The sequence below is a fragment of the Musca vetustissima genome, unplaced genomic scaffold (assembly GCF_032173495.1).
Source record: "Musca vetustissima isolate MV318-11 ecotype Yass unplaced genomic scaffold, APGP_CSIRO_Mvet_v1 utg2907, whole genome shotgun sequence".
NCBI lineage: Eukaryota > Metazoa > Arthropoda > Insecta > Diptera > Muscidae > Musca > Musca vetustissima.
Window position 1 is genome coordinate 20377 of NW_026880563.1, and position 288358 is coordinate 308734.

At 33.4% G+C, this 288358-nt stretch overlaps 2 protein-coding genes across 2 annotated transcripts; both read right to left on the reverse strand.

Annotated features, from left to right (window-relative positions):
- Positions 1-26268: 26268 nt before the first annotated feature.
- Positions 26269-29067, reverse strand: LOC133326237 (uncharacterized). The gene is made up of 4 exons (XM_061534917.1): positions 28689-29067; positions 28454-28622; positions 28069-28386; positions 26269-26682 (listed from the first exon to the last, which is right to left on the reverse strand). The coding sequence occupies exons 1-4, from the start codon at positions 29051-29053 to the stop codon at positions 26269-26271; spliced, it is 1266 nt and encodes a 421-aa protein (XP_061390901.1). The 5' UTR covers positions 29054-29067.
- Positions 29068-57236: 28169 nt separating this feature from the next.
- LOC133326235 (neurobeachin) lies at positions 57237-222105 on the reverse strand. The gene is made up of 30 exons (XM_061534916.1): positions 221997-222105; positions 189287-189413; positions 166870-167066; positions 155644-155765; positions 154902-155028; positions 150238-150357; positions 149957-150103; positions 148886-149321; positions 148692-148786; positions 132866-133006; positions 129724-129863; positions 125873-126086; positions 116115-116337; positions 113033-113175; positions 112399-112589; positions 111984-112174; positions 108851-111367; positions 105356-105765; positions 101901-102215; positions 100717-100824; positions 98550-98706; positions 93654-94892; positions 85328-85437; positions 80563-80829; positions 61050-63852; positions 60769-60942; positions 60431-60694; positions 60120-60316; positions 59831-59982; positions 57237-57357 (listed from the first exon to the last, which is right to left on the reverse strand). Exons 1-30 carry the CDS (start codon positions 222078-222080, stop codon positions 57267-57269), a joined length of 11502 nt encoding a protein of 3833 aa, XP_061390900.1. The 5' UTR covers positions 222081-222105; the 3' UTR covers positions 57237-57266.
- Between the last annotated feature and the right edge of the window lie 66253 nt (positions 222106-288358).

Below are 288358 nucleotides of genomic sequence, written 5' to 3' on the forward strand. Positions count from 1 at the left end.
TTAAATATATTTTTTGAAAGGACTACACATAGGCGTGGATTTTTTTAAATATATTTTTTGAGATGACTACACATAGGCGTTGATTTTTTTAATATATTTTCTGAAAAGACTACACATAGGCGTGGATTTTTTTTTAAATATATTTTTTGAAAAGACTACACATAGGCGTGGATTTTTTTTAAATATATTTTTTGAAAGGACTACACATTGGCGTGGATTTTTTTAAATATATTTTTGAAAGGAAAGGACTCACTTCGAGTTGGTCCTTGGATCGTATTTTTTTAAATGAAAGGAGGAATCAACAATATCAGATAATTTTTTCTATGAATTCTTATTGGAAAATTCTGTATAATAGCTGCCATAATTAACAATTGTATTAATGGATCCTGATATTTTAGATTATATTTGTATGCAATTTACATTTAAATGTAATATTAAATCGCTTTTTTATTTTACACAGAAAAAACTCCTGATAAAAATGAAATACTCTATGTCGATATCCTTCGCAGTTCATTTACATTCACAAATAAATAAATATTTATTTAAAACAGTTTTTATTTTCTGTTTACGTTCTCCCCTCTTGTTATATGTTGTTACGTGTAAACTTCGATCCGTGTACATAACAAAACCATCAGATTAAACCACAAAATAGACCTCAAAATAATGTACAATGCATAAAGAGTACATTTTTATGTACATTGTGTTGGGGTTTTTTTCCCCTTACTGGCTATTTGTTTGTCTGTCTCCATGTAGAGATGATCAAAGGGATGGAAATGTCCTCGAAAAACCTATTACAACTTAGATTTCAAGTATGTATCACAATGGATTCTTTGACTGACTATTTTATTGTAGATGTTTCGGGAACTATAATTAGGGAGAAAATGTGCAATAAACAAAAACTAATGTACAGTGGTTGACAATAGATTAACAAATGTGAACATACCGAAAATTATAAGGGCACTTGTAATTATATATATATATATATATATAGAAAATAAATTGTTTGTTAATGAAAAGAAATATGTTGTTTCGCACCAAGGTCTCGGAATGCCAAATTACAGCCAAGTCGTAATGCCAAAATATAGTCACACTTGAGAAATGTGCCTAGGGCCATTAACATTAAGATAAAGGTGCCCAGATATGGGGCTATACACAAAATTCGACCGATATTTGTAGAAGGACTTGCAACTCCCAACATCATCCTTCTCCGAATTTCAAAAATGGTGTGCTTGGACTTCTTGCCATTTACTGCCCGAACCACTTTGGCAGACTCCTTCTCAATTTGTTCAAAGGTGGCTGTTTCCGCTCGCAATGTTCGACCCATTATGTGAATGACGGCGAGTACAGAGTGCCATTTCTATTCACCTTTACTCTCGCATGAACTTTTCCAGCAGGCTATTAAAGAGCTCACATGACAAACTATCACCTTGTCTGAATCCTCTTTCAGTATGAAAGGTCTCAGAGAGATGCTTTCCGACTTTAACTGCTGACTTTGTGCCAATAATTTATTATATTGCATAGATGTAATAATTTTGCAGAAATGCCGAACGCAGACATGCCTTTAAACACCTCTGACCGGATGTCGAATGCGAATATATAGTCGAGAAACGGTGATATGTATCGATGTGTGTTTTCGAGGGTATTTTCCCGGATTTGTCGCAGTGTGAAAATCTGGTCTATAATGGATTTGCCAGGTCTGAAGCCGCTTTTGTATGGTCCAATAATGTCATTGACCATTGGCTTCAACCGTTCATACAGCACGATGGGTAGCACTTTATATACGATGTGAAGGAGACTTATTCCTCTATCGTATTGTCTCCTTTTTTGTGCACGGCAGAGGATGCTGAGTTTCGAATCATTGGGGATGCATTGCTCTAGCCAAACTGTACTAATCAGCGGTGCATGCTGCTGACCAGCATCTGGCCACCAGTCTTAAATAGTTCGGCTGGTAACCCAACGGCTCCTGCTGCTTTGTTGTTCTTGAGCCGATTAATTGCTTTTATGACCTCATCTTGGCTAGGTGGTATACACTCTATACCGTCATCTCTTTTTGGTTCTGGGGTATATTCTTCAACGCCACTATTTGATACCAGAAGCTTTGCAAAATGCTCCTTCCAGATCCTCAACACGCTATCTGTATCTGTAACAAGGTTTGCATCTTCATCTCTACAGGAGGATGTGCCTGCAACAAAGCCTTCGGTTTGGTGTTTTACTCGTTGGTAAAATTTCCTGACTTCGTTCTGATTCCTGTGCATTTTGATTTGCTCCCGCCCTCGTTTTTCTTGTTATTTCTTCATTTTTCTGAAAAGAAACAGCGTTTCTCCACTATCCTTTGCTCCCGATTATTCTCTATCGCATTACGTGTTGCAACTGTTGGTATGGATGCCCTGTACGCTGCGTTTTTCACCTCAGTAGCACCTCAGTAGCATTATTACACTCGTGATCGTACGAGGTTTCTTGTTTTGCTGCAGTTTGTAGTGAGTGGGCAATTCTTTGCCATTGTGCTTCAATATTTTTATCAGGACAAGGAGTGCTTTCGACTAGAAAGTGGGTAAATTGAGCGGAGTTGGCTTCTGCTATCTGTTGTGTTTACAGCTTTTCGACGTCGAGTTTCCGTGTTACATTATATCGCCCCCTTGCTGCTACATTAAGACGAGTGCGAACCTTGGCTGCAAATCAATATTCGCTCCACGTATCGATCGATCGTCTAAAATCCTGGGTGAATGCCTTCCGTCTATCACAACATGATCAATTTGATATCTCGTTGCTTGATCAGGAGAAAACCAGGTGGCCTGGTGTATATCGAGATGCTTGAATCTGGTGCTGCTGACTATCATGTTTATTGCTGCCGTGAAGTCAATCAATCTCATGCCGTTGTCGGATGTTTCTTCATGAAGGCTGTATTTTCCAACGGTGAGACTAAAAATATTTTCCTTTCCGATTTTTGGCTTAAAATCTCTAGCAGAATTTTAATGTCAAGGCAGCGCTCATATGCTTTTTCTAGGCGCTTGTAAAATGTGTCTTTGGTCATCTGTCGGAGCATGGGCGAAAAAAAGACTGATGAACTTCGCTTTTATACGGATTATAGTAATTCGCCCATCTACTGAAGTGAATCTGGAGATAAGGACTTTTATTCTTCTATATTAACCATAAATCCGCAGCCAAATTGATTTTTCGTTTTTGGTAGCTATAAAACAGTGCGTAGTCGCCTGATTTACTTACGCTACCCCAGCTGACAGCGCGGGAGGTTAGTGATAATTGAGACGAAAGAGGCACCAAGATGAGTCAAGGCTTTGCTATGTTAAAGCCGTCGCTTGGTATCTATCGTCCCCTTCGTCACCCATACGTTCATATAACAGAAAAAATTGCGATCCAAAAAACGTAACTCTCGAAACGGTGAAAGTCAGACCTCGTATATTATGATATATAGCTTTATGGATTTTGATATCTATAATTTAAACATATTACATGACCCTCTGGTCCTCATCAAATCACCACTGTGCGCAATGGGTCATGGGTTTGTTTACATGCGTTTTTTCTGTTTCTCTCCCATGGCCATGGAAAATCCATTTTCAAATACATGGTCAACTTTTTGTTTAGTATTCGAAATGGAATTTTTTGGAGTTTTTATGCGTAATGTTTGTTGATGTTGGCATTCATTGTTCGGTGTACAAACACCATTATGTGGTTGCAAGGTATTACACTGGTGTCGCTTTAAATTATCCTTAAATCCAGAAAAAAATACTAAAACACATACAAACAAAAACAGTCCAGCATACAAATGGAAATGCATTGGACCGGCATAGAGGTGATTATCCTCGAAAGTTTTTGTAGTTGTTGTTTGTTTTTTTCCACGCCGATTCTTTTTTTTCGCACAAAGCGGATGTTGTAAAAATGCTCACATGTGTTGTTGGTGCGTGTTGTTATGGGTTTTTTGTTGCTGGTAGTTCTGGTCTATGCGGAAATGTATTAATGTTTCCGGAAATTATTTTCACTTGCTGTGTTGGTAGGTTTGCTGTTGGGCTTTATTTCTCACACACTCGCACACACACACTCACTTTCTATCTCTTTTCTCGTGCTGACGCTGAGAGGGGAAAAACAACTTTAAATTAAATCTATTTTTTCTGTTGTTGTCGTGGTGGTGTTGATGATGATGATTCGGTTCACATTTGTTGCCCTGCTAATTACCAACCATTGAATTGGAGTAGCTTTAATGATTCCGGGCGAAATGGTAACCTTAATGCCGAAACACAATTTGCAATTTGTTAAAATGAGAGTAGATTTTTTGCTGGTGTGATATTTAAGAACATTTTTCTAGTTTTAACCACAAATGTTGTTGATTTGTTTTTTTTTTATACCCTCTACCATAGTATGCAGGGTATATTTGTTTTGTTTTTCCGTATGTAACGCATCGAAATAATCATGTCCGACCCTATAAAGTATATATATATTCTTGATCAGCGTAAAATTCTAAGACGATTTAAGCATGTCCGTCTGTCTGTTGTAATCACTCTATCGTCTAAACGAATTGAAATAAAGTCCCAAAATTTTGCATAGAGTCGTCTTTTATCTGCAGGCAGGTCAAGTTTGAAGATGGGCTATATTGCTCTACGTTTAGGCATAGCTCCCATATAAGGGTAACCCCAAATTTTCGGTATTTTGAGGTTCTTGAGCGTGTTTTTCAACCGAAATTCGATAGTTTGAGTTCTTATTGGGTAGCAAATCTCCCTACTAAAAATTATAAACATAGGTCCATTTTTTCGGACAGTCCCCATATAAGGGTACCCCCAATTTTCGGTATTTTAAGGTTCTTGAGCGCGTTTTTCAACCGAATTCGATGAAATTTGGTACTTTGTGATCTTATTGAGTGGAAAATCTCCCCACTAAAAATTATAAATATAGGTCAATTTTTTTTTGGTACACCCCATATAACGGTATTTTGGGGTTCTTGAGGACGTTTTTCAACCGAATTCGCTGAAATTTGAGTTCTTATTGGATACTAAATGTCTCCACAAAAAATTATAAATATAGGTCCACGTTTTCTGGTAGCCGCCATATAACGGTACCTCCTAATTTTCAGTATTTTGGGGGGTTTTTATCGTATTATTCCGCCGAATTAGCTGTAATTCAGTATTTTGAGTTCTTAGTAGGAACCAAATTTCTCCACAAAAAATTATTAATATAGGTCAATTTTTTCGGATAGCCTCCATATAAGGGTACCCCCAATTTTCGGTATTTTGGGGTACTTGAGCGCGATTTTTAACCGAAATCCAAAAAATTATTAATATTCGCCCACTTTTTGGAGTAGTCCCCATATAACCCTCTTTTTATATTAAAATATTTATCTGATTTGTTCTGCTGTTGTAATCATTTCTGCTGTGGAGGATAGCGAGATAAAAATTTAGAACGTAAGGTTCGATAATGAACTATAGCCGCATTTAGACATAGCCCCTGTGTGGAGTTTCCAGAAGGAGTGGACCGATATTGGAAGAAGAGTATGGAAGAAATAATAAGATGGGCAAAGTTTGGATGAAATCTAAATTTTCTGAAACGGATTTGGTCCAAAGAAACATGGGGTCTAGAACCAATGAGGCACATTTTCAACGTGTCAAATTGTATGCACCCTCATTAGCCATAAGGCTGAGGGTATAATTTTCCATTAAAAATTTCTGAAATTTGTATTATGGTTTACATAATCCCTTTTCGAGATGTCGGTATAGGTCCACTTTTTGGTATGTTACCTATATTTTCATTTCTAGTACATGTCAGTATATCTATGGTGAAGGGTATCCAAAGTTCGGCCCGGCCGAACTTGACGCTTTTTCACTTGTATTTTTTATGTTGTTAGTTTTTGCTTTTGTGTGCAAATAGATTTTAATGGAAATTAGATTTTATACTGGGGACTTCACATTGCACAAAAACAAATAAAGCTCATGGAGTAGACATTTTCGTATGCCGATGAAAGCCCTTGGAGAGTATATGAAGAAGCCCAAAAGGACAAATTCATCATAAGTGAAGTTTTTGAGTTATGATGTGATGGTCTTTAGCTGGTAACAGTAAATTGAATTTCTTTGTTTGTTGTTATTTTTTAGATGAAAAATCTACGCTCAATTCGAATTAGGAATATTTCTAAAAAATATTTCCTCTCTCTACTCGAGTCCTTATGTGCCTTTTTCGTCCTTATTTTCTTGAACTGTAAAGAAACCCACCAAAACGACTATATCTGACCTCCATATATTCTATAAAAAATGGATCATACGACACATAAAATCGATATGTGTCAGATTCGTCTGTAATATTTACAACATATGAATATGATTATTGTAAACATGTTGAATTTTTCGATCCGGGTTTTCAGAACATTAAAATCTACTTTGACGTTGGAAATCACATGGAAAATTTGTCTACTTAAGAGTTAGCTGGTTCCGGTGGTAAAACAATAGAAATATTTTGTTATACCAAATTTTTTTTACCTAGAACGTCAGACTGTGGCTGGCACAATAACTCAAAAACTAATAATCCAGACCTCCCTTAAGGAAGGTGGAGACGTTGACCCAAAAAAGCACGTGAAGATCGGTGTGAAGGTTTTGCAATGAAGGTCTTATAAATCGAAACAGGAACTATGGTCTATAAACTCATATCTCAATCTCATAGAAAAGAAAACCTTTTGAAAAAATTTATTTTTTGATTGATATGTAAAAATTATCTACAATGACTACTTTATATATTTATGGCCTAGGCAGATAAATATCGCATTTTTATAGCCTCAGCCTTATGATCAACGAGGGTATATACACCTTGCTACGGCAAAAATGTGCAATATCGAAACATTGAGCCCCATGTTTCGTGTTTCCGTTTCAAACCGTCTGTATGTCTGGCCGGCTGGTGCCCACGATAACTCTCGAATGGAGTTCATTTATCGTAATAATTCTTCTATACTTAGTTTAAGGCCGAAGATGGGGAATATCGTTCCACTCCTTCTGGTATGTTTCCCACAAAATGATCAAAATTGTCTGAAAATTAATTTCTTAATATCATGCGAATAGACTATCCGATTTGAACCAAACTTTGTACAACCCATTATCTTTAGGAATCATAGTTCAAGTCCGAAGATGGGACCCATTGTTCTACACCTTCTAGTACAAAGAGTCAAACATGTTCAATAATTATAAACTAAAACTTTGCAGCTTGATGAAGTCCGGAGATTGGACCCATTGGTCTACTTTTTCTGATACCTCCCACACAAAGAGTCAACCTATTCATTATTTATAAATTTAATATCAGGAGAATGGAATGTCAGATTTGAACCAAACGTTGTACCACCTATTATCTTTACCAAGCCTATATCATGTTTGAAGATGGAACCCATTGGTCCACTCCTTCTGTTACCTCCACCACAAAAGGTCAAAATTATCAATATCCAATATCGGGCGTATGGAATGTCCGATTGGAAAAAAACATTTCACAACCTATTACTTTACTAAGCCTAGATCAACTCCGATGTTTCTGGTACCTCCCCCAAAAAGGGATCAATATTATATGTATAAATTTCTAAATTTTGTTTGAATAACTTAATTAATCAAACTAAATCTGAAACATCTTTGAACAAAATTTACCTTATATAAACCGTATAAGTATACCGGTTGCATGTTATTCCGAAGACCTTCTCCGCAAACCATAGGTTGAGGGTATATATCTGTCGGCAACGCTGACTGACACTATTTTACTTATTATGACCTCGAACGACAAATTGTGGTATAACCGGTTTAAGGAAGACCAAGAAGATGACCGACAAAAGCCCGTCAAGTTTGGTGTAAAGGCTTTGCACGAGCGTTGTGCATCAAGAATTCTTTCCGCCAGATCTTATGATCAATAAGGAATACTGTCTCAAATGTATGTGACGTTTGCCCTAAGCAATTCCTCAGATACGGAAAAATATATGATTCATGAGTGCGTATGTATCCACACGACCTGGATTTCACTTCCCCAAAGGGAAATGTATGGGTTTTCGAACACGAATTTAAAGATAAGTACTGCTAAGCAAATTGTCCCTCATTTTCTTTTGTAAAACTGCTTATATTTACACTGTTCCGCTTGAGCAGAGTTAAAGGTCTATTCTGAGTGGTGCACCATACTTTGCTTGTCTGACTTCTTTGCAGAATTCGAAAAATAAACAAGAGAAAAACAAATTACCAATGAATAAAATTTTTTAAATAATGATTTGGAAAAATTAAATTTTTTTTAAGAAACATTTGAATCCCTGACACGTAAAAATCTCTTAAAGGCCGAACGAACTTTGTCGGGCATCAAAAATTGTATGTCCTACCAAATATATATTTGCACTATTACAAAATCTCAACTAATAAAAAGATGATATAATAGAGAAGTTTTTAAATTCCCGACCCATTTTTTTTTTTTTTTTTTTTTTTTTTTAAATAATTTCAGACCCTGTATTCTGTAACTTTTAACAACATTCGATATTGTTTAAATTTCTTTTGTTATTGTAAAAACAATAAAACAAATGAAATTGTTGTAAAATAGACAATATCGAGTGTTGTTAAAAAGTTACAGAATACAGGGTCTGAAATTATTTAAAAGTCGATGGGAAAAATTTGGAGAATATATTAGATGTCGCGATATGAGCATAACTCGAATATGTTACTCACAATAAACTTAAAACACTTCTCCAAATAATAAAATACTATATCATATTCATTAAATTCCAAATATAGTCACTTTAACACATGCGGAGATTGTGAGCATGTCTAATCGGAATTATGTTAGATAATCTGTTAAGATATTTTTCGATTTTACGTACGAGGACTCAAAAAGAAAAAAACATGTCTTGGCACATGTTGCTATGACTAATGTTCGTTATTTTGAAGTTATTGGTTATATTTTCCATCTGTGTTGTATATAATTTAGGCCTCCAACAGAATCATGGCATAACTATGGACCTGACTAAATTATATACAAGACTGATGGAAAATATAACCAATAACTTCAAAATAACGATCATTAGTCATTGCAACATATTTTTTTCTAAACAACAAAAATAACAAATCAGAGTTCATGACTGAAATATTTTATATCATTGCAAATTGCCACTTTCTTTCATAAAATTAATTCCAACCGTGTATTAGTTGTAATTAATATTGATGTCAATGTCCCTCTATTTACATTCCTTAAAAACTAAAACTTACTTAAAAAGTCAGTAGTCACAAGGGCAAATTTTGTGGTAAAGTAAATTGAGTTTATAGGCGAAGGAGTTGAGAGGAATAAAAGGGGATACAGACATAGTCGTACTCCACAATTCTGTTTTGTTTCGTTATTCGTTGTAAAAAGCTGAAGTTGGCTGCAGAACGTTTTGCATTTTCTTTCTTGGTGTTTGTTTGCTGACAGAAAACATAAAATTTCTGTCAGCAAACAAACACCAAGGCAGTTACGAAAATTAAAATATTTTGCAAGGAAAAAGAAAATAAAAAAAATATTGTTTTTTTTTATCAAACGATACTAATTAAATCTTTATCGTCGAAATAACAAAATTAAAAGGTATGGATTTTCTTCTCACTCCATTTGAGGTACTATTTTTGGATTATTCAGAATTTAGTACCACAGATATGTATATATTTACTATTCCAGATTCCTTAAAACATAATTTGTAACAAAAGAACATACCTTCAATGTACGCAGCTTTCACCTCATAGCGTCTTTATACGTGCTGGCGACACTATTCTCCACAATGATGGTCCATTCAACATTTGTTGTTTTTGCAAAAACCAACAACGACTTATATTCCTTCTTCTCCCACAACAACAATAAGCGGCGAGTTAAGTTAGAGAGTGCGAGTGGAAAAGATAAACAAACGTTGACGTCGACGACGACGATTGCATTGGCAGAGAAAGAACAAAACATAAACAAACGATTGACAGCGAGTCGGCCAAGAAAACTTTATGTATTAGAAATTTAACAAAATTACACAAATTTGTTGAATAAAAACACAAAATTCCTGAACATAAATGTCAATAACATCACAAATTTCAATTCTTCGCAATATTCAACACTTATTTTAAAATAAACTAACCGAAACTCCGAAAAAACAAGCGCGAACACGAGCCACGATAAAAGACAACAGTTTGCAAGCCGAGAATGAAGAAAACTAAATCAAAACAAATGGAAAGAGTTGCCATGACACAATTAATTCGTTATACAAGTGATAACCTATGTTGAGGTTAAGGTATTTGGTAATAAATAGTAAGTAGTATGGAATTTGCAACCTTTTGTAGTGAATAAGGAAATTGAGCTAAAATCGTTAGAAATTGAAATCGCAGTGGGTTTATTCATATAAATAAATGGATTATACGTAAAGTAAATTTTATTAAGCAATAAAGTGATATCGTAGATCTAAAGCAAATATTGACAGAGATTCACTTTAAATTATTTTTGGGTATTTGTCACAAATATCAAAAATGATTCCGCTGGTTCAATAAGAACAATCTGAATAAAAGCGATTTAAATGTTATATTTTAGTCTGTATAGACAGGTGCTCTACACATTTTGTCTCATGTTAACAATAATCAAAATTAATAATAATAATTCAAAATTACAAAAAACAATTTAACCTCATATTTAAAACAATATCCTATTTATCACCTAAAAATTCGAAGTTATTGTCCTATTTGGCCCTTTAGCCGTCACTTGATGCTGACGCAATAAATCGGCTATATCTTCAAGAGTTCTTGAGATTTTCACTTGAAATTTTGTAGGGACATTCTTGAATTAGTGTAGATTCAAATTAAATCAAAAAAAATTTTTTGACCCCGAGAAAGGGGGGGGGGGGTTCCATTAAATTATTTAATGCATATTTTCCTTACCGTTGTTTAAAGATTCTTTAAAAAATTGCACTCCACCCTATGTTCTTCTTCAATTTCCTTAAATCTTTATTAAAATTCACTTACATGTACTTCTTTAATCTCCTTACAACAATTGTGACAATCCTTGCCTATTGACATTTTGGAAAGTGTTCAATATATTCTAGAAATCCTACTACATACCCCATTCCAGCGTCCAAAAAATAATTATAAATCAAAGCTCAGCAAAATCTTTTAGTATAATTAATTTATTGTGTATTTACTAATATTATAGGGTAAGTGCACCAATAGTCGACACTTTAAATATTTTCGCATTTCAAATGTTTCACCATCCCGGGAGCATTTTTTCACTATTATGTATTTAGGTTTCCAAATTTTGTTTACTCCCCGATGCAATAAAAATTTGTTTAAATAATAAAATAAAGGAAAAGCATAAAAACACAATAAATATTTAAAATATTATTTTGGATGAATACCGTTTAGTATTACAATTGTAAAAAATTGTAAATTTAAAGTCCTTAAGTCCATGTCGTTCAACTTAACTTTCATGAACACTGCGACTTTTGTAAGGAATTAAAAACTGTAGTGGTAATATACACATTTTGATCATACCCTCATAATTCTAGACGGTTTGATTTGATAAAATGGAATATATCCGACCACGTTTTAACCCGATTTCGTATAACGTTACCGACCATGTTTTGCCTTTTAAAGGTTTTAGATAAAGTGGGTATAATTTACTACGGGTTCTTAGTTACTCCTTAAAATGCTAACATATTTTCATTTTATTCTTCCTGAAAAATCCACGGCTATTGCCCTTTAGAACATGAAAATCTTAAGAAAACACCAGCCTATTGCAGATTTTTATCCTCCTCAAATATTTTAATATCGTAAAAATAGCCCAAAAATAGTCTCATATTGCTTTTGTCCTTTTTTGACCTCCTTCTAAGAATATTTACCTCTTTAAATTTTTAAAAAATCCCCACATATTCGTCTCCATGGATATTAAACTTTTTAATTTTTAAAACAATCCAAGCCAAATGCCGTTTGCCTTTAATATTGCCTACACATTAATTTCTTTAAAGTCCTAAAAAATCCTGTTACCCACTTTTATTTCTTAAACACATTTTTTAAATCCGAGCCTAACCCGATTAATAAACTTCCTCACGCCTATTGCCCATTTTGACTTCCTCAAAATCGTTGTTCTTTATGTTTTTTACGATTTTCACGAAACTTAACACACATCATTCTAGACCTAATTCATTACCTAATTTGGTGCACCATTTACATTAAATCGGACGAAGATATATATGGGGGCTATATCTAAATCTGAACAGATTTTTCCCAATTTCAATAGGGTTCGTCCTTGGACATGCGTGAATCGACTCAGAAACTGATTCTATGCATATTCTCAAAAGGAACCATGTGTCTATCTCGTTTCCTTAGGCCTGTTACAAACATATGCACAAAGACATAATACCCTGTACCACAGTGTGGTGAAGGGTATAAACAGGATTTTAATCGATTAAATAAAGAGTCAAGCTTAATGATCGAAGTTTTGCAATGAAAACGAAAGCCATGAGAAGAACCTACTCACCGATTTTGTGTACATCACATCTACTAATCTTCTAATAATAACAAATTAATTGTGTAATGGCAACCCTGTTTGCTTCATCTTAGTTTGTTTTCATTTCTAATTGCAATCGGTGGTCCTCTGTCATTCTCCGTTTACGTTGTTTATATAGACAGTGTTTTCGTATAATTTATTTCCAAATATATTGTGAATATTGGAAAATAGTGAATTATGTGACTTTTATTATATTATATTGTTAATTTTGCTTACTTTTTGATAAATTCAACAAGTGCCGGCCGGTGTCATTCGTTTGTTTATGTTTTGTTCATTTCTCTGCCGATGCATATGAATGTCGACGTCAGCGAATGTAAAACTCTCGGGCTCGTTCTCTCCGTGTTAACTCTTCGGTTATTATCGTCGACAGAGAACAAGAAAACAACAACAAACATTGTATCAAACTTCATTGAGCAGCATTACATTTAATAATGTAATGCTGCGAAAATGAAGGTAAGTTTTTTACAAGGTAGATTTAAGAAGATAGCCGTAAAATAATATGTTGTTGCAATTAATTCTTAATTATACCCTCCAGCATAAGGTGGACCCATATATTGTATATATTCATGATCAAAATAAAATTGTATGTCGTTTTTTGTGTGTCCGTCGGTCTGTCAGTCTGTTAAAATTTGGATGAAAATTGGTAATAATTTCTTATCTTGTGTTTTGGTATGATATTATCTTCCTACTACAATGATCAATTTTTTTCCATCTTTTACCAAAGCCCCCATATTACGCTACATCCAAAAATCATTATTTTGGGGAGCTTGAACACATATTTTCACCAATTTGGGAGCAATTTAATATTTTAAATTTCCATTGAGTAGAAATTATCAGCATTGGGCCATAATTCCGGATGGCCCCCATATATGGTAATCCCCATTATTCGGTATTTTTGGTTTTTTTGGATCGTTCCCACGCCTCTAAAAGTTATACCCATTATTCGGTATTGTTCAACAGAATTTGCTCTAATTTGATTTATTGTATTCCTATGGAGTGTCTATCAAATCTCCTACCAAAAATTATTAATGTCAGTTACGGGGTTGGCATTGTTCCCATAGTACGGTAACATCGCATTTTCGGTGTTGTGAGTGTTCTGTAAGGCTGACTTTTATAGAAATTTGTGCGATCTATACATAGGCTCCATTTTTGATATAACCCCACGTATAATTTCAGCTTCTTTTTAACCGAATTTTCCCCTGGATGTGAATATAATTTGACATATCGGTTTCCTGATGAAAAACATATAAATTTAGAAAAGTACCGTTTTCCAATTAGAGTGGCTGTAATTTGGTACGCTATTTTTTGGGAGTATGAACAATCTAGGAATTTAAAATAGAAGAAGTATAACACAAATATGTTTGGATTTTGACATCACCTAACTCTTATACACACTGGCTACTTTTGGAGCAATAGAATATTTTGACTTCCACACACACATACATTTTCCACATGATGAACACACGTGTCCGTTGCTGGTCATGTCAATGACTGTGTCCCTTAACTTATTTCATTAATTGAATTCAATTCCATTGTGTTTAAATTTGTGTCCCAAAACCAACTTCCTTCAGATTACAGCCTCAAAGCTCTGGTAACCTGGAACTTTACAGAATACAAAAAAGGTACAACCAGCTAAACAAAAACGTACAAAGTAACCTCAATCCTATGTTTACAAAACCCGACAACACAAAAGTCATAGTAATAGATTTTCACCATCCTTTATTTTAAATTACACCAAAACACAAAATAAAGTTAAGCCAGTCGCATGGGTTTGTGTACTACGGCTATATGTTGATCTGTTAGGAATTCTAAAATATTTATATGTATGTTACGATTGTTACATACATTCATACTACATATATAACAAGTAGCTCTCAAATTTAGATATTTTTGTAACGAAAAAAACATTCGCGTGCAATATTTTCTCAACCGTACAGAGAAAATACAAGGACATCAGCCTTCTGTCGTCGTACACATTCCCCAGTTACAACACAAGCGGAAATATCAAATTTCCCAGGTGAGTGTATGTCTGTGGAAGAATGTGTACAAGTAGAAAAACAACAACAGAAGAAGAGTACAACAAAAAATACAATCAAAATATCTACTGCCAAACAATTTATGCTAACAGTCATCGACAGACTGCTACAGTGATTTGAAGGGATATCGTTTTAAAAACTAAAGTAGAAGACAAACACTCATGAAAGAGGCGATTTTAAATCGACCTAAGTCTGATCCGGATCACCGCAACCAGCAATTCCTTCTTCATACGCCTTCAGATATTTGTAATACCAACAGCCATGCCGGAGCAGTAGTAGAACAGAGCCAGACGTTGTAGACTTTAAATATATGAAATTTGTATATACGCTTAAGTTTCTAAATAAAGCGAACAATTCTGAATTTGAAAACTAATACAACATATTTCACTTGAATGACAAACTATAACGCCGCGAAGGAATCTTGTCGTTAAAGTGAGGGGTCGAGTCTATAGACGAGCTTAAAGGTCGATTCTATAGAAGAGGTGTAGGTCGAGTCTATAGACGAGCTGTGGGTGGAGTCTATGGACGAGCTGTGGGTGGAGTCTATGGACGAGCTGTGGGTGGAGTCTATGGACGAGCTGTAGATCGAGTCTATAGACGAGCTGTAGATCGAGTCTATAGACGAGCAGATAGATCGAATCTATAGACGAGCAGATAGATCGAGTCTATAGACGAGCAGATAGATCGAGTCTATAGACGAGCAGATAGATCGAGTCTATAGACGAGCAGATAGATCGAGTCTATAGACAAGCAGATAGATCGAGTCTATAGACGAGCAGATAGATCGAGTCTACAGACGAGCAGATAGATCGAGACTATAGACGAGCAGATAGATCGAGTCTATAGACGAGCAGATAGATCGAGTCTATAGACGAGCAGATAGATCGAGACTATAGACGAGCAGATAGATCGAGTCTATAGACAAGCAGATAGATCGAGTCTATAGACGAGCAGATAGATCGAGTCTATAGACGAGCAGATAGATCGAGTCTATAGACGAGCAGATAGATCGAGTCTATAGACGAGCAGATAGATCGAGTCTATAGACGAGCAGATAGATCGAGTCTATAGACGAGCAGATAGATCGAGTCTATAGACGAGCAGATAGATCGAGTCTATAGACGAGCAGATAGATCGAGTCTATAGACGAGCAGATAGATCGAGTCTATAGACGAGCAAATAGATCGAGTCTATAGACGAGCAAATAGATCGAGTCTATAGACGAGCAAATAGATCGAGTCTATAGACGAGCAGATAGATCGAGTCTATAGACGAGCAGATAGATCGAGTCTATAGACGAGCAGATAGATCGAGTCTATAGACGAGCAGATAGATCGAGTCTATAGACGAGCAGATAGATCGAGTCTATAGACGAGCAGATAGATCGAGTCTATAGACGAGCAGATAGATCGAGTCTATAGACGAGCAGATAGATCGAGTCTATAGACGAGCTGTACGTCGAGTCTATAGACGAGCTGTACGTCGAGTCTATAGACGAGCTGTACGTCGAGTCTATAGACGAGCTGTACGTCGAGTCTATAGACGAGCTGTACGTCGAGTCTATAGACGAGCTGTGTACGACGAGCTGAGTCTATAGACGAGCTGTACGTCGAGTCTATAGACGAGCTGTACGTCGAGTCTATAGACGAGCTGTACGTCGAGTCTATAGACGAGCTGTACGTCGAGTCTATAGACGAGCTGTACGTCGAGTCTATAGACGAGCTGTACGTCGAGTCTATAGACGAGCTGTACGTCGAGTCTATAGACGAGCTGTACGTCGAGTCTATAGACGAGCTGTACGTCGAGTCTATAGACGAGCTGTACGTCGAGTCTATAGACGAGCTGTACGTCGAGTCTATAGACGAGCTGTACGTCGAGTCTATAGACGAGCTGTACGTCGAGTCTATAGACGAGCTGTACGTCGAGTCTATAGACGAGCTGTACGTCGAGTCTATAGACGAGCTATAGACGAGCTGTACGTCGAGTCTATAGACGAGCTGTACGTCGAGTCTATAGACGAGCTGTACGTCGAGTCTATAGACGAGCTGTACGTCGAGTCTATAGACGAGCTGTACGTTGAGTCTATAGACGAGCTGTACGTCGAGTCTATAGACGAGCTGTACGTCGAGTCTATAGACGAGCTGTACGTCGAGTCTATAGACGAGCTGTACGTCGAGTCTATAGACGAGCTGTACGTCGCGTCTATAGACGAGCTGTACGTCGAGTCTATAGACGAGCTGTACGTCGAGTCTATAGACGAGCTGTACGTCGAGTCTATAGACGAGCTGTACGTCGAGTCTATAGACGAGCTGTACGTCGAGTCTATAGACGAGCTGTACGTCGAGTCTATAGACGAGCTGTACGTCGAGTCTATAGACGAGCTGTACGTCGAGTCTATAGACGAGCTGTACGTCGAGTCTATAGACGAGCTGTACGTCGAGTATAACTTCTTGGGGAAATTCAGCGAATATTTCAATATTACAAACTGCCCAAAACAGAGTTTTGAAAATACTTCAGAAAAGCCTTAATAAATCAAATTTATACGACCAACATTCAAACTCTGTAGGTACTCAACGCTCCACAGCACGACAATGTAACAACAACAGTATACATAAAAAGCTGCATATTCTCAACATAAAAAATCTCTACAAATCTGTAATCACAAGCGAATTCTCTGATGATAACTCGCTGTTGCAACATATCGACCACAATATAAACACAAGAAGACAGGCACAAGGGAGATACAAGATACCCAGTTTCAAAAACGAATATGGCAGAAGAGCTCTTGAGGTCAGCCTTCCAAGTGCCCTAAATGAACTGCCCCTGGAAATATTTAATATTAGAAATAAAATGAAAAGAAAAAAACTATTGAAAAACCACTTAATAAGCTTATAATCTTCGAATATAAGATTTTTTGGAAATGTCTGATAATCCACAGTTGAACTGTTGAAATGAAAATTGTAAAATGTATATATATAAATTACTACTAAGATCATCCTGCAGACAAGCTAAAAGCTTCGCGGGAAAATGTATTGTAAATTTTAATATACACTTCAATAAAGGATAAAAAAAAAAAAAAAAAAAAAAAATAGACGAGCTGTACGTCGAGTCTATAGACGAGCTGTACGTCGAGTCTATAGACGAGCTGTACGTCGAGTCTATAGACGAGCTGTACGTCGAGTCTATAGACGAGCTGTACGTCGATTCTATAGACGAGCTGTAGGTCGAGTCTATAGACGAGCTGATGAGATTTGAATCTAAAGGTGAGGTCTATAGCCGATCAAAAGGTGATGTCTATATCCGAGCAAGTGGTGATGTCTATAGCCGAGGCTGAGACGAAGGAGACTAACTTGTAGACACAAACTGAAGGGATTTTGCTAGTAGAGGGTTTTTACTCACGATGTATTTTGAATGTATGATATCCATTTGATTTTCCTATTTGATAATTCTAACCACTGTCCAAACTAGGAAAGGTCGCTATTGTGTCGTCGACAAGAGAACAACGAACAAAAGAATTGTAAAAACAACAAAAAGCACTGAGTATTGAGAACAGGAAAAGTGTGCTTTGAAGTGCATGAAAATAGGTAAATTGTGATCAGATAAAAATGAAAACAACATCAGCAACAACAGAAACTTTGAGTCCAAGGATTGGCAAACAACATCTTTGTAGCAGAATGGAATTTGTTTTTATTTTTCCGAAGCCATTAATGGGGTGTGGGTTTGTGCGTACAAGGGGCAAAAAACTCAGTCATCCTACCACCAGTCATATGTAGAGGTTAATGTGAAAACAACTATGAGAACAGAAAACGAGTTGTTGTTCGCCGACAAACGTGCGTTGCCTTTCAATCATCGACAACATTACCATATGACGACGACGACCTTCAGCCCACCTGAATGAATGGATGGTAACATAGAGCATGGATAGATATATGACGCACAAACGAAAGGATATCTTGTATTTGTTACAAGGGAATTCTGTTCTTATTCGTTGTTGTTGCTGTTGTTTGTTTATTTCTTTTTATCAATTTCAACTTTTTACCTTTCATTTCTGTACTTTTTATGTGCCCTCCAATAACAATGATAAAAAAATGACGATAATAATGGGAAGTACGCAACGAAAACGAACTTCTGAACTGTTTCATTATTATTTGCAGTGAGAAGTTAACGAGTAGGTCGTTTTAAATTGAGCAGAAGTAAATTATTATCTTTGATAAGAACACGCACTCGCTTGCATTTTTTATTGTTATGTTTTAAACCCCTATTAGGTTATCGTTTTTTCTATAGTCGGCATTTATAGGCTGTTATTGAAATAAGTTGAAAATGCCGCACAGCTTAAAAATACGTTCTAAATTATTTATTTAACCAGCCATCACTTTAACTCCTATTTTTATACCCTTCACAATAAGGTGGAGTATTTATTAAATTTGTAATTTCCGTCAAATATATAAAATATCAGTTTCTGCAAATAAGGGGTTTATTCCAGCATGGCACCCAGTAAATTATTAAGCTGAAAATTTATTCCATCTTATAAGGAAATCCACCATATACCAGATATTTATATTGCGCCAATTGCTGGGAAAGACCCTCGAAAAACACATCGACACATTCCAACTATTCGTCGACTATAAAGCCACATACGACAGTCCTATCCGCTCATAGGTGTTTGAAGCCTTGTTTGAGTACGGCATTCCTAAAAAATAATGCAGAATAACTTTAGCTGACATAGGACCAGCAAGGTTCACAAATTCGGAGGAAAATAATGTTGGCCAACAGATGATACTATGGTCTAAGTAAGCAGTTTAGAAGCAAGGTCACCTTTCACCAGATCAAACTCACGCTCCACAAGACACTGATACTACCCGTGCTGTTGCATGGATCTTAGGCATGGATACTTGTGCAAGTAGAGGAGGCAGTTTTTAAAGTGTATGAGAAAAAAATTCTCCGAAGGATATACGGACATCGACATAGCGACTACGTTGGCTAGGACATTTTTTGCTAACGGAAGATAAAATATCGAAACAGGGTCTTTTAATTGAAGAGAAAACAGCGCACAAGATCGATGCGCCTATAAATTTTTTTAAGCTCGGTTTATGGGAAAAATGTACTGTCACAAGCCAGATACGTAATATTTATACCCTACACAACTATGTTGTCAGGGTATTATAGTTTTGTACAGCCCAAAGAGTTTGTAACGCCGCGAAATATTGGCCCTAGACATGTTTGTCCGTCCGTCTGTTCATTATAATTTGTAAACGCGATACAGACCACCGTTATGGACCAATCTTCACGAAATTTTGAATTTAGGATGGGTTCTGCCTAGGGTTTGGGGTCGGGAATTCCCGTCCCGGATATTTCCGAGATTTCCCGATTTGTTTGACATCGAGATTCCCGGGATTTACCAATAGTATTTCCCGGGAAAACGGGAAAGTTTATTTCTAAGTAAATATTAATAGGGAATTAAAAATTCTTAAGGCATAAACAGAATGGATCCGTTGATCCATCCGTCGTATTATTTGTTATCGATTATACAACAACTACAAGGTGAGATTTTAATGTGTTTTTAAGTGGAAGATGCTCATTTTAAAACCAATTTATATAATAGACAGGTTCGAAATTCGGAAAATGATTGAAGAAAAACTGCTGGAATTATGTTTTGAAACCCACGTTGTAGCCACTGTTTCAGATAGGGCGAACGTCATGAGAAAATTTATTCTGAATGTCCTAGTGAATGGCTATATTGCTGGAATCATGCCATACATTAAATTATTTTATTTAAATTATTTTTGATGTCTTGAAAACATTGTAAGATCAACATCGACCATTAAATTCCTCAGATATTACAAAAATAAAAAAAGTGACCGACGTGACTTAAAATTTATATCTAAACTAAAGTTTTTAAGAGACCCAGATAGTTTGGAGAGTACGGATATGCCAAAAGAGACGCAAAGGTGTATATAGAAGATATTAAGGTTTTGAATGAAGTGTACTCTGATCATCTAGTAGTGATTAATATACATGTTTTGAAATTAAATTAATATGGTTGCAAAGTCAACCCCTATAAGATCAAAACCTTGTCACAGCAGTTTTTTTAAGAAATAAGTGAGTATAAAGTGAGTCCATAAAATGTGGGAAAATATTTTCAATTGCTGGACATTATTATTAATTCTTAATTATTTCTTTTTAAGTGTTATTGTACAATAGCGTAGAACGTCAATTTTTTATAATTCCAATTATTTAATTAATATAATATCATTCCTACCCTTTAATATTTTTACTTACAAAGGTTGTGAAAAGTCCCGGGAATTCCCGGGTACCCGGGAATGGAAAAAAGTCGGGAATTCCCAAACCCTAGTTCTGCCCAATGAAGACCCCTATTGTTTTTGGTAAAGATCGGTTAATAGGTAGGGGATGAAATGGAGCAAATACTTAATTGTTATCGGTTTTTCTGGTCGTTCTAGAGGCCGCGTGTATATATACGACGGGTGGTTGGCCTTTAAATTAATACATATATACAATAATCTGCAATAGCTGCAAACAAAGGGGTTTCTTCATGAACATTAATGTTATCACCTTCCAATAAATCAATAACTTGATTACTCGCCAAAGGCTGTCTTCCCTATAAGAAGCCTTTGGCGAGATTTTAGGTTAGCTTAGGGATGTACGGTTGTTGTGAAAACCCTCCACTCGGAGACAATGTCCATTGTGATCATCCTTTATGTATATATACCTGTAAAGAAAAGAGATAGTGGAAGGGTAGGGAGAAAATATAGTGAGAATAAAGGGGGCGGAAGAGAGATTATTTTAACCAAGTCAGATTTTTGACAAAGCCTAGAATTCGGTTAGGGTTTATTTTGGAGAACAAGACTAAATTATCAATTTCATAACTTCCAAACTGTTTATGTCTTCTGCTGATCAGCGATGGACATTTGCAGAGGATGTGCTCAATTGTTTCCATGTCTTCTTCGTCCTCACATAGACGACAGTAATCCTCTCCACTGGAGTCCCACTTAGAAGTGAGAGATCTAATTTTGCAGTAACCAGTTATAATCCCCACAACGATTTTGATCTCCCTCTTACTGTGATCCAGCAGCAAAGACGTTCTTTTACGAGAGAATTCAGGCCAGATAGATTTAGAGATGCTGCAAGCAGGTTCCCTTAGCCATCTTTTACTACCTCGCAATGGAACGCACGTAATCTGGCAATGAAATAGCTAATGGGGGGTTTCACAGTTCCCTCAATCGGAAGTTTGGACGACTGTGAGCCCCCTCGAGCAAGCTCGCCGGCTATCTCATTCCCTTCAATGTCATTATGTCCTGGAGCCCAGCATAACCCAACTATCTGTCGTATATCATTTAGAGCGGTCTTATATATATATATATATATATATAGTTACCGGTCCCGTGATATCGGCATTAAGTGCTTTTACTATCTCGGTTGCGAGAATCTCTGCTTGAAAAATGCTACAGTTTTTGTTGAGTTTATATGCCTGGAATTTAATCAGGCATCTCCAATGGTTGGAGATTCAAGATTGCGTTTAAGGCTGCCTGAGGTGTACTTCTTAATGCTCCGGTCATCAAGATTGAAGCCGATCGCTGTACTAAGCTCAGTTTTGTCAGCACCATTTTTTTGTTCACCCCCTGCCACCAAACGAGACAACCAAAAGTAAGTATGGGTAGGACGATCGTCGTATACAGTTAGTGTATAATTACGGGTCTCAATCCCCAACTCTTGCCTATGGAGTTCTTGCATGAATAGAGTGCCAGTAATCCGTTCTTAGAGCGTTCCTCAACATTCCTATTCCACAGCAGTTTGCGGTCTAGGATTGTGCCAAGATATTTAGCTTCATCACAAAGAGTTAAAGTCACTCCAAGTGATGGCAGACGGAAACTAGGAATTTTGCGCTTCTTAGTGAAGAGATTTTAAACATTGAACGGTTATCTTTAGAGTACACTATGCTATATAACTTGCGATGCGGACAATCAAGAGACAACATTCATTGGTAAAATGTGCCTTTGAATGGAACAAATTTGTTGAATCTTCATCGATCCAAACACATAACAAATGGCGTTGATTTTGAAGTATTGCCATCTTTTGGCATATTTACTAGATTTACGTTCCCGAACTTTTCAAATTCTTTTGTTCTCTGAGAGCGATTTTTAAACGTTTCCCTTATACTAGCTTTACTATTAAAAAAGTACTGGAACATACCATATATTATCCTCAAGCCGAACTTCTTGTCTTATCTGATGTCTCAGAAAAGTTATGAGACTACATTTGAGTTTTAAATTAAAATGAACTAATGTTTGGAAATTTGATTGTTTGTAAAACATATCATGCCCCGTTTAGAATAATGTTGTACAGTAATAACATCCGTACTATTGAAAATCATTTTGAATTAAATTGACATATGTTTTAATTAAATGAATTCTTGGACCGCCTATACGATCGTTCTTGTCTTAACCCTTTCAGTGTTGTTGTCGAATATATTCGACATTTAAAATTACTCTTTCTCTGCGATTTTTCGGTTATCCTATGTACCGTTACAATTGATATTTTTGTTTTTGCTGAAAGACAGACAAAACTGTCCGAGGGTTAAAATAAAAATTGATTTTTGTTCTAAACTCTGTGCCTTTATATGATCTTAAATAAAAAAATTTAGATTTTTATTTCGACAAAAAAATTTTTTTTTTTGATACTGATAGGGTTAAAAAACTTCATTTACATGGCCTTCCTTCGTTGCCAATCGTGTATGTCGTACACTTGTATGTGAAGAATTTAAGTTGGCAACAACACCTATTATGATTTCAATATTGGCTTAGCTAAATTGTAATAGTTTTTCAAAACGATATTATTTATTTTGCCTGAAAGTATGCAGTATTTTTTACTGGTATAATATTAAAGTTTTACATGTAAGTCGATGTTTAAAAATGGAATTCTTTGGCGGTGTAAGTGGTGAAAACGGATCGGAGGAATAACATTCAAAGAGACTTGTAAATCTCGACTAAAAGTGTTTCGTAAAAATGGGTGAATGACGTCTAGGCGGAGTATGGGGATATATCAAAAAAGTGCATCTATAGAGACAATTTTTTTCCTAAGAGAAATTATTATTGGAATTTTCCAAAAATGGTAACACTATAATTTTATGAGGGAGGAGATTCGTTTGAAGAGATATGGGTTTAAACGAGAATTATTTCTAATTCAAGGTAAATCAAATTGGAACTCACAAATCCAACAGGAATTTATATTTGGGGGCTATCGTAAACCTGGACCAATATTGATAATGATATTCCAAAATACCAAATTACTGCTAATTCGGTGGAAACACTGTACAATATTTACCTTTTTGGCATACTTTTATAAGGGGCGAGCCGAAAAGTGGACCGATATTGATCCTTTTTGGTAAGAATTTAGCTTTTGGGAGGGTAAAAAAAAAAACGTTTTTATACCCTTCACCACACTGTGGTACAGGGTATTATGTATTTGTGCATATGTTTGTAACAGGAAAAAGGAAACGAGGTAGACACATGGTTCCTTGTGAGAATATGCATAGAATCACTTTCAGAGTCGATTTATACATGTCCGTCCATCCGCCTGTCCATGTTAAATTGTAAACACAGTACAGGACGCATCTATGATCAGAATTGGATGAAATTTGGCACAGATCATTTATTTGACCAAGGACGGCCCCTATTGAAATTGTCCGATTTTAAGTAAATGGTGCACTAAAGACCCAAGGTTAGGCCAATTGACACAACATTTTGCACAGCGTGCTAAATTAGGTCCAGATTGATGTACGCGAAATCGGATCGAAAATATATAGTTTCGTCCGATTATATGTAAATGGTGCACCATAGACCCAAAGTTCCTCCGATTGATACAAAATTTTGCACAGCGTATTGATTTATGTCAAGATCTATGTACGCAATGTTATGTTATAATCGGTTCAGATTTAGATATAGCTCCCAATATAGTTTCGTCCGCTTTTAAGTAAATGGTGCACCACAGACCCAAAGTTAGACCGATTGACATACAATTTGCACACCGTACCGAATTAGATCCAGATCTTAGCTCCCATATCAGATTAATGTAGGCGAATTTTCGTTGAAATCGGTTCAGATTCAGATCTAGCTCCCATATATATTCGTCCGATTTTAAGTCAATGATCCACAAATGACCCAAAATATGGTCGATTGGCAAACAACTTTGCACAACGTACTGAAGTTCAGACATAGTACATATATATTTTCGACAGATTTCATGTTAATTGATCTTCAAACAAACACAGTATGCTGGTGGAATAAGTGCCTAATAATGTCAAATTTTGCAATAAATACATCACATGGTTCAAGGCAATCTGTCAGATGAACTTCAAACTACACATAAACACTCCTCACGCCTCATAGAGCCTGTACATACAATTTGGTAAAAATCGGTGGAGTAATGTTTGAGTTTAGCGATCACGAACATACACGTAATTTTTATATATGTAGAGATAGAGATTTTAATATCGCCAAACGTGGTTCCTAGATAATTGGAAGGAAGTTTCTCCTTTCAATTTAATCATACGATTACAAAAATATCCTTTAAAAGTTCTCAATTTTTTTAGAGCAGAAGTGGTATATACTGTTTTCTATGGTGGGAAATTTGACATATGTGATCGCTTAAACTAATTTGTTCTAATCGATGTTGATTAAATATTTGACAAATTTTTTTATGTTTACTTATATATAGGCATATGTTCTGTTTATATACAATTAATACAAACCCATAAATGTTTTCCTATACAAATCATGTATGTATATGTCGGTATTTTATTAATCTCCAAACATTATTTGCATGAACCCATAAATAGACTACCAAAATTCCAGCGAACAACCATTATAACAGTATCTGAAAGCAGGTAATTTTAATTAATTAGAATATAATTATGTCGATATTTTTGTGTTCTGCCCTTTTCGCCTTCTTAACTGAGAGTGGGCTTACTTTCTTGACCAGTCTGCCTATCTACAGAACAGCCACAAATGAATCACTTCATTAACCTGTGTAAACAACGCTGCTATGGCTTTCAGGTGCTTCCCATTTGTTTGCTTTTGTTTAGACCACCAATTTTTGTCTTGGTCTATTGTTAATTACTCGTGGCAAAATGACGTTGACAGCGTCGTTTTCAGCAATCAATCTTCGGGTGGTTTTTTGTGTGTCAAACAACAACGCACAATAAAAACGGTTGTTGCCAATTTTGTCTTGATGTCGTGTTGATATATGTTAATTTTCGACCATTTATGATTGTGGCTATCTGTGGTGAATTGGTTACTTTGGTGGCTACATGTTAATGAAGGAAAATTTGTTAGTATATTAAATATATATATATATATAATATATATATATATATATATATATATATATATATAATATATATATATATATATATATATATATATATATAATATATATATATGTAAAAAAAAGTAGAAAATACAGGAAATATTTTTTGGTCCACATTCGCCACAAATATAGGCGGGGATTTAAAAAAAATAGGCGTGGATTAAAAAAATCACTTTCCCCATAAAATTAAACAAATTTATTTATATTTATTAACTAAATAATTTATTTATATTGCCTTAAAACCTAACCCCTGATAAGAACAATTTGTACTAAAAATAAATTAAAATACGATAACAAATTAGGTAATTCCTTAACCATGCTATCACACATATAATGAGTATTCGATTTCATATCAAAATTCATCGAGTACACCCAATTGATTTAAACGTTGCAGTCCGAATTTTAAATACTTTTGCAATTTCTCTTGTGCAAACATTAGAGCCAATTTCTTGGCGGCATAATCTTCATTGGTGAATGCCTCAATGCTGGTATCATTGGACAACTCCTTTGGCAATGTAACCATTGGCAAGAATCCGAACAATGCAAATAGTCCGTACAATTCCCGTGACCGCAATTCATATTTTAGATCATCCAGGGTGGGTATCGATTCGTAACGTAAATATTCTAAAGTCTCAGCGAACACTTTGTAATAGGCTTCAATTAATTCGTCACGTTTTGTTGTTAGAATATCGTATTGGACACTGGTGCTGAGGAAGAAGTTCAGGTCACAAGCTGGACTGCCAAAGAAACTCAACTGGAAGTCAACCTGAAAGATTACAAGAAAGAGAAGAGAATTAATTAGAAAAAATAATCTATAAGGAGCCACAACATTTGTCGGTGGACAAAATATTTGTAAAAAATTACGCCTATATATGGTGCTTCAAAAAATTGTTTTTTTAATCCACGCCCATATTTGGGGCTTCAAAAAATTGTTTTTCTAAAAAATCCACGCCCATATTTGGGGCTTCAAAAAATTGTTTTTCTAAAAAATCCACGCCTATATTTGGGGCTTCAAAAAATTGTTTTTCTCAAAAATCCACGCCTATATTTGGGGCTTCAAAAAATTGTTTTTCTAAAAAATCCACGCCTATACTTGGGGCTTCAAAAAATTGTTTTTCTAAAAAATCCACGCCTATATTTGGGGCTTCAAAAATTTGTTTTTTTAAAAAATCCACGCCTATATTTGGAGCTTCAAAAAAATCCACGCCTATATTTGGGGCTTCAAAATTTTTTTTTCTAAAAAATCCACGCCAATATTTGGGGCTTCAAAAAATTGTTTTTTTAATCCACGCCTATATTTGGGTCTTCAAAAATTGTTTTTTTAATCCACGCCTATATTTGGGACTTCAATAAATTGTATGGGATCTATATCTAAATCTGAACCGTTTTTCACGAATCTTAGCACACATCATTCTAGACTCAATTCAGCACGCTGAGTCAAATTTCGTGCAAATCGAAAGATATATAACCACTTTGGTGCACCATTTACCTTAATCCGGACGAAAATATATATGAGATGTATATCTAAATTTGAACCGATCCTTCCAGACTCAATTCAGCACGCTATGCCAAATTTCGTGCAAATAGAAAGATAAATATTGACTTTGGTGCACCATTTACATTACATCGGAGGAAAATATATATGCGAGCAATATCTAAATCTGGACCGATTTTCATGAAACTTAACACACATCATTCTAGGCTTAATTCAGTACGTTATGCCAAATTTCGTGGGAATCGAATGATTTTCAAGGACTTTGGTGCACCATTTACCTAAAATCGGGCGAAACTATATATGGAAGCTATATCTAAATGATGAACCGATTTTCCCATTTTCAATAGGGTTCGTCCTTGGGCCAAATAAGTGTCCTATGCCAAATTTCATCCAATTCGGATCATAAATGCGACCTGAACTTTGTTTATAATTATACATGGACAGACGGACGGACGGATATGCATAAATCGACTTAAAAAAGGAACCATGTGTCTATCTCGTTTCCCTTTGCCTTTTACATACATATGCACAAAGATATAATACCCACAATGTGGTGAAGGGTATAAAAATCCACGCCTATATTTGGGGCTTCAAAAAATATTTTTAATAATTTTCACGCCTATATTTTTGTAAGAAATTTTTTTATAAAATACTTACAAATATCGCCTTGGTTGGTGTTTTCGGTTGATTGTCATCTTCATAGCCAAACATAAAATTATTTGTCCACAAATCACCATGGTTGAGAACCACAATACGATCACCCACCTTGGGTTTACCCAAACGATAGGTGATGTTTTTAAAATCATCATAATATTTTTGTAATTTCTTAGAAATTTCCTCAAATCCTTCCCAGGTGGATGATGTTTTAACCAATTGATTTAAATAGCCTCCAAACATATGGAAAAATGTATCAGATTTCAGGACAGTTTCTTCGCACAACATGCCACGTTGGAAGCGTTTGGCAATTGCAGGATCCTTGAGGAAAAAACGAATACCAATTTCAATATCTCCAATTTTTTTCGATGAAGAAGTGTGTACTCACCTTTTTCAGTAATACCATAGAGGTGGCATGGAACTTAGCTAATTGTTCCAAAATCAAAATCGAATGATTCCAATCTAAACCATCCTGGCGGGAGGCAACTTTGAAACCCTCAACTGTCAGGTCGTTGAAGACAATTGTTTGCATGGGACTTTTGATGGCATAGAAGCAACTAAAATATACACCATTTTAAATTATTTTGTGTTAAATATTTTATAAATTAATTTTTTTTCATTACTTTGCTCCAAACACATCCGATTTACTGAGTATGGACAAACGTGGCAACACATCGGTATAGGTTAATTTCTCCTTCACAAACACAGCCACATCTTCGAGAAATTGTGTTTCGGGTGTAATGGGAATGGTCTTAATAATCAAAGAAATCTTTTCATTTTTCACCGGATTGTCACCATAGCTGTCATAAGTAATCACGGCACGATAAATACTCGAACAATAATTATCACCGGGATTACTACCCCAGGCAAAGTTCACTTCGTGTACGACAATTTTCGTTTCACGTAAACCTTCTTCAAGGGCATTGACGAAAAATTGTTCATTCAAGTGTTCCGGCACTACAATAGTTTCTTCGTTTTTTGTTATCATTTTTTTGCGCTTTTTTGCTTTTGCGTTTTGTTTTAAGCCCGTCCGCTCTGTTCAATGTCTAAGCTATTAATGAAGAAGATTTGACAAAATTGTGAGCTTTTTGTTGTTTGTTTTATTTAGTTTCCAAATCTCAGTCGGAATCAGGTATTTTGCATGAAATTTGCGATCACCAATCTTCGTGACCTTATCAACATAAAATTGATATGAGTGTGTGAGAAAGGGGGGTGAGAGATAACGACCAGAACACTTATGACTATAAGTGGTAGTTTGGCGTGTGAACTATACTTCGTGTGGCGTACGCTGGACTGAGAGATAACAAAATTGTTTCAGTGAGACAGGTTTGTTATTTGCATGTCATGCGTTCGGCTTCTTAAATTTGACAATAACTGAAATGTGTTTTTGCCTTCGTAAGACTTTCGGCAGGTCTACTATAGCCGGAAGATTTTTCTATAGAAGCACTCTATAGGCAGAAGGGTCTTTAAAATAAAAATTTATATATTTGTGGTTTTAAAAAATTGTTTTAAAAATACACCCCTTTTTTAAGGTATTAAAAAATAATTTTAAGCAGTGAGCGGAGCAGTATAGTCGGACATGGCCGGCCATATGATACCCCACACAACTATCACGAAAAGCAAACTTTTTCCGGTTCTATATTCTGGTCAATATTTCGTGATATTTGCGCCCTTTTTAACGATTATAGCTCAAAAACTTTGGTCACATCCCCTTCACCATGTAAACTAAGTGATATTCTGCCTTTAGAGCAACTAGAAAATCTGACAAAATTAAAGTTTTCGGTTCATTGCAACCCCTGAATGAAATCTCGACTTCACCGAAAACTATAGGCGTCGTCCTTGACCATAAACGGAACTAAATGTACAATTTCAATGCGATTAGCGCGACATTTCCGTCCTCTAATTGAGTAATAGTATGCACATAGTCACCTTTACCTAATTATGTATAACTCCCACATCAAAGTACATACAGCCATATAATTGGTATCAATTTGAAGGTCAAGAACTCCTCTTGGATATGTTATCAACTTCTCGGGTCTATGTCCTTCAGGAGTAAATATATAGGCCATAGAATACAAATTTTGTAATTTTTCACACAAAAGTCAGGGTCAATTTGACCCGCTAAATATTGATCGATCTTTATCAAAACAAGCATGCTTATTCCTTGGTCCGATCCCCTTCTCCATGTAAAATTTCACGATGTTCGGACCATAACTGCGGCCTATGGAGCGACCAGAAAAACCGACAAAAATTAAGTATTTGGTCCATTTCATTCCCTAAATATTAACCGATCTTTACCAAAAACAATAGGGGTCTTCATTTGACAGAACCCATCCTACATGCAAAATTTCGTGAAGATTGTTCCGTAACTGTGGCCCGTATCGTGTTTACAAATTATAATGGACAGACGGACGGGCGGACACATATGTCTAGATCGACTCAGCTAGTCGAGATATGGCGATCGGTATAGTTATAGGTGGGTCTAGGAACAATATTTCGCGGCGTTACAAACTCTTGGGGCTGCACAAAGCTATAATACCCTGACAACATGCCTATATTTGGGGTTTCAAAAAACAAAAAAAAAAAAAAATAAGTAAATAAATAATTATCAAGTTTACACATATATTTTTACTCTGATAAAATGATGTATATCTTTTAAAATAATTAGTTAAAATAGTTTATACGCCTATTTTTGTCCAATTATATTTACCCATATGCCGCAATGATTAATAACTTATCACAAACATAATTTGAATTAAATTCGCGTGGCAGGGAAACTGGCATACGCATATCTCCGATAACAAATGCTTTCAAGTGCGCGATATTTTGATTTGTCTGGTTGTCACCAACGGCAGGCTACACTCATTCGACAATGCCTAAAATTTGTTTTTGTATTTCGGTAGACATAATCACTCAATATTTCCCGAATAGATCAAATGCTGACGTTAGACCCGGTGAATATTATGAAATTGTGATTATAGGTACACGTACATAGATATACTTGTGAATTTTAATTTAAAGAAAAATAAATAAAGTTAATTTGAAATTATATTCATGATCTTAATTTGTTGATATTGTTGAGTCATTTGATTGGGTCCAATGACTTGCTAGAATTAGCCGTTTTAGTTATTTTAATCATGTCATGAGTATGACAAGTAAAAGGACCCACTTGTAGTTGGGACCTGATATAATAAATGTTTAACAATCCAACCCAAAAATATTTGTTTCTAAAAATCCACGCTTATAGATTGGGTCTCCAAAAAATATTTTTTAAAATCCACGTCTATAATTGGGCTCTATATACATCAACTATAGTTGTTGCTTACAAAATAAACACGCCAATATTTGGTACTTGAAAAAATATGCTAGCAAATTCTAATTTAAAGAAAATAAGTTCATTTCAAATTACATCCATGGGCTTTAATTGTTAATAGTGTTGAGTCATTTCATTGGGTCCAATGACTAGATAGAATTAGTATTTTCGCCAATATTTCGGAAATTATAATTTTTAGGAAAATGTCCAACTAGTATTTTGGACCTGATAAAATCTTTTTAAACTATCCAACTTGCATAATTGGCCAAATCCACCGAATTCAAATCCACTGACGTCTGAACAACTTTTTAAAAATCCTGAAAAATATATTTTTAAAAATCTACGTCTATAGTTATGCCCTGGATTTTTTTTAATCCACACATATAGTTAGGGCCAGATTTTTTTTTGAACAATCCACACATATAGTTGGAGGCAAAAATAATCGAGATAGACCCATGGTTCCTTTTGAGAATATGCATAGAATCACTTTCTGAGTCGATTTATGCATGTCCGTCCGTCCGGACAAACAACAAATAACAAAGTACAGGTCGCATTTATGATCCGATTTGGATGAAATTTGGCACAGGTCACTTAATTGGCCCACGGACGAACCCATATATATTTTCGTCCGATTTAACGTAAATGGTGTATCAAAGTCCCTATATATCTTTCGTTTTGCACAAAATTTGGCACAGCGTAATAAATTAGGTCTAGAATGATGTGTGTTATGTTTAGAGAAAATCGGTTCAGATTTATATATAGCTCCTATACATAGTTTCGTCCGATTTTATGTAAATGGTGCACCAAAGTCTATATATATCTTTCGATTTGCACGAAATTTGGCATAGAGTACTGAATTAGGTGCAGAATGATGTGTGCCAAGTTTCGAGAAAATCAGTTCAGATTTAGATATAACTCCCATATATAGTTTCGTCCGAATGGTGCACCAAAGTCCCTATATATCCTTCGATTTGCACGAAATTTGGCACAGAGTTTCGTGAAAATCGGTTCAAATGTTGATTTAGCTCCCATATATAGTTTTGTTCGATTTTATGTAAATCGTGCACCAAAGTTCTTATATATCTTTTGATTTACACGAAATTTTGCATAGTGTACTGAATTGAGTCTAGAATTACGTGTGCCAAGTTTCGAGAAAATCGGTTCAGATTTATATATAGCACATAGCACAGATTGGCACACAATTTTGTACAATGTACTTGATACGCGAAAGGACTTTCGTCCGGACTTTCGTCCGATTTAAAGTAAATAGTGCACTAAAGGCCCGTACCTAGGCCCATTGACAAAACGTACTGAAATTAATAAAAATTAATATCTAGCAAGGCGAATTCTGTTAGGATACATATGTAGAATATCCCCAATGTGGTGAATGGTATCATATAGTCGGCCCAGTACGACTTTACTACTTTCCTTACTGGTTTTAAACACGTCTATGTTTGAAAAAAAAATAGTACATGTATTGTACCTTGAAAATTTTGTTTTCTTAATAATGGCCTAAAAATGTTGCAAACGGAATGACATATTTAATATGCACTCATTACGTAGAAGTGTATAAAAACCTATGCACAATCTTCATAGAGTATTAAACGTTGTCTTTGGCGTCATTAACGATAAAAATTTTGATGTATTTCCAAAGTGTAGATGTATGACGTAGAAAATTTGACAAATTAAACTCATATTCTGCATACCCTACCTAAAAGGCGAAGGAATCTGAATACCTTGAAATTGAGGTGTTTCAGGTCAATAAAATTATCAGTTCCAAAATATTGCCAAAAAATGCTAATTTTTCCAAGTCTTTGGATCTAAACAAATGACTCGACACTATCGGCAATTAAAGGCATATTTAATACTTTCTATATTAATTTGCTTATTTTTAAATTAAACTTCGCCATATCGATGTACGTGGATCAATAATCTTGATTTCATAATATTTACTCTGACTAACGTCATCATTCACGTATTCAGGAAATACAGACAATTTTAGGAATTGAAGAGTGACCAAATCAAATCAAGAAATTGTGCCATTGTATTAGTCCGTTATCTCAGTTCTGGCACCCGAGTTTTATATTGGTTTTCTTTGCGCATTATATTATTTTTCTAATTCTACTTAAGTATTTCAAAAATTACACTTCTCTTTATCAGTTTAAATTTCACTTAGGTTTATCTATAATCTTGATTTTATATTACCATTATCAACAACTTGTTAGACCAATGATGATTACTATGTCATGGAACGGCAACAAGAAATTTCAGAAAATTACCTATGTTTAGAAGCCAAACAAAAATGACTGGGCTAAAATAAAAAGCCACGCGAACGTTGTTGTTGTTTTTTTTTAATTAACTGTTATGGCTGATTTGGGCATAACTAGACAGATAAATATATATGAAGCTCCTGTAAAATATATTTTCTATGGAGAAAATAGGCTGGTGATAGAGTACTTTATATTTATAAAAATCCATACTAAATTACTATAAATGGTACAATACAGTTAATGATTATTTTTCGGCAAATTATATTTACCCATTTACCATAATGATTAATGAAGTTATCGCAGAGATAATTTGACTTAGGTTTGCGTGGCAGTAGATAAGAAGTGTGTGCTATATTTTTGTTTGTTTGTCTGTCACCATGGACTTGGTTATCTTGATTTGACACTTCATGAAATTCAAAACTTCCATGCTTATTTCGTCATGTTGGGGCCATAATTGTGACCTCAAGAGCGACCAGAAAAAAAAACAGAAATAAAGTTTAATCCCCTAAATATTAGTTTGGGAAAAAAGAATTCCATTATTTTTATACGAACTGTAGGACTTTATTTAACACATTTTCGAATGTCCGATTTAATATGCACCGTTTTGTTATATGATTTGTTGCCATTTTGAAGGTAACTTCATAATGCCTTTCTCATAGAAGTCCTGCTCTCTATTTGCAAAAAAACTCTAGTAGTCGATTTTCACAATCCTTCCTACGTACCAAATTGTTATCATTAATGAAAGTTTGCTATGCAAAACCAGTAAGGAAAGTAGTAAAGTTGTACTGGGCCGACTATATGATACCCTTCACCACTTTACCTAAACTTCAACGAACATACAAATGGGAGCTATATTTAAATCTGAACCGATTTCAACAAAATTACATGTCAATCGTACAAACTTTGAATCTTTAGTTCACACTTTACATAAAATCGAAGGAAAATATATATGGGAGCTATATCTAAATCAGAACATCATTCAAGTCAATTCAGTACCAAATGCAAAATTTCGCGCAAATCGAAAGATTTATAGGGACTTTGGTGCACCATTTACATAAAATCGGACAAAACTGTATATGGTAGCTATATTTAAATCTGAACCGATTTTCACGAAACTCGCCACACATCATTCTAGACTTAATTGAGTACGCTATGCCAAATTTCATGCAAATCGAAAGATTTATAGGGACTTTGGTGCACCATTTACACAAAATCAGACGAAACTATATATGGGAGCTATATCTAAATCTGAACCGATTTTTATGAAACTTAACATACATCACTCTAGACTTAATTTAGTACGCTATGCCAAATTTCGTGCAAATCGAATGATATATAGGGATTTTGGTGCACCATTTACATAAAATTGGACGAAAATATATATGGGGGCTATATCTAAATCTGCACCGATTTTTCCCAATTTCAATCAACTGTACCAAATTTAATCCAATTCGGATTATAAATGCGAACTGTACTTTGTTTACAATTTAACACTAACAGACGGACGGGCGGATATGCAAAAATCGACTCAGAAAATGATTCTATGCATATTCTCAAAAGGAACCATATGTCTATCTCGTTTCCTTTTGCATGTTGCAAACATATGCACAAAGACATAATACCCTGTACCACAGTGTGCTGAAGGACATACGAAATATGATAATCGCTTGGTGCCAAGTCAGGACGGTATGGCGGATGCATTAAAACTTGCCAACCAAGCTCCCAAAGTTTCTGGCGAGTCACTGTAGATGTGTGTGGCCTAGCGTTGTCCTGGTGGAACACGACACCTCACCTGTTGGCAAATTCTGGCCATTTCTTGTCAACTGATATCTCTAAACGGCCCAGTTCTTGACAGCAGAGATCAGAATTTAGCGTTTGGCCATATGGAAGCAACTCATAATAAATAATCGCCCTCCAGTCCGACCAAATGCATAGCAGAACCTTTTCCGATTTAGATATGATGCAAGTGGAGGAGCGAATTACGTAACGTAGATTCCGTTCCGGAATTTTTATACCCTCCACCATAGTATGGAGGGTATATTAATTTTGTCATTCCGTTTGTAACTCATCGAAATATTAATATATATAAAGTATATATATTCTTGATCGGGGTAAAATTTTAAGACGATCTAGCCATGCCCGTCCGTCTGTCGTAATCACGCTATCTTCTGAAGGAATTGAGATAGGGTGTTCAAATTTTGCATAGATTTGTCTTTAATCTGCAGGCAGGTCATGTTCGAAGATGGGATATATCGGTCCACGTTTAGACATAGTTCCCATATAAAAGTACCACCAATTTTCGGTATTTTGGGGTTCTTTTTCAACCGAATACGCTGAAATTTGGTACATTGAGTTCTTATTGGGTACTAAATGTCCCCACAAAAAATTATAAATATTTGTCCACTTTTTCTCGTAGCCCCCCATATAACTGTACATCCTAAATTTCAGTATTTTGGGGGGTTTGATCGTATTTTTCCACCGAATTGGCTGTAATTTAGTATTTTGAGTTCTTAATAAGTACCAAATCTTTCCACAAAAAATTATAAACATAAGTCCATTTTTTCGGATAGCCCCCATTTAAGGGTACCCCCAATTTTCGGTATTTTGGGGTTCTTGAGCGCTTTTTTCAACCGAATTCGCTGCAAATTGGTATTTTGTAGTCGTATATTGTAGCAAATCTACCTACCAAAAATTTTTAATATTCGCCCCCTTTTTGGGGTAGTCCCCATATAACCCCATTTTTATATAAAAATAGTTATCTGATTTGATCCGCGTTTTAAGTTTGGTTTTAAGACTCTGTTGTAATCATTTCACCTGCGGAGGATAGCGAGATAAAAAATTAGACTAGTAAGGTTCGATCCGCATTTAGACCTTGCCCCTATGTGGAGGTTCCAGAGGGAGTGTTTGGAAGAAATAATATGATGGGCAAAGTTTGGATGAAACCTTAATTTCTAAAACCAATATTTCGATGAGGCACATTTTCACCGTGTTAAAGTGTATGCACCCTCATTAGCCATTAGGCTGAGGGTATTATGTATTATGGTTAACATTATGGTTTACATAATCCGTTTTTAGAAATGTCGGTATAGGTCCACTTTTTGGTATGTTCTCTATATTTGCTGGAGTGTATCTATGCTGGAGGGTATCCAAAGTTCGGCCGAACTTAACGCTTTTTCACTTGTTTATATTAAAGATGCAACTCGCACAGGTTGGCCGATCGTCGAAAATGTCGATAAAATCGGATAAATAATTGAAGTTGACCGACATGTTAGCAGTCGTAACATTGTCCAGGAGCCAAAAAATCGACCATAACTGTTTTAAACTATTTACACAAAAATTGATTTCTTTTTCCCTAAACTACATAGCTCCATTTCATAAAAATTATTGACATTCAATTTTTCATAAATCTCAAATTGATATGTGTATGGGTTGTTTTTACTTCCAATGTCTGTGTACTTCACACCGTGTACTGGGTACTTCCATTTAAAGATCCTCCAAAGATGATATTTAAAAGGTCCGATTCCATTTAAAAGGTCCCCCAAAGATGCTATCTCTATTCTATCTACAGGGTATATGAGCATATCTTGTATGTACTCAAAGTGGTGAGGGTATCATATAGTCGGCCCCATCCGGCTTTTGAGCTTTTCTTATTCGATTAAATTTCGTTTACAAAAAATATAATTATCTCTTCACATTTGAAATTTTATTCCAGATATAATATTTCTCCCAAAATTAAGGTAAGTAAATAAGTGCAGTGATATAAATCAGTCGAAAAATGCTTCGCAAATTCCAGCAATTATTTCAAAACTATAATTATTTGCACGGAATACATCACTTACTATTTTGTTTACTACACTAACAATTTGTTTAAATATTTTGGTGACTACAAATCTATTTTTATTATTACTGCCAATAGAAGTGTTTCATTATACAATATTCATAAACGCAAAACTCACAAGTCATCTAAATTATTGTCATTACTAGTTCTCACCAGTCGAATACACATTGTTGCTGTAGTCTGTTGTATGGTCGTTATCGCATCATCTGTTCTTATTTTGTCATTAAAAGTGGGAAACTTAAAAACATTTTCGACTTTCGTTTTTTAATTTCCTAAGATGTTGACAAGAAGCATGACTAGGGTGTATTATGCAGATAATAATATAACAACTATTATAATATACATATAATGCTACACGCGTATTCAAAGCAACCTACGCTTTATTATGCTCGTATATTTTTGGGGATAATTTGACAGTTTAAAAAAAGTCTGTATAAATTTATTAAGAGTAATAAATGTCATGTTATGACATTAATTACAGGGTACCAAGCAATAATTGGTATATTATTAAAATTAGTTTGAAACCCCCAGTTTTTAAAAACTTCACATAAATTGCGGGACTAAATTGAATTATTGAGGTCTCCGGTTTTTTAATCTACAAACTTTGTGGATGCTCTTTTTATTTTAATTTTTTCTTATAATATTTCCAAGTCCATAAATCTTGTGTTGCAATTCTAATATTCACGTTATCAATTTGATGGGTTGAAGCTACAATACCGTACTGAGGTTTATTTTGCCAACACCTACTCTGCCGCGTTAAAATGTTAACACATTTCTTAAATAAATATTTAATTTACAAACAGCAGAAATGTAAACAATACCGATTTACAAATTGTTCTGTTAAACATGTTTACTTTGTGTATTTCTTCTAAAGCTTCTTAAATTATTTACCTTTGACAAAAGAATATTTGCTTTGGCAATTAAGGGAATGGATCGTCTTAATTATGGCAACCGGTAAAGGTAATTTGAAAAATGTATTGTTCGCTTCAATAACTATTGAAATGTACGTCAAGTATTACTTAAATGACTAGATTATTTTCAAATCGCCAAAGAAACGCTGTCCATTTTCAAATTGTTTTCGTTTATATACAAACTAGCATATGCCCGCAACTTCGTTAGCGAATGTAGAAAATATTTACACATGTACAGGCATATTATTTTATTTTCACAGCAAACTGCATATTTCAGAAAAATAATAATTAATATCGATCATAAATTTAATTTGAGTACCAAATTTTATTTTCCATTTATAACACATTATTTCCATAAGTATACCCTGTTCAACCACCGAACAAAACTTAATGCATATCGCGATCCTACACCCCCACAATGATTCCAAATTCAAATTTAAATTGTACCAAATTTTGTACACAGTAGTACCAATTCCAAAACTTCCCATAAACCCAATCATACACTTCCATAGTAATCCTAAATCCAAGTTTCAGTATTCCAACACTATTGGTTCACCCACAATTTAAATAGTACCAAATTTAGTACACAGTAGTACGAATTTCCAAAACCTCCTTCTTACCCTAAAACAACACCCCCACAGTGATCCTAAATCCAAGTTTCGGGATTCCAACACTATCGGTTCACCCACAATTCAAATTGTACAAAATTTAATACACAGTACTACCAATTTCCAAAACTTCCTACAAATCCCAATCCTACACCTCCACAGTGATTCTATATAAAAGTTTTAGGATTCTAAATCTATCGGTTCACACACAATTCAAATAGTACCAAATTTAGTACATGGTTGTACGAATTTCCAAAACTTCCTACATACCACAATCCTACACTCCCACAGTCATATTAAATCCAAGTTTCAGGATTCCAACTCTATTAGTGCACCCGCAATTCAAATTGTACCAAATTTAGTACATAGTTGTACCAATTTCCAAAACTTCCTACATACCCCAATCCTACACCCAAACAGTCATCCTAAATCCAAGTTTCATGATTCCAATTTTATCGGTTGACCCACAATTCAAATTGTACCAAATTGAATACAAAGTAGTACGAATTTCCAGAACCTCTTTCTTACCCCAAACCAACACAAAATCAAAGTTTCAGGATTCAAACTTTATCAGTTCACCCACAATTCAAATTGTACCAAATTTAGTACAAAGTAGTACGAATTTCCAGAACCTCCTTCTTACCCCAAATCAACACCCCCACAGTGATCCTAAATCTATGTTTCAGGATTCAAACTCTATCAGTTCAAATTCAAATTGTACCAAATTTTGGAAAAATTTCCAGAACCCCCTTCTTACCCCAAACCAACACCTCCACAGTGATCCTAAATCCAAGTTTTGGGATTCCAACACTATCGGTTCACCCACAATTCAAATTGTACAAAATTTAGTACACAGTAGTACCAATTTCCAAAACTTCCTACATACCCCAATCCTACACCTCCACAGTGATTGTACCAAATTAAGTACACAGTAGTACTTATTTCCAAAACCTCCTTCCTACCCCAAACATACACTCCCACAGTCATTCTAAATCCAAGTTTCAGGATTCCAACTCTATTAGTGCACCCACAATTCAAATTGTACCCAATTTAGTACATAGTTGTACCAATTTCCAAAACTTCCTACATACCCCAAACTTCCTACACCCAAACAGTCATCCTAAATCCAAGTTTCAAGATTTCAACTTTATCGGTTGACTCACAATTCAAAGTGTACTAAATTTAGTACAAAGTGGTACGAATTTCCAGAACCTCTTTCTTACCCCAAACCAACACCCCCACAGTGATACAAAATCCAAGTTTCAGGACTCCAACACTATCGGTTCACCCACAATTCAAATTGTACAAAATTTAGTACACAATAGTACCAATTTCCAAAATTTCCTACATACCCCAATCCTACACTTCCACAGTGATCCTAAATCAAAATTTCATGACTTCAACTCTATCTCTTCACCCACAATTTAAATTGTACCAAATTTAGTACACATTAGTACAAATTTATAAAACTTCCTGTATATTTCAATCTTATATACTGACTCCAAATTTCATAATTCAGCTCCATTGGTTAACCTAAAATAAAATTGTACCAAATTTAGTACCATTTAGTACCCATAAGTATTTATTTGTTAAACTGAATCCTGACCCTAATCCTACATTCCTTAAATGGTCCTAACTCCAAACGTCATTGTTCCAGCTCTATCGGTTCACCCAAATCCAAATTGTACCAATTATAGTACGATTTAGTACTTTTCGTACACATAAGTAAAAAATTTCCAAAACTACGTACATATCCCAATCCTACACTCCGACGGTAATGTTACTTTCAATTTTTAGGAATTCAGCTCGATTTGTACCTCCAAATCAAATTTGTACCAAATATAGTACCATATAGTACTTTTGGTACACATGAGTGCACGCTTTCCAAACTCTCCTCATATCGACCCTATTTCACAACCTTAATTTGCATTCCACATTTAAAGTTTTTAGCTCAACCCATTCACATGCTACGAATTTGTACCAAATTAAGTGCATTTTAATACTTTTCGGATAGTTATAGTCCGAATTTCCAAAAACCCTTTGGTACATCTATCCTACACTCCATCAACGACACCAAACCAAATTTCAGAGTTCTAGCTCCACCGGTTCGCCAAATACAAATGGTATCACATTTAGTACTTTTTAGTACTTTTCGTACCGTTCTACTACGAATTTCCGAAAACCCAGCCTTATAAGACACCTTCGGACCAAGAGTGACCCTCACCTAAAATTTCAAGATTCTAGCTTCAGGCGTTTCGTCTGGACGTTGATGAATCTTTAAATCAGTCAGGCAGTCAATCACTTTAGTCTTTTATTAGAATATATTAGTATAGATTAAATTTGTACCAAATATAGTACCATATAGTACTTTTGGTACACATGAGAACACGCTTTCAAACCCATCTCCTTTAATAGACACTACATCTCAACCGTAATTCGCATTCCACATTTCAAGTTTTTAGCTCAACCCATTCACATGCTACGAAATTGTACCAAATTAAGTACATTTTAGTACTTTTCGGATAGTTATAGTTCGAATTTCCAAAAACCCTTTGCTACACCTATCCTACACTCCATCAGCGACTACCAATCCAAATTTCAGAGTTCTAGCTCTACCGGTTCGCCAAATACAATTGGTATCACATTTAGTACTTTTCGTACCGTTCTAGTACGAATTTCCAAAAACCCAGCCTTATCTGACACCTTTGGACCAAGAGTGACCCTCATCCAAGATTTCATGATTCTAGCTGCAGACGTTTGGTCTGGGCTTGATGAATCGTTAAATCAGTCAGTCAATTAGTCAATCACTTTAATCTTTTAGTAGTATAGATGAGACATATTGATCCACTTCTTTTAGTACCTTCCCCCACAAAGAGTCAGCATTTTGAACGCTTGTAAATCTAATATAGAACAAACGGAATATTTAATTTCGTCCTAATTTTGCACATCGTCATATTTTTACCTTGCATAGATGGAATCCTCTTCTTAATACCTCCCCTCACAATAGGTCAATATTCTGAATATTTTTTTAATCCGATAACAGTGGAGTGGAGAATGTCCAATTGCATGCTAAATATGTGCATCGTAATATTTCTTTCCCACTTAATTCGAAATAGAAGATGGGACCCATCGGTCCACTCCTTCTAATACCTTTCACACAAAATAGTCAACAAATTTTCTGAAATTTAATTTTATTAAATCATGCCATCGGCATATCGGAATTAAACTATACTTTGCACAACCTAATATCCTAACCATGTCTGTATAATAAGGAAATTTGGACAATCAGACCACACCATCTTGTATATCCCCCACAAAGGGTTAACATTTTGAAAATGTGTAAATCCAATATCATAGGGGTGAATTGACCGATTTGAACCAAACTGAGCACTTCGAAGTATTACAAACTCTAAATCAAGTCTGAAGATGGGACCCCTTGACCCACTCCTTTTGATAACTACCCCACAAAGGATAAAAATTTGAATATTTGTTCAACCACTATCGAGGGAACGGAATATGCAAAATTATTAGATCGTAATATTGTGAAGCTGGTACCCATAGGTCATGTCCTTATGTTACTTCTCCACAATTTGTCAACATTTTGAAATCCAATATCAATCGAGTGGATATAGATATAGTCCAATGATAGGACCCATCGGTCCGGTCCGCCCCTTCAAGTACCTCCCCAACAAAGTATAGGGATTCTGAAAAATTGTCGATCATATATTAAACGAATAGAACTTCCAATTTGTTTCAACTGTGTACATCGTAATATTTTTAACCAGTGAGCGGAGCAGTATAGAAGGACGGGGCCGACCATACGATACCCTACACAACTACCACGGAACTATAACATATACACTGACATATTTTCCTAATATTAATAATATTCAATACTGTCCTTCTAATAACTTGTCTATATTCTCTTCAATCTGGGTTGTTTTGTAATGTTCGAAAAAATCCTAAAAAGTTAAGTTTTCCATCCACTTCATCCCAAAATTATTATCTGATCGTCACCGAAAATTATAGGAGTTGTCCTTGGCCATAACTGGAACCTCATGGAACATTTCAAAACGATGAGCGCTATATTTCCGCCCTCTAGTGTGGTAATGCTTTACTAAATAATATCTCGGCTCTATGTCCTTCAGGAGTAAATTTATACGCCATACAATACAATTTTTTAATTTTTCACACAAAAGTCAGGGTCCATTTAAACGTCTAAATATTGACCGATCAAAATATGCATGCTTATTCTCTGACCCAATCACCTTGTCCATGTAAAAATTCGAGATGCGACCAGAAAAACCGACAAAAATTCAGTATTTGGACCATTTCATCCCCTAAATATTAACCATTGTCGGTCTTCATTGGGCCGAACCCATCCTACATGCGAAATTTCGTGAAGATTGGTCCATAACTGTGGCCTGTATCGTGTTTACAAATTATAATGGACAGACGGACACACATGTCTAGGACAAATATTTCGCGGCGTTACAAACTCTTGGGGCTGCACAAAGCTATAATACCCTGACAACATAGTTGTGTAGGGTATAACAAATTTAGATCAAGTCCGAAGATGGGACCCAAAAAAAAAAAAAAAAAACCAGTAAGGAAAGTAGTAAAGTCGGACCTGGCCGACTATATGATACCCTTCACCACTTTGGGTATATTGTACATATGTATCCTAACAATATCATGTCTATGTTCCCTCTTTCTTCAACCTATCCTAACTTTAATTTCATTCGAGCAGATTTAGAGCCGTCTGCGTAATATGGGGAAAATGGGGAAACTATTGATAGCAAAATTGATACTCAATATTCGATATGCCGTGTTGTTAAAAATATAATCTATATGTGGGAGCTATATCTAAATTTGAACCGAAAATTAACACACATCTTTCTAGACTTAATTCAGTACGCTATGCCAAATTTTGTGCAAATCGATGAATATATATAGGAACCTTGGTGCATCATTTACATAAAATTGGACGTAAATATATAGGGGAGATATGTCCAAATCTAAATCGATTTTCCCGAAACTCACCACTCATCATTCTAGACTCAATTCAGTACGCTATGCCAAATTTCGTGCAAAGGGACTTTGGTGCCCTATTTACCGAAAATCGGACGAAAATATATATGGGAGCTATATCTAAATCTGAACCGATTTCCACGAAATTTAACACACATCGTTTTAGATTTAATTCAGTACGCTGTGCCAACTTTCGTGCAAATCGAAGGATATATAGGGACGTTAGTGCATCATTTACATAAAATCGGACGAACACAAATATGGGAGCTATATCGAAATCTCGACCGATTTTCCCGAAACTCACCACACATCATTCTAGAGTCTATTTAGTACGCTAAGCCAAATTTTGTGCAAATCGAAGCATATAAAGGGACTTTGGTGCACCATTTCCCTTCAATCGGACGAAAATATATATGGGAGTTATATCTAAATCTGAACCGATGTTCTCAAAATTTAACAAGCATCGTTCTCGGCTTAATTCAGTACGCTATGCCAAATTTCGTGCAAATCGAGGTATATATAGAGACTTTGGTACACCATTTACCTTAAATCGGACGACAATATATATGGGAGGTATATCCAAATCTGAACCGATTTTCAGAAAACCTAACACACATCATTTTAGACCTAATTCATTACGCTGTGCCAAATTTCGTACAAATCGAAAGATATATAGGGACTCTGGTACACCATTTACCTTAAATCGGACGAAAATATATAAAGGAGCTATATCCAAATCTGAACCGATTTTTATGAAACTTCACACACATCATTCTAGACCTAATTCATTACGCTGTGCCAAATTTCGTACAAATCGAAAGATATATAGGGACTCTGGTACACCATTTACCTTAAATCGGACGAAAATATATATAGGAGCTATATCCAAATCTGAACCGATTTTTACGAAACTTCACACACATCATTCTAGACCTAATTCATTACGCTGTACCAAATTTCGTGCTGTACCAAATTTCGAAAGATATATAGGGACCATTTACATTAAATCGGACGAAAATATATATCTAATATCTAAATCTGAACCGATTTTTCCCAATTTCAATAGGGTTCGTCCTTGTGCCAAATAAGTGAGCTGTGCGAAATTTCATCCAATTCGGATTATAAATGCGGCCTGTACTTTGTTTACAATTTTACATCGACAGACAGACGGACGGACATGCATAAAACGACTCAGAAAGTGATTCTATGCATATTCTCAAAAGGAACCATGTGTCTATCTCGATTATTTTTGCCTGTTACAAACATATGCACAAAGACATAATACCCTGTACCACAGAGTGGTGAAGGGTATAAAAAAATGCTTTCGAATGGCAACACTATATAGGGGAGACTGGGGCACCTTCGGCATCGGGGCACCTTCGGCAATCGCGTTTTCGATATGAAGCTCTCACCGTACATCACTAGTTTCGATACATAGGTATCGAATATCGAAATAAATAACTGACACAAAGTTTGAAATTTCTAGCTAATAAGCTTATTTAGATACATGGGTTTATGTATTTTTATAGATGTTTCTGTAATATTTCAATTCCATTTCGTAAGTATTTCGTATATAAAACTTTTTAAATTTTTAAGACAATATTATTAAAAAGTGGTTAACTACGATGTGTATTATTATAGAAATATTTAAAAATATAATGCTTTTACAAAACTGATCGAACAAATGAAAAAAACTATAAAAGTACATTCGGGGTAGATTCGGCATTTTAAAGTGGGGCAAATTCGGCCATATACAGATAGTGCAATATTATTTCCTTAAAATGTTTTTGATTTTGTCTTTAAAAATAATCCTTTAATATGGTTCGAAATTACATATATAAGACTAAACGTGCTTATATTGGCGAAAATGCGATAGAAAAAACCTATTTCTGATGGTGTGTGCGACCTTGAGTTTTCACCGTCCGCCGTTAGAAAATATAGCCCTAAAATTCAAACATTGTGTCTCGTATTAAAACCAAATAGAGCTTTTAGAGGATCTGAATTTCAACCAGACAGCGATGATAATTACCAGTCTATGACTATGGTGCCGAATGTGCCCCATCAAATGCCGAAACTACCCCGGGTTGGGACACATTCGGCGAATTTGACTTTTTTTACAAAACTGTAAAAATTTTTAACTAATTCTAATTTTTTATATCTTTTTCGTACTATTTTTTATAATTAAGTGTCAGAGGACAATAATCAGCCATAAAGTTGTTATATATGTTGAATAAGTACTGAAATATAGAGCTCTAAAAAAAAGTGCCGAAGGTGCCCCAGTCTCCCCTACTGCCTCTATTTCAACCATAAGCCCAGTTCAATTAAAACTTACCACTCCAAATTAAACTAAAATTTAAAATAAAAAACATTTTGAATTTTTTTTTTTTCTTAATTTTTTTGTTAATTTTATTTTTGTATTTCTTTTCACCTTTGCATTGTTGTTGTTTTGTTTTATTTGTTATTTTATAATTTTATAATAATTTTTCTCTGTTTGTTAATTTATTTATTGAACATAATCATATTTTACTTATTTTTTGTTGTTGTTGTTTGTTATTAATAATATTTACTTATTTTCATAGCATATGCATGTGGGTGTGGGTGTGTTTGTGTGTTTATGTGTTTATGTGTGTGTGGGATGTATTGAGTGTGGGAGTGGAGGGAAAGGAGTACAACATTTTCATTTTGTGTGGGAGTTTTTGCTGTGTAGTTATGTCCTCCATCGTAAATGGAGTGGTGTTTGAGGCGTTTTCCCAGGAAAAAAGGATGTTAGAAGTAGTGTGTAGGCGTGTCCTTTTGTGTTTAGTTTGTTAGTTGTTGTTGTTGTTGCTGTTAATTAATTCATTAGTTAGCAAATACTTTTGTTTTGTTAATTTAATACTCTATATAAATCCCTAACCATTTTTTTGCTTTGTTTTGTTTCTTTTTAAATCTTAATTATGGTTAGTTATTTTTATATATATAATTTTTTTTTTTGTTTTTTTTTTATTATTACTTAATGTTTTATCTGTTAATTATATATATTTATTTTTTGTATAAGTTTTTTTTTATATTTTGTCGTTCATTTGTTATTTTTACGCATTTGCACATTAGAGAATAGCTTTCACAAGGGGGGAGTTTTTTGTTGTTGTTAATTTTTTTTTTTGTTAATTTTTATTTTTTAGGTATTTCGTATTTTATTTTTCCTTAGCAAATAATTTTTAATTTTTTTATTGGGATTTTCTTGTGTGTGTGTGTGGTAAATGGTAGAGGCATTTAGTTTTAGTGATTGTGGTTTAGTGGATTTATTTTGTTTTTGTTGCTGTTGTGTTTTTGTTGGAGTGTCAGTGATTGTGTGTGTGTGTTTTCATTATTGTTTTATAATAAAAAGTTGTTATGGTTTTGTGTTGTTTCGTAGTGTCCTTTTGTTTTATTTATAGTAAATATATAACATGATTGACAAAATATATATTTATATATATTTTTTGGATTTTTTATGTTTTTTTATTTTTTTATTGCAGCAAAAAAGCTTAAATTTAAAAACTATGTAAAATTTCATGTTGCTTTAAATGTAGGGCCTTTTTGTGTGAGAATTAGTTTGCTGTATTATTTTTTGGTATTTTTTTAGATTTATTACATGTTGTTGTTTTATTTGCATTTAAATTTGATTTCTGTTTAATAAGATTCTGTATTAAATTTGGCTTTTTGATCAATTTTTTTTTATGAATGCATATTTTTTTCTGTTATTTTGTTATGATTTTATTTCATAATTTTATTTAGCCATAATAAAAAGGTATTGTTAGGCAACTTTTTTTTAATTTTAAAAAATTTAGTTTTATTTTTTTTGCAGTTGATTTTTATTTTATTTTTTTATAGCTATAAAAAACGAAACCAAATTGAAAATAAAATGATTTTTTTTTTTAATTTTATATTTTACCCACTTATGCACAATACCTTATTTAAATATAAACCATTTTTAATAAATCTTAGCATAATGTTTTTTAAGCTATATTTACAATAAAGTATATTTTTATTTTATTCATTTTTTTTAAATTTTTATTTGTGTGTCGTGTATCTTTACTAAATTTAAAACGAACCCTTCACCCTATCTTATAGAATATTTATAATATTTTGTTCTATTTTTTATTCCTTGCATTAATATTATTTACATAAAAATATTTTTTGTCGATTTTTTTATTCATATTTCTTTTTTGTTATCCATTAAGCTTAATAATGTTTCAATAAACAATTGCAATGTGGACAGAATAGTTATAATTACGCTTTAAAAAACATTTTTGTGTTAACTCATATTTGTTGCTGTTTTAATTTGTGTTTTTTATATTTTTTCTTCTTGTATTGTATTTTATAAAAAACATTAAATTGTGTTATAAAAAAATTATATATTATGAATTGTAAATATATTCAGAGGAAATTAAAAAAAACAAAATAAATAAAAAAAATTAATTTTGTATTAAAAAATATATAAATATTTATACACATATGCTAATAACTTGCTTATTTATTTTGATACAAAGTTGTTGAAATGAAAATGCAAGAAAGATTTCCCTGGTAATGGTTTCGTCCACTACAATATTTCCCTATAAAAAGAACTCTGGGACTAGTGAATGGCGATGCCATTAAACATACGAGTTACGATGGTGTGTGGTGATTTTGAAAAAAAAAATGTAGCAATGTACACAGTTGGGATCAAACCCGACATTCCACTAGCCTAATATTATATTTATAAAATATTACAAATGTTGACTCTTTGTGCGGGAGGTAGCAAAAGGTGTGGGCCAATGGATCCCATCTTCGGACACGATCTAGGATTGGTAAAGATTAGAGGTTGTGCAAAGTTAAGTTTAAATCGGATAGTCCGTTGGCATTTTTGCTTAAAATTGATATTCAACAAAATTTTAACCCTTTAGTGCGGGAGGTACAAGAACGAGTAGACCGATATTTTTCCCATTCGAATTTGATTTAAGAAATATTACGACGCACAAAATTATCTATCGTTTGACTCCAAATTGTCTGCAACGGATTTGGTCCAAAGAAACAAACATGGTCTCTAAAACCAATATTTCGATAAGGCATATTTTGCCGTATTAAAATGTATACACTCATATTAGGCATAAGGCTGAAGGTATAAAAATCAGGCCCTCGGCAATACTTTCAAAAAGTCCTTGCATTGGATACGTCTTTAAAGCAGCCTTGTTAGCACCTCTATAGACCTTTGAAAATCTCAGCCTTCGAAAATGCCCTAAAACCCTAGCTTATTCTTAAAAAATGCAGGCCGCCAATAGTTTTGAAAAAATATTCGAAAAATTCGAGTCCTCGAAAAATATTCTTAACAAATTCACGCCTCATAATAGTCCTTGAAGAAATATTATTAAAAAGAGATATATTCATAAAATAATTCACGCCTCATAATTAGCCTTTAAAACTGTTAAAAAGTCCCTTTAAAAAAATATTTATCAAAGTATCCTTGAGAAATGAAAAAAAAAATTATAAAAAGTATACGACTCCTAGAATGTTACTCTTTAAAAATCCACTACTTCACTAATTCTCAAAAAAAATATTCCTTAAAAAATATACGCCTTGTGATAGTCCTTGAAAAAATATTCTTTAAACACCCAAGCCTTCAACAGTCCTTGAAAAAAAATTCTTCAATAGTAATTTAAAAACCATTAAGCCGAGCAGTATAGTCGGACGGGGCCGACCATACGATACCTTACACAACTACCTCAAAACTTTATCTTTCTTGATAGTTGCACCCTATAGCCCGATTAGAGGTCAACAGCACCTCTTCCTTGCACTGACATATTTTCCAAATATTACCAATATTCAATAAATTCCTTCCAATTACTTGCCCATATTCCCTTCACCGTGGGTTGTGTTGTGATGTTCGGCTTATTATTGTAGCCTATAGATCGAATCGAAAAAAACATAAAAAACAAGTTTTCGGCCCACTTCATCCCAAAATTATTATCTGACCATCACCGAAAATTATAGGCGTTGTCCTTGACCATAACTGGAACCTCATAGAACATTTCAAAGCGATCAGTGCTATATTTCCGCCCTCTAGTGTGGTAATGGTTTATTAAATAATATCGTATTCAGATATATTTAAGCACCTGTAAATATTTACTTGTAACTCCCTTATCCGAGTGCATACGACAATATAATTGGTATCAATTTAAAGGCCAACCACTCCCCTGGGATATACTATCAACTTCTATGTATAGTATGTTTATACTCTACGGAATACAAATTTTGTCATTTCACATAAAGAAGTCAGGGTCCATTTGACCCGCTAAATATTGACCGATCTTTATCAAAACAAGCATGCTTATTCTTTGACCCAATCCCCTTCTCCATGTAAAAATTCGAGATGTTTGGGCCATAATCTCGGTCTCTGGAGCGACCAGAAAACCCGACAAAAATTATGTAATTAACCGATCTTTAACCCATCCTACATAATCGTGAAGATTGGTTCATAACTGTGGCCTGTATCGTGTTTACAAATTATAATGAACAGACGGACGGACGGACGGACGGACACACATGTCTAGATCGACTCAGCTAGTCGAGATATGACGATCGGTACTTAAAGGTCTAGGACCAATATTTCGCGGCGTTACAAACTCTTGGGGCTGCACAATGTTATAATACCCTGACAACATAGTTGTGTAGGGTATAAATATTCGAAGTTTGATTATTTGTATTTAACTAATAATACCAGGATAATCGAGATTTTTTTCAGAGTTTTAAATAATTTTTTATACAGTATATATTTTTATTAATTTATAATTCTTTAATATGATCGTTTATACTCACTACTATGTTTTTTCTTTTCATTTCAGAATAACGATAATTTTCGATGCTGTCTGCATTAAAATGTCTACGAATGTTTCCAACCCGGGTGCTTCAGCATTTATATTTTACAGAAACGGACTTTGTTCGTTTTCATCGTATTAAATATCGTATTAAATTCAGAAAAATAAATACATAATTTAAAAAACAAAACTTAAAATTTTATTGAGTAGTTCAGTTCAGCTTCAAGCTAAAATTGTCTTTAGTGTCCTTCAATATATGAAAGAATAGAAGAAAATAGAAAGAAAGAAAAAAATAATAGAAAAAAATTCCTTTAAGAAAGCCAACCATTGGTATTTTTACTTAAAATGCAAAAAATACCAACTTAAAATCTTTTTCTATCGATATTCATTGGTAATTGGTAAAAACTACATAACCCCCCATATACCATAGTGAAAATTTCATCCAAATATCTTCATTCATTGCCGAGTTATGGCCATTTAAAATTGATCATGTGAAAAAAATACCAACTTAAAATCTTGTTTCTCGTAATTTATTGATAGGCATAAAAACTATATACATTCAAATATCTCTCCCGAGATATGACCATTTGAAATTGATCATGTGTCAAAATATAGCTGCTACACGATTCTGTTTGCCTATTACCGCAAATGGAAAAACTGAAGAAAATACAATACCACAAAACAGAAAAATGCCAACTGTGTTGCCAGATTGCTAGCTTTGTGTTTGTATGTTAGTATGAGAGAATATGAGCATACTTTTAGGCGTTACATGAAAGATTTGCGACAATTAATATTTTATATAAATGTTGAATGAATTTCAACGAAGCGCCTGAAAGTATGCTCATAATTTGCAAGGCAACATCAAAAACACAAACACACACACATTATTTTTTCTAAGTTTTGAAATTTGCGAGTTGCAATTTCTTCAGTTTTGCCATTTGCCGTACCAGGCAAACAGAATCGCGTAGCAGCTATTATTTTGACACATGAATAATTTCAAATGGCCATAACTCGGCCATGGATGGAGATATTTGAATGAAACTTTCACTGTTGGATAGGGGGAGTGATGTATTTTTTTACCAATAAATTACGAGGAAGAAGATTTTAAGTTGGTATTTTTTCACATGGTCAATTTCAAATGGTCATAACTCGGAAATGAATGGAGATATTTGAAGGAAAGATTCAGTATTGGATTGGCGAAGAATTGTAGTTTTTATGTGTATCAATAAAATAAGAGATAATATATTCGAAGTTTGATTTCTTTTGTTTTACATATTTTTTCAAGTACTAATAGAGAACTATTAAAGGAAAGATTTTTTTTATAGAAAATGTTTCAAGTACTACTGGATCGTAATTTTGTTCATTATTGGTCTTCATTTTTATACCCTAAGCCTTATGGCTAATCAGAGTGTATTCACATTGTTACGACAAACAGATGCTTCATCGAAATATTGGTTTTAGACCCCATGTTTCTGTTGGACCAAATTCGTTTTAGGGATACGTAGTCGTGAGCTAAAGTCGATTTTTAGACTTTTCGATTTTTGTCTTTGGCTAAAAACTCGACTTTTGATCTTTTGAATTTGTCAAACCTGTTCAAAATCGATTTTCGACTTCTACTAACTAGAGCAAAATCGACTAAAAAATTTATTTGTTTTTATAAAAATTGTTGTCAACAGATGAAATAAAGTCCTGGAATGTGTAATTTTTGGGCAATTTCGGCTTTGTGATAATAAACCAAGTATTTATCAAGAATATCGTAAGTCGATTTTGAAAAGTCTATTAGAATTTTCAATGCAAATAGTCGATTAATTGATTAGTCGAAAGTCGATATAATTATTCCTAATTCGTTTCAGATAATTTGGATTCGACTTACAAATGGCCGCCCATATGTTTGTGCCTGTCTGGATGTTTTGTGCTCACGACACTCTTTCGAGGGTAGTAACCGACTTTGTTCAAACTTTGTACACAATAATATTTACTCAAAATTGAAGACTCATCCTTCTGGAAATTTATTATATTATACCGTCCGTTAACGGACTTGCCATTTTCACCTTAACATTGCACAATCTAATATTTTAACCATGATAGTATACTTTAGAAAGATGGGACCTGCCGTGCAATTCCTTCTAGAGTTCCTTCCCCGCAAAGGATGAACATTTTGAAAAGTTATACTTTAGCATACATAGATTATGTCAGAATTTTTTTAAACTGGTTAATCCAGATTCAAATTCTCTATCAAACAAATTCACTTTCCGATTTGATCCAAATCACTATCCGATTTGTTGAATATACACAATAATATTTACTCAAAATCGAAGACTTATCCTTCTGGAAATTTATTTTATAATATCACGTTTATTAGGACCTGTCGGGCAATTCCTTCTAGAGTTCCTCCCCCACAAAGGGTCAAAATTTTTAAAACTTATACTTTACAATACATATTTTTACTATACATAGATTATGTCAGAATTTTTTAAATTTGTCATTTCCAAAATCAAACCAATTCACTATCCCATTTTATCCGATATCAAATATAGACCAAGTCCGAAAATGGGAACATTCTTTCCACTCTCGTTTGTACTACCGATACTATCCGATTTGATCCGATATCAAATCTACACTTGATCCGATATCAAATCTAGTCCGAAAATGGGAACGATCTTTCCACTCTCATTGGTGCTATTGACACTATCCGATTTGATCCGATATCAAATCTAGACCAAGTCGGAAAATGGGAACAATATTTCTCATACCCTCTGAAAAACATAGCCAGAAGCTGATGAGGGATGTTGTTATAGTGTGGCATTCCGAGAACCTAATGGGTTGAGTACTTCTTTATATAACCTGTTCAAAATTTAAGATCGCGGGTCATTCTCCATGTGTTTGTTTATGGTCCTATCCCAATTTTCCAACTTGTAGATATCTGTAGATTGGTATTTCGATATACAAAGGTCCCAATTTTTACTTGTAATTTTTACCTCCGGACATAATTATATATATATATATATATATGTACAGGGTGAGATGAAAAAACTGCAATCAACTTCAGACTGCTGTCATTTCTAAGCCACTCATCCGAAAGCTGTCAAAATGTTTCCAGTGACAGTTCATTATATTGTTTACAAGCGTACAAAAGCAACAACAATTATTTGCGATGGAACAGAAAGAAAATAGACTGAAAAGAGCTAAAGAGCATGACCGAAAGTGGTGAAATGACGAATTTAGTTTTCTTCGATGAGAAAACTTTCGTTGTCCAGCAGTTTGTAAACAAATAAAATGATCGTGTTTATTTGCCAAAGAGGTCAGCTGAAAATGTGAACCTTCGGTTGGCCACCAAAACTCAAGCGCCGGCCATGGTGATGGTGTGGGCCGCCATAACAGCCTATGGTAGCTCTTCGTTCGTATTAATATCGAATATCAACAGAATAAATGCTGAATATTATCGCAAAAATATTCTGGAGGGTGTATTAAAGCCTTGGGCACGCAAACATGGTGGACGCGCCACCCAAGAATGGTTACAAAATGAGGTTCCAAGCTTCATTTCCAGCGCACAATGACCACCAACATCTCCTGGATTGGTATCCGTTGAATATTATCGCGAAAATATTCTGGAGGGTGTATTAAAGCCTTGGGCACGCAAACATGGTGGACGCGCCACCCAAGAATGTTTACAAAATGAGGTTCGTAGCTTCATTTCCAACGTACATTGGCCACCAATATCTCCTGATACCAATCCGTTGGACTATTGTGCCTGGAGTATTTTTGAAAGCAAGGTTGGCACTAAAACAAATACCAAAGTGTCGATCACCTCAAGCAAGCGCTTCGCCGGAAATAGGCCAAAATATCGCAGAGCAACAATCGGGCAGCGTGTGATGGTTTCATTGGCCGTTTGAAGGCCATAATTCGCGCCAAAGGTGACCAATTCGAACAAATATAAACTTAATCTAAAATTTGACGCTATTTCCGACATTTTTGCTTTCATTCAATAAAATTAAAAAAAGTGTAAAAATTATGACGCTTGACTTGACTTATCTCACCCTATATATATATGTGTGTGTATATATAGTCATAATTATTGTAGCATCTTTAGGCTCGGGATCTGAAAATTCCGTTTTATAACATTACCATGACGTGTATTTTACCTTCAAAATTTAATTATAAATTACTTACGTGGGGAAAATGAAATAATTAATAAATAATTCAAATTCCTATAGAAAAAAATATTTACGCTGCACCAAGTGACTAATATTTTGTTTTTTTTTTAATTATTATATATTATTTTTATTTTTAATATAGGAATTAATGTGTGTGTGTGAAAAAAACAACCAATTTCATAAAGATTTTAATAACAACACTGACATTATCGGGGAAGGTGGTAATTTCCTTTTTTGGAAGGGGTGCTGTTTTTCTTTTAAGGGGGTGTTATAAAATTGGGCGGGACAAATATGATACATAAAGACGACATACATAATACATATATAAGTACCTTATAATACATATAATAATTACCTTAACCATTCATACATACACAAATATATATAATAATTATAATTAATACCAAAATAAAATAGATGACAAAGAAATTGTAAACCTTTTAAAAGGAGGGAGGGATTTAAAGTTCTTTTTTTAGGATAGGTACACAAAATTCTCGTGTATATTTTGAAATACTAAATTATATTTTCTGTAAGGGGGTCTCAAAGACATAACAAAAGTTGTTAATTAAAGTGTCAACAAAAATGTGTAATAAATTTTTTTATGTAAAAATATTTAAATTAATGGACGTTTTGCACTGTGAAAAAAGAAGATTGTGTGATTTTATTAAATGGCTTTTTAATTTTTATTTATTTATTTTTTAAATTTCATTTTTTAATTTATAATAATTTTAGTTTCAGATATTCTGTAGGGGACGTATGTAGTAGTATGCACAAAGAAAATGTGGAGGGGATTTTATGTTTTTTTTTTTTTTTTAAGGAGGCCATTAACAAAGATTGAAAGCCAAGGCCTGGTTTTATGTTTTTTTTTTTAATTTTAAATTTAATTATAATAAAAATGTGCTGATTTATATTTACTAAATAATTACGTTTTTTATTTTTAATTTTTATTTTTTATATATACAAAAATCATTTTGCATATTTTAAGTACAATATAATTATTTTTTTTAATTTTTTGTTTATTTTTAATGTATAAAAAATTTACTTTTTTCAAATTTTAATTTATTTTAAATTTATTTTGAGGAATTTTGAGAAAATATCTGTAATCCTAAACCTTAATAGAGGTCTTGTGGTTTAAGATATCCTCTTCGTTAGGTTGTTTTATTTTACCAATTGTTTATGCCTTTATTTTTAAATTTCAAATTGTTTTGAAATAACTTTTTTTTAATTTTTTTTAATACACATGTTTTGTTTTTAATTTTTTTTTAATTTTTTATGTTTGTGATTTTTTTTTATTATTAATTTGTAAAATTAATACTACTTTAGTACGTTCTCTTTTGGCCACTTAGTTTCAGTTGCTGATTTATTTTTGTTTGTGTTGTGTTGCTCTATTAAAATATTTTTTTTTTTGTAAATTTTTGTGTCTTCATCGCTTTGTAACTCTTTGCTAAACTATGAAAATGCTTTAGATTTGCTGTTATCTAGTTTTTTTTCTGAAATTTTTTTCAAAGATAAACTACATAGCTTGTTTTCCGGGTCAGGACTCATCCATTTCTAAGTAGCAGATTTTCTTCCTACATATTTGCTGGGGACTTGAAAAAATGTTTTCTTAGTCCAATGTTGCTGAATTTTGTCCGAAATATTTTTTCTCTAAGAAGTTATTTTTTTCCAAACGAATTTCAAATCAATGTTTCTACGAATCATGTGTTGTTGTTTTTCTTTTTTGTATAGAATTTACTTTTGTTTTATTTAGTTAGTTTTCTTCTTTATTCTAACCTAGAAACTAAGTATCAATCATTTTTTTTAAGGTTAAGTTAAAAATCTTAACTTAACTTGTGACTCTGTGTTCCATATACTTTTTTGTCTTTGTTATTGTTGTTTTTTATTATATTTATATATAAACATATTGCAATAGATTATCCTCTCTTTTTTTAAACTAAAAAGCCAGAACCGAAACTCCAACAAACTTACTTGTTGTTTTTGTAGTTTAGGATTAGGGGTTTTTACCACTAGAGTAGTGTTTTTGTTGTTGTTATTTTCTATCTCTACTTTCATTACATTTACACTGTTTTTGTTGTTGTCATTGTTAAGGTATTTGCTGTTTTCAAACAAAGCAGTTACTTGTGTTGTTGATAGGTTATCCTTTTGTTGTTGTTGCTGTTTTTGTAAAAATGACAAGGAGGTCCTCGTCAATCCTGCCAATCCCAGATTGGTTGTCAGGTGTCGTTTTTTTTCATAGTATGTAGGTGGGGGCCGCATTCACAGATTTAGTAACGTTGTTGATACTCATGATGCCAACGATTGAAATCGATGTGGAATACAACAATGGAACCAGTTGAGAGACCAGCCAATAAGTATCTGGAATTAGATAAACAAATATGAAAAAAGATAAGTAAAAAATATATTTTATATTTTACGGATAATTATATTTTAAACGTTTTTTATATGCTTTTTATGAACACCTCAGGGAACGCGACGATTTTTTTTATAGAAAAAAGGACACCTCAGGGTCCTGAAGATTTTTTTCATAGGGAGGACACTTCAGAGATTTTAATGGAAAAAACGATACCTTAGGGGACCAGACAATTATTTTCTCAGGGAACTTGGCGAATGTTCATTCTATAGAAAAAAACACACCTCAGGGGACGTGACATTTTTTTCTATAGACCTGAGAAATTTCTTCTATATATTAGGTTGAGGAAAAAGAAAATTATTATTAGACCCTCAGTCTTATGACTAATTATGGCTCAGCCTTATGGCTAATGAGGGTATATACTCTTTGATATGGTGAAAATGTGCCTCATCGTAATATTGGTTTTAGGCCCCATGTTTCTTTGGGGCAAATCCGTTTCAGGTGCCTACCCCAAAAACTGGTCAAAATTGGGCTAAAAATTACTTTTATATTAAAATGTAAACGTACTATCCGATTGTAATGCAACTTTGTACAACCAATTACCTTTACCAAGCCTAGTTCATGTAGGAATATGGGACCCATTGGTCCTTCTACTACCTTCCCCACAAATTTTCAATATTTGTAAATCCAATATCAGGCGAATGGAATGTCAAACTTTGCACATCCTATTACCTTTACAAAGCCCAGATCAAGTTTGAAGATGGGACCCATTGGTCTATTCCTTCTGGTAACTCCCCCCCAAATTTTCGAATTTTAAATTTTTAAGTCCAATATCAGGCGATTGGAATGCCATATTTGAACCAAACATTGCACAACCTATTATCTTCACCAATCCTACATCAAGTCCGAAGATGGGAACCATTGGTCCACTCCTTCTAGTATCTCCCCCACAAATGGTCAACATTTTAATATTTTTTTAATATTTGTAAATCCAATATCAGGCAAATTGAATGTCCGATGTGAACTAAATATGCGCCGTTTTGTTGTATGATTTGTTTCAATTTTAAAGGTAACTTATAATGCCTCTCTCATAGAAGTCCTGCTCATTATCTGCAAAATACTCTAGTAGTCGATTTTTACAATCCTCCCTAGATACCGATGTTTTATCATTAAAGAAATTTTGCCATGCAAGAAAAGTACGATAATCGTTTGGTGCTGTATGGCGGATGCATTAAAACTTCCCAACCAAGTTCCCGAAGTTTCTGGCGAGTCCCTGTAGATGTGTGTGGCCTAGCGTTGTCGTGGTGGAACAAGACACCACTCCTGTTGGCTAATTCTGGCCGTTTCTGGACAATTGCTATCTTCAAACGATCCAGTTTTTTAGCGTTTGGCCATATGGAAGCAACTCATAATAAAAAATCCCCTTCCAGTCCCATCAAATACATAGCCTTCCTGGCCGTTAGTCTTGGTTTGGCCACCATTGGAGGTGCTTCACCGCTCTTTGACTAAGATCGTTTTCACACAAGGTTATCGCATGAGATCCACTTCTCATCTCCAGTCACCATCCGTTTCAGAAATGGGTATATCTCATTCCTATTTCTTTCTCTTAATTGGAGTGGCACCCAAACATCGAGCTTCTTTTTGAATACAAATTTGTGTAAATGGTTTAAAACATTTTTAATGACGATTTTTAGCCCCTGAGCGATGTTACGACTGCTAACATGCCGGTCAACTTCGATCATTTCTCCGATTTTATCGACATTTTCGACGGGCCCAATGGATTTCTTTTTCTCAACCTAATATTTGCCAAAATATTCAATATCGGTCCATGTTTGGACATAGTCTCCATATTAATGTCCCGCCTAATTTCCTGAATTTTGTATGTTATAACCGGGTTTTCTACTAAAGGGCTGTAATTTGGTATATAAGGTTATTTGAGGGTGAGCAATATTTTCTTTTGTTGTGACATATCACCAATATAAAAGTCCCGCTTCATTTTTGCTAGTTTGAGAGGCTTAGCCGCTTTTTCTAACCCATGTAGGACTCCGCCCTATCGGTACATAAAAATTGCCTTAAAGAAATCCACTCGTGGTATTTTTGTAAAAATTTAAACAAATGCGAAGTTAAAAATTTTGCTCATAAGTTATTGATATGCATTAAAACTACATTACTCCCCTTATCCAATAGTCATCCGAATATCTCCATTCATCGGCGAGTTATTGCCATTTGAAATTGACTATGTGCCCCATCGAAATATTTTTTAGACCCATGTTTCCGTATCAGATAATTTGGAGGCGACTTACAAATGTCTGGTGAGTGTGCACGGTAACTCTCGAAGAGAGTAACCGATTTCCAAACTTTGCACATCTTAATATTACTTTCATCCTGACCGATTTTTAGTATTTTTAAAGCACCCACCATGATTTGGCGTTTTCAGGTATTGAAATATTAAATTTATCATTTATTTCGTTTACTTACTTTTGATCATGTGTCAGTGCCAAAGATCGAATTCCCGCATTGCAGGCGGGGAAGGCATACAGTGGTGCCAAGTTGAAGGTGCGCCACACTTCAACAATACCACGATCGCCGGCTGTCATTAAATATTCACCGTCACGTGATAACAGCATGCACTGCAAAAGGAGAAAAGAAAAAACGAGAAATAGTTAAAATATAAATTTGAAATAGGACAAAGAAATAAAAACTCCCAAATTAAATTGGTTGAAATTTTTCAAAATATTAAAAAAGCGACAAATCTGCCCCTTCTTACCTGTAAATTATCATTGTGTGTTTCATGTCTAAGTTCTTTGCCGTTGATGGTATAGGCGGCCACATTGCCCTTGTCATAGTTGACGACAATGAAACCTTCGCGGGACATGGCTATTAATTCCGGCGAATGGAAATCCATGGGAGCGTCCAGAGAACGTAACAGATCGCCAAAGGTGGTGTGGATAAGAACGGGACCATCTACAAAAGGGACGGGAAAAATAAAAAAAAATTGTATTAATAAAAAATCATTACAACATAATTTCCCCCTTTCCACATGAGTCTCCCCACCATTTGGTATTCTTTTCAACTTACTTGTTGATCCGGATACAACCAAACCCAGTTCAGCACTAATCACAACCGATGTTACAGCCTGTTCGTGGCCCGTCAGAGTGGCACGTGGTGTTGGTACATCACCCTCACCGACAATGCTTTGTGTGCGGGCATTCCAATGCCATAGAAGTACTGTACAATCTGCCGAACCCGATGCAATATAACAATCCGAGGTGATGTTGCATTCGGAACGGGCCAGACAGGTGACCACACCGAAATGGCCAAAGACGATTTGTACAATTTTAGCTGCAATTACAAATTAAAAATAAATATATTATACAAAATATTCTCCAGCTTGTGAAATTCTCTTCTCAACTTACCCGATTCAGTATTGAATACCCGGAAACTATTATCCCAAAAGCCGCAGGCAATAAGGAAACGACTATCCACTGTGACCACAAAACAATTGGAACGAATCTTTAACATTTGACTGAAATTATCACCCAAATGTCGACGATTCATGGGATTGTTGTGGGTGGTATTTTGAGCAGCTGCTGAGGAGGGAGAAACGAAACAAACAAAACAGAAATACCATTAATATCCTGCATTCCTGGCCTTTCACCTCATTTGCCCATCTTCTTATTCTATTTTAAATACTCACTTAAAACTGGATCGATGGCCAATGGCTTAACGGCACCCTGCTGTTGATTTGAATCCGCATAGCTGGGACTTTGGACGGACGCTGTATAATTACAATTCCAACGATTCACCGCAAATTGATGTCCTGCCGTCACTGTCACCACCGATGGCAACGACAACTGTGGATACGTATTGGCCGAGATGTGAATAATGGGGGAATTCTGATAGAATTTCAATATTTGACACAAATCATCGGGCATGGCACTAAACATCATCGGTGACAGATGCATGGCAGAACTGCGTGGTGGATGTGGCTCCATCAACAGTTGACTTGGTGTCTGACCAAAATTGCGTATCTGATTCTCGACCGCTTCACGCATAACCGGATCGGCAATGGCATCCAGATCGACACTACCCTCATAGGTCAAATAATAGAATACATTGGTGGCTCGGACTGCCTCGGGACCACGTTGCTTGTAGCCAAATATCAAATCAATCCATTGATGCAGTTGGCACGAGACGAATTCCGATTCTAAAGCCATGCGGTTGATGCGCACAAACTCTTCGGGTGTCTTGGCCCATGGCGGCAGCTCTACATCATTTACCAAGGCTCCGTCTTCGCGATGACCCAGTCGATAGCCAGACGAGTTGTAGAACATTTCCGGCAGGAAATACCATTCGGGTATTAGCTCCTTTACATCCGAGGTATCCCGTTGGCAATTCTTCCATGACAAATTCACCGAGGAGAACAAACGATCGGGATAATCGAATTTGCCTCCCTGCAAGGCCAGGAACATTGTGGTGAACGGTTCTACTCTCACCAACCAGTTGAGAGTAAAGCTAGCGGTGGAATAATGTGTACCGTAATGGAATGGAGGTATTGTATCACTTTCCCACGACTCGTAACGCTCCTCGAAGTAGGCTCGGCGTGAGGGATTGAGGGCGCCAATCGGCTTCGAGAGATCCCGGTAGTTCGAGGGCAGACTTAAATCCAGATCTTTGGTTTCGTAGTTGGTCAGGACCCAGGGGAATATGGGGTATTGGTTTAAATCGTTGTATGTGCGACCTGCTATGGTATTGAGGAACATTAGATACTCGAAGTTGGAGATTTCACGACGCTGCCATTTCTGAGTCATGTTCGAGTTACGCATCAACTGACGTGGCGACATCATCGAAGCTCGTCTGGTCTGCGGTATGCCATACTTGATGCCCACACCAACTCGTGGCAGGGCCTTGATGACCTTCTTCACGGTGTGTTGGTCGGGGAAGGCGAACAGTATGGAGGTGCGGGAGGCCAAAAAGATTTCCAAGGCAACATTTTGCAATAAGTAGCGACGCGAGAAGATCGCTCTCACCTCGGAGAAATACCATTTGCCATGTAGGTGATCACAATATTTCAGTACCTCGGGTTCGATCTTCTGGAAATCAGGATGATCTTCATCGACTTCGAAGAACATCTCGGTGCTGGTAATGGACACAGTGCCGGGTGCCACCAAACCAGGAGCAATCAGCTTAGCTTTCGTACTAATATTTACAGGTCCAGTCAGATCCAGGTCCAATTCGCGATCTTCGATCAACAGCTCGGCATCGTCGAGTAAATCGGCAGTGTGTTGGGTAGCTTGATGGGCACGACTGACAGCAATTTGTGTGTGGAATTCATCACGGGTCTGGAGGATGGCATCTTCGGGACCACCATTTTCTAAGGCAGCTTTGAGCGTGGCCTGAGGATGTGATGAGCCACGGGGATTTTGGACCATGCGTTTGCGCCGGCGGGCATCATCTTCCCAGGCATCCAGTTTCCAATAGGTTTGTTTCTGTACCGAGCCGCTGGAATCACCCCAGGCTCCATGACGATTGCACATTATGTTGCGGACCTTCTCCAACAGGCGGCTAGCAATGACATTGTCACGACGCCTTGCCGCCGTGATCAAATGATCACACATACGCTCCTCTTCGCGACGTTCCAACAGGGTCTGGGCACATTGTGACTCGAAATCGGCATGTTTGAGAACATCATCGGCACGCATACGATTCAATATGAACTCGGCCTCATTGGCTACACGTACAATGTGATCCTTCATGGCATGCGAAAGCAGGCGGCCCTCATTGATCAGTTCGATAAAGGCGAGGCCGGCATGTTTTTGCAAACTATTCTGCCATTCCTGGGAGCAAAGCAACATTACCAATTCCACCACCGAGTGGGAGTTCTTGAAAGTGGTAAGGCCTTTGCCCTCCATCAGCAATTCTTGGCCGTGGGAGCCGACCAATGTCTTCGACAAATAGTGGGCAAAGTCCACCATGATTTCTCGCAGCAAGGGGCAAACGGGACCCAGGGCCACTTCGAGTTTCTGTGTTAAACTGGCCTCGCGAGAGGGAGTGGTCATGGGCAGCTGACCCACAAGTGGAGGTTTCATGGGCAGATCATCGGGCCGGGAGCCACGCTGAACACCCGCATTACCGGAGTTGCCAGACGAATTGCCGGAATTGGCATAGCCATCGGGTACACGTACCACGGATATTTCCGAATCCGGTTTGTCACCACGTTCACTGCCATGCTGAGAGTGTTGCATGTGGCCGGCGTGCAGCGAATGCATGCCGCTGTCATCGCCACGCATTTTACCATCGACACCGGATGCGCCGGGCATTATAATACCCGTGGCCGTGGCCTGTACACTGGCGTCTTCATTCAAATTGACATCTGTCCAACTTTCATCATTGGAATTTATGGGCTTGTTATCGTCGACCATTATTTCACTTGACGATTCCACTTCAGGAACTTCATTTTCGGTTGAGTTCATATTCAGGGAATTGCATTCGGAATCACTCTGTAAAAAGGGGGAATGGTGGGGTGTGGGAGGAAGAGAGAAAGTAAGGCATACATATAAGTTGATTGTGGTTAACATTTTGTAAAATACGCGAAATGATTTTTGTGAGTGTACGTGTGTGTGAAGGAGTGAATGTACTTATGGGTGTGTGCGGAACGGTGCGTGTAGGTGAATATAGTTGGGTTAATATAAAAGTGGATGTGTTTGTGGTAGTGTGGATACGTGCCTGTGCATTGGATTGTAAGTAAATTACCAAATATAAGATTTCATATGCATATGTGGGAATGCGTATATGTGAGTGAGTATGTGTGTAGATGTGTGCTTAATGCGGTTTACAGTTCAAAGTGCGTTACATATTTAACATTGCCAGTGTGACGGCTGATGGTGAGGCTGACGATGATCAGCATCATCCTCACCATCATTACACATGCAAGACAAACATAATTGAATTAATTTGATCGAAAACAATTTTTTGACATTCATTTGAGAATTGCGGTTGGTATTGTAAAAGGTACACAAATATACATAACTACATCAAATCAAATACGGTGTGTCTGTGTGTGAACACAAAGAACGTCATTTACAATCTGAATATGGAATGTGAACGTGATTTAGTATTGAAATGCGTACAAATACACACAAGACAATAATGGTTATGCCATTGTGGATTTGATATATTCGTATTATGAACCAATGGACGGGATTTATACATACACTTAATTGACAGCATTATTATGTTGATATAGTTAAAGTCATTTAAGGATATTTAATGAAATTATTGGGTATTATTATACATAAATATTGTCATAAAGATTGTGATTTATTAAACAACAAACCAAGCACGAATCAGGATTTTTTTCAAACATTTACAATTTTATGAAACATTTATATCAAGGGCACGAATTTTTTAGAAACATCTTTTCAAGGAGCAGCAAGTCGTGCATATATATTTTTTGGCCCTGAGTCTTGGACTTTTTTATAATATTTTTTAAGGATATCCAAGGTGTTGATTTTTTAAAGATTTTTTTCAAGGATCCACAAGGCGTTGTTCAAGGTGCGGTTTCACAAATTAATACAGAAATGTCGAAGTCGTGGACTATTCGAGGCGTGGATTTTTATTTTAAAAAATAGTTTTTCAAGGATTATTTGAGGCGTGGATTTTTAAAAAATAGTTTTCAAGGACTATTCGAGGCATGGATTTTTAAAAAATAGTTTTCAAGGACTATTCGAGGCGTGGATTTTTAAAAGAATAGTTTTTCAAGGATTATTCGAGACGTGGATTTTTAAAGAACGGGTTTTCAAGGACTATTCGAGGCGTGGATTTTTTAAAGGATATGTTTTCAAGGACTATCTGAGGCGTGGATTTTTAAAGGATATGTTTTCAAGGACTATTCGAGGCGTGGATTTTTAAAAAATAGTTTTTCAAGGACTATTCGAGGTGTACATTTTTAAAATATATTTTCTCAAGGACTATCTGAGGCGTAGATTTTTAAAATATATTTTCTTAAGGACTATCTGAGGCGTAGATTTTTAAAATATATTTTCTCAAGGACTATCTGAGGCGTAGATTTTTAAAATATATTTTCTCAAGGACTATTCGAGGTGTACATTTTTAAAATATATTTCTCAAGGACTATCTGAGGCGTGGATTTAAAAAAAAAATAGTTTTTGAAGGAATATTCGAAGCTTGAATTAAAAAAAATAGTTTTTCAAGGACTATTCGAGGCGTGGATTTAAAAAAAAATAGTTTTCAAGGACTATTCGAGGCGTGGATTTTTAAAATATATTTTCTCAAGGACTATCTGTGGCATAGATTTTTAAAATATATTTTCTCAAGGACTATCTGAGGCGTAGATTTTTAAATATATTTTCTCAAGGACTATCTGAGGCGTAGATTTTTAAAATATATTTTCTCAAGGCCTATCTGTGGCGTAGATTTTTAAAATATATTTTCTCAAGGACTATCTGAGGCGTCGATTTTTAAAATATATTTTCTTAAGGACTATCTGAGGCGTCGATTTTTAAAATATATTTTGGCAAGGACTATCTCAGACGTGGATTTTTAAAGGATATGGTTTCAAGGACTATCTCAGTCGTGGATTTTTAAAGGATATGTTGTCAAGGACTATCTCAGACGTGGATTTTGAAAGGATATGTTTTCAAGGACTATCTCTGTCGTGGATTTTTGAAGGATATGTTTTCAAGGACTATCTCAGACGTGGATTTTTAAAGGATATGTTTTCAAGGACTATCTCAGTCGTGGATTTTTAAAGGATATGTTTTCAAGGACTATCTCAGACGTGGATTTTTAAAGGATATGTTTTCAAGGACTATCTCAGTCGTGGATTTTTAAAGGATATGTTTTCAAGGACTATCTCAGACGTGGATTTATTTTTTTTTTCAAGGACTATCTCAGACGTGGATTTAAATATCTTATAGAATACAATAATTGGCATAGATTATTAACAAATTTTTATTTGTTTATTTTTTTTAATGTTTTTTATCTTTTGTATACATATTATCTTTTTAATATTTTTCAGTGACTATCGTAGGCGTGTTTTTTTAATATTTTTTTTATCTTCAACAATGATTTCGACATTTTTATTTAATTTCCTCGTTAATATCATTACACAATTCAAACACGTTTCTTGTACATAAGTAAATATCGGATTCAGATGCTGACATTATGTCACGTGTCTGTTGTCATACGAAAGAACAACAGCATCGGTAACAACTCACACATGATGAACGATATTATGTCGGAAAATATCCCTGCAAGCAATTGGAAGTGAGTTTCTCACTCCCTCGCCCAATAAGTCACTTCCGCGTCACTTCTTTTCGGATAAAAGGCGATAGTTTGTATAATTACAATAACAAAACTGTTCTTCTCTACTTTATATCGCCTTTGAGTTACTTCTGAGTGACGCCTAGGAAGACAAAAGAAGATTGATCAAATGCTACAAAAACAATTTGCTCTCTTTCTAAATTGTCTCTCATATCCTTGTAAAAACAGTTAGAGGAGAAAACATATAAATCAACTCAGTTAATGTTAATTGTTCAAAGTGATCTGTATGTATCAACAGTGTGATATTTAAATAATTAAAAAAGCGTAAAGAAAATACAAAAAAAAAACAGAAATTTTTATTTATATTGTGATTGTTAAAAGTTTGTATTTTATGTTTTGAATGTGGGTGTGTGAAAAAATAAATAAAATAATTTGAAAATTGTTAATTTATTTAATCAATAAGTTGTTTCAGTGAATAAATAATGTAATATTGAAAATATTATGCCTACTAGAAGTGACGAGGAAGTTTCAGTAACGTCAGGGCGATAGAAACTTGGAAGACATCGCATTCTTAAAGTCACCTCCTTCGGGAAGAAATGAACCACTTCCGCGCCACTTCCAAGAAGTAACTTCTGCGTGTCATATGCGTAGTATCGCGGAAGTTACTTCTAGACGTTACGCAGAAGTTACTTCTTGGAAGTGACGCGGACGTGGTTCATTTCTTCCCGAAGGAGGTGACTTCCGCGATAAGAATGATATTATCTTGTATCGCCCTGACGTTACTTCGACGTAACTTCCGCGATAGTTTTTGCTTGCAGGGATTTAACAAATCTGGGAAATTGTTACAAAATTAAATAAACAATTGGCAAGTGATTTTTTGGTAAAGCGACCGACAGCGACCGACCGACCATTCCAACCAAATATTGCCAAACAAAGTATCATTAATTATTCGTCGAAATGTTTGAAAATTTTCGGAACCCCCGACTGTGATTTATGTAAGGATGTATTTACACAGGGAAGACACACACACACGTGTGTTCCATCCTGATATCACCAATGCCATAACTGTTGTGTATTTGGGATAGCCTGTCATCCTGCCAGCCGATTTTCCTGTAGCCAATATATGTGGCCAATCAGCCAGCCACCCATTGAGTTAAACAGAGAAACTCATTTGTGTGGACCCAGCAGAAAGCAAGAATAAATGACAAATGATGATGATGATATGTGTGTTATGTAAATCACAATTGTGTGCATATATTATTCATATGCATGTGTGTGGGTGTGGATTTTTGTTGAATCTAAATGATTTATATGAAATTTGTTCATTTGTGTCATAGAACAGTACCGCTTGGTGTTATTGTGTACAAATTCAAGTTGTGTATGATTGGGAAACATTAAAAGGCAAACATGAATGCTTTTCATCTATCATCACGACATTGTTTGCCAATGTCACACAAAATATATTTCCAAGGCATAATGATTAATATTCGGTAGGCAGGGTAAATATGCATACAACAAATTTTAGAATATATTATGAGATTGGCAGGAATGGGCAGATAGAGTCAAGACGCATATTCAAGGCATGGGGAAACACTGGGGAAAAATTATGGGGATATTAAAATTATGTTTTTTTTCAAAGACTATAATTGGCATAGATTCCTTAAAAAATATAAATCAAAAAATATTTTCTTTTCAAGGGCTATCAAAGGCGTGTATTTTTAAGAATTATTTTTTTTTCAATGACAAATTGATTTTTTAAAAAATATTTTTTAAGGACTATCGAAGGTGTGGATTTTCCAAAAAATATGTTTTCAAGGACTATTAAAGGCATGGATTTAAACACAATTCAAGGACTTCCAAAGGCGTGGAGTTTTACAAAATATTGTTTCAAGGACTACCAAAAGGCGTGGATGTTTAAAAAAATTTTTCCAAGGACTATCAAAGACTGGCTTTATCAAAAAATATTTTTTCAAGGGCTATCAAAGGCTAGCCTTATCAAAAAATATTTTTTCAAGGACTATCAAAGGCTGGACTTATCAAAAAATATTTTTTCAAGGACTATCAAAGGCATGGACTTACCAAAAAAATAATTTTTCAAGGACTATCAAAGGCGTGGATTATATTTTGACATTTGTTACCCACTGTAAATCATCAACAATAAACATTTCAGCAAATATGCCATAGCCTACCATAATCGTATTACTTTATTATGTTCATGTATATAATTTATGCAGCTACATACATATGTATAAGTGTGTTTGTGTTCATGTGCTTAGGGCGACACAGTACAATTTGCAATATATTAAAATGTTCGTGCAGATGTCCTCCGTGTCGAGTTGATGGCATTGGCGCAAGGATTGTGTTCATAACTTATACATTAATCAAATAAGGACTTGTTGTAATGTTCGCTTACGATGATGTTGGGACGGGGGCAGGCGTGGCATCTGTACAATCGTCGTTTTCATTTATGACTGATAGCCTTATAAGTGACTGCTGATAGTTTATGATTGTTAATAACAGTGATGGTGATGATAAGTTTTCATCGGGTAACACATTCACAAGCTGTCATAAGCATGTATTGTATACATTTATTATTAAATTTTATGCGGGGAGGGGGAATGGGAGGTGAAGGATTTCAAATATATATGTATGGGTATATAAACGTTAACGACATATGTGTCAAAGACCGCAACAATACCACAATAACAGAGTTCGGTTAGTTTTGTTTGGCGAAGAGTGAATGCAAATGGAAGATTTTATTGATAGGAGATGTTGTTGTAATACATGATGACGACATATGCTTAAACATATTATATTTTTATTTAAATTTCAAATTCCACAGGCAAAAAGGGATATTTATGGAAGGGGATATTAAAGAGGCGAGAGAATTTCAAGTCGTGGATTTTTTTAAAGAATATTCTTTCCAGGACTATTGAAGGCGTGGATTTTTTAAAGAATATTTTCTCAAGGACTATAACAAGGCGTGGATTTTTTAAAGAATAGTTTTTCAAGGACTGTGGAAGGCGTGGATTTTTTAAAGAATAGTTTTTCAAGGACTATAGAAGGCGTGGATTTTTTAAAGAATAGTTTTCAAGGACTATGGAAGGCGTGGATTTTTTAAAGAATAGTTTTTCAAGGACTATAAAAGGCGTGGATTTTTTAAAGAATAGTTTTCAAGGACTATGAAGGCGTGGATTTTTTAAAGAATAGTTTTTCAAGGACTATAAAAGGCGTGGATTTTTTAAAGAATAGTTTTCAAGGACTATGGAAGGCGTGGATTTTTTAAAGAATAGTTTTTCAGGACTATGGAAGGCGTGGATTTTTTACGGAATATTTTTTCAAGGACTATGGAAGGCAAGAATTTTTTAAAGAATAGTTTTTCAAGGACTATGGAAGGCGTGGATTTTTTAACCAATAGTTTTTCAAGGACTATCACAAGGTTTGGATTTTTTAAACAATATTTTTTCAAAGATTAAAAGAGGCGTGAATTTTTTAAGATTATTTTTTCAAGGACTATTTATTGAAGGCGTGGATTTTAAAAATATTTTTTCAAGGACTGTCTATAAGGCGAGGATTTTTTAAAAATATTTTTTCAAGAACTATTGAAGTGGTAGATTTTTTAAATAATGTTTTTAAGGACTATTGATTGGGTAGATTTTTTAAAAATCATATTTTTCAAGGACTACTAGAGGCGTGGATTTTAAAAATCATATTTTTCAAGGACTACTAGAGGCGTGGATTTTAAAAATCACATTTTTTTATGTGCTACTAAAGGCGTGGATGTTTTAAAGAATATTTTTTCAAGGACTATTGAAGGCAAGGATATTTTAAAAATATTTTTTCAAGGACTATTGAAGGCAAGGATATTTTAAAAATATTTTACCAGGACTATTGAAGGCAAGGATATTTTAAAAATATTTTTCCAGGACTATTGAAGGCAACGATGTTTTAAAAATATTTTTTTCCAGGACTATTGAAAGCAGGGACTTTTGAAGGCGCAGATTTTTTAAGAGAAGGGCTAACAAGGACGATTAAAGGCATGTAATTTATGGAAGGACTTATAAGGACTATTGAACGCGTGTAATTTTTGAAAGGGCCATTAAAGTCGCGTACGTTTTAAAGATGTATTAACCACATCGTAGATTTTAAAGAACTATAGAAGAGAATTTTAGGAGTATGGGGCTTAGATTGTCTAACCAATATTTTCTCAATAACCAACACAAGACCTGGATTTTTATAAGAATGAGACGTATCCAAATCAAGGATACGTCTTTCAAGAACCTTGGCATTCTTTAAAAATGCCGAGGTCGAACTGTATTTGTTATTTGTAATTATTATTGTTTTGAAATATTTTATTTATAGATCAGCATATGTAAAATGTTATTTGAATTTAATAAGAATTTCAATGAACACCCCATGTAACCTTTATATTACGACCGCAAATTAATATTGTCCATGATTTGACTTTTGTGCTGGAAAAATCCTTTAATATTCCAATCACACGCACACATACGCACAAATTCGTTAAATTATTGAAAAATCACATAAAGTTGACCACAAAGTGAATGACGTTAAATTGATGTCAATGAGCCGTTGATGCTTTGGAAAGTTCGAAAGTTAATAGGTGACTAATAATGACATTTGAAAGGTGGTGGTGGGGGTTTAGTAAATTTACTGCCAGCAGGATGCTGATAATATCAAGGGGTTTCCAAGTGTACATTTACAAACGTTTTATGGTTTTGTTTGTATTAGTAATTCAAGTGACATATTGATGGAAATTACAATTAAATGAAACGTATTAAGTGAATTTGTGTGCAACCACAGGCTATTAAAGGTTAACAGCGGAATTTTTATTTGTAGTTAATAGTAAAGTCAACAAAAACAATTAACGAATAAATGAATTTAAATTTAAAAACAAGGGGAATATATAATTTATTGAAATTCCAATAAATTATCAAGGTGTGTCATCATTCGGATATCAAATTTTCTTAAATAAAAAATAATCCTATTGGAATTTTGTCACAAGTCTTTTTGCCAAAAATTTTTCATTGTTAGCCTCCTTGTTTAAACATTTACTTTGAGTAAAAATTCTAAATTAATACTCAACAATAGTTTTTTTCTTTTTTCTGAAATCGTAGACAATAACAATAGTTTTATTTCCATTTTCATACATCTACCCCAATTGTAAAAGAATTTTCACAATAAGTTTTGATTGAAAAACTTTTATTTCAACTTTTCTGTACTGGCAATATATATGAGGATGATGATGACGACGACCAAAGCAACTGACTTAAATGGGATACAAAATAATTTCGAAGCTACAGAATACAGTGAAGGCCAAAAGAGGCAGCGATTGTTTAAATATTCAGCAATGGATACTACTGAAGTATTTCTTTTGGTCATGAGGGCTGATAATTCATTTAAAATATTAAATGTATTAAAAATCGTAATCTGTACATCATTAACCCTTTGTGGCCCAATGTTGCCAACAGACAACAACATGTTTTATAGCTTATATTTAATACGCATATAGTAGATATATATTATTTGGATTTCATATGTCAATACCTGATTATGAACGACTCATATCAAAAGAAAAATCAAAATTTTGGTGAAGTTATGAGCTTTTCAAATGGAGAATCTGGTAAATTTGTTTATACAATCCTAATTATTAAAATCGCTTTGTATTCAAATTGTACGGATTCTGCCATCAGAATTATTTTTGATACTTGTAAAAATGAATAAAGAGAATAATTTAAAATAATTTTTTTTTGTCGATTTTGCATTTGGTTTTCTTGATATTGTACTGTATCTCCCGAATGCAAGGATGCAGCGATGTCAAATGTTGTGCATATCCTAGTTGCATTAAATCTGTGAACAGAAATTTGTTTTAAGATTGTGGAAAAAAATTCGGGGCTCAAAGGGTTAAGAATTGGAAAAAAATAACTACTCCTCAGATGGATGGTATGGGACACGTTTTGGTATATCCTGAATTTAATGGTATCCCCCAACATTCGGTATTTTTGTTTTTCAACCGAATTGAATCTAATATGATATTTTCAGTTATCATTGGAGATTTTTTAAACAATTTCTGGAGGCGTGTTTATTGAAGAATATTTTCTCTACGACTATATGAGGCGTGGATTTTTTGAAGAATATTTTTCAAGGACTATTAAAGGCGTGGATTTTTTAAAGAATATTTTTCAAGGACTATTAAAGGCGTGGATTTTTAAAGAATATTTTTCAAGGACTATTAAAGGCGTGGAGTTTTTATTGCATATTTCTTCAAGGACTATTAAAGGCGTGGATTTTTTAAAGAATATTTTCAAGGACTATTAAAGGCGTGGATTTTTCAAAGAATATTTTTCAAGGACTATTAAAGGCGTGGATTTATTAACTAATATTTTTCAAGGACTATTAAAGGCGTGGATTTTTTAAAGAATATTTTTCAAGGACTATTAAAGGCGTGGACTTTTTAAAGAATATTTTTCAAGGACTATTAAAGGCGTGGACTTTTTAAAGAATGTTTTTCAAGGACTATCAAAGGCGTGGATTTTTTTATTGCATATATCTTTAAGGACTATTAAAGGCGTGGCGTGAAGACTATTAGAGACTAGGATTTTTTATTGCATATTTCTTTAAGGACTATTAAAGGCGTGGCGTGAAGTCTATTAGAGACTTGGATTTTTTAATGAATATTTTTTCAAAGACTATTGGAGACGTGGATTTTTTAATGAATATTTTTTCAATATTATATTATATTATAAGGTGTAGATTTGCTCAAACATATTTTTCAATGACTTTAGAGGCGTGGTTTAAAAGAATGTTTTACAGGGATTAGTAGAGGCGTGGATTTTTAAAGAAATATTTTTGAACTCTCAATTCTTTGTATTTTCGGGAGATTGGAAACGTTTTTCAACAATAAAAATCGAAATCTTCCTATCAAACATGATAAATATTGGTCCAAGTTTTGGTATAATGCTAATATAAAAGAACTCACCACTTTTGGCATTTAAGGGCATTTTAAGGACTTCAGACAAGGGTTTCAACCCATCTGGTTATATTTATATAATTTTGGTTGTTATTGGTTGGCAAGTTTTCTTATCAAAAATTTTAAATATCGGCCCTTGGGTATCCGGGGATATGACTGCGTTATATTTGGTTAATTGTTCGAGGCACATTTTCCTATTTGTAGAATTACGAAGTCGCTGAGATTTGGCATACAAGGAACACTGTCTACTTTCAGCACTGTCAAGGTGGAATTTACTTTTCTCCTGGCAACAATTTACCATGTGATAGCGTCCACATATAAATATGGGAATATTTTTCACATCGGCCGACTCTCACTCGAATGTCGTCCAAAAATGAACGTTCAACCACAGAATCAGCGTACCTTCCATATTGCATGTTAACACGATCGCAAAAAAGTTCTCGTTAGATCCCGCATAATTCGACATTTAAAAACATGTTAATCTAATGCTTCAAATAACGATTAGAAGATCCCCACAGGTCACAAATCATGGATCTATTCAAAAGAACCCGGAAGACGAACCAAATCCAGCGAAAGTTGTTTGTCTAAAAGTAATTCCGAAACAAATGAACCACAGAACCATAATGCATGTTAACACGATCGCAAAAAAGTTCTCGTTAGATCCCGCATAATTCGACATTTAAAAACATGTTAATCTAATGCTTCAAATAACGTTTAGAAGATCCCCATAGGTCACAAATCATGGATATATTCAAATGAACCCGGAAGACGAACCAAATCCAGCGAAGTCTAAAAATAATTCCGAAACAAATGATCCCTTTTTTTCTACGTAAAAACTGGTGGTGCCTATTCTGCTTGGGTGATACATATCACAATTTTTACTTGTTTGTCTTTGAAAAAATAAAAAAAAAAGAAATTGATCAAGAGAAGGAGAAATCATTCACTTTCAAGCAATTGCTGGGTCATCCGTAGTAAAGGTCTGAATTTTTGGGGTTTTTATGGTAATAGATCTATGAAGTGAATTTTTAAAATAAAATCATATTGTTATTTAGATGACAATTTTTAAGGAGGTTCTTTATTGCCATCCTTCTAGGAGGGAAATACAAATTATTTTTGTCACCCACTGTCACAACTCAACCCAAAATTTATTTGCAATAAACCAAGTGAACCCCTTTGTATATCTCTATCTCTTCTTTTTCAATATTTGTGTGAAGACAAATTGTATACATAGCATAACAACAAGTTAACTTTAACAGCCATTTGACATTTCAAACAATATTTTCAATAGATAACTCTACAACGACTGGCAAGACAATACACCAAAAAGTTTTATGGCAATTCTTGCATTGCAAAGTTTCGTTTCTGCTGTGACAAAAATTAGTAAATAACTATCAATTTACAGTAGTTCTTCAATTTTATTGGAAACTGGCAATTAGTGAAATTCATAAAAAAAGATAAAGTTTTTTCCTGGAGTATTATTTTGAGATTGGTCAATGGGATTTGTTGAATATTTATTGTAAAAAATTGAGAGTTTCCAAAATGCAATATTTTGTGATAAAATTGAAATTCATTAGCAAGTAATAAAGTTACAATTTGTGTGGGAGAATTTTTAATTTTACACAAAATATTATTGTGCAGCCCCAAAATTAAAAATTTATTATTTATGGAGAATTGTCAATAGCATAAAATGTGAAATGTGTGTCCGTCTGTCCATTATAATTTGTAAACACGATATAGGCCACAGTTATGGACCAATCTTCACGAAATTTTGCATGTAGGATGGGTTCTGGCCAATGAAGATCTTTGATAAAGATCGGTTAATATTTAGGGGATGAAATGGACCAAATACTAAATTTTTGTCGGTTTTTCTGATCGCTCCAGAGGCCGCAGTTATGGTCAGAATATCGTGGAGAAGGGAATCGGACCTAAGAATAAGCATGCCTGTTTTGATCGGTCAATAATTAGCGGGTCAAATTGACCCTGACTTTTGTGTGAAAAATTACAAATTTTTTATTCTGGGGCGTATATACTTGCTCCTGAAGGACATATACTCGAGATGTTGATAGTATGTCCAAGATGAGTTGTTGACCTTCAAAAAAACTTTAATTTTGTCAGATTTTCTACTCGCTCTAGAGGCAATTATTATATACAGAACATCACATATTTTACAAGGTGAATTGGATCTTACCAAATATTTAGAGCGGCTGTTTAGATGATGATCGGTCAATTTTCCGAGGGTCAAATCAACCAAAACCTAAAGTGACCAATTTTTTATTGTATGACGTAAAAATTCACTTCAAGAAAAAACATTTTGGAAAATATGCAAGACTTAGAAATAGGAGATGTTGATCTATAATCAGTAAAAAGGGTGCAAATATCACGAAATATTGCCCAGGCTCAGAATATAGAACCGCCGAAAGTGTGCTTTTCGTGGTAGTTGTGTAGGGTATCATATGGTCGGCCCCGTCCGACTATACTGCTCCGCTCACTGGTTTTTTATATAGCTCTAATTAAAAATTTAATATCTATTGAGAAATGTCGTAAGTCATAATAATAAAATAGAATATGAATTGTTAACAATTTATTTCCTGGAAGTCATATAATAATTCAATGAGATATATTTCCTTGAAAATATGTTTAGTGAATAGATCAAGACCAAAGTTGTCAATTTTTTCAATATTTGGTATAACTCAAATTAAAAATTTATTATTTATTGAGAAATGTCAGAAGTCATGATAATTAAATGGAATACGAAATGATAACAATTTATTTTCTGAAAGCCATATAATAATTCATAGAATTATGAATTTTTAAAATATATTTTCTTTAAAATATTTATAGTGAATATACCACGGGCAACATGCCTTTCTATAAAGACTTTTGAATATAAAAAATACTCTCATTCATTAAGCATAATAAAAATATCTTATATTGTCATTCCAGTGAAAATATTTAATTTACACAATATCAACAGTTGTACACATTTGCAGGCCCTTCAATATTTAAGTTATAAAACAATCCTCGTATTAAACGCAATTTCACTTAACTGAAGCTAAATAGGAAAAAATCAAATTTTCATTCATCAGAAGCATCATCTGATGAGTTCCCATAAAATTTAAATTTTTAAAATTTGAGTGTAATAAAAAGCATAAATTTAAAATATTTTAGAAAAAACAAACACTAAAACAATCAGATAATAAAAAAAGGATTTCATCCATACACATGTAAAAAATAAATCAAGTGGTGGTTATCATGGTGGTGTATTACAGACAACAGGAAAAAAACAAATAAATAAAATGTAACATCAACAACAAAAAAACAATTAAAATAATAAACGACGACATTTTTTGTAACAATAAAACATTTGTTATTGTTTAACATACACTATTGACTACTATTTTGCATTTTTATGTGTATATATTTCTGTTTGATTTATTGCAAAACATACATACACATAAAAATGCATAAATATTTATATTTATATAGACGAAATAACAACACAAAAACAAAAAAAAAACACAACACAACATAAAACAAATAATAGTTTACGAATGAATGCATTTTTAGAGCATAATAATAAAATGAAACACACAGAAAATAAAAATAATAATAAGGATGACGAAATAGATTAATAATTACACTGGTATGCAAATTAAAAACAATAAAAATTCTTGAATTTAAAAAAATTATACACTAAAATTGTTTAAATTTTACAAAAAAAAAAAAAAAAAAAAAATGTCAAACATGTATTTTCAAAATAATGGATTTTAAAAATAAACGCTTCGTTACGAACTGTCCCGCAATCATGTCTTGTATTGTCTTAAAAACTGATTTAATAAAAATGTTCAAATTTCACAATTTTATTTATTGCGAAAAAATGGCTTCGATAAGCCTTTGTTTGGTGCTAAAAAATTGAGTTCATTATGGTCGACGTTGGCTCAAAGACGAGGGTCGTGAAAGTCGTCCAAAAACGGTCTTGTTGCTAAAGAACATTGATGTCGTCCGTGACTTGCCATGAAATAGAGGTATCCTTGGATATTTCTCCGTGATTTACGTTTATCAGATCGTTACAGTTGACAAATTATGGCTCTATGCAATTGAGTCCGATACAAAACAGCAATCGACAATGATGGTCTTCGAAGACGTGGCAAATCCAGTGAAAGTTTTTTGTAGAATAATCATTCTGATGCAAATGGTCGCCTTGAGTAACATAGGATGACATATACTGAGGGGTACACCATAATTTAATTGGCTGAAGTTTTTGGAGAAATTCGAAAAACGGACAAGACAATGCGATCACTCACATATCGGCTCCAAACAGAGCCATAGACTTATATTGAAACCCCTTCTGTTGATGGGGGTTCTGTTTTTGTAGAATAATCATTCCAATGCAAAATGGTCGCCTTGAGTAACATAGGATGACATATTCTGAGGTGTACACCATAATTTGATTGGCTGAAGTTTTTGGAGAAATTCGAAAAACGGACAAGACAATGCGATCACTCACATATCGGCTCAAAACAGAGCCATAGACTTCTATTGAAACCACTTCTGTTGAAAATTTCTGTAAATGCAAAGCTATTGCCAAAACTAGGACCTATATATTTTATTAACTCTCTAAACCCTCATCAGAATTGTTCTGGAAGGAATAAAGAACAACAGATATTATCATTTCCCCAGTATCCTACTAAGCTGAATTTCATTGGCCCAGCATAATTGCCTTGGAAAGACCGTAGACCGCAGCATTCGAATATGGTTAATCTATCCGGATTATTCTGGAAGGAATAAAGAAAAAAAAAAACACAAAAAATCCTTTCCCCAGGATCCCGCTAAGCTGAATTTTCTGACTCTTGATAAATTTTCCAACGACATTCATGTTGGCCCATGGTGCCTTGGAAGGAACCGTGGACCAAAATATTCCAATAACATTCTAAGTCGATTCTGTGTATTGAAATCATGAGAGACACCATTAATTAATTAAGACAACTTTAAGACAGACCTTTTTCATTGGATAGCAAATCTTCTAGGTATATTCCCCATACGTCCCTGCCTCAACATTAAGACAGACCTTTTGCATTGAAATTGGGATATATCCCTACACGTTTTTGTATAGTTCCGTCTTCTAGAGGTACTCTCCGATATTCCGTATTTTTGTAAACGTTTTATAACCGATTTGGATTTAATATGGCATTTTAGCAAATCTATCTACTAAAAATTATCGATATTGGGCCAAGTTTCGCATATGAAATCGTTTTTCGGAATTAATGACATATTGACCGAATTAGCTGTTATTTAGGTATTTGGTTTTCATTGGGTAGCAAATCTTCTAGGTATATTCCCCATATAAAGGCACCCTCGATTTTCCGTATTTATACCCGACACAACTAGGTTGTTACCGACTACCTTAGTCGATCTAGACATGTGAGTCTGTCCGTCTGTCAATTATAATTTGTAAACACGATCCTGCCCACAGTTATAGACCAATCTTCACGAAATTTTGCATGTAGGAGCGGTTCTGACCAGATAACACCCGTATTGTTTATGGAAATGAAATGAACCAAATACTTTATTTTGCAACGGAAAAGTTAATAGGATATTCTAGAGCAGCGGTTGACCTTTAAATTGATCCAATTATATTGCCATATTTACTCGGATAGGGGAGTAATACGTAAATATTTAAAGTGGTCTACGTTTCTGATATTGTTTAGTATTACCATTAGCACATTTGAGGGTGGAAATGTAGGAAATTTTGTGTAAGATTCCGGTTATTGTCAAGACGACTCTTATAATTTCCGGTGATGATTATACGAAATTTTGGAGGTGAAATGTACCAAAAGCTTTAATTTTATTATAATTATCAGACGAAGAAGACGAGCTTATGAATTAATTCGAATGGACGTCTTGATGACAAACGGTCAATATTTAGCGGGTCAAATGAACTAAAACTTTTTTGTGTAAAATAACAAAATTTTGAAACATATTGAGTACATTTTTTACTCCGGAAATCATAATTTGGAAAAGATTTCGCAGGAAAGCTTTTGAGCTCTAATCGGTCAAGAGAGAGCAAAAATCGTGGGAAATTATCCAGGCGCTTTTTTTTCTCATATTCCATTTTAATGCGGATTATGGTATGTATGTACGCGATCCCTACAAAAGGGGAGGTCGTCCCCTCGGTCGGCAGGGGTGGGAAAGTGAGACGTGGAGATACCTACCTAGGGATACCAAGGTCATTGCCCAATTTTCCAACTCGAGTGTGTATAGTTTGGTATTTCGTTCTGGCTGAACTTTGAAATACCGGCTGAACACATAGATAGTCCGAAAAGCTTTAAGCTTTCTAACAGTTCCTATGACTTAGAAGGACATGACGGCATATTGCCAATTTAATAGTATATACTAAAATTTGGTCTGATCGAACATAATATAAAAATATTATCCTATATAATATCCTATATAAAAAATTCCTAAATTTTAAATTCTTAAAAAATCATAAAATAGTTACGTATTACATTTAAAAAATTTCAATACAAATTTATATACCAGTGTAATATATATGCATATAAAATATATTTTTTGTCAAACTAAAACACACACACAAAAATTGAAACAAACAGAAAAAAGTTACACAAAACAAACAACAAAAAAGATAATGGAATGCCAGTATTGTATTTCTAGTCCGTGGTTTTGTGATTTGCGGTGGTTGTGGTGAACAATTTTCTAATTGAGTGGTGTTACAAATGATTATTATATAGGGGAGAAAAAAATTTGCAATTTTTTTCTGGTTGACTACTTTGATAGTTTGTGATTTTTTGGTTAGGGTGAAATTTTTAATCGAATTTAAATCGATTTGTATTCGTTATTGAATTTTTTTGGTTGGTGAACAAAATTTTTATTGATGGTACAGAGAGCGATAGTTTTTTTTTCGATTTTCGTTTACCTTGGGTAATTTTTGTGGCACCACTGGTTTAGGAGGCGATAATGGTTGTTGTTGTAATTTATTTGTCGTCTTTGTTGTTATACTATTATTCAATAATACCGAATTAATTGTTGTTGTCATTGTTTTGACCAGGGCGGCACCGGTGGCCACCATTGTCGGTGTTGTTGTCTTCGTTGGTGTTGTGGTCACTGTGGAGGTTTTTGTCAATGTCGTCGTCGGTGTAGTCGCGGTTGTTGTCGTTTGGGATTTCATTGGCATTTTAGGACTCTGTGTTTGTTGTTTTTTGTGTGTTTCGGTTTTTAGGTGGATTTGTGTTAATTTTTGTCGTTTTTTTGTAATTGTTGTTGTATTTATTTGTGGTTTGTTTGTTGGGGGATTGTTCATAATTCAATTATAATAACAATTGTTTGAAACCAAAAAACAAACATAGCCATACATGCAATAAATTAATTTAGTTTTTGTTGTTGTTTATGTTTGTTGTAGTTTTTTTGTATGAGTTGTATATTAAAAAAAATAAATAATTAAATAGAAAATTGAATTAAATATGTAGATTTATGTTGATTATTATTTATATATGTAGTTTATATTTTTTATTAATATATAAAGAGATTTATGATGGGCGTTGATAAGGTTTATAAATAAATTTAAATAGTTATAATAAATATAAATATGTTTAAATAAATTATTGTGAGCAGAAATTAAATTATTAAAGTGGAGGAACATCTAATGGTCAGTAAAAAATATTCTGTAGCAGTAGCTTCATGTATTCTATAAAATATTTGTCTTTTATTGGAGAAACATTTATAAATAGTCTATAGGAAAACCTATTGGTCTATTGGAAGACAGTTTCGTCTCATATGGGAATACTTTATGGTTTCTGTAGGATTGCTGGGTCTTTCAGAAGAAAACCTTCTGATATTCTAGAGAAAGATATACTGGTATTGTTAAAAAATGATAAACTGGTCTAAACGTAGACATTCTGATGATCTAGAGAATGATCTACAGTTAGGTCTCTATGGGTATACTTTGAGGTTTATATAAGAATGTTTGGTCTTTCATAGAAACACTTCTGTTCGGATAACCTAGAGAATGATTTAGAAAAATTACCTTCTGGACTTTTATAGAAATTCATTTTGGTCCTCTAGAAGACGACCATTCGAGTCTTGTAAGAATACCTTGTGATATTCTAGAAATATCTACTGACCTTCTATGGAAATACAGGGAGACCACCTGTTCTTCAAAAGGAAAATCTTCTGGGTTTCTAGAGGAAGACTGTCTGGCCAACTGGGTTCCAAAAGAAAGACCTGCTGATCATCTACAAGAAGTCATACTTGACTTGTATATGAGGTCCTAATGGACATCAAAGGTCTATTTATCGTCCAATGAAGAGGATGACTATTTGATCTTCTGTAAGAATATATTGTGGCCTTCTAGAAATATCTACAGGCCTTCTGTAGGAATGCAATCTGGGCTTTTTCGAATACTTTCTGTTCTTCTACAGGGAGATCACCTGTCCTTCAATAGGAAGACCTTCTGGGTTCCGAGAGGAAGACCGTCTGATCAACTCGTTTTCCACAGGAAGACGTACTGGCCCTTTTTGCGAAGCCCCTCCAAGAAAAAATAACCGCTGGTTCCATTTTCGAATACCTTCTGTTCTTTTGTTTGGCTGGTATATGAGGACCTTCTGATCATCAAAGGACTATTTTGCGTCTAATGAAGAATAATTTGTTTTCTATTGGAAGGCCTACTGGAAGGCCCTGTTGGTCACCTTTGCAAAGGCCTACTGGTTGCCTAAAGGATGACCTACTGGTCATCTAAAAGAACACCTGTTATTCGTTTAAAGAAAGACCTACTGATTGGCTAAAGGATGACCTATTAGTCCTCTAAAAAAACACCAGTTAGTAGTCTAAAGAAACTTCTACTGGTTTTCAAAAAAAGACCTTCTAAAATTCTATGACCTTCTGGTCTTTTGCAAGAAGATCCTCTGCACTTCTATAAGGAGACCACATCGTATTTTATAAAAAGAACTCATGGCCAAACTTCAGATCTTCTATAAAAAAATATATATAGATTTTGAGACGACCACCGAGATCTTCTATACTATACTGGTCTCCTGAAGAAACATTTATTTTCCTCTATAAGAAGATATTCAGGTATTTTGTAAGATGATTTTCTGAACTTCTATAAAAATACCTCCTAGTCTTCTACTTTCTGAGAGAGATTCTGGAATTCTATAAGAGGACCTCGTCATCTCAATAAGAAGACCATTTGACCTTCTATATGAATATCTAAGATATATCGATCTTCTAAGATATATCGATCTTCTTTAAATTTCTTCTAGGACTTCAATGCAATGACAAAGACTGGATTTTCTACAAAGTAGATTTCTGGTCATTCTATAAGAGGAAATTCTGGTCGTCTTTGAAGAAACTTCTGGCATTTGAAGGTCATTCATTTGTCAATTTGAAGACATCCTGCTATTGTATTAGAAGATGAGCAGGTCTTTTACATAAAGGCCCTCCAAGTTTCTTCTATAAGACGTCGACATTCTGGACTTTTATAAGAGGACCTCGTCGTCTCAAGACCATCGAAGACCTTCTAAAAGAATACCTTCAGGTCTTCAATCGGAACAACTTCAGACCTTTTCTGAGATTAATATATTGGCCTTCAGAGTACTATCTTCTATTAAAATATCTTCTATGATTTCAATGCAATGGCTTTCTGGCTCTTCTATCAAACAGACCTTCTGGTTATTCTTAAGAGGACATTCTGATCTTCTTGCCGGAAACTTCTGGTGTTCCATTAGACAATCATGAAGCAATATATACGAAGATCTCCTGGTATTGCATTAGAATATGGGTTGGTCTTCTACAAAAAGGCCCTCCAATTTTCTTCTATTGTTTTATTGGAATTCAAAGAAAAATATTCTTTTCATGCTGTTCTATGTCCTCGATGGTCATACGAATTCTATCTTTGAAGCCTTGGATTGATGTTGGGCTATTGGTATATATCTTGTGGTTCCAAGTAATTCGACAAGACAATTTTTTGATGGCGTTCCAGATAAATTTACTGCATATTAATGATCCAACCAGCAAAGAAAACGTCCAAGATCGGTTTGCTTGAGTTGTTGCTTTAACTGAACTTTTATAAGCCCTACCAAAGTCCCAATATTGTGTAATCACAACAATATGTTCAGTTGTTCCCAAGCTACGACTATAGTTTAATTCTCCATATCACTAATTTATACCAACCGCAAAAATTTTTTCTTCCCGACAACAAAAAATCCGAAGTTTTGTGAACTGTGACTGCATGATTCTTCAACATGTTTGCAGTGAACTTTAATAATTTCAATGCATTGATCGGATCCTGCCGAAATATATTGTAAATAAAAAACGAGACTTCCTTCTTAAGAAGACCTTCTGGACCTCCTGTGGGAAGTTCGTTATTCTACATATCCAATAAGAAAAATCTTCTAGTACCTTTGTTAACACCTTAAATTCAAGAAAAAATAATTTTTCTTCCCATCCATCATTTCTGGTCACTTTACCTTTGCAATCAGGATAATCGAAATATAAAAAATAGATATTTGTATAATAAAAAGGATAATGAATGTTGATTGTGTGTGATTATTATTTTTGTTGTTGTTAGCTTTTCTTTTTTGTCAAAAGCAAAACGAGCAAAAACCATGCTAAATTGAACATTATCTACTGTACAAAACCCAAATAAACATAAGGAAGAAACTAAATGAGAAGGAAGAAATGCGAAATCTTTGTATTATTTTTGTATGGAGGGAGGGAGAGAGGGTGTTAGGAAAAAACAAACATTAAAAATTCAGCATGCAGCATTTTGGCTTTTGAGTTACATCAAAAAGAGCTACCCCTCTTACAAGACAGACAGCGACTGCAGTGAAAACTAACTAACAAGGATAACCGAAGGAAGAAACTCACAGAAATCCTTAAATATATTACATTCTAGAAAAACAAATCTAGTGAAAATCTCAAGAAGTGAACACACAAAAAACAACGCAGCAATATAGAAATAATAACACTCAACTCCTCCTCCTGCTGCTGCTGCTTCGGGGGTGGAGTGTAAAAAATAATTGCACTGCTGGCTGATGCTGCTGCTATCTAAGGAGGAGGATGATGACGATGATGAAGCTATGGACTATCGTAATCTTCTAGAGAAAAAGTTCATTTCTACCGCTAAAGTCTTGGAGAATGAATGCGTTTCAATGATTTTTTGCATCAATGACATGGAAGAGAGTAATGGGGGAGGAGTCGGGCTGGAATGCCACTACATTTAGGGACGATTTGATTTTGCTAGCAGCACTTAAGAACGCAAAATCCTTTAATGCTAAGATCTACTTCAAAGTAAATACTTTTGGGGAAAAGAAAAAGGGCTTTTGGAATGTTTTCCACCCAGTTTGAAGAAGAACACAAATTATTTTCACAAAAGAGGTTAAAATGATTTTTAAGGGTTGGGGACGAAATGATTTTCGTTAAGTATTATTATCGAAAAATAAAATGATGTTGTTTGTTTTCCAAAAAAAAAAATTAATCTTAGAAAATGATGTTTTAAGAGAAAAGTGGATTTTCAAATAAAAGGACTATTCAAGAAATCTATACTATTTTTGGGTTTGTTTGTCTGGTTTTGTTTTCTTCTAAATGGTTTTTGTATTTAAAAAATGTGTTTTTTTTTTTGTATTTGTAAAAAATCTTTAAATTTTAATGATATGAATTGTTAAATATATTTGAGCATCACTTACCTTAATTGATGGAGGTCCACTGGAATGCGAATCATTATCGGCCAACACTGAGGGATTATTTTCATCGACAACAATTATTTCATAATCACCATCTTGTATGGTGCGTCCACCTTTTAGGTTTATTTTTTGATGATTTGAATTGGTGGTAAAAAAAAACAGAAAATAAATATTAAAGATTAATAATTAATTTGTATAAAAATATTATTTGGTTGTTTTAATAATTTCTCTTATAATTGCTCTTAATGTTACACATTAATAACTTAATTAACGTTACAATATTTTGTTGAATTGCGAAAAATTAAAATTTTAGCAAATTATAAATAAAATTATTAATTTAACTTATTAACTGGAAATATTTAATATAAAAAAATAAATTTTGGCATAATTAAAAAAATATTTAAATAACTTAAAAATAGAGGCTGGTGAGTGCATTTTTTGTTTTTTATATATTTACATAGAATATACAAACAGCAAGAAGATTTTTTTTTAAATAAAATATTAGGGGAAATATTACATTTTAGGTTACATCTTTTGTTCTTTAAAAACGTAGAAAATAAATTGTATATTAAATTAGAAAAAAAAATTCTTGTCAAAAATGGTTTATTTAAATGCCTGAACATCAAGCTTTGAAAATTTTTAAAATATCAATTTTAATTAATTTAAGTCTTTTAAATTATCATTATGGCTCCCCCTGATATAAGGTCAACATCCCAACGACTATTTTAACCAGTGAGCTGAGCAGTATATTCGTACGGGGCCGACCATATGATACCCTACTCAACTACCACGAAAATATACCTTTATGCGGTTTTATATTCTGAGCCTGGCAACATTTCGTGATATTTGCACCCTCTTGACGAATAAAGGTCAACAACTCCACTTTCAGTTTATTTACGCCATAAAATAAAAATTTTGTCATTTGGTTAATTTAACCCTCGAAATATTGACCGATCATCATTTAAACTGCCTTTCAAGAATTTGGTCAGATCAACTTCACCGTGTAAACTATAATAATGGCCTCTAGAGCGACTAGAAAATCTGACATGCCTAGATCGGCTCTGCTAGTCGAGATATGCTGATCAGTATACTTAAAGACGTGTCTAAGACTAATATTTCACGGCGTTCTTGGGACAAAGATATAATACCCTGACACCATAGTTGTGTAGGGTATAAAATGCATGATTTTTCTACAAGGCGTCACATTAATCACCTATATGAAACATTTAGCTCTTTTATAAGATAAGAATACCTTCAAACATTCTATAAGGAGAACTTTAGCTGATGTAAATGAAGATATCGAGGAAAACTATCAATCTGATATTTCAGATCATTAGATCTGAACATGAATATAACTTCGAAATTTTACAATCTCCTATACTATAAAATAACAGCCGCTGATCTTTAACTTTCTGCATACCTAAATCTCGACCCTGTGTAAACCGAATATACAATATATTTGCGTATAATTCCCATATCCATCCGCCTACATCATAAAAATTTTATATCAAATTAAAGGCCAACCATCCTTATTTCAAATGCTCTTAGAAAATTCGAATCATGTATTCCCGAAATCATGCTTATTTATTGGGCAGATTTTCTTCCCCATGTCGTGGCGTTCGGGTCGTAATTGTGACCTCTAGCGAAACCAGAAAAATAAAGTTTTTTGCCCAATTTATTCCCTAATATTAACTTCGATCATGTAACTCATCACGAAAGAGAAATAAATAAAAGCATTTACATTAATGATTCGCCCTAAAATGGCATAAAAATCGAAAATTCAGCTTGAGCCCGGCTGGGGTTTAAACCCTGGTGCCTATGGCATATCTCAATTGTTGCCCGGCTCCTTAACTTCCTAAGGTTGCACAATATCCAGATGTATACCATGAAAGAAAAATATTATAGGTTGTATGAAAAAATAAAGTCATGACTACATGAAAATCTGTTCTGAATAGGAATATTCTGATGTTCGATGACAAATGTCGGAACCTTAACCTTACAAAAATATCAAATAACGACCTTTGTAAGCCACATTCCCCAATATGGCGGATGCGCCGCATAACTAACAGCGAAAGCGTCGCATAATGGTGGGAATGTAGAATCTCTCTGGCGTTTCTTTTCATAGCAACTTCGATCATGTAGCTCATCTTGAAAGAGAAATAAATAAAAAAATTAACCGATCAGTCCTGTAAGGTTTCATGATGATTGATCCGTAACTGCCGTCGTACCTCCATTTAAAATTATCGATTCAGCTAATCGAAGTGGGTGGTCTAGGTCCAATATCTCGTGGCGTTACAAATTCTTTCATAACAACTCTTCCTCTCTGTGGTAGTGTTGGTTACGATTCCATTTATTAAATTAGTTAGTGGGTTAACAATTATCACACGGAAATTTACAAACAGAAGGCATGAACGTACCTCAAACCTTACTGTGGTACGTTTATCCTAAATTTTTTTGTAATTTTCTATGGAAAAGTCAGATCGTGCAGGAAAAAACCGTAGTTCTGTCTAGACCGGAAATATATATAGGAGTATAGCTACGGTATGCACCAAAATAAATCATATCGGTCAAAATTTTCTTTATTTTTAAGTCGATGTTAAGGTTTTTGTATAACGAAGCCACTACACGCATTAGATACTTTGGACTTTCAGAATTGTTTATACATACTCACAGATTATTTTTATCCTAGTCAGTGCTTTGAGTATTTTTATACCCAAGTATAAAGGTTGAAAATTCTTGGAGAAAAATTGTTATTATAGGTACGAGCCTCCATATAAAGGTTATAAAGATTACCGTACTTGTTGTCTTATCTGACAATTAGAGTGTTGAAGATTTCATAGAAGTAAAAAATTAATATTGTACCAAAGTTCCTCACAGAAAGGGGTAACTCAGTGGATGTATATCATAGATCCCAAATCTGTTATATATTCTGGTTTTTAGGATTTTTAAAACATATTTGAGGATATATTCTGGTTTTTATATATTCTGGTTTTTAGGATTTTTAAACCATATTTGAGGAGATTAGGCAAGTTTTTCAACCAAAAAAAAAAATCTTCCTACCAAATATGATCAATAATTTTGCATCAGATATTGAAAAAAATCATCTTCATACAACTTAGTCATGTATGTATGTTGTAGAATTGTATATTTATATTCAGAACAATGTACACTGCATCTGCCGAAAGTTTGATTCATTAAAAATTCATATATTTTAGACAATATTTACAGTAATATATATATACCCCAAAATACATAATGATGAATGGAGCTGAATGACACAACAGACCTATGCTGATAAATGAACATACAAAAATTGTATTTATTTACAAAACATAAACTATTTAAAATGCATATATCACACAACATAACGACGACGCTAACAATAAAGGTTAACGGGTTCTGAAAATGGTACTAAATCTTAGCTATGAAGAAATGATTTATTATATATGTCGAAGCAATTTCCATAACCCTTTTTAAGGAGAAAAATGTCGAAAAAAGTTTAAAAATTTGAATTCAATTGAAATTAGAAAAAAACATCACTAATTCATGTGAATCATAACAAGTGTTTTGCTATCCGGTTCAGTGGACGAGTTCGTCAAAGCTTATTTTATTTAACAGTATCAAAAATAGAAAAATTGACCGCAGACTAAAAATTATTAGCTTAGTTTCCAATGGGAATAACTTTGATGTGAATCAAAATAAAATATCAGACTCAGCACATACTCAAAACATTTCAACTAACTTGATCGTCAATTGCAATTTCTATTTTAATTTGAATTCTGTGTTTTGTTTTATTATACCATTTTTTCTCTAAGTGTTATCAATTGTATGCTGGATATTACGACAACTATAACAACAGCTATAATTCAGACAAATGTAAACGACTGAATGTCGGTGTATTTACTTTTTGGGACCAACAACAAACAAATAATGGTTTTGTTAAATATACTCGTACTAGCAATGTACTACTACTACTGCCTATTTGACTTGTATTTATTGATGTTTAAAATGCATGAATGCATTTTGTTGGCCACCGAATATACACCACACAATAGTCTGCGTTTGGTACAATTGTATTTGTATTTACAAAACGTTGAATAATTAATGGCTTCCATTGTATTGTCAACCATCTGTCAAAATGTAGATGGATACATGTCTATAAATACACACACACAAAATATTTATTTAAATTTTTCGTAATGTTCATTTATGTATATATTTTCGTCGTGGAGCATTTTTTTTTCTAGAAATAAATTTTTCATTTTGAATATTTCATAAGGTATTATATTGAAATAATTTGCTGACATAAAATTGACAGTTAATTTGGAGCAAATATTTAATTTCATGTCATATTTTTATAATGGAAATGGTTGTTGTCGCTTCATTCGGCATTTGTTTTGCATAATTTAAGGTAAATTTAATACATTTTCAAAAATGTAATCATAGTTGTGTAGAAATGTTAGAATAATGGGAATTAAAACCACAAAGGGGTTAAAAATAACATTTTTGATATGGGAATTGATGAATTAGATATTTTTATTATTAAAATAACAACACTTATGAGAATTATCAATGAACTGTGGTCATTTTTATCTCTAGATTTTTAACAGGCTACTACAGGGATAAATTCTTTCTCCAAAACAATTTTTTGTTAATATAGGTGACCAAGGAAGGAAGTGCTATTGAAAATATTTCCAAAGTACCTCCCGTTCTTTTGGAACCTGATTTTGGATGATATTAAATTATATAAGTTTTTATCATTTTTTGATTTTGTTTGATTGCCAGGGTTGTATAAAAAATTTAAGAATACCGACACTCATTACTTTTCGGAAAAATTTCTTTCTTCGCCCTGGCCGAACTTATTATTAGCTTCACCATGTGAGGGACATTCAAAATATTTAAATATGAGGACTGTAGAATTAAAAAGTGCTGTCAGGAGAAAACGAAATGCCAAAATATTAGATTGGGGAAAAATAAATTCTCTTTTTTTGTGTAAATGGTTTAAAACATTTATAATAATAAAACATAATTTCTCCGATTTCATCGACATTTTCGACGACCGGCCTATCTGTGGGAAGTACATCTTTAACATCAAAAATTTATGAACGGAATCTACGAAACCAAAAATTGCACATAATTGGTTGTTAGAGTATCGGAACCATAAACACCATTCACAATTTTAGCCGCTTGGCTTGCATTTTCACATTTGTCAAAGAAAATCTCTAAAATGTACCAACGAAATAATAATACGGGCAGTTATTTAAGGACTGTCCAAAAACGTTGCCTAATATTCATAAGTTTGAATATGCAGATTGGAAAAGTCTACGGAAGATCAGCAAAAGACAAACCAGACAAATAATGACAATACGAGCATGCACACATCGACACAAACCAGATGATGGATCATCCACGGTACAGCCCCGACATGATACCCAAAATAATGTTTTAACGCGAATAGTGCTGTAATTATTTTATTTGAATTTTGGAATAAAACTTTCAGCGTCTCTAGATTGATTTATTGATCGTCTTATGAGTGTGACCATATGGCACAGCTCGGGTTAAGTAACGTGATTTGCAGTACCAATCACATTGCCTTATAGATTCATTATCTGAATCTTTGGAGAAATATGAAAAACGAACAAGGAAATGCGAATATTTGTGTACCACTGCAACGCAGGATTTCACACATCGGTTCTAATAGGGTCGAAACAAGGAATTGATGGGTCATTTTACGTACAACCTTGACTTGGCGCCCAACGATTTTTTGAGCATTTTAAGTGAAACATTATCATTTGTTTGCTTAAGTCTTCTGAGAATAAGAGAAGACGAATCATTGTGCACCTGGCACATCGGTTCTGAGCTGTGCCTTTTTGACAGGCCAAATTATGGAATTAAAGGAACGTCCGCAGGAACATGGCACTCAAAAATTTCAAAAGCAAAGTAGGACTCTCAATTCAGAGTGATAAAAATATTTTAGCCTAAAGTCTTTGGAGATATTTGAAAAGGAAAAATTCGAAAAACGAACAAGAACAGATAAATGATTGTGCACGATAGCAATGTAGACTTTTCGCACATTGACTCAAATTCGCCGTACAGACATTTGAGATTTGGCGCCCAATCACTTCTTAACGTACGACCTTCAATTCTGAGTGTCAAATTGCGAGTCATTGTGCACCTGACACTTTAATTGTGATCAGAGTCTTTTTGACAGGTCAAATTATTGAATTGCGGGATTGTCTGCAACATAGGACTGTGAGTGATACCTCACAGTTTTTTTAGTCTGGAATCTTTGGAGGGCGGAAATGTAGTGCTGATCGCTTTGAAATTTTACAAGAAGTTCTGGCTATGGTCAAGGACGACGCCGATAAAAAAGTATTGAGATGATATTTAGGGTGTGCAATGAAAGGATAACTTTACTTTTGTCAGATTTTCTAGTCGCTCAAGAGCCCTTATCTGACCAAATATTTAGAAGGGTTGTTTAGATAATGATCGGTCAATATATCGCGGGTCAAATCAACCAAAACCTAAAGTGATTAAAATTTTATTTTACTTCGTAAATATTCATTTAGGGAAAAAGATTTGGAAAATATGCCAGGGTTAGAAATATTGTCCACGCTCAGAGTATGGAACTGCAGAAAGTTAGATTTTTGTAGTAGTTGTGTAGGGTATTATATGGTCGGTACTGTCCGTCGATACTGCTCCGCTCACTGGTTTTAGTTTATAACAGGTATATAAATAAATTGCTCTAAACTCAGAAAATGCAAAAAATTTCAAAATAATTGACAGACCTTTATTCTAGAAAAAAAATTACTGAAAATTAAGAAAATGATTTGATTTTGAGGACTTATATTTCATATAAATAGGTATTATTAATTGGAAATGTGTATTTGAAATTCAAATAAAATCCATATATAAAGAAGATACCACAATTTTATCTCAGACCCTAATTTATCACAAACCAGAACAATTCCTCACAAGCTACTTAATTCGGAGAATACAATTTTCTTCGATGAATATAATTTCCAATTTGATTTTTTAGTTGGAAATATTAGATATTGGATCTGAATACCTATAACGGAAGAACAGAGGATTTTTGTCGTTTGTCCATTTATTTTTTTGGCACTGATTTATTTCAAGTACATTTCGAGGTCAATAAATCGCCAATTTGAATCCACCTCTCCTTCGAACAAGCAAAACGCCAATATATCGTTTTTATTTTTCCTTTATAATCCTTTTGTTTAATTCTGACATTTAATTTCTGAAATTAGCATCGCATTTTTATGTTCCACATCAAATATTCGTTCATTTTTATTTTCAAGTTTTTTTTTTAATACATTCGAAACATGCCTATAATACAGATTCAGTTTTAAGGGTTCTCGTGGAATTGTGGGAAGAATTGTTTTGATGGTGCTTTTTTATTTGGACAAAAAATAGGTGCTCAAAAAATGGTGCCATCTCGTTATTTATGAAGTGCGTGAGAAGCAATAAAGAAAACAATACAAAAACTGGAAAAGAAAACGAAATCCCAAGTAAATAGCAAATAATAAACAAAGAAAATAAACATAAACAAAAATAATGGTTGACAAGGCAAATGAAAAGAAGGCGAGAAATGAAGCACCTTTCGGACAAGTGAACAAAAGAGGTAGCCGTTTGTAACCCTAATATACCTTGTTGTTATTAGTATTAAAGAATTAGAATGGAAAAATTGTAAGAAAAACGAAATAATAATTCAAGATAAACAGAAAAGCTTTTTTAAAGGAATCGAATAACAAGCTAATTAAAATGAAAAGAAGAAGACAAGGAATAAACAAACAAACGTAATATAGAAGGCCATGAAAAACGAGATTAGCCATAAACCAAAAAAATAAACTGAATGGCATTATCAAAAACAATCGTCAATAAAATAGATAAAAACAAGGGAATAACAAGAATTTTTGCCATAATGAAGAAATTTGAAGCGGAAAATTAAAGAAGAAAAGAAAAACATGATAGAGATATCATTAAAAAGCCTATTAAGCTAACATAAAAATGTAATCTGAAAGATTTCAGAATTTTTATGTTATTGTGAAATGTTATCACAAAAACACATACATACAAACGAGATAAAGAAATTAAGGAAACGGAAATGATTTTCCAAAAAAAGAAGAAGAAGAGGAAAACTCAAAACGAAACAGGCTAACATAACTCTCAATAATAAGATAAGATTTATAACTATTGTTAAAGAGGTAAACAAATATAAAGAGTCTTCAACAAAGAATGTAAGAGAGAGATACTAAGAGAGCAACAGTATGCAGTAGTACTCTTTCATATACAGTATATGTTTTAATACCTGTTCCAGTTGTTGTACGTCCATTATAACGATAATTATTATTTATACCATTATTTTGTTTATATGCAGAGGATGCCGCCATGACATTGGCCCCCGATGCCACTGGACCTGTTGTTAGGCCGCCATGCATGCCAATACCGCCACCGACAGCTGTACCCAAAACATGACCACCAACACCATTACGCATATTACGACCATTATTCATGGCCGAAGCGGTCATAGAATTGTGATTGCTGCCAGTCGGGTTGCCACCATTGCTATTAGTATGCATTAGCCCGGGATTATTGCCATTTGCAATTTGATTGCCAATAACACCGCCATTTAACATCATACCACCTCCACCACCGCCGCCAACAACACCAGCTCCACCATGCTGGGCATGATAATCGACAATACCATTCTGGTGAGCTGAGGTCATACCATTTAGACCATTCGTCATCATCATGGCTGAGGAAGATGTTGAAGGTGTACGCATATATTGTTGTTGCTGGCCTGCTCCTGTTATATGGCCATGCTGATGATGATAGCCGGCCCCATTCATATCAACAATACCACCAGCATTTGTGTATTGTTGTTGCTGTTGTGGCGTCGATATTTTTCCATTTAACACTTGACTGCCATTCATCATGCTGTAGTGGCCTCCATTGGCTCCAGCAGCGGCTGCTGTCATGTGTTGCTGTTGTTGCGGCTGGTAATGTTGGTGTTTCTGTCCATGACGTCCATGTTGTTGCTGTTGCTGCTGATGATGTGGCTGTGAGGCCAAACTTGAAAGTGAAGATGTTGAGGCTGGTTGTGAGGTGTTGGTTGTTGAAGATGTTGAAGGACTTGTCGATTGGTTAGCCAAAGGCGGTGAAGGACAATGGGTAGCATAACTAGCTGCTGCTGCCACTGCTGCATTATTCATTGCCTGCTGATGATGATAGTATTGGTGTTGTTGTTGTTGCTGCTGCTGTTGATGTGCCAAGTGATGATGTTGATGTTGTAAATGAGATGTTTGTTGCATTGACTGCTGCTGTTGCTGATGTTGATGCGGTGGCGGTGAAGGCATTTGTTGATGATAATATAATTGTTGTTGCTGCTGTTGTTGTTGGTGATGATGATGTTGCTGAACATGTTGTTGCTGTTGCATATTTGTTTGCTGTTGCATATTGCCTGCCGTTACATGATTATGATGTGTACCGGGTAAAAATTGTGGATATACATGATGTGACCATTGTGGAAAGAGGGGACGACCTGAGGGTTCTACTCGAGTTAAAAAGGGGAAGAATAATTATAAAAGGAGAGGGGGAATTTTTTGAGAAGAAATAAAGCCAATAGATGTTAAGAAAATATGTGAAAAAATAAATAATTGGCAAATGAAATGAAATGGAATTACGAGATAAATCACGACGGGAGTAACATAAGAAAAATACAATGTTGTCAAATGGGAGAGAAAATAAAAGTGAAATAAAGAGAGTCAAAGATATACGTCGTTAAGAGAGAGGTGATTTATTAAAATATAAAGAGTGTAGACAAATATTGAAGAATAATAGAAAATAATAAGGGATCGAGAAATGGGAAGATAATAAGGGATCGAGAAATGGGAAATTGAGAAAGAGCGAATATTTTAAACATGACAGTATAATAATTTAAATAGAAACATAGAAGAAGAGAATTAGCAAAAAATACACAGAGAGAGAGAATTAGTTGAGAGATTTAAAATTATATGAGAAGATATTTGAACGAAAAATGAGATTGAGAGAAAAATAAATTAATCAATAAATTAAAGAAAAAAAGGTTATAATTATTGAGAAAAAAATAAAAAATAGGGAAAATATAATGAAATTTATGAGCGTGCCAAGAGAGCATTAGAAGAGAGATTTGAAATAATGTCAAAGGAGAGGAAATTAATATGAAGAAATGAAAAAAAATATTGGAACATAATTCAGAAAATTAATAACAAGAAGAATTCCAAGAGCGAAAAAATTGTGTGGAAGAGATAAGAAGATGTTAGGGAAAAAGGGAAATGTTACAAGAGATCAAAAAAATAAAACAACAGAAAAGGGAAAATATTTGGAGGGAATAATATCGATGTTTAACAAATAGAATAAGAGTGTTAGTAAGAGGAGAGAGATTTAAAAAATGGATACAAATAAAATGTAGGTGAAGTATTGAAAAGAGAGGAGGGAGAAATAATAATACATTAAAACAAAATATTAAATTGAAAATAGGTAAAGAGGGAATATTAGAAAGAGTGTAATTAAACCCAAAAATACATTTGAGAATGGATACAAATGAAAAGTAGGTAAATTAGAGATAGAATTGAAAAGAGAGGAGAGAGAAAAAATAATCAATTAAAACAAAATATTACATTGAGAATAGGAAAAGAGGGAATATTATAAGGGGATTAATTAAAACCAAACATAGATTTTGAGTGGATATGACACAAAAAAAAGAAAGAGAATTGAGTAAGAAGTTGAAATAGAGAGTGGAGAAAAATCGGAGCAGGATATAAATGAAGATCCCGAACAGGAAGAGAAAAAAATATTGTATGATAATATATTTTAATAAGAAATATTGAAATTGGGATACATATATGAAAGGTAGAATATTGAAAGAAGGGAGAGGGAAAGAAATATAAGGGATAGGTATCAGAAAAAAAAAAATTATAGAAAATTCCAATAAAGTCAAGAGCGACGGAAATCGATTAATTTTTGACAAAGAAATAATTATTTCCAAAAATAAAAATAATATATAAATTTCCAAGAAATTAAAATTGAAAAATAAATATCAATTCAAATAAATGTCATGTTATTATTAAATTTCAAATAACATAAAGAAATAAATAAATTTCAGGAAATATTAAAATAAAAAAATGGATAACAGGCAAAAAATTATTAAATTAATTATCAGAATTATTTAATAACGATGAATGGTTGTTGGTTGGTCGATTTTATGATGGAATTGTATTGATAATTATTTTCCCATACATACACAGACACATTTACACACATTGTTGCCAAAAAAATTTTTCATTTGTATTGACATCAGTCAGGCAGGCAGGCAGACAAACATAAAGGTGTGATATACAGCAACAACAGCAGCAGCAGGATATAAACGATGTTGGTTTTTTGAAAGCAATTTTTATGTGGTTTTATTATGTTTTTTATTTATTTTTGTTTTTGTTTTTTATATTATTTATGGCAAAAGGAAATATGCATTTATTAAATTCCACAGCAAAGGTAGTAGTTATTATTGCGACAGGGCGACAGAGAGAGAGATAGGTAGAGCAGAGAGTTTTCATCGCAAATTTTTTTGGGGTCAGGGGGAAATATCGAGGAAATATATATTATAGATTATGGCATATCCGGCGCATCAAGAGAAATTTAAATGTAGATAAGGAGTTTATGTACAAAAGTTTAAAGTGTTGTTGTAGTTTTGAGTTTTTTTTTTTGTTGATTTAGCAAAAAAAAGTTATTGATGACGCATATAGTTTGTAGTTCAGTTGGTGTTGGGTGGATGATTTAAGGGTTTTGGGGGGAAAAAACATGGCATTACATTTTATTTTCCACATGGAATATTATACAAGTTTGGGGATGGTTTGATTTTTTTGTTGTTTCATTTGTTTCCACAATGAATTATTATCATACACAAAAAAAATGTCCGGAATAAAAGCAGCATGGAAAATTAAATACGTAAAAACCAGAACAGAAAAAAAGTAGAAGAAAAAACGAGAAAAGGGGTTCCATGATTAGCAATACGTTTTGGTTTCAGTTTTTTTTTGTTCTGTAGTTTTTTTATTTTTTGCATAGCAATAATGACATTATTAACAACAAACAACTAACCAAGAAAATAAAAGAAAAAAATACTAACAACAAAAAAATTAACTAACTAAGAAACTTTTATTAAAACAAAAGAAGAAAAAAATCGCCCTTAGCCATATGACTGGCTATGATGGACAAGGATACCAAAACTAAAGCTGAGAGGAAAATTTGGGCTGGGAGGATTAGGAAAAGAGCCAAATTAAAAACGAAAAAAATACAACTGGAATTTGAGGGAACAAAAACGAACATAAAAAAGAAATGAAAACAAAATTAAAATCCCTTTAGAGCAGGAAACAAGAATGAGTTTTTTTTACACAATGGGAAGTTAGGTTCGTTTTTTTCTTTTTTCAGATAATTTGTTTCATGATTATCATTAGTTTTGTTTTAGATTTTTTTTTGCTATTGTTGGGGATTTTGTTTTGGTTTTAGATACAATTTTTTGTTACATTTTCTATTAATTTCAAATAACAGAGGGTAACATTTACACAAAAAAATTTCCATTCAACACAGAAATTAAAAAATTAAAACAAGGATTTATAAATTAAAATAAAAAATATTTAAAAATAAAAAATAAATTGTTTTTCAATTCTCTGCCATATTTCACAAATTGAAAACTAGTTGCACTGATTTTCAATAAAAAATAAAAATATTTTAAATTATATATAAATATATAATACTCTAATTATAACTAAACTAATATTAGCTACCCCCTTTTTTAATAAAAAACAAAAAAACTCAACTTAAATAACATAATTTTAAATAAATTTAAAAAATAACTTAAATAATAAATTTGTGATTTATTTTTATTAGTAATACTGGTTTTTTACTACTTGTTTAAAATTAAAAAATACTTTTTGTTAGCTTTGATTTATTGTTTTGGGGTTTTTTTGGTTACGTGAGAATTTTGGTGCAGTTTGGAATAATAATTCTTAACATTTTTTTTTTTTTTTTTTTGGAAAACAAAAAATAATCTTACTAAAATCATACATACACATAACTTAAATTAAATAAATTATATTCTTTTGGTTTTATTGCTATTGTTTTTTTTTTCTAAAAATAGTGGATTGTGTTCTATGTATAGAAATTGTCAAATTGTACTTACCGCCAGCTGATCTCTGCATTATGGGCGATTGCCGTTGAATTTGTGGTTCTGCTGGTGGCTCCAAAATATCACGATATTTGGATACCATCAACACGGAAATAAAATACACAATGGCCAATGATAGAAATTGTGCTTGTTTTGTTTCCTCCTGGAAAGAAATATTAGACAATTAAATTTATAATATAAATATAATGAATTTTGTTAAAAAATAAATAAAAATTATAAAGGATATGCAATTATTGTAAAATATTGCAAAGCGGATCAAATTTTTTTTAAGTATTGTAATTTTTCACATTTTTTAAACAACTCATAAACTTGTTTCTCTTATCAAAACTTTGGTATTAATATTTGTATTTGGTATTAATATCAAAATAATTTGGAAAATACATATGCGAATTTTTTAACACCAATGCAAATGTCTATAACTGTGCCTCAAAGAAACAATGGAGTGCAAATCTAGCCACAATCGAGCGAGTGAAGAGACTTTGATGGTTAGCAAGAGAAAGAGTAGTTAAACAAATGGTTGCAAAACTAACAAACATCAATTGAGAGGAAAGGGGGAGGACGATATCAACGGACAACGAATGGTGGTGTTGGTTTTATTCTTCGGAAAAATGCATTTGTTTTTGTCAATAAAATATAGAGGGAGAGAGTGAAAAAATGAGCGCAAATAGTGGTATAGTAGAGCGAAGTTCTAAATATACAATTACGTCTACCAATGCCAACTGTTCACTTTCAGTGTTCGATTCCTGATTTGCGGACATAACCCATCATTCTAATTTGACTTGCTGGACAACTTTGCATATTCGACCAGCGTTATATATTTGTCCGCTGTTGCAGGAATCGTATATGCAATCCTTTCTGCTATCCGAATATCAGAAGAGTTGGACAGATATTTATGCGATAAATGATCAAATTTCTGTTCCCCGTCGAACTGATTTTCCTGTGGCTGGGATTACAACGGGGAGAGGTAAGGAACGATCGGGGAGAGTAACGATCGGTAATAGGTCTTGTTCTTCCGTTCATCTTGTTACTTTTGCTCCAGTCGGTGCTTTTTGCACTAGTTCCGTTTGATCCGGTCGTTCCTGTTTTATTTAATTCCTTTTATTCCGTTCGTTATTTTTTTTAATATGAAATTTATTGCCCATTTATTCCGATTCAAGTCTCATGTATACAATTTTAAAATTTGAGGAACTATGAAACTAAAAGAACAAACGTAGCCCCTTTTGTGGAGCGAACCGAACAAGATCGAGCCACTTGATGAACGAATCGCTTGATGAAAAATCCGTCTATTTGAACGTCTGCGCTTCTTGATTTTAGTTCATTTTACTACCAGTTTGCTTATTTACATCTTCCCGTTCATTGACCGAATTAACTGATGTCTACCACTAAAAAGGAAGATTGAAATCAGCCACGTTCATTTTGCGAAACGATCCGAAAAAGGTCGAACAGGTTCAGGGATTAAATTTCTCGACTTTGAAGAATATTGATTAATTTTCAAAATCCGAAAATTGCATAGAGATACTTTATATACGAATATTTCTTCGGTTATCCAGAAGACCCGTCACGGTCCTTATACAAAAAAGTGATTTTAAGCAAACCGAAGTAATGAGCCGTCATGGGCTTTTATCTAAGGAAAAGTAATTTTAACCCAACCGAAATAAAGAGCCGTCGTGGGCCTTTATCCAAAGTGGTTTTAAGCAAATCGGAATAAAGAGCCGTCGTGGGCCTATATTTAAAAATAATTTATAGCAGATTGGAAATAAAGAGCTATCGCGAGCCTTCATAGAAAAGTATTTAAACCTTTAAAAGCGACGAAAGGAAGCAGAAGAAACCCTCACTTCCTCTCTAATCCGTCTTCAGTTATTTGTGATACCAACAGCCGTACCTGAGTAGTAGTATATCGGAACCAGACGTTGAGGACTTCAAAAATTTAAGTATAAAGAATTTTTGTATCAGTTTAAGTTTCTAAATAAAGCGAAGTAATCTGAATTTGAAAACTAAAAATACATCCTTTCACTCTCGGTCACCACCCCCGAGAGCATATCCCGCAATGGGAGGAAACTGTTAAATACTTTCAAATTTAAATATATATTTTTTGTGTTTTTATAAAAAAATACAACAATGAACAAAGAAATACTCAATAGCCATTACTTACCACATCTCGATAGATAACAGCTCTTAAACGATTTACATCCATGTCTTGTAGCAATTTCTCAGGATCCTTAACAGGAGATAATTGACCTGTTATTGACTCGACAATGTTCTAGAAAATACAAAAGAAACGAGAAGAAACAAAAAAAGTAATAAATAAGAATATATGAAAACAGTAGAGACATAAAAAATAATAACAACACATAAAATAAGTTCACATCAAATTCAATAGAGTCAACTATGGCACAAAAGGGGCCACAGCAAGACTTGAATTCAAGTAGTCGATCTCAACAATAGAGTCACTTACAACTCTTGCACTTTGTGTGCAACATCAAATTTCACATTGCTTTGACAAGTGTCCACAATGACAATGAACGATAGACGGACGGACGACGGACAGACAGGCACACCGACAAGCCAATGAAGAGTACTGGCGGACAACCAAAAACCAAGGAAGGTATCATATTTGGCAAAATGTCGTAGTTCTTGGCTTTTGTTGTGCACAATATCCAAAACCATGTAGAGGGTATAACCACCCAATTTCCGTTTGCCTTTAAACAACCCGAGATGTAGGTAGCTTTTGTTTGGTACTTTCCAAGCCATTTGTGTCATGGTAACAACGACAACAACAATTATGCAGCATTTTCTTACTGCCGATTTCATCCATTTTCTTCTTGGCAAGGCTCCCATTTAATGACAGCCACACAACCAAACATCACCAGGACTACAACAATGGCGGCAGCAGTACAATTGAATATTTCGTGAAAGAAGTGATGCTGGCAAGTGCAGTATCACATGCCATAAAGCGAAGATTTTCTTCTCTTTTTCTCTTCATCCCTCTCAATCAACAAAAGGAGGCAGAAAAGGGAAAACAAATACCAGATGTAAAGGGCACAATAATAATGCCTTTTAACAACACTCTATTAGAGGGGGGTAATAAAATTTCCCATACTCCCTACAATTCTTTGGCCCACAATTTGCTGGGTGATACGCCTGACGGGTTGACTGGTTGGCAGACTGGCATTTTTGGTACGTGTCTGGTCGTGGACGGACGAACGAACGAACAATCAGTATGACTTTGACGTACTCTTGTTCACTATTAAATTTAACAACACAGACCTTTGTTTTCCCCATGTTTTATTTAGTAAATGTGTATGTTTGTGTATGTTGTTTTTATGAGAAACTCACCTTAGGCGAAGCCTGTGCACCACGTATCAGCGCTTGCAAATGAGCTGCCCCGGGCACATCTCGTGCCATTGCACCAACATTGTACCGTGTACGCTCCTTGCATTCCAAACAATTTCGCACCGCACACGTACAGACGAGACGCAAACATTGTCGCAATATACCACCGCTGGACATATTCTTCTCCGCTTCCAATTCACCGAAATTTAATGATGTTGCAAAAATTAACACGTCAGCCATGTTGACAAGTCGCTGTAGAAATGATACAGCCACCTCCAGTGGCATACCTTGGGTGGGTTCCAGGACATCAAGTTCAGACTAAAAGTAAAAAAAAAAAACAGAAAAAAATGGAATTAATTGAAAAAGTCAATTTGGGGGAAAAATGAAAAATTAAATTTAAATTGCAGGTGAAGTTTGTTCGTGGTGGTGACATTTGAATGAGATGAAAGTTTATTTTCATTTTTTGGCAAATGAAGTGAGGGAAATAATTTCGCTGTAATAGATCTTAAATTGGTTCGAAGCAAAACCCCAGAATGCCAATTTACAGCCACTTTGCGCAGAAAAAAAGGAGGAAACTTTTTTATTGAAGATATGACAAAACGTGGACTGTTAAAATACCGAAAATAGGAATAGACATAGGGGCTATGATCCGAATTCCAAATTACAACCACATCGGGCGGAAAATGAGTCTAATATACCGAAAGAAGGAGGGAACTTTTTATGGAGGACACGACAAAACATAGAAATATTTTTCACACTCTAAGAGCCCGGAAAAGCCAAATTGCCGGGGCTTTGAGCGGAATATGCGACAATAAGATAAAATACCGAAAATGAAACGGGACCTTATATGAGGGTTGTGTCGAAACGTGAGCCAATATTAAAACATTTCTGCCTTGATTTCCCATCTTCCAGGACCTGAAATCACCCACTTCGGGCAGAAAATGCTGCAATAATCTTACATATACCGAAAATGAGTGAGACGTTAGATGGAGCCTTTATAAGAACGTGGACCTATACTGAAACATTTTTCTGCAAATGTGTTTTTCATTCTCCAAAAAAAAGGTATGGCAAATTATTTATGTTCTGTCCCAGTCAGTAAATTGTTAGATAACTGTTGGGCCATTTTTGGGGGGAACTTTCTTCGTACTTGACATAGGTGTTTTAAAAATAGGATAAATTAAAAGAATGAACGACCTAGACTTTGTAAAAAATCCATGTTTAAATCAATTTGGATATCCAATTCCCTTCGTATCTTTAGAAATTTTCAGTCTTTGGGTGTCAGAAATAGGAAAAATTTAAGGAATTGGAATGTTTGGGGTCAAATCGATTACTCCTAAATTTGTCTGAACCGCATTTGACTCAAATACATTTAGAGTCTATTACCAATATTACGATGAGACACATTTTTATTCGTATCAAAGTGTATCGAAATTGGGTGGCACTCAAAGAAAACAAAACTCGATTATTATTTTATTATTTTAATTACGCTATGCAAATTTACCTCATGGTATGAAGGTGGACTATACCTTATGGGAATAAAAGCCGTTGAAAACTATATTAAGAACTCAAAAGGACAAAGGAATATCCGAAATTACAGTCTTTCTCGTCTCTCCCTTGGTGAATATTTCTCCTTTCTCTCTAATATATCGAACTAATGTTCTTTAAAAAATCGAGGCCTCTTATGGTCCCGAAAAAAAGTTATTTAAATTACGAGAACCAGAAACACATTCTTTAAACAATCCAGGCCTCTTATAGTCCTGAAAAAAATCGTTAAATAATTCACGCCTTTCATAGTACCAGAAAAAAATTTTTGACTCAAGAAAAATATTCTTTAAAAAAATCCAGGCCTCGTATAAGCCCAGGAAAATATTCTTTAAATAATCCACGCTTCTCATAACCCAGAAAAAGTAGTCTTTAAAAAAATCCAGGCCTCTTATAGTCCTCCAAAAACATTCTTTAAATAATCCACGCATCTCATATTACCAGAAAAAATATTCTTTAAATACGCCTCTCACTACCACAGAAAAAAATATTTTTTAAATTATCCACGGCTCTCATAACCCCAGAAAAAAATATTAAGGTCTTCCCAAATATTCTTTAAAAAAAATCTGGCCCCTTATGGTCATCCATAAATATTCTTTTAAAAATCCAGGCCTCTTATAGTCCTCCAAAAATATTCTTAAATAATCTACGCCTCTAATAATCCCAGAAAAAATATTATTTAATAAATCCAGGCCTCTTATGGTTCGCCAAAAATATTAATTAAATATTGCACGCCTCTCATAATCCCAGAAAAAAATATTTTTTAAATAATCCACGCTTCTCATAACCCAGAAAAAAGTCTTTAACAAATCCACATCTCTCATAACCTCAGAAAAAATATTATTTTAAAAATTAACTCTTCTTATAACACCGAACATGTTCCTTAAACAATCCACAACTCTTATTAGTCATTGAAAAATATTTTTTTTAAAGTACTACGCCTTATAGAAAATAAAAGTAGAGAAATAGGAAAAAAATCCAAGTCTCTACAGCCCTTAAGAATATTATTTAGAAAATCACGCCCCTTAAAAAAATATTCTTTAAAATATCCATTTCTCCGATGACCCTAGAAAAATTTTTTTTCTTTAAACAATTCACGCCTCTGATAACCCTAAAAAATCTAAAAATCCTCTGATAACCCTAAAATATTATTTGTAAAAATAAAATCGTATTATAACGGTAGAAAAAATATAAAAAGCAATGCCTATCATAATCCCTGAAAAAATATTATTTAAAAAACCAAACCTTTTGCAGTCGTAGAAAAAAAAATGTTGTTTAAAAAATCTATTAATCAAGAAACGTACGTGTGTGGCATATTTCGGAGATACCCCTCAAGACAATACAAATAAATGCTAGAGAGTCTATCTGTCAGTCATTGTCATGTGTTACTAGATGGAGTTGTAGGCTTGAAATACTTATTCGCAGTGAAATATACGATATTATGTGAGTAGATTACGAATATCAGCAGTCTAGGTTTAAAAATTCAACACTATCCCATAAAACCCCCACGCATTTAAAAGTCAAAGCAAACATATTCTTTTAAAAAAATCACCCCTTTTACTGTCGTAGGAAACATATGTTCTAGAATAGATTCGAGATTTTTCCAAATTTTTTTCACTCAGTATAACTTTCTTGTGTAACGGATTTGACATCATAGCCACTGTTTTAAGTTTTAACTCTTCAAAGCAGAATTCCCCAAATACAAATATTAAACATTGTTCATCAAATAGTTTTAAATATGTTTACCTAGCTAAATACCTATTTGATTTCAGGACAGATTTTCCATAATTAGTTTTTCATATTTGCTTCCATTCATCCACACACACAAATTAAATCTGCACTGAACCCATCCCATCCTCAAGTAAATACAATTACAACACTATGTACATACGAACATTTCAAAAGTTTGAACTTACATTGGGCGATGTGGCCGAGGCCAACAATGGCAGCAGACCGCCGCAGGCAATTATCAAATTATCTGCCAATTGTGATATCAAATGGACGGTGTTCACAACGAATATGGCATTCTCACTGGAATTGACGAAATCCAGAACACTTTTGGTGGAATGTGAACGCCAGACTTGAATATCCGTTTCCAATGAGAACAGAACATCCGATAGTAAACGTTGATGTATGTAGGACCATTTGAATTCGGGTATGCGGAAGGGTGGTCGTGTTGGACCGGGACTAAACATGGGACGAGTTGAGCCGGATTTGGAACGTTGTTGCTGTTGCTGGGATTGTTGCTGCTGCTGTTGTTGTTGTTGTTGAGGATGTGTTGTCGGTTGTTGTTGTTGTTGCTGCTGTTGTTGTTGTTTGGCATTGTCTAAAATTGGGGAAGAAAAAACAAGTAGAGAGAAAGAAATGTGTTAGAGAACTCTCAGTTTAATTTGTGCAAATATTTACATTGTATCAAAAATTCTACAAAATTTTGTGTCGACATATGAGTTGATTCGTAAAACGCCATCAGGCATTGTTTAATGTGTCGTAAATTTCAGTTTAATTGCAAGTAAACAATGGTTTTATAGACTTAATTTAGCTGCTGCACACAATGCATACAATACAAACTTCCATTCACCTCCTCCCATTTCTGATGTTCCTTGTTTTTATCCTTGGGGGGTTTCCATATTTTCTCTTTTCTATTATCCAACCATTGAGATTTGTTTAATTGCAAGGATATATCAATGTAGGTGGTTGGTGGGAGTGGGTGTCTGGGAATGTATGTGTGTTTTGGGAATTTTCAACAAATATTAACACACCCACCCACCAAAAAATACCACAATGAAAACTATAAGAAATATTGTTCATGTAGTAGTTGTTGTGCTACCGCATTTGTAACTTTGCATTTAATGAGCATCAGGGAATTTGGTTTTGCCTTGATTTTTGGTCTCTTTGGGTTTTGAGAACAACCATTCGCACAGAAATGTATGTTGAGCTTACATTTTATGCATGATCTTTAGTTTTAACGAAGCGTTAACTGTGTGTGTGTTATATTTGAGGGAATACCCTCAAGGCACCGAAAGGAATGCTACAGAGTCTATCTATCTGTCATTGTCATGCGGTATATTTCATGCGTTACTAGATGGAGTTGTAGGTTCGATATGCTAATTGGCCGTGAACATAAGGGAAGAATGGGCCCTACAAAGAAATGCCCTGACAATATACGAAATAATATGAACATATTAAGAAAATGCCCAGTCTTGGATTTTTTTTTCATTTACTGGGAACCTATAACTGTTCAAAAAATGCTTTAAAAACTAAAAATAATTTGAAAACTCAAATTATAAAAAAAAAAACTTTAAAAAAAATTACAATAAAATACAGTCGAAATCATCAGGCCATATGGTACTTCCATATGGCCTGATGAAGAATTCGTATCCAACATCTAAACAAGGTACAAATGTAAAATGTAAAGTTTGGAATGCGAATTTTAGGGAACCCAAATGATAGGAAATCATAGTTCCTCATATTTCTGGAAAGACCAAATAATATAAATGCCGACACGACGGGGACTTACACAGAATATTTTATGATAGGAGGTTTTTACACATTGAGAAATATAAATATCAAATTACGGGCATTTAGGTTCGAATATGTGCCTAGACATAACCGTCATGAACATTATCTGCTAGAAGACATTTTAGCCTCGGCGTCTTTATATGGGCGTTTATTTAAATGGACCTTTTTTGTCGAAACAAGTCAACAATCAACCCTACGAGTCTTGGAAGATGAATCAAATGAAATGGAAATTGTTCGAGGAAGAAACACTTCGAAGAGGCAATTGATTGGGTGTTTCTTCGGCCATAGCACCATAGAACGAATTATTCGGAGGGATACACGCCAATTTGTTAACCAGAAATTTTGGGCACCATGTCGGGATGAAGTCCTTTATTTACTCGATGACGATGGGATTATCAAAATTACAAATAAAAAATTACAAATAAAATCTCTATAGAGATCGCACATACAAGTGGCGGATTGTGGTAAGCCCAGTAGGGGGATAATAAAAGGATAGTCTCGGAGGCAGTAATCATGGGTTTCTGTGCTCCTACCCTGAAGGATTATCATTGGTTCGATAGGATTTGAACGATGCTTGATACCTGGACACCTTAGTAAGTATTAGTTAGTTTTTTTTACTGAATTATGATTGGATTTCGAAATTTTTAAACCAAAATCCCCCAAAAATTGGACTGGAATATGTTTGATTGTCTTGGTGCTTTCAGTCTCTAAGCACACGTTCAACTCAAAGGACTTGGAGGGTGAATATTCAGTTTTGACATTACCCTCATTTAGAGGTCCAACCCATTTTTCAGTAATTTTAAGGTTTTAAGTGGACTTTACCCGCCATACCTGCAGAAAATCTTGGATTTAAGCCGGAGACATAGCCCCCATATAAATCCCAAACCCATTTTGTATGATTTGAAGTTTTTAACCGCATTTTCTAACCGATGAGGCAGCCATTCGAAATTCCGAATTCTTGGAGGGTGGCATAGATTCAGATATTTTTTAATATAGGTCCATATTGCCACATTACCCCAGCATTTCGGAATGTTTAGGGTTTTAGACGCATTTCCCCACCGAAGTGGTTAAAATTGTGCATAGTGAGTTCTTGGAGGGTAAAAAACCTCATTTACATAAAATATTCGATAAATGTCCATGTTTATATTTTCAAAACCGAACTGGGTGTAACTTCGCATTACTGGTTATTGCAGGGTGAAAGAAAGTTTGAAGAAATTGTGTGAAAGAGGCATTTTCGGTGTTTCGAAGGGTTTTAAGCGCAGTTCAACCGATTTCAATCTAGCTATCTATATAGGAATCGAAGCTACCGATGAGACATTATGTACCACATTACCGTTACCATGCTGTTGTTGCATTTCTAACTCTTCCCAACCACCAATGGTACGGATAGGACGGTGTGTCTCAAAGCAAGAATTTGATCTGTTCTCTGACGCTCATAATGTTCATACATTTGGGCAAATTGCAGATTTTGGAATGGACAATGGCCAAAGTACTCACCGACATTCTCCAACCAAATTATTCATATTTAATGGTATGATGGAGGAGCATACGGATTTATATGGGCCCTGGCAATTAATCTTTCCTGTCACACGGACAATTGTAACATTGGTTGGCGATAGCCCCAATATAAAGAACCCACAAAAATTTTTGTTTTCATTTCGGTTTCTCAAAGGATAAAAATCTTCTGACGAACAAATTAACAATAATATAGCCCACATATAAATGTCCCAACTGATTTTCGGAGTCTTGAATGCGAAACATATGCTTGATATTGAAATTAACTACTACTTTACTTCGCAAAATACTGTATTCACTTCCATTTTTTTTAATTTCTTACGTTCCGTAATGATAATTCTATAATTAAATCTTCAAAATTTGGTTTTTCAACTTACCGAAATGTTGATTTTCAACTTGAGTACCGGCACTTTGCTGATGATGACTTTCCTGAGCATCTTCAACAGTATCGCTGACCACATCCTCCGTTTGTTGAGTTTGTGTCTGCTGTTCATGTTGACTGACGCCACCGTCTTCATCTTCAATATATTCATCGTCTTCGATGCGTACATCGTCCAACTTCTCCTGCAATAATTGCTGTGATGTCACTGTAGCTTCTAAATCTTCAGCTGCTGATGTTTGAGTTTCTTCCTCAGTCTGTTCTACTAGAGAGATATCTTCCAAATGTAATTCTGCAACTTGTTCCGAAATTTCTTCAATAATTTCCGTTTCAGCTTCATTGGTGGCATTGTCAACAATGCTGGTGACAGTTTGTTCGACCAAATCATCGACGACAGTTTGAACAATGGCTTCAACGTTTTCTTTTTCGGGTATATCAGGTGTGGGAGTGGTTGAGGTTGTAGCTTCTTCCGAAGTTTTTGTTTCTGTTTTATTGGTTTCATCTACCACAGTTTGTACCACATCATTGATGATTTCTTGAGTCGTTTCATTTATGGATTCTTCGGTTTCCGTTTTGTTTTCAACACCATTGTTGTTGGTATCCTCATATCCGCCCTGTTCTTCTTCGACAGATTTCTCAATGACCTTGTCGATAAGTTCATCGACAATATCTTTGACGACAGAAGCCTCAGTTTTGGTTTCCTCAGCGGCTGTTTCTTCATTAATACTCAGCATAGGGGCATCATCCATCATAGAGGGACTTGAAATTGTGGTATCAGGACTAAGCGAAGATATCTCCTCCGAAGTTTCACCAGTTGTAATGGTCGTGGATAGCGAAGAGCTAACTTCTAATTCGGCTAAATCATTGGGTTTTACCGAGGCGATTTCCCCTTCTTTCTTTTCTTCAACGGCCTGCTGTTCGGATGCTACCTCAGTTGGTGTTGTTGCTGTTGTTTTTGTTTCTATGTCCGTTTTTAGTTCATTATTATTTAAAAGATTTTCTTGATTAGTTTCGGATTTTTGTTCAGTCTTTTTAGTTTCTTTTTCGTCATCGTCCTTATTGGCATTGTCTATGGTATTAGGTGTGTCGTCTTCCTTTTCGGGGGCCTCGACAGTTGCCTGGGCATTATTGTTATTGTTAACATTGTTGTTATCGGTAATTGTAGCTGGTGTTGGTGTGGTAGTTGTTGCCTCCGTCGTTTCGCTTACATTATTGTTCAGCAAATTCTTGGTATTGAGCAGTGATACTTTGTCCTCGACATTTTGTTCCTCTTCTTTCACTTTCTCTTCGTCTTCTCCTGCTTCTGCCTTTGTCGATGTTTCCATGGACGGTTCTTTGATTTGTTGTTTCTTTTCATTGTTCAAAACACCCTGCACAACTTCATTGACAGCCAATTCGATTTCCTCATCCTTAATAACCGATGAAGCCTCTTGCATTTCATCGGCCACAAGTTTACATTCTTGCAGGACCTTTTCGGAGTATTTCAAAACCTCTTGGACATGGGCTTCGGCATCTTCCTCGCTGGTTGCTGCCTTGGCATTTTCCAATTCCAATTCTTCTAAGTCATCAATGTTGAGGGTCTTCTTTAAGGCTTCAGGGCCACTGGCTGCCGTGGTGTTGGTTGTGGTGGCGGCTGTTTTGGCGGGTGTGTTATTTGCACTGGTATTTGTAGAGGTGGAGGAGGCATTACCATTACATTGGGTAGATGCGACCACCAAAACCTCAGATTTTATATGTTCATTATAGACATCACTTATGTTCGATATACTTGACTTAATGGCAGCTGCTGAATCGCTGGGTACCTCCTCCTTTGTCTGCTCCTCTTCCTGATCCACCCCTGTTGACTTTTCTTCACACACGGGGGCAGGGGTTGCAGCTTCTTCACTTGCACAAGCACACTTGGATTCTTCGACAGTTTCTTCAATCTCCTCATCGGGTTGTGTGGACTCCTCTTCCATATCCATTTCTTCCACTTCCTCTTCTACGGGTGGTACATCCTCCAAAGAGGCCACCGATGTGGCATTATGCACCACATTACCGCTACCATGTTGCTGTTGCATTTCTTCTCGCTCCCAACCACTAATGGTGCTAATAGGGCGGGCCTGCCTCAATGCAGGATCGGTTATCTGATCTGTTCTCTGGCGCTCATAATGTTCATACATTTGGGCAAATTGCAGTTTGAATTCTTCATATGACACCTTAGAATGGACAATGGCCAAAGTATCTACCCACACTCTCCAACCACCATATTCATATTTAATAGCATGATGCAGCAACATACGGAACAGTGAATATACCATATCGGATATTTTTTGTTCTTCGGTATTTTTCGGATGAATATAGGCCATGGCAATAAGCCATTCCTGCCACACAGACATTTGCAGAACTGTTCGGCGATTTTCCCGATTGCTATTACACAACAGTGTCATATCGGAGAGGAAGAGTTTCTTCACCTCGATAAGGGATTCGGTTTGTTTCGATTGCCGTATTAGCGTGGCAACAACTTTGAGCATCACTGGAAGGGAGGGAGAAAGAAAAATTTATATTAAAAAATACTAGTCCTGGAAAAAATATATTTTTTTAAAAATCTACGCCTCCTATAGTCCCCGAACAAATATTTTGTAAAAATCTACGCCTCTTTTAGTACTTGAAAAGATATTCCTTAAAAATCAACGCCTCTTTTAGTTCTTGAAAATATATTCCTTAGAAATATGCGCCTCTTTTAATACTTTAAAAGATATTTCTTAAAAATCTACGCCTCTTTTAGTACTTGAAAAGATATTCCTCAAAAATCTACGCCTCTTTTAGTACTTGAAAAGATATTCCTTAAAAAAACGCCTCTTTTAGTACTTGGAAAGATGTTCCTTAAAAAACCACGCATATTATAGCCCTTGAAAAAATATTCTTTAAAAAATCCACGCTTAAGAGTTCTTAAAACAATTTTAAAAAATCGTAGCTCGTCGATATATATAAAAGCCCTTCTTGACAAGAAAAATTTAATTGGTCTAATAATACCTTTAAAAGCCCACTCATATTTTTAAATTATTATATTATCTGGTCTTTGATTTTTACTTCTCTTTTTTATATAAAAAAGTGTTCTCCTCCATTTATTCTCCTTTTTCAATACTTACTTGGATTCTCTAAGCGATAGTGACTCTCCGGTTCCGGATGTCTATTGTACATAATATGCTGTGATATATGTTCGGTCATAATTTCATATAGCACATTATATGTTGGCATCGACAATGATTCCTCGTACAGAAGTAAACGTTCCGCTAATAATGTATATAAATTGTGTGGCGACATAACGTCATATTTTCGTCTGTAATGAAAAGAAATTGAAGAAAAGCGTTATAATCAAGCAAACAAAAGGAAGGAAGAAGTAAGAAATTGATGAAGAAAAATGTAGAAAAAATCGAAAAAATAAAAATTGATGTAGAGTCATATTTCATGGTGTTGTGTGGAAAATATGACCTGAGAGATATATTTGATTGGGGTGATGGAAAGTTTAAATAAAATCATGTCTTGCTTAGTACGCATACTTACTTGTATGTACTTCTCGATAAAAAGAATCCTAATAATTTCAGTGCTTGTAAGCGTATCAGCTGACTCTCAGCAGCCAATAATTTAAATATAGTTCTAACACCATGTTTAACATCAAAAGCAGGTACCATAGAGCTTGGATGCTCCGACATCAATGATATTAACATTTGTAAAACATCATGTAAATTTTCATCCTGATAAAAGAAATACAAAAAAAGTAGGAAATGATAAGGATTCATATTGTAAAAATCGATTAACAGTATAGTAACAGTATCATGGGTGTGAAGATTAAAAATCCTGATTTCATGTTAAGCTCACTGCGCGAAAATGATGAATGATAGGCGGATAAAATTGCATCACGAGCAGTACTTAAACTCTATATAGAGGTTACATTCCATGGCAATTTTCTTAACACCTTTAATTTAAGCCCTGTTTGATCGGCCATCTTGGACAATGTTTGTTCAGTGGGTTAAACACTTACTAACATAGCTCTGTAACCTTCCACTCTTTTAAATTTCAAATATATATTGTTCAATTTATCGTCACACCCATTTTATTATCTAAATTCATTTGAAATTGATGTTTCAACTTTTTCGGATTTTTATACATAGGATTTTTTGTGTTTCCTTTTACTTACCTCATGCATGGTTGTCAAATAATTTAAAATGCTTTGCAATTCATCTTCTTTGACACCTTGGCCTATCATAATCAATTGTTTTAGAAACAATAAAATATATGCACGTATAGCTAAAATATCTTTTTGGGCTGGACGTGGACCATCTGAAAGCAAAAAATTACAAACAAAATGTTAGAAGAACGAATTGAAATATAAAAAAAATTAATCAAAACCATTAAATTCAAAATAGGTTGATTTTTATAAAGAGAAAATGAAAAATTCAAGTATAGAGAACCCACAAGTTATAGATGGGGAACACATAAAAGTGTAACGGAAATATTTCCCATAGATTTGCGATGTTTAATAAGGATGCTAAGGACTTCAAAGTTTTAGTTATACCAGAATGATGACCACGATTTTTATTTATTGTAAATACGAAATTAATAAATGTCGGTGGAAAATTTTTGGAATATTAACATTCGAATAGAAGGGAGTAGTCAAATGATAAAAGGGAGTACCTTTACCGAATAGTAGAAATAAGTTTAAGTTTTTTTCACCTGAACCTGAACAATGAACTAATAGTTTAACTAATTCATTTGTGGACGACCCCTGCTCCAAGACGAAGTTTTGAAGGTCGTCTAAAAACGGCCGTTGTACGCGTACCCGACAGTTAAAAGTTTGGACCTTGTTAGACTACGCCAAGTGGAATGTTGCCAATATTCCCACATATCCAAAGATTTGAAAATATTCGGATTGGGATTTCTAGAAACCTTTGTATTTTTGGTTTATGGTGTCTTTGACAACAATGGAAAAAAATGGTACAAGCTCGGAATACGATCGGGTTAAAACTAAAATGTGTTTTCATATTTTTAAAACTGTTGACGTTTTCACTCATTTCTGGAAAATAAACGGAAAAAAAATTAGAGAAAAATATTGCTCACGTTTATATCATTAATATTGTCAAAGATATCATATACATACAATGTAAGGGTTTCGAGAAATCCTAATCCGCAGCAAACTTTCAAAACACCAATAAACGAGACTTCTATTTTTAGTCTCTCTTTTGGACTTTTCTGACAACTATTTTTTGTTTGCACCATGTATTTTAGGCCCTAGTAAGTTCGCGTTTGGGGATCTCTGTAGTTAAAGGACCTTTTGGAAGATACATTCAACGGGAGGTCCAATTGGCATTTCTGCAATTGGACCACCGGTTGAAAAACAAAGACCAATTAGACAATCCCGAAAATGTTTGAGTATTTTTGGAGCCCCGGTAAACATTTCCGTCTAAAGTTGAAATGGACCGTATATGTTAAAAGCCCTCATATATTTGGTATTTTGAGATTTTTTTTAACAAAACAATAGGCGATTTATTGGAGTATAAAAAATATATAAATACTAGCAAAGTGCCCGCTACTTCGTATGCGGAAAGGAAATACAAAACAATTTAATTTTAATATGGAAATCGTAAAAACTGTATACTTTGTTGTACTATAATTCCGATTTCCACCTCAATATCTGCATCTAATATCATGTATATTTCCATTTGGTATTTTTCATACTCATAAGTACGAATTTCTAAAACTACCTCAAATCTGCTTTCAAAGAGTAATCGCAGTTTCAAATTTAAGAAATCCAGCGCTATATGTTGACCAAAATCCAAATTTACATATTTGGTGCCGTTTTGTACTTTTCCAAAACTATCTCAATCCTACAATCCAACAGTAATCATAGTTACCACTTTAAGTTCTACCCGTTCACCAATGTCCAAATTGTACAAATTTATTACTTTTCGTGCCCATAGGTACAAATTTCCAAAACTACCTCAGTCATGCACCCCAATAATAATTTTAAGTCCACATTAAAGATTCCAGCTCTATTCGTTCACTAACATCCAAATTGTACCATATTTTGTACCATTACTTTTCTTAGACGTAAGTACGACTTTCCAAACATCCTCAATTTTACACCCCAATTTTAATCATAAATTTCAGGATCCCAGTCCTATCCGTTCAGACAGAAACAAATTGTATTATGGTTAGTACTATTCAGTACCCACAAGTACAAAAGTACCTACGCTCAAGCAGTTATCCAAATTCCAAATTTCAGGATTTCATCTTCAATCTTACACCACAGTCATTTTAATACCCCATTTGAAGACTCCAGCAGCTTTATCTGTTCACGTAAATCCAACTTGTACCAAATTTAGTACCATTTAGCATTTTTCGTACACACGAGCTACCACAATCCTGTACTCCAACAGCTCATATTTTTAAGATACCATCTTTATTCACTCAACTAAATACAAATAGTACCAAATTAAGTACAATTTAGTTATTTTTATACACATAAGTACGAATTTCTAAACCCATTTCCATACATCAACTTCCCAACCTGTATTCCATACAAAATTTCAAGATTATAGCTATAGATTTTCAATATATTAGTTTGGGGAAAAATAAATTCATCCGAGAAATGATCGAAGTTGACCGGCATATTAGCAGTCGCCCAGGAGCTAAAAATCTACCATAAAACTATTTTAAACCATTTACACAAGGATCCAAAAAGAAGCTCAGTGTTTGGGTGCCACACCAATTAACAGAATTAAATAGGATGGATCGAATTTCCATCTGCGAAGCCTTGGCCAAACGGAATGAGATAGATGACAGGAGAGGTGGTCAATTCTACTTGTTTTTTCAAATAGAGAGCACGACTTCTATGAGAGAGGCATTATGAAGTTATCCTTAAAATGGCAACAAATCATACAACAAAATGGTGAATATTTGGACAATCCGAAGCATGTTAAATAGAATCCTATAATTCATATAAAAATAATTGATTTCTTTTTCCTCAACAAATATAAAAGTACATTACAAATATAAGGCGAACTTAATAATATTTTTACTTCTTTTAAAAACTATACTTTTGGTAAAAAAAACACATTTCTGATAATTTTTAAATTTAGAGCAAATTTTGATTTGATTTCTATATATTGTGGATCTTCGTTTAATAGACAATTTAAGAATGAGGTCATCCATTGTTAGAGATTATAGTAAATTTTTATTTTATATACACTTTTTAATAAAATACAAGTTCAATTACTTACCCAATCCCTTTGGTACAATACCACTTTTAGCACGTGGATTCACAACCCAATAATAATATTTCAATGTATGCACCGTTTGGAGGACAGTGCTGACACGACGGACATTGCTGTAGATCTGTGTATCGCTTAGAAATTCGGTGGCCAGATATGAATATAAACGGGCCTGGACATTGGCCGGTGTATAAATCCATAAGGCTGGATTAAACAGGACATGGTCCAACAGCTGCCATGTCAGGAATGAAAAGCAAAACAGCTGCAATTCCAATCAAAAACCGTGGGAGAACAAAAAGAGAATAACAAAAATTAATTATTAAACATATTTCATAAAAATATTAAAATAAAGGTATAATAGAAACGTGTTTCAAAATCTCAATATATTACTCAAATCATATTATAAATATAACAAATTACAAAAAAGTTACAAATATTTTATATATATGTATATAACAATAATATTAAAAGGATATATATACGATTGTTAAATATTAAATATATACATACATGTTTATGCACAATGCAGTTGATTTTTTAGTTTATGATACATTCACATATCAAACAATTTAACGAAATAAAGGTAACAAATGAGAATTTGTTTCAAACTCGTTGCAATGTGGAACCGCAGCAGTATTTGATGGCGATTTATTGGTAGGAGGATTTTGTTTTTATATTTGAAAATCGTTTCATTTAGCAGCAGTTCACACATCATAACCACGAGCCATAGGATTGAGTTGTTGAGAGAGAGGGGGCGGGGGGAGATAAATGTTTTACAGGTTGCATTCCATCAAATAAAAGTAAAACAGCATGCACAGCAACAAAATTATACATTTTTCAAAATATAAATATTTTATCCATTCATCATTCGCAGAGTAGTTGTATATGTATATAGATGTATAAGGTATATCGTATATATCAGCGCATCAATTACAATCATGGCACAACAAAAACAACAAATCATATTGATGATTTTTATTTTTTTTTTCGTTTGAAATATGTAAAGAAATTAAAAGAAAATAAAAAATATAATTTAATAAAAAATCATATCATGAAAAATAGTTGTTATTTTTTATAGTAGCTATCTATATAATAAAATAGAATATTTTTTTAATTTAATAAAATGTTGTAGTTATAAAAACCATGTGTGAATATGGCAATAATGCATGACAATGATTTGATTAATTAAAATAGGAAAAAATCATCAGAATATTTTTTCATTAGTGTTGGTGTATGGCGTTTTTTTATTGTGGGTTTAGTATTTGAAGTGATAATAGAGTTATATATATGTGGGTGTAGTGTTTTTTGTTAATGGTGTTATATTTATAGTCTGAAATATTAGTGGAGTATTTGTTGAAAATTTCTCTTGTTTTAGAAAAATTTAATTCCATATTGATATAATTTTTGGGTGTGGTTTTAATATATATCAAATTAGAATCATATTAGAATTTGTGTTGATTCTTCTTACTGTAGGCGAGTTTTAAAAAAAAACGACGAATGATTTTTTGAGGACTGGACTTTAGCGTTACCGGAAAAAGTATTGGGAAATTGTATTCATAAAAAATAGTCCACGTTTGTTTTTTAGAATTTCAAATTTCTTTGATTTGATTCAACACGTCAATAACAAACATGTTCTTAAATTAAAAAAATGTGTAACAAATTAATGGTGTAGCAAAATAGAGTCATTTCTTACAATTAACAATTTTTAAACAGTCCTCAGCTACATGGGTTATTATTGGTGTTGAGTTTTTACGTAAAAAATCTTATAAACATAGCAATTTTGTATAAAGATCCTAGTTTCAGAAAAATCAATTTGAACTGGAAATTAAATAAGCCGTTGCACTCGCTTGGGCACAAAAGAAAGAAAACAAATAAAAATGCTGTTTAGTTCGCCGGGTCGAAGGAGTTATAACGTCCACAACTGGATATGTGTATGTATGTGCATAATTTTTCAATACTGTGAGGATAAATTAAAATACTCATCTAATCGCAATCAGATTGGCAAATTGGGACCTTGAATGTCCATTTGACGCGGGAGACTTGTAATGAGGACTATCAGAAACATGGACTGAAACTGTTTTGTATAGAAGTTGTTAACCCATCAAGGTTCTGCAATGCCAAAAACGCAACTACTTCGTAATGCGGAATACGTCAAGGATCATCAAAATATTCAAAAAAAAAAAAAACCGACTGACGATATTTATAATTTTTTGAAGGAAGTTTTGCCAAACAATGAGTACCAAAAAAAAAAAGTATCAATCGGTGTTGCCGACATATATACCCGGAATTACACACATGTAAAATTTACAAGTTTTTAAAATATTGATCCTTGATGGGGGGATGGATACAAGAAGGAGAGGACCGACGGGTCTCACCTTCGCACACGATCTAAACTTGATTTGGTTCGACTAAATTAGATACATTAAAATGTGACCCTTTGTGGGGGAGGTGCCAGAAGAAGAGGACCAATTAGTCCCATATTCAGACTTGATCAAATCTTGATAAAAAAAATTGGGGGAGGCACCAGAAGGAGTGGCTCAATGGGTCCCATCATCGGACTTGATCTAGGATTGGCAAAGATAATAGGTTGTGTAAAGTATGGTTCAAATCGGACAATTCATTCGACTGATATAGTATTTATAAATATGGACAATTTTGACCATTCGTTGGGGAAGTACCAGCAGGGGTAGAGCAATGGGTCGCATTTTCGAATTGCTTCGTAAAGATAATAGGTTGGTTTGCATCAAATCGGACATTTTATTCACATAATATTGAATTTATAAATATTGAAAATGTTGACAATTTGTGGTGGAGGTACCAGAAGGCGTGAAACAATGGGCCAATAATACGTTTTACAGAGTTTGGTTCACATTGGACACTACGATTGGCATGATATTACAAAATTAATTTTCGGCAAAATATTGAAAATTTTTGGGGGAGGTACTGGAAGAAGTGGACCATCTTCGAAGGTCGGTCACTCCCTTTGAGAGTTATCGTGCGCACCAGCCGGCCTGACAGGCGGACGGACATTTGTAAATCGACTCCAAATTTTCTGAAACGGATTTGGTCCAAAAAAACATGGACCAATATCTCTATGACATGACATGACACACTTTTCCCGTATCAAAGTGGATATACCATCAATAGCCATGAGAATGAGGACATATATATATATATATATATATAACTGCAGACAATTCGGTTGAAAACCTGACTACAATTCTAAACATACCGAATAATGCAGAGTCTAGGCTTACCCCGAAACATAGGCAAATTTTTTTGGTTCGGATATTTTTTATGCAATAAGAATCCAATATGTAATATTACAACCAATTTAGTCAAAACGGTAGCCCAAATCCCCAAAATTCCGATTTTTTTGGATTTGGTCTTACATGAAAATGCATCAGTATTGACAAACTGTTCGTAGGAGAATTTGCTCCCTACTTAGAATCCTAAATTCTCAATTCTGGTTAAAAGTCGTGCCTAAACTCCCCAAAATACTGAAATTTGGAAGAAACCGCTATTTGGGACTAACTTTAAATGGGGACCAATATCGATTTTTTTGGTACGAAAGTGCACAAGTGGACAAAATCCCTAAAATACGGAATTTTGGACTTACTGTTATATAGGAGTATACCAATATTCATATTTTTGTTATGAAGAACCCGATGAAAACCCAAAATATCCAAAGGGGCTGAAAACGTGATTAAAATACGTGAACCGATATATATCAAACATCCTAGAATATGCATTTGAAAGCTCTATGTTAAATATTGCGAGCTTCCGAACTTCTGGAATTTCTAGGGAATATTTCCAGGTATTGCAAACGGAATGACAAAAATGTTTATAAGATCGTAACAGATAATTATTTTCATGTACCTATGCGTGTGAAGCCTAAGCAAAAAAGCAATCAACCGTGTTGGTCTTCGAACATGGTCCAATTCAAACGCGTTTTTAGATGTTTCTTTGATAAAACAATCGATAGACGAGCTAAATTCAACGAAAGTTGTTTGTGAAAGAAGCTCTTCGAAGCAATTTTTGGCGATTGTTCCGTTGGGGTCACATTGTTTCTACAATTGGGTTGAGGGCCTGACAATGTTCATGAATTCTACATTGAAAATCAATAAAACCATTTTGGTGATAAATAGCGCAGATGTACAGTCTGGTCGATCATATGATATCCCACCTACATTTACAAATATCCCGTTTTCCCGTATATAATATGCAGTTTTTCATTTTGCTAAGTCTAGGCCCATTGTACCCGTAATATACTGTCTGGCAATTTTGTTATGTTTGGGTTCCAATTGCGTCCGGCAGAGCGATCAGGAAAAATGACAAAAATAATGTTTTGGCCAGTATTTTGGCTACAAATTATAATGGAAAGGCATTACCTAGTCTGAATCAGCTAGTTGAGATATAGCGATCGGTTTACTCATAGGTGGGTCTAGGACGACTATTTTGCTACGTTAGAAACTAGGATCACGTTGTGACAGATGTGAGGTATAGATAGAAAATATGGCTTCGCTTTAAAAAATCGAAATTAAAATCGGTAAGGCCTTTATATATCAGCAACGCTGGCTGCGATTTTAGTGATATAGGCCCACTTAGTATTTTTGTCCCATTTATAACATTCGGTTTTCATCATTTTTTTTGATATGGGAAATTTTTCTTAAGGTGACATGCATTTATGCAATTTCTATGATTTTGTGTCGCTTGTAGTCCATTACGTATATAAGATCGTTGATTTTTGTAAAATATCTTAAATTATTGTATATGTTCAACCTTTCCCAAAATACATCTCTGAACTCAATTTAATTAAAATTCGACATCTTTTCTTGTGACCTGTACAATAATTACTTCTCTGGTAGATATTCTCATAAGTTAATGGGATTTTTACATGCCTTTTTCGAACAAAAATGATTGCAATTGTAATTCTCTTCCGCATATTCACAACTCACATTTAAAGCAACTACACGGCGCGATAGCAAAAAAAAAAAAAATATAGCGGATTTCTTTAATTTTTTGTTGTCATGTTACACAATACGATACTGGACAACAGCGAATTAAAATGTCACTTGAATAATTGACAGAAGAATTAAAAAGCTGAATTTAAAATATTGAAAAAAAACTCAATAAATGGAAAAAATGAGAAAACAAATAAAAAAAATTGGCAAAAGAAGAAATGTATGCGAAATATCAAGTCAAATAAATATCATGGGAGTAGAGGGGAAAGGAAGGGGACAGATAAAAGGTTAAGCAAAGTAAAAACATGGGTATTCACAAGCAACTCAATATACAAAAAAATAATTGGCAAATGATTGAAAATAAAAGGAAGAAGAAAACGTTTTTACAGTTTATATAGCAACTTCTACATACGTACAGACAGACAGATAAATTGGTCAAATTTACATGGACATATATATTTGTTGGCATATTTGTAATATATAGTATTTTTTGATATATACGCTGGTTACACAACATTTACGGTAACAAAAATAAACACTAAAAATATACTTTAAATACTTGTACTACAATTTTAATTTTTTGTATCTCAAATATACTGATTTTCAAAAGCTATCTATAATTTACTTTTTACTTTAACAACAAATTTATTTTTTTTTACTCTACATTAATTTTGTTTTTATTTTTTTTATAAATAACGAAATTAAAATAGAAACATATTTTTTTGGTTATTAATTTTTTTGTTTTTTTGTTAAATAGATTTTCACCTGGTAGAACTGTATTTGTTTTATTGGGTTGTTGGTTTTAAAAATTTGTTTGGTATATTTTTGACAGTTACAGAAGTCGGCAGGTGTTTTGTTTTGTATTTTTGTGATTTTTTATTTTCGTTAAACGAAAAATATGAAAATTTATGTGGTCGTGATGGTTGTGGTGGTGTTGGTATTTGACAGGTTTCAATTTCATAGCATTCAATAAGAATTTTAGTAAGAGGAAGGAAAGTAGATAGCGATTCAGGTGGGTCATAGCAACAATTTCGTTATACAATTTAACAAAAATCGTTAGATCGAATAGAGGCCAGTATTGGGTTTGTTTTGGTTAAGTTAATGTATAAAGAAGAAGAGAGAAATGTAAAAAAATAGTGTAGACAAAAAATTAGTATAGAGGTATCTATATATAAAAAATTGTTATATATATTCCTTAAATATTTTCATCTAGAAAAACAAATATTTGAACAATGAAAATTGTCATCTCATCAACAACAGCAAATGAATGTACGATAAAGAATGAAATGCGAAATACACGACAAAAACAAATGCTTAATTAAAATGTTTAAAATAAGTATTTTTTAATGAAGCTTAACATAAATGTGCAAAACGTCACGAATGACATGCGAAAGTTATGTAAAAAATGAAATATAAATTGGGATAGGTTAGGTGTTTTTTTTATTTTTGTAGATTTTGTTAAAAGGGAACATCTGTGTGTATGGGTAAAGTCCATTTGGTTTGGTGGTACATTGTGACGCATGATTTGCTAACACAAATTCCCTAATTGTGGTACAGTGTGACGTATGATTTATAAAAATGAAATACCTTATAAACTGAAATTTCCTGATAAAAAAGAAACTATATTGAAAGAGTTTATAATTAAGTTGTTGGTTATAAGTAATTTTATACTACATTTTAAAATTTCAATGTGAATAAGTCAACTGGAAATTTCTCAGACTGGCGAATATATTTCTAGGAAAATTAAATCAGTTTCATTTTTGATTTGTTCAAACCCTAAATAAGACTCGGGTGTAAATTTAACATCTATCGAATTATCAGTCTAGGAATAATACTATTGTGAACAAAAAAACTGAATTAATTCCCTGTTGAAAAACATTTTTAATGAAGGGGACAAACACTTTTAAAGCAGAGCCACGAAGTCGATATACACATTAAAGACTCAAATGTAGATATTAGCGATGAAAATATTAAAGAGGAGCCTTTATCGAGGACATAATATCGATGTCGAAAACAAACAATTTTATCGACTTTTAATGACTTGGTGAAAAGGAAAGGTTTACATAATTTTGTTGTTGTTATAAGATTAAAGAAAATACCCTATTTTCGACAGTGGGCGTTAGCCGCTCACTGGGAATCTGAATCCAAAAACCGAGTAGATTTTTAGTTTTTGAGTAACATTGCCAAATAGAGCCAACATTTTTTTTACGAACAAAATTTTATAAGCCATTTAATTTTCTGCACTTGAATGATAGCATCTGAAAAAATCCATATTTACGAATATATTTGATGATTATACTACAAAATAGTTTCTACATAATAGCTCCCGATTATTTTAGGACTCAAGACGCATTTTCCAAATGCTAATCTAATTTTTCAATAGATATACACATTTTTTTCTTCGTCCAAAAAGTTCCGTTTGGCAAAAATGGATGGGTCATTCGACGGCAGCATTGACCTGGCACCAATCGACTTACACCAATAGCAAGTAAGCAAGTGCCAATCGGTACCAGAAGATGTAGACCAATGGGACTTGACTTGGTAAAAATAATAAGTTGTACAAAATTTGCATTAAACTGAATAATCCATTGGCCTGATGTTATAACATGAATTTTTAGCACAATTGTGACCACTTAGCGTGGGAGGTACAAGTAGGAATGGTCCGATATTCACCATATTCGAACTTGAACTAAGTTTGAAGGAAATATTATGATGCACAAACATTTGATGAAATCGGTTATACCCTATGAGAGTTATTGTGCGCACCAGCCGGCCAGACAGATGGAAGGACGTTAGAAAATCGACCCCAAATTGTCTGAAACGGATTGGGTCCAAGGAAACAGGGAGCCAAAAAACAATATTGCGATGAGGCACATTTTTGCCGTAGCTAAGTGTATATATCTCATTAGCCATAAGGCTGAGGGTATAAAAATTCCCCCTTTAAAGAGGATCCTTCCAAAAAAGAATCTCAAAAAATCAAAATTTATAACTAGGATTATCCTTTAGAACTTTGTTGTAAAAATGGTCCTTCAGAAAGAATCTCCAGAAAAGGATCGTAAAAAATCTAAAGAAACATGGAGTCTAACATCAATATTTCGGTGAGGCAAATGTTTACCCTATCGTAGTGTATATGCGCTCATTGGCCATAAGGCTGAGTGTATAAAAAAGGACGATCAAGAATTTTCGTTTCCAGAAAATTATGTCGAACCATTGAAACCCCTTACTTTGGAGGTGTCTTAATCAGAATAGAAAAAAATGTTTCGCCAATATGTTAGAGCTTATGAAAAATGGTATAACTTATGCTGGAGAATACATTGAAAAATAATAAAGCCATTATTGATCTGATTTGAATTTCTCAAAGGGGATTGGCGCTGGAAACTATCATTTGCCTCAACATTAGGTTTTCAAATTCGAAAACGAAGTGTATGAGTCCAAAAACAACTCGACTGTAACTCCAAATACAAAATAAAATTGTGGGTAAGAAAAGTCCTGGATATTTTGAAACCGATAATGGGTGGGTCCACTTAAAGTTTTTGCCATTTTTACTATATTTTAAATAATATGGTGGGCTGAATCGAATCAATTACATCTGAAAAAGTGTTTGAAATGATAAAATGCCTATGACGTATATGTTTTGTGGAAGATATATCAAAGCTTTAACCAATCTGTGGCGGACTATAATCATAACAAGTGGAAATTTCATTTTAATTTTACTGATTCCTAAACATATCGATTGATATAAATCATATGTCAACTAATTTACATACTATGGTTCGTATTTTAGATTACTTCCAACTAAAAACATATTCTCCTATATAAGTATTTTCCTATATATGTGTAACAGAGAAAATGATTTTGAAAATGAAATGCCAAGAGTATGAAGAAGTTTTCTGGGAAGAAAAATGTACGAGTATAATAACTCCTACGATTGAGATCATGATAAAATGTCGATGATGACATTATGAACTTGAATACATTTATCTATAGAAAAAATACATGTAGTTTTGTTTTTTGTTGTTGAATTGTTAGCAAAAATATGTATATAAAAATGTATTATATCAAAAAATCATCATTTACTCGTTTAAAGGGATATCGTAAGCCCAGGTTTAACTGTTGTGTTGTTTCGGTCGGTGTTGTTTTATTTTTATTGTAGTTGTAGTTGTGGAGGTGTTCATGTGTGTTTGTTTGGTTTTTGGTTATTTTGGTTAGAATTGCAAAAAAAGAAATTTAAATATTCGTAAAAAATCAACAAATAAATCAAAACACAAAAGAAAACAAAGAGGAAAAGACGAAAAAACAACAACAATAAGAATTTCAGTAAATTCTATATCACACACACACATCAATCAAATTGAAAATTTATTTTCTTATTTATTATATGAAAAGAATGAAAAAAGTATTTTTTCTGGTTAAATGTTAGTTAGTAAATAGAAGATAAAACATTGTCATGCATTAAAGGAATGATTTCAAATCATCATCATATTTTTTTCTTCTTAGATTTCTTTGTATAACAAATTAAAATGTAATTATTTCCATTATGGTATACTAAAGAAAACAAAACAACACACAGACACATGTATTGAAACATGCTTTTCATTTAAAAAATTTCTCTTTTTCGTTAAACAAAGAAAAAAACTAAATATTTATTTTAATTGAAAACTGATCGTTTATCACAATCAATTTAAATCAAGAAATTATGGAAACTAAAAAAATATTTTTTGTTGGTTTTAGAAAAGCCAATTAGAACAAATATGTTTTTCTTGGGTAATTGTTTTTGTCTACTATTTTTAACATTTATCTTACCTGTTTGAGCAATAAATCACTGTTGGCCGAGAGACATGTGACCAGGTATTTGGTTAGATTTAGGAATGATCCCAATACTTCGAGCGTCAGATGTTCCCGCGACGAACGTTGCAGCATAAATGATATAACTAAGAAACCACGATTTTGTATCATATGCTGCTGTACGGTTTGTGAGGTTTCAACAAGTTCACAAATGAAACCTAACAGTTTGGAACTGGAAAAAAGGAAGAAAACATAAACATTTGATTAAAATTCATAATAATTTACAATTAAAAAAAGTTGATGTCAATCTGACGAACACGAGGAGTTTGATGCCCAATTTACTTAAAATCGGCCGAAAATATATATGGAAGCTATATCCAAATATGAACCGATTTCAACGAAATTTCTCACAGGTTAGGTTATTCGTGCAAATCGAAATATATATGTGGACTTTGGTGTACCATTTACTTTAAATTTGACGAAAATATATAAGGGAGCTATATCTAAATCTGGACCGATTTTTCCCAATTTCAATAGGGTTCGTCCTTGGGCCAAACAAATGAGCTGTGCCAAATTTCATCTAAATCGGATTATAAACGCGACCTGTACTTTGTTTACAATTTAACACAAACAGACGGACGGACTTGCATAAATCGACTCAGAAAGTGATTCTATGCATATTCTCAAAAGGAACTATGGGTCTATCTCGTTTCCTTTTGCCTGTTACAAACATATGCACAAAGACATTATACCCAGTACCACAGTGTGGTAAAGGGTATAATAAATGTGCATTAGGACCAGTAGACGTATTATACATATTTTAGATATAATGTTCATACGCCCGCATACATTGTAATTAATATCAGTCATACGGCACAGGGGCCTGTAGTATTTGCAATAAGATGTCGGCATTAGAATTACATAAAAATTACTATCAAAATCAGGCTATACAATGTTTCACGTAAGCAAAATGATGACCAAATGCTCCATATCTGGCTCATAAATTTGATTTGAAAAATATTTTGTCGTACAAAGTGCAAAAGGACAAATTGTATAATAAAAATGGTATCCAGAAATATGGGAGACAGAGACTTTTCAATTGGTTTGCAGATACTATTCAATGCATAGAACTGGTGTTGCGAAATACAAATAGAGTAATAAATTTTGAAAAGAAGAAAACGGCATTAAGTTCTACTGGGCCGAAGTTGATATATCCATATTCGAGTGATATCGCATTTTTTTGTTTGGGAGAATCAAAGTTGTGTTACCTGTGCTAAAAGTATGGATCAGGATCTTAAATATAAGGCGGATATGATAAAAAATATATGTGAAACATGGACTTTTCTTTACAATTTATTTTCTTGAAATATTTTATACTCTGAAAAGCCGAAACTGCGACCTTTCATGTATCTAAGACCACCAGGATCTTTATACAGAAACGGCGTAAAACCTTGGGTATAGATTGAAGACTTTCTTCTAGAAATGTTTTCCTAAGATAAATTAAAATGCAGAACCATCAAACTTGCAATGATAAATTGGAATTTTAAAAGGAAGGCTCTGTCAAAATTTGAGCATCCGATATAAAAATGTTTTTAATAAATTTTGAAGTTGGCGTATTAATATTGACAACACGTATACGTCACACGACAACTATGAGTTAATGTATTAATATTAATGTATTCCTCGGGAAGAAAATCGTTTTAAAATTCCAATTCCATGTACAGTAAAATCTCTACAATCCGGACGTCGATAATCTTTATTATCCGGTAATCAGCACTGTACTTGACAACTTATTACGTATTTTGTAATACGGATTGTTTGACAGCATTTGACTCAAAAATCCGGATATTGATGATACATTTTTTTGTATAAGCCTTTTTTATTAAAATAATTGCATATTTTAGTGAAAGTTGTATTTATTGCATTTAAGGTTAGGATAAACCGAAGTCTATGTCAAAATATGGGCCTATATTCAACATTTCCTGCGAGGAGGTCATTTATATTTTGAGAATTTGAAATGCCAAGTGATATCTACTTTGGCTATAAAATGAGGTTCAGACCTTCGATATAACTGAACAGACGTATGTATAATATGTAAAGGCTCTTTATTAATATAGGGGTCTACCTAAGGGTACTACAGAATTATTTTGCTAAGCTGAAATCACAAAAATCTGAAATCACAATCTGGAACACATATCCCGAGAAGATTTCTGGTACTGATAAGCTTTTGTTCAAGAAAACAGTTAAAGCTGAACTTTCTCATAAGAAAAGTCTTCTACAAGAGTACAGACTTTTTATTCAAAACATTCCAAACAACCTTCTGAAAATTTTGCCTAAAATGAGACAGTTACCACGAATATTTAATATAAGTGGATCATGGATTTAAAAATATATATATTTTTAAGGCTCCCCCATAAAGGAGTACTCCCCGAATGGAGTATTCAATTATATCCATCGATTTCAGATCCTAATATTTTTACACGTCTACGATATATTTTTACAAATCCGAAAATAGTTTAAAAAGTTGTGCATGGGTTGTCAATTTAAATTTATTTTCAAGGTAACGTATAAGTATTGACAACATGTATACGCCACATGCCAACTACGATTTTTGAGCTGATGGGTAAATGAGAATATAATATAATTTGGTCAGCTAATTTATTCTTGCAATGGGACCAATTTTGGAGATCGTATGGATTTTTTGTTTTTTTTGAAAAAATCATATAGCCGACATACCAATTTAAATTTGTCATTAGGGTGGCGGATAAGTACTGAAAACACTTATACGCCACAGTTATGATGTTCTTGTATATACGTAATTTAAAATTACCTTTTAGTTACTTAATTGTTTCCTATGGGTTCTATCAACATATATTTAGTACAAACATCGACTTTATACAGGTTCAACCCCTCTGTTACCTCCGCCCAAATTGTAAAATTTCCTAACATTTAAAATGAATCGCCGATTCAATTATTTTTTTTCAGTTAACATAAATGACTGGCCAAAATGGGGAGTAGAATTGTTCGATTCCGACTACATTTGTAAAATTGTTCGATTCCGACAAAATACTTGAAAATCAATATTTTTAATTATACCCTTATGTCCACGATAACAATTTAAATAAAACCTCAATGTGGCGTATAAGTGTTGACAACACGTACACGTCATAATTATGATTTTTGTGGGGATATGTAATTATGAATGCAATTTTATTTATCCTGGTTGTTATATAGCTTCATCCCCTCTGGTATCTCTGCATAATTAATTTTTTCAGTTAACTTTAATAAAAAACAGACATGGAGCGTAAAATTTGTATATCTCGACTAAAAATTAATGCATTTTTTAAAACTTGGAGATCAATAGGCTTAATTTAATTTGAATAAATAATACAAATGATTATCACAGTTTCATTTATTACTCATACCCACATTCGCTCAATAATAATATTTCCATTGAACTTTTAAACTATAAAACCATTGGAAAAGTTTTCCATTGAATTCTTACATAACTTCTATATAAAAATAAGGGATAACCTTACCACAACAATAATAATACTACTACTAAAAAAAATAACAAAAACAACAACAACAGAAAGTATCATAACTTTATGATGACTCTTTAGCTAACCACCGGCACTAGAACGTCATCATTGTTATGAGTGGAGCGCACACAACATCTTCAAAGTTCTTCTTGATGATATTTTAGACAACTTCTTCTTCGTCGTCTTCTTGTTGAAGGCAAAGTTATACGAGACTTGAAGTTATTGTTGTTGTTGTTGCAGGGTGTGTCTCCTCACCCAAAGACACCGACCGATAGAATTTTTGAAAAACTTAAATACAAAACTTTTGTAGATAAAATATAAACTTACCATAACGTTGGATCACGTTTTATATCGCTAATACCCTCATGAGCCATATCCAATTGTGAGAAGAGTGGAAACAAAACTTGTATGCCACCAATTGAATTCAATGTACAGTGTATGGAATGTGTAACAACAGCCTTAACATCCTGGAAAAAGAGAGAAGAGCAGAAGAAAAACGAAAATTAGATAAATATAAAAAAAAACACACAAATGCAAAAATATGTAAAGAAATATTTAAAAGATTTGTCTTGAGATTTATTTAAATACTTTGTTTTGCTGTTGAAGTTACTTGGGGTAGTTTTTTTCGTTTTATTTCATTCTTTGTTTGACTTTGTAACCAAACAGTGCCTAGATGGTAGAGCTACACAGAGAGGCTTGCTTTTAAGTAGCTCCTTAGAGACTTAGCAGAATGAAATTCAAAAACAAAACAACGAAACAAAAAAATACATTTTCGGGGAATATGACAGACCACAAAAGTTAAAACTTAAGCCGAAAAAAACCCGGCATAGCAAACAATTTAACCTGAGGCGGAATGTGTCTCATTCCCCTTCCCCTTTGATGTTGTATTTCACCAGGGGTAGGGGTAATGCAATGACATAAATGTATCATCTACAAAAATTCTCCAGAGATTATAGTTCAAACAACAGCATCGAAGAGTAAAAGGGGGCGAAACCGGGAGAAATTTTGAAAACTTCAACTTGACTGTTGCCAAATTTAACTTCCGTAAAATTTCTTCGTTTCGTTTGCCGACTTTCGTAAGAGCATACAATTTTAATAATGCCTGTGCGCGCTCGATTGTTGTGTTTTGTGCCATGCGGTATGACTATAAAATAATGAAAAAAAAAAAACAACACAACAACAGTATAAAACTTTCGAGTTTCATGTCATGCAAATGAAATTCCTTAAGAAATATGTATGTAGGTATGCAAAACACGAAATAGTGTTGAAGAGCATTTCGGAATTGTAAAGACGGCTATAAAATACGTGAAATTTAACAACAGAAAAGTTCATTGAGAAATAAAGTTGCAACATCTTTTTTTTGTTATAGATCCGAGATAGAAAATGTTTTTTATTAATTTCCAAGGTGGCGTATAAATATTGACAACACGTATACGTCACATGGAGACTATGAGCTTTAGAGTAGAGTGTAGAGACAAATATGGAATTAATTTAATTCGTTGATAATATGTTTCCACACAAAGATTTGTGAAATTAGTATAACTAGAAAAAAATATGACGCTAAATGGGTACGCAAATAAATTAGAAAAATGTGAGTTATCAAGGAAGTTCTACAGAGCTATAAGAAATTTGTTTTTTTATGATTTTGTAAATGAAGAGACCTCATATCCACAGGTGGAATTTTTGGTAATTCATAAGAAGATTTTTTTCGAAAAATCGTCGTACGGAAGCTATTTTTAAATATCTTGGTTTGGTTTTTTTTTAAGTGATTATTTATACTCTTTCGAGTCTTGATGATCTAAATTTTGCAATAAAAAAGAAAACCAGGAGAAGAACCTACGTACCCACCATTATGCGACGCGTTTCGCCGTTGGTTAAGCGGCTCATCAGGCATATTGGGCAATGCGAAACTTGCATATGCGAATTAAATTCAAATTTGTCAAAGTTCGACATTTGTCTTCATTCTACTAACAGTCCTTTCCAAAGGAGATTTTTGTTGTAGCGATGGATTATTAATCCACACATCTACAATTGCTTCCATGGTATACACATGTTTTTGCGTAACCGTTTAGGAAGTGTGTTGATGGCTCAGAACGTTAAGTGGTCTGGGCAACATTTGTGTTGCTCCGAGGACCTACGTTCGAGACCTGGCCGTGCTCAGCTGAAATTAATTTTTGTTATTTGAATTTTGCCTTGTAAGTGATCATTTGGAAGTAATGTAAAGTGAATATTTATACTTTCGAGTCGAGCTTTGGAAGAACTTAAAGACAGAGATATCTATATTTACAAAATCTGAGATTAAGAAAAAAAGATTCCTATGAAATAATTTATGTGACTATCGTCTCGAGGAGACTAAAGCTAGGATTTTTTTTCTATGGCACCAATTGTTATAGTTATAATTTAAAATTTTTATATTTATATGAATTATTTTCTTCTTTTGCTACCTATAACTGAATATTATGCAGGACCATGGTGTCGAATTATTATTGACAATAATTACACGCCACGCATTTCTCAGACTTAAGAACATAATCCGATTTTCTATAAAGTAATAGCCTGTGGCCTTCTGGTATGATTTTTTTCTGACTCAAAAAAAAAAAAAAAATACTGAATGAATGAAGGATACTTGTTTGTTTTTTTCAGAATAATTTCTGGCATTCTGTTACAGAAGTCTTGACTACATTGTCCTGAAGTAATCACGGGTTCCGCCTGAGGTATAATAACGTCATCGAGTAGTCGTAATAAGTGGACCTATAAGAAGCTAACTTTATAGGAAGATCATTTTGAAGTCCTTCAGAATTAACGCTCAGGTATTCTATTAAAATAACATGTCTATAAAAGTCCTTTTGAACTTCTTCGTTAAAGGAATAATTTGGGACATTTTTGACATATTTTTAAGTAAGCTATTTAGCTCTTCTTTTTAACGAAACGTCCACTTTTATGAAAAAAAAAGAATTAAAAATTATTTGAACATGCTATGCTAGTGCTATGCTAGCGTATGACTAATGTCAAACTTATACACCACTGGTTATTTGCATAACATTTAACGCAAAGGATCAGCATTTCCCCTTACGAACATTATCCAATCATCTATAATATACTAATTTATGGTCTTCTTGCATGAAATTTTTCAAAATCGATGCATATGGCTATCTTCTATGTAGAACGACCAACTGGTTCTTTGTAATAAAGAACATATTTCACTTATGCGAGAAATTTTTTTTATTACAATAGAGAGATATTTATGGTTTATAAAAATATGCCGATCATCTTTATAAGGAATCTATTGGTAATTGCATGTGACGTATGATTACTGTCAACACTTATACGCCTCACTGATTTTTGTAGTTGCATGTGACGTATGACTACTGTCAACACTTATACGCATCAATGAACCTTTTTTTATGTTTATTAATAAACAAATATTTAACGTAATAATATTTTTAGTAATAATGTATTTCATACTTACTTGTAACATAAGTGCATGTGGTGTATGTACAAAATATGATACATTTCCTTTGGGTGCTGATTGTAAACATAGTTGGCCATCGGTTGCAACTGGATTATACATGAATACAATGGCATTCGATAGTTTGCCATCGTATAATACCTAAAGGGGTAAGGGAGAAAAAATAAAAGAAATTAGTAACAAAATAATAGCATTTTTTTAAGTTTTCATAATTTGTTCCTTCCTAATCGTAAACTGCCGTCTATATAAAGCTCACAAACTGGAATCTAATTAAATCGGAGGTAAAAACAAAGTATTTGGAACAAATGCAATATAACGACTAGCACCAATATTATGCTAACAAATAATTTTACATACAATATCAAGTTTTTCTTTTTAAATTTTTGTACTTTTATAATGTTTTAATAACTTTATAATTACATTTCTCTATAAATTTATATAATCAATTTGCAGTTTCCTTTTTTTGTTCTCAACGATTTTACAAATTCTTAATTTGTTGTCTACATTTATTTTAATTGGTCTCATTCTAAGTTATTTGATTGTACGATATAAAATTTGCATATTTAATTTTTTTCATTCTTCTTCTTTTGTTATTAAATACAAATCCTGCCACTAGCTTTAACCTACAACTAAGTCTATGCATTTTCTTTCGTAATTTTGTGATTTTCCATCTTAGTTAGTATAATAATGGCAGCCGCTTGAATGGTAGAAATCCCTTAAAGATCACAAAGCTTAAATAAGCTAGATAAAAATAAATCAAAAACGAAAAATGAATATAAACACACATACAGATAGGCACTCCATGTATATATGAGAGTGGAATTTAAGTTTATGACTCTGCATTATCTACATGAATACCTTGTGGTATTAGCATCAGAAGTGGTAGTACGTAGTAGGCGGTGGTAGTTGGCTGGATTGTTAGATTATGTGGTCATTATACACCTAGCTTGTGACTTTAGGTTGTGGGATTCCCAGTGAACACATGTTTAAGAATTTTTTAGTGATTTCAGTGGAATTTTTCGCTTGAAATACTTTGTAGATTTTTTAATAAATTTCAGATATTAAAATTAATTTTATTTTGACTTTTTTATTTTAATTTACAATGATTTTGAAACTACTAATAAATATCTTCCAAATTAACCTATTATACAGGTACATGGTGTCGTATTATTATGGACAATACTTATACGGCACATACACCTTGCATAAAAAGATCGATATTCAAGCCCTTTTTATAGAAAATAGCACATACACCTAGCATAAAAAAATCGATATTCAAGCCCTTTTTATAGAAAATGGTACAAGGTACGAGAATGTAAAATTGGAATCGAAAAATTGTCTTTAGAAGGGTTTGTTTAATCATGTTTTTTTAAGGATTCATAAATCAAATTTTCAGGACATTATTGAGTTCACTTCTGATGGAAGAAGAAGGAATTACCACAGCAGAGAAGCATGCAAAGTGCGGGTTTGTTTGCTGAATCCCTATCGTATTATATCGGAGGATGTTAAGAATAAAAAATCTTGATTTGTAATGTAAAATTTTAAACAAATTTTCCATAATAAAGGTCTAGTCTTCAAGAATGTTAATCGGTTTAAATCCCATATATCACTCTATTAACTAATCCTTCCTATCTTCTGCACAAAAATCTATCTATATAAGAACATCATGTTGTAATCCTAATAAGTGGACCAATAAGAATACCATTTTGAAGACTTCCAGAATGCATGCTCTGGTCTTGTACTAAAATGTCCGTAAGAGACCTTTTGACCTTCTTCGTTACAAGAATAACTTGGAACATTTTCCAACATCTTTCAAAGAAAGCCATTCAGCTCTTTTCCACATAAAAATTGTTCTGTATTTTATGAAATATTTATAAAAAATTTAAAGAATTGCAGAAAAGTCCTCATTTATTTAAAAAGGAAATAAAAATGATTTGAATACTTTAAAGTATATGACTAATGTCAGGACTTATACGCCATATATACATTTGTTTTTTTTTCTTTTTTTGCATACAAATTCTTGAAATAGAAGCAAAGGATCCAAGAATATGGCATTTACAAAATCGGAAAAAATTGACTGAACTGATTCGGTTGAATATATTTTGCCGACCACGGTAGATTCAAATCTAATTTAATATAGAGAACAAATAGTTGTCTATTGAATTCATACAAAATTCCGATTTTCTCCAATCTGACATTTTCTTAAGGGGGTAATAAATAAAAAGCATTATTTGGATATTGTAAAGTGCTCTGCTGGCGTATGATTAATGTCAATACTTATACGCCACATACAGCTCTGGTTATTTGCATAAAAAATTCTTAAAATGGACAAAATCGAAACTGATTTCTTCGCATATTTAGCCGACCACTAGATTCTAATATAATTTAGTATAGAGAATAGAATAGTTGTCTATGATAATTCTTATTTTCTTCAATCTTGCATCTGCTGAAATTTAGGTATTTTTTACGAAATTTTCAATTGGAATCCTTTGCAAGTTTCCCTTTCGATTTTTTGTTTAAATTCAACTTTAGCTTTGAATACACAATTTATTTGAGTTTGATTTTAACCGTAACATTGTATAACCCATTTTTGGCTCAATGTTAAATTGTTCACTGGGTTATTGCTTATATTTTATGTAGTGCCTGGAATTTAATAAATGTGTATATATGTGTGTGTGACTGCAACTGTGTGTATGGTGGCATAACGACATGTGAAACTATTTTATTTGCTTCTTCTCTATAAAATGGTGTGTATTTGAGAATGTGTTGGTGTATGCGTGTGTTCTATGTCCTTTGTGTGACATATATTGCACATAAAATGAAAATGTTGCTGCTACTATGGTAACAGTGGTAGTTAGCTGCTGGTTAGCTGGTTATTGTTTATACGGCTTGTAGAAATAAACAGAGGACAGTGGTTCAAATGTAAAACAACTTAATAGAAATAATTAAATAATTAAAAGTATGAAATCATAAAATAAATGTGTAAATCATTATATATATATATATATACCATCGAAATAACGATAGTCGAGGGACCGGCGAAATTGGTCGTTATAAGCGATATGTCTTTATAAACGATATCAACTAAAGGACATAACTTTTGATAAAGTCGTTTTAACCGATATATCGTTATAAACGGAATGTATATTGTAATAAATTAGACAATTGTACAAAGGTGATAACTTCAATACAGAATATCGATTCTTCTTTTTTAGCAAAATAGCCCAAGAAAACACCCCTATTATTTGCTTAATTTCAGGAGGATACATACATCAATATCATTATATATGCCCATGTGATAGCTCAGGATCATCTAACGTTACACATTCATAATTTTTATTTGGAAAACTATAATATTTTATCAAAATATTTAATTTCCAATATTTATTTTTTGGCTCTCCTTTCCTACCACTGTGCATTGAGTGCACACAAGCCGTAATAAAAATACATACTTAATATTGTTTTGGTATTCTTGTTTTTTAAATTGGAAAAAAAATATACGATAGAGAAGCCCATATTACATTTCAATAAAAATAATGAAATAAAAATACTATATGTACCTTCACAAAATGAAAACACACAAAAATAACGAAATCCATCGAATAAAATAATAAGGCAATTGTGTGCAATAAATTAAATGGAGCCAATTGGATGATACCTCTGTCATTATTGAAGTATAGATAAGGAACAAAATGTTCATTTGAATAAAAAAATTCAAAAAAATTTAATGACATTTAAAGAATGATGATATTCATTTGTTCCATAATTATTGTGGTTTTAAAATGTATATTTAAATTAGTACATACACATTTTTAATAATATAGAATAAGTTCAGGGAAATTTGATTCATATATTTCAATATCAGTAATAAATTCTGAAAATATAATTTCAAATTGATTTTCAAGATTTAAATTTTCCATGTTTCATATTTCTTCAGTGTAATTAATTGCTTCTTTCAAATTGATTTTGATTGTTTTTGATGCACTTTTTGTACATTTTAATTTACTTGAAAGCAATTTTTTGTTAACCACACACACAGATACACTTCAACCTATTGAATTGTTAACGGTCTACAATATAAAAATCAATTAACATATTAATTGGTTGAGGTAATTGAATGCTCTTTATATTAATTATATTTACAATAGTGTCATTGTACAAAGAGCGGGAGATTGAAAACAAAAAGAGTGGAGATTCTTTGTCATTTCTGATATTGACATTTTAATATTTAAAAGACATCGTATTTAAAATACAATTTAATAAGTCATGTCATATGTCGTTATTTCGATATTAAGTTCTGACTTCATTATTCGAGATAAAATATTACATTAGGGACCTATGCAACAAGATTTTGGAGATGAAAATTCTCTATGGGGATGAAATCCCTTGACCACACAGAGTTAGAGTTATGCCGTGATTAATTTGTCGCTGGTAATTCGATAGTGCGGCTATTGCAGGATATATCTGAGATTAAATATTTTCAGTATTTTTGTATGTTTCTTGATCGTCACTACTTTCTTGATAGTGGCTTATTTAAAAATAGCCTAGCTAACAATTTATTCCGATTTTTTTTTTTTTTTTTTTTTTTTTTTTTTTTTTTTTTGAATTATGAACGACATTCTGCGCAAGTTTCCGATTCTGATGCCGAAGAGGAAGAAAATTGTATGAAGGGCCCACGAATTCGGAAAGTTTGTCGTTTCTTTACGAATTCTAAAAAAAAAAAACAAAACTATTAAAAAAGGAATATTTTAACAATTTCGAACAAAAATCGAAAGTAACGTTCGATAATGGTCAGATAAAAGAAAGATTAATAAAAAATAAAAAGTTATTATATAACAGAGCTGTCGGTAAAAATTATTAGCTAGGAAGCCAAATATTAACCTCAAGATGAGGGAAACAATTTCAAATATAGCTGCTATCTTTAAATATCTTGACCAGTTGATATCCTGTGGTCTGTTGAAAACACGTTGAAGATCGAAATGTTTAAGATAGAGATTTCGAATATTGCATATACTCCTAGAATGTGTGGTATCTCTCCACATTGTGGTATAGCCCCCATATAACGTAGCCTCGCAATATTCGGTATTTTAGGAACGCTTGTCAACCGAAAACCCTGTAATGTGATATTATGGAATCTCATTGGTTAGATAATCTTCCTTTCAAAAAATTTTTAATATTGGTTCACTTTTTAGCCACTTGTAAATTTTAAAAATTTAAATTTCTATTGGCCCATTTTAAAGTACTGATTGAATGTATTATAATATACTAGCCGTCCGAAGAAAAATTTAAAATTAGAAAAATGGCGGACGTAGGAATTTTTTTCTTTAGAAAATCGTCTATTTTCGACCAAAAACCATGCTGAAAAAAGACAAGATTTTCACCGATTTTATGGATTTATCCTAGCTCATATGATAGTAGGTCCAGATTAACTTGTTAAAATTTGGAATCGCTTGAATTATTAGTTTTTGAGTTATCGTGTCCGCCAATCGCAAACACACTGTTTCGAGAAAAAAGCTTTAAAGTTTGAGAAGTACCCTTGCCGTCGCTTGATGTTGGCACAATAAATCGTCTTCATCTTGAAGACTTGTTGAGATTTTCTGTTGAAATTTAAAGAAACATTCTTGAATTTTTGTTTTTGAAACAGAGAAGGGCAGGGGTGTGGGTGATTCCCTTTAAAATTGATTTTGGTATTTTTCGAAAATCTACTTTTTCTTAGATACAAAAATCTGAAGGTAATTTTGTTATGCAAAAAGCTAAAGACAATGATTTTTTCAAAATTGACATAACAATTTGCTTTTGTGAATAAATGCCAACTTAGAAAATAGTTACGATATTGACCGATTACATTTATTCTATTTCTTACAAAAATATGAAGTGAATTTTTTTTTATGTAAATATTGAAATTTTAATGAGCTTCCGTTAAAATTGAAATAACAATTTGCTCGAAAATCTACTTTTGTCTTAGATACAAACATGAACTTTTAGAATTTTCCAACCTCTCACAGAACCTTATTTTATAATGAAATCGTTAATGCGGATTTAGGTCCTATATCCTGTAATTGATAAATCTAAGATTGTACATATGTATGTATACATGTACAAATATACATATAGACCAAATTTGTGTTAAAGGTTGTAGAAATCGTTTCAGCTTTAATTATAGCTTCCATATATAATTTTGTCCGATTTCATGTAAATGGAGCAGCTTAAAAAAAAAAAACATTCACCATATTGAAGCAATTCAGCCGGACATTATTTTACTATATTTTGCCGGTATCAGGAGACAAATATTTGGACAATATATAAAGTCACTAACATAGCCTAACAATCGAATTTTCAATTCCCGTAATAGAGTGTAAAGTAAACTCAAAAAATTTTGGTAATTTCGAAAAATTAAATTGAATTGAAAAATTGAAAATGCGTGTATCCTTTTCAGCAGGTTTTTTCTGTAAATTTACTACAGAACTCTTGAAACTATTTCAAATTAACTTTATGAAAAAAATTAGTTTCAATTAAACTTATTTCCTGAAATTCATTGAGTATGTAATCGTATTAAATTAATAATACGTTCAACGTAGTTTCAAACAAATAGACGATCATTTACTATTATCTTCGAAGTAATGATATAAAAAGCTAATATTAATTGAAAACAAGCAATTAACAGAAATTTAATTAAGTTTCAATTACATCATTATGCTCACACACACACTCACTCACACACATACACATTTCATATTAATTACAGAAGTTGTTTTTTGGAAAAAGAAAAGGTAAACGAGTTATTGGAAAAAAGTCTGAGAAAAAAATCAAATTAAGGTGTATAATATTACAAAGTCGGTTTAGTGGAACAAGAGGAGAAAAAAAGGATTGGATTTTCTAATTTGTATAATAGTCCTTTTTTTGACTATATTTTGGAATGGAGGTGAATATTAATGTATATTAATATTAAAACTTCAAATGGTTTGGTTTTACGAAACTTAAAACGTATTTTTAATATATTAAAAATGTGTATAGTTGATATACTCATGGTGTAAAGTGTTTGAAAAAGTTCGGCAAATATTTTCAAGAGGCTTAAAATTGTTAGGTCATTTGAAGACATAGAGAAATAATATAAATTGCCCTGCGTTTAAATGGATATATAATTTCCTAATGGATGACATTAATTTTTAAAGAAAACTTTTAATGTTATAGTTTTATTGCATAATTATGCTAATTAAATTAAATAACTTTATAGAAATACACCTCATTTTCCCTTCCTAAAGGATATGAATATTCATAAGTCCCTAATATGTGTGCTAATTTTTTACCTTTTTCCAAAAAAAGTATTTTACAATTAGTTTCTTTAAAATTTATTTTTTTCTTTTCACATATTTTTGTTAGCTAATTACAATAATGTAAGGATTTGAACTACTTGAAAAAGGATTAACATTTTTTATTTCTTTATAAATCCCTTCCCAGTATTGGGTTAATTAAAAACTACTTATGTATCCCTCAGCCACCCTTTTCAACTGAAATAAATCATTTTGAATATCTAAACGTTAGCTTCTTATGTTATGTCCTGTCATACGGCATGCCGACATTTGACGGATTGCTAACGAGACTTTCGACAGAGACCGAGACCACTTGACAACATGTATTTGACATTTTTAAGCCGATTTCAGAGAAAAAACTGAACCGCACACACAAATAATACATAACGACCACACACACTGCCACACATAACAATGATGCTGATGGACATTGAAAAACAAAACAGTAACAACAAACGAAAAACATAGGTCAATAAATAGAGTATCTTACGTTTGCAAAATAAGCCGATTTGGTATCAACAAACCACAGACCTTTCAAAATAATAAGTAGATGAATGGCTACGTATATAACAATTGTTGTTATTGTTGTTGTGGTTTTGGTTGTATAACAGCACGGCACGGGTCAAAATGATGACGGTAAGAATGTGGATTTATATTTGTATGGTATTTGTAAAATACCAAATAATGACCTTTTAATGTTGATGAGGGTTATTGTGAATTTTGACCAGTGGTTATTATTTCTGATGCATAGGTTATAACTGACATGAGGAGGTCGAGACTATATTCCAAGAGTTTTAAATTATTCTCAATTGGCGGATTACAAGACATGTATGTACTGAGTACTGAAAAAGTCGCTTTGAATTCTAAGAAAAAACTGGATATCATTCTTTAAACTTTTTGAATTTTGTAAAATAAAGAAAAGTAGACAAAAATAAGCAAAAACTTCATTAAGTTACTCCGGGCTAAGTTTATATGCATGCTAAGTTTATATGCATTCCTCAATCATGATATTCAAAATACATAAAATTAAGCACGACTACGCCAAGCTAAAATTCCACCAAAAGAAAACGAAAGCATGTCGGAAAGTTTCAAATTCTCGAACATGGGAATTTGTTTTATAGGGGTAATACCAAAATTTTTGGATTGGAGATTTTCTACCTAATGAGAACACAAAATTCCAAACTGCATTTATTTGGCTGGAAAACATGCTCAAAGTCCTTTGGAAGCTATAATTTTATTGTAGAAATAGATATTTGTCCACCCTTCAAAAATGGCTTTTACGGAATACCCAAGTTTTTTTTTTTGCAACTTTCAGAAATTGGCGTAATAGGTTAGAACGATAAGAGATCTGCCAACATTTTTGTTTTTCTGTGCATCTAGTTGGGTATCCAAGGTTCAGAGGATACAAAACTCGATTTTTATACCCAAGAGAGCAATGTAAATGGGGTAAATGTGGCTTCAATATTTGGTAACGCCCACCTTTTAGTATACCGATTGTCATATCTCGACTAGCTGAGTCGATCTAGATATGTGTGTCCTCCGTTCGTCCGTCTGTCCAGTATAATTTGTAAACACGGTTCAGGCCACAGTTATGAACTTTTGCATGTAGGACGGATTCGGGCCAAAGAAGACCATTTATGGTTTTGGTAATGATCAGTTAATATTTAGGGTATGAAATGGACCAAAAACTTAATTTTTCTCTGTTTTTCTGGTTGCTATAGATACCACAATTATGACCCGAACATCACGAAATTTTGCATGGACAAGATGATCAGGCCAAAGAAAAATCGTTCCATATTTAGCTGGTCAAATGGACCCTGACTTTTCTATGAAAAGTGGAAAATTTGGATTCTATGGCGTATGTATTTAGTCTTGAAGGACATAAACCCAAAAAGTTAATAGTATATCCAAGAACAGTTATTGAACTTTAAATATATACCAATTATATGTGTGTATGTGCTTTAATAAGGGAGTTATACGTAAATATTTAAGGTAGCTTACGTATTCTGATATGGTTCAGTCCTTCCATTACCACAGAAGGAAATATATCGCTGATGGTTAGGAAATTTTGCTTAAGGTTCCGGTTATGGTCAAGAAGATGAATATAATTTTCCGTTATGTTGAGATGATATTTCGGGGATGAAATGGACCGAAAACTTTATCTTTGTCTGATTTTCTAGTCGCTTTAGACGTCACAAATATCATCCAACCATCACATATGTTCCATTGGGATGGCGATCTGACAAACTAATGTCTTGATGATAAACGGGCAAATGAATCAAAGCCTTTTTGTGTAACATACCAAAATTTGAATATTATGGAGTACATTTTTACTCCGGAAACCATTATTCTGAGAAGATGCCACAGTGGAGCTGTTGACCTCTAATTGACCAAATGAGTAATATTACCCAGGCTCGGAATATACAGATGTATGGGGTATCATTAGGGTATGATATGTCCGGCCCCATTTTGGTTTCTATTAGGTCCATAATAGATAGACAAGTTTCTGTAGAATATTTGGACACACAATAAAACAATTTATATGACAAAAATTTTCATTTTCATTGTGAACCTTTGTGTAGGTTAGAAGTTTCAGAATGGCCCCTTTTCAGAAGTTTTACGAAGAAGACATTTGTTTCTACTGTGTCCATTGATCGAGCAATATTGTTAAATCCCTTAAAACAATCATTGTGAATCATTTGATAAGGTAGTTCATTCGATTTGCAGTACGAAATATAAACCGGGACACCATACATTTTATATATACGTGATCAGAATAAAATTGTATTGATTTTTATCGCTATTTGGGTACATTTTTCAACTGAGTTACCTCTAATTTGATATTTTGTGTGCTCATCTGTCGGCAAATATACCAACTAAAAATTCTAAATATTAGACCAATTTTGTAGGGAATCCCTCATATAAGGGTGCCTTCCACTATCCATTAGACGTTACTCCAGTTCGAAATTTTGGGATCAAATCTTTCTAGCTAGAATTTTCAATGTTGTACTCCCAAATTTCGATAATTTTAGGAATTAGTTACATTTTTCAAACGAGTTGGGTCTGATTTAAAATTTGGATTTTCATCGGAAAATCTTCTTTCTACCAAAAATTAAAATATAGGTCGATCTTTAGGTTCAGCCCTCTTTACAAAGGACCAACCCTATTTGTAGGTATTTTGATGATCATAGGCGAATTTTCTAACAAAAACGACTATATTTTAGGATAACAAAGCGTCTATAGTTTAGCTATCGTTGGTGGATAAAAAAAACATGGTCTCAGAACAAATTCAAGTTTTAACATAGCCTCCATTCAAGGGTAATTTTCGATATGCCCATTTTTTTTTTTTCAAACTGAGTGCTTGTAGTTTGATACTTCGTTTTATCTTGGCAGCAGTTTGCCAGAGTCGCCATATAATAGTCTCAATCAATTTTAGGTATTTTGAAAGTTCACCTCATGTTGAAGAGGGTATAAACAGTTCGACCCGTAAATATATCAGAATTGGTCGATTGGACGATTAATAGAAAAGTGATGCTCGCCAAGATTCGGTCGTACAATTGTGTCTCGAACAATGTTATGAGGACATTTCCAAAACGAGGACTGATACGTTTCATATTTGACTAGTCAAATGAAAAGCGACATTTTATCATAATTCGTTCGGATTATACTATAGGCATGACTAAACCAGATAATGTGTAGAATAAAAAAATTGCAACATATTCATTGTAGAGAAGATTCGGGAATATCCAGTATGGCTCGATTACAATGCAGGATTCTGCTTCAAAGTGGAGATAATGATTTTTAGGTAATAGCGATTTTAAGTAGATAATTATTTTTAGGTTATATAACGGACCTAAATTTTTTATGTGATTTTTACGCCGTTTTTATCTTCCTATATTCCTATATTTCAGACGAAATTTTCGGGATATATCAATGAGAATGAAGTGCGCATTACAGAGTCATGGGCTAAAACCCATTTTATAGCTCACTTTGTTTGTTAATTTTGTTATATTATATTCCTAGATTATTTTACTATCCCATGAGTGTGTTACAGTAAAAGAATTGTTTCAACCAAGGAATCCTTTTTTCAATTTTACAAAAATGCAAAAATTATCAAGCAGCACCCTTATAAATTCAGCGGTGCGTGTAAGTATTAAAATTTACACTCAATCAATTTTCAAGTGTCTACCATCGGCTCTCTCACTCTTACAAACACCCATCCAATAGCTCAACACACTTCTTCCTGAATGTGCTGATTTTAGTGGTTCAAACGAATATTGTGTGTGAGCGATACTGGCACGACCATGTGTTTTCTGCCACGTTTTAGAAATAATCAAGAGGCAAAAAATAAAGCAATGCATCTGTTTGGAATTTATATGCAAAGGGAGTGCGAAAAAAACTACATCTCAAAATTTTTACAATGACGTGAAGTAGGCAGCAGCGCCAACGATATGGGTATAAGGGTCCAACAAATGGTTTACCAGCCAGCCAGCTGGTACTACTAGTAGTTGCTTCAATAGTTTACACTCTAATAATTCCGATAATTAAAGAAATATTGGATAAAAATACTGGTCTATATCCAATCACAAAGGCGAAAGGGAGAGAGAGGGAGATATTCCACTATACAATGGCCACTTTAAATGTATTGTATATAAATGTAAAACACACGAGTATGTGTGTGTGGATATTTCATTTTTTTCCAAAGCTTTTTTCCCCACTCATATCAATCAAGTAAACTAATTGATTTACAATACAACACTGATTTCATACTAGAAGCTGTTGTTAGCGAACGACTGAAGTCCTTGCACGTTTGTGAGTGAGTGTGTGTGTTCGATTTTCTCAATTTTCTGTTAAAGCGTCAATGAGAACGAGAGAAAAAAATCTATAAAATTGAAAAATAAAATAGAAACGTGAACTAAAAAAAAGAATACCCGATAAAAACCCAGTGCTAACCCATAGAGAGCAACAGTGGCAATCAATGGTCTCTAAGGATAATGGGGAAATTTACAATGAAGCAGCTGCATGGTACAGCTCTAAAAAAAATAGCGAACTCACATCATAAAATACAAGAATAGAAAAAAATTGCGGAATAAAAAACGGAACTTTTGAAAATCAAACAAATTTGCATTTAAATTAAAAGTGATTTTATCAAGTGAAGTGGAGGCCATAAAATAAAGTTTACTACCAACACTCTTTTTTCCGAAGTCGTTGTATTTTTTCGAATTCTACCCTAGCATTATTATTGGCTTTTGTGGAAGTGGAAGCTGGCTGGGTGGCTGGTTATTCGGTTGGTTGGCTTCTAGTGTAATCGTGTGTGTATGTGTATTATATATATGATAGGCTTCATTGCCATTTGAATTGTAGATGGTATTGGTATTGATTGTGATGTTGGTGGTGGTATTGGTATAGCTTTTGGTTTGCTGCTAACTCCAAAAGTGGCCATGGTTGTGTATGACCCAAAGCGATAAAATAGTTTAAGACTCCAATAAAAAAAATCACATCGCAAACTGGCAACACAAAAACATTACTTCACCAAATCTAAAATCCAAGGATAAGCCAATGGACAAAGTACGAAAATAAAGAAAAGAGCTTAATGAAAACATTTATTGGGAAACGGAGAAAAAACTGGAGACACAAAATGAACAAACGATAAAACAAACAATAAATTAAGATTTAAAACGAACAAAGTTATAAAATAGATAAAATCAAGACAATGACTAAAGAGAATTAAAAACAAAGTAACGAAAATGTTGAACAGGGATATATTTTTGTTGGAACATTTAGATATCCTGTGGAAAAATTAAAGACCTCCAAAAAAACAAAAAATTAAGATGTGAAATTAAATTAATGGAGCAGAACGGACTACAAATAATAAGGTTCAATAATAAAACATGAAATTAAAAATACTTTGGTGGATGGGGCTTGGCAAAACCTCATTCATGACACTATTAAAAAGAAATTAAATTTAAATAATTATTTTGATTTAGGGTGGTGTAACAGGACCCTGATTTCAATAAAATACTCAATTTTTAATAAATTGCAGAAAAGTAAGACTAACAATATTTATGTAACCGTATTATTATTGGCATTACGTATACGACACAGTATGAATTCAACAACAGTAGGTACCTAGGCACGTATTATTATTGACAATACTTATACGACAACGTGTGAATCTTCATAAAATTATATCTTGGAACCTGAATTTGGCTCTCAATTAAAAAAAGTAAAATGTAGAGCTTGTAGCCAAAAGCATAGATATACTTGAATAAATTGAGTCTTGTATTTATTACCTATTTAAAAAAAATTCTGAGACTCTATTTGTTTCCTACATTCCCTATAAATACATATTCGGCCTATTGATTTGACTCAATAAAGTATTAACTCTTAAGTAGTTTCTAATGAACATACGTCAAATAAAAAGATACAGTTGGTAGATGGGTACGTATTATTAGTGTCATTACTTATACGACACATTATGAATGCTGCAATAGTCAGTGCCTAGGCACTTATTATTAATGACAACACTTATACGACACCCTGCCTATCTCTATAAAATTATATAGAGAAAAAATAGGAAGGGAATTATAAACCTATGATTCTACTGATAGTGTTTCTACTGCCGACTAAGTAAGTTTTTTATTAAAAAATCTAATAATTTGATTTTTGCATTCATAAAGAATTTTATATAAGAAACTACAAAACTATATAACAAACTAAAATATTATCATTTTCAAAGAACTCATATTTTATGAATCATAGTCTGATGTACTACAACACGTATAATTTTTGACATTACTTGTACGATAAGCAGATCTGACAATTAACCAAAACAATTTTTATTTAGAGGGAAATAAAGAACAATTCATAAAAATTACTATAGAAAAGGCTGGTTAAGAAGGAAAAAATGCAATGGATCTACGAAATTCTCTTTTTAGTTTTGTTTTTTCATTCCTTTCAAAGAATAATTCATTTTTTTTTAAAGAATAATTTCATTAAAGTAATTTTTTCCCTTCGACTTTTCCAGAATATTTTTTTCTAAAGAAAAATTTCAGCAACTAAGAAGTAAATTATTTGAGTTAAATCATTAAAATCATTAAATTTTAACATATTTTTAATACAGAATATTCAACCTCTAATTATGGTCCAGGGTGGCGTATAAATATTGCATTACTTATACAATACATTAATATTCAGAATATAATAAAGTGACGCTCTTAATTAGAAAATAAAATATGAATATAATTGCTTTAGAAGCTAATAAACAAGAAATCTCAAAAAACAGAAGCTAGGAGAGGCTGTCGATTTTGAATTTGGCAGATTCAGAATCGATCTAAAACTTAAATCAATAAAATATTCAGCATAAGGATTTCAAATATTTTTGTATACAGAATATATGATTTGGCGATTTCATATTGCAGTTACAATAAATGATTTATTAAATTTAAAAATTAATACTACAGGGCAGGGGGCGTATAAATATTGTCATAACTTTTACGACATAGTAAATAAATAGAATATTAGCCTTTTCAATAAAAACATAAAATTATTAATTATGTGTTAATTAACAAGATATTCAACAGCTAAAAGATAATGGTTATGTGGAACAATTGACGAAAATTCCACACCTTAAGGTTTCATTTTTTCACTTATTTTTTTTTTTCATATGTACCGAATGATAACATCTGTCATACGTGGGCAATTTAGAAACGATCCACAAATAAAATCAATAAAATATCCCACGTTGGGGTTCCAAATTTATTTTGATCTATCCTTTTGTTATGGAACACTAGGGCGTATATATGTTGTCACTACTTATACGACACAGTGTTCGTAAAGAAATCTATGAGTTGACTCTTGAGTAGACAATGTATTCCATGTTCTTTGCACAGTTTGCTGATTTCAACTTTATATATATACGTGTAATCGATTGATCAAAACCGGTACAAAAATTGGGTTTATTATATGAAAGTCCTTTTAAAAGGATTAGATGCTTTTATTGATATGCATTATTTACCTCTTGGAATATGATGTCATTAATATTCTTTGCCCTAGAACAGGGAAGGAAAATATATAACTTTTCGTAAATATAATTTTCTTAATCAATTAATTTTCTTATCATAAGAAGATAAATTCGGATATAATTAAAATTATTGTCTTGAAATGAAAAGGAATTGTGTTTAAAAAAGTATATAAACAGTCTGGAAATATAATCGGAATGCCTGTACATTGGCGATATTTTTAGCGGTATTATAAAGGAAAATAGTACCGGTAATTCTTTTACACAAAGAAATGCACTGCTTTGAATATGATACGTTTTCACTTATTTTATGAAGTAGAAATTCAACTAAGAATAATTAAGTCTTAGCATTTTCTAGGTTCTGAGCAAATATTCAGTACGTGTGAAATAAATTAATAATAAATAAATTATATATAAAAAATCAGGCAAAATCAAGCATAACAAAGCAATACGAAATAAAACTTGAATAAATAAATAAAAAAATAAAAATGCTTACAGATTTTAATTGATTGATTTCTTCCGTATCACCACCAAAAGCTCTCATATATTCCAAACTGGACATAGATGAGGAAGACAAACGTCTTAAACGATCTATAATAATAAATAAAAAACAAGGAAAACAGAAAAAACAAAAACAAAATAATTAAAATCATAACGAAAACAACAAAAAATGCAAATCATAATAAATACCAATTGAAGACGATGAAGCAGAACCAATGGGCATATGACTCAAAGAGTCAGTTATTTTGCTACTATCACTAAGGCCCGCATTGTTTGCTGATGTGGCAGTATTATCTGTGGCCGCATTGACCTCTGTCGATGTATCTGAGTTACCCACAGCACTACCACCACTTCCGCCAGTTGCTGTTGCACCACCACCTGTTAATGCCTGCAAGACAGCATTTGCATTGGCATTACGTGCAGCCAAAACGGCACGAATTTTAGCGAATGCTGCCTGTAAATCTAATTTCTCATCAGCCCAATCGATGGATTGGGCATCCTGTTCGGCTAACAATACGGCTGCACTATGTTGTGTGGGAACTTGACGGTGTTGTTGTTGTTGACTCACCCTTTTATGATTGTCCGGCAGGTTCAAATAGCACTCATTGTCGAAACGAAATTGCGACTGCATTTTTTGGTATAGATTTTGTTTCGTTTCGATTTTTGTTTCAATTTAATATGATTTGATTGCGTTGTTTTTGGGGTTTGGGTGTGTTTGGTTAGCGGCCATCCAGCATTAGATTGTGGTATCGATGTTTTTGGTTAATTTTGTTTGCATTTTTGTTTTGGCGTAAAAATAAATAAGTGTAGCAGGACAAAATACGGCACATGTATACACACAAATATTTATAGAAATATAAAAACGCACAAACACACACGAACAAATATACATGGAGAACGCATTTTTATTTGTTGATTGGTTATTTTTTTGGCGGTGTTCAAATATTTTCAGCATTATTTGAGAAAAAATATATAGAGATTTGTTTGGTGTGCGGTGAATATTTTAATAGGAGTTGTTGGTTGATGTTGATATTTTTGATTGTAGTTGTTGTTTTTTTTTTGGTTGGACATAAAGATAGAAAGAGAGAAAAAAGTGCAAAAAACAGAATTTTTTTAATTACAAAATTTGCTTGTACGATTTTTTGTTGTTGTTATTGGTGTAAATAAAATTATGTGTAGGATTTGTTAATAAAATAAAAAATTAAAATAATTTACAATTTTTTAAATAAGCCTGTAATTTATAATGAAATTATAATTTACCTTATAACCGGGCCCCAAACGATGCATGGCACAAATTTGCTGGGTGGTTAGAGCTTCACTAAAGAGGTATATGGCCGACATTTGGCCACAAAAGACACGTTCTTCATCTAATTCGGGTGTTGCTCCGATATAGCATTTATCAAATGGCTGAAAATAAAATATATAAATATTAAAAATGAAATACATAAATATAAAAAATGAAATATATAAATATAAAAACAAAAAAAATATATTTATTTAAATATATAGATTATTTAAATCTGGTTTGAAAATTTACTTACATCGTTTGTTGAAACAAACCACGCCATTTCGGTACTGGACGCTAATTGTCCATTTACTAGGCACTTTATTTCGCTTTTTGTCCAGCGATTGTAAATATACACGATGGCAATCATATACCACTAAAAAAAGGGAAATAGAGAATAAAATATATTAAAATATATGTTAAAAATAAATTAAAAAATTATATAGTGAAAATCATAAGAAAAAAATTTTAAACCGATTTTTCGAAAAATGGTTTTTGCAATGACCGAGAACTTGCATACAGAGGAATATTTGTTCCAGGCTTGGAAGGACCCAAAAAGCTATGATTTTTTTTAAAGATTTTTTTTTTTCAAGAACCGTAATAAGGCTTGGATTGGAGGCTTGACAGAATATTTTTGGGGACCTATGTAAGGCTTGGATTGTCTAAAGAATACTTTTTAACTACCTAAATAAGACTTGGCCGGTTCTTGCCATTCATGCTGCACAATGTTCATATTAATAAAATTAATGAGGAGTATGAGAATGTGGAATTATATATCAGAATTAGATCAGAATGTCATCCATTTCAGCTGAAAACATGAGTCAGCATTCAATATTTTAAAGCTGTAACCCTGTTGTTCATCTGTGCGTATAACTATTGTCATTACTTATACAACATACTCTTAGGAATCCAAATATACTTCCTTATTGAAATTTCATAATGGAATTTGGGAGCCAATTTAGATGCGATTATATGCAGTGTTTCCTCCTGAAATATATATTTTATATAAAATTCTGCTTAACCCATATTTTGAAACATATTTTTTGCAATGACCAACAACTTGCACACGGAAGAATATCCAGGCTTGAAAGGACCGAAATAAGCCATGCATCTTTTGAAGAATATATTTCAAGGACTTAAAACAGGCAACGTTTTTTAAATGTTTTTTTTTGGATATAAAAAGACAGGTATTTTTTAAAATTGTTTTTTAAGGACCTATTATGGGCACAATTTTTTATATGTTTTCAAGGATATAAAAAACAGGGATTCTTAAAAAAAATTTCAAAGACAAAAAATGCAAGGATTTTCTTTAAAAAAATTTCAAAGCCTAAAGGGCGTGATTTTGTAGAAAATTATTTTTTAAAAAGCTAAAAAAGGATTGGATTTTTGATTAATATTTTCAAGGCTTTAAATAAACATTTTTTCAGGGACCTACATAAGGTATGGATTTAATATTTTTTTTTTCAAAGATGTGGATTGAGGGATTTTTAAAGAATATTTTTTCCAGGGACCTTAGGAAGGTGTGGATGTCTTAACAAATATTTTCTTCAGGAACCTTAAGAAGTCATGGTGTTTTATAAAATATTTTTTCAGGGGCCATAAAAAGGCGTGGATGTTTTTAAGAATGTTTTGTTTCAGGCACCTTAAGAAAGCGCGACATATTTTGATTAATCGACCATAAGAAGGAGTAAAATGTTAGGTATATTTTTTCAAGAACCTCAATAAGCCGTGAAATTTTAAGAATATTTTAAAAGACATGAATAAGTCTTGGATTTCTTTTAAAACATTTTGCACGAACCCCAAAGCTTATGTGTATTTTTTAAATGCGTAATTAAATCGTGAATTAAAAAATGCCTAGGACGACCTATAAACGTGCATTTTTATTCAAAAACAAAAACAAACAAAAACAAAAAAACATAATAAAACACAAATAAACATGATTTTTAACAAATATATATATTTAGATCACAAATAAACCTGGATTTAAAAAAATATATTCCGTGAACCACCATTGAGACTGGATTATATAAAAACAATTATTTCCTCCACAACAAATGGACTGTATTTTTATACCCTTCACCACACTCTGGTACATGGCATTAAGTCTTTGTGCATATGTTTGTAAAAGGAAACGAGTTAGACACATGGTTCCTTTTGAGAATATGCATAGAATCACTTTTTAAGTCGATTTATGCATGTGCGTCCGTCCGTCTGTCTGTCCATGTTAAATTGTAAACAAAGTACAGATCGCATTTATGATCCGAATTGGATGAAATTTGCATAGGTCACATATTTGGCCCAAGGACGAACCCTATTGAAATTGAGAAAAATCGGTTCAGATTTATATATAGCTCCCATATATATTTTTGTCCGATTTAAGGTAAATTGTGCACCAAAGTGCCTAAATATCTTTCGATTTGCATGAAATTTGGCACATCGTACTGAATTAAGGGAAAATGATGTGTGTTAAGTCCAATTTAAGGTCCCTAAATACCATTCGATTTTCACGAAATTCTGCATAGCGTACTGAATTAAGTCTAGAATGATGTGTGTTAAGTATCGTGAAAATCGGTTCAGATTTAGATATAGCTCCCATATATATTTTCGTCCGATTTAATGTAAATGGTGTACCAAAGGCCCTATATATCTTTCGATTTGCACGAGATTTGGACAAATTTTAAGTTTCCAAATTTAGATATAGCTCCCATATATATTTTCTTCCGATTTAATGTAAATGGTGTACCGAAATTCCCAATATATCTTTCGATTTGCACGAAATTTGGCATAGCGTACTGAATTAAGAGTAGAATGATGTGTGTTAAGTTTACTGAAAATCGGTCCAGATTTAGATATTGGTCCCATATATATTTTCGTTCGTATCTGACCAAATGAAAAAATTAGTATAGGTTGCAGAATGACATGTTTATGGATCGATTTTCATGTTAATGGTCCTTCAAAAATTCGACGTCTGTTGGGATTCATCTGTTGAATATACCCACAGTGGTGAAGGGTATCACATAGTCGGCCCCGTCCAACTTTACTACTTTTCTTACTGGTATAATAAAGTTTTATAAAAATATTTCTCCTTGGGCGAACAACTAGCAATGATTTTTTAAAAGTATTTTTCTAAGACTACTAATAAACGTTGCATTTTCAAAGATATATTTTCCTAAGTGCGGAGTTTTTCAAAAATAAGTTTATTAATAATAATTATATAAAAATTATTTTAGTTTCAATAAATAATGACAGAAATTGTAAAAAATAAATTTCTTGATCTAAAATAAGTTTAGATTTTGTTTTTAATTATTTCTATTAATTTATTAATAGCGTAGATTTAAATTTTTTAAACTACCAATGTGGAGAGTATATAAAAATATTTTTCTATATCTAGCGGAAGATATTTTTTTTAAATAATTTTCCTATAACTAACTTTTTTATGAAGTGATGATTCTACCTCATTATCGGGCATCATAAAAAGGTCCAACACATTTCCACCAGACTAGATGTCATATTCAAAAAAATATTTGTGAGAAAAAAATAGGAAAATATTTTTACATAGTTCCCCATATACAAATTCCGAGCGATTTTTTATATTTTGCAGACACTAGCCCAATTTTACAACCACAATGACTGTAATTATGATTTTCAATCTTTCTAATGATAAATTAAATTTTTCAATCCAGTTCTTTAATTTCTTTACAAATTAGCACATTCAAGATGGCGGATTTTCCTATCTTCTATTAACAAATATTGAAAATACTCCACTTAACGAAACTTTTCCTGAAGGTCAAACTGTGCACAATTACATTTAATTTGCCATTGTATCAAATTCCGAAAATTGCCTTTAAAAGGTTTCTTTAATTGAATTTTATTTGGTATTCCCTTGAGGAAGAAACTTTTCATTGTCCAAGGCCTGCTCATTAGGCATATTAACCATCATTATTACTTCATGCTAATTAGTAATTCTATATAAATGAAAATTTTGCAAATTAGAAATGTTTACCAGTGAATAAACATTAATATGCCTCGACAATTAGCTAATACTCAAATATGGAGGTAAAATGGTATTTAATAGTGAGTGAGATGACAGCTAATTGAAGCAAATGCCAATAAATATTCTTGATATTCAAAACGTGTCGATGTTATAGTTACAAGGAGAGAGGAAGATGCTTCCAAAGAAAATCTTAAATTTTGTAAAAAATATCCACGCATTTGGATCAGATTGTCGGCTGAAAAGCAATTCTTTTTAAAAAAAAATTAAGTCCTTGGTTTAGATGGTCGATTGCGAAAAATGTTTTCAAAATCTCCAGGATTGAGTCCTTGAAAAAATATTATTCGAGTCTATGATAAAATATTTTTTGAGTCTGTAATAAAATATTCCTTAAAGAATAAGGCTTGCTGGAGTTGTTAAAAGAACATATTCTTTAAAAGATCAAACTTCACTAGGACATTGAAAAAAAAAAATAAAACTGTTCTAATAGTCCTTGAAAAAATATTCTTTAAAAATCCACGCCTCAGATAGTCGTTGGAAAAATATTCGTTAAAAAATTCAGGCCTCTAACGGTCTTTAAAAAAATATAATTAATAAAAAATCCACGTCTCTAATAGTCCTTCACAAAATATTCCTTAAAACATCTACGTCACTAATACTCCTGTAAAAATATTCCCTATGAAAAAAATAATAAAAAATACTACTTTAATTGATGTGTTGGTCCTTTGCGTCAAAAACTTTGTAAAGCATGTCCCGGAATTTTTTCCACTGTGGATTTTTTTTTTCAAAAATTCCCTCCATGTAAAACACATCAAAAATATTGCTGTTAATTACCAAACCAAGAGAAGTGTAAAAACCCCGTAACAATACAACACTTCAAATATTTTTCTTCTTTCCCCCGTTCTCATTCTTCACCCATGGATACATACCTTTCTGGGTTGGAATTCATATTTTACACAATGTTGAAATCCTTTGCCTTTAACTTTCATCGAAGTCAGTACCAGGCAATTACCAACAAAATGGGCGGTATAACCAACACCTTTTGATGTTTTAAAACTGTAAAGAAAGAATGAAAAAACAAAATGAATGAATAGAGAGAAAGCGAGCGAACGAAAAAAATCGAATAAAAATCAATGTACAAAAATTAAACAATAAATTGCTAAGTGGTGGATGTGGAGGTGTGAGTAGGGTATGGTAATTGAAGGATGTGAAGGTACAAAAAATCAAAAAGGCGTTAAGAGCTCAGAGTAGATGGGGAAATGGGGGCAATAACCAAAATGTGTAGTGAAGTGTGAAGATGAATGATTTAATTAAAACGAAAATGAAAATTACATGCCAAGGATGGTGGGGGTGAGGGAGGATAGAAGGTGATTGGGCTGGGCTGACTGGCTGCTGATTAAAAAGGGGTGGCATCAAACAAATTGAAACCAATAATTAGAAAAGTAAAACATAAAATTTTGTGCTCCAAGGAGATGAGCAAAAAAAAAATTAATGAATATTAAACTCAACAGAAAATTATGTGGAGAGGGGGGATAATCAAAACAGAAAGGTAAAGATTGGAAATTTGAAAGACTGGGCTATAGATAAAATTTGTTTTGCTTAAGGTGGTGAGAATAGGGGGGTGAGTGATTTTGTTTATTTTCATTGTGTGTGAAAATGTTCAGTACTTACCAATAGAGGTAGGGTTTCTCGCGTTCAATATTCACAGAATTAATGGGATCCAAACGAAACCATGTGGTAAATGTAAAACCATTTTCATAAGGCCATTTAGCCAATGGCGGTAATACCATAGCCTAAAATTAAAAAGAAGAAATAAAGGGAAATAAAATAATTAATATTTTATAAGTACTTTTTTAAAGTAAGGAAAATAGTTGTCGCAGTAAAGGATGTGTATGTATGTTCGCATGAGATTCTTTAAATTTAATGATTGTACTGGAAATCTGTTCCTTAAAAAAGGGGATACTTATAATAAAAACCTTCAATATAATAAAGCTCAGGTTCTCTATAACATATCAGTTGTTGACCGAAAAACTACCAACGATCATTTCGGCCTAAAAAGGTATAAATCATGATAATTGTAAAAATATTACAACTTGATTCCTTCCAATAATTTAAACCCTACACAACTATGTTGTCAGGGTATTATAGCTTTGTGCAGCCCCAAGAATTTGTAACGCCGCGAAATATTGGTCCTAGACCCATCTTTAAGTATTCAGATCGTCATATCTCGACTAGCTGAGTCGATCTAGACATGTGTGTCAGTGCGTCCGTCTGTCCATTATAATTTGTAAACACGATACTGGCCACAGTTATGGACCACGAAATGTATGATGGGTTCTGGCCAATGAAGACCCCTATTGTTTTTTGTAAAGATCGGTTAATATTTAGGGGATGAAATGGACCAAATACTTAATTTTTGTCCGTTTTTCCGGTCGCTCCAGAGGCCGAACATCGCGAAATTTTGCATGGAGAAGGGCCAAAGAATAAGCATGCCTGTTTTGATAAGGATTAGTCAATATTTAGCGGGTCAAATGGATCCTGACTTTTGTATGAAAAATTACAAAATTTGTATTTTATGGCGTATATACTTGCCCCTGAAGAACCTAGATCCGGGAAGTTGACCATATGTTGAGGAGGAGTGGTTGACCTTTAAATTGATACCAATATGGTCGTATGTAATCAGATGTGGGAGTTACACGTAAATATTTACAGGTGCTTATGTATTCAGATATTATTTAGTAATCCATTACTTAAATGTATAAGGGTCTTTTTGTTTTATTTGTTTTATTATAAAATCTATTTTTATTTATTAAAAAATATTAACTCTAGTTTGGCATTCATTTTTATCAAATCTGTGTTCGCCTTTGTTTTTAAGACATTTAAAAAATATATATTTTAATTTTAATAGACAAAATTAAATTTATATCCCAAGTCACCACATATGTCACTTTCAATTATTTCATTAAAATTGTAATATATGAATTTTCCCCAAAAATTTTAATATGTCTCACCGCTTCACATTTCATGAAAATTGAATTACAAAACGAAAAATTAAAAAAGCTTTTCAGTAAACATTTTTTTGCTTTTGTTTTTTTTTTTGCATCGATAATAATTAAAAATTGTTAAATTTTATTAAATATAATTTCATTTACATAATGATAATCTGATTTCATATACCTTAATTACATGTTAACATGTATTAAAGCAAAAAGTTGAAATCCTCTCTCTACTGCTACCAGGACAACAACGGAATGTCCTTTTGTTTGTTTTTGCACATAATTACATATTTTAATGAAAGTCACGTTAATATTGACGATGATAATAATGCCTTTTGGAGGTAAATACACAACAAAAGTGAAAAACTGAAAATGTGAAAATTTGCAATACAAAAAATATGAGAACAATTTTATAAAATACCATGGTAATATTATTACTTTTCAAAATGTAACGAAATGACAATGGATGCAGGATTATCACAGTTATGCACACAAACTGTTTTTCTAAAATTTTTTAAAGTCTCTTCATAAGTTTAAACTTTCAGAAAATAGATGTAAGTTAGGACTTCTATGAATGGAAGGGTGGTTAGATGTCAGGTCTCCCATAGATGGTAGGCTGACTATTCTTTAAAAAATCCACACCTATAATAGTCCTTGAAGAAGTCTGGACTTCTATAAATAGAAGGGTGGTTAGATGCCAGGTCTCCCATAGATCCACACCTCAAATAGTATTTAAAAAAAATATTTTTAAAAAATCTACGCCTCAGGTAGCCGTTGTGAAAATATTCTTTAAAAAATCTACGCCTCAGGTAGTCGTTGTGAAAATGTTCTTTAATAATAATGATGGAAAAATATTCTTTAAAAAATCCTAGCCTCTAATAGTCATTGAAAAAATATAAATGGAATTCTGGTATTCTATAAATATAAGGGTATTCTATTCTGGTATTCTATAAATATAACAAAAGCTGAGATGGGATGCTGACCTTCTGTAGGTCACAGGTTCATATTCTACTGACGAAAAGCTGAACTTCTATAGACAGAAGGCAGAGTTTTTTTTAATAAAAGGCTAATGTGGAAAGCTTACCTTCTATGAAAAGAATGCTGACTTTTCTTTAGCTCGAAAGTCAGGAGTTCTATAGATCAATGGCTGGTGCTAAGTAGGTCAACGGACAGCTTTGAACTTGGCTGGCCGTAAAAAGGCTGAGATGGAAGGCTGACTTTCAATAAATGTATGGCTTGCCTTCTACATGCGAAAGACCGGTTATCTACAGTCTACCTACCTATAGATAGTAGGTTGACCTTCTACAAATAAAAGGCTTATCTTTTATTTGTAGAAGGTATATCATCAATAGATGGAAGCCTGATAATTTGTAAATAAAATGACTTCTCTATATGGAGGCCTTTTTATATACAGAAGGCTGGTAGACGAAACACAATCTATTGATATAAGACAGATTTTGAACATTTCAACAATTTTACATGTCCTCGGTATAGTTGATATGTAAAAACATGGGAAGAAATTGTACATTTACAAGAAAATACTGCAAAAACTTATAGACAGCTGATCGAGCTTGATGTCAATATTTGTATCCATCTATAATTTATTAAACATTCGAAAGGTCGAAAAATCATAAACATAATTATACTGCAAAAACTTTAAAATACTTAAAAGGGGTCTCTTATCGAAAATTATCTGCAGATGTGTTTTTCTTTCTTCAGGAACCCTGAATGGAAAACTGCAGCTACTTCGGTGGGAAAAGGCAGCTAAAACCTTTAAAATACAAAAAAACGTAACCTTTGTATAGGAGCGATGTCAAATTATGGTCCTATAATGAATATTATCGGCAGATATGTTTTTATTGTTCAAGGAACCGTGAACGCCATTTTGGCGAGAAAAGACAGCTAAAAACGTCAAAATTAAAAACTTCGACAATTTTCTGCAAAACTATGCTCAACCTGATGCCAAATTAATGCCACTCCTGTAAGAAAATACGGTTAAAAGCTTTAAAATACAAAATAAATGGCAGAAACTTGGTTATGGGGGCTATGTCCAGGTATGGACCCATATCGAAAATGATCTCAAAATAATATCTAAAGTTTTTTTCCTTCAGGAATCCTGAATACCAAACTGCAAAAAACATCAGTGGAGAATGCAGCTAAATCTTTCAAAATAAAACATGGATCATATCGACAATTGTCTGCTAAAATATATTCAACCTCCAAGAGTTCCTGTAAGAATATGTGGATAAAACCTTAAGAACATAAAAATGCGGAATCTGTTTATGGAGACTAAAATCTTCAAAGTAAAACATGGACAATGTGGACATTTTTCTGCTTAAATATTTTCAACCACCAAGAAACCGGAATGCCAAATTACAGCCACTTATGTTTGCAAATGCCTCGAAAATCTTCGAAATACCGACAATGGGGCGGCAGAACATGGAACTATATTGAATTTCTCCAGAAATGTTTTTCATTCTTCAAAACCTCGGCATTACAATTTACAGTTACTTCTGCTGGAAAATGAGCTAAGATATTAAAAATGCCGAAAAAGGTCCGAGAATCTGTTTGAGAGTTTTATTAAAACATAGACCTCTATCAAAAAATATCCTCTAAGTTGCTTTTAATCTCCAAGAATTCGAAGTTCCAAATAAAAGATATTTCTGTTAGGAAATGTGGATACAACTTTCAAAATATCGAAAATGATACGGGAGGAGGCTATATTACATCTTGGATCTACATGGAACGTTTTATACAGAGTATGTTCCACTAACGTCCAAAAAATGGAAATGTCAAATTATAGCTACCTCTGTTAGGTTCGTGGGTGCTTAAACAATACTTTTCAAATAAACACACTTCCGGATACGAAACTATTTTAAAACCAGTGAGCGGAGCAGTATAGTCGGACAGGGCCGAACATTCGATACCCTACACAACTACCACGGAATTCTAACTTTCTGTTTACTCCGAGCCTGGGCAATATTTCGTGATATTGCATCCTCTTGTCCGGTTAGAGGTCAACAGAAACTTTTCCTTGCTTTTTCGAATATTCAAAAGCCCTTCTAATTACTTGTCCAGATTCCCTTCACGGTAAGTTGTGTTGTGATGTTCGGATTATATTCGCAAAAAATTAAGTTCTCGGTCCATTTCATCTCAAAATTTTAATCTGATAATCACCGAAAATTATAAGCGTTGCCCTTGAACACAACTGGAACTTCTTGGAAAATTTCAAAGCGTTCAGTTTGGTAATGGGTTACTAAATAATATCTGAATAGGTAAGCTCCTGTACATATTTGATTGTAACTCCCACATCCGAGTACATACGACAATATAATTAGTATCAATTAAAAGGTCAGCCACTCCTCTTGAATATACTATCAACTTCTCGGCTCTATGTCCTTCAAGGGCAAATATATACGCTATAGAATACACATTTTGTCATTTTTCACGCAAAAGTCAGGGTCCATTTGACCCGCTAAATATTGACTGATCTTTATCAAAATGGGCATGCTTATTCTTTGGCCCAATCCCCTTCTCCATGCAAAAATTCGCGATGTTTGGGCCATAATTGCGGCCTCTGGAGCGACCAAAAAACCGACAAAAATTAAGTATTTGGTCCATTTCATCCCCTAAATATTAACCGATCTTTACCAAAAACAATAGGGGTCTTCATTGGGCCGAACCCTTCCTATCTGCAAAATTTCGTGAAGATTGGTCCATAAATGTGGCCTGTATCGTGTTTACAAATTATAATGGACAGACGGACGGACGGACGGACGGACACACATGTCTAGATCGACTCAGCTAGTCGAGATATGACGATCGGTATACTTAAAGGTGGGTCTAGTACCAATATTTCGCGGCATTACAAACTCTTGGGGCTGCACAAAGCTATAATACCCTGACAACATAGTTGTGTAGGGTATAAAGATCCACCTAAGATTTTTATTAAAATCCAAACTTGTAGGTCCTCGAAAATAATTATTTTTAATATTCAAGCTTGTAGGTCCTTAAAAATGTATTTTTAAATATCTTCGGTTGCAGCTACGTAAAACTACATTTATAATGAAATGAACGATCTATTAAAACCAATTTTTAGAATGATTAAATCCGCCCTTTTGGTCCTTTGAAAAAAAAAAATCATGAGAAATCCAACCTTGAAAATCTTAAGAAATCCATCTTTGATGATCTTTAAAAAATTATCCCCAAGAAATCGGTCCTTGCTAGTCCATGCTTGATGAAACATGTCCTAAAGAAATACACCCTTACTGTTCCTTCAAAATATATTTTTAGAAAACCCACGTCTTTGGAAAAATATTCTTGCTATCGTTAACAAAATATTCCAATAATCTATGCTTGCTGATAAATAAAAAAAATTGTCCACACTTCCAGAATATTTTAAATTAAATTCACGTATGGACCAATGGATTGTCAAAATAACATTAATATGATTGAAAACTTCTTTATTTAATTAAATCATGTTGATTATAGTCACAAACATAAAATCTGTGGTTTAATTGTCCTCCAAATTACATATTTATTGGGTTTATGGTCCTTGAACTGTCTATCAGTCCTCGAAAAATATTCCTACAAATCCAAGATCATTAGCCCCCTTGCATTTCAAAAAATATTCCCAAAATCCACTCTTTATATAATGATCCCTTATAATCTATTTCAATATTCATTTAAACCCCTATAGCACAAGTTGTGGGAGACAGTATTAAAGTTTTTAATACCGTACCCCAAAAAATAAATAAAATATAAAACAATAAAATTCCCAAATAACTTTCCACCCACCCAGCCAAAGAGATCTCCCCAAGCTCATTAATTCATAAACGAATATTTCACCAGAAAAAAAAAATTATATTGGCATAAACTTTTGTTTCTGTTTGAATAGTAAATAGTTTTATATCACTGGCAGACATAAATAATGGTATTTACCACCAAAACATGACCCCGGCAACATAACCACAAAAACCTAAGCACTAGCAACAACTCCAATGGCATTGGCTGAAAAAGTACAACATTTGCATACTGCAGTTGTTGCTGTGCTACTACCATTCGGAATTGAACACATTTTAACTGCCATGTTGCCAATGGCAATTTTCTAAGCCAAACTTTGGTGAAATTAATTTAAAATCAAAATCATCACTCGAGAAAAGTTTGAGTTGAGTTGTTTTCGCCCGAAAAAAAGATATTACAATTTGGAATGCTCCGTCGGGGTGTTGTTCTTTTTTTTATTTGGTTGGTAGGTATTAGAGTAAATCCTACCAACCAAACACAATTTAGAAAACTATTTTTGTTTAGTTGTGCACATACTCAATCATTCAAATAATTGGAATGGGGATATGAGAGTTGGTGGGTGGAAAAAATGTTAAATATAAAATAATGTGATGTAATCCTAGGGGATTTGAGTTGAAAATAGATTTCATTTGGATTCAAAATTTTATATGCACTTCTTCCTAAGTGAATTCCAATAACATGGTGCTGTCTGTACATTGCAAAAGAGCATCTAAACGTTTTCCAATAACTACAATTTGAAAGTCATAAATCATTTTTCTTTCTAATTTCCTGAACATGTATTTCGTTACTCCTAAAAATATGCATTACATTTCTTTACTTTTCAAGTTACTTCCTAAAAATATGCAATTTTCTACTGACATGTCTAAGTATGATTTATGTTTTCCTTTTCATGTAAATAAATGAAATATATTCATACCATATATCTTCTATTGCATATGGTGTATGGGCTGTGCATATATTGGAGAAAATCGCATTGTCTACTTTTAGGCGGTTTCTTAAGTAGATTATATTAATTAATATTTGAAAATTGATTATATTGCCCTGACCATTGATTTGCACTTTTACATAGGCACAATTGACTAATTAATTTTTAGTGGTTTTGATTTACGTCACAAGTGGCCAATTAAATATTTCGATAGGCTGTGCTGGTCGATATTGTAAATAATACAAATTAAGATGGATTTGTAGGATACCGCAGAGTTAGGGAAGCTTTGTAGATGTAAGAAATTATTGTATTTAAAATTGGAATGGTAATATGTGAATATGTTCAGAATTTTAAGAATGTTTGCAAGGGGGATTTGCCAAGGGAACAATAATAGGTGTGGCTTTTTAAAGGATTTTTTTCAAGGACTATTAGAGGCGTGGATTTTTGTAAGAATATTTGGTCAAGGACTATATAAGGCGTGGATTTTTTAATGAATATTTTTTCAATGACTATATAAGGCGTGGATTTTTTAATGAATATTTTTTCAAGGACTATATAAGGCGTGGATTTTTAATGAATATTTTTTCAAGGACTTTTTTAATGAATATATAAGGCGTGGGCGACTATATGGCGTTTTTTAATGAATATTTTTTTATATAAGGCAAGGACTATATAAGGCGTGGATTTTTTAATGAATATTTTTTCAAGACCCATATAAGGCGTTGAATTTTTAATGAATAATTTTTCAATACCCAAAGAAGGAGTGGATTTTTTAATGAATATTTTTTCTAGGAATATGAGACCAATAGGCGTGGATTTTTTAATGAATATTTTTTCAAGGACTATATAAGGCGTGGATTTTTTAATGAATATTTTTTCAAGGACAATATAAGGCGTGGATTTTTTAATGAATATTTTTTCAAGGACAATATAAGGCGTGGATTTTTTAATGAATATTTTTTCAAGGACTATATAAGGCTTTTTACAGGAGAATATTTTTTCAAGGACTATCAGTAGGCGTGGATTTTTTAAAGAATATTTTTTCAAGGACTATCAGCAGGCGTGGATTTTTTAAAGAATATTTTTTCAAGGACTATCAGCAGGCGTGGATTTTTTAAAGAATATTTTTCAAGGACTATCAGCAGGCGTGGATTTTTTAATGAATATTTTTTCAAGGACTATCAGTAGGCGTGGACTTTTTAAAGAATATTTTTTCAAGGACTATCAGTAGGCGTGGACTTTTTAAAGAATATTTTTTCAAGGACTATCAGTAGGCGTGGACTTTTTAAAGAATATTTTTTCAAGGACTATTACAGGCGTGGATTTTTTAAAGAATATTTTTCAAGGACTATTACAGGCGTGGATTTGTTAAAGAATATTTTTAAAGGACTATCAGAAGGCATGGATTTTTCTAAAAATATTATTTCAGAGACTATGAGAGGCGCGGATTTTTCTAAGACTATGAGAGGCGTGGATTTTTCTAAGAATATTATTTCAAGGACTATGAGAGGCGTGGATTTTTCTAAGAATATTATTTCAAGGACTATGAGAGGCGTGGATTTTTCTAAGAATATTATTTCGAGGACTATGAGAGCCGTGGATGTTTCTATGAATATTATTTCAAGGACTATGAGAGCCGTGGATTTTTCTAAGAATATTATTTCAAGGACTATGAGAGCCGTGGATATTGCTAAGATTATTATTTCAAGATTATTATGAGAGGCGTAGAGTTCTTAAAGAATATGTTTTCAAGGACTATGAGAGGGGTAGAGTTCTTAAAGATGTGTTCCCAACTCTATGCGCGGCATAGAGTTCATTTTTCACGGACTATTAGAGAAGAGGATTTTTGAAGATCATTTAATGAATAATTCTTTAAGGACTATTGGAATATTATCCATTAACTTAAAATATAAAATGTGATTCAAAACTAAACCCCTCTGTTTTATTTTGAAAACTGTATAGTTCTTCCACGAAATATAGGGCAGTAAAACTGCTTCCATTTACGTTTGTTAATAAAACTGGAACAACAACAATAAAGTATTCTCGCAAACAAACTAACCATAAATTCATGTTTTAACTTATATATTGACCGACACACACACATACAAACACGTGTCCTTTTCCACTTCCTATAGTCACCACGTTTTTCGGTCACAAACAAACTGATCCAATAAAATCCGTAAAACGTACAGTAGCACAGCGTGCAATGTTTTACACCCTGGAAATACAACTACAAATAATGCACCATAAAATGTTGTCTCGCAAAAGCTTTTTAAGACAAAAAAGGATAGCAGAAAAAAACTCCTTCGAAAGAGAAATAAATAAAAATTGGTAACAACTCCCTGGTAGAGGAGAATCAGGACATATGTAGGTAGATGCCAACCATCCCGGTACAATCCTAACAAATACCACGAATTGAAATATAAATAATGTACAATCCATATACACGTATAACGTGTTGGAAATGTATTCGCTTGGACTTGTCTGCCATTGTCTGCTGGATGGCAAGCGAAAAGAAGGAGTTGGAAAACGTTTTTCGTTCGTTCGAAACAGATTGTTTGAATCAGAAGCGCTAGGTGCTATCTTTTTCCGAGGGTATTTTGGGTATTTTGGGGCGGGCGGGCAATAAGAAAAAAGAACAATTTGCTACTGCAATTGGAACAGATGATGCCAAATAGGTAGCGCCAGTAGTTGGTTGGTTGCCATAGTAAATGCATTCATCTTTCTTTTTTTTGGGAAGTCATACAAATAAGACAGGGTAATAAAAAATATGATTGCAAAAAAGAAACAGAAGGGCAGCATATAATAGGGGTATTAAAAAAATAATATTTAATGATATATATTTCTAGGACTATAAGGAGGCGCGGATTTTTTAAAGAATATTTTTAAGGGCTTTAAGAGTACCAGATTGTGTAAAGAGTATTTTTTCGGGACTATAAGGAGGCGTGGGTTGTGTAAAGATTTTTTAAGGACTAATTATGGAATGGATTTTTAAGGAATATTCTTTCAAGCATTAGTTATGGCGTGGATTTTTTAAAGACACACTTTTCAAGAACTATTACAGGCGTGGATTTTTTACAGAATATTTTTTAAAGCACTATAAGAGGAGTGGTTTTTTTAAGGACATTATTTTCAAAGACTATTGAAGGCGAGGATTTTTTAAAGACATTATTTTCAAGCACTTTAATAGGCGTGGATTTTTTAAGGACATTATTTTCAAAGACTATTCAAGGCGAGGATTTTTTAAGGACATTATTTTCAAGCACTTTAAGAGGCATGGATTTTTTAATGACATTATTTTCAAAGACTATTGAAGGCGTGGATTTTTTAATGACATTATTTTCAAAGACTATTGAAGGCGTGGATTTTTTAATGACATTATTTTCAGAGACTACTGAAGGCGTGGATTTTTTAATGACATTATTTTCAAAGACTTTTGAAGGCGTGGATTTTTTAATGACATTATTTTCAAAGACTATTGAAGGCGTGGATTTTTTAATGACATTATTTTCAGAGACTATTGAAGGCGTGGATATTTTAAGGACATTAGATTTATTTCAGGGTATCATTATTCAGGGTCTATCGGGGGTGTGGTTTTATTAAAAATATTTATTTCAGGGTCTACCAGAGGCGTGATTTTATTAAAAATATTTATTTCAGGGTCTACCAGAGGCGTGTTTTATTAAAAATATTTATTTCAGGGTCTTTAAAAAATCCACGCCTATAGATGGCTGTGATAATTTTTGAGAAAATTTTCTTTAAAAAATCCACGCCTATGGATGGCTGTAAAAAATTTTGAGAAAATTTTCTTTAAAAAATTCACCACTGTTCCGGATCTATTAGAGGCGTCTACAAGAGACGGAAAATTTAATATGAATTATTTTTCTAAATACTACGAAAGGAGGGGAATTTTTAACGACTATTTTTTTATGAACTATAGAACGATTGAAATTTTAACAAATATTTTTATGAACTATAAAATTATTATTTTTAGAAATTTCGAATTATTTTGTTAGGGATTATTGTTGGCGTGGTTAATAACCCTTTCTAAGATAGTAAAAGTTTTGATTGTCAAATATAAAATATGGAAGCCAAGATTTATGTCATAAAATATTGTTAAAAATAATAGTACAGGAAAAAATTTTGAAAAAAGAAAAACAAATGTCAACTTACCGAACCCTTACGTCCTGGAAAACTAAAAAATACATCAGGACCATTACGATGTGGCATTTGTCTTAAAACATTTAACAGTTTTGCCGAATGGCGTGGCCATTTGCCATTTACTGCTTTCATGGTACCGAACAGCAGTTTCAGCTCCTTGACGGTAATACTGTAGCTGGCTAAGACACCCAGCATTTCGATAAGAAGATCTGTAATGAGAAAAAAGAAAAAAGAAAAAAAAAACATTACATATAGATAAATTAAATATGTATAAAAACGGTAAGGGTAATGATGATAATTTTTAGCGGTTAATGAAAAATAAACACAAAATATAATTAAAAGGAAATCTGTTATAAAAAACATAGCGAGAAGGGAGAAGAGATGAACTGAGCTGAAGCAAAAATAGAGACTATGTAAACACTATAATTTATTGTTTTTAATTAATTACACACAACTTTCACAAAGCCTAAAAGTAGGCTTTTGACTAGAGTACTGCTGCTGCCAGAGAGCAACTGTTTACTCAAGGCGCAATGTTTGTTTATTTAAGAAGAAATGGTTTTTGTTAATTATATGAAATACTTTTCTGTTAAGGTTTTCCAACATTCAAAGGGAAAATTTATAAAAGGGAAATACAAATATATTTGAAGTGGGATGAACTAAAAAAATACACAAATAGTAATTATACTTTTTATTTTGGAAAACAGTTTATTTGGTTTATATTATCTGAAATGGGCTGTCAGATTAGACAGCAGTCGTATGAAGTCATAGAGTATGGAGTGTAGAGTCTGGGGTATATAAAAGGGCCAGAGGAATGGTTGATTTTGGCTAAAAGTAATTAAACAGTGAACCTGCATATAGTTATATTAATTCGAAGTTTTCTAACATCCTCCTAACCACTGAATTCTGGTAACCGGAAGTTTTTTTTCTAGCATTCAGAGTTTGGATCACAAGAACACCATATTTTTCAGAAAAAAAAACACATAACCTTTTCCACACATCCACCTTCATTCATCTGTAGAAAATTTTGTGTTCTTATTATGCACAGCTTATAACACCTTCAAACACACCAGCTAATTAACCTTTAGATTTCTTGAAGCGTAGCGCAGTTGGCACAACACAGATGAAGATAAAAAAACTCAACGCAGAGAAACAAATTCACACGAAAATAATTCCCACATCAAGGATACTGGCGGGTGTCTTTTGTCTTCATTACAAAGGCGGCGACGAGTCGGTTGGGGAATAAAAAAAAATATGTGCGATTCAAAGTCTAACATATACACTCACACTCCCACACATTTTGTAAATGAGCGAAGTATTAGTATGCTTACGACGGTGCTCATTCATCTGTCATATATATCCTTGTGCTGATTGTATGCTCATTAGGTTTTTATTAATTGTGCACGTGTTGACTGGCATAATGAACTCACTCATACGCGCATACTGATATACACACATAGAGAAGTATGAAGTCAGTCAGCCACGCAAACGGAAGTTATGTTGGTTGCATGCATGATACTTAGAACTATTTATTTTGCAGCTCTTCTGAATTCGTCCTTGTGTTACTACTCGAAAATTTATGTTTCACTTGAATGACTAATTTGCAAGATGATATTCTGTGGAATTAATAAATCGTAGAAATATGAGAAATATATTTAGTTGAAAAGGATAATGAAGTGATAATTCGATGCTGGAGCGAAATTATCATCATAAATTAAAAAAAAACACACACAAACAAAAATGAACAGTTGCTTTGGATAACAGATATGTACCTTGAAATGCAATCAACTATAGGTAGATTTATATAATATTAGGAAGATTTATAGAGAAAATATGGGTAAATATGTTATTCCAAGCTCCATAATGGCACTGTGATTTATATAAGTCTATGGAGGATATTATTTCAAGAGTGGAATTTTCCAAAATCCATCCCAGCAAATAATGTTAATTTTTACCACATTATTTGAATCGTATATCACAAAAAGGGGGGATTTTTATGTCCCAATATGAGATGGAATGTATTTAAAATTAAAATACATTCCATTAAAATTCAGTACATATCGCTCATTTGCTACAAAACAGGCATAACTCAAAAAAAAAACCGATTTTGCTGAAAATGCGTTTTAAGTTTTCAATTTACTCACACTTTATATGGGACAGAGGAACTTCTACAGCTTCTCAATTAGAGCGTGAAAGAGATATTCATATGAATTTTTTACACAACATGAGGTCTATTATAGCGAACAATCGTGCATCGTTAACTCGAAAATCACGTTTTTTGAGTTATGCCTCTCTTGCAGCAAATTATCGATATATTCTTAATCGGAACGAAATTTATTTGAGATCTGTAAGATAAAGCTCCCAATATTTAAAAAGAGCATTTTGACTTCCCTCTAAAATTAACAAAATGGTGACCTTTGAAAAAATATTTGTGGAAAATCGCCGATTTTTTACCAAAAACCAAGTTAAAAAATAAGGAAGATCTTCACCGATTGGCTTTATCCTAGTTCATACGATAGCTATACACTCACAGAGAAATGTGTAAAAATTTGAAATCGATTGGGTTTTTAGTTTTTGAGTTATCGTGCCCGCCATTCACAAAAAATGTTTAGAGAAAAACGCGTTTCAAGTTTGAGAAGCCCTTCAGCCGTAACCTGGTACTGACACAATAAATCGGCTATATCTTCAAGAGTTCTTGAGATTTTCACTTGAAATTTTGTAGGGACATTTATTAATTAGTGTAGATTCGAATTATATCAACAAAATTTTTGACCCCGAGAATGGGGGGCCCCATTTAAATTTAGCACATACATTGCTACTACCCCTAGGGTATTTTGTATTGAAAAGAGGTATAAATAGATTCAGGATTTGGATATGGCGACCATATAACTGAAATGTATATATTCGGAGTTTTTGAAGTTTTCAGCCGCACTTGCCAAAAGTCGAAATGAAATTGATTTCTTATTTCGGGCTTTTGGAGGTTAATACGCATCTGGGCAGAAAATAATCAATATAGATTTATATTTTGACTTATCGAAACGCAAAAATACAGAAATATTTTGCCAGGATTTAGCAGCACATTCCAACCGAAATTATCAGAGAGAGATAAACTTCTGTTTAAAGAAAGGTTCTGTTTATTTTCGATATTTTGACATTTTGGTACTCACAGCGTGAGTAGCACGTTTTCCGAAAAATGTTCGGTATAACCTACATATAAAGGTCCTGACACTCCACATTCAAGGTGAATAACCAATTTTATATCAATATAGGTGCACCTATTAAAATATCCTATTATACAAAGTTTGCGGTTAAAATTTAGAACTGGGAGGATCCAAGCCAACCTGATTATCTGGAATTTGGCATTTCATTATTTTTGTGGTGTAAACAACCTACTACAATTACATAGTTCCCTACAGATGTAAGAAATTTTGAAATTCATCGATGGTGGAGTGTATAATGAAAACGCAAATATTTATCATCAAGTGTCGAAGTACCTTTTTCCTTCCGATTCAGTCACCTAGAAAACATAGTTTTAAATGACCCAACAATACGAAGCGATTTAAAAAATTTGGACTGTATACATACATTGGTACTGTAAACTCTTAGAGGATATATAGATCTTTAAACAATGTATCCTCCCAAATGATTTCTTTGTCTTCTATAAGAACTTAACACTAGATTGCCGAAGGCGGTCATATTAAAATATTAATATTAAATAATCAAACTACTTCTATTATTGTATAAAGTAAATTTCTTATATGACCAGATCAGTACAACAACATCGACAACCGTTTGCTACTCTAGAAACACAAACGAACACACAAATCGGGGAAAAAATTATATTTCCAGTCGATTTCACTCTTAGCGTAAACACTTACTCTTTTTCGAACATTTTGTCCGCGCTCTTATTTTTCAAAAGGGGAAACTCGAGAGCTCTACCACCGAAAACAAATAATAACAACGTTTTGTGCGATTGTAAATAATGTAAAAAATATTAAAAAATAACTTTAAAAAATTTTCTTTACACAATAAAAATTCTTTAAGAATGAGGTCATTTTGACCGATTTTAGACAATATAGGTATATACAAAATTCCAGTGTTTCTAGTGTTAAGGCCTTCTTTAGCCACAAAACATTTGGATCTAATGTAAAACATTGCGCTCTTCCCTATGACCACTTGACCTTCTGTAAGACCTCTTGATATTCTCTAGCACATTTTTAATAAGAACTTTAGGTCCTCTGTATGACCTTTCTGTAGTCTTCAATACCTCTTGCACATCTGTAAGCGACACATAGCGACATTTCGGATTTTTATAGGAGCTCTGTGTCGTATTTTATATATATAAAACCTATTGGAGCTATTAGCCCCTTTTATCTTCTATAAGGCCTTTTTATCTCCTATAAGTTAATTTGTGACTGCTGGACTGGACTAAAATTATTTTATAAATCTAATTGGTCCTATTTTTAATCACTTGCTCTGCTTGTTAGTTTGCAACACCAACATTAAAATTCACTTCTTTCATTTATTTAAAATTTTCATTATTTTAAGAGAAAGCGTAAGGGAACTTCAAGGCTTATTCAAAACAAAATAATTACAGAAATTCACATATAAATGTGTTGCCAAATAAACATAATCCATAAAAATACATTTCTTTTAATTTTTTAAAAATCTTTGTTTACACTAAATTATTGCATATCTTTAAGACGTTCATATATAATACATACACTTTAATATACGTTTTTGGTTTGGAGGTACTTAGGATAATATGCAACATTTCATGGTTTTTTATTTCCTGCAATGCATCATTGTAATGAAACAAAGTGGTGATGGTGGTGGTAAAAGGAATACAACGGCATCTCCTTTGGTTTTGTGTTCACTTCGTGACAGGTAAAAGTAATAAAGCCAAAATGTTCATAACACCACACACATCACTTATACAAAATGAAGTGCCGTAGTTCTCATTTTTTGCCATGTGTTGTATATGTCTCCAAATGACTTAGTGTCACTGGAGAACAAAACCCAACACCAAGCCAAACGAAAGCACAAAAGAAAATTACACTTACATTAACTTGTAGCGTCGTGGTATTTATTTTTTTTTACATGAGCATTATTTTTGTGCGAAAAAATACTTCCTAGTTTGTTTGCGCATAAGACTGTCACACCACATGTCACGGTGAGTCTGTGTTTCGGTACTTATGACAATTTTTTTTTTTTTTGAAAAAATATACATAAGTGAACACGAAAGTTGAGCACAAAGTCATCAGTGCAATTGGAAAGCTAAGTCGGTATTCAACCTTATAAAGGAGCAGACGTAGCAACAGAAAAAAAGTTTTGAAGTGGATATGTGTACGAAAAATGGCAAACAGCTTACATACATGTTTATTTTTAGTTTTGTAAGTTTATGGCTGGTTGCCCAATTTACAAAATTGACTCTCACGCCAGAAGTATGGGAAAAGTAGCTCAAGGAATACACAATGTGAATATGGAATTTAAGGATATGAATACCAGTGAAGACTGTACTGTGTGCAGCTAATGGGAGAAAAATAAATGAAAAAACACGAAAAAATATTCATGTACCTAAAAGTAATCCTTGGTAACAATATGTATGCTTGGAAGGACTTAAGTTTAATTTCCAAAAAAAAAACACAACATTTTTAAAGTAATCATTTTATTTCTCTAAAAATCTCAATCATACTCATATTCCCTTTTTGCAGTCTAAGCAGATTTTTTCAGTTTAGCAAAGGAAGTACAAATAGAAATTGTTGAAGTTGCAAAACAATAACATTGCAATAATACGTGAATCCTTGTCAATGTCCTTCTATTATCATTCTGCTCTCGAAGCGTCTGATGACATCCACATGTAGTAAGTTGAACTTTTATAGGGATTTTTTTTGTCTCTATATGCGAAGTATATTTGTTTTAATGTGACTAAGGCAAAAAAGGTCAAATAGTTTTCCAAATGCTTATCGAGACATTCACATTGCAGCATTTATCCGATTGCATCCTGCCATCCCCAACGATGTCTGCGAAATCACACATATTCGTTCAAAATGTTGGCATAATGTGCCAACCCCAGTTGATTAGGGAGGTCGGTTTGCCATATGTCAATATACACAAAATATACATGTGTGTCTAAAGGAAACAATGTTGCCACCTCAGAAGAAAATATGTAAACCAAGAAAAAATCGGAAGCACTACCTATTATCAGTCTAAGAAAATGCCTTCATGAATTATGATTTTCTGTTGCGACTTAGAAGATTCTATTCTAAAATTTGCCGTCAAGAAAAAAATCACAATGACCATCAATTGTTAGAAAAAAATAAACAAATCCTAGAAGTAACTACAATAAAAATACAATCCGTAGAACATTCGCGAACTTATACTACAAGATCGTTCTTTGTAGAAGAAGCACTTCGAAGGAAATGTTGATCAATGTCTACGAAAAACTGGTCATTTGGCAACTTAATCTTGAACGGTGATTAACGTAGGACGTTAGAGTAATACGTCACAATTTCTTTTCGTGAAGTTTTCAGCGATGTCGCAATTATTCTACAAGACTTACATTTCCTATCATGAGTTCTGCAAAACCTCCAGCACCTTTTTGAGCCCATCGCATCTTTTATTAGACATCCAAGAATTCTATTAGACAAATCTTCTGACCATTTCGCTTCCAGCCAACCTCTAAGAGTGTTTAATACCTTTTGTTCATCTGTAAGATCTTTGGTCTTTTCTAACACCACTAGTCATCTTAGATTAATGACCTTCTATAAAACATGTGGTCCGTCAGAAGACCTATTACTTTTATATAGGACCCCTCGTATTCTATATGGCTCATCAGTAATCTATAATACCTCTTGTTTCCTTGGACTTCTATTAGATCTGTACTCTTTTGTGTGCCTAGTGGTCCCATATAAGATCTCTTGCCCTTCCGAATAGCTCTTGTCGCTCTATGGGACCACTTGTCTTCTATATGACCTCTGGTCTCCTATTAGACCTTTGGTCTCTTATAAGTTATCTGGTTTTACATGCTCATCTATAAAACTTTTATAAGAACGGGGGTCCGACAAAATGCCTCTGCTCTTCTACATGACACATGGTGTAATATAGTACCTCTGGTCCCTCATCAGACTTCTGGTCATCTATAAGACCTCTTGTTTTCTATAGGTCATCTCTTGGCCTTATGAAAGACATCTTCTATTACACCTTTGATCTCTCGTAATATCCCTTGTCAGCTGTAAAACCTCTGGTTTTTTATCAGATCTCTGACCTTCTAAAGGTACATGTTTTTCAATAAGGCCTACGATCTTCTATTAAACCTCTGGTCTTCTATTAGATATCAGGTCATCTATTAAAGGTTTGGACTTTGACTTTCAGTCTTCAATAAGACCTCTTTGCTTTATGTAGGACCTCTGGAGGTATTGCATTTGACCTCTGATCCTTCATTAGACTTCTGGTCATCTATAAGGTCACTTGTTCTCTGGCCTTACGAAAGTAGCCTTGGATAAGACCTGTCGTCTTTTATATGTGTGGCTAGACTCCTTTAAGAACTGTTGTCCTTCAGAAGGTCTCTAGGCGGTTTATGAGACCTGTGGTCTCCTATTAGACGTTCAGTCTCTCATAAGATTTCTTGGTATCTATAAGACGTCTGGTCTTCCATCAGATTTCTGGTATTTTAAAATACTTTTGATTATCTATAATATCTCTTGACTTTGAAAATACTTCTGACCGAAAAGACCTCTGATCTTTGATAAGGCTTTTGGTGTTCTGTAAGTCCTCTGGACTTCTATACGATTTCTGGTCTTATACAAAACCTCTGGTCTTCTAGGAAACCTCTGTTTTTTATAGGGCCTCTGGGTTTTTATAAGACCTAAGGTCATCAAAAAGATATATTGGTCTTCTATAAGACTAACATAAGACCTCTGGTCTTTTATAAGACCTCTGTTCTTGATGAAAAAGGCACTAATATTGAAAGATCTATTATACACATTCAGACCTATACTCACTGCGACACAGAACTTCTTCGACCTCAGACCCATATTGATCAATTTCTGTCTATTACCATCTGAGAACTCGAAATGCTACATCACAGTCATTTCAGTTGTCAAATTTGGTTAAGACATTAAATATAGGTAAATCCGGTCTGATGTTTTATAAGAGGGACTACACATAAGCATTGATTTATAGCAATTACTTGCTACATGCTACCGAAAAGGCATTATATCAACTTCGAACATAAATTGTCATATCTCCGACACTAAGGATGAAAATTGCTACTAGGACCACCAAACCTCCCTAAAAAGGGAGACGACTACGTGGGGGATACCATCGTCCTACATTGTAAATTTTCTGTCAGGGAAATGCGTCTTTGATGTACTCAGAACTCGAAATGCAAAATTATCTCTCTTTAAAAAAGTCGCTTAGATCATTAATAATACAGACACTTCCAAATTACAACCTGAAAAAAATTGGCTAGGATCCTTACAATACCTAAAATCGGTTGGGACGCGGTCTAACAAGGAAATGTTTTGCCGCGAAAACTGAATTAGAAATTAGAAAAAGTAAGGTTGGAAAATGCGGCAAAGATTTTCAGAATATCGAGAATTGGGAGGAATCATTATATTGAGGCTATGTCTAAACCCGTTTCAACATAAAAATTGTTCGGCCGGTATGAGTTATCCTCTGGAAACCCCATGTGACAAATTACATCCACTTCTATTGACAATAGCAGTTAGGACCTTTAATAAACCTATCAAGTGGCGGTAAATTGAAAATATCGGTAATTCGAAATTTCTGGTAATTCGGTTGAAAACGGAGGATAGGATCGTAAAATACCTCAAATATTGTCAGAAGTACAAGTTCATGTTATGTGCGAAAATTATATCGGTAGATAATTAAAGATAGGACCCACAATAAATCTATAAATATGACTTCTATGGGTTAAAACCCAAAATTATCAGCGATATTACACATAATAATAACTTCCATAATTCTTCGACTGTCTTTCCCATAACTAATTTTAGGAATTATTTTCAAAACGGTAACCCTCATTTTCCTCAATATACTTCTCATTTTTGTTTTATTCTCATCCGACATGTCATTCTCTTTCAATATTAAATGGCGAACACCGAACTGACTCACTAACTCACTTGTCCTGCTGCCCATTCTGCTGCTGGTGCTGCAATTCTCAAGCTTGTCAATGATGTTTACATTGCATTGCACACTTTATTGGAGAGTAAACATAATATTTAAGTCACGTTCTATTTAAAATTGTCAATAAAGCAATTACATGTATGCATTGTGGCATTTCGAATGTGTATTTATGTTTTTAGAAGCTGTCAATGCTATAGAATATTAAATAGAATGTGTGTGAGTGGATGAAGAGAAAAAAAAAAAAAAAACAAAAAATATGAAAACGAAATCAATGAGAAATTGAATAAAACCATTAGGTCGAAAAATTTAGGACACACATTTTTTAGGAGTATACTTTTAGGGGTGTTTAACAAATTTGAAAGAATATATTTTACGGTATTTAGATTTAACAAAATTTACAATATTTCGGGGGTATTTTAGGAGACGAATTTGACACTGAAAGGAAATAAATTTATAGAAAAATATATAAAACAACAATACATGAAATCAAAAATTCTCCACCATTAGGTGGACAAATTTAAAACACCATTATTGAAGTATATTTTTAGGGTTCTGTGCAATATTTCGAGGAGTATATTTTGCGGGATTTTTATATTTTTAGATAACTTACAATATTTGGATGACATTACGATAGAAGATTAATTTGAAACTGCAAATTTTCTCACGTAAAAAACAATTTCGAATTGCAAAAAAGTTTTCTTTTTTATGAACATACATTTTTTATGAATTAAATTCTCATTCAAACAAATTAAATTTAAATATAGAAAACATAACAAAATGAGCATGTATATATCCTCGGTTTCTCTTGTGGTCCTTATTTGCCCTCCCATCGCCAATGTCAAGTCAAAGTTATTGCCACTAAACTTCCCCAGAATATTTCCAAAAAAAGACACACAAACATCCTAGCAACTGTCCAATTACATCTTAAGATTTACGTTTGACACACGATAGCATGTTTCACTTGTGACTAATGTTCATTTTGGCTGTCAGTCGCTCTGTCTGCCAGACTAACTGTCTATGACTTATGTTGTTGCCTCGTATGACGATTTTTGTATGTGGAAACGTTTTTTGGGGACATGTGGAAACACAACCGTTAAATACTCTTTGACTGACTGTTTGCACACCATGTAAACGTGATACTTGCCAAACTTCTAGATAAAGAAACAAAAAAAGGAAGAAGAAAAAAGGACGATGATGATGCTGCACATATCGTGTAAAGAAAACAGAAAATTATTGCCAGAGCCATGACACTTAAACTCAATTTCAGTTACAATAAACTTGGAATTGTCAATTCACGCAAAAACTATTATAACTTTGGTAATAGATTACCGGATGACGATAAATTTTGAAGTTGGAGGGAAGTTGATAGGAAAACCTTTAAATTGTGGTACCTTGAGGGGAATGGGGAGGCCAAAGATTAATGACTTCTCTTAGAACTTAGATATGTGTATAGTGGTAATTAAAGTTGGTGTAGATAACAACTCTGAAGTTGGGGTTCAATGTAGTCAGAAATTATATATCAAGGGGAACGGAATCTAAGTGTCGAGGTCGAAAAATGTTGCTGACCGTTTGTGTTCATTTCTTAAAGTCTTAAGAAATAGATTAAATATAATCGGAGGCTCATTTCACAATTTGAGGCGAAGTTACGAGAAAGAATGATATACATAAGACCTTTAAATTTTCGAAAATATCGTTTTCTTGATTTGGTTGTTTATAAAATATCTGATCTGCTTCAAAATCCTTGGGCTTCTATAAGACCTTTTGTCTACAATACCTCTTCAATACCTCTTTTCTGCAAGACGCCTGGTTTTCTAAAAGACATCTGGACTTCAATATGAACTCTTGTCTTCTAAAAGACCATAGATCTTCTATAAGGCATCAGGACTTGCTTTATGACCTCTTGTCATATATAAGGCATATGATTTTCTGTAAGACCTCTGGATTTGACGAAATATGAACCATGCTCATACTCTTATGCCATGTTCTGACGGGCATCCGAACAACGTAGTTCGCTCTCAGAATTACGTACATGAATTAATCCGTTCATACAACACTATTCATAATTCATATCATCAGAGTTTTTTATTTCAAACTTTTTGTTTCTTGTTTTACACCAAAAATGTAACATATTTTAGTGAATTACATAGGGATCTAAATAAAAAAAATAATTCTCTTTCTCCTGACTATAGTATGAACCCATATCTATTTACTTTTCATTCATGTTTTCCATTTTTTCTGAAAATGTTGTTGTTTTTAATACATTTTTATATTTTCTCAATTCAAATGTCACATACTGTCACAAATAAAAATTTGGAGAATTTTTTGTTTGAGTTGCCCCACATTTGTTTCTTGTTTTGTACGCTAATTAGAACCAAGGGAAAAGAAATGCATATTGCATTATGTAGAAAACAAAATTTACATCCTGCTGCATATATAAAAACTATACAATTTTTTACTTTTCATTCATGATTTTCAATTTTACTGAAAAAGTTTGAAAATTTCATAAATATTTTCAAACTGTCAAAATTAATTTATTTTCGATAAATACTCTCAATTGTTAGGGTTGGGACAAATTTATTGGTTATTCAGAGAGTGATTCGAATTGAACAACGTACAAAAGCCGGTGTTCACTCAGACAATTTTGTATGGGGAACTAAGTAATTCCTTCATAATTAAGGGTCGAACAACGAATGAGAGAGCGAACAACGCTCGTCTGTACATGGCATTAGCCATACCGTGGAAAATGGTACTCCGCCCAAAATAATTAACCTATAGCAATTATTTTCTACCAAGAGGATCACTACCGATGAAAATTGCGGCTGCCACCATAAAAACTCTTAAAAATAGGATATCAGAATCTTTTTAAACTATGGATTCCATTTTCGAAACGCTATGCTCCATCTTCATGTAATGTAATGTTTGTAAAAAATATTACAATGTTAAATAATTGGATCTAAATGGACAAGTTATTTGCCTAATATGAGTCTAACACAGCTACAAAATTTGACTCATTGAGCGGAGTAGAACTATGATGTCAATATCCATATGAATTTGGATGTTCCCTTCTAACAATATACGACTAATAAACTCTTCAAATAGTTGACCATTTGCCGGACTTGGCCTAGGTTTGAAAAATTTATTACGACGAGGAAGGATTGAATCCAGCTGCAGATAATTTTTTGTTCTTCGTTAGCACATTGTATCGTATCAAAGGTACTTTGATACAATCGAGGATCTGTGGCATAATATAAACCAATATTGACATCCTTTTTGTCAGAAGGTCTGTTAGTCTCTGAGAACTCTAAATGGAAAATTACAGCTACTTCGGTACATGGACCTATAATGAAAATATTCCCCGAGGATGCTATATTTTTTTATGAAACCAAAGTGCAGACACTTTTCAGAAAATTTAAATAGGGCCTCATAGATACCCTGGATTACTCAATGACCTAGGGATCTTTGAGGCACATTGTATTGAAGTAACATAAATTAGGAGGGACCTGGGGAATAAAATACACCCATATTGACTTAACTTTTGCCAAAAGGTCTGTTAGCTCCTACGAACCCTAAATGGAAATTAGAGCTATTTCGGTCGCAATTACAGGTACATTGACTTATAATTAAAAAAATATCCGAGGATGCTATTTTTCCTTAGAACCCAAATTACAGCCACTTTTTTAGAAAATCTGAATAAGGTCATTATTTGGTTAAAAGGTCGCTTCAACTTTGGTCAAGGAAACATTTTGCGCCAAAAGTTTTTTTATCCACTCATTGACAATTTATAGGAAATTCGGTTAAAATTAAGGCATCGATCTGTAAGAAAAGTAAAATTGTGGCGCATCATTGATGTGGGGCTACCATCAAACATAGGCCTGTAGCATAGATTTTCAGTTAAGGGGTCGTCTTTGATCCATTTAGAACCTTCCGACTTTTTCTGCCAGATTTTTTTTTTCAGAGAAACACCAATTTCAAATTACAAAAATACCGCTATGTTAAAAATCTGGACCAATATAGACATTCTTCGGTCTAGAGGTATGCTATCCTCTATGAATCTTCGGTTGACAATTGCAGCTAGGTCCTTAAAAACCTATAATAGAAGTTACGTGGATGACACTGCATGGAGAGTGTTACAAAACATGTTTCGATATCGGCAATGTTCTGCCAGGACGTTTTTTATCCTCTGGGAACCCCAAGTTTACGGACACTTCGCTGAATTATTGCGGCTAGGATCTTCAGAGAAAAAAAAAACTATAAACAAGACATGGGGCTATACTAAAACATATCCTTTTATTCAGAATTATCTGAATATTAGTCTACAGCTTCTTGGAGAGATAAAAGGGACTAGGATGGCAGTAACTACGGAGGACACCCACACATGGGCAGTTAAATGTTCATTCAAAGAGCATTTTACCTTCAGGGAATCGGAAATATGAAATTACAGTCACATCGATAGGGAAATATAGTTAATGCCTTAAAAATCTTAAAACAGTGTGGGGCTTTTATATAGGAGGTATGTAAAAATATGAACTAATATTGTCATTTTCCTGTAAGGAAGTCAATTATCCGGTACAATCCTCAAATGCCATAATTTAAATCACTTCGTCTAGGATGCTTCAGAACTCGAAGTGTCAATTCATGGTGTCGGCCTAATTAAAAAAAAAAAATAGATCTGTGTTAGTAGTCTACGTCCAAAACATACCTAATACGCTGATATGTCGAATTAGACCCACATCTTTTAAAAATAAAGCTAAAATCTTCAGAATACTAATAATGGAAGGATAGCTCGAGGTAGTATGACATAATAGTAAGAGACGTGCCTTATACAGTCAACAGTATACACATTCTGCTCTGATAGATAATATTAATACGGTCGGAACATATTAGAACATACGTGGCTAGTGGCGACCAATTTCGCCGGTCCCTTGACCTTGTCTTTATACAGTATTATCGATAGTATATATTTCACTCGTTGTATATTTCCAGATGCTGCAAGTACAACGAAAAATGAACATGCCATTCAACTTAGGGTGGACGTATAATACTAAGGAACTAGACCTATAAATCCCCCAGACTACGTCGCTTACACTGAGGTCCCTAGTTTAAACCCATAACCCTTTTCTAAAAATCAATCATAATTTACAATTCTTGCCAAAACACAATAACAAGTAAGTGGCAAATCTACACTCAGGTCATGAACTTTAAACAAATGTCAAATGAGTCACACATACACACACTCACATACACGTGGAAATTCAGCACACCGCAATCATTTACTCTTTTTGTGGGCTCAATGGCTGTGGAGTAGGAACCGCTGGAGCAGCTGTCTGTAGATGTCGATAAGAAGAATATCAACAGTTCAAGACCATCATAGACCATAAAAAGAAGCAAGGATAATTAACTAAAATACGACATGATACAGACATTGCTCCCTACGACCCAATGAAGGCGACATATGAGTACACACACACCCATCCTCTCACATTTAAGTAGGGTCATATAATAAGTGGGCTGGTGGTAATCTATGGAAGGCACATATGGTAATCAAAAGTACATACTGTTCAAGTTATTCCGTATTCAAGCTAGACATCTCTTGTGAAATTGAGTTAGAACCCTAGCCGAACAAGGATAAAGGGAAGATGAAGCAGAGAATTTGAAGAAAGTGTAAGAAGATGTCATGAAAAGTTTATATTAGCTTTTGGCTGTCTTTACTAAATGAAGAAAGATGGGAAAGAATGAAAGGAATTGTTGTTGCACAGGCAGGCAGGCAGATGAGAAGACATTGGCAAGGTGGCAAGACTTGAAAATTGAGCTTTTGACAGTGGGTGAATAGCAGAGAGACGATGTCAGCATGTCATTTAAACCAAGAACGACATAAAAGACAATTAAGCAGGTGGTGCTAAAATCTTGACATCTTCTTGGTCGTCGACAATGTCTTTGTTGTCTTCTAACTTGGTTTGACTTTCTTCAATGCCTTCATCGCCACACACATGTCGTGTGTGGGATGACAAGTAACGAATGTGATGTGTAGTTGTGTGGCAGGTGGTAGAACTTTTACGTATGCTGTCAGTGGGAGAACAATGAGAAAATTAGACTTTTCTTATCTACAGGAAATTAGTAAAATTTTCTTGGGATATAATGGAAATGTGGAAATGAAGTCAAGGGGGAGATGGTTATTAATTAAGTAGGTAGGTTGTAATTACTGTGGGTGGGTTTTATATAACTTTAGATGGAACTGAGACACGCTGCGCAAATATTTGTGATATTCTAGAAAGTTAGGTATTAAAAACAGGTGGCCCGTCCCAATTTACAGGTCACAATTTAGAATGGACTTCGAAAAACCGAACCTCCGCATATGTGGTACTCTTAAGGTTTCAAAGTTGGAGTTCTCAAGGTTAATAGACCTTTGGTTTGAAGAATTTAAAATTCAAGATACCAAAGGATAATATACCTTCTCATAGATTTTTATGACGTAGTCCAACATTTAACCGCTGTGAAGTACCTGTGGACTTATTGAAAATGAAATCCCTTATTTTTCGGGAGAAGACTGTGGTGATAGATTTCTCGTAAAGTATTTATCAAACAATTTCAGATTTATGCCTTGTAGAGGAGTGGATTTTTTTAAATACTTTTGGGGTCTTTATAGAGACGTGAATTTGTTAAAATAATATTTTTGGGGTCCTTACTGAGGTGTGGATTTTATTTAAAAATATTTTCGAGGCCCTTATAGAGACGTGAATTGTTTAAAAAATACTTTTGAGGTCCTTATAGGGGCGTGGAATTTGGTATTTCCGGTCTTCGGAGTAACTAACTTTTAAGGTTCAGTTCAGGAATTTACCATTTCAGATATGTCAAGATTGAAAGGCCTTATTTAACCGCTGTGAAGTACCTGTGGACTTATTGCAGTCTGGCTAGCTAAAAAATTAAATCCCTTATTTTTCGGTAGAAGACTGTGGTGATAGATTTCTCGTAAAGTATCTATCAAACAATTTCAGATTTATGCCTTATAGAGGAGTGGATTTTTTTTTAAAAATACTTTTGAGGTCTTTTTAGAGACGTGAATTTGTTAAACAAATATTTTTGGGTCCTTACTGAGGCGTGGATTTTATTTAAAAATATTTTCGAGGTCCTTATAGAGACGTGAATTGTTTAAAAAATACTTTTGAGGTCCTTATAGGGGCGTGGAATTTGGTATTTCCGGTCTTCGGAGTAACTAACTTTTAAGGTTCAGTTCAGTAATTTACCATTTCAGATATATCGATATTGAAAGGCCTCATTTAATCGCTGTGAAGTACCTGTGGACTTATTGCAGTCTGGCTAACTAAAAAATGAAATCCCTTTATTTTTCGGCAGAAGAATGTGGTGATAGATTTCTCGTAAAATATCTATCAAACAATATCAGATTTATGCCTTATAGAGGAGTGGATTTTTGTTTTAAAATACTTTTGAGGTCTTTATGAAGACGTGAATTTGTTAAATTTTTTTGGGGTCCTTACTGAGGCGTGGATTTTATTTCAAAATATTTTCGATGTCCTTATAGAGACGCGAATTGTTAAAAAAAATACTTTTGAGGTCCTGGTATTTCCGGTTTTCCGAGTAACTAACTTTTAAGGTTCAGTTCAGTAATTTACCATTTCAGATATATCGAGGTTGAATGGGCCTCCTCGTGGGTATACCGCACCATTTTTGGAATTTGTGAAAGTTCTTATCTCATATTCCAACATAAGTAGATTTTATCGGTCATTTAGCGTTGACAGAGGATCAAAGATATACTCGCCTTGAAATATAGGTCGTTTTTTTATTATTTTAAAGGTTGTAGATTTTTCAAAAACGAAGTGTCAGTCATTTGGTATTTCGGGTTCTCACAGAAAAATGTCAATATAGGCTGAATAGCTCCATATAACGGTTCGTAATCTATTTCGATATTATGAAGATCCTACATACACATTTAAAAACGCATCACATACGCATTATAATTTTATTTCCTTAACCTTTCAAGGATTTTTCAGCAATTCTCGATGTATCAGGTGTGTGGTATTTTGATATCCAAGGGTTCCTATAATTTGTCGCCTCTAGTCCACACATTTTTCTACGCTATCATCATAAAGATTCATCTCAATTTGAGTGCTTTCCAAATTATATAATATGAAATTAATTTTACCTAAAAGTATGCAATTAATCCCTTTTCATCATATGCATCCTAAATGTATGCAACATAATAATAGCAATTCTCTTGCCAGGTGTTAATGTTAATTTAACTCCCCACTTTGACACTATGGAAACCAATCGAAATGACCAGGACTATTAATCTTATCACCAGGACCATCATCACCCAGTTCAACCTTACTGACTTTTAATTAAAAGAGAATTTTATCGTCCCGTACCGACTACTGACTGACATAAAATACTAATTAATGTCATAACTTTCTCAGAATCAAGTGAATTGTCTTGAGTATTATTAAATTAGTATTCTTACAAAAATTATACCAAAGGGATAATTGGGATCATATGTAATACTGCAAACGTAACCAAAGGTGGGTGGATGGGGTGGCAGGAGGTGTCTGCAACCATATGCTTGGTAATAAGGTAAATATATATGAGTACATTGAAACAAAAGAAGAAGGAGACAAAGACAAGAGAAAACTGATGATGATGACGCAGGAGACGTAGAAATTATAATTTTACACCCGTTTATTAAAAACAATTAAATTCCATTATCATTGTTCTATGACAGTAGCAGAAAGCCAGGCTGACAGACAAACATCTTGAAATACGCACAGCAGGTATGGTATGTGTATGCGTATTACCTTTCGAAATATCTGACAATCTGTATATCTTGTGCCTTTCTTTTGTCTTTCACAATATCTGTGTGCGTCTGTGCTTTTCTTTAAATGTCATCAGCATATCACCGTCAGCATCATGGTTTCCGTTGTTGTCATCATCGTCATTACCTGCTGGTATCTATTAGCTGTGTGTCTTGCCTTTTATTTGCTTACTCAAATTCTATATAATAGGCCAGTGCGAATGTGTACGACTTTTATGCGACAAAGAAGACATGTGTATATGGGTGTTGCGAGGAGAATCATCAATAGGCAAATTTTATCAAATTACCATCATCTACGCCTATACAACGCTATTTGGTCTGGTAATTACGCAGCGAAATTGTGAAGGTGGAACAGGAGGAGGAGATAGATAATTTTTCAAGGTATATAGAATTATAAACAAAATCCTAGAGAATTATTTTGAGGTACAAAATGTGTTAACATCAAATACAAAGTAGTATAGAAAACAATAGATATAAATGTATATTATTTTGGGTATCCATCTCCGTTGGGCGCCAATTTAACATATGTAATCCAGACAAGCTTGAAGCAGGCATGCTACCAATTTCTAAATGTTAATATCACATGAAATTGACTATCAGACACGTCTGCACAATGTCTGACAAATCTGCCGACATATGTCCGAGTTTACTGGGGAGTACATATGGTATGGTACATTTATATGCCGCTATTTGGGTTTGCATTGAAATTGTGAAGTTGGAACGGGAGTGGGAGGCCAATAATTTTCATCAAACAAAATGCTGGAGAATTCATTTTGAGTTCTAGAATTTGGAATTAACTAAATTTTATGTTTAGCACCAATGACAAAACAGAAATAATTTATGTTATATTAGTGACCAACGTCGGGCGCCAACAACAGACAACAGACATCTCTGTACAATGTCTGGAAAAACTTTGAAACCTGACCGAATTGAATGGGGCTTTGTTTATCTTAGCTCTCCCCCTCTAAATTAAATTTCTGTGTTCTCCACAAAATCAATATCAGACATGAATGCCCAATAACTGAAACCTCATCCAAAATATGTCCAATTTTTCAGAGATTATCTCTTTTACACATACATTGTTAGGTCCTCAAAAGATTATACCGAAAGTTTTGACATATCTCTTATACGAGGACTGACCCAAATTTAGTAATTTTAAAGGTTCTTGTCTCATTTCCCAATCTCTAACTTTCCACTTAAGGTTCTCAGAGGATAAAATACCAAGTGGCAGAAAATTGTCAATATGCTGGTCTTTATTTTGTCAGAGCCTTCAGGTTTTTTGATGGACCCCGATTTCTTGAAGACTCATATTTATTTCTTGAAGATCCGCAGAAGCTCTATAGAAGATCTCTTTTCCTAGAAGCTCATAGAATGCATATTTAAGAGCTTATTTTTCTTGAAGACTCATGGATTGTGTGTTAGTTTCTAGCTCTTAATGAGTCATAGAAGGTCGGATCAAGGTTTAATATTGAATGAAGACTCATAGGACTCATAGACTCTGTTGAAGGACTTGTATTTCTTGAGGTATCATAGAATATCTGTTTGTGTATTTCCTGAAGGCTCATACGGGAGGGCTTATACTGCTTGAAGGCTCATATAAGGTCTGTTGAAAGACTTATTTTTCATAAAGAAGGATTTCAATATCTTCAGGACTAATAGAGCTTTCTGAGAATTTTTATTTTTTGAGGACTCATAAAAGGTTTGTTGAAGGGTTTCTATTTTTAAATATTTATAGAAAATCCATTGAAAGACTTCTATTTCATGAAGACTCATTGAGTTTATTTTCAAGACTTATGAAAGATCTGTTGAAGGACTTATATTTCACGAAGACTCATAGCAGGTTTCATGAAGACTCATTAAAGGTCTGTTAAATAACTTGTATTTGTTGAGGTCTTAAAAAAGATTAGTTTGTTTATCTCATGAAGGCTCATACTGGAGGACTTGTAAAGCTTGAAGAGACATGGGGGCCTGTGAAGGACATATGTTTCATAGAGAAGGATTTCCATATCGTGAGAACTAATAGAACTGTCTGAGGATTTTTATTTCTTCAGGACCCTGAAGGAATTTTATTTACAAATACTTATAGAAGATCCATTGAAGTACTTTTATTTGTTGAAGTCACATATAAATTATTTTCAAGACTTATAAAATATCTGTTGAAGGAGTTATATTCCTGGAAGACTCAGGAGGTCCATAGACCTCCTGACTTCTATTCATGAGGTCTCATTGAAGGTCTGTTGATGTATTTCTATTTCAGAAAGACTTATTAAAGGTTTGTTGAAGGACTTGTATTTCTTGAGGTCTCAAAAAATATCTGTTGGTATATTTCTTGAAGACTCATACTGGAGGTATTATATAGCTTGATGACTCATGGGAGGTCTGTTGAAAAACGTATGTTTCATAAAGAAGGATTTCCACACCTTGAGAACTAATAGAACTGTCTGAGGATTTTTATTTCTTGTGGACTCATAAAAGGTCTGTTGAATAACTTCTATTTTTATAGAAGATCCATTGAGGGACTTCTATTTCCTGAAAACTCATAGATGTTTTTTATCAAGACTTATGGTAGATCTGTTGAAGGACTTATATTCCTGGAAGACTCATAGGAGGTCTGTGGCAGGACTTCTATTTCATGAGGTCTCATTGAAGGTCTGTTGATGTACTTCTATTTCAGAAAGACTTATTAAAGATTCGTTGAAGGACTTGTATTACTTGAGGTCTCAAAAAATATTTGGTTGTGTATTTCTTGATGGCTCATACTGGAGGTATTATATAGCTTAAAGACTCATGGGAGGTCTGTTGAAGGACTTATGTTTCATAAAGAATGATTTCCATACCTTGAGAACTAATAGAACAGTCTGAGGATTTTTATTTCTTGAGGACTCATAAAAGATTTATTGAAGGACTTCAATTTTTATAGAACATCCATTGAAGAACATGTATTTCCTGAAGACTCATAGATGTTTTTTTTATCAAGACTTATGGAAGATCTGTTGAAGAACATATATTTCTGGAGAGTCATAGGATGTCTGTGGAAGGATTTCTTTTACTTGAGGGTTCATTGAAGGTCTGTTGTTGGACTTCTATTTCAGGAAGACCCATTGAAAGACTGTTTAAAGACTTTTATTTCTTGCCGACACATGGGAAGGAATCATAGAAGGCTGGTTAACTTGACTTCTATTTGTTGAATCGACTTAGATCATAGATATTCTTTTAATGTTCTTATATTTCTTGAAGAAGACTCTTTCATAAATAGAAATTTTCGATAATAGAACGTTACTGAGAGGTTATTTAGGTCTTCATTTGGATGCCTTGAGTGACAGGGAGTGAGTGTGCAAAAATAGACGTAAAGTATACAAAATATGTGTCTAATGAGGCATAGCCGCATTTTTCATTCGAAGATGCCATTTTTTTAGGGTAGCCAGAATAGTTAATAATTCATCGAAGACAGTATAAAATGTCTTCGAAAATGTCGATCCACTTTTTGACATAGAACCCGCATTTTAGTCATAATGAGAGTTCTAGGGGCACAAAGTGTTAGGTACCACCGAAGTGGAATTTTGAAGATCCCAAATGCACTTTTATGGAATTAAATTCATTAAGAGCTTTCAAAACTTTACAGAACACCTCGAAGGAAATGTTTAGTATAGGTCTATATTTCTAATAGAATATCACAGCTGAATTTTCCAATTGGTTCCTAAAAGGTCCTAGCGGTATTAGTCAATCGATGTAGATGATGTTTGGTATTTCGGGTTCTGAAAGTACCAGAGAGCAATATGGAGTCATGTTTCGACATAGTCCAACATTTTTGGTAGATTTTCAAAAAAAAAAAAAAAAAAGTTTCAAAACGCTTCATTGGTCTTTTTTTAATTTTCATGCAATTTGTTAATGTTTTTGTTATCCTTTCTATGAATTAAAAAGTTCACCTTGTGGAGGTATGTCAAAGGACATTTTCGAACAAAATTTTGCAATAAATTAAAATATTCACATAATTTATTTATTTAACTTTACCAATTGACCCCGCTAGATATGTCGAACATTCAGCACACATACAAAACAATATTACAATACGAACCCATGAACAATATATTTATACAGCGACCTCAAACAACAATAAAACTTCAGTATGTCTGTATACGAAAAAAAAGAACAAAAATCGTATAATTTAATGACCATAAATTTCCAAAGATTGTGTGGCAATGTCTTTTTATTATCGACAACCAATGTCGAATTGCAACGATACGACGATAGTCAAGGATACACAATGTGAAATGAAAGAAGGAACTCAACAATACTAACCAAGAATATGATAGCGAAGCGAAACAAAAGTAAAATAAATATCGAAACACAAAAAACAATAAATATTGTAAAGAATCAATGAATTTTTATAGTTCCACATAATGTAGAAAATATATCTTATTAAAGGGAATAAATAAAAAAAAAAACGTTTGTCTGACTTACCTGCCACAACTGTTTCGGAGCGCTGTAAACGCACCAAGACATGTTCGATAAGGCCAACATCTGTGCAGGCTTGTAAATTGCGTACACTTTTGCGTAAAATTGCAATAAAGACACTCCATATTTCAGCCTGCAAAATAAATTAAAAGAAGAGGAAAAAAGAAATTGGTTAAAAAAATATTCAGTCGTAAAAGGAAATGTATATAAATTTTATTATCAAATAAATATGCTTACAAAAGTAGACAAATTTGGGGGGAAGTAAATGAAATTAAATTGAAGTGATTAGAGGTAGTGGTGGCAAATGATTTATTAAGTGTGTAATTTTATTATTGAAGGTCATTGGGAGTCTCGACAAGTTACCATAGACGTTATCCTTGAAAAATATATAACACTTAAGTGGTGGTCCAGGGAAAATGCAGGTTTAATTGGTGGATTTTTAAATAAAAAGTTTTCCTTTTTTTAAGGGCCATTAAGTGAGGCTTGAATACTATTTCAGCATAGTTAGCAGGAGTTGATGTACTAAAAAAATTTTCAGCGTTCCCGACAGGCGTGTATTCAAAAAAAAATAATAAATTTTCCTGAATGCTTCACAGCCTTGGATTAATAAAAAATATTTTTCTGGATATTCAACAGGTGTTGATTTATTACAACATTTTTAGGATACTCAACAGACGTGGATTAAAAAAAATATGTTTGAGGATACTCAACAGGCGTGAATATCTTAAAAAAAATATCATAGTGATCAACAGACGTGGAGTATTTTTCAAGATGCTCAACAGGCGTAGATTTTTAAAGAACTTTTTAAAGCATAGAATGAGCTGCAAAGGCATAAATGTTTGAATAATATCCAAGGCCTTACACGTGGATCTTTAAAGTAAATTTTGAAGCCTTTCTTGGCATGGATCTGAAAACGAAACCCCATTTACACTCCACAAAATTCACAGCTGTACATTTTTCCTATCTAAAACCGCGATCATTCTCTCTTCTCCAATTTTCTTATTCTCCTCTTGTGCATGTTTGGAAAATTTTCAATTTTGTGTTAATTCCATCTGATATTTGCCAACAAATATTGTTCCCTGTTTGCTATTCCAATAATCGAAAACAAAAATCCAGCCATTTTCGTTTCGTTATGATTTTTATAACATAATCGTGTTACGATATTGCAATACATGTCGACAAACATTTATAAGTGCACAGATATTTATGGGGTAGATGAAATGCAAAGTGGGCTGAGTAGCAATTTTTACAAAATTGAAAAAAATAAAGAAATTTAGGCATGGATTTTTAAAATTATTTCCGAGGATCACCCATAAAACTTGGAGTTTTTAGAGATTATTTTTTAACCTATATAAGGCGTAGATTTTTTAAGAATATTTTTAGTGATGTACAAAGGCGTGGACTTTTTAAAAAAATATTTAATCTAGGACCTAGGAATATTTTTTCTAGGAACTACGATAGGCATGAATTTTTTAAAGACTATTTTTTCCTAGGACCCAAGAAGGAACTTTTTTATACCCTTCACCACACTGTGGCACAGGGTATTAAGTCTTTGTACATATGTTTGTATCAGGCAAAAATAATCGAGATAGACCCATGGTTCCTTTTGAGAATGTGCATAGAATCACTTTCTGAGTCGAACTGTCCATGTTGCGCAGCTCATTTGTTTGGCCCAAGGACGAACCCTATTGAAATTGGAAAAAATCGGTTCAGATTGAGATATAGTTCCCATATATATATTCGCCCGATTTAGGGCAAATGGTGCACCAAAGTCCCTATATATCTTTAGATTTGCACGAAATTTGATTTAAGACTAGAATGATGTGTGTTAAGTTTCGTTAAAATCGGTTCAGATTTAGATATAGCTCCCGTATATATCATCGTCCGATTTAAGGTAAATGGTGTGCCAATGGCCCTATATATCTTTCGATTTGCACGAAATTTGGCATAGCGTAGTGAATTAAGTATAAAATGATGTGTGCAAAGTTTCGTGAAAATCGGTCCAGATTTAGATATAGTTCCCATATATATCTTCTTCCGATTTAAGGTAAATGGTGGACCCAAGTCCTTATATGTCATTCGATTTGCACGAAATTTGGCATAGCGTACTGAATAAAGTCTAGAATGACGTGTGCTAAGTTTCGTATCTAGAATATAACCAAAGTGGTGAAGGGTATCATATAGTCGGCCCAGGCCGACTTTACTACATTCCTTACTGGTTTTTAACCCGAGCTGTGCTAGCGTGACCATATGGTCACACTCATAATACGATCAATAAATCATCTAAAAAACCTGCACTGCTCGGGTGCAAGTGTGAACAAACGGCCACAGCCCAAAATTTGATCCTGTCCATCCTGAAATCCTGATAAGAAAAAAGGATACAAATCAAATTTTTGAATTCAGCGGCTTACAATCTAGAGACGCTAAAACATACATGCATAACTGGTTGAGCTTGAAAATTAGTTTTTAAAAATATTAATTTAAATATTAAAAATCCAAGCTGCATTGCTCCTTTTTTGATCCTTAAAAAATTGTCATGCTATTACACAAAATATTTTTCCTGCTTTCAAAATTGAACTGCTTATATCTCAAATCTCATTATAGTTCAATTTCTTCAAGTGCTTTAAATGACACTTTTAATAATTCCCCCTTATAAACATACAACCAAAATGCGAATAGAAAATCAAAAGTGCTTCGCAACAATTGGTTTCGTGTTAATATTATTAAAGTTTAACTTGTCATTGGCAATGAAAATGTCAACTTATATTAAAACATTCCCGATTCCCCCCCCCCCTTTTCGCCCCCACCTCTTTCGCTGTTATTTAAATATATTTTCACTTTAAAAATATGCTTCGCCCTCGTCAATGCCATTTCCTTTAGTCATAATGGTGTGTGTGCGAAGAAAAACTCAGCAGGTTTTTTGTAGCTGTGTTGTGTGCGTGCATGCAAACGACACAAACAAATGTGAAATGTACAACTTCGTAGAAAAACCAGCAGCAGCACCAGCAGGAAAAGCTATAGAAGAAATTGTGGTTAAGTGTTATGGAAAGCTTGAAAAATGAAAAATTAATGTGAGCCATTTACTGTGGCATACTTAAGTGAAAAATGTTACTAGAGCAGTGAGGGAGAGTTAAAAAATAGGCCTTCATCTGGATGCCTTGAGTGACGGGGAGTGAGTGTGCAAAATGGGGGAAAAAATAAATTTGCGGTTTCCTTGCCGTAAAGCCACACAATATTACATTGGTTTTTAAATATTTAAAGAGGTTAATGGAACACCATTCGAAATCCAAAAAAAAAGGGGAAGACGACCTCATATAATTAATAATTTCTAGGAAATTGTTGCTAAATTAATAAATAATTTTAAAAGGATAAGAAGGATTTAAATTAATGTTAAACATTTAGGCGCTATAGAATAATGATAATGAGTAGGAGGGGAAATAAATGTGTTAGAATATAAGGAAAAATATGGACTTTCATATTAATTTTAAACGAAAGTATTTAATATAATTGCATATATTTATAAGAAATATTAGGTTGGGGAAAAAGAAATCCATTATTTTTATATGAAATATAGGACTTTATTTAACATGCTTCAGAATGTCTGATTTGGGCCATATATGCACCGTTTTGTTATATGATTTGTTGCCAATTTAAATGTAACTACATAATACCTCTCTCATAGAAGTCCTGCCGTCAATTTGACAAAAAAACACTGGTAGTCGATTTTCACAATCCTCCGTAGATAAACATTTTTTCTAACATTAAAGAAATTTTGCAATGCAAGAACAAAATGACAATCGCTTGGTGACAAGTCCAGACTGTATGGGAATGCATTAAAACTTTCCAACTATGGTCCTGAAGTTTCTGGCGAGTCACTATAGATGTGTGTGGCCTAGCGTTGTCCTGGTAGTACACGACACCTCTCCAGTTGGCAAATTCTGGCCGTTTATGGTAAAGAGCTAAACGGTCCCGTTGTTGACTGTAGAGATCAGAATTTAGCGTTTGACCATATGGAAGCAGCTCATAATAAATAATAGCCTTTCAGTCCCACCAATTGCATAACAGAACCATCCTGGCCGTTAATCCTGGTTTGGCCAGGATGCTTTACCGCTCTTTGACCACGTTTTCGCACAGGGTTATCGTATGTGATCCATTTCTCATATCCAGTTACCATCCGTTTAAGAAATTGGTCTCTCTAATTCCATTTGGCCAAGGCTTCGCAGATGAAAATTCGATTCATCCTATTTTTTCTGTTAATTGATGTGGCACCCAAACATCGAGCTTCTTTTTGAATCCAGCTTTATATAAATGGTTTAAAACAGCTTTATGGGCGTAACATCTTTTTAACCAGACTAATATATGCCTAATGTCCTTTTTGTTGTAAAAAATGCACGCCTAATGTCCTGAAAAATATCCTTAAATTTTTTTATATCTATACCTAATTTTTTATATCCACGCCTAATGTCCTGATTTTTTATATCTACGCCTAATGTCCTGATTTTTTATATTTACGCCTAATGTCCGAAATGTTTATGTCTATTGTCTTTAATTTTTTCAATCTAATGTCCATATTATTAGCTCTGCTGGTTCTTGAAAAATGTAGAAAATGCACTCACAACTTTTCTACCAAAAATAATTTTATGAAGTCCACGCTGGTCTTGGAAAATTAATTTTTAAATATTTCATACTCTTCTGGACCTTTAAAATACTTTTCAATATCCAGATTTGCAGGTTCTTAAATGTAAATCTTGTTTAAGTTTCTCCTGGTCCCTCAAAAGGCTTTGCCGGTCCTTGAAAACATATCTTTGTCCAATTCTCCCATAAAGTTCAACTGTTCAACTTGAAAAAATATGGTTTAAAAGATACAAACTTAAGGAATTACTGGTCCTTGGAAAAAAGAGTTTTTTTACAAATTCTTAAAAATTACAGGACATAGATTGTCCTTGATTTTTTTTAAAAATCTCGTCCTCGTCCTCCTATATATGTTAGAGATATGATAGTCCTTAAAAATCCTTAAATATAATAATTAAAATAAATATTTCAAAAATCAACACCTAAGGCTTTGCAGGTCACTGAAAAATGTTTTTATGATTTTTTTATGAATAAATTCAAATTATCGAAGCTTAAGAAACTGCTGGTCCTTGAAAAGTATTTAAAAATTCACGACTAAGGATCTGCTGGTCATTGAAAAATGTTTTAAAAAATTAAGCTTCGTAGGTCATGGAAAAAATATTCGCAAATAAAATTAACATCTAAGGCTCTGGAGGTCATAGAAATACTATTCTACAACAATCCAGGCCTAAGGCTCTGTATCTCCTTAAAAACCTTTGCATAAAATTATCAGTTCCTTAAAAAAATCTTCATAATTAAAACTAAAACTCTGGATGTGTTTGAGTTTTTAAACCTACGTCAACGTTTTTGCATGACCTTCAGATCGCATGACCTTTAGGCTGCACAGGATTAGATTGTTTAACCTTCTATTAAATCTCTGGAGGTTCGTATTTTCTTCTGTGGGTCCTTAAAACACCTTGTATTACAAAATCTTACTCCTTGTCATTGCTAAAATATTTGTTTAAAATGCTTAAAACAAAATTATTAAAAATTCAAGCTTAGAGGTTTGCAAGTTCTCCAAAAAATATTCTTAAATATATGCATAAAGCTCTACAACTCCCTGAAAAATATATTTTCCTTAAAATCCACTTTTACAACTCCAATAAATTCCTTAAAATACGATTTTATAGAATTCCTTTGTATTTAAATATTAAATCCCTACCCCTCTCTCTCATCCAGCGATTATCATTTGAAATTTTCCAATTCCGAATTCTCGATTTACCTTCAGCCATCAATGGCAATAGAAAACTGTGAGTGTGTATGTGAGCGCATTGAATTGAAATTATTTGATAACGATACACACAAGTCATTTCCATTTGATATTCAGTTTCCGATAATTCTGCTGCTGCCACCAGCACCACCACTGGTATTGCAATATCCTTTTAGGTATTGGAAACATATTTCCTTTATTGTCAACCGCTTGTTCATTTATAAGTAGTAGGGAGAAGAAGAGAAAGACGGCGACAAAAAAGCCATTTGAGTTTTGTAAGATGTCGTTTTATTTCAATTTTCTTAACGTTCCCCTCTGTGCTGCTGCAAACATCCTGATCATGACAACAACAGCATAAAGTCAAGTAGTAGAGTAGATCCGGATGTATGGCAATTGTGAAAGGGAGGGGGATAATTTATATGCAAAGTGTTGCAAAAAATGAGGGAGAGAGACGACGCCGTGTATAATGGCAATGACTTCAAAGGAAAGGCAAAATAATGAAGACGAAAGTAAACGAGTAAAATCAGATTTTCTTTATGCCCTGCAGTCTCAAATCTGAGTTCCTGGCTCCTAGTCAGTCTGGATGTGATTGGACTCCATGACATTTCTAGTTGCATCTTCTGTGCGAAAATCACAATGTGGTTGAAACAAACGATCCACAATAAATGCAATTTACATTGAAAGTTATTTTCTTCTTATTGAGATTTCGATTTCAACAGAAGCTCTTCGTCGCTTCGAAGGCACATTCGTGCTAGACCGGATTTACATCCTTTTGGAATTGTAGACTGTCGCCTGACTGTAGGTCTCATTGCATAAATAAAGTAGTATTTGTTTCGTCGAATTAAATACAAATTTATTGATATTCAATTTGTGTTCAATGGTGATAGCTATTTCATGTTATGGAATTGAATCTATAAGCGATTTAGATCTGGTAGTTTATTGTGAAACATTTTTACACCTACAGAAAGAATAACTGGTAGCTTAGAAACATTCTTACAAAATATATGATTGTAATCCAGAAAAATAACTCAAAAAAAAAATGCTGATTGCTCTGATGGTATATCAACAATTTTTTGCAAAAGTCCTTGAGAAAATATTTTGTAAAAATCTAATGACCCTTGAGGACCCTAGAAAGAAATATTCTTCAAATATCCAATCTGCTGACCACTACAAAGGTATATTTTCAACAATCCAAAGTTTTTCGCCTAATTGTCCCGCATCAAATGACGAACAAACTTTGTTAGGACTTTTTCCCAAAACACGAATGATAACAAGTTAACTTGTTATACCCCCTACCAACATGACTTCCAAGCCTGACAGATTATACGATTTGTTTCTGTTATAATTTAGTTTGCCTTTGAAATACACAACAAAAAAAAAAAGATTTTTCTCAAAATCCCTTTTTTCTAGGTTTTAGCAGAGATTTAAGTTTTTCGTAGGGGTAAAAACATGTTGCCAATATACAAAAAACAAAAAAAAAAACTTTTCAACAAAAAAACTGTCATGTCAACACAAAAATCCTTTACCAATTTTCGTGCACCGACAACTAACCGGTTAGGTGACAAACTAGTTATCCCTCTGTTTTTTTTTGTTAGTTTTACGAATTACAGAAGGATAGTTACTGTCCATGTTGGATTCTTGCAATGGCATTAAATATCAGAAACAAAACTTTTCTTCTTTTTTGGTTGTTTAGACGCCCCCTAACAAAAATTCCGGCTAACAGCGACAACAACACCAACAATTTGTTAGTTGTTGCCTTATTGGACTGTGAAAAGTTTGAGAGAGAGTTATGTTGTTTTTGATGTCAGTTTGACTGTATTTGTTGTTGTAAAACTAGTTGTCTAGTTTTATGAAGTCCGAACATTTTATCCTTTAACAACATGTTGTTGCTGGTTTGTTGTGTTTAACTTTTGGGTGTCTTTTCAGGATATTTTCTTTTTTCTCAAAATTATTTTACATTTCAAAGGGGTGTAGCACAAAAGTTTATGAATCTCATTTCAAAAATATTTTTTCCAACTTAAACTGTAATGTTATTTAAAAAATTTTAAATTCCTTATCTGCGCCTAAAATTATGCCCTTAATGACAAACATATTCTTGAATTATAGGTTGATGGTCTTTGCCGTCTGTTGTTGTGGTAGGACTTTGAATATATATTCCAAAGAAATGCTGATAATCCTGGGGAAAAATCGACTTGCGAAAATTACTTTAAAAATTTACTCTCTTTGTTGAAAAAAGTTGGCTCTTAAAGGGTATACTGACTCCTTAAAATAAAATACAAATATCAAAGACACTATAAGTTATTAAAGTCATTTTCTTAATAAATCCACGCATATTGAGGTCCTTGGCAAAAAAAGATCACGCCTTTCTAAAATTATTTTAAAACGTTCGCTTATTGGTCTGCTTAACAAATACACGGAGTTTTGAAAAGTTATTTTTTAAAATCCCACGCTGCTCCTTGAAATATATTTTTGGAAAAAATCGACGTTGGTCCTTGATCAATCAAAAGTTGCAAAAAATGTGGCTGCTTGTCCTTAAAAAAATATTCTTTGAACAACCAAAGTTTTTCGAGACGAAAAATATTCTTTAAAAATCCACGGTTTTCGAGACAAAATATTAAAAAAATTTGGTAGGTTCGTGACAAATAATACTTAGAAACCCTATTAAGAAATAATCTGCCTATAATTAGGCACTACAATATTTTTTCCTTATCGATCAAACTTCTTGATTTTTACATCCTATTTAATGAAAATTTTATTACAATATTATTTAAAAACAAACATACAGAACATACAGAAAGTAGCGCTTGACATTTGTATGAGGGCTATGAAGAAAATATTCTGAGAATAATTTAAAGTCACTTTGTATAGCCAATATTTGTTCACTTCGTCTGGAAAATGTGCCCAGATTTATCGGCATAGCTCTTGAAGGTTTATTCAGAGAATATATAAAAAAGAAAATAGGTAAAATCATTTGAGAACTCAAAATATACAAAAAGAGCCAGTTCAATTGGAAATATGTCGGAAATTATACAAATAACATTCACAAGGGGGCTTAAGCGAAGCGTGAACCAATATTTGTAGGGAATTTTCTACATTATAATAATTCAAAATTTATATCGTTTTGTGGAGGCTACACCACAAGGTTCTTAATGTGAAATATTGCGAAGTCTATCAATAAAAACCAAATGACCTTGAAAAAATCTTTAAAAGATTCATCACTTTTCTTTAAGAAATACTCCGCATTCTGGTTCTTGAAGAAAAGGAATCCATTATTTTTTCGGTAGATGGCTATATTGATATATTTCTCGTAAAGTATTGACCAAACCATTTCAGATTTATGCCCTTTGGAAATAAATTTTTGCTGTTTTTTGTTTGGTACATTTAGTTGTGAGTTACAGGGTGTTGAAATGTTGATAGAATCGGAGAGTCGCAACATCGCCCATAATCTAAAAATCGACCATAAAACTGTTTTAAACCATTTACACAAGATAGCAGTTGACCAGAATAGGAAAGGTGTCGTGTTCCATCAGGACAACGCTAGGCTACACACTTCTACAGTGACTCGCGAGAAACTTCGGGAGCTTGGTTGGGAAGTTTTAATGCATCAGCAATATAGTCCAGACTTGGCACCAATCTTTTTATTGCATTGCAAAATTTCTTTAATGATAAAAAAATAGTATATAGGGAGGATTGTGAAAATCGACTACTATGAGAAGAGGCATTATGAAGTTACCTCTAAAATGGCAACAAATCATACAACAAAACGGTGCATAGTTGGTCCAAATCAAACATACAGAAGCATGTGAAATAAAGTCCTATAATTCATATAAAAATAATTGATTTCTTTTTCCCCAACCTAACATTATATTAAAAAATTTAACTGGTCCTTAAAAAATATTTTTTTTAAAAATTCACGTTTCAGCCTAAAATTAGGTAAAATAAGTTATTTATCATTAATTTTTTAACATTACCAAAAAGTATGCAACATTATTTGTTGAATATAAAAAACTTCTGCCTAAAATTATACCCTATATAACATTTTTCGTATTTGTTTTAACTCAGCCTAAAAGTATGGACCTTAATCATTAAATTTTCACTTTTTGCTTAAAGTGTTTTGAATTCCACCTAAATTTAAATAAAAAAATTTCATATTTATGCCAAACTAAAACTTGTCACAAGAAATCTTCTGCAGCACATACGAGACAAGTGTATGCATGCATATGAACCTTCATGGTCATTTAATAACAACTAAAAAATCTTAACTGGTCCTTAAACATTTTCTTAAAAAAATCAATATTCATGTTTCGGCTTAATATTTGGCACTATAACATCATCATTTATTTCTTAACATTACCTAAAAGCATGCACCTTTATCTGTTGGCATTTAAAAATTAGCCAGTCTTGTGTGTTTATATTTTGAGTTCAGCTTAATGTTCGAAGTTTTGCAATGAAAATAAAATTTAAACCACACCTTCGAGGACCTGGTTCGAAAAACAATTTTTTAATTGTTTTACGAACCAGGTATTATAAAAAATCAGATTCCTAAAAATATTCTTAAAAAATGCATTCTTCACTTGTCGGCCTTAAAATAGGCACTATAAGTTATTCATAATTTATTTTTTAACCTTGCCAAAAAGTATACACCATTATTTGATGTCCCTTAAAAATGTCAGTCTAAAAGGATACACTAAAAATCGTTTTTATTTATTTTCACTCAGCCTAAAAGTATGCATCTTAGTCATTAATTAAAAACCCCTGATTCTTCACTTCATCCCTAAAATATAAGTTTAAATAAAAATATTTCAAATTTTCTTCACACTTTAAACTTGTCAGAAGAAATCATGTACATCGCACTTTTTTACTCCAGAGAATCCTGTACACATATACATCCACACACACACACACCTATGTATCTATTTTATTTGAAGTTGCACTAAGTGCTACATACATGCTGGATACATGCTTAATGTGACAAGAGCTCAACAGAGAATTTGCAAAAAAAACTTGTACTGACCTAAATCCACACTAAAAGCTGTTAGCGAATAACAACAACAGCAAAAAATATATCTAACTAAATGTCGACTCACTAAACTAAGCTCGATGTAGATGGGTGTTGAGTTGGGTTGTGTTGGTTGATGGCATTTGTCTAAAGTACATGATGAAACGAACAAACAAACAGAAACACAACACAACAACACTTGAACAACATGTTAGTTTTCAAGTGTGTAGTACGAGGAAAAAAACTTTATACTAGCCGTCATAAAGTAAACTGGAACACATTTTAAACTTTGAATTTAAACTTAAACAAGAAGAATTCTAGCAACAACAACAACCATCGCAAAATACCGAAAGGAAGAAAATAAACACACACAAAAAAAGTTTTGTGAAAACATTAGATATTTGCGGCATTTTACCGGTCCTTTAGTCGAAAAATCGCACTTGTTGAAACAGCTTTGTCAAGTGGTTGTCGTCTCTCATATTCGTACAACAAAGCAACATTCCTTTACAAGAAATTCAACAAAACCTCAAATCTACTTTGTGTTAGTTGTTGGGTTTGACAGACAACTATCTTTGAAGTGGTCTTTTGTGAAAAAAGCCACTTAGAAATTATAAGTTTTTTTCTTGTTTAATGGGATAGGGGAGACATGCTTCCGGAATTAAAAAAAAAAAAAAATCACCAAAGACTATGTCCTTAAACTATGAAATGCAAATTACTCTATGGTACATCCTGAAAGTATGCTTTAAAAATCGTATAGCAAACTAAAGTTGGGAAATAACATAAATTAACGATATACACTTACAGACATTGTTTCGCATTTTAAGAGAAAAATATGTAAAATGTATGTCCTTAAATTTTAAATATTTTAAAGTAAATTATACAAATTAAAAATTATCAAAATTATAAAACTAACTACATGCTCCCTCCCTAAAGTATGCTAATATAATATTAATAAAAAATTAAATTACAAATTGTTTCGTGTTTATCATAGAGAATGAGCACACAGACACGCAATTTAAAAAAAAAATCTCCTAAAAATATGCTCCAAAATTATTTTTGCAACTAAAAGTATGCTATAAAAATCTTACTAAAATTTTCCAGTTGAATTATAAATAGAATTACCTAAAAGTATACCATCAAATTGCATAATTATTTTCCGCATAAAAACAAATCTATCAACTCCCACACCATGCGAAGGTACTACACACCCCCACCCTTTTCATCGCATATTCCATGTGACAATGCGACAAATGCCCCTGATGATAGTATCGGATTCGTTGAATTTATTCCATGATAAATTATTAAACATTTTCTGTACATTGCCATTATTTGTTTGTTTATTTCACCCACGAGATCACAACCGAACAACCAACATAAACAATAAGTCGTATCTCACGTTCGCTCCCCCGCGACCGCCACACCCACCATCATCAACAGAACACAAATATATATTGAAAAGTAATAGACATTAGGTAAACAACAATCGAGCCTATCATCCGACCTAAAACAAAGTACTTTACTCATGGTCTCCACACGCTCTCTCTCTCTTTCCCTTCCCCTCTCTGCCATTCTCTATTTGTATAATATTCAATATTCAGGACAAGTCCATGTCGGAATGAATGGTTGCCATAAAACAAACACATGTACTCGCGCGCACACACACACATCCAGCCTCATATCACACAAAAGGCCAAACCAGTAAACTGTGGCAAAATAAAATATCTGAGGACTTAAAACACAAACACACACAGTTACATACATGCATTGTGAACACAAAGCGGCATAAGTTTGTATTGTATTGCCACACATCACTTGATGTGTGTGATGCTTTCGCATGTGTGTATGTATGTGTGAGTATATTTGTATGGGTTCACATAAAAGTTCAGTATTTGTTTACCAGCTCATTACAAAATAACTGCACGCGCTGTAAACATCAATACAATGTTGGGCAAATATATGTATATATGTATGAGTATGTTTCATATGTAAATAAAAAACTGGAAGGGATCATGGCGAGGGTGGAAATCGAAAATTAGACTCAGTGGAAAAATATTTTATTTCATATATAAAAATCAAGAAAACGGCGATCGGCCGCGCTGAACTTTTTATACCCTCCATCATGAGGTGGACATTCAAAATGCCTAGAATCCATCGATCGATTTTTTTTATCTGGGGTATGCCAAGGCAAATTCCGCTAGAAGGCATTTTAACACCAGAGAAAACGAACTACTAAACTACAGAGCCTCAGGCTGGAAAATTAGGCAAGGACCTTGAACTTACCAAAAATTACGTTTGTTTGTGTGCCGAACATCCCAAAATGCACAATTGAAGGCACTTCGTAGTTTCAAAATATATTCACTTCGTTTGGGACAGGCATCTACGACCATCACAAAACACCTATAAAGGGGCATGGGCTATTAACCAAAGATCGGACGATATTTATAATTTTTGGTGGATATTTATAAGTAGAGTTAATTCGGTAAAAAATAATGAAATAAAGGGGGTATATATTACATGAGGCTATACCAGATCATGGTTAGATATTGGTAATTATACCCTTATCCTTATGGCCAATGAGGGTGTGATTTTAGACCCCATGTTTCTTTGGACCAAATCCGTTTCAAACAATTGGTCTGTCTGGCCAGCAGGTCTCGAAGGAAATAACCGATTTCAACCAAACTTTGCACATAATTCTTGCAAAATTAGTTCAAATTCGAATATGGGGGAATATCGGTCCGATTTTACCTAATATATTTACCAAAGTTAGATCAAGTTCGACCCACCACCAAATAGGGGAGCCAAGATAGCCATATAAGTCAGCTCTCATACTATCCATACCCTCAACCTTATGAAAACATCGATTTTAGATCCAATGTTTTCTTGGACCAAATCCGTTTTAGACAATTTGGAGTCGATTTACAAATGTCCGTCCGTCTGTCAGTCTGGCCGGCTGGTGTAATCCTCGAAGGGAATAACCGATTTTATCCAAACTTTGCACATCATAATATATCTTCCAAACTTAGTTAAAGCTCGAAAATGAAATTTTTATGTACCCTTGTGGTACATAAAAATGGTCCAAATTTTGCTAAAAATTTATTTTATAATATCATGCGAACGGACTATCCAATTTGAACCATACTTTGCCCAATCTATTATTATTACCTAGTTTAGATTAAGGTCGAAGATAGGAGCGATTGGTCCTCTCCTTCTGGTACCTCCCCCACAAAAGGTCAACATTTTCAGTATTTATATGTCCAATATCAAGTGAATAGAATGTCTGTTTTTAACAAAACTTTGTACAACCTATTATCTTTACCAAGCATAGGTTAAGTTCAAAGATGGGACCCACTGGTCCACTACTTCTGGTAACTACAATTGGTCAACATTTTCAATATTTATAAATCCAATATTATGCGAATGAAATGTTCGATTTGAACCAAATATTTCAAAACCTATTAGTTTTACCAAGCATAGATCAAGTCCGAAGATGGAACATATTGGTCCACTACTTCTGGTACCTCCCTCACAAATGGTCGGGCAAATAGGGTGCCCGATTTGAACCAAACTTTGCACAACCTATAATCTTTACCAAGCCAATATCAACAGTGAATGTGGGACCAGTCGGTCCTCTCCTCTTGATTTTTTTAACCGAGAATGGGACGGGGTTCCAATAGAATAGATTTTCTTTCAAACTGCCAAATTGGTATTTTTATAACTCTGCTTATAAGACCTAATAGGAAATTCAATTCAAGGCCAAATAGGTATTTTTATGATAATTGTCTAATAGAAGACCAAATATTTGTTCGTATACAGGTCTTTCTATAGAAGACTAAACATGTCCTTATACAGAAGAAAAATATAAACCCGATTAGAGGTTCATATAGAAGACCTACATTGTCCCTTCTATCGCCTCTTATAATAAGACCCTTATAAAATGTGAGTACCTTATTGAGGCCGTACGGCGGAAGACCCACCAATTCCAGGTTTAGGGAGGTCAAAAAGGCGCTGGTTTGATCGGATGTGTGGTAGGTCCCATTATCATGGTATACTATGATTCGATTATTCTTATTACTTATTCGAATTTCTCCGAAGACATTAGCTAAAGAAATTGAGGTATGTTACAGAAGAAAGATGCGACCTTTTACGTCGTTCCCAATACCAAATTAGTCTTCATACGGAATATCAAATATGCCATTTATAAGACTTTTCTTAACAAATGTTCTCAAATAATAAGTCATAGAGTGTCAAGTCAGGGCTGTACATCAGAAACCCCAATCTATTAAAAGCTTGAGCCGGTCAAAAAGGCGCTGGTTTAATCCGATGTGTGAGAACTCGCATTGTCATGGAGCTCGATTCGTCTTCTTAAAGTCGTTTTCAAATTGTGGTATAACACACAGAAATGGCTATTCTATTTTACACATCAGATTAACAGTTCTGCCGCAGAAACGGGCGATGTTTTGCTTCGAAGTGTTTTTCACTTCGAAGCTACTTTCATTGCCTTTGGATTTCGAAGACTTAACAACAGCACGGCCCCAAATCATATAGTTTGGCCTGTTGAAAGACCTATTTTATTGTGATTTCTATTAATATATTATTATGATTTCTATAAGACTATGATTTCAGTGGATCCTCATTTCTTTCATTACCATGCCAATCATGCTCTATTTGTGGTCAATAATTACATGACTTTTGCCAAACAGTAAATATTGGGTCTTATGGGTTTTATCCTCTTATTTGTGAAATCCCCAATAAGACCCAACCGCGTAAACTCAAACACACAAAGCAATAGTATACATTAATAATGAACGATGGGGATGCCGATGCTGGGATGAGATTGTAATCTGACATGGTGGTTAGTTGTGGAATACGCTATTTCAAAAAAAAAAAAAAAAAACACACACACACACACACACACACTTACACAAACAACACTCAACTCCATATGTGCGTCAAAATAAAATTCAATATGCGAATGAATAAATTTCTCATATATAACGGGGAATACAAAAGCAAAAAATATCATCGAAAAACAACAACAACAATGTATTTCCCCTTGGAAACTCCATGTGAATTCAAATATCAATATTCGTACAAATCTAGAGTCAAAGCACACCTACACATGTATTGCGAATACAAATAGAAAAAAAATACAACACACATACACTCTTGCCACGCACGTACGCAAAGTCTCACAAAGGATAATAAAAATCGATTGAATAAAAAAAAAAAAACAAAATGAAAAAAAAAGAAAAATAACAATGACGATACAACAAACTTGTCCAACAATTGTAGACACATGTCACCACATGACAACAACGACAAAGCATGTAAGACCAAAAACACAGAGTTACAACAATGTACAGACTCCGCAGGTTCCGACCGACCGACAGACCACCTCTTCTCTGTCTCTATATTTATTTGTGTAACGACCGAAATATTGTATTCAAGGAAAATATCATTATATTGTTACTTGTTTATATATTGGTTATTATCCTTTGATAATGTTTCGAATCCATGCAGCGGCTGTGTGACACTATGTGGAGGGGAGTAGTGGTATGAATTTCAATATAATTTACAAAAACGAAAATGTAATAGGGTGTAATGAACAAATTTAAAAGAGTGTTTCCAATTAGAATGTATAAAAAATGATATAAGAAACTTTTAAGGACAAAATTTCATATATTTTGAAGCTAAGTTGGAGGCCCGATATCTGGGACCAATTTGGTATAACTATTTACAACATTCCATAGCATATAGAATCCCCAAGGATCAAAAATCCAGGTCGGCCAATAAACACTTGGCGCCGAAAAATAATCCAAGAACAAAGACAAAATATCTCTACATGGGTAGATGCAAAAACAACCCCAACTAACCGAGGTTGATGTTGCTGATTTGTGGAAGCCCAATGTCCTCAAGAGGAGTGACAGGAAAAAATTTAAATCATCCTTTAGTTCTATACCTGTTATTGTAAAAGGTTGGCCAAAGACATTGTGAATTCCTTCATATTTCACATGTTGATATAAATATCACTTTTATTTGGTAGAGAAAAACATGATGACCCAACAAGGCTGTTAATACCATGTTCGATTGTAATATTGACTTAAATTATTGAAAAAAAAAATAACTTTCGAATTAAATATTGAGACCCGAAAAAGGGTTACCATGAATTGGCCACATTCTGTCATAATCGAAATTATTAACAAATACCCCAGCTTAAAAATTCGCTCTTAATGTCAATATCCTTTATTTAGTTTTTTTTTTTTTGCCAATTGTATATATCTCCCCTCAGTATATATAAATACTAATGAAGTTAATATAATATGTGAGTATATATGTATATGACAAGTTTTAGTTTCTTCTAACACCACAGGAGATTTTTTCATATTTTTTTCTATCTCAACATGTGGTTCAGATAGATATTCATTCGCTGTTTCCTCCTCTTTGAGTATTCATTTGCATATGGGTTCAAGGAATTTTTTATTTCCTTTGTATACATACATGTCTTTGAGTGTATGCGTGTATATTTCAAAAGAAAAAAAAAATAATTGAAAGGGGTTGCGGATTGCATGACAAATAAAATCTTAATATTGTAAATTTCTTGTTAAATTGAAAATGATTTGATAATTCAGAAAATCTCCCCATGAATTGAATTTTCTTCGGGTACCATACAATAGAGACATGTGTATTCGGTTGTCGGGACAATTTAAATGTAGGTATTTTGAGTGAAATTAATGAATTATATAGCAAGGCATTTTGGAATTCAATTTGGAGTGTAATTGTTTAGTAATGGCAATAATTTCTTAAGAATATTGGTTTATGCGACAGACCACGACAAAATTATTTTTGGAGGGCTATAATATCCAGAAGATAGGATTTTTTAAGATTTTATTTTTTTAATTATTTTTGAATGACTTGAGAAAGGCAACCTGTGGACCTCTAATCGGCCAAGAAGTTTAATATATCGCGAAATGTTGCCCAATGTAGGAATATAGATCCGCAGAATGTTAGAGTTCAGTGGGAGTAGTGTAGGTTATTACATTGTCGGCTCGTCCGACTAAACTCCTCCAATCATAGGTTTAGGAATAATATTAGCTTTAGTAACAATATTGTTTATAGAACTAGGTCACTTTTTTAGAATAATTTTCTAGGACCTCAATTTTTAAGAAATGTTTCAAAAGACCAGAAGTGCAATAAATTTTGACTTTTATACATATATATATATATATTTTTTTTTTCAGCAACTGCAAGAAATTGGTCTGAATTTGGTCCGTGGATAAAAAAAACAAAATCAGGACTTTTTTGGAAATTCTTAGAAAATATATTTGAATCATTTTTGTGATTTTTACATACAAATGTAATTTTCCGTCTCCTTAAAGAAAATCACCCAGACCTTCCTCATAATCTTTACATTTCAATTTATTTACCAACCAATCTCCAAACCCTTATTCCTCTTTTCTTGCTTTTATTTCAATTGTTTGTCAAAATAAATGCTACAAATTGTCTTCAGCTATTAACAAAAGTTCTAAAATTTCAATTTAGCACATCATTGCCAAGAACACCTCCTCCATTTTCAACCCTTCTTCCGTATCTTCGTATACAAACATAGCAAATGTCTGGAATTTTATTTCAAATTCTTTTTGTTTTCTTTTTTTTTCATTTTTTGCTATTCGTGTTTTGTCATCTGCATTTCACTTAATATGTTAATTTTCTTGGTTTTCCCAAAAACTGTGTTGGTGAGTCCTTCATGTCTCCGGGTATTCTTTTGGGGGGTGTGTCTTGTTTTTTTTCTTTTTCTTTTTTTTATTCGATGATTTGACCATGACCACAGAGTGGGTTTCGTTGTTGGCACAACCATTTCTTTGTTAAATAAGTCTGTATAAAGTTTTCCCAAATGGGTGAGGTGTGTGTGTGGGTCGCTTTTCATTGTCAGTGACAAATTGAAATTTTAGAATACACAACCCACACAAAAAACAAAAGAATGAAATTTGCATGGAAATGGGAAAAATACAATTCCAAACATAGAAAATGTTTTAATATTCCCAAAAAAAAAAAAAGTCCCAACAGAATGTTGTAAGGCAATCAAACACATTTGAATTTGATTAAATATGAATGAAGGCCAAATTAGATGATTTCACGGTGGGAGATAGAGAAACCATCTAAGTTTTGTGGTTGAGGGGAAATTTTGAATGAAAAATAAATTTAAATAACAAATAATAACTCACGCAAACATTTTAAACATTCTCAGAGGAATTTGTCCGTAATTATCCATTAATTGTTATTTAACTGTCCCAACCCAAACTAAAAATATTCTTTCTTTTATCCTTCCACTCTATCTAATATGAATGCGTAAATCACTTTAAGTAGAACCATCTATCTTCATGCAAATTTCCATAAAGCCTTATCTACTAACACCATTTATTATTTAGCATTTGGTTATTTATAGTTTTTTCCATTTCATTTTCCACTTGAATAAACTAATTGAACAACAACACAAAGGACTCTGAAGACATACACATAAAATAACTTCACACATGATGAAGATGACTACACCTTGGTCCTTTTTTTGTTCCTTTTGGCCGATTATAGTTTCCGTTTAATATTTTATGCTACATTTAACTTCATAAATAATAAACTAAAGAATAAATCTATTATAAGGACATGCATATAGGACACGGTGATATCAACAAGGAGAACAACAAAACAAAAAATAATATGTATAAATATCAACTTTAAGATAAGCAAAGCTTTAATCCTGAATATCTTATCTATATTCGAAGGACTAGCGGAGTCCTAAGCGAAGTTCTCGCGTGGATTTTTTAAATATTTTTTAAGGACCGACACAAGGACTGGAAGAGGCGTGGATTTTTTAAAGACCGACACATGGACTAGAAGAAGCGTGGATTTTTTAAAGACCGACCCATGGACTGGTGGATTTTTTAAAGAATATTTTTTCAAGGACTAGAAGAGGCGTGGATTTTTTAAAGAATATGTTTTCAAGGACTAGAAGAGGCGTGGATTTTTTAAAGAATATTTTTTCAAGGACTAGAAGAGGCGTGGATTTTATAAAGAATATTTTTTCAAGGACTAGAAGAGGCGTGGATTTTATAAAGAATATTTTTTCAAGGACTAGAAGAGGCGTGGATTTTATAAAGAATATTTTTTCAAGGACTAGAAGAGGCGTGGATTTTATAAAGAATATTTTTTCAAGGACTAGAAGAGGCGTGGATTTTATAAAGAATATTTTTTCAAGGACTAGAAGAGGCGTGGATTTTTTAAAGAATATTTTTCTTGGACTATTAAAGGCGTGGATTTTTAAAGAATATTTTTTCTAGGACTATTAAAGGCGTGGATTTTTAAAAAATATTTTTTCTAGGACTATTAAAGGCGTGGATTTTTAAAGAATATTTTTTCTAGGACTATTAGAGGCGTGGATTTTTAAAGAATATTTTTTCTAGGACTATTAGAGGCGTGGATTTTTAAAGAATATTTTTTCTAGGACTAATAAATGCGTGGATTATTAGAGAATATTTTTTCTAGGACTAATAAAGGCGTGGATTATTAGAGAATATTTTTTCTAGGACTAATAAAGGCGTGGATTTTTAGAGAATATTTTTCTAGATTTTCTAGGCCTCAGACAAGGCGTGGATTTTTAGAGAATATTTTTCTAGATTTTCTAGGCCTCAGACAAGGCGTGGATTTTTAGAGAATATTTTTTCTAGAACTATTAAAGGCGTGGATTTTTAGAGAATGTTTTTTCTAGAACTATTAAAGGCGTGGATTTTTAGAGAATATTTTTTCTAGAACTATTAAAGGCGTGGATTTTTAGAGAATATTTTTGCTAGAATTTTCCTTGATTTTTAAAATAATTTTTCTGTCAAGGACTAAAGGTAGGCGTGGATTTTTAGAGAATATTTTTAAAGGGCTAGATGCGGCGTGAAAGACCAAATATTTCCTGAAATACAAACATTGAGCGTTAATTTTTTTTTATATTTTTTCAATGACTATCCAAAAGCATGGACTTTTTAAGATTTTTTTTAAGTAGAATCGTGGATCTTTTAAGATATTTTTTTACCCATATTTGGGACCAGATTAAAAATAGTTTTTGTTTTAAATATTACTTTCTATTTTTTTAAGTTATATTAGCAAAGGTTATTTAGATAGTATTCTGTGGAACAATAAATGTATCCAATAAAATAAAAGCAATCAATTTCCTAAGGACCATAAATCTTGTGTTAAAAACCGATCACACAATACCACAATTTATGTTGGCAAACAACAAAAATGCAAATCATTATTTTTCAATATTTACAGTGGAAAATGACTTTGCACTGTCATAAATTATTTGCCAGATTTTGTAGCATCCTTACGAAAGTTATAACATAATATACTTTTGCTGCCACAACATCTTGCCATTTACATAGAAATCTTTTGCCCGAAGAACTTTAATGAAGTCATGAACGAAAAAATATTGTCTGGGGGGAGGTGGCGAAGAAAACAGACAAATTAAAATTATAAAACTCATTTTAAGTTTTGCTACGCTTGGTTGGCTGTCAGCGGCAATGGTAATAATAAAAATTCCACAGCTATGTTACACGTAAAATAAAATGAAAAAAACAACAAAAACTTTGCAGCACGAAGAAACAGAAACTTAAATAAAACAAAGAATTGTAATGACAGACCAAGAAACACCAGCAACAGCTAAATAAAATAAAAAATAGTAAGCAAAATATGAAGAAGAAGAAGAGGAAGAAATAACTTCAAGACGTGACTTTGTTATAACTTCCCGGTTTAGTTTTTTTCTCACTGCATATGCCTCGTCGCAGACTAAGATGTTAGGAAACGGAAATGCAGTGTCTGTGTGTGCCTGTGTGTGTGAAAAGAATTTTTGTGTATTTTACGATTCCTAGATAGAAAGATGGAGACAGTATGGAAACGTGAAAAAGTTATTTTTAATTTTTTGTCAACATAATTATACACACAATCAACCATATGCAGATATACACATACACATTATGTGTGTTTTTCGGTTTCTTTACTCTGTAATCATCATTATTCACTCGGAATGTGCAACCCCTTTAATGAGCGCGAAATGTTGTATCTGTTTATTTTGACGGGAAAATTCTTTTCTGGTATCGCTTCGGGGTGTTTTTCTATAGATTTCTTAATAAAAGTTTGTCATTTGGTTAAAAGTTATTTCCCACCATGTTGTCGTGCTTATGGAAATGTACACACATTTCTTTTAGAATATTTTAATTAGCTGTTTTGTAAAAGCAAATACCATTATTGAGAATAATAAATACTACTTATTAAAAAAAATCGTAGAACATGTAAAACTCTTCTGACTCTTTATATAAGAAATCTACTAAATCCTTCATCATTTTTCTTTTAAAAATACAGCCATATTTTGGTCCTTCAAAAATTCTCTCTTAAACATACAGGGTTCTTTTCGTCCTTTTTTCTTTAAATATCCGTGACCCAAAAATTCCAAATAAATCCACGCCTCTAATAGTCCTAGAGAAAAATATTCTTACAAATCCAATTATCTAAAAGTCCTTCAAAAAATGTACTTAAAAAATCCACACTTCCACTTCCACGAGTCTAAAACTCCTTCAAAAGGTTACTTAAAAAATCAAGGACTCTAATATAACTGGAAAAAATATTCCTTAAACAATCCCCAATAAACCTGGAAAAATTATGCATTTAAAAAATCCACGCCTCTAATAGTTCTAGAAAAAATATTCTTTAAAAATCGACAATTAAATTTGTCCACGCCTCCAATAAACCTGGAAAAAATATTCCTTAAAAAATCCGCGCCTCCAATAAACCTGGAAAAAATATTCCTTAAAAAATCCGCGCCTCCAATAAACCTGGAAAAAATATTCCCTAAAAAATCCGCGCCTCCAATAAACCTGGAAAAAATATTCCTTAAAAAATCCGCGCCTCCAATAAACCTGGAAAAAATATTCCTTAAAAAATCCACGCCTCCAATAAACCTGGAAAAAATATTCCTTAAAAAATCCACGCCTCCAATAAACCTGGAAAAAATATTCCTTAAAAAATTCACGCCTCCAATAAATCTAAAAAAAATATTCTTCAAAAAATTGTGAACATTTTTAAATATTTAAAATGTTTAATCTTTGCAGGTTGCTATGATGGCCCTTGAAAAAAGGATCTGTATCTAAAAATATACTTCTCTATTTACAAAAAATTATATTTTTCTCACGTTGCGAAATTTTGTATTCAAAGATACGCATCGATAGGCAAGCAAGACTGTTGATATATTTGATCCATTACATCAGCCATTCAGTCATTGTATTATAAGGGATTTTCATACTTCTGTCATTGTAAACCTGCGATCCATTTTCCACTAAATGGAAATTCAAGCATAGAAAACCACCATAAAATCCCTTTCAAGTCAAGAAAAAATACATTACAATACCTAGCATACCAAATAGGCCGCCATCATCTAAAGAAACCCATCGCCAAAATTTCGTAATAAATCCTTTTTGATATTTTGCTACCACGTAACGCTGAATAAATACGATAGGTAGCTGACTGGCTCACGTTCACCTTCGTCATCGACAAAACATCATGAAAACAACAATCAGTCAAGCAAAACAAAGTCGTCTGCCCGTAAAGTGTTTTCAAACCCGTTTTTTGCGTTGCCCTCCGCCATTGTTATGGTTATTATCATCATTATTATTATTTGGGCAAAGAACGATGGCGATGAATACTTCAGAAAGGAGGGATCCCCTTGAAAAAGGGTTAACTTGTGAAATGCTGCTTAAAGATAGATTACTTTTGTGTGTGTGTGACTGTGTACCTAACGATTATATTTTAAGTCACAGGCAACCTTTTCTGTGTGGCTTGATGCCCCGTCATTTTTTTCTTCGTTTTTGAATAACCAACGAAACCTGTTTGGCATTAAAAATTAAGTGCAAAAGTGTTTGAGAGGGGATAATAATCAAATATGAGAACGGCAAAAAGTAGCAGCGTATCATTTGAAAGGTGTAAGTGTAAAAGAAAGCCATAAAATTTACCCTTGACACTTTTGCCATGAAAATGATGAGCTTTACGGGGTCTACTGACTGTGTGAAGTAATGTGAAATAATTTTGTTACGTATTGTATGGAGAAGGTGAAAGAAATATTGATTTTATACTTTTTGGTCCATAAAATAATACTTATTTTTTGATAGAGAGATGTAAAAAATATATACATCGAATATATAGAAGGCAAGGTATAATAAATTTGAATTGGAATTTTATGAGAGGGTGGAAGGATATTCAATTATTTAATGGAGCACTACAAAACAGCGGATGTTCTTAAGGACTAAGCAGAATTTTTAATAGCCACAAAAAAATTTTTTTTAAATAAATTCCCAGAACAGAACCGAAGCAAATTTTTTAGACATATTTTGTCAAGGTCGCCTAGAAATGTGGATTTTTTTGATGAAAATGTTTTCAAGGACTAACAGAAGAGTCGATTTTTTAAAGACCATTTTTTCAAGGACTACAAGAAGCGTGGAATTTTTAAAGAATATTTTTCAAGGACTACAAGAGGCGTGTATTTTTTAATGAATATTTTTTCAAAGACCACCAGAAAACTAAATTGTTCAAATATATTGTTTTCTAGGCCTATTTATGGATTTTTTAAATAAAAACATTTTAAGGCCTACAAAAGCTTGGATTTTTTGAAAAAAAAAAATTAAAGACCGCTAGAAACCAAATTTTGGCAATAACCACCAGAAAGCTAAATTTGCCAAAGATTACGAGAAGCCTTAATCTTTCAAAGAATATATTTTTCAAGACATACTAGGAGGGTGGATTTTTAAAGAATGTTTTTCAAAGACTATCAGGAGCCTAAATTTTTCAAAGACCACCAGAAGCTCAATTTTTCATGGAATATTTTTTTTCAAGGCCTACTTTGAGTGTGGATTTTCAAAGAATATTTTCAAGGCCTACAAAGAAAGTCGATTATTAAACTTTTAATACGATTTTCAGATGAAATACCTGGCATTCTAATAACAAACCTCGGCATAAACATATGACGATAACACAATAAAGGAATGACAGAAGATAGATCCACCTAGAGGAAAAATAGCAAGATTCAATAAGCAAGGACCCCAACCACTGGGAGACGTCGTTTCTAGGAAACGGTAGATGTCAGTCCCATTACCTAGGACAGGCTACTGCCGCCCAAATATCTACTTGGCTACACAAGCAAAATAGTCCCATCTATTTCCACGAATTTTTGTTCTGGGATATTGTGAGATTTTTTTTTGGCTGTATAAAAAGTGTAGATATTTTTCAAGAAGTATAGATTTTCATGTACTAGTGGAGAAGAAAATTCTGTCTATTTGATTTTCAGATGCAACTGCTTAAATTGTAATAAAAAACGTCGGCATCAACATATGAGGATAACACAACATAGGAGTGAAAAAAAGATCTACATAAAGAAAAAATGGCAAGACTAAATAAGCAAGGACTTCAAACACTGGGGAGATTTTGTTTCTAGGCTACGATAGATGGCAGCCCAATCACTAGAACTACAAATGTTTTTCAAGAAGCGTAGATTTTCGTAAATCAACAGAGGAGGAAGAATTCTTTCAAAGTGATTTCCGATGCAACTCCTTAAATTGTAATAACATACATCGCCATCACCATACGATAACACAAAATAGGAATACCAGAAGATAAATCCACATAGAAGAGAAATGGCAAAACTAAATAAGCAAGGACCCCAACCACTGTTAAGCGTCCTTTCTAAGCACCAATAGATGACAGCCCCATCACCCAGGACAGGCTACTGCAGCCCAAATATCTTCTTGTCTGCACTAGCAAAATTGTCGTATCTATATTTCAATGATATTTTTTCAGGGATATTGTGAGAATATTTTTGGGCGGCGTAGATTTTTAAAGAATTTTTTCAAAAACTATTGGAAGTGTAGATTTTCGTATACCAGAAGAGGAGGAATTTTTCAATGTGATTTTCCGATGCAACTCTTTAAATTTTAATAACAATCTTCGGCATCAACATACGAGGATAACACAAAATAAGATTGCTAGAAGGAATGGATCCACCTAGAGGAAAAATGGAAAGACCCTATAAGCAAGGTTCCCAACCACTAGGGAGTGAGTACCATCACCTAGAACAGAATACTGCAGCCCAAATATCTACTTGTCTGCACTAGTAAAATTGTCGCATCTATTTTTCAAAGATTTTTAGGTTAGTAATGTTTTTTTGAGAATATTTTGATTTTGATGGACTATAGGACTTGTGTGGTTTTCTAAAGAATAGTATTTCATGGACTATATGAAGCGTCGTTTTTTTAAGTATATTTTTTCATGGATTTCAATTTTTTTTTAGGACTCATGATTTTGTAAATAATATTTTTTGATGGGCTATAGGACTCGTGGTTTTCTAATGAATAGTTTTTCATGAACGGACTGTAGGAAGCGTGGATGCAAGGAGCGTGAATCATTAAATAATTTTTTTCGAGGTTCTCGACAAAATATTAAACAACAATCCACAATTAATTAACCTTGAAAAGATGATACACTTTAAAATATCCGCGCTTGTAGTTATTTGAAAAAAAAAAAACGTTTTAGAAAACATGATCGAAGCTTTTGACTTCCCCAATCCCCTTTGCCATTATTCTCGATTAGTTTTTGTTCTGGGGGCTGGGTGAGGGCTGGGTGGTGGGGCTGTCATCTATCGTTAACTCGAAACTACGGCTCCCTGATGGTTTTATTCAGGGGTTGGGCTCCTTTCTTATTTAATGTTTCCATTTGCCCCTAGGTGGCGCTGTCTCCTGTCATTTATAGTTTATGTTATACTCATTTGTTGATGCCGAGGTTTGTTTTTTTGGCCTGGAAGCATGCTTGTAAAAATATTTGAAACTCCCTTACAAATAATTTTTTTCCTTCTTCGTTGGAGTTTGAATCCGGGACTTTTAGTCCGGCAAAAAAAATTTTGTAATTGGGCTTTATTACTTGTCATAAGCAAATATTGCGCTTTTAATATTTTTTTTTCAAGGATATCAATTTGAAACTTCTTTCCTTGGCACAGATAAAATATCCCCCACCTTACTCCAAAATCCACTTTATCTATTTCTGTGTTGCTTTTTGTGGTTGTATTAAAAAATACAACACCCGTCATAAATTTCCATTCGTTTTATGTGAATTTCATCAACAAGATTTGCAATAAAAAAAATTATATCATTTTTTTATACCGCAAGTCTATGACCTTCACCTCCATCATAAATTGTAAAACGAAAGGTAATGTAGAGAAAGAGAGGACAAAGTGGAAAACATAAAATTGGCAGTGCCGCACAAAGAACCAATAATCCCAAAGCCGAGGAAACAAACAGAAAAAACATAAAACTGAATGTCAGTTAAGCTAAACATTTAGCCTTGAATCTGATGTATCTGTGGGCCAGCAGGTGGGGGGAGGTATATACCCAAATACAAAAAAAAGTGGAGGCAATACAATAGTTGGCCAAAATATAATATATACAAATAGCAAAAGATAACTGTAAATGTATGCGCTTTTTGGGAATTTAAATATTGAGCCTAAAAGTATGCCACACCAGTGAATAACGACCAAAGAGAAAATTGACTATACCCCACCCACAAGTAGAAATAATATTTTATATATTTTATTTCAGCATTGCGAACTTCGTATATATGTATATGCATCCCCAAAGGCTTTTTAGTTTGTTTGCGAAGCAGGAAATTTTTTTGTTTAAATAGCGGAAATTTCAATGCTAACACATTAACACTATTTATCAAGGGGAAAATATTTTTCCAGGTTGTTCGTTTGTGAAAAATATCTTCCACATAGTGGGTTATATATAGTTATATGTGAACGGTTTATGTTGGAGATGTAGATATTTTTGTTGCAATGCAGTCTCTATTGCAATAGTTAGCTAGGTAGCTAATCCCAGCATTTGGTTGGGTTTTTACTTTAAACGTTGGCAAATTTCATTATTGAGTGTAGCATACCATACATTTTAATTGGAATTGTTAGAGTTAACCAAACATTTTCCAATAAAATACTATATTGCGTATAAGTACTGTCAATACTTATACGCCACCAATGCCTATTATCTGTAAAGTTAAATATTTGGTTTGTTAAACTAAAATAATCAAATCCTGATCCAATTATTTTTTCCGAAAAAAAGATATTTCTAATGAAATATTTTACTGGGCTTTTTTCAATGAAATGTGCAATTCAGGTGCTATGTTGCCTTCTAAAGGATTAAACAGTGAATCCACGACCTCAACGCATGAATAATGAATAGCATTTCTAACTAAAAGCCAAACAATATCAAATAGTTATCTATCAGCCCACCATTCGTTCGTTATTTAGCAGCAGCTGTATTACAGAAGCTGATGGGGCGTTGTGAAAAAGGCCATGTGCAATGCTCAGGGGAGATTTTATGTGAAACTTTTTAATTGGTTTGAAACAGATTTGATAATAAGTATTAAACAAAAAACAAAATAGAATATCGTATTTATAATAGGTACGCATAAATAAAGGATTCATTACTTAAAGATCAAATATCTTTAAAGGCATAGTACTTGTATTTGTCACTTTTTATATAAATCGTCACTAACTCTTGTTTGACCGATTGCCAAATAAAAAAAAGCAGTCCTTATTTTGTTCTGGTCTTTTGTTTATATTTTCCCCATATACACAACTAAATTCTTTAAATAATTTATGGCTGCACTACTTAAATACAGTGAACAAAAAAAAAAAAACTTTAATGTATTGTTTTTGCTAACAAGAGTTACTAAAAAGTTCTCTGGAAGAGTACTACATAATTGAGGTAGACCATTTGATGTGGTCACTTGGAAAAAGGGGGAAAATTATCCGTTTCACAAAGTAAAGAAAACAAAAAGTTTGAAAAGAATTTCAGTTGCAGCTAAATTGTGGTGTGGATAATGTAGAGTGGTAAGATCAGAAGTAGCATTTTTATGGGATTTGAAACTTGCTGACAAAAATGAGAAGAGTAGGATGGAAATAATATGAGAGCTAAAAAATTGCGTAGGACAATTATAATCAGCATCAATTGAATTACAAAATATAGATTCACCTAGATGGAAATAGTAAAACTAATTAAGCAAGGACCTTTACTTACACAAAATTGAAGGGGATGTCGTTTCTAGGCACCGATAGATGGCAGGCCCATCACCTAAGACAGGCTACTGCCTCCAAAATATCTACTTGGCTACACAAGCAAAACTGTCGCCTCTATTTTTCAACGATTTTTTATTTTTACAGAATATTTTTGAGCCACTTTTGATTTTTTCAAGAACTATAGGAAGCATAGATTTTCGTATACCAGTAAAGAAGGAAACATTTTGGGGGTTTTATCTGAAAATCACAGTGAAAGATTTTCAGATGAATATATGAGGATAACACGAAATAGGAATATCAGAATATAGCTCCACCTAGAGGAAAATGGAAAGACTAAATAAGCAAGGACCCTAACCACTGAACAAAATTCAAATAAGCAACAATAAGTGGCAGTCATATCACCATCGACCTGCTTCTGTTTTTAAATTTTCGCATCTATTTTTCAAAGATTTTTTGTTCTGGTATATTCTTTTCTATAAGATTGTTAAAGATTATGTTTCAAGGACTTTAGAAGCATATATTTCGTGGATTTTTAAAGATTATTTTTCAAGGAAGCGTAGATTTTCGTATACCAGTGGAGGAGGAAAATTTTTTTAATGTGATTTTCGGATTGAAACAACCCTGGGCATCAACATATGAGGAAAAGATAAACTATAAATGACAATTGGTAGATCCACATAGAGGAAAATGGTAACTCTAAATTAGCGAGGATCCCAACTACTGCAAAAATTCAAGATGTTATGTTTCCAGGCAACGATAGATGGCAGTCCCATCAAATAGGACAGACTACTGTCGCCCAAATATCAACTTAACTACACAAGCAAAATATTTTTCAAAGATTATTATTTTGAGAATATTTTTTGACAGACTGTATGTAGAGTGGATTTTTAATGATTTATTTTCAAGAATTATAGGAAGTGTAAATTTTCGTATACAAGTTTTGGAATAAAAATTCTATCAATGAGATTTTCGGATGAAACTCCTGAAATTTTAGTAACAAACTTCGGTATCAACATATGAGGTTAACGAGAAATAGGAGTGACAAAATATAGATCCACCTAGAGGATAATGGCAAGACTATATTAGCAAGGACCCCAACCACTGAACAAAATTAAAGTGGTGTCGTTTCTAGGCAACAACAGATGGCAGTCTAATCACATACGACAGGCTGCTGTTTTTAAACTTTCGCAACTATTTTTCAAAGATTTTTTGTTCAAGTATCTTTTTCGAAAATATTTTTGCGGCTATAAGAAATATGGATTTTTAAAGATTATTTTTTCAAGGACTTTGGAAGCGTCGATTGAGGAGGGAAAATTCTTTCAATGAGATATTCAGATGAAACTTCTGAAAATGTAATTTCAGTATCAACAAAATAGGGATGACAGAATATAGTTCCACCTAGAGGAAAAATGTCAAGAGTAAATATGCAAGGACCCCAACCACTGAACAAAATTCAAGGAGGCGCCGTTTTTAGGCAACAATAGGTGGCAGGCCCATCACCTAGGACAAGCTACTGTCGCCCTAATATCTATTTCTCTGCAAGGCAAAATTGTCGGATTGATTTTTTAAAGATTTTTTTTGGAAATTTTTGGGAATATTTTAGGCGGCTATAAGAAACGACGATTTTTAAAGATTTTTTTCACGAACCATAGGAAGCGTATATTTTCGTATACCAGTAGAGGAGTAAGAATTCTTTTAATGCAATTCTCAGATGAAATTCCTGTAATTGTAATAACAACATATGAGGATAACACGAAATAGTAGTGACAAAAGATAGTTCCACCTAGAGGAAATGTGGTAAGACTAAATAAGCAAGGACCCCAACCTTTGGGAGGTTTTGTTTCTAGGCAACGATAGGTGACATTTTTTTTTTCTATGAATTATTAGATTTTTTTAAATATTGTTTTTCAAGGTTATGGGAAGCATAGATTTTTAAACGATTTTTTTCAAGAATATATGAAACGTAGATTTTCGTATGTGATTTTCCGATCAAATTGTAGTAACAAACCTCGCCATCAACATATGAAGATTAGCGACGACCCCAACCACTGGGACGGTTTTGTTTGTAGGCAAAAATAGATGGCAGCTCCATCACCTAAGATAGGCTACCGCCGACCAAATATCTACTTTGCTACAGCACCAAAAATCGCATCTATTTTAGACCGATTTATTGTTCAGGGATTTTTTGAGAATATTTTTTGGACGGCTATAAGAAGCGTGAATTTTTTAGAGAATAGTTTTTCAAGGACTGTAGGAAGCGTAGATTTTTTAAAGAAAGTTTTTCCAAGGACTATAATAAGCGTAGATTTTTTAAAGAAAGTTTTTCCAAGGACTATAATAAGCGTAGATTGTTTAAAGAATGTTTTTTCAATACCAAAATGACCTAGCGGTAAGGGCTCTATATTACGTATCAAATTATATATTGGCTTGAACAGGTGTCAAAATATCAACAACAAAAAAAAAAATAGGGTTCTGTATGGGAGCGGTACTAAATGGTAATCCAAAATTTAAATTGGGAATTTATCTCCGATGGTAACTCAAAATGCATAAAATACTGAAACTTGGGAGATTTACTTTTATGGCAACTTACATATAGGTGGGCCAATATTTATCAATTTTGTTAGGAAAAACGTGTCACAATTCCTCATATCGAAATACCGAATATCTATAAAATTTTGGGGCATATACCTAAAGCAGGATCTATACACATATTTTTACAAGAATGATGAGTCTTTAAAAATGATTTCTCTCATCATGAACTCAATTTTTGTGTATAGGGAAAAAATAAACTATGGAAGTAGCTGTCTCCCATGTCCGTTCCTTAAACCAAGCTATCAGCGAAAATTTGCTGTGTATTTTTGTAAAAGTTAAAATAAGTCATTAAATTTCTGCATACCTTAAATTCCTTAGCAAACATCTGCTTTGACACGACTGTCATAAAGGCTGGTAAGCCGAAAACGTGGAATAAATCACCTAGTCAACACTTTTTTTCTAAACTTTTCCGCCCGCAAAAAGTATTAAAACATTTTGCCATGTAATAATATGGCTTAGCACCGGAAAAAGTGTCTATTCTACAAAATAGGCGTAAGGCGATGATAAAGGAGTATATAATTGTGCGTGATTTACATATAAAATATGTACTATGTGGGCTTGCAACACCAGAAATTTGCATACAGTACGGGGAATTTAAAAGGGAACGAGCACCTACTTCTACCGCAGATCCTTTACTCTTCTTAAAGAATAAAAATAAATAAAAAACCGGTTTAATTTGAAAATGACATCTTGTTAACGCAACATATTGTGAGCCATACGGAAAATAAATAACACGTCCTGGCTCGTCCCACCACTCCCAAGGAGTTGTTGTGCATCGCCAAACAAAATCCACCACCTTTATCATGCCGCTTATTATTTAAATCATCAGCACAAAATTGGAAATATTTTTTTCCCCTTTTTTTCAAAGAAAATGTCACGTAAATTGTCATAACAAAAATGTTTATCTGACGTATTGGTGGTGCGTGGGTGGTTGGTTGACTGTTTTCGTTTTCGTGGAGTATAAAGGCATTGATTGTGTATGCCAAGGGGAAGAAAATATGATAAATAACTTTTGATAAAAAAATATGCCATAACATATGGTGCTTTGTTCGATTGTTAACCGATATTAAAGGGGAGGGTGGAAATGGTTCGAATATATGAAATTTTTAAGAGATAACATTTTAACAAAAATGAAAAAAAAAATTAAATGTATTTGACTTACCTGTAAATTTGGTGGACAATGATCCAGTAATTCTAGCATGTGTTTGATATTTTGTGCATCTTGTATGACAAAATTTAATTCCATATCAAATTCACCGCCAACGAGCTGCAATAAATAATGAAGAAAAAATGACATATTAATAATAAAAACTGGTTTAAGGGAGCAATAAATTTAAAATGTTTTATAATAGGGTGGGTGTTTAAGGCCCTAGACTTTTAAAAATATAGAGCAAACTCGATAACGTAATCACCTTTACTGAGACTATAAACATCGTTGATATCCCCAAAAATAATTTTGAATTTTTTCAAGGCCTATGTGAGGCGTGGATTTTTGAAAGAAATCTATCTAGGACTATAAAAGGCGTTGTGGATCTGGAAGGAGCATTTTGAAAAGCTTCTGGTATCAAATAGTGGAGTTGAAGAAGATACCCCAGAACCAATAAGATATGATGGTGTAGAGTGTATACCACCTAGCCAAGATGAGGTCATAAAAGCAATTAATCGGCTCAAGAACAACAAATCGGCTGGAGCCGATGAGTTATCAGCCGAACTATTCCAGACTGGTGGCCAGATGCTGGTCAGGAGCATGCACCAGCTGATTAGTACAATTTGGCTAGATGGATGCATGCCCAATGATTGGAACCTAAGCATCCTGTGTCCCGTGCACAAAAAAGGAGACAAGGCGATATGTGCCAACTATAGAGGAATATGTCTCATTCCCATCGCATATAAAGTGCTATCCAGCGTGCTGTGTGAACGGCTGAAGCCAATGGTCAATGACATTATTGGACCATACCAATGCGGCTTCAGACCTGGCAAATCTACCATTGACCAGATTTTCACTCTGCGCGAAATCCTGGAAAAGACCCACGAAAAACACATCGACACATACCACCTATTTGTCGACTATAAAGCCTCATTCGACAGCCCTATCCGTTCAGAGGTGTTTAAAGCCATGTCTACGTTCGGCATTCCTGCAAAATTAATACGGCTATGCAGGATAACTTTAAGTGGCACAAGATCAGCAGTTAAAGTAGGAAAGGACCTATCGGAGCCCTTCAATACCGAACGAGGATTCAGACAAGGTGACAGTTTGTCGTGTAATTTTTTTAACATCCTACTGGAAAAGGTCATCCGAGACGCAAAGGTGAACAGAAATGGTACTCTGTACACCAAACAACACATGTTACTCGCCTACGCCGATGACATCAATATAATGGGTCGAACATTGCGAGCGGTAACAGCCACCTTTGAACAAATTGAGAAGGAGTCTGCCAAAGTGGGTCTGGCAGTAAACGGGGAGAAGACCATGCTGATGATATCAACGCGCAGGACGTCCAGTAGACTCGGACCAACTGTGGAACTTGAGAACTACAGCTTCGAGGTAGTTAAAGACTTTATATACCTTGGTACCGCCATAAATAAAACGAATGACATCAGTTTTGAAATTCGGAGAAGGATTGTGATGGCCAACCGATGCTACTATGCCCTGAGCAAAGAACTGAAAAGCAAAGCCACCTCCAGCCAGACCAAACTCACACATTACAAGACGCTGATACTACCCATGCTATTATATGGATCAGAAGCATGTGTACTTGCACAAGCAGATGAGACAGCTCTTGGGGTGTTTGAAAGAAAAATTCTACGAAAGATCTACGGGCCGATCTGCGTCGACGGTAAATATCGGCGTCGAATGAACCACGAGCTATACAATTTATACGCGGACATTGACATAGTCAGTCGTATTGAGCTGCAGCGACTACGGTGACTTGGCCATGTTGTGCGGATGAATAAGAATGCCCCAGCTCAAATGGCATATAAAAGCGAGGCTACTGATAGTTCTCGTAGAAGGGGGAGGCCACGAATCAGATGGCAAGACTAAGTAGAAAACAACATCTTGGAACGTGGTCTTCCAAATTGGTGGATCTGCGCACAAGACCGACGCGCTTGGAAATCTTTTTTAAGCTCGGGTTATGGAACAACCGTTCTGTAATAAGCCAGCTAAGTAGAAGTAAGTATAAAAGGTGTAGATTTTTTAAAGACATCTTTTTCAAGGACTATAAAAGGCGTAGGTTTTTTAAAGAAATCTTTTCCAAGGACTATAAAAGGCGTGGATTTTTTAAAGAAACCTTTTCCAAGGACTATAAAAGGCGTAGATTTTTTAAAGAACCCTTTTCCAAGGACTATAAAAGGCGTAGATTGTTTAAAGCCACCTTTTCAAAGGCCCATATGAGGCGTGGATTATTTAAAGAATATTTTTCAAGGACTATAAGAGGCGTGGATTATTTAAAGAATATTTTTCAAGGACTATAAAAGGCGTAGATTTTTTAAAACCACTATTTCCAAGGACTATAAAAGTCGTAGATTTTTTAAAACCACTATTTCCAAGGACTATAAAAGGCGTAGATTTTTTAAAACCACTATTTCCAAGCCCTATATGAGCCATGGATTTTTAAAGAATATTTTTTCCACGGACCAACACAATTTATTTATATACTAACACATTAATGCTTTATCATACATATGTATACATATCTTTATAATGGCTTTTTACAAATCATTTTATGATATTTTCATATGTGGCCATACACAAAAATTTTACCCAAAGGACATCACATTTATTTATTTTTGTTTTTTTTTAATGTCATGACAATGCATACTCAGTAAAATGTTATTCGCAATTTTATGACATTATTACATACACATATACGACAATTTTTTTTAATATGAAATATTAAAATGAATTGCGACATTTTTCCCTTGGTTGGATTTTTATTGCAAACTCATTGTCGAACAATTTCCAATGCTGTATTTTTCACAAAATAAAATAAAGTGCAGAATAATATTTGACATGTAATCGATGTCACAGACAATGACATTGTCATTATATTCCATTAATAAAATGCATATGTGTGTTTGTGAGTGAGTGTCCTTTTAACATGTTATTTTAAAATATTAATAAATGCTGTTAATGATTTTAATAGGCATTTAATAAAAATAAGCATTTTTTAAAAAATAATATTTATTGAATAGACAGTTGAGATTTAAGTGAATTTTATAAATAGGAAATTAAAAGCATTTTAAGGGTTAAGACCAGAGAGAGTGAGGATTTTTTTAATTAAAATATTTTAAAGAATATTTTTTCAAGGATTATAACAGGCTTGGATTTTTAAAAGAATATTTTTTAAGGACTATAACAGGCTTGGATTTTTAACAGAATATTTTTTTAAGGACTATAACAGGCGTGGCTTTTTTAAAAGAGTGTTTTTTCAAGGATTTTTAAAGAATATTTTTTCAAGGACTATAAGAAGCGTGGATTTTTTATAGAATATTTTTTCAAGGACTATAAGAAGCGTGGATTTTTTAAAGAATATTTTTTCAAGGACTATAAGAAGCGTGGATTTTTTAAAGAATATTTTTTCAAGGACTATAAGAAGCGTGGATTTTTTAAAGAATATTTTTTAAAGGACTTTTATAGTCCTTTTTTTTAAAAGAATATTTTTTCAAGGACTATAAGAAGCGTGGATTTTTATTTCAAGGACTATAAGAAGCGTGGATTTTTTAAAGAATATTTTTTCAAGGAATATAAGAAGAGTGGATTTTTTAAAGAATATTTTTTCAAGGACTATATAAGGCGTGGATTTTTTAAAGAATATTTTTTCAAGGAATATAAGAAGCGTGGATTTTTTAAAGAATATTTTTTCAAGGACTATAATGGTCGTGGATTTTTTAAAGAATATTTTTTCAAGGAATATAAGAAGCGTGGATTTTTTAAAGAATATTTTTTCAAGGACTATAAGAAGCGTGGATTTTTTAAAGAATATTTTTTCAAGGAATATAAGAAGCGTGGATTTTTTAAAGAATATTTTTTCAAGGACAATATGTGTCGTGGATTTTTTAAAGAATATTTTTTCAAGGACTATAAGAAGCGTGGATTTTTTAAAGAATATTTTTTCAAGGAATATAAGAAGCGTGGATTTTTTAAAGAATATTTTTTCAAGGACTATAAGAAGCGTGGATTTTTTAAAGAATATTTTTTCAAGGAATATAAGAAGCGTGGATTTTTTAAAGAATATTTTTTCAAGGACAATATGTGTCGTGGATTTTTTAAAGAATATTTTTTCAAGGACAATATGAGTCGTGGATTTTTTAAAGAATATTTTTAAGGATTATCACAGCTAAAGTCTGGGATTTTTTAAAGAATATTTTTTTTCAAGGACAATATGAGTCGAGGATTTTTCAAAGGACTATAGGAAGCGGGGACTTTTTAAACAAAAAACATGGATTTTTAAAGAATATTTTAAGGAAGATTTTTTCAAGGACTATAAGAAGCCTGGATTTTTTAAAGAATTTTTAAAAAAAAGTTTAAAGAATATTTTTTAGGTCTTAAAAAGACATAGCTTTTTAAATAATTTCGTGTAATATCTATTGTCATCTTTTACTATAAATTAATTAAGCAATACAAGTTTGGCATTTCACCTACACACACTAATTAATTGACGCATGCTATGGCGCCACGTGGCACATTCCTGGAATCAGAAAATAATAAGGTCCCAGTGAAATGAAATAAACTTATATGAAACCAATTAAGAAAATACAGTATTTGATTAAGATTTAGTATTAATTGTGACCAGACATCACAAACATTTTTTGAGATTAAATGTAAATAGTTTTACCATTCGATTTATGGTTTCATAAAAATCTAAGCTTGTTAAATGTTCGGAAGCTTTTATGTATACACACACGAAAAATTCCAGTTTCACTTAATTTAGTTTTGAAATTAAAAAACACGCACATTTGTTGTTTTGATTTATCTAACAAGGATTAATCACGTGTTTACAACATGGTGTTCACGCACATTTATCTGAAGATACACACCCACACATGCGAATCTTTTGGACCAAAATAAATCATAATATTATTGTTCTGGCCAATAATAACAACAATTTGTTAACGAAAATCTCACGTACATGCTACGAAACACGTGAAATGTTATGTGGTATTATTCAGAAACATAAATTTTCTTTGTAGGCTTTACACGCACACAATTTTTATATAAACTTGCGAAAACGTTTTTCTCCACATAAAGCATAGCCTTTCAACGGCCCAAAATTGTTGTAATAATTAATTTTTTTGAGACATTAAATTAAAATATGTGGCATTTTTGGCATTTAACAGTTGTTACACCACAGACATACATATAATTTATATGTGTATGTATACACATGCACCGATGGTGGTAAACTAAATTAACACTGCATGATATCGAGGGATTAAATGGAGTGTGGTTAATGGGAGTCTGAAGGTAAAGGGAGCATTTTATTGAAGGACTGAAAGAGTTCTCTATTGACACTAAAGGAGTCTTTTTAGGCAGGCTAAGAGGAGGCTTTTTATAAGATGAACGTGTTTTTATAGACCATCTGAACGGAGACCTTCATGGCATGGATTTAAAAAAAAATTCCAGGAAAATCAGCAGGCGTGGATTTTTTAAATAATATGTTTTCAAGGACCATCAGCAGGCGTAGATTTTTAAAGAAAAAATTTTCAAGGACTATTGGCGTGGATTTTTTAAAGAATATTTTTTCAAGGACTATCAGCAGGCGTAGATATTTTTAAGAATATTTTTTCAAGGACTATCAGCAGGCGTAGATTTTTTAAAGAAAATTTTTCAAGGACTATCAGCATGCCTAGATTTTTTAAAGACAATTTTTTCAAGGACTATCAGCAGGCGTAGATTTTTTAAAGAAAAAATTTTCAAGGACTATCAGCAGGCGTAGATTTTTTAAAGAAAATTTTTTCAAGGACTATCTGCAGGCGTAGATTTTTTAAAGAACATTTTTTCAAGGACTATCTGCAGGCGTAGATTTTTTAAAGAAAATTTTTTCAAGGACTATCAGCAGGCGTAGATTTTTTAAAGAATATTTTTTCAAGGACTATCAGCAGACGTAGATTTTTTAAAGAATATTTTTTCAAGGACTATCAGCAGACGTAGATTTTTTAAAGAATATTTTTTCAAGGACTATCAGCAGACGTAAATTTTTTAAGGAATATTTTTTTCAAGGATCGTGAATTTTTTACAAATATTTATTGGATGAGCCAAAGGGGAGTCATGATGTTCCTAAAATAAGTCCTTCATAGACGAGCTGAAGGGAGTCTTTCATAGACGAGCTGAAGGGAGTCTTTCATAGACGAGCTGAAGGGAGTCTTTCATAGACGAGCTGAAGGGAGTCTTTCATAGACGAGCTGAAGGGAGTCTTCCATAGACGAGCTGAAGGGAGTCTTTCATAGACGAGCTGAAGGGATTTTTTTTAGACAAGCTGAAGGGAGTCTTTATAAACTAGCTAAAGATAGTATGTCCTTTCATGGGCCAAGGGAGATTCTCATTGATAAACTAAAGAGAGTCTTTATAGACGTGCTGAATTATTGAGAAGTCTTTTTGCCGTCTTTAAGGACATTTTTTTAAGGATCGGAGGGTGGTCTTCCCTAGTCATATTGAAGCAGAGAGTTTTACTTAGACGAGCAGAAGGGAGTCTTTTTAGACGACATAAAAGAAGTCTCTGTAGACGATCTGAGGAGGTCTTTACAGAGAAGCTGTGGAATATATTTTTAGGCCAGCTGAAGACATTCCTTCGAACGAGCTGGTGCCACTTTTACCGAGTGCAAGGTAATATCTGCAAACGAGCTAAAATTAATGTCTATATACGATTAAATGGAAGTCTTTATCGATATCCTGCATGGCGTCTCTATAGGCGACCATACAAAATCGATTTTTCTCAACATTTCTTTCCAAAAATATTTCTCAGACCAGTAGAAGAATTTAAACAGGGATTTTATAGATTTAAAATCTTCAGCATTTTTTTTTTCATTTTCCATCCTTACCAAATCCTTTTACTACAGTTCCAATATTTAATACGAGTATGGAATTTGTTGAGCAAAGCTGTTTTATCGTTTCTTCACCAGCTGCATTAAGAACACTTAGTAAAGAGATTTACGTTAATACTGTTGTTCAAATACACACATACATGCATATCTACAACTAGAAACACATTTTTGTTTATAATTATGAAAGCTTATGTGTTATATGTAAATAAATAAATAATAAAGGACTATATCAGAACATATCAACTAGGTACATCATATGGTATATCTATGGCTAGAATCCTTTTGAAAAAAAAAACAAAACAGACAACTATGTATGTATGAAATGTTGTTGTTTTTCTCAATCCTTTTTTATTATATATGTTAGTATGTATATTAATCTCTAATGATTTTGTTATAGCTCTTTGTGTCATTGTGTGGCTTCTCGCACGATTATAAATAAAAAACCCCAAGAATAAAAAAGTCAAAAGAGGAAACAACAACGACAACAGTCTGACAACAATAGCGACAACATTAAGTGCTTAGCAAACGAGATAGGTAAATAAATGGGTATGTAGGTGCGACGGGGGTTTATGTATCACATAAATGGTATTTCAAATGGATGTTTGTTTGAATGCCAGCTAGACAAACTGTTGGGAAAGTATAAAAGCTAGGATTAGAATCACTTTTAGATAGTGCACTTGTTCACATTTTACTTTTGAAAATAAAAACAGAAAAACACAAACCCATAACGGCACAAACACATAACTACATGCATGTATGGTTGCATTTGTGTTGACTTTAAGTACATAAGGATGGATGCATACGATGGACAAGGATGCTGAAAAAAATTATATATTGTAAAGCTATCTATCCCTTGATGGTACTTATAGTGCATATTTTTGCAACAGAGATTTTTCTATATATAGTATGGATGTCTCGGACTTGTTAGTTATTTGTGTTTTCTATTTTAGTCATATTTTCTATCACATACATATTATTTGGTTATCTGGTTTATTTCTTTGATATTTCTATTTTTTCAACAGCACACATAAATATGTATATAATTTGTATACTTATGATATTATTTCTATCTCCTTATATTTTCTTGTTGTGTACATGGACATTTGTCTGAAATTCATTAAAAGTAAATAGTAAAATATTTGTTATTTACATTTTAGATTTTCATGCAGTTTTTAAGGGTAACATCGTATATTAAATTTCAAAAAATAAATAGTCTTTGTGAATTTGTTTTCCATTTCATGGGAAATTTTGAAATGAAACAAATGATGTTGAAATATATTTGGCAAAAATTAAAAATCAATATGGAGTAATAAATTTCAAAGTAATGGGAGAGGAAGGCAATATTTTGTTTACAAATTTTCAATATATACATATTTGAATTCAAAATATCAAGCAAAGGAATTGGTATTCATTGAATTTTGATATTTGAACTGAAAAGACAATTTCATCAGAATAGTCAAAAGTTAAATTCATGTATCAAACAGGAGTTTGTAAATGCCATTAAAAAAGACTTTATAGACGAGCTGATGGGAGTCTTTATAGACAAGCTGAAGTGAGTCTTTCATAGACGAAAGTCTTCATAGACAAGCTGAAGGGAGTCTTTCATGGACGAGCTGAAGGGAGTATTTCATAGACGAGCTGAAGGGAGCCTTTCATAGACAAGCTGAAGGGAGTCTTTCATAGACGAGCTGAAGGGAGTCTTTCATAGACGAGCTGAAGGGAGTCTTTCATAGACGAGCTGAAAGGATTCTTTCATAGACGAGCTGAAGGGAGTCTTTATAGACGAGCTGATGTGAGTCTTTCGTAAACGAGCTGAAGGGAGTCTTTCATTGACGAGCTGATGTGAGTCTTTCATAGACGAGCTGAAGGGAGTCTTTATAGACAAGCTGAAGGGAGTCTTTATAGACGAACTGAAGGGAGTCTTTATAGACGGACTGAAGGGACCTGAAGGGAGTCTTTATAAACGAGCTGAAGGGAGTCTTTATAAACGAGCTGAAGGGAGTCTTTATAGACGAGCTGAAGGGAGTTTTTATAGACGAGCTGAAGGTAGTCTTTGTAAACGAGATGAGTCTTTATATATAAACGAGATGGGTCTTTATAGACGAGCTGAAGGGAGCCTTTATAGACGAGGTAAAGGGATGCTTTATAGACGAGCTGATGAGAGTCCTTACAGATGAGCTCAAGGGAGGCTTTATAGAGGATTGTCAGGGAATGCTGAAAGGAGTCATCCGTAGGGAGGATAAGAAAGTATTTATAGACGAGCTGAAGAGCGTCTTTCATTGTCGGTATGAATGGAGTCTTTCATAGAAGACGTGAAGGGATTCTTTCATAAACGAGTTGAAGTAAGTCTTTTGTAGCCTGCCTAGACGAAGAGTAGACACGAATATTTGTAGATGAAGACAGTTTTTATAAATGACTGGGGGAGTTTTTACATTGATGCTACACTAGGGAGAATTGCTCAATGATAAGCCTAAATTGGAATGTGTTTATAGGCCAGCTGAAGAATGTATTCTTTCAAGGACTAACTAAATTAAGCAGTAAATCATAGAAGGACTGAAGCGTCGAGACGTCTTCATACTCTAGTAGAAGGGAAATATTTCATAGAAGATCTCTTGAAATCTGCATAGCAAATGTGGAAAAGCAACTTATAAATGAGTTCTTTATAGGGAATTCCTGCTTCATGAAGCAGTGAGGTATTCATTTCTTTGCAGGATCTGAGATGATATTTTATACCGTAGGTAACAAATGTTTGCGGAAGAGCTCTGTATGGAATCAGTTTCTATAGACGCTCTAATAAAATAAAGTGTATAGACCTTAAAGGATCCTGAGCCGAAGATGAGCCCTGAAATTCGGTATATTGCCATAGACGATAAATTAGGTATGTTGCCATAGATGGAATATATTACCATAGAAAGTGTATTAGTTGTTCCATAAGGTCTGAAAGTCTTTTGGGGAAATTGCAGAATGGTGTCTATTTATACATCCGGCCTGCTAAAAAAAATCTGCTTATACGATTTGAAAAGAGTCTTTTACCACAAATGAGTCCTGTATGGAAGACTGCTGTTACAGACAAAGCCCTGAAATGGAATTTGTCGACAACCTGAAAGGGAATTTTTTGTTGCCATGGACGATTCTTAAAAATGAGAATAGAAGTGTTGAAGGTCTAAAAGCTGGGTTTTCTTTGAAAAATCTTGAAAATTTGCCATAGTCTAAATATTCAGAAATTTGCCTAAGAATTGAAAAAAGTGGTCTTGTTTTTCATATGGCGCCCAATTAGAGGTTGATACCCAATTACAATTTCGTTATTTGTAGTAGGTAAAAACTTCCCGAAAGGTTTTAACATATTTATTGGTTAGGCTGAAATTTTCAGTTTTGCATTTTTAATGGTAGTGCTTTTTCAGTTTCCGGAATTTTATGAATGAAAATTTTCTATAGTCCCGAAATAATAGACAACTAACGTAGGAGCATTCGTGTTGGTGAGATCTTCTCTCTAGCATATCTCACATTGTAGTATAGAAATTATAACCTCTATAACCACCTTCTAGGTCGATTTATAAATTTAGATCCGTCCTTCTTCAATTTTTTGTATATTTCAAACAAGGTTCTGATTACTAGAAATTATGTGCTAGCTAGAAAAGCAGAATATTTTCTATTTTGACTATGACTTTGCCAAGGGTTTTGGTATGTCGTAATTAGGTTCATATTATCTATCCTCCGATATAGAAATATAAACCGATTTTATACAATCTGAAAAGTTTCGTTGCAGTTTTAAAAGTGGTAAATTTCCCTCATGATAAAAAAAGCTATAAATGCGTTTATTCTCTGTATTAAGTGCATCATTTATTGGTTAATAATTATTATTTTTTGTTCGTAGTCGCTTATGAGCACCTGTATATTGACAGACATTGAAGTTAAAGGTTGTGTGTATCTTTTTCACACCCATAATTTGAACTGATACCAAACAGAGTTATTTTTTTGTTGCAGCCGGAATATTGGCGGTGAAATTGTTTATACATTTCATTGAGCAGTAACACCCCATACATGTTTCTGTGGTTGAAAATACTTTTGTGGGTGTGTTTGTGTGTGCCTTATATTTATTAAGCATACAATGAAGTTCTCTTTTTATCGTTATCAATTTCAGTTACTCTTTCTTCTCTTTTGTAAACACATTTGCCCGCTCACCCTTGTCGCAAACACTTGGTATTTTGTTGACAGCGGAAAGGGGTTGCCATATTATAAATATAAATTTAATACTAAACAAACCGATTTATAATCGACCAAATTTTATCCAAGAAAATATTCTATAGTGGATGATTTTTGGGCACAAATTTATCTTCGAACTTATTAATTCCATTTAAAGGTCCCTTATATAAAAAATTTTTAAAAATTTTAAAAAATTGAAACATAAATTGAACGAAAATGTAAATGTCTACAACACAGCTCATTATTTCCCCAAAGTCCATACGATTCCTTGTGATGGTGTTAATGATAAGAAATTCCCTACCGTAATATCCTGAAATCTGATATCCACTGTTGTCCAACGGTTTTTGTATGTTGGCTCCATGTTATTTGATCCAGGTCTGTTCTCATCGTTTTTTGTTTCATACATATTTTTTGCATGGGCAATAAATTATAATGGACGAGGTATAAAATACGACACAAATTATATTAAATGACTAGACGAAGAAGCAAAGGTCGTCGCATGCCAATGGGTTGTATGAATGAATTATGGTGTAACATCATTGTTGCCGCCAACATCATCCTGGAACCTTGTTCTAAAAAAACACAAGGAATGTCATAAATTGTGTGTTGTCTCCCCAACTCCCCCAGTAAACTTTTGATTTTAAACAAAGACCAATGCAAAAAAGCTGTTGTTGCGTGTATAACAAAAACGTGAAAATATTTTTTAATGGTGACACTAAAGATGATACCAATGGGTCATTAAAAGGGTAAGTGGGGAGTTTTCTGGTTACAAAGGGCAAGGGCAAGTGGGGGTTTTCTGGTTACACACAAACAAATAATATTGTGTATTGTCCACAGATTGCAGCGACAAATAAAAAAACAACAACAACACAAGAACCCATCTGTTGTTGATGAAGTGGGAATGATGATGAAATTTGCATGACCAAAGGGATTTCCGGGATGATATGTACATAAATATTTTAAATATTTTTATTGTTAATGAACACTTGGTGCGTAAATGGCCGTTATTATTTTTGTGGTTTACTGACCTCTGTTTTAACAAAAATGTGGAGTTATGTAGTGTTAATTATGTTTTTTAATAATAAGAATATTACTCTCAAGTCATAAAATCTACCTGCCTGCTTATTAATGTTTTTTTAATGTTGAATATTTTGCTTTCAGTGGGTGATTAAAAATCGAAAAAAATGAATAAAAAAAGGCTGTAATCATCAAGGGGCATATGAAAAAATTTACAGTAAGGGGTGTTAGGAAAATCGATTTTTTAACACTTGTTATTTTTCAAACTCCATGGGGGATATTTCTTTCACGATCAAAGAACCGTTAATTAGAAAATATCCATTAACTCAGAATCAATTTTATGAATGCAACAAAATATATTACAGGTATCAGCTGCAAAGGCATTGACTACTATTCATTATATTGGTCCAACGAAGAACGCTATTAAAATTTGGATTAATAGACTAAGAAGATATACTTATAGCTTCCATATATATCCTATCCTGTGTAATAGAGATTCTGGAATAGAATTCCCTGGTCTTACTCGGACAACGTGTGTCATCAATCATTATCTCAGTCGATTTACGAATGTATGCCCATCCATCTAACAATTTGCAGTTAAGGGTTTTCCAACGTGACAGACTTGATAACTGTCACTGTCAATTAATTCATTAAAGTAGACATTTCAATTATGATAAATCAAATTCAATCGTCTTAAAATTACAAACATTTTCTGCCGAAATTTTTAGTCGGTGACCGATGAACAGTAACTCAAAATGTTCGTTGCAATTCTCGGCTCCCCAAATTTAATGCAATATCCGCTGTGTGATATTGCAGGACCAGTTAGACGAAGGATTGGTCATGGAGTTGAAGAATTTAAGACGATTGGCCGCTTGAAGCGAAATATGTACACGCCTCATATTTCGTGATATTTCGTTTGATGAAATTATTAAAATTCATAACAATCCATTAAGGAATAATTCCCAATCATTTCCACATATAATTCGAGCTAGCCTTGACCACCAGATTTTGATGTAAGGGCTCAGAATCGTGTCAATACTAATGTAGACGGGAGAGTTACATTTACTAGAATAAATTAGGGCTTCCACATATCGGCTCGGTTCGAATATCTGACAGAAAAATTTTGAAAACTGATGTCGAAGGGACATAAATCTATCGGGAAAAGATCGGATTTCATGAAGAAACATATGTCTCTAAAAGGCAGATACATTTTTATTGAAATTTTGGGGCGTTCAGGTGTGGATTTTTAAAGAATGCCTTTTTCAAGGGTCGGCCATATGAGGCATGGATTTTTAAAAAATATTTTTTAAAGAGCCAAACAAGGCGTGGATTTTTTAAAGAATATTTTTTCAAGGGTCGGCCTAAGAGGCGTAATTTTTTTAAAGAAGACTTTTTCAAGGGTCAAACAAGGCGTGGATTTGAAAACGAGGATTTTTTCCAAGGGCCAAACAACTCAACGATTTTAAAAAAGATGATTTTTCCAAAGGATTTCCGTTCATCGAATAACTTCGATACCTAGATCAAAAATAATAATGGAAATGTGACCGCATAAAACACCCGAATTACGGAGAACAATGGAGGTTTATCACCATCAGCCAACAGATTACACGAGATTCGTTGCATTGATCAGCTGATCGGTTAGGGCACAAGCTAAATGCGGGATCTCATACAAAACAACCCCTTGAGTATAAAGGATGGGAAAAGCTTTTATAAAAGAAAAAAAAATGAAAACCGTCGTTATTTTTGCCGTATTAAAGAATATTATTTAGGTTTTTATAGCAGACATATCTTTAAATTATATTTCCCAAAGACTAATAAAACGTGGATTTTTAAAGAATATCTTTTCAAGGACTACTAATAGTAGTGGATTTTTTTAAAATATATTTTATCAATGACTTTGACAAAAGGAAGTAATGTTTAATTTTTTATCAAGGTACATATAGGCTGAAATAGCGTCAAAATCCTTACAAATACCGGAAGTGGGCCGAGATATTTATATGTTTCCTACAACCCAGAATTTTGAAATTAAAGCTTTTTTTTTATATAAAAAATTAATATCTACTGTCCAACAAGCCGAAAACTACAAAATGTGTTTAGGGGACGGGACGGGGCCCCTTTTAATCAAGAGCCAAACATAGATGTTTAATATTTTTCCAAGGGCCACACACAAGCGAGAATTTTTTAAAGAATAAGATTCCATGCTTAAGAATCTTAAAGGATATTTTTTTTTCTGAGACTATCACAAGCATGAATTTAATTAAAGACTATTCTTTCAGGGCATATCGCAGGCATATATTTATATAATATTTACCAAAGACTAGCAGAAGCAAGGATTTTTTTGAAGAATATTTTTTCGATGACCAACATTAGTAGACGATTTTTTTTTTGCAGAATTTCCTAATTTTTATTTTATAAAAAGTAAACATTTAATAGCCCACAGTGCGCAAGTTTTTGGGACCATAACTACAAATCGAATGATGATTTTAGATAACCCCAGCAATCATCATAATATCTCCTTTTCCTTATATACGATACATAAAATTACCATCCATAACTAAAGACATCTTCTTCCCATCTTCGATTTTATTTTGACATCATAAAAAATCTTGGCATCTACGTAAAGATGTAAACATCTCACAACAACAACGTTGGAATATCATCATAAAAATAGATATTGAATGGCGCCAGGATTATTGGCAACCAAGGAGAGTATACCAATAATACCAATCTAATGGTACGCAGAGCAAAAAAACGGAACAACAAAGAAATACAATCAAAACACAACCACCATTAAAATGGCTAAAAAGGAAGCTACCGCACAGGAGAAGACATAACACAATAGCAAGGAAGAGAAGACAAAATAACAAGAACAAAATAATAACGCATACACTCGTATACATACACACAGATTTTTTTATCCATTACAAATGAGTGTTTTCCGGATTTTTTTTTGATGGTAAAAAAAATTGTGGGGTTTCTTGGTTTTGGAACCAATTAGAAAAAATTGATTTGGATTTTGGAGGTAGAGAAAAATTTTTGGAAGATGGAAAGATTTGAAAATTTTTGAGGTAAACATTAGGTATGGTATTCCAATGGCAGTGTTGGGAGAAGATTTTTTTTTGTAAATATTCGAAGAGAGGGTGGATTGTTTTTTGAGGGGTTCCCATATAACATTTTTTTAATATATTAAAAAATCTCAAAACTTTTTTATTGTCTTTTCCCATAAACCAGACACACTTGAATATTCCATTTAATATCTTTCTACTTAACGAAAGTATCAACTTTTTTATTTATTTTTGTTGTTCTCTCTTCTTATTTCTTTGTTATCTTATCAGCACACAACAAACACATTTCTTGTTACCATTCGTACAAAAAAAGATTCATTTACTTCATTTCAATTTTTTTCTGAAAAAAAAAATTACCTTTTCGATGGCATATCTTGCACTTAACTCCTTCATTGTGAAATCAGAGATTTACATTCCACGTTTCAAAGAAAAATACTTTTTGTTTTTAAATGTAAATATTTCACTAATCACTTTATTTTCTCTTTGGCCAACTATTACTCAGCATTATTTAAATACACGACGTCACACAAATAGGTTATAGGTTATTATTATTACTATTATTCACACATAAATCGGGCAAACATATTTTCGATAGCAAAGCACAGCACAACAACAACAAACAATTATTGTAAATAAATTGTGGTGTTGTGCCACCACAACTTTATTACTAAAATTTCATTAATACTATTCTATTTTTTTTATTTTTTTCTTCTTTGTTTTATTTTTTTGTTTTTCGATTTCCGTTTTGTTTCTTTCACACAAAATCCAACTAGAACGCGACACACTCACTAAAGTTAGAATTTACAGAAAAAGAAGCCGGTCGGTCGGTAGGTTGGTTGGTTGATTGTTCGGCGGTAATGGGACAGATGAGAGAGAGAGAACGAACGGTAATGTTGTTATTTATCAACCAACCACTTTAAAAAATATGATATCAAAATAGAAAGAAGAAAATGAATTGGTTGATGATGGTGGGAGAAGAGAGGGTAAGAGCGTAAAAGAGAGTGAGAGAGGGAGGTTGGTTGGTATTTAAGGTTAGTATTGTCGTGTTATAAAAAATGTTTACTTGGGAGAGAGAGAGGGTGGGTATGTTAACAGCAACCCCCCCTTTTCACACACACTGTGTCTCTCAAATGCAGTCACGGTAACAGAGGAACGAACGTACGAAAAAACACACACAGAGTTTAATAATTAAACACAGGGATGGAAAAATTAGTAGTGTACTATTTTAAAGGGAGAAAATTAATGTTCAAGAATATGGATTGTACATTCTGTACTTATTGATAATAAGTACAAATAATAAAATAATACTTTATTATTTTATTAAATTAATTATATATGAAAAATAATAAAACTAAAGAAGTAAAAAGTACTTTTCTAGCAAATTACTTTCATGATAGGGAAAATGGTTTTTGGTAGTGTTGGCGGTTTATTTGGGATACCATTTGAAAATGGTTTTTATTTGCAATGACGTCTTTAATACCAGGTAGAACGGGCGATATAGTTGTAAATAAATATACCAAAAAAGTAAAGTTATACCAAAAATGATGATCTATACCCCAATGGTCACCAGAAAAAATACTAAATTGCTAACATTTAAATGGAATATCTTACTAAACTCTGATAATACTAGTGTTGAATAGTTTACGAACGAACTAGTTCAAATGAACGATTCACTGAAAAGTGCGATTGAACTAGGTCTTACAAGTCCTTCTTTTTAGTTCGTTAAAAGAGCGAACATGAATAATCGTTCCTTTCAGTTCAAATGTGAACTGTTTACTGACCTAATTCGAAATGGTCTAAAAGAAAACGACATCGATCGCGGTTTATTTTGTATGTGATATTAACAGCGCTTTTATTTAGTATACCCAAATAATAAATTGTGTTGGCAAAACATGAAGACTGTAATATGTTTGCAGTATTTTTGATTAAAAACAAATAATTTTTAATTCTTCTGTAGCGTTTTTTTTCAAATCCACCCCTTATAGGCCCAAAAATTCTTCTGAAACAGTTTTTTTTTATCAAATCTACCCCTTATAGGCCCAAAAATTATTCTGAAATAGATTTTTTAAAAATCCACGCCTCATATGTCCATAAATTTCTCTGAAACATTTTTTATCAATGCCTTATACATAAATATTGTCTCTGATTTTTTTACACAAAAAAATTAGTTCTTCACGAAAGTGCACTTAAACTTACTAAAATCGCAGAGAAATATTTGGAAAATAAATGTAACCCAGAAAAACAATTCCAAGAATTTTGCGTAACATGATCTTGATGAAATTGGTTGGTTGATTGGAGTTCGTTCAAGAACCCAAAAAAAAAAAAGGATTTTGATCTTGGAAATCGTTTTTTTTTTTTTTTGCTGATGAAAGCATATTTAACTTATTTGGGTCGGTTGGACCAAGTAAGGTATAGCGCAGAACGAATATAGGAGAAGGCTCATACAGCCCCTGAACGCTGCCGGAGTAGGAAATCTCGTTTTATTGAAAATTATTTGAAATGTAGTGGTGAAAACTTGGGATTTGGGGACAACATTTCAATTTTCTCATGATAATGACCCCAAACACAAGTCCCAGATCGTTCGAGAAAGGATGCTTTATAATTGTCCAAAAGTGATTCAAACATATCCTCAGTCCCCGTATTTAATTCCTATAGAGAACCCTTAAATTAGTTTGGAGGAAAATATTAGAAGCCATAACAGTTCAAGTCTGAAAAATGCTTTACAAATACAATAGGGAAATGTTCAGACATCTTACACGGAAAACATATAATAAGTTGCACAGATCATGTGGTATCGTGCCGAAACAGATCTTACAACCTAACCTCATGTAATCAATGCCCGATTTCTGATTGGAATTCTGAGTAACGGCTTCGACATCTAAGGAAGCCAACAGACTTATAAATTACCATGTCCCAGTTGGGGGATGCAGTGACAGAACAACAACAATACATAACCAATATAGGTCAGTTCATGGTTTCTTAAATTGAGGGCAAAGTAGGCTTCGATTCAGAAGAGTGAGCTTTAGAAATAGGTATGATATCTAAGGAAAATTGACGCGTAAATTCCCTCCTCAGTGATGGATATTAAATATGTCTTGTAATTGGACGGAGTACACTTAAAATCGCTTTACATGGACCTATTTGCGGTCAAGTCTCTTGCCAACACCTTATATTAAACTTTCGTATTTGAGATTCATACAGTCAGTATAACTATCAATTTTGGTATTAAACATTATATACGTACGTAAATTACCGGCGGATATCTTACTGGCACAGGTACTTGGAATTTTAATAATATTGGATAATATTATTCCTGATGCGGTTCATTCTATGGAAACTAGTTTATTATTTTTTTTAATTTTATTAATCTAGTTCCATAGTTCCTTTTAGTTCAATCTTTCATTGGTACACGTCAGTTAATTCCATTAATGAACGGTAAATGGACGACAGAAAAATGAACAGGACCTAGTACGCATCGTTTTATTTTTTAGAGAGCAATTTAATAAGAAACTACTCAAATTAATTGTGAATAAAATATAAATAAACATTATTGAGACGGTATTTCGTAAATTATAATCACGTTTTCAAGTATATTGGACCGCATGTCATTATTATACAATGTAGTCCCATGCATATCTTTACTTTTGACAACAATCAGCTTTCAACATTTAAATGAAAATACATTTCTTCGAAATGTACGCATTGGTAAATCATTAATATTTCGAAAAAATTGTAACAGCAATAATTAAGTCTTGAGAATAATGTGTAGCTATAAAAAATATGAATTTTTAATTTGTTGAAATTGTGTCAGTTTTACGGAATTTACTTTTCATTTTATTTGGCATTGAGTTATGAATTACTCAAAATTATTTATTTAATAAATTTAATTATTTATTTAATAAAAATCTTAATGAAAATGGCTCAAAAAATGTACCATAAATCTCCAACGACAAACCACATTTTTAACTCCCCTTTTTTACAACTGTTCCCCACAACTCAAACGAATTTACGACCTTCTCAGCGAACAGTTAAACCCCTGTAACTGCTACTGTCTTTTGTGGCAAACAGAAACATATGTTAGCTGTGGCATCATCGTCGGTTTCCATAAAACTGTTAAGGGTGGTTGTTGTAAACAACACACAACCGAAAGTCAGGGTTGTAAAAAGATTTACAACAATTTCGTCTGTTTGATATTTATCTGTAAATTTTCTGACTTTTATTGTGAGCTGTCACATGTGACACTGTTTTTGGGCAGAAAGTAACTAGCCAATAGCAAATATTTACATTAGGGTAACAATTCCAATTGCATCAAGACACAATCAACCAATTATTCTCTATGTGTTTGGCTTGGACGTTAGTATTTACTGACGTTTTACTTTTTTTATTATCAGTTTCATGCAACCGATAAGAAATCTGTATATACATAAATATTTTTTCTTAAATATGTTCTGCTTTCGTTAATAATGTACGTAACCAAATATTGAACTGAACGAAAGTGAATAACAAACATTTGTGAATTGGTTTCTTGCGCCCGTCCAACGAACGTCTCACTTCTTTCTACGGTGACGTCATACGTCAATGTTAAAAACCGGTCTTTTCTTTTCAATCAATATCGGACACAGGTAGAATACCAAAACATGTGCAACCAATATCATGATCAGTTAGGAATAAATGGAGAGAGAGGAGAACGGAAGAGAGGAAACTACAGTAGGTTACTCACACAACTAAGTAGAGGGGTTCTTTGACATGTGTATCTCATGATTGTACAGGTGGTAAGTGAACAACATGAGTAAATATTAACCACTATCAATTCTTATATGACTTTATTCAATAATGTTATTGATAGGCACACACAGAGTTGCCATTGTGATCAAATAGTTACAAAAATGTTGGAAAGTTTGGTATAATTGAAATATTTAATAAAAATTGAAGTTTAAAGAATATATTTTTAGTTAACTTGTGTAAGGAATTATTAAAAAAACACAAATGCGGATTTTTAAGGATATTACTTATAAAATATATTTTTTTTTCAAGAACTGTCTGTGGCATAAACCCGGATTTCTAAAAAAATATTATTTATTGAGAAAATTTAAGAATATTTTTTAAAGGCAAAAAAGTAGCTTGGATATTTTAAAAGTAAATTTCAAGAACTATAAGAAGCACCAATTTTTTAGAATATATTAAAAAAAAAAACATTTTCAAGGACTACAAGAAGCGTGGATTTAAAAAAAATCTCAATGACTATAAGAAGCGTGTATTATTTAAAAAATAATTTGTCAAGGACTATGAGAAGCGTGGATTTTTTATTTTTTGATGAATAATAAAAGAGTGGATTAAACCAAGTAAAAACGATGTTTAATTCGGACCCGCCGATCTTTTTCTACCCTTCACTATATGATGACAATCAAAATATCTAAAATTAATAGGTATTCCTAGAGAAAACTCATGTTATGATATATCCTTGAACATATTGAAAATACGTGAGAAAAAGGTGATTGAAATTCTCAAAAAAAACAAAAAATAAATAAAGAAAGAAATAATATTGGGGCTAACGATATATGGACCTTTAATACGACTGAAATCAATATTGATATTTTTTAGTAGTGAGGTTTAACGGCCAATGACAATACAAAATGTTATACCAAATTACAGAAAATCTTGTCCAAAATTCCCAAAATACCGAATTCGATCAAAAAAAAAAAAAAAAAAAAAATAGGAGATGTGTTAATAATGTTATGAGAACCGTGTCAAAAATCACCACTTGGTTGGTACCATAGTATGGGGGCTACCATTAAACGTACGATTAAAAAAATTAAACATTTTTAGTTCGGAAATGTTATACGCAATGAGAACCAAAATAAGAAAGTACAGCCAAGTTGGTTCGAAAACGTATCTTAAATCCCCAAATACCGAATACTTAGGGGTTCCGTTATATGGTGGCTGCAAATTGTGTCAATATCAATAACTTTTAGTGAGGATATGTGTTATTTAATAATAACCTAAAATACCAAATTACAGCCAATTCGGCATAAACGCGTGTCTAAAATCCCCTAAATATCCAATACTAGGGAGTACCGTTGTATGGGGACAACACTGAAATTTGGGTCAATATTAGTAATTTTTTGTACGTATATGTGTTATTCAATGAGAATCCGAAATACCAAATTACATCCAATTCGGTGGAAAAACGTGTCTAAGATAAAAAAACGAATATTGGAAGGTACCGTTATAAGAGGGCTACACCAAAACATGAACCGATATATGCAACATTTTAGAGCTCTATCATAAATATTGAGTTCTCTATCGCGATGAAGATCATGTAGCTCATCTCGAAAGAGAAATTAATAAAAACATTTGCATGCATGATCCTTAGCCCTAAAAAGGCATAAAACTCAAAAATGCAGCATGATCCCGGCTGGGATTTGAACCCTGGTTCCATGGTATCTGTTAATTGTTGTCCGGCGCCTTAGCGTTTAAAGCCACCTCCTTATCTTCCTAAAGTTGCACAATATGCAGTTGCATACCATTGAAGAAAAAACCAGTAAGGAAAGCAGTAAAGTCGGACGGGGCCGACTATATGATACCCTTCACCACTTTCGGTATATCAAACAGATGAAACCTAAAAGACGTCGAATTTTTAAAGGACCAGGGACAAAATTATGAAAATCAATTATAAGCGTATATATATATATATATTTGTAAAAACGGACGACACCGTTGACATTAAATCGGACGAAAATATATATGGGAACTATATCTAAATCTGGACCGACTTTCAAGAAACTTAACATACATTCATTAATTCATTACGCAATGCCAAATTTCGTGCAAATCGAAAGATATGTAGAGACTTTGGTAAACAATTTACATTAAATCGGACGAAATTATATATGGGAACTATATCTACATCATTCTAGACTTAATTCAGTACGCTGTGCCAAATTTCATGCAAATCGAAAGGTATAGAGGGACTTTGGTGCCCCATTTACCTTAAATCGGACGAAACTATATATGGGAGCTATATCTAAATCTGAACCGATTTTCTCGAAACTTGGCACACATTATTCTGGACCTAATTCAGTACACTGTACCAAATTTCATGCAAATCGAAACATAAAGAGGGACTTTGGTGCCCAATTACCTTAAATCGGACAAAACTATATATGGGAGCTATATCTAAATCTGAACCGACTTTCTCGAAACTTGGCACACATCATTCTAGACTTAATCTAGTACGCTATGCCAAAATTTGTGCAAATCGAAAGATTTTCAGAGACTTTGGTGCTCCATTTACCTTAAATCGGTCGAAACTATATATGGGAGCTATATCTAAATCTGAACCGATTTTCTCGAAACTTGGGGCACATCATTCTGGACCTAATTCAGAACTCTGTGCCAAATTTCATGCAAATCGAAAGATATAGAGGGACTTTGGTGCCACATTTACCTTAAATCGGACGAAACTATATATGGGAACTATATCTAAATCTGATCCGATTTTCTCGAAACTTGGCACACATCATTTTAGACTTAATTCAGTACGCTGTACCGAAATTCGTGCAAATCGAATGATTTTCAGGGACTAAAGTCCATAAATCGGACAAAAATATATATGGGAGCTATATCTAAATCTGAACCGATTTTTCCCAATTTCGTCCTTGGGCCAAATAAATGAGCTGTGCCAAATTTCAGCCAAATCGGATTATAAATGTGACCTGTACTTTGTTTACAATTTAACATCAACAGACGGACGGACGGACGGACGGACGGACATGCATAAATCGACTCAGAAAGTGATTCTATGCATATTCTCAAAAGGAACCATGGGTCTATCTCGATTCCTTTGCCTGTTACAAACATATGCACAAAGACATAATACCCTGTACCACAGTGTGGTGAAGGGTATAAATATTGTAGTATGTATGGAAAAAAGTCCGTCACTGCAAGAAAAATCTGCTCTGAAAAAGGAATGTTCTGGTGTGATGCCAAATGTCCGAACCTTGATACGGTTGAATTTAATTCGTAGATGCGATTTCCCAACAATATACGACATAAATACAAGATATCAAGTAACGACATTTGTAAGCCACATTGCCCATGCCGCTTAACGATCGCAAAACGCGTCGCATAATGGTGGGAATGTAGTATCGCTCTGGCATCTCGAAAGAGAAATTAATAAAAAAATTTACAATTTCGCCCTAAAAAAGCATACAACTCAATAATATATTAGGCTGGTGGAAAATGAATCTACTATTTTTTCGGCAGATGGCTGTACTGATATATTTCTCGTAAAGTATCGATCAAACAATTTCAGATTTATGCTCGTTGGAATGGTGACATTTGGCAGTAAAAAACTGATTTTGCTGGTTTTTGTTTGGTGCATTTAGTTGTGAGTTACAGGGTGTTAAAAATGGAAGTGAACAAAGAGAAAATTAGGTACATTTTACAGTTTTTCTTTGTTAAAGCAAGCCAAGCGGTTAAAATTGTGAATGGTGTTTAGGGTTCCGTTACTGAAACAGCCAATTATGTGTATGTAGTTCAGGAATTTTTGATGTTAAAGATGGACCACGCACAGGTAGACCAGTCGTCAAAAATGCAGTCGTAACATCGCCCAGGAACTAATTTACCATTAGACTGTTTTATACCATTTACAATTGACCAGAAACGGCCAGAATTGACTAACAGGAGATGTGTTGTGTTCCACCAGGACAACATCTAGGACATACATCTACAGTGATCCGCCAGAAACTTCGGGAGCTTCAGGAGTTCGGACTTGGCACCAAGCGATTATCATATTTTTCTTGCATTGCCTTAATGATAAAATTTGTACCTAGGGAGGATTATGAAAATCGACTACTAAAGTCTTTTGGAAATAGAGTGCAGGACCTCTATGAGAGAGGCATTGTTTGGTGCATATTTGGCAAAAATCGGACATTCCGAAGCATGTAAAATAAAGTCCTATTGTATGGATTTCTTTTTCCCCAGCCTAATATTTAAAATATATTTCCTGAATTTAACAGATCTTTGATTTTTTAAAAAAATATTTTTGATCATCATATTGTGAATGCTATAAAATATTATGGGAGTGCGCAATTATTGATACACTATTGCATATTTCGAAAAATTTTCAGAGAGTGCATTTAGATCGTTCTATATCCATCGAAGACCCTTTATATTTATAAAATTGAAAGGAAAAGAAGACATTTTTCTGTCGATGTTAATTTTTTTATTATTATTATTTTTTTTTGCGTACATACTAATACAAGATCTAATGTTTATTTATCTGTCTGCTGCTTTTTTTAAATGGCTTATTGTGACCACTTCAAATTGTGGCCCAATTAATGGCAGCTACGTCGACCGTTTTATTTGACAATGATAACAAGCAGAATGCCAGATATAATAGATAGGGCAAATATTTAAAATGAGTCGTCTTTTAAAATTGATCCCAAAGAAAACATAGAGAAAAAACATTTTTGATACTGTCACATCTTTGAAATTTTCTACTACCAAAGAACAGTGGTCAAAAAACGATTTATTTAAAAAAATATATGTTCAGTTTTAGATTTTTCTCTGTTAATACCATAACAATAAAAAATATTTTAATAATTTTTCATGTGTTTTCAATTTATATTCATATATATTATTTTTTTTATTTTATTTGTTTAATTTTTTATTTTTGTACCACTGTCCCTCTACCAACGGTTTTGGTAGTTCTCTTTTAGCATTTTGACTTAATTATTTTTTCGTGGCCAATTCCCTCCAATAAAAACAACAATGGATAATGGAAACAGGACACAAAGGAAGGGCGGAAAAAAATAAGTAATAAAGCCAAAGGAGCTTACGGAGAATGTAGTCAAATTCCTCTTGTTTATTATTGTTGTTGAGTTTTTGTTTTATTTTTTTTTTTCTTTCCCCATCAATATTAACTTTTTATCATATTCCTAAGTGTTTCTGTTTGTTTGGTGATTTTTATCGTTGCGTAAATTGTTGTTGTACTTTTACTATTATTTTTTTCTAACTTCGTTTTGTTGTTTGTTTAGGCTGCTTTCCGATACGAACCTTTATTTATATAACAAAATTGAATGTTTTCTTTGTTATTGTTTTAGGATGTTTTATTTTTTTTCTAGCGAGAAATAATGCCTATAATAAATATTTTGGAGGACTCTTTTCTATTTTCCACTGTGAGAAGAAGTTTTTTTTAGGAGGAGTCATAATTCAAGGTGTTGGTGGGGAGGCCGTCATTGGGCCCGTTTATATTTGTTTATAATTTACAAGGATTAGGAAAAAAGGTGTGTCCACACAAATACGCAACGGTGAACATATACAGAAATGCTATGTAAATATTTGACATTTCGATTTGACGCCGCCGTATTGTCTGTGTTTATTTTGTCATTCACAAAAGTGACAGAAAGTGGGAGGGAGGGAGAGCGCTAATAACTGAAATCAATAGCGTGTCATTTGCTAATAAATTGTCTAAAAAGTTAATTATAGTATTGAAGTGTCAAATGATATTTGGCTTCAAAATATTTGTGGATGTCTCTATTATTGGTTGTAAAGAGGGGAGTGTGAGGTTAGGATATTTTGATGAAAATTAATTTTCCACTCGAACAATGAAGGAACAAAATCCAATTCTTTCGAAAAATAATGAATGTTTTCAAGTTTGTATTTCTTTTTTTTTTCCAGGCAATTAAGAACATTTTGCCAGACAGTCCAGACCGATTTTAAACACTTTGAATGCGTTTTTCATGGTTGAGGGTATAAAAGTTCGGTCCAACGAAACTTAACAACATTATTTATTTCCTTAAATACGATGTGTGGAGAAACTGTTGGAAATATTGTTTGAGTTATAAGTGTGGATTTTTTAACATATGTTCTCATAAACGATCTAAGTTATAATCACAGTTTTTTTTAAAGAATTATGAGAGTCCATTTTTGTCTAAAGTACCATTATAGAGAGGATCTAAGTGAGGATATTTACAGATTATTTCGTAGAATTTGAAGCCTATACATGACCCTTTGACTTCTAAATATGTATTTTTATTCGAATTTTTCTGAAGAATCATATGAGTTATACAGGTTGATTTTTTTACATTTTATTCTGAGTTATAACCGCGAATTCGAGATGTCTTTTCTAAAAGGCAATCTAAGATTTTTTGTGAGGGTTCAGCTGTGGTATAAGCAGTGATTATTTAAAATGTTTATATGGATCGTAGGTTCCTTTAATTTTTCTCTAAAGTACCATGAGAGTTATAAGATCGAATTTTTTACTATTTTCTCTGAAGGATCATCTGAGTTATGAACGCAGATTCTGTTAAAACCTTTCATTAAAAGAACCGCGATACAACTGAAATGTGTATGTATTTATTTTATTATTATTTTTTTCTTAAAGGATCGTCAGCGTTATAAGAATTAATTGTTTTCTTAAGAATGACCCTCCATGTTATGAGGGTGGATTTTTATATTTTTGTTTGTTCGAAGGATGGCTTAGGTTGTAAGCAGTGATTTCCTCTGAAGGATATGCTGCGATTTTAACCAGAAAATTTTCCTGAAGAACCCTCTGAGTTATAAGCCACTGTATTTTGAGTGTGGATTTTTTAAAAGATCATCTGAGGTATAAGTGGATTTTTTTTAATTTTTTTTTTTTTTTTTTTTTTGGAAGGACCATCTGTGTTATAAGCAGTGGTTTTTTTTGAATGACCATCTGATTTTGTAAGATTTTTTCGGAAGTTATAAACATAGATTTTAAAAGTCTCTTCTGACGGAGCATCTGTTTTTCAGTGCGGATTGTGTTAAAGATTATCTGATGTATAAGTTGGATTTGGAACCATTTTTTAGAAGGATCATCTTAGTTATAAACGTGGATTTTTTAATACTCTTCCTTGAAGGACACCCCTGCTTTAGGAAGGTTGTCCGTATTTTTTATTAGATTTGTTATTTCGTTTGCAACACCTAGAAAAAAATCCATTATTATTTCGGCAGATGGCTGTACTGATAGATTTCTCGTAAAGTACCGATCAATTCCGTACATTTTACAGTTTTTCCTTGACAAAGGTGAAAATGCAAGCCAAGGGGCTAAAATTATGAATGGTTTTTATGGTTCCAATATTGTAACAGCCAATTATGTGAAATTTTGGTTTCGTAGATTTCGTTCAGGAATTTTTAATGTTAAAGATACACCTCGCACAGGTAGGCCGGTCGTCGAAAATGTTGAGAGGTTTTAATGCAAGGGATTATCTTTTTTTCTGCATTGCAAAATTTCTTTAATTATTAAAAATTGGTATCTAAGGGGGGTTGTGAAAGTCGACTTCTAGAGTTTTTTTGCAAATAAAAAGCAGGACTTTTTTTGCAAATAGAAAGCAGGCGGCAATATGAAGTTACCTTTGAAATGGCAATAAATCATACAACAAAACGGTGCATATTTGGCCCAAATCTCACATCCCGAGCATGCTGAATAAAGTCCTATTGTTCATTTAAAAATAATGGATTTATTTCTCCCCAACCTTATGTATCCGTATCCCTCGGATGAAACATGACAATATTTAAGAGAGACCTCTGAATATTGGCACAGTCATTGCTAGTACTCCTAGAATGTTTGGTATTGCAAATGGAATATATCGTTCCACGTTTGGGTGTAAACCTCATACAACGGCACCCCTCAAAATTCGGTACTTTGGACAATTTGTTTAGCCGAATTAGTTGTAACTTAGCATTTCGGGTTCTCATTGTATAGTACATATCCGTACCAACAATTCTTAATATTGACCCAAGTTTCGGGGTAGCCCCCACACAACGGCAACTCCTAATATTCGGTATTTTGGAGATTTTGGACACGTTTTTCAACCGAATTGGCTGTAATTTGGTACTTTGGGTTCTCATGGAATAGCACATATCCGTACAGAAAATTCTTAATCTTGACCAAAGAGGTACTTCAAATATTCGGTATTGCGCGGATTTCGGACACGTTTTTCAAACGAATGGATTGTAATATGGTATATTGGGTTCTCATTGTATAGCACACCTCTATAATATTTTTTTTTAATATTGACTCAGTTCCCATATAATGGTATGTCCTCTCCATATTCGGTATGTAGGCGATTTTCGACACAAGTTTCAAATCAATGGACGGTAATTTCGTATTACTAAAAAGTATTAAAAATATAATAACCCAAGTTTCGGGATAGCCTCCATATAACGGAACCCAGTACCTGAGAGTATTGGGTATTTTTAGAATTTTTGACATATTTTCCAACCGAAATTGTTTGTAGTTTTGTATTTTCATTGGCTTTTAAATCTCACTACCAAAAATATCAATATTGATTCCAGTTTTATTGTTGCCCAATGTAATGGTAGCCCCACTATTAGATATTTTGAGAGTATTTTTCACGCATTTTTCGGTATGTTCAAGGTTCTATCGTAAAATGAGTTTTCTCTAAGGATCACCATTACTTTAGATATTTTAACTGTCATAAAGTTATAAAGTTTTACTTGTTAATACAAGATTTAGTTTTTGAATATCATTCTAAAAAAATATTTTCCATCAAATATTGGTATAAGTCACCGAAAATCAAGGAAAATTTATTAATTTTCGCTTTCAATTTGGTATTCCACAATTGTTAGTGTGTCTTTGCCTTCGAAATATATGAACATGATCGGAATTCCATTGACAAATTATCTTGACTGACAAGGCTATTTTCCAACTAAGTGTATAGGTCAATAAGCTGAATTGTTGCATATGGGGCTCTTAATCCTCACGGTGTTCCAGACTGTGAATTCTCTCGAAGAGATAACTAGAAATAATATGAAATTTAATTCTGGTAGCGCCATCTAGGTATTAGGACCGGGACTTTTTTTTATCATGTTACATACTCCAAATAAATTATGCATTTAAATTTTTAAACCATATATATTTCTTCATTCTTCTAACGAACATTGTTCCTTTAATTTGTTCTTCTTTCCCTCCCAATGATCATACAGCTCCACATCATTCCTCTAGAATCAGGACAATGATTCTACACACATTGTCTTTGTGTACTATTCTCCGAAATGCATACTAATGATTTTTATTTGAGCTTTTATAACGTCTTTTTATGAAATTTTTGACAGCCACTCGTTAGGAATATTACCACAAGCACACTAGTAATCACATACATATCACATACATATGAAGCTAATCCATTCAATTCACATACGTGCAATAAAACTCAGACATAGTTTCCCCAGGTCCTTTTGGAATAAATTGTGAAGAATGTTCAAATAAAGAAATCCATTATTTTAACAAAAAGAAAGAACGAAAAAATAAAACAATATATAAAACAACCTGAACAGCGAACGAAACTTTCCATTTTGAAGATGGTGTTTTTAGCGCGTAAAAAATAAGGAAAAATACATTGAAACTAAACAATGGCACTCCATAAAGAAAATTAGGATGTTGATGAATATAAAACAACCACGATACAGTAAAAAGAAACGGAGATATATAAAATTAGTGACTATCCAAACATATGGCAAAGAAAAGTACATACATGGTTTCCGTTCTTGATATTTGTATGGGTGTGACTGGGTTTTGTTCTTAGGTTTGGATTTTTCTGCCTTGGTTTTTATTAAAGCTAATATATTTTAGATAGTTTAGAATATATATGAAACTAACATTTGCTAAAGTTTTGCAAAAAATCTGCATACTCATCTTATGTACTTTGAAGGACCAAAGATATATATTTTTTTAAATCAGTGTAAACAACACAACACATGGTGGTACGTCATACGAGTACAGAGTGCAGTTATGCCGCTTTTAAATGAAATTTTTCCGATTTATCTCCGGGGATGTTCAAGGAACTATTTTTGCATTTTTATACCCTACACAACTATGTTGTCAGGGTATTATAGCGTTGTGCAGACCCAAGAGTTTGTAAGGCCGCGAAATATTGGTCCTAGACCCACCTTTAAGTATACCGATCGTCATATCTCGACTAGCTGAGTCGATCTAGACATGTGTGTCCGTCTGTCCATTATAATTTGTAAACACGATGCAGGCTACATTTATGGACCAATCTTCACGAAATTTTCCATGTAGGATGGGTTCTGCCCATGAAATGGACCAATTATTTAATTTTTGTCGGTTTTTCTAGTCGCTCCAGAGGCCGCAATTATGGTCCAAACTTCGCGAATTTTTACATGGCCTGTTTTGATAAAGATCGGTCAGTATTTAGCGGGTCAAATGGACCTTGACTTTTGTGTGAAAAATAACAAAATTTGTATTCTATAGCGCATAAATTTACTCCTGAACGACATAGACCCGAAAAGTTGACGGTATATCCAAGAGGAGTGGTTGACCTTTAAATTGATACCAATTGTATTGTCGTGAGTACTCGGATGTGGGAGTTACACTTAAATATTTACGTATTGATAGATTATTTAGTAAACCATTACCACACTAGAGGGCGAAAATATAACGCTAATCGCTTTGAAATTTTCCATGAGGATCCAGGTATGGTCAATGACAACGCCTTTGATTTTCGGTGATGATCAGATAATAATATTGGGATGAGGTGGACCGAAAACAAAATTCTTTGTGTTTCGAGTTGATCTATAGACCAAAATTGAAAGCCGAACATCACAACACAACCCACGGTGAAGGGAATATGGACAAGTAATTATAAGGACTGTACTAAATATTATTAATATTTGTTTACTTCTAGTTGATCAAGAGGATGCAAATATCGCGAAATATTGCCCAAGCTCAGAATATAGAATTACAGAAAGTTATATTTTCGTGGAATTTGTGTAGCGTATCACATGGTCGGCCCGGACCGACTATACTGCACCGCTCACTGGTTGTTTATATTTTAACTATTTTTGGAAGAACTATCCTAAAATTCTCAAATTACTTTAGACAATACTGTTACTAATTTTATTATACACTCCATCGTAGTACGGAGGGTATATTGATTTTGTTTTTCCGTTTGTAACTCATCGAAATAATCATTTCCGCCTCTATAAATTATATATATATATATATATATATATTCCTGTTGTAATCAATCCAGCGTCTAAAGGTCAAGGAAGGTCAAGTTCGAATATGGGCTATATCGGTCCAAGTTCAGGCATAGCTCTCATATAAGGGTACTCCCCAATCTTGTGTATTTTAGGGTTCTTGAGCGCGTTTTTTAACCGAATTCAAAATTTGAAATTTGGTACATTGGGCTCTTATTGGGTACAAAATTTCTCCACTAAAAACTACAGTTTCATATAAGAAAAAATCGCATATAAGAAAGATTATCAAAACACCGAGGTTATACTTTCTTATATCCGATAATTCCATATAAGAAAAACGCATATAAGAAGGAAATCTACGGCTTTTTTTGAGTCTCTTATATCCGATATCTACTGTATAAATATATGCCCACTTTTTCTGGTAGCCCCCATATAAGGGTACACCCAAAGTTTCAGTATTTTGGGGGATTTTGAGCGCATTTTCAACCGAATTGGTTATAATTTAGTATTTCGAGTTCTTAATAGGTACCAAATCTCTCCACAAAAAAATTATGAATATAGGTCCATTTCTTCGGATAGCCCTCATATAAGTAACCCCAAATTTTCGGTAGTTTGGGGTTATTGAGTGTGTATTCGCTGTAATTTGTAGTCGTATATCGTCAGCTAAAATGCAAAAAGGCGTAACTAACAAAAAATTGAAAATTGACTTTTTGAATGAATATTGTGAATGTCAATAAACTACATGTTTTGACAAAGTTTTACACGTCTGCGGTCAAAAAAGAAGTTTCTATTACCAAAAAACCATATATATATACAATATATATATATATAAAAATATATACAAATATATATCAATTGTTATGACTGCCATTAAACTAAATAACTAAATTTCTCAAAAAAATATAGTCTATTATTCGTCATATGCAATATCACCCTGCCGGGCATACTTTTTCATTTCACATGACATGTTAATAGTTTTCATTCAAAACAGTTGTTTGCTTCTCCTACACAATTATGCTTTTGTTAGTTACGCCTTTTTGCATTTTAGCTAACGTATATGGTAACAAATCTCCCTCCCAAAAATACTAATATTTGCCCCCCCTTTTAAGGGCAGTCCCTATATAAACCGCTTTTTATATTAAAATTGATAGCGGATTATTTCCGTATGTTGGGGTTGTCACGTATCTAGTCAATTTTTGCCCTGGAATTCGAAGATGATTTAGTCATCTGTTGTAATGATGATAATGAAATATATTAGCCAGCATTTAGGCATCTCCCCCATATAATGATACCTCCTGAAGGAAAAAATTGAAATACAAAACTAAAATATTGGGTTCGAAATTGTTATATATCGGTCAATAACTAGTCATAGCCCTCATATAATGTTAACCCTAAATATTCGCTAATTTCTACACTATGTAATCAATACTGGTCCCCTTTTAGGCATAGCCTCATATACATTTTACCTCTAAATTGCAGTAGTTTGAGGATTTTATACCCTACCATGCGTTATCAGTATTAGTCCACGTTTTGGGGTTTTCAGATCTTAGGAAAAATCCTCATTAAATATTGCTGAAATTTGTATTTGGTGTACATAAGGGTATACATAAATCGGTTTGTAGAATTATCGGTATATGGAACATACCACTTTTTGGTATGTTCCATATATTTTCATTGCAAGTAATTGTCGGTATACCTATGTTGCGGGCATCCAATGTTCAGCCCGTCCGAACTTAACGCTTTTTTCTCTTGTTTCTTTTAAAATAGTTTTAAGGCAGGCTTCGTGTTGGTTGATATGAGTCCATCAACTTGGGCAAGCGTGATTATTGGTCGTTTCAGAGTAACTTTATTGAAATTAGGTTCTGCTTAGGTACAACATATGTGAAGCAAGATTCTTATCTGGCATTGGTTGTATAAAAATGTATTAGGATCAAAGATGTCATTTTAAGGTACTATTTAAAAAGTATTAACATAAGTGACCGTTAAGATCAACTATTTAAATGCTAAATGACACCAAGTGTTTACACTATCGTCATTAAATATGTACATCGAATAAAAATATAATTGATCCTTTTCTGTATTAGTTACTTTGAAGACAAGGACATTTAATATTAATTTAACAAAATTCTATGGAAGTACTTATCCATGTTTCGCATCACTTACCTATAAAGAAAAAGAAAAACAATATATTATTAACATATATTTTAAATATTTAAAATACAAATAATTAAAAAATAAATCCAAATTTGTTTTGAAAGGCACAAATATTTATTATCTTGTGTCACAAAATAATTCCATTTCTTAAAAAGATGTAAAGAAGGAGTCATCTGAATAAAGAAGTAATATTTACAAAAATTGTACCCATATTAGACATTTCCAAAAATAAAAAACAACGTCAATGTAAAAACTGTCTTGGTTATCATTTTTTAACAGACAAACAAATTAGGGTCTGACACTTTTAAAGCCGAGAAATAAAAAAGTAACTGCTCAAAAATAAAGACAAAAAATCAAACACAGTAAAGAATACCTTTCCCATTTAAATAACCAATAAGAAAAAAATATCTGTCATTTCTTCAAAGCAGAAGTAAAAAAAATGACAGATTTTTTTTTCGGAACATCCTTGATAAAAGATTAATCAGTGAATGGTAGACATTTTATTCGATGTTGATATTTTTGTATTTTTTGTAGTTCACTTCAAAGGACTTGTCAACACAAAATTGTTGGGCAAACAAATAAATCTTGTAGCCTTTATAAATAAGTAAACAAAGCTAAAAAAAGAGACAAGTCGATTGCCAATAAATTTGAAACTTTAAATGTTTGATAAGGGACTCAGAAAAAAAGCAAAGCTTTGATGATATCAACCAAATACCATTTAGGTCAAATGATTGACAACACTTTTGAAAAAGAAAAAAAAATAGTTAATACCTAAATAAATTATGATATAAATTCAAATTGATTGTGTCAACTTTGCTGAGAAGCGATATTATTTTAATTGGGTGTGTGGTGTATACTATTAGGGAGGAGGGAGAAAATTGAACATTTTGAAAAATATAAATAAATCAGGGCAATATAAATTACTTATATTTCTAATAAAATTATGACGTCTTATTTTATTCAAATATTGCCTTCAATAAAGCAATTTAAATAGGTTTGAGTTTTAAATGTGTGTGGTGTATACTTTTAGGCAGCTTTCCTTACTTTATTAAAAATTGTATAAATTTGCCTAAAACCAATAATTCCGTAATTTTCAAAAAGAAATAACAAAATGGGTATTATATTAAAAAATAGTTACTTGAAGCATACTTCAAGTTGGCTATTAGCAGCACATAATATATATTTAGGAAATAATTCTTTCAAAAAAATCTATACAAGTAAAATATAGTAGTAGTGTATGGTGAATACTTTTAGGGGGATATATATATATATATATATATATATATTTTATATTTCTAATCTTAATAGCCTCATTTAGAAAGTTGTTGTTCTTCCAAGGACCAGGAAAACGATAACAAAATGTCTAAATAGGGTCACGTATCGCTTTCACATCCATCATATTTAAATGATTATTGCCGGTTCACCCATCTGCAAAGGACACACACTTTCTTATCTTCTAGTAGCATAAGCTTGTGTTCCATACGCCGATCTTTCCATCGAATTCGTGGGCTTTCCCTTCTGCCGAACGAACTGTTGGCCCGCTTTTATATGCCTTTTGAGCTAGAGCTTCCTTATCATTCTTACAACATGACCTATCAAATGTAGTCGCTGCAGCTCGACACGTCTTGCTATGTCGATGCCCGAGAACTCATGGTTCATTCGACGGCGATATTCACCGTCGATGCAGATCGGCCCATATATCTTTCGAAGATTTTCTTTTTCAAATACTCCCAGAGCTGCCTTATCTGCTTGCGCAAATACTCCCATGCTTCAGATCCATAAAAAAGCACGGGAAGTATCAGCGTCTTGTAGAGTGTGAGTTAGGGCTGACGATAAGTTGCATACGAAGGCCAACACTATTCTTCACCGGATTTTAAAGTTGATGTTATTAGTTTTGTTGATGGCGGTACCGAGGTATATAAAATCGAAGCTGTAGTTTTCAAGTTCCACAGTTGGTCCGAGCCTTGCGCGTTGATACCATCAGCTTGGTCTTCTCGCCATTTACTATCAGTCCCACTTTGGCCGACTCCTTCTCAATTCGTTCAAAGGTTTTTGTTACCGCTCGCAATGTTCGTCCCATTATTTAGATTTCGTCAGAAAGTGTAATTTGCTGTTTGGTGTACAGAGTGTCATTTCTGTTCTCATTTGCATCTCGTATGACCTTTCCCAGCAGGATGTTAAAAATGTCACTCGATAAACTGTCGCCTTATCTGAGTCCGCGTTCGGTATTGAATACCTTCGAAGAGTTTCTTTCCGACTTTAACTGCTGACCTTGTGTCAGTTAAATTTTTCCCGCATAGCCGTATTAATTTTGTAGGAATGTCGAACGCAGACATGGCTTTAACCACCTCTGAAATATTAGTGCTGTCTAATGCAGCTTTATAGTCGACGAATAGGTCTAATGTGTCGATGTGTTTTATGTGGGTTTTTTTCCAGGATTTGGCGCAGTGTAAAAATCTGATCTATGGTGAATTCGCCAGATCTGAAGCCGCATTGGTAAGGGCCAATTATGGCATTGTCCATTGGGACAGTAGGAGGGATATCACGTTATATGCGATGGGAATCAGACTAATTCCTCTGTAATTGGCACATATTGTCTTATCTCCTTTTTTGCACGGAACACAGGATGCTGAGATTCTAATCATTGGGCATGCATGCTCCTGATCAGCGTCTGAACACTTGACTTGGACTGGTAATTCATCGGCTTGTGTTAGTTTCGTTAATAATTATTTTTTCTTGCTAAGTAGATGATTTTTTTGCTGTAGCTCGTTTAATGTGATGAGACTGCCATCTATCGTTACTTGGTAGCATTTTGTGCAGTGGTTATGGCCCTTGATTAGTTAGTATTGCCATTGCAAACCATTTTTCTCTAGGTGGCACTATCTCCTGTCATTTCAATTTTGTGTTGTACAAAATTTAAGAAAAAATTTCTCTGTTTAAAAATTTATAACGAATGCAGAAGTGGCCGCTAAATATATGGTCTATTTTGAAGCTGCTGACAAATCGTTGTCCTCACAGCAAATTTTCCATACAAATGAAATCTAGTAATGTCTGGTGCATACTTTTAGGGTGCAAATAAGAGATACATGTATTTTAAAAGTGGACGATTTTTCTACAGGTAATTTGCCAAACATTTTACAATTCAAAAGAATATCTACAATTCTTATTGTTCCTTCCGGAGAGGATTTAAATAAAGTGAAAAGGTGAAAAACCCCATTAATAAAAACACCATACACAAATAACGTCATAAATTATAGATATTTATTCGAAAGGAGGCAAGAGTAAGTAAAAAGTAAGAGCTTTTCCTCCATCCTCCAATCAGAGTGACACATGTGATAGGAAATATTTTATACACATATATACACCCTGTCAATGTGAAACTCCTATCTATATTACTTCACATAGACACAAAAAGAGCTATCTATTGAAATGTTGTGTCTTATATAGCAAAAAACAAAAACCTGACAAATATTGTCATGGTAATAAAAATTTATAATACAATGTGAAATATAAGCTTTTTTTCTACTTCGTTTCCATCTTCTTTTTAATTCGCTCTTATGTCACATCATATTCATTTTCACCTGTATGCTGTTCATTTGTACATCCTTCCTATCTTCCTCCTGCCATTTGAGTTTCAAATTTTTGCAATTTATTATTATCTAATAACAAAAACCCATCCCGAACCTCACACCCTTCACATCACACCCTCGTATTATCATCGATATCATCAGCAACACCACCATCGACTCAAAGTCATCATCATCATCATCTGGGTGTCTATAAATCAAAAGACAAGTATTTGATATTTTATAGCAGCAGCAGCAAATGATAAACTTTTGCTGCTGTTGTTTTTTGCAATTTATGTTTTCCAGGCAGTGTGGTGGAATGTGAGTGACATGAAAAGGAAATCGAAACAACAATGAAAAGGGAGCCAGAAGCCAACAGCAAAGGATGTGTCTTATATTCGTTTAATTCTATGGCATTTAATTTAAAACAAATCACCTTGGGCGCATAACATTTCAAAACAATGCGAAAGCAACATATGTCTGATGCATAGTTTCAGGCGTTTCGAGAACAATATTATTTAGTTTTCTTACTGACAATGGGAGAATGGACGAAGGGAAAAGAAAGGATAATGGAAAGGAGGAAGGTATCCAATGAATTAGTTTTGTAAATTGAAGTCCCCTTTTTTGTTCCATTATGTCGTAGGGTGCTCGCTTTGATGTTGACTCACAATATGTTTTAAAGGTAATAACTTTGGGATATTGACATTTACTTGAACCATATTTAACGCTGAAGCAGGCGTATAAAATATAACTTTGTTTTAAAAAGGTAGATGTCGTTACTTTCCCCTTTACCCATTATCGGAGACAACTAAATCATATTGATTGAACGCCTGAAACTATGCAACAAACACATACTGTTTTTGTTTTGAAATTTTGAGAGTGTATGGTGATTTGTTTTTAGATTTTCTGATCGACCTATCTCACTATAGGTTCCTATATTTCTTATTCTATCCACTTAATTTAAATAAAAAATATAACTAAATATTTCCATGAAATATAGTCGACATCCAATTTCATTTGATTTTCTCTTAAATTTTCTTCTTCTTTTCGATTTTTTCTCCATAGCCTTATCATTTCCACATATCTAATGCTTATTTATTTCACACTTACTGTTCTTTTCATTTAAAGATATTTATAAGTAAATGGTGTGAAACAATCATTTAAAGAAAGCAATAAAACATACTTTCGAAACAAGCGACGTAAATCTTTTCGACAACAAAATAAAGCATACTTTTGGGAGATTAAATGTTTTTTTCTTTTTTGAGATTGACAAAGTTGTGATAATGTTTAATAAATTATGGCTCCATAGATATTAGTAAGTATTACAATATTTGTATTTAAGGTATTAAATGTTTTACAAGGAATACATTTGGATAATGGCATTTAAATATACTGAAAATATTTTTCTGTGGAAGGTAAATGAGTTATTGTTTGAAAACATGTAAAGAAGAATACACAAATTATGTGAGATTAAAAAGAGATCAATTGAATACAAAATCATATCAAATATTGATTGAGAATACAAAAATTTATATAAAATATTGACGGTTATCGACTAAAATCCACATTTATTTGAACTTAAATTATGTGTGGTGCATAGTTATAAGAGCCGAATAAATAATTCACCATTGTTTATAGTTTAAATTATATGTGGTGCATACTTTTAGCAGTCTAAAATAAATTTTATTATAAAACAAGTGAAAAAGTGTTAAGTTCGGCCGGGCCGAACTTTGGATACCCTCCACCATAGATATACTAACAGATACTAGAAATTTTTAATTGATAATTCAAATTCGAAGATGGGGAATATCGGTACACTCCTTCTGAAACCTCCACACAGGGGCTAGGTCTAAATGCGGATATAGTTCATTATCGAACCTTACGTTCTAATTTTTTATCTCGCTATCCCCCGCAGGTGAAATGATTACCATGGAGTCTTAGAACCAAACTCAAAACGCGGAACAAATCAGATAACTATTTTAATATAAAAAAGGGGGTTATATGGGGACTACCCCAAAAAGGGGGCGAATATTAATAATTTTTGGTAGAAAGATTTGTTATCATATACGACTACAAAATACCAAATTGCAGCAAATTCGGTTGAAAAACGCGCTCAAGAACCCCAAAATACCGAAAATTGGGGGGTACTCTTATATGGGGGCTACCCGAAAAAATGAACCTATATACATAATTTTTAGTAGAAAGATTTGGTACATACTAAAAACTCAAAATACTAAATTACAGCAATTTCGGTGGAAAAATACGGCCAAAATCCCCAAAATACTGAAAATTATGAGGTACCGTTATATGGGGGCTACCAGAAAAAGTGGACCCATACTTATCATTTTTTGTGGAGACACTTAGTACCCAATAAAAACCCAGTGTACCAAATTTCAGCGAATTCGGCTGAAATACGCACTCAAGAACCCCAAAATACCGAAATTTGGTGGGTTCCCTTACATGGGAGCTACGCCTAAACGTGGACCGATATATCCCATCTTCGAACTTCACCTGCCTGCAGACAAAAGACAGCCCTATGCAAAATTTCAGCACCCTATCTCAATTCCTTCAGAAGATAGCGTGATTACAACAGACGGACGGACGGACATGGCTAGATCGTCTTAGAATTTTACCCTGATCAAGAATATATATACATTATAGGGTCGGAAATGAATATTTCGATGAGATACAAACGGAATGACAAAATTAATATACATATACTATGGTGGAGGGTATAAAAATCATTTATTTATCAAAAATTTAAGTTTTAAAATTAAGTATATGATTTTGAAGAAAAAATCTCTGGCGTTATCTTGTTTAAATATGGGCAAACACAGTTATTCCAATACCATCAAAAATTATATAGCGTTGTTTGAACCAATGAAAGACAAATCCGGCATAAGAGATCAATATTTTTAAAAACAGAAAGTTCTGCTTCGCATTTATTGTTATGCTTTAGCATTACTTTGACTTTTCTGGTGATCCAGAAAAACGACGACAAAAATCTCTAAATAGGGCTACTCATTGTTTTTAAATCCTCCGTATTCTACTGGAAACTATTTATTTTTCACAATTTTCAATTGAATTTTGTGCAGTGGATCGGATCCTTGCTTATGCCGTGGTGTTTCGAACTTCTACAAAGCATTGTCATTTTATTCGAGTTGTTTTGTCAATCATTGTCTTATGTTCCTTTTTAATACAATTGGTCACCAGTAGACTGTCATCTATGATGGGGCTGACATCTATCGGCATTTAGAAACAACGCCGCATTCCTCCGTATTCTACAGATTTAGTTTTCGAAATAGTTCTTGATTACAAATCTCGTAAGAATGCTTTTTAACCAAAATAAGAGGTTACTGCCAAATTTAAGAATCATAGTTTTTTTCCTATTTCTGCTAAGCAGATAATTGTTCTGCATATTCTTAGTGATTGTATGCATTGGTTCGGATCCTTGCTTACTTGATGTTGCCATTTTGCTTCGAAAGTGGTATCTCATGTCATTCCTTATTTATGTTATCTTCATATGCTGATGTCGAGGTTATCGATGACTATTACTTGCTCACATATCTCAAATATGATTTGCCAGCAGTAGCTTATCTTATATGATGAGACTGTCATCTATCGGTACCTAGAAACAACGTTTTATTCTTCAGTACTTTACAGATTTATCCTTCGGCAACTATTTCTTATTTAAAAATCTTATAAAAATAATTTTTAAAATCAATGAAGAGGTTACTGCCGAGCATTTTAAAGCATTCGACAAAATAATTCCACAAAAACAAAAGATCTAAATGAAAATAGGTTCATATTCAAATATAAGTCGCTTTACTCTTCTGCTAATCATCGACATTTCGTTTTATTAGTTATTGTATAAATTTCTTAAATCATTTTTTTCTTATTTCTGCTAAGCAGATGATTGGCCGACTGTAGCCATTTGTAGTTGTTGTGGCTGCCATCTACCGTTGTATAGACACAAAACCTCATTGAGTTTTGTGCAGTGGTTCCAATCATTGCTTACGTAGTGTTGCCATTTTCCTCACTGCTTGTTTGTGTTATCCTCATATGCTGATGGCGAGGTTGATCATCGATGAGTATGTTCTGCTCATAAATCTCAAAAAATATCCTGGGTATAATTTTTTGATAAGGAAGCGAATTTATGTACTATTGACAAAATCATGCTACAGAAACAAATAATCGAAATGAAAATAGGATCATATTCAGATAAAAGGCATACATATTTTTCCCCATTTTGAAGATTCAGATAGGACTGCCATCTATCGATACCTAGAAACAAAGTATTTCAGAATATAGTGTGGTAGTTTCAGTCTTTGCTTATGTTGTGGTGGCTTTTTGCACTGGGATATGCTATCATATTCTGATGGTCGTCGAAGACTAGATATCTTTTTTTAATTTAAGGGGACCCCCCAGTCGGTGAAGATCTTCCTTATTTTTTTTAACTTAGTTTGTGGTCAAAAATAGGCGATTTAAAAAAAAAAAATAAAGTTCCGCCATTTTGTTAATTGTTGTGCGAAGTCAATAATCCTAGTTCATACGAGAGCCAGACATGTACTCTTTCTAACACAGTTAGAATTTTCGAATTCCGATGTTCCATTTAAGAGTTATCATGCCCGCCATCAAAAATAAGGACATTTCTTTGATCATAAAAAACAACAACAAAATTTTTTTGTAAATTATTTTTCTTCCTTTATAAATCTTCAAATATATATGTGCAAAGTTACAAACCTTAACATGCATTGGTATTAATTTACCAGATCATTTAAAATCTTAAAAAAAATCGAGAATGGGGGGTTCCCTTAACTCAATAATTTTCCAAGTGAAAATCTCTATAATTCTTGATGATATAGCCAATTCATTATGTTAGCATCAAGTGACGACAATAGTGATTCTCAAACTTTCAATACTTTCTTCTCGAAATAGTATTTCTAGAACCGCCGAGCAGGATTACTTTAAAACTACTAATATATTCGCTTCTAAATTCTGGCACGTTTCTTTATGAATATATAGCTCGAATAAATCCAATTGGTGAAGATATTCCTTTCTTTTTATTCTAAAAAATATGCGAAAATTCACGATTCTGTTAATCATGAACATATATCCCCGATAATTGTTATTAGATACAATTGTTTTTAATCGATATCTGTTGAAGATGTTTCCTTTGTAAACATTTCTCATATCATGCTGAAATATTTGTTCACCAAAAATTCCTTTATTCTTTGTCTCTTTGCTGTCTCTGGTTAATCCCGTTTCTCTCTTTGCAACTCTGATGAAATGTGGAGCTTAATTTCTTTCCTTCTTTGTCTCGAAGCCAGACAATCCGCTTAAGTTTTATTCTTAAGCTGTCAGTCAAATTCATAAAACCTTTCATACATCAAGGCACTTGAACAAAAGTGTGTTGCGTTGTGCAGAAAAAAGAAAACAATTATTGTCAATTTAAAGAGAACAAATTTGGAGAAAAGAAACAAAAACCAAAATTAATTATTGTCCATGTTTGTCGTCTCAGGGGACACCAAAGTGAAATCACGCTGGTATTTAGCAGTTCCATAAAAATTCATTGAACCTCATAATAAACAATGCGTTTACCTTCCTCTGTTTAGCCGGTCTAATTCCTTTGGTTAACTAATACTTGAGACTTGATTCAATTAAATTTCATCCTTTCATTATCTAGCCGGTAAAATATCTTAAGGATTGCCATGGTGTTATTTAGCTAGCTAGCCATACTGATGATGGAGATGATGTCTATGACTTTATTAGTAGTCTTCTCAGGGATTTCTTGGCGTTTTTTTCTACGAAGTCAAGTTAAATTAAGGGTCTTCTTCTTGCCCTTTCTTTTTCTATTTTGGTATAAGTGTATGTATGTGTGGGCTTTTGGTCTATTGTTCCCCAAACAGCCGCATCGTCCTTTTCTTTGTTTTGGCTTCCTTGAATGTCATCCTCATCCACATTGTGTTGCCGTAGTTACTGCCGCTGCTGATGGTCCAAAACATAATTGCGGCCGTTGTTTTGCAACTTTTGTGGATGATTATATTTTACTTGATGGCTGTGGCGGCGGGTAAGCTGTTGGCGTTTATCTCATTCGTTAGTTGCTTACTTCATTGTTTGGAAGATGCCAAGCAGACGATGAAGCATCAGCTCAAACTGTTTCTTGCTGCTGATGATGAACAATGTGTTCTTGTTATGCATGACATCAGCCAGTCAGCCAGCCATACAGCGATTCAGTCATGTCTACATAACGAACAGGACATGTTCGAATCGTTAGTTTCATCCCCCCACCCCAGTGAAGTTCCTTGTCTGTCTTTGATTATGGCACTCGTGCGACAATAGTAACAGCAGCAACAACAACATCAAATTCAGGAAGCATTTTAAAATCTGTATAGAAATCTTGATAAATTGCTCCATGCCATCATCCCCCTTTTCCTATGTTTTAGTTTTTTTAACTACGTTCAAGATGCTCCCCAAGTGGAAGTCAACCATTTTACTGGAGTATAGTTGTTTTCCTTGCTTGTCTCTTGAAAGGTATTGTACTCCATTTGCTTCATTGTTTTGCTTTTCCGATTTTCTTGGCAGTCGGTGTTATTCACCATCAACTACCACCAGCATCATCATCATCTCCTTCATTGATGTTTAACTCCGGAATTTGCAACAAGAGCAGCCAGGTAGTTGTTTGGTTATCAGATGACACTATCAGTTAGTGTACTTCTTCCAGTACTACTTCTACCGCTACTGCTGATGCCTCTCTCCTTTACAATGTTCTCCACTCAGATCGTCTTCCTCCATTTTAGCCCTTAGCATCAGCAGCAGCATCAACATTTTCCTTTGTTTGCTGTTTGTTTACCTCAATTGAGCACCAACAGCTAACAAATTTTCTCCATTTCTTCCTTTTTTTGCAAATCAGCAAATTTTTCCCTTAACGCTGTCGTTCGTCTTCTAAACAATTGCTGTTTTTCCTTTATGAGTACACAATTCCAAACAGTTTCCAAAGAGCTGTGTTAATATTGAAGTAACTCTTTTTTTGTGCACGCATAAGGTGGGCGAAGAGAAAAAAATGAAAATGCTGATATGATGGATTTTTCCTGTGTATTTTGACATTCGTATCTAAGGTTTACATCAAATGTGTCAGCGTTTTGCTGTTGGGCCTGCTGCTGATGAAGTTTATTTAGTGTGAAGTATGTTTTTTCCATTTTTGTTTTTTGGAAGATTACTTCATGTTTAGTAAGTGATTTAAATTTGCATTTACTCCAATGCTTCAATATTAATTGTCTACCTTCTTGGAACTCAGAGATTATCAGATTTTAATTAAAACCTACAGTTAGTAAAAAAAACATTTCTACAGTTCAAAATGGATGACAGATGAAAAATTCGCAACAAGAAATTTCGCGAAAAGATGGGATAACAAGCGTTAAATCAATATTCTAGAATTCGGAAGGATATAAATGTTAAAAATTGCTATGATCCCCATTTTGCTCATATTCGGATGATAGTCGAAGACTACATCTTGTTCACACCTCTCAAAAGAATGTTTTCTGGATAGATTTATTTTAATTTTGAAATCGAGAATGGGGGTCCCATTCTCGATTTATTCAATTTATTCAATAATTTCCCTATAAAAATATGAAAAAATTGTATGTGAAAATCTGAAATGAATCTTTAAGATATAGCCGATTTATTCTGTTAGAATCATGTGACGGCAAGGGCGATTCTCAAACTTTCAACACATTCTTTTCGAAACAGTGTTTTTAAAATTGGCGGGCACGATAGCTAAAAAACTACAAATCCCTTGTTTCAGTCAACCAGTTTTTACGGTTTTATAAACATAAGAACATAAGAGAGCAGAGCAGAACATAAGAGAGCAGTTCGGAAAGTTCTTAGCCCAGCACAAAAAGCACGGTATAAACAGAAAAAAGCCAAGTGTTTTTCAAACTTCCATCTCTGTTATGAATACATGTAAAATTTTATTTCAATCTGGCAACTCCATTATATAGAAACAGGTGTTCATAAAAGAACGCGTCCGCCATTTTTTTACAATGGAAAATTTAGAAATGCGTTTGTAAAAAATTTGCGGATGCGTCTTTTTTGAACACTTGCTTCTTTATGAAGGAGTTGCCAGATCGAAACAAAATTTAACATGTGTTCATAACAGAGATGGAAGACATTTGCAAAACGCTTAACTTTTTTCTGTTTATACCGCGCTTTTTGTGCTAGGCTGTGCCAAATTTTCATCCTATTCCTTTATTTCGGATTAGATTCTAGAAAAATATAACGCTTTGAAATTGGTAGACCTGTACTTCGGAACGACATGGACGGACTTGCATATACCGACCCAGAAAGTGATTCTGTTGAGCCATGGGACTATCTTGATTCCTTTTACCTGTTACAAACATATGCACAAAGACATAATACCCAGTACCACAGTGTGGTGAATGGTATAAACACGGTGTATTTTTGTGGAATTAAAATTGTCAACAATTTTTTCCCCACCACGAATTGAAGAGATTTAAATATTGATGTAGAATGCCATTACATTTTATTCCAAATCCGATACACAATTTTAAAGACATTATGAAAAATATTCACTTTTTAAATTGCCAACCGAAAACACTTCCCGTCCGACATATTTATGTATTTAGCATTATCCATTCATGAAACGAGGTTTCCCTATTTCAGGAAAAAAAGGAAAACACAGCTTAAGGGCCCTACATAATTTAGGTACTTTAGCAGACAAGAGAAATGCACACATATAAAGTGTGTACATTCATATATAGTACATAATTTTTTTTTGTTAAAACACCCACCACAGACAGACGGACGAAGTGTAAAATTCATATTTAACACATCCATGGACTGAATGACATACAGCATTTATTTTTCGTTTTTGTTGTTTCTATGCATTATAAATACAAAAAAAGAAAAACAATAATTTTCGCCGTTGACATACATTTAATGTAGGCTAAAATAAAAGTAGAACATTTTTATATTTTCTAAGCTGGAGAAAGTTGTCAAAAAAACGACAACAAAAACTTTGTAAAAATATATCCTAAAAAGTAGACTTCCTGGCATAATCACACAATACATGCTTTTAAAGTTGTACGCTTTAGAAGGGACGTTTATTGTTGTGTGTGTGAGTGAAGTTATTGTTCTCTCCCATGGTAAGGCACCAAAAAATAGGCAATATTTTTATATTTTCGTGCTGGATTATTTTAAATATGGGTTATATATTCTAAAAGATTTTGGTGTTTATATTTTCTATGGCGCAAAATAAGTGGTCCCATTTAAATGTATATTATTTCTAAACATAATTGTTAGTCACTTATTAGTAAATATATATATTTTATATTTAACATTAATTAATCTCCGGGACCTATACTACAAACATATTAGTGTTATTATTTTTGTAGTTTTGATTTTTTTAACAAGTTTAAATGTTTATTGAATTTTAAATACATTTTTATAATAGTTATATTTTTGGAAATTGCGTTTAAAGTAGTATATATTTTTAAATTTATATGATGATAATTTTGCATGAAATTTTAATTGAGTAATATTTTTTGCCACCAATCCCTCCATTAAGTAATTAAATTCGTTTCTATTATGTGTTTACATCTTTACAAGAAATCCCCCATTTAATCCTTTTTCTAAAGCCATAAAAATATATTTACATGAGAACAATGACTGATGTCATGACCTCGTTAGTTGCGGCCGCACTCGTCTATTGTCCAATAGTCACAAGTGTTTCGCCCTCTATGCTATACTCATATATCTTTATTTTAGAATGTTGTATATGCGCTCCCGTCTATTCATTCCTGTTCAATTCAGTGTCTATTTTCTGCTCAATAAATGTCTATTCCGTTTCAGGCTTTTTTTTTCAAATGGGTGGATGGATATTTTCCCATATGAATGAAATAGGGGTTTTATTATAACGGCCTTTCCGCAACAACTTTTTATTGCTAACATTTATGTTTTCAGTTTGGCGTTCGTTACAGAATTTATCTAAAAGATACAAAACGATTTTTTTCATTTAGCATTTGTGGGATATATTTGATTCGGCTTATGTATCATTGTGTGTGCGAGTTTGTCTGTATAAGGAAATGTTTTCTATTTAATGTTTAGACAGATGTTGATATCCATGCAACTGGCAGTTGTCTGTCCATAAAAAACATGTCTACCAGACTTTTTGTGTGTGGTTTATTGTCCATACATGACTATTGATGGTCATTTCGATGTTGTTACCTCGACCAATTTGTTTTTAGCCGAGACAATAGCTAAACAAATACAATGAAAGCTGAACTCAATATTTTTTTCCGCTATAGTAAAATATTGTTGCATACGCATTAAATATTTCTAATGTTAAGATTTTTTCCCTAATATTTTCTGAACACACCCTAAAAGAATGCAACATAGTATAACTGCTGTAAAGCTGGAACTTATGCTACAATTCATTATATCCTACACAACTATGTTGGCTGGGTATAATATTATCCTAGATTCACCGTTTAGTATACCGACCATCATATTTCGACTAGCTGGGACGATCTAGACATTTGTGTCCTTCTCATATGTCCGTATGTTCTCATTGTGTCCGTATGTTCATTATAATTTGTAAACAAAATACAGGTCACAGCTATTGACCAATTTTGCATGTAAGACCAGCTCTGGCCAAGGAAGGCCCCTATTGTTATGCCCTCAGATTTATTGCTAATGAGGGTATATACATTTTGTTACAACATAAATGTGCGGCATCGACACAATAATTCTTTGGACCAATTCTGTTTCAGAAAATATGGAGTCGATTTATAAATGTCCATCCGTCCGGCTGGTGTTCACTCTCGAAGGGAACCTCCCCCACCCAAATTGGTAAAAATTATGCAACAAATTAATTTTATAATATCCTGCGAAGGGACTATATGATTTGAACTAAACATTGTACAACCTATTATCCTTACGAAGTCTAGGTCAAGTCCGAAGATGGGACCCATTGTTACCTTCTGGTACCTCTCCCACAAATTGTAAAAATTTTAATATTTTTTTCAATATTAGGCAAAGGAATGTCTTGTTTTGTACCAAACTTTGCACAACATTCCGGAGATGGGAACCGTCGTTCTTTTTCTTCAATATTTTATAAACATGTACATATAATTTGAAGCGGGTTGAATAACCGACTTAATCAACATTAAATTCGAAACGTGTATATACCTTCTATGAAGCGAATAACAAAACCTGTGTGTAATACCTCCATAAACCATAGACTGAGTTTATATACAGTTTTTACTTTTATTTAACCCATTGTGGGTAGGTGCCAGAAGAAATTGTATAATATATTCCAAACCTCAGAGTTGGTCGGTTTGGATCAAATCGGCCAATCCATTAGATTGATATTTGGTTTACAAAGGTTTAAAATGTTGTCGCTTTTTGTGAGATGCCAGAAATAGTGACCGATGGGTTCCATTTTCGGATTTGATCTAGGTTTCGTAACGATATACAAGGTTTAAATTAAACTGGATATTCCTTTATAAAAAAAGTTCAACATTTGTGGAAGAGTGATATACCAAAAAATCCCATCTTCAAATGAATTTGACAAGCTTTCAAAATATTGACGGATAAGTTCTATCTTCCAACATCATATGGACTTGGTTAAAATATTGGGTAGTGCAAAGTGGTGATTCATATCGAAATTAATTTCCGTATTAATTTTCACCATTTTATGGATGAGGTACCGAAACTGATGGACCGACATTCTCCATCTTCGAACATGAAGAAGTATTACGATATGCAATACTTCTAGAGTTATCGTACTCTCCAGCCAGCCTGACAGACGGAGGGGCATTTTTAATGGGATTCAAATTGTCTGCAAAGGATTTCGTCATGGGGTCTAAAATTTTGTTGAAGACCTTTTTTTGTCATGGGGTCTAAACCCCAATATTTTGTTGAAGACCTTTTTTGTTGTGACAAAGTGCATTTAACTTCATTAACAAATCTCACGAAGACTTCGTAATATATCATCTAGCCTTACATACGATTTACTAGTAGCTCCTCCAAAAAATTGGCAAACAATTTACATTTGGAATGTATGCTTTTGAAACGGTCCACTTATAACGTTACCGCACCAGTTTTTTGATATTTAAAAGGTCCCATCCGCTTCTTCTAACCAACGTTGTTGTAATGTGGCATTTTCGTTGTTCCAGAACGTAGCAGAAGTCCGTGTAAGATATTCCAGTATAAATCCATGGGTTGACATAACCTGAGGTAAAGGTTTGCCCTTTTCATTAATTTTCATTATTTTGAAATTTGTCCATTTTCAGACCGAAATGGTGCTAATTTGCCGCATTTTCTGATCCAAGTGACATATTTAGCTAACGGAGTATAAAGTAAATTCTCACAGAAAATTTACATTTTATATTAACAGTTCCTCTATGCAATTATATTATCAATCTTTTACATTTCCTCTTTAAAGGAATATATAAAAATATGGAACATAACGGTTCAATTAATTTAATTTTAAAATCCAAAGCGACCTGCCATTCCAATAAACAACACACAGGATAACGCAAAATAGGAATGGTAGGAGATAGTGTCACCCAGATGAGCATCACTAAAAAGGTAAAGACACCAACCACGGAACAATAATTAAAGGAACCGTTATTTCTAGGCAGTAACAGATGGCGTCCTCACCAATTTACTACTTATCTGCTATAAAAAGCATTTTTAACGAACCTAACCCTATGATCTTTCGAATACAGTGGAAACCCTATTTCCGAAGAAGAGAAACAGGAGAAACGAATGAAATACTTAACATATTTGAATTATCAAAGTTTTTTGTTATATGTCCTCCATATATATTGACAAGGTCACACATATTGACATGTTTGTAATATTGTTATTAAATGTATGTTATGAGTAACGTGTGGATTTGTGGAAAAAATATGTTTGCATCGATGGCAGGTTTCTATCGTTATCAAAACAACACCTGAATCATTCCGTAGTCACCGTTTTGCTTTAGACTCGATATTTTGTGACATTCGGATTGTCAATACGAACTATCGATGATTTAATGCCTGTCATCCTAAAAGTATGCATCGTGATTTGATGGTTGGAAAATACGTTGGCATAAGCATTAAGTATTACATTAGAGGTGATTATATTTACAAAAATATACCCATGCGTGAACAATTTCTAGAAAAAGTTTGCAATACAATGACAATTTAATAAAATTAAACATTTCTTCTATATACTACGATTAACAAACAACACAATGCATACTTTTAGGATGACACACATGACATCCAAAAATTATGCATTGTATTGTTTCATAACACCCTCTATGGACATATACTACGATTTGAACAATTTAATCTGCCCCTTTAACGCCTTGCAACTGGTACAGTGCACGCAAACTACCAACATTTAGTGTCCTACATATATTAACTTCCTCTACTCCTCCTCCTCCTATTTTCCTTTATAGTTATGAAGTCTGTTTATGTTGTGTTCAATTAGGCGTCTCTATAAATTTTATTTCTCCATTGCTGGTTGAGAAAATTCTCATTACTTTCGGGTAACATTCCTTAGATAGTGTTGTTGTTGGGTGGTATGAAAAGTCCTTACAGTATGAGAATGTGGTGGCAGTGTAAGTTTCATAGTGTTCTTTTGAACAGCTGTTGACATTTAATGTTGTCTGACGATGACAACAGCAGCAGCATCAGTACCAGACCCAGAGGTGGCAAGAGTAATCATACTAGCCTAACATAACAAGCTAGGCGCTGCTAGCCTTTTACAACGACTACATCGAAGAATAGTTAAAGCAACAAAAAACATTTAAATTAATGGCTGGAAATGCAGTTTCATTAAGTTTAACATATTGCATGTGGCACACACATACACGCACACGCACAAGTAAAGATGGTTGAGTGTGTGTGTTCGTGTAAACGGAATATGATGGAAAATTTGAAAACAACGGACAAATTGTGAGAGACTTTCCCAGCAAACCAAATAATTCGATATAAGAAAGGATGTTAAACATTTTTAAGAAGAAGGGAGAGCAGAAAATAAATTGCAAACATAATGTTGGTCTTTATTCAGAGTTCTGTAAGACATATCTGAAGATAATCGGAAAAATGTGACCATGGTGAATGTGGTAGATATTTTTTTTAAGACTACTTTCTCAAATACAGCCCAGTATTTTATATTTTTTGAGTGGTATCAGTAGGAAAGTGAACAAATAAACATCAGAATTCAGTTCCGAATTGCATCAGATTTCAATCAGACAGGTCTGAACCCAGTTCAGTAAAGTTGATGACATAATGTAGAAGTAAACCAGTGAGCGGAGCAGTATAGTCGGACGGGGCCGACCATGCGATACCATACACTACTATCACAGAACTCTAACTTTCTGCCGACGTTTATTCTGAGCGTGGGCAATATTTCGTGATAGTTGCACCTTCTTGCCCGATTAAAGATCGACAGCACCTCTTCCTTACACTGACATATTTTCCGAATATTCCCAATATTGAGTACAGCCCTTCTAATTACTTGTCCAGATTCCCTTCACCGTGGATTGTGCGGTGATGTTCGGATTATAATTGTGGCCTATAGATCGTCTCGAAAAAACATAAAAAATAAGTTTTCGGTCCACTTCATCCAAAATTGTTTATCTGACCTTCACCAAAAATTATAGTCGATATCCCTGACCCTACCTGGATCCTCATTGAACATTTCAAAGCGATCAGCGCTATATTTCCGCCCTCTAGTGTGGTAATGGGTTACTAAATAATATCTCAGTACGTAAATATTTAAGTGTAACTCCCACATCTGAGTACATACGACCATATAATTAGTATCAATTTAAAGGTCAACCACTCCTCTCGGATATGCTATCAACTTCTGGGGTCTTTGTTATTCAGGGGTAAATAAATACGCTATAGAATAAAAATTTTGTCATTTTCCACACATATGTCTGAATATAATATGAAGATCCTGTTATGAATCAAAAAGTGTCGAAGCCTTCATGTAGAGATAATATGTGAAGCAGGAACACAAAATATAACAGGAAAGGAGGTTTCGAAGTGATTCCCCAGGAATATTTAGATTGTAATATATAATATTTTTTAATAACTAGACCAAGTTTTCTGGGATATTCATCTTTGTGTATCCACACACTCACACACATGTCTGTGCTCATGTTAGTTATTCTATGTGTAAACCTCTAAAAAGTTCATGGCAGAGGTTTTGTGAATGTGGTTTTAAAGCCGCAGGCAACGATGATGATGGGGTTGTTGATGTTAAAAGGCTTTTGTCTACATATCTATGTACTATGTAGATGCCTCTTCTGCCACACACGTTCACACATACACATTCAAAAACTATGAAAAACTGCTGTTGCAACATTGAAGCAACAGCAAAAGCATGGGGAAACATATTACAAACTTTGTTTTACACACTTTTAATTGTCGAAGTTAAAGCTGTAGGCTTACAAGGTTATGCTATTACACACAGCGCAACAACAGCAAATTGCAAAAATATTAAAGTTTTAATTAATTATTGCAAGCTGTATAATAAAAATAACAACAAGAAGAAGACTTGTGATGTGAAAGTGAATGCAGCTGATTAATTTTATTTTGCAGAACAAATTCTTCAAGCGTGAGAGAGAGAGAGAAATGTCAGGAAAATTACTGGATTTTTAACAATATTTTCTTAAAGACCTATTTATAAGCGTGGATTTTTAAAAATCCATTTTGAGGACTACCATAAAAGTGGTTATTTTAAAATAGTTAATTTTTCAAAGATTTTTTAATGCCTTGAATTTTAAAAACATATACTTCTTAAAAACATTTTTTCAAGGCCAATTATAAACGTAGATTATTTTAAAAATATTTTTCCAAGGCCCCTTAATAAGCGTTTTTTGAAGACATGTTTAGTCCTATTCATATTTTTTTAAGTCCTATTTATAGCCAAGATATTCTACAAATATTTTTAAAGGAACTTCAACATACCGAATGTAAAGCGAGGCCATTATATACATATAGGAATAAGTATGTGTTCACCAGGAATATAGAAAGCCATATTACAGCCAATTCGGATAAAATAATTGAAAGTTTTTCACCCTTCCAAGATTCATAATATTAAATTAAGGACATAAATGTGTGGAAATGGCGACCAAGAACTTTAAAATACCGAAAATGTGTGGCATCTTTATTGAAAATTTCCTTCGGAGATATTTTCACCAACTATGAATCTGCAATGCCAATGGAAGGCACTTCGATGAGGAGATTCAGCTAAAAACCTTTATAATATCTAGATCAGAAATCCTCAATATTTCGGATAGTTGGATAACAGTCATATGGGATATCCAGAAGGCGTAGATTTAAAAAAAAAATTTATTGGACCTACACAGTTTTTAAAAAACAATTATCTTAAACCTATAAAGGTAGTTTTTTTTAATATTTTTTAAGGTACCTAAACAAGAAGTGGATTAAAAAAATATTTTAAGGGACCTACACAAGGCGTGGGTTAAAAAAAAATATTTTAATTAAAGATATGAAAAGAATATAAAGAATATATTAAAGATATGAAAAGAATATATAAAGATATGAAAAGAATATATATATATATATATATATATTCGCATATTTCTTGGAAGCGCCACCCAAAGGAAAATAGGTACAATAATAAGTGAGGTTTCGAACCACTACAAAAATGCATTTTTAATTGATTTTCGTCGTCAGAAAATGGGGAATAGATAGTGTTCAAGAATATAAAACCGATTTATTCTAATTTTACCAAAGGAGAACATTATTTTCCAAATGGTTCTCGAAAAGTCCCCCCATGAAGCTTCTTGACATTCGAATAATCAACCATCGAAACATGAGAAGAATATGCTATAGAAAATGACAGGAGATAGCGCCACTCAGAGGAAAATGGCTAGACTAAATATGTAAGGACCTGAATCAATGCATTAGTTTCTAGACATCCACACCTCGGACAGGTTACGGGAGTCCAATCATATATATTGCAGGAATAAAAGTCATTGTCTCAAAGAGTAAAAAATGTGAGGTAAAAAAAATTCGTCGTCCGAAGGTGCTATTAAAAACATGGGGTCGAATATTGTGCCAGACTATAAAACCGATGGGAGCGAATTCCAGAGGATGCCAATATTTTCTTACAAAATGGTTTTCGAATATTCGTAAAAATAGCCCCCTCCAGATTTAATGCATCTGAAGCTCCTTGACATTCGGCAATCAACCATCAGCACATGAGAATAATAAGAAATATAAATGGATAGCGACACACATAGAAAAATGACTACACTAAATATGTAAGGACTACGGGAGGCCTCGGACATGCTTCGGGAGGCCAATTATCGACATAGCTGGAATAAAAAAAAATCGTCTTTTTGACCGGCCGAAACGCTGACTACAAATTTTTACAAAATGGTTTTCTAATATTTGTAAAAATAGTTCCTCTCCAGATGAAATGCATCCGAAGCTCCCTGACATTCGAAAAATCCACCTCGTCATCAACACATGAGAATAACACCAGACACAAATGGCAGGATATAGCGCCACCCAGAGGATAATGAATACATTAATAATTGAGGACCCGAACCAATACATAAATATATGTAGTTGTTGTTTCTAGGCAACGATAGGTGCCATCCTCCACTTCGAACATGCTACGATAGACCAATTATATACCTAGCTCTAATAAAATATATTGGCTCAAGCAGTAGCCTTTTTGACCGGCCGAAACGTGAAATTAGGGATTCTGACTTGGAACACAATGAATTTTTTTATTCCCGTACACGCAGAAAAAAATGTGTGGTAAATGATTTTCGTCGTCAGAAGATGCTGGGGGTGAATAGTGTGCCAGACTATAAAACCGATGGGAGCGAATTCCAGCGGATACGAATACTTTTACAGACTGGTTTTCGAATTTCCAGATGAAAAGCTCCCGAAGTTTCTTGACATTTGAAAAATCATCAATAAAGTGCCTCCCAGAGGTAAATGGCCACAATAAATAAGTAAGGACCAAACCCAATACAAAAATTCAAAGAGGTGTTGCTTCTAGGCAATGACAGTGACATCAAGAACAAATGCATGGTAAATAATTTTCGTCGTCAGAAGATGCGGATAGTGTGTCAGACTATATGCGGGTTTTCGAATATTTATAAAAATAGTTCCCCTCCAGATGAAATACATCCGAAGCTCCCTGACATTTGAATATTGAACTTCGTTATCAACATCACAAAATAGAAATGACCGAACATAGCGCCAACCAAAGGAACATGGCTACACTAAATAAGCAATTGCCTGAACCAATTCAAAAATGTATTTATCCGTTGTTTCTAAGAAACGATAGATGGCAGCCTCTGCTCCGTACAGGCAATACATTGGCTAAACAGTAGCCTTTTTGACCGACCAAAAGTGAAATTAAGGGTTCAGATTTGGCATTTAATGACTTTTTTATTCCCGTAAATAGAAAAATGCCTAATAAATGATTTTCGTCGCCAGAATATGTTTTGGAGGTGCCTTAAGCGATGTAGAAAAGTGCAATTGGTATTAGCGCATGCACGAGGGAACAGAAAGATAATGAACCCAATTTGGATAATATCGCAGAAATATATATAGTAGGCTTCCTGGATTTTATATAAGATTTCTTCGACACAAAATTTAACTTTATGAGACACAATATTCAACTTTTTGCGACAGGAAAAACAAAAAGCCAAGTGGATACACTATGCATATTTTTGAAATGGTATGTTAATAAACTTGGCATATTTTCTACCACCATGGTAGCGGTGGAGTTTAGCTAAGTAACTCTCTATCGATTTAATGAGTAAATACATTAATTATTTAATTTGAGGAAGCCATTAACAATAATCTACCCCCTCGACCATTTATTAAACTACAGACATTGATATGTAGACAGACTAGAACTTCCAACATTAGAAGCAATTACCTGAATTAAATAATTCAAGGATATTTCGAAAAACTTTTTCCGGATAGCTTTAACTTCGCATATGCCTCTTCCATTTAGATTCCTTATAGGAAAAAAAGCCTGAATCATTAATATAACTTAAATTTTAACAAAGTGTATAAAAGTTATGTTTTTCTTCGTCTGCTCATCTGAATCTTGGCAATTAATCTTTTTTCTCCTGACTTCTTTGGGGGATTCATTAATAAAAATTATCGACAAACTGACATAAAAATGGAAGCGATCAACGATTGCGGTCGGTAGCACAATTTCTACGTGTCAGATGAAGAAGAGTAGAAGAAGAAGAAGGAGGAAAAAATTGGTTTTAAGTCTATGTTAAACTTTACAAATTGGCAATTCATTAATTAAGTGGCGTAGTCGATGTAAAGCAATTCATTATGGTTTATTAGAAGGCAGTTTAAGAAATAGTCGAGAAAAGAACGTAGCGGAGGCAGCAATGCGAATGGGTAGACATAGAAATATACGCTTCAGTATGTAACCCCTCGTACTTGGAAATAGCAATACTTTTTGTGCAAAATCATTAAGGGCGACTGGGGGTTAGACATTTTCTCTCACAAGGGTTGATATTTGCCAAATGAGAATTGAGAATACCGTTTATCCTAATACCACCAAATTAAAGAAACTTGTTGTATTTTTTATTTTCCCTTTCTTTTTCCCTTTTGGCTTAGTTTTTGTAACACGTAACAAATTCTTTCTTTTTTCCAATTCCATTGCGGTTTTGTTCACTTGAACAATTTGTCAATGAGTAAAATTCCATTCGTTTGGTATTTGCACCTCCTCTCTCCTTATAGTACTGATGATGGAATACAGGTTTAGGAAAAAAGACACTAACTTCTGTGTGTACGTGTGGTCCAGAAAAACTTTTCATTTACACGCTTCACTAGTCACCCAGCCAATGGGGAATTCTTAAGTGGCCGAATTACCAGAAAAATGCGTTGCCCACCCAACCAAAAAAAGTCTAGCATACCAAATGAAGTGAAGAGCAAAAACAAAAAATTGTTGCCAAAATTTATCAAATAATTTTACCCCAACAGCAAATGAAAGTAAAACTTTGGAATTTGTTTATTAACAAAGTTTAGTGTTGCAGTTGTTTGGTTAGTTTAGCCGAAATGAAATGAGATTATTTGATTTTTTACTTTATTGGTCTTGGTTGGTTGAGAAAACAAATGAAGGGGGATTGTCAGAATGGGTGAAATGGATATGGCAAAAATGTCGTAAGCACAGAGACATAAATGCTTAAAAATCTATTTTCTCAAAGGTTTTATTGTGGGTTCATGAACATAGACCTTTCTGTAACCTCAATCCCTATGCAGATGATTTGATTTTTGTTATATCAAAATGCAAAGCCTAATGAGGAAACCAAAATTTAAAACAAATATAAACAGAGTTCCAAAATGCAGTCAATTTGATTGATAAATGTCATTAGAACCTTCAGACAAATCAGATAAAAGGTTTTCCAATAGGGACGACAGCGTAATTCGGGCATATATCTTCGTCGACGATGATGAAAACTGAGTCTGAGTCAAAGAAAATTAAATGAATCCACCTAAGTTGTAGAATAAGTATTACGCTGATATGAAGGTTGTATTGTGCGCCAGAATAGAAATCGATCTATGCGGGTTCAGAATATTTTTAATGGTTTTCGAAAATGTGTAAGAAGACACCACCTCGATATGAAATGCATCCAAATCCCACAAAATTCTAACAACCAACCTTGGTTTCAATAACATGTATACGATTGATCAGCTGTCAACGGCCCTAGGTGATGGGGCTGCCATCTATCATTGCCTAGAAACAACGTCTCCTTGAAATGCATCCGAATCCCATTAAATTCTAACAACCAACCTCGTCTTCAATAACATGAATGTAGCACATAAATATGAATGACAGGAAAACAGTGTTAGCCAGATACTACACAGAATTCAGTAACATGTTGTTTCTAGGCACCGATAGAGGGCAGCCTCAGCACCTAGGACAGGTTACAGCTGATCAAGCATCTGCTTAAATAGAATAAAACAACAACGAATATCGAAACTAACATAATACGATGGCTATATTTTTCGGAAACCCTAGGCTCCCAAGGCGATAAATTTCGAGGAGAGAAATTGGAAAATTTGCACACGTTAATAATTCTTCCAAACATAAATCAAGTTCCAAGATTGGGAATACGTATCTACTCCTTTAGTTACCTCCCCCGCAGTATGGTATAAATTTAGTTTAAAATTAATTTATAATATTCTGCGATTGGATTCTCCTCCACAAAGGGTCAATATCATATGAAGCGAGCGGAATATCCAGATCAATCTAGAGGGTATAAAAACCCTCAGCCTTATGGCTAATGAAGGTATATGCACTTTAATATGCAAAAATGTGCCTCATCGAAATATTAGTTGTAAAACACATTTTTCTTAAGGAGACGTTGTTTCTAGGCAAGGACAGATGGCAGCCTCATCAAAGAATTTAAGGAGACGTTGCTTCTAGGCAACGATAGGTCACATATGCAAAAATGTGCCTTATCGAAATATTGGTTGTAAAACCCTTGTTTCTTAGGGAGACGTCGTTTCTAGGCAAGGATAGATGGCAGTTATTTCAAAAAATTTAAGGAGACGTTGCTTCTAGGCAAGGATAGATGGCAGATCTTTCAAAGAATTTAAGGAAATGTAGCTTCTAGGCAACGATAGATGGCAGTCTATAGCTTAGAAACTTCTAGATGCTTTCTTGTAGTCAGAAGACTTTTTGAGTCTCTTTATAGTAAAAAAGACCACTTGACGTATTCTGCCTAAACGGAACGAGATAAAAAGGCTTTAATTTCTATGGATATAATTAGCGAAGACCTTTTTAGATTTTCTATAAACGAAAGATCACATGAGGTTCTCTATATAAAGAAATAAGAACTTGTTATGGTCTCCTGTAGCCAGAAAACTCCTTGACATCTGCTGAAGATATAGGTTCTCTGATTACCTTATACAGATTTCACAATTCTTGAGCTTTTCTTTATTCCTCTCCAGTTATTCTAAAGGTGTTTTATGAATAGAAGACTTGATGAGGTTAGATAATATCAGTAGATCTATTATTGTATTTCATAAGAAGTTGGCATCTTGAGCAGTCCTAGGTTGCTCAAGCAAAACAAAACGAAGAAGAGGGCTAGAGGTATTCTACAGACAGTAGACTCCTTGAGATGCTATAAAGAGTAGAACTCTTTAGACCTTCGGTGGAAAGTAGACCCTTTAAGAGGTCTTTAAAAACAGTAAACCTCCTTATTCATTTTATAGACTTCTGGTCTTCTAAACTCGTTTATGCTTTTTGAAATCCTCTATGCAGAGAAGGCGTTTCGAGAATTCATATCAATTTTTATGGACAGAAGAGCTCCTTATTTCCTTTATGGAGAACGCTTTAGTTATTTTACATAAGGGAACCCCCTTCACTTTAATTTTTCAAGATTTTCAATGGGCTGGTAAATCAATACCAATGCTTGTTAAGGTATGTAGCTTTGCACATATATATTTGAAGATCTTTACCGATTGGCTTTATCTTAGTTCATACGATAGCTATACACTCACAGAGAAATGTGTAAAAAATTGGAATCGATTGGGTTATTAGTTTTTGAGTTATCGTGCCCGCCATTCGCAAAAAAATGTTTAGAGAAAAACGCGTTTAAAGTTTGAGAAGCCCTTCAGCCGTCACTTGATGCTGACACAATAAATCTGCTATATCTTCAAGAGTTCTTGAGATTTTTACTTGAAATTTTGCAGGGACATTTTTGAATTAGTGTAGATTGGAATTAAGTCAACAAAAATTTTGACCCCGAGAATGGGGGGGTCCCCTTAAGAGGTTAATGCTTTGAATAGCTATAATTATATATTCACATTTTCATACCTATGCCAGTAGCCCTCGTATATGTTTAATTACCTCAAATTGAATTTGACAGTTATAAATATATGACTTTAATAAATTTCACAGCAAATCCAAATGTCATAATTGAAATAAAATAGAAACATTTACGTGGTACACCTTCTATTTTCCACAGCCATCCCCCATAAAGGAAATCTTACATTGCCATCAAAGTTAATGACCAGCCATAAAGGAAAAGTTATGGCCCAAGAAACATTGTTATGACTAGTACTACAAAAATAAATACGAAAAAAGAAAAAAATAAACTATTATTAATACCAGTAATTTTATAACTAAAGAACATGGCCATTACTATCAGCTCATGGGCAAACGTGAAGACATTTATCTTAAGATTATTACACAACTATCAAAAAGGATATGCACAGAATAAAAAAATATAACACCCTCAGACATAGAGAAGTAGGCGAGGCGCCAGTTAAAATGAAGTCATATAAATATTCTTAAGAACAACCGAAAAAAACACTTGAAATTCCCTTAGAATCCTATATGAGCAGTGAGCTGTAGTGAGTGGAGTTGAGTGTGTTAAGGATTTACGACGATTGAGCCATGTGTTTTTATTCCAGGCTTTTTATTGCACGACTACACGTGAATGGCATATAAAGTCATTTATAACGGTAGCAAACGTGTTTCAACACATACATAATACTAATGTGCACATATATATACATACATATATCGTATATGTACATTACTAATGTTAGTGTATTTTATTCTATAGTCACACCAAGGTGTAGTGCTGTGAATTACTAAACATAAAACTATGGGAACTAAGCAAGATATATAACCACCACTCGAAGTGAAGCCCAAATGTAGAAGAAGGAGAACAAATCCTGGCAGTAAGTTTAACGAGCTGTTCACTTTAGGTGAGGTGATACCAGTTTTTATTGTAACACATCAGTCTTAAAGACTAGGAGGGATTTTATTTAGGTAACACTAGAATAGGATTTTCTAAAATGAAGTTATGTGACCTATGAACCGAAGGGTTTGTAGGAGGAGTATTAAGAGCTGTGTTTGTTGGTGGGAAATAGAAGGAAAACAAAAATCAAGATCGTAAATAAAACTTATGTTGAAAACTTCGAAAAATAAATATAAGTACATTCATTCTTAGGAACAAGAGGGCTACTATGTATATTCTTGGCCTAGACAGAAGCAATTAAAAAAATACGAATGCGGTGCTTCGAGACATAATAGTTTCAGGTGACAATATCAGTCCGAAACAACTATAACTGACAATGGAAGTTCTTCGAAGACGAGCGAATTCTAACGAAAGATGAAAGGTTTGCAGCAAATTTTCACCTGTTTTCTTGACATAACTTGTCAAAGAGGACTTTTCCGCTTGGTCAACGTAGGACAGTCAATTCTGAGTGCAACACCTCAATTTATTAGCGCGAAGTCTTCAAAAGACTTTTTATGTTTTTTTTTTTTTTAAGTGAGAAGACCACTTGAGGTCTTCTTCTTCAGGCCACAATTTGTTTGCCTCAATTCTTCGAAGAAGTTCACACAGTAAAATGTGAATTTGATGGATCATCTACCGTTCAGCCTTGACTTGGGGCACAATAAGAACTTTTTATTAAAAACAGCCTTTAAAAAGTTCAATAATTAAGTTTTGGTGGTGTCTCAATCATATTGGACCAATTTTGGAAGAAATCACTTAAGATGCCTTCCTAAAGACAGAACACAGCATGTGGTATTTCAAGATGTAGGTACATCTGTAGATTTCTATAGAAAGAATACCTTTTGGGGTCTGATATTGTCATGAGAATTCTTGAGGCCTTCTTATAGTCAGAAGACTTGAGGGCTTCTTCTCCAGGCCACAATTTCTTAGTCTGAAGTCTTCGTAGAAGTTCACACATCGGCTCAAAAAAGCAAAATGTAGAGTTTATGAGTCCTAACAAAATGTCAAATCGATGGATTATCTACCGTTCAGCCCCGATTTGGGGCACAATGACAACTTTTTATTAAAAAAAAGGTGTCTCTATCAGATTTGGAAAAGTACACCGACGAATGGTTTTAGTGCATAGTCAAGTGCTAATTTGAAAACCAAAAATACGGATATCGGAAGAAAAAAAAACTTGAGATCTTCTTCTTATAGACAGAACACCGCATCTAGTCTTTCCAGAAAGAGGGTCATCTGTGCAATGGGGTCCGATATCGACATGATAACTCTTAAACCCCTTTTTGTAGTCAAAAGACTTCTTGACTCTTTTTAGGTAGAAGACGACTTGAAGTCTTCTAATAGGCTGAAGCACTTCGAGTGGGACAATGCATCACCCGAGATATAAATTATTATTACTTTTTTTTAGCTCATACATTTTAGAATTTCTATGGGCAGAAGATTCCTTCCAAGTAAAAACACTTTTTTAGATCTTCATATAGAGAAAAAAACTCTTTGATCTCTTGTAGATAGAAAACATAGGGAGATTTCGTATAGAGAGAAAAATTTCTTGAAATTTTCTATGAATTTCGGAACAATTGTGGCTTCGACAGACTTAACACATCTGGTAGTTTTCTTTAGACTTCTCGAGGTCTTCCATAAATTTTAGACAGTAAACCTTTAATATCTTATTATAGACAGATGACCTCTTGAGGTCCTCTATTGATTGCAGACCTCTTGAGGCCTTCTCTAGGCAGTATATATTTTGAGGTATTCACTAGACTGGGGAACTCTTGAGGTCCTTTGTATACGATAGACTTCTTGAGGTTTTTTTTTATAGGCAGACGACCTCTTGAGGTATTCTATAGAGAGTAGACCTCTTGAGATCTTCTCTAAAATTCTTGAGGTTTTTTATTGGAAGTTCTTTTGAGGATTTCTATAGATAATATATTGTTGTGGTCTTTTATGAGCAGAATATCTTTAAGGGCCGCTGTGGACTGACGATCACTTAAAGTACTCTATAGAGAACTGTAGACATTATAACTCTTGAGGTTTTCTATGGACTGATAACCTCTTGATGTATTGTATAGTCAGATGGCCATTTGTGGTATTCTTTCAATGTATACTCCTTGAGATCTTATAGACAGTAGATATCGAGAGGTATTCTATAGAGATCATTCCTCTTGAGATCTTCTCTAAAATTCTTGAGGTTTTTTTATTGGCAGTTCTTCTGAGGACTTCTATAGATAATATATTCTTGTGGTCTTTTTTGAGCAGAATATCTTTAAGGACCGCTATGGACTGATGATCACTTAAAGTACTCTATAGAGAACTGTAGACATTGTAACTCTTGAGGTTTTCTATGGACTGATAACCTCTTGATGTATTTTATAGTCAGACGGCCATTTTGGTATTCTTTTCATATTATACTCCTTGAGATCTTATAGACAGTAGACCTCTTGAGGTATTCGGAAGATATTTGAAGATATTCTTTAAACTGAATAACTCTTGAGATCCTTTATAGACGGTACACTTTTCGAGGTTCTCTTTAAGTAGGTAATCACTTAAGGTACTGTGTAGAAAGTAGATCCCTTGAGATCTTCTATAGACAGCATACTTCATTTTTTATTGATAGGTCTTCTATAGAAAGTCTGCTATAGACTGATGATGGACTTAAAGCCTTCTTCATATATTTGAAGTCTTGATGTCTGCAATGTGGACAGTAGACAGATAACCTCATGAAGTCTTCTCTAAACAGACCACCTTATGAGGTATTCTATAGGCAGACAACCTCTTGAGATCTTCTATAGACAGACGTCCTCTTGTCATCTTCTATTGACAGTAGACTCTTTGACATCTAATAGATAGTAGAAACTTGATATCTTATGATCTATGGATATTGCACCTTTTGAAGTCTTTTGTTTACAGCAGACTTCTTGAGGTCGTCTATGGTCAGTAGATCTCTTGAGCTCTTTCATAGAAAAAACGCATTTTGAAGTCTTCTGTAGAGGGTTGGCTTCTTGAAGCCTTCTATACATAGAAGATCTGTTAAGACATTCTAAGAATTTCTATGGATAGAATATTTTTCCAGTTCTAATATGGACAGACAACCTCTTCAAGTCTTCTATAAACAGACCACCTATTGGGGTCTTCTATTGACAGTAGACTCCTTGAGATCTTATACATAGTAGACCTCTTGAGGTCTTCTGAAGAAACTTCATCTCTTGTGGTCTCTATGGATCGTAGACCTTCTAGTGACAGAAGACTTCTTAAGGTTTTCTATAGAAAGAACACATTTTGAGGTCTTCTGTAGAGAGTTGGATTTTTGAAGTCTCCACTTTACTATACTAAGTCTTGCTATGGATAGAATATTTCTCTAGTTCTAATATGAGAAGACGACCGCTATAGGTGTCCTATAACTTAATCTACTCCCTTTTAATATCCAGAGTATTTAATACTGACCCCAAAACCAGGTTTTGCTGGTCTTTTCAAGTTCATATAACCATTTGAATACACATATAGACATACAACTTCTTTAAGTACCTTATAAAATGACTATAAAAATCTTTTAATGACTCCACTTTAGTTCTGGTTGTGCTATGCCAAAGGATGGAGTATATTTTTAGTCTATGTTTAATTTTGCAGACATAAAAACCCCGAGAAATATTCATTTCCCCCCTCCAGAAATACAAAAACAACACAAACAAAACATAAAAATAAATACAAACACAAATATAAATAAATAAAGAGAATGAAAGAACAAAAATATGATGATGAAGACGAAGAAGAAAAACTATGTTTGTGCAAGTGGAATTTAATACGTGTTTGGAATTTTTAGTGCAGGGCGACCATACCTTCCAAAACTTAGCTTTAGATTTTGCTTTTTGGGGTAACATTTTAAGCTTGTGGTTTGGTTTAAGATTTTATGTTTAGTGTACATAAATATATGTTAGTGTGCGTGTGATAGCATTAAGAAGGTCATAGAGGACTTTATTGTTCATAAAAATTCATAAGGTTAAGTAATGGGAAAAACTAATTTTCTTTTGAGAGACAATTTTTGTGTATTGCCTGGCAGCAAGTCGTCAGACAGTTATGAAATGTTAATGGTGTCAACGAAAATGTTTTCGTAAATTAGATAACAAAATGTGGGGGAAATTGTAGAACCATAAAAATGCGAATAAGGAAAATTGTTATGAACTAAGCCCCAAAATTTAGTTTAAGATTTATTTTGAATCTAAGAAATTTGAAAAAAAGAGAGACTATCACCGTAAGGAAATATTTTAGAAGCTTTATATTTAGAAAGCTTGATTTTAAAAAAGAGATTTGGAATTTAAAACATAAACAACACATGACCTTTCTAGGAAGCCAAATCTCGAACTTGAAAAAATTTCGCGTTGTTTGCCTTTATGAGGACTTCTATTGACAGAATATCCTTTGGAGAAAATCCATAAAGGACTTGTTATAATATAATACCTATTTAAGTGTTACTATATACATAAGGCACAGTAAGATGTTCTGGAGAAAGAATCATGTTCAGATCTTCTATGGGCAAAATTTCTTTATTGGTATTTTATGTAGATTTCTTGTCAAAAATAGGTCGAAACACGTTACAAATGTGTTTCTCCGCCTGGAGATTTTTTATCTCCGGAGAAAATGAAATACTAAATTCCAAATACGCAGGATAGAAAACTCGGATATTACATAAAAAACGGGTATTATATCTGGGAGATATGCCAAGACCAAATTACAACTACTTCGTTTGAAAATACCCCTGACAGAGTCTATGTCAAAACAGAGTCTTTTTTTTAGAGCCTTGAATGACAAATTTCATGCACATGAAGGGATCATAATATGTTTGAAGTTCTTTGGTGGTATTCTATCGACAGATGACCTCTTGAGGTCCACTATCGACAGAAGATCTCTTGAGGTCTTCTATCGACAGATGACCTCTTGAGGTCTTCTATCGACAGATGATATTTTGAGGTCATCATCATATCATCTGTCGACAAATGAGGTCATCTATATCGACAGTTGACCCCTTGAGTTCTAGCGACAGATGACCTCTTGAGGTCTTCTAGCGACAGATGACCTCTTGAGGTCTTCTAGCGACAGATGATCTCTTGAGGTCTTCTAGCGACAAATGACCTCTTGAGGTCTTCTAGCGACAGATGACCTCTTGAGGTCTTCTAGCGACAGATGACCTCTTGAGATCTTCTATCGCCAGATGACCTCTTGAGGTCTTCTGTCGCCCGATGATCTCATGAGGTATTCTATCGACAGGTGACCTCTTGAGGACTTCTATCGACAGATGTCCTTTTAAGGTCTCCTCTCGACATATGACCACTTGAGGTCTTCTATTGACAGATGACCTCCTGAGGTCTTCTATCGACAGATGACCTCTTGAGGATTTCTATTGACAGATGACCTCCTGAAGTCTTCTATCGACAGATGACCTCTTGAGGTCTTCTATGTATAATTTATAACCTATCTTTGTCAAAGATAAAATATCCATTATTAAATTTATCATGTTTTAATAGTTTAAATATTAATCCATATTAAGTTTAATATCTTCAACCATCTACCATGTAACCTTAGAATTCGATATTATTCCTACGTTAATTTTTCATCATTTTCTTTTTCTTCGTATTTTTTTGCATCATCATTATAATTCGATTTTTATCATTCTCTTTGTCTTACATAT

Bases quoted from the DNA above. Each gene is read 5' to 3' on its own strand.
- LOC133326237 (XM_061534917.1), bottom strand. From the start codon at position 29,053: ATGATAACAAAAAACGAAGAAACTATTGTAGTGCCGGAACACTTGAAT. The intron at 28,623-28,688 runs GTAATGAAAAAA...TGTATATTTTAG, and splicing joins TCGGATGTGTTTGGAGCAAA to TTGCTTCTATGCCATCAAAA. The intron at 26,683-28,068 runs GTAAGTATTTTA...GTAATCTTTCAG, and splicing joins CACCAACCAAGGCGATATTT to GTTGACTTCCAGTTGAGTTT.
- LOC133326235 (XM_061534916.1), bottom strand. From the start codon at position 222,080: ATGGAATTAAATTTTGTCATACAAGATGCACAAAATATCAAACACATG. The intron at 149,322-149,956 runs GTAAATTATAAT...CAAAAAATGCAG, and splicing joins GTTTGGGGCCCGGTTATAAG to TCGCAATTTCGTTTCGACAA. The intron at 129,864-132,865 runs GTAAGTATGAAA...CTCTTTTTCCAG, and splicing joins CACATGCACTTATGTTACAA to GATGTTAAGGCTGTTGTTAC.